The following is a 243,492-nucleotide window of genomic DNA, read 5'->3' as shown; positions in this document are numbered from 1 at the left end:
AAATGCTGTACGTTATCACTTATACATAAATCTAAGGATTTCCTGGACCAGGGATCGAACCCACATCTCTTACGTCTCCTGCGTTGGCAGGCAGATTGTTTACCACTGAGCCACTCAGTTCAGTTCAGTTCAGTTCAGTCGCTCAGTCATGTCCGACTCTTTGCGACCCCATGAACCGTAGCACGCCAGGCCTCCCTATCCATCACCAACTCCTGGAGTCCACCCAAACCCACGTCCACTGAGTCGGTGACGCCATCCAACCATCTCATCCTCTGTTGTCCCTTTCTCCTCCTGCCCTCAACCTTTCCCAGCATCAGGGTCCTTTCAAATGAGTCAGCTCTTCGCATCAGGTGGCCAAAGTATTGGAGTTTCAGCTTCAACATCAGTCCTTCCAATGAACACCCAGAACTGATCTCCAGGGAAGCCCAAAGCTTAATTATTTTTAAGTTCATCAACCTCTGTCCTGCTCCCTGGTTCCTGCAGCCTCGCCATTTGTCTCGCTGCCGGCACATACATATCTGATGGACATGTTACGACACAGCCCTCATGTTTCCTGCAAGTCCAGTTCACGAGACCGTGTGAGAAGCCCATTGGCTTTTCCCAAGGGATATTTATAGCAAGCAGGATGGAAGAGAAATCCTAAGTGCTTCAAGATTTTCTTCCTGGTCTAGGACTGCCCCAGTCTTTATTCCAAAACACCGTCAAAACTTTCCCTGCCTCTGGTGATAGTTACAAGCTTACATTTACCTTGGCTTCAAATTCAAAGACCAGATTAAGGGTGAAGAGATGCGTAGCCAGATTAGCGACGTGTTCCTGTCTTTACATTCCTCTTCCAAGTTTGTTACATTTTTCTTTCTGATAAAAATAACCAATATCCTCATGTAGTAGCATATGCTTTCATAAATGTACAAGGTCTAAAACACCAGTTCTGCCATTAATTTGGAAATCAAACATTTTCTCATACATATGTCTTTAAAAAGTAATGCTTGGTTCAGGGGGTTGTATAATAGTTTTGTTGGCTAACATTATAAATTGTTTTCAGATTTTTTTTTATGAAATCAGTGATACTAGCAAATGATTATGGCTTTTTCTTGCAGCTGTAGATTTTTGTTCTTTTCTTTAATACCCATTTCCCTGACAATTGTCACATAGATCAAATCTTACTAATATTTTAACTGCTGTCAGGGTATTCATTAATGGAATTTCAGGGAATCCTTCTGAGGCTAGAAGAATCCTCATATACTGATATATTTAATAGGTATACGCTTAAATTTTATTCCCCATGAAACAGGGCACACTCGTAACTTATACTATTTTTAAAATATTTTGTGGGTTCAAAAATGGGTCATTGGCATTAAACAATCATGTTTAACATTCAAAAGTCAGCTCCAGAACATATTCTTTGAGAAGGTCATCAATAAATAGGACTAAGTCTGGGTGAGAAAGCCCTAGTGCTTTTTCCTGTCAACCATGACTTCAGTGTGCCTTTACTTGCAGAAGCAAATGGTTCTGATGAAAGCAGTTGAAGATATGAGATGTGAATGCCCTAACTTTAAGAGGAAAGGAGTTTGGGAGAAGTACTTGCACCATGTTTGTGGGATAAATGTGTTATCTGGTAAAAGTAGTATAAGCTATTGAAGAATAATGTACAGATGGTTTAAGGGAGAATCAGTAGACAGGTTCTTTTATCTTACATAGGAGGAAGATGGTTCTCTTTTCTATGATCTTTTTTTTTTTTTTTGGATGGATTTCTTATACTTCTACTCTGTACCTGTAAGCTGGACAGACAAATCTAGGAAATCTATTAGCCAGAGATTAATCAGAATGGGTTGCAGCTGTCCAGCCCTGTTGTAGCAATGATCTTGGACCTCTTGGCTCTGTCCTGCCCTTGACCTTGGACTTTCCTCCTGCCTCTTGCTTGTGTTGATCTGGCCTTGTGTCTCAAGTCCCCAGATTTCTCTTCACCTTGAGAACAAGTTGAGCTGCCGGTGCTCTGATATACCAGTGGACCTTCCAGCCCCCGGCCAGTTCCCTAGCTGGGCCTGCCCTGGCTCTCCTGCAAGGGAGGATCGGATGATTTCAGTGTCTTGTGAAGGCCGAAGGCCGGCATGAGGAAACTCTCAAGAATGTGTAACCGGTGATTATGAAAACCTAGGAGCTGTCCTTCTCCTGGTTGTGAAGCAGCAGAGCATGAGCACAGAAGCCAAGAGAAGGTAGTGCTTGGAGGTCCACGTGGTGAGGTCAGACCCAAGCGGAGAGCCCCGTACCTCCCCTCTGTTCTTCGGAGCTTGGGCATTCACCCAAGAGTGAGTATGATGACAGAACTACTTCAAAGGGATATTGAAAGCATTCAATAAGAAGATAGCACGTGTAAAGTGCTGTGTTGGCACAGTGGTTGGCATGTAATTGAGACTTGTTTCTAACGTTGTGGTAACGGTGTCACTGAAACCTATAACCTCTCAGAGAAAACTGCCTTCCAGCAGAGGACTTTGGAGAGGCAGCAAAAATGAGTGGTTCAGAGCATACACCCTGGAGCTTCATTCGTGTGTGTGTGTGTGTGTGTGTGTGTGCACGCACACGTGTATGTGCACACGTGCTCCATCGTGTCTTTGCATCGTGATTCTTTGCAACCGCATGAACTGTAGCCTGCCAGGCTCCTCTGTCCATGGGTTTCTCCAGGCAAGAAGACTGGAGTGGGTTGCCATTTCCTCCTCCAGGGGAATCTTCCTGACCCATGGATCGAACCCTCAGCCAAAGATGTGTCTCCTGCATTGGCAGGAGGATTCTTTACCACTAGAGCCACCTGGGAAGCCTGCTTACCTGGATTCAGACCACAACTTTCATTACTTTTTTCACCTTTTAATGAGGTTAGTTACCATTTGTAAATCTCAGTCTGATCTTCTGTAAAATGGGAAGAAGCAGGGAAGGGGATTGAGGAGGAGGAGGTAGAAGAAGAAGAAGGAGGAGGAAGAAGAGGAGGAGAAGGTTTACCCTTTGGACTCCGGTGGGGTGTAAATGACTTAAACTGTATGAAGTCAATCAATGTGCCCCTCCCGCCGTTCCCCCAGAGCATGATACACTAAGCACACAATGTCTTTTCTGTGAGACTCTTGACAAAAAGGATACATAACCTCCATCTAATTGTGAGGATGCATCAGATAAACCTGAATTAAGGGACATTCTGAAAAACAACCGGCCTGTACTCTTCAAGGTCAGCCTCATGAAAGATGAATGAAGATTCTGGAACGGTCCAGGGTAAAGGAGACAAGAGAGACATGACAACCTAGCACAGCACACGATGCTTAGATTGCTTTTACCAGTCAGAGGGGGACAGCGGCCCAAGTCCGACTCAGGGACAGAGATTAGGTAACTGTATTATAACTTCACTAAATTTTTTATTTTGAAAACTTTACTGTAGTTATGTAAGAAGAGTGTCCTTATTTTTAGGAAATGCTCCCTGAAGTATTTAGGAGCAAAGAAGAACTTAGAAAGTATGTAAAGTCCTTAGAACAATGCCTGGCAGGTAGCGGGACAGGAGTGTTCTCTGTTCCTTTCTAACTGAATTTTTCAATGCTGAATTCCATATAGTATCAAAGAGTGTTCATATGACCTTTGTTAACAATGTTGCACTGCTTTTGCTTTTCCTGTTTCCCAGCCTTTGGTTTCAGATCTTCTGCAGACCTGGGAAATATATCAGAAAGTTACAAGGAGTTTCCTTTGCTCAGACAAGTAGTATCTCTTAGTTCCTCTGGGTTCCTCCTGTGCCCTCCACCGCTCTCATGACTCTTTTGTGAGGCTCCTTGTGCATTCAGATTGTGGAAGCTGAGCCCACCTGTGACCCCTGGAGCAAGATAGAGTGAATCAGACATGTTGACCCCGGTGGAGCAGTTTGCTGCTGGGCACTGAGAGGGCTGCTCAGCTGAAGAGTGAAGGTTTGCAGGAAAGAGTGTCCCCCTTAAGTACTTAGAGAAATGTTCTCTAAGTACTTTACTGTGGTCCCCTCTCCCCTTGTGGGATGAGATGAAAGTGCGTTAGTCACTCAACCACGTCCAGCTCTTTGTGACTCTGTGGACTGTAGACAGCCAGGTTCCTCTGTCCATGGAGTTGCTTTGCAGGCAGATTCTTTGTGGGATGAGATAATCAGGTGGAAGATGGGGGAGGATGTTTAAATAAAGATGTTGACCTCTAAGTCATGTGCTGGTTCCCAATTGATGGTGTGAATAACTCCACAGGGACCAAGGTGGCCAGACATGGGAGTTGTCTTTCAAAACTTTTGTCATGAATGGATGTTTCAATCTTGAACCCAGCCCTCAGTGACTTTTACCTCGGGGTGAATAGACTAATGATGGGGATTCCTTTGGCTACTTAGCTGCTCCTACACAAAGCATGGTTGACTGGGCTTCAGTGTAGTGGAAGTGAGCATTGTGCACAAATGTGTAACTAGCCTGAGATCTCACCTACTTGAACCACAGTGGGGTCTTTAGGATACATGGGGTTAAAAAACAAACCAGAAACCTACTGATAATCAAATGTGCTTCATGTGGCTTTAAACCTCCATGGAGAGAAGTGTGTCAATGGGAAGGATGAGAAACATGGTCTGGCCCACTTCAATTTTGGTATACCTAAGAGGAGTGAGGGTGACGTTGTTCCTTGAGGTTGCATTGCAACATCAGGAGGAGGTGCTTCTTGGGCATCAGGACTGGCTGTCAGAATGACTTGAGACAATATCTTCCAGAGAGGGAGATGGGAACACTGGTGATTTTCAACTGTGCAATGCCTAGCAATGGCTAACACTGAGTCTCTCTCATGCATTGCAAAATATTATTGAGCTCCTATGAGGTACTGGACATTGTTTCTAGATGCTGACAAGTCATTAATAAACACATGCATGTCCAATTCCTTTTTAGTCCTTTGAATAGAGAAGAAGAAAGTCTCAGGAGTTGAAAGGCTTTAACACTTCTCTCTGGTTAAGGGCAAGAACAGGCTTCAGGCTTAATAGTCATCTCACAGTAGCCCTATTAGCTGAAATTTAACCAGCTTGTTTGTTTTAATTTATTTATTTATGGCTTCCTTTATTTATTCAGGGCTTCCCTTGTGGTTCAGCTGGTAAAGAATCTGCCTGCAATGTGGGAGACCTGGGTTCAATCCCTGGGTTGGGAAGATCCCCTGGAGAAGGGAAAGGCTACCCACTCCAGTATTCTGGCCTGGAGAATTCCATGGAATGTATAGTTCTTGGGGTCACAAAGAGTTGGACACAACTGAACGACTTTCACTTTCACATTTATTCAGCTTCCCTGATGGCTCAGTGAGTAAAGAATCTGCCTGCAATGCAGGAGCCACAGGAGATGTGAGTTCCATCCCTGGGGTGGGAAGATCTCCTGGAGAAGGAAATGGCAGCCCACTTCAGTAGTATTGCCTGAAAAATCCCATGGACAGAGGAGCCTGGAGGCTATATAGTCTAAAGGGTTGCAAATAGTTGGACACAACTGAGCACAAGTACCTTCCTACCTTTGTGTTAATTATTCACTTATTTAACAATAGGTATTAGTTATTAAGAGCTTATCATGTGCCACGTTAGTTTCCATGATGTAGAATGCTACCCTGGGCAAAGATGGCCTGAGCCTCTGCACTCATGGAGCCTGTATTCTAGGGGAGAATAAAATGTGCAATATTTCAGGTGATGTGTGTTAGTGTCAGCTGCTCAGTTGTGTCCAACTCTTTGAGACCCCATGGACTATAGCCTGCCAGGCTCCTCTGTCCATGGAATTCTCCATGAAAGAATACTGGAGTGGGTAGCCATTCTCTTCTCCAGGGGATCTTCCAGACCTAGGGATCAAACCCGTATCTCCTGAGGCTCCTGCACTGCAGGCAGATTCTTTACCATTTGAACCAGGTGTGTTAAGTGCTGTAGAGTAAAACAAGGACTTCCCTGGTGATCCAGTGATTAAGACTTCGCCTCCCAATGCAGAGGGTTCAGGTTCGATCCCTAATTGGGGAGCTAAGATCCCACATGCTTTGGGGTCAAAAAACCAAAACATAAATCAGAAACGATATTGTAACACATTCTATGCTGCTGCTGCTAAGTCGCTTCAGTCGTGTCCAACTCTGTGCGACCCCATGGACTGCAGCCTACCAGGCTTCTCCGTCCATGGGATTCTCCAGGCAAGAACACTGGAGTGGGTTGCCATTTCCTTCTCCAATGCATGAAAGTGGAAAGTGAAAGTGAAGTTGCTCAGTCATGTCTGACTCTTAGCGACCCCATGGACTGCAGCCTACCAGGCTTCTCCATCCATGGGATTTTCCAGGCAACAGTACTGGAGTGGGGTGCCACTGCCTTCTCCCAACACATTCTATAAAGACTTTAAAAATGGTACACGTCAAAACAAATCTTTCAGAAAAGTAAAACAAAGGAGGCTAAGGGGAACAAGGAGAGAGTTCTCTTTGTTCTTTTATGTGTTTAGGTAGGTTTGGCAAAGAGTAGGCATGTCTTCTATTTACACTAATGATACGACACTTCCTTTTAATATAAAACGTAAGTTAAAAGCCAGCTTCAAAGAGATTTGTAAGTAGATAGCAGTTTAGCAAGATGGTAGTCAAATAACTGACATTTGGTATGTTTACTTTAAGGTAATGTTCTGAAGCATTGGCTGACTGTTAAAAATCCCGAGGTGAGTTTTAAAAAACTTCCAGATGGTCAATCCACACTCCAGACTAATCGTTTCAGACGATTAGCCAAGCAATGCCCATCTCCCAACCTGCAGTGGGGCTGTCTTCTGGAGAAACTGAATTTCAATTTCAGGCAGAGAGCTGGAGAAGGGGGTGCAGTGCAGTCTGCTCCCTGAAAAGTGGGATCCCTCCACCTTTCCCCAGCATCTTTCACCTGCCCTGCTCCCCAGATGCCAGAGGTCTGGATCATATTTCCAACTTGAGACAGGATGAATCTCCCTTTTGTTGTAATTGAATGGGCCCAGGAAGAATAATTTGCAAATAATGATGTTTTGGGGGTACTTGGTGAAGAAGTTGACTTTCTTCCCAATCATAACCAGTAAAGCACAGCCTTCAGCCCTTGAACACAGAGCTTCTAGGCAGCTTTCCAACAAAGGGATATGGGAAGGAAGTCCAGATGGACACATGCTAAGTTAATTGAGTTTGAAGAAGCTGGTTACAGCAGTGGAACCGGAGGGCTGGCCCTGTCAGGAATAAAGTAGGTCACACGGGGGTGTGGCTGGTAGGTGATGCCACTCAGCTGGCGGGCCCCTGGTGTGTGCTCGCTCAGAAGAGCGCTCACAGGGCTATGCGCTGTGTTACGCAATCCTCATAACTCCTCCGCGAGGGAGACGCTCTTATTCCCCCAAATACAGGTGAGTAAGCAGGTGCACAGACAGGTTAAGGAACTTGCCAGGTCCACACAGCTGAGATTTGAATCAGGGCAGTTTGGCTTCAGAGTCCCTGCACTTCATCCCACCACTGCATCCCATGTTCTCCTGCTGAGTAAGTATTTCTAGACAAAAAAAAAAAAATCACACAAAAAAGGCAGGAGCGCACTCCCTGGTTTCTGCAGGTTACAGTTGCCTTGAACAACAGGCATACTAGTTTCCCTAACCAACTGCTTAAAGATCTCCATCTGAGCCCAGCTCATTTTCTGATGTCATCTCCTCTATATCTCTGACATAGGTGATCCAGGCAAAGTGGATTTTCCTGAGTTTATGCCTCTGTTTCCATGTGCTTTTTCCTTCCTTGGCCTGTTGTTCAATTGCTCAGTCATGTCCGTCTCTTTGCGATCACATGGACTGCTGCACACCAGGCTTACCTGTCCTTCACTATCTCCCTGAGTTTGCCTAAACTCATGTTCACGAGTAGATAAGTAAACAAATAGATGACTTAACCAGATAGAGATAAAGGCAGAGAAGTGATAAATGGAAGATGGTATGATAGGGAGAGGAACTTGAAGGCTATGAAACGTTTTCTTGATCATTCTTATATGATACACATTACAGATATCTTGCATATTCCCAAGCTCAAAAGCATTTGGGGAAGATGAATAGAGGAATAAACAATGAGATATATTGTAACTCCCTGAGGGCTCTATTATTCTCACTGATTCTAGGTAAAGAATCTGCCTGCTGGTGCAGGAGAGGCCAGAGACACAGGTTCAATGGCTGGGTCAGGAAGATCCCCTGGAATAGGAAATGGCAACCTGCCCCAGTATGCTTGTCTGGAAAATTCCCTGGACAGAGGAGCCTGGTGGGCTACAGTCCATGGTGTCACAAAGTGTCAGACATGACTGAGAGACTGAGCACGCAGAGAACACACATAGACCCTTGTAAACTTACCTTTAGAGAGCCATTCACGGCAGTTCTTACTCATAGATTTCACTGGGAGAGCGCACTCTTCTGACTGGGAGCAGTTAAACACAGATGATTCCTCAGTTTCTTAGGAGAGCAGAGAACTGATGGGATGAGACACAAGGTAGGGTTTTTATATAGGTCGAAAGTTTCAAGAGCATGGGATGCTACGTGGCCACTCCAGCATGGCAGCCTCGCCTTAACTGGATGATGTATATGGCAGCTCCAGCTCCGAGGATGAGTGCTCCAGAACGCTCAGGAGGTTCTCTAGCAGTTGAAGCAGTCACAGCCCACCCTGATTCCGGGGCAGGGTCACCCACCTCTCAAGGGCAGGGGTGGCAATGTCACATTGTGGAGGAGCAGGAAGAGTGGAAGGTTTTGCTGTAATCATCTCTGAAAAAATGTCATCTGCCAGGGGTATTGTCCTAAATTCTATCCCCTGCTTTTTCAGAACCACCTCCAAAAGATGACCCAGCTAGGAGAGGAGTTTTAAGATGCTGACATTTGGCAGAAACCCAAAAAATTCTGTAAAGCAATTTTCCTCAATTAAAAATAAATAAATTTAAAAGAAAAAAGGAGATTTTCTCCACTGTCCTTAGCCCTGCCCCCTCTCAGTTGCTTTCCGGCCTCTGCACAGCAATGGTCCCATGAACTACCTGGCAAACCCTAGACTGGTTTCAGTTTGGACTTCGGCGGCTGTGTCATTTGGTTTCTCTGTGCTTTGATAGTCAATATATGGTTTTGCACAGGTGGCGCTAGTGGTAAAGAACCCTTCTTCCAATACAGGAGAAGGAGACCTAAGAGACGTGGGTTCTATCCCTGGGTTGGAAAGATCCCCTGGAGAAGGGAATGGCAACTCACTTCAGTATTCTTGTATAGAGAATCCCATAGAGGAGTCCAGTGGGCTACAGTCCAGTTCCGTTCAGTTGTTCAGTCGTGTCCAACTCTTTGTGACCCCATGGACTGCAGCACGACAGAATTCCCTGTCCATCACCAACTCCCAGAGTCCACCCAAACCCATGTCCATTGAGTAGGTGATGCCATCCAACCATCTCATCCTCTGTCATCCCCTTCTCCTCCTGCCTTCAATCTTTCCCAGCATCAGGGCCTTTTCCAACGAGTCAGTTCTTCTCTTCAGATGGCCAAAGTATTGCAGCTTCAGCATCAGTTCTTCCAGTGAATTTTCAGGACTGGTTTCCTCTAGGATGGACTGGTTGGATCTCCTTGCAGTCCAAGGGACTCTCAAGAGTCTTCTCCAACACTACAGTTCAAAAGCATCAATTCTTTGGCGCTCAGTTTTCTTTATGGTTCAACTCTCACATCCATACATGACTACTGGAGAAACCATAGCTTTGACTATATGGACCTTGGTCCATAAAGTAATGTCTCTGCATTTTAATATGCTATCTAGGCTACAGTCCATAAGGTCACAATGAGTCCGATAGCACTGAAGCAAAACTTAGCATGCAAACATGCATCATTTATCCATTAAAAGAACAACAACAAAACCCTAAATTTATGGCTTTGCACAATCATTTTCTCTATTGCATGATGCTTAACAGCTTTGCCTTCTTGATTTTAGAGCGGGGTTAGAACACAAGAGAGGCCATTTGATCATTTTCAGGAAGGTCTTTTGGAAAATTTCCAGCAGGGTGAGAGGATTCATTTTCCACCTCTTTCCCCACTACCTTCTGGAGGAAATTGTCTGTCTGCTTCAGGAAGGCCATCTGACCCTGGGAATCTGGGGAGTTCGGCCATGGCCTCTTGCTCTGCAGGGCCCCTGATGACGGGTTACGAGACCCACATCTGTCTTTCCTCCTCTCTCTCACTTTTCCCTGGCCAACAATTATCCTACTGTTTCTGAGAGTTTTTGAATAGTTGCTTTGGGAAGAAAACTTATTATATGAACATTGGAATCAACACTTTAAAATATTCCTAACCAGTACCAGCAGTTTGAGCGCTAGGTATAGGAGAAGAAGGAAAGAGCTTGTAGGAGAAAAAGTGTATTATTTACTGTTAACTGTCTTATTTATCATTTGTGTATGACTGAGCCATTTTGTAACTTGATATAATTCGAGTCTATATCAAAGGGAGGAGAAAGAAATGGCAACCCACTCCAGTATTCTTGTCTGGAGAATCCCATGAACAGAGGAGCCTGGCAGGCTACAGTCTATGGGGTCACAAGAGTCAGACATGACTGAGCAACTAAGCATACATCAAAAGTAGAGCTTATCAGAAAGAAAGAAAACTTGTGGTCTTTAACAAAGATATTAGGCAAATATGTGTGTATAGTTTATTTTTAAATTTTTTCTATTTTTCTTTTTTTAATATGTATTATTTATTTATTTTGGAGTATAATTCCTTTACAATGTTGCATTTCTGCCACACAACAAAGTGAATCAGCCATATATATACATGTATCCCCTCCCTCTTGAACATGCCTCCTCACTCTTCCACCCTGTTTATATAATTTGTAAACTGAATAGTTTCTACTCCCCTCGCTGTGGGGAACCCACTGTGAGTTATCACTGATGCTGTGATGTCACCGAGCCCGCCTCTATTTGGTTTTTACCCACTGGTGCACATTCCATCGCAGCTGTGTGCTAGTCCTGGCCAATCCCGGCCAGTCCCTGTCCTTCAGAAAATCTGGGCAGTAGGTGGAAGATGTAGCTAGGGACCTGTCATGCCCAAGATCTCATTTTTCCATTCCTGGAGTTGGAGACATTTTCTTACACTACCAAGGCACCTAACTTTATTTGCATTAAAATCACTGCAGGTGTTTGTGAAAACACAGCTTCCTGAGCTCCATCCCTGAAGAGGACCTATGTTGTAGGTCTTGGGTGGGGCAAGGAATCATTTGCCATCACCTGCAAACTGCACTTTGCTAAGGATTTTGCCCATCTCAGCTTCTGTACCTTTTGCTGCACTGACCCTCAGGTGAGGTGCTACTTTCTGCTGAACTGTGTCCTGAGTGTTTTAAAGACAGATAAATAGATAATGATAGAAAGACCCAAGGGGCAAAGATATAAATCCTCTGCCTTCATGCTGCTGTTGCGCTTCATTTGCTCAGTCATGTCCGACTTTTTGCAGTCCCTTGGACTATAGCATGCCAGGCTTCCCTGTCCTTCACCGTCTCCTGCAGTTTGCTCAAACTCATGTTCATTGAATTGGTGATGCTAACCATCTCATCCTCTGCTGCCCCTGTCTCCTTTTGCCTTCAGTCTTGTCAACATTGGAGTCTTTTCCAGTGAGTCAGCTCTTCACAACAGGTGACCAAAGCATTGGAGCTTCAGTTTCAGCATCAGTCCTTCCAATGGGTATTCAGGGTTCAGTTCTTTTAGGATTGACTGGTTTGATCTCCTTGCTGTCTAAGGGACTCTCTCTTTTCCAGCACCATAATTTGAAAATATCAGTTCTTCAGCGCTCAGTCTTCTTTATGGTCCAACTCTCACATCCATACATGACTACTGGAAAAACCATAGCTTTAACTATACGGACCTTTGTCAGAAAAGTGATGTCTCTGTTTCTGAATACACTGTCTAGGTTTGTCATAGCTTTTCTTCCAAGGATAAAGTGTCTTTTAATTTCGTGGCTGCGGCCTCTGTCCGCAATAATTTTGGAGACCAAGAAAATAAAGTCTGTCATTGTTTCCATTTTTTCCCCATTTATTTGCCATGTAGTTGAGAGTCCTGAATATTCATTTGAAGGACTGATGTTGAAGGTGAAACTCCAATACTTTGGCCACCTGATGTGAAAAACTGACTCATTTGAAAAGACCCTGGTGCTGGGAAAGATTGAAGGTGGGAAGAGAAGGGGATGAAGGAGGATGAGATGGTTGGATGGCATCACCGACTCAATGGACATGAGTTTGAGTAAACTCTGGGAGTTGGTGATGGACAGGGAGGCATGGTGTGCTGCAGTCCATGGGGTCTCAAAAAGTTGGACACGACTGAGCGACTGAACTGAACTGAACTGAGCATAAACCTGACTGTTTAGCCTGCAGGGCCTCTGACTAGGGGTGGAATTCAGCTAAAATAAGCAGTTTGTCAGAGGAGCCCTTCTCTTCCTCCTCTCTCTACTCTCTTGCTGAGAGGGTCTCGTGCCACCTCTGGAATGATTGGGCAGCCAAGCAGCCATTTCAGGTTATGTCTAGAGAAGTGGGAGGAAGTACAGCTCTTTTTCCCCAGCCTGAGAGCGAGAAGTTTCTTCTGTCTTTCTGAGCTCACAGCGGGGAATCAGGCTCATTCTCACCAAAATCTCTGTGACCTCTGAAACTTTCAGGTGCCTGCGAATCACCTGGGATCATGGCAAACTGCAGAGTCCGATTCACGGGGTCTGGATGGGAGTGGTGTGTGAGTGCCTGCTTAGTTGCTTCAGTCAGTCCAACTCTTTGCCACCCCATCAAACTGTAGGCTCCTCTGTCCATGGAATTCTCCAGGCAAGAACACTGGAGTGGGTTGCCCGTGCCCTCCTCCGGGGGATCTTCCCAACCCAGGGATCAAACCCAGGCCTCTTGGGTCGCTTGCATTGGCAGGCAGGTTCTTTACCCCTAGCACGACCTGGGAAGCCGCGGTGGGCTGGTGCTTCTGCGTTTCTCACGAGTCCTGGGACCATTCCAGTGCTGCTGGGCCTCAGACCCCACTGTGAATGGTTAGGAGGTGAACACCGACAAGGGTCTCATGGAAGAGTGCACAGAGTCTGCCCGGGGAGGCCCTGGGAGGCCCTGACCTGAGAGGACTGGCCAACCAGAGTAGGTGGGTAATTAAATGAGTTTCAGGACTGAGATCTCTGAATTGAGGGCAGGTAAGGAATGTCGGAGGACCCAGCCAGCACGCAGAGAAACAGGATGAAGTGAGGAAAACAGTCTGGGGAAACGAGAGGGTTGACTTCCAAGGAGGGCTTCCTACCAGCTTCATTTGTAGGGCTCACGGTGAGGCATGGGGAGGTGGGCTGAGGGCACTGCTCATCCCAGGACCCTTCTCCCAGGTGCAAAGATGCCAGATTTAGCAAATAAAACATGGGATTCCTAGTTAAATTAGTTTTTCACATAAAGAGTGAACAACTGTAAGTATGCCTCAGGTATTGCGTGGGACAAACTTATATGAAACGATTACTCATTCTTTACCCAAATTCAAATTTAATAGAGCAGCTTGTGGTTCTTTATCAATAAATTGATTCATTGCTGTTAGGATAAAGTGCGTGAAACATGTTTGACATTTGTACTTGCACATAATATGACTGAGCACTATTTTTCCTGGCTCTAAAGATTTTTTTTTTTATTCTGGTCTTAGACTCCTTTGTTCAGGGTATAAAAGTCAATGAGGCCCATAGTCACATTTATACTACAGAGAAAGTCATTAGGAAATGATGTGCTTATCAATGATTTTCATAGCCTATTAGATGTTGGTCTTAAGCAGTAAGAGCGATAAATTTGAACATGGTAACAGTACTGAAGATTGCTTTTAAAAAATACACAAATTGCTTTTGCTTGTTTATAAAATATCTTTTCAGAGATTTCTCTGGACTCCTTACTGTAGCCATACAAGTCAGAAGGAAGGCAGATTTGGGAGCTCTAATTTGAGAACAAGTTTCTGTTGAGAGACTGAGTCACTGGTATTCAAAGATGAACAACCCAAACAGAGCTTTTCTGACATTTCTGCACATTCCTACACTCTGGCAAAGATGCTCACTGATGCTTTGAACCCCGTATTCCAATGTAGTTAAACAACCTTGTAGATCTAATGGGGCTTCCCTAGTGGCTCAGACCATAAAGAATCCACCTGCGATGCCATATGGGACAAGCCCCAGGCTGGGTACCAAAAGTGATGAGATAATGAAAGGTGCTGGAACCTCAAGGAGGTGACAACCCAGTTTGTAGAGATTAGCTTGGTACCAGGGGGTCTGGCCCCAGGGGATTCTTTGCTTTCCTTAACTCCTCCCATACCTGCTCCCATCAGTTCTATTAACAGCTGGAGCTCAAAAACTTACCCTGAATCTGTCCACTGCTCTCTCTTCACCACCATCATCCAGGTCCAAGACATAGACATTTCTTGTCTGGATATGGATGATGGCTGCCAATGGTCTCCCCAGTTCAGCTCTGGGGCCCTGTAGTAAGTTGAATAGTGTCCCCCAAAGACATCAGGTCTTTCACATGTTGCTTTTTTTGGGAAAGGGTCTTCACAGGTGTTATTAAGTTAACAACCTTGAGACTGAGAGATTATCATGAATTATCAGGGTAGGACTGTGTGTGTGTGTGTGTGTTAGTGGCTCAGTCCTGTCCAACTCTTCACGACTCCATAGATTGTAGCCTGCCAGACTCTTTGGCCCATGGAATTCTCCAGGCAAGAATACTGGAATGGGTAGCCATTCCCTTCTCCAGGGGATCTTCTCAACCCAAGGACTGAACCCTGCTCTCCTGTGTTGCAGGCAGATTCTTTACCATCTGAGCTACCATCAGGGTAGGAGCTAAATGCAATCACAAGTGTCCTTATAAGAGGGAGGCAAAGGGAGCTTTGACACATGGAGAAGAGAAGGCAATGGGATGGCAGAAGCAGAGGCTGTAGTGATGCAGCCACAAGCCAAGGAGTGCCAGCAGTCACCAGAAGCTGGAAGAGGCATCTCCTGCCATGTGAGGACACAGAAAGAAGATGGCCATCTGTGAACCAGGAAGCCAGTTCTCCCCACACACTGAATCTGCCAGAACCTGGATCTTGGACATCCCAGCTTCCAGAGCTGTGAGAAATACACATTCTGCTGTTTATAAACTGTGTTATTTTGTTTTAGCAGCTCAAATGGACTTAGACATTCTCTCTCACTATTCTTTCTAAAATAGCAACCGAGTCCTTTGCTATGACTCCACTCTTTTTAAATTCCCTACATAGCAGTTAATTAATATGTTTCTTGTGTATTTGTTGGTGCATTTATTACTTATCTTTTCCTCTTATCCTATAAAGTTTGTGAAAACTTTTCTGTGTTGACTATCTTTGAATCCCCAATGCCTCAAATATCACGGGGCACATACTGGCGTGGGTGCCTGCGTGCGTGCGTACTCAGTCATGTCCGACTCTTTGCAATCCCATGAACTATAGCCCACTAGGCTCCTCTGTCCATGGAATTTTCCAGACAAGAAAACTGGAGTGGGTAGCTATTTTCTACTCCAGGGCATCTTCCTGACCCAGGAATCGAACCCTTGTCTCTTGCATCTTCATCGCAGGTGGATTCTTCGCCACTGTGCCACCTGGGAAGGCACATACCGGCACTCATGGAATATTTGTGGAATGAAAATGAAGGGGAGAAATAAGTGCAATAGCAGGATCTTTAAAGAGTGTCATGGGAGCACAGAAGAGAGAGGGCTTTTCTAGCCTCATAGCCTAGACGCTTTATCAGGTAATTGCTTCCTGGAGCTGTCATAAGGACTAGATTGATGAATAGCCAGCCTGTGTGCTCTGTGACGTGGTCTAACAAAGTAAACTCCTGACAAAGCCTAAAGACACACCAGTCTTCCTGCTAACAATTATCTGTTGCTAGTTGCCACCAGAATCCTTTTTTAAATTTTTGAAATGGTCCAAAGTGCACCTGGCTCCCTGCTGTCAGACACAGCTGCACCCTTCACAGTCTCACGTGTGTCTGCAGCCTCCAACTGCCCTCACCCTTTGCCCCTCCGCCACAGCTCAGAGGCAGCTAGCAGATCTTTGTCTTTGAGTAGTGGAAGGGGCAGAAATTGCTTATGCTTTTCAACCCAGAAATATACTTTTGTCTAAAGAATCCCACTGAATTCCTAAATCCTGGGGTGCTTTGGAAGTCTCTGGAGATGAGTCCTCCTATATTCTGCCTATGGAACCTCATCTTATCCCTCTTATCCACATTTTGTCCCTGGGGTATTTTGTCGTGCTCAAATAGATCAAGTGTAGACACCTGTCGTCTTTGGCTAAATCCTGTAGGGAGCTCTGAAAAGACCCAATGCTGCGTGGGATCCATGAATGAATGGTAGCCCCGGCATCACCTGGGAGCTTATTAGAATTGAAGACCCAAGACTTCCTACATTAGAATCTGCATGTGATTCAATCTCCAACCAATTCATCCAAGCCCGAAAGTGTAAGAAGCAGTTGTATTAAATATACCTTGGAGCTGTCTTCATCAGGCACAAAGGAGTTCCTGTATCTGCCAGTGCCAATACAGGACTGCTCCCAGGAGGAGTGAATTCTTCCCGGGGGGCATCTGGTTTACCAAGTGCAGTAGGCAGGTGAACTTGGGCAACCTGAGGGTAGTCTTCCAACAAAGAAACAGAAGCTGGGTGCTGGGAGGGAAGGCATAACTAGGGAAAATAAAAAAGGAATCGAAGAGAGTGTGGGCAGAGCATGGATTCTGCTTGCCACACCTCTCATAGGAACAGCTTGGATCCAATCTCATCTCTCCTGACTTTATCCATTACTGCCCACAGTAACCTCCTCTGAGAGGAAGTGAAAATGCTTGAAACAAAACATCCTCTCAACTAGCAGCCAGGCTGCCAGCCTTAAAACAAGTGTGTCCAGGTTGGAGGAAGAGAGAGAGACAGTCCTAGCAAAGCTAATTTCTTTCTCAAAAAAAGTAAGTAGTCTGTTGCTAAAAATGTCTACAATGTTGGTGTTGTGTGAATGTTCATAGGTGCTTAACTGTGTCTTAGAAACTGAAGATCTGGAGCAGGAAATGGCAACCTACTCCAGTATTCTTGCCTGGAGAATTGCATGGACAGAGGAGCCTGGTGGGCTACAGCCCATGCAAACAGTCAGACACGACTGAGTGACTAACACACAGAAACTAAAAAGGGTTTCCTTTTCTCCACACCCTCTCCAGGATTTATTTTTTGTAGATTTTTTTATGATGAACACACTGGTGTGAGACGATACCTCACTGTAGTTTTGATTTGCTTTCTCTAATAATTAGTGATGCTGAACATCTTTTCATGTGCCTCTTGGCCATCTGTACGTCTTCTTTCGAGAAATGTCTATTTAGATCTTCCACTCATTTTTTGATTGGGTAGTTGTTTTTTTTTAATATTGAGCTGCAGGTGTCGTTTGTATGTTTTGAAAATTAAGCCCTTGTCTGTTGCTTCATTTGGAAATATTTTCTCTCATTTTGAGGGTTGTCTTTTCATCTTGTTCATTTGCAGAGATGTGGATGGATCTAGAGACACAATGATTTAAGTCAGAAAGAGAAAAAACAGATATATTAATCTGTATATGTGAAATCTAAAAAAAAGGGTACAGATGAGCCTATTTGCAAAGCCAAAATAGAGACACAGATGAAGAGAATAAATGTGTGGACACCAAGGGGGGATGAATTGGGAGATTGGGATTGACATATATATACACTAATACGTATAAAATAGATAACTAATGAGAATTTACTGTATAGCACAGGGAACTCTACTCAGTGCTCTGTGGTGACCTAAATGGGAAGGAAATCCAAGAAAAGAAGAAATATATGTATACGTATGGCTGTATACACATGACTAAACAACTATACTCCAACTGTTGTTTAGTCACTAAGTCATATTTGACTCTTTGGACCGCATGGACTGCAGATTGCAAGGCTATTCTGTCTTCCACTGTCTCCCAGAGTTTGCTCAAATTCACGTCCATTGAGTTGGTGATGCTATCTAACCTATCTCATCCTTTGTTGGCCCCTTCTCCTCCTGCCCTCAGTCTTTACCAGCATCAGGATCTTTTCCAATGAGTTGATTCTTTGCATCAGGTAGCCAAAGTATTGGAACTTCGGCAATAGCAACAATTCTTCCAATGAATACTCAGGGTTGATTTCCAATAAAATTAACAAAAAAAGAAAGTGAAGACTGTAAGTTTTTGAGGAAATAAAGCTACCTGGCATTCTTTCTTTATGGTAATCTCCTCACATTAAAAATAATAATAAGTTGCATTAGTTTTTTTTTAGAGAGAGGAGGTAGATTAAGATAATATGGTTAGTTTTTTTTAAAAATGGATTTATTGAAGTATAATTTACATTCAGTAAAAAAGTCACCCTTTAAAACATACAGTTCTCTGAATTTTAACAAATGTTGACAGTTGTATAATCACCAGAACAATGAAACAATAGTACAGTTTTATCCGAATAAAAAACTTTCCTTCTGCCCCTTTGTAGGCATCTTTTTCTTTACCCCTTTTTCTTTTCTAATTCTTGGCTACTGCTAATCTGATTTCTGTCTCTACAGTCTTGGAGTATCTCCATATGGTATTGTTTTGCAGAATATCATAAAAATGGAATTAAGCATTTGGTAGCTTTTTGTGTCTTGTTTCTTTCACTTGACATAATGCTTCTGAGATTTACTCACATTGTGTGCGTAGGTATGTATATAGCTTAACTATTTCTTCTTATGCTGACTTATACTCTGTACCAAGATTTGTTCATCCATTCACCAATCAACGGACATTTGTATTGTTTCCACTTTTAGCTATTAGGCAAATTCGGCTATGAATATTTGTGTATAGTTTTTTGTGTAAACACGTGTTTTCATTTTTCTTGGATTACCATCTAGAGTAAAATGGCTGGATCATATGGTAGCTGTATGAATTTTGTAAAAAAGAAAAATAATTAATTTATTTATGGCTGTACTTGGTCTTCCTTGCTTTGGAAGGACTTTCTCTAGTGGCGAGCAGGGGCTACTCTTCATTGTGGTACTCAGGTTTCTTGTTGCGGTGGCCTCTCTTGTTGCAGAGCACAGGCTCTAGGCACACAGGCTTCAGTAACTGTGGCTCCTGAGCTCCGCAGCTGTGGCTGGTAGGCTCTAGAGCATTGGCTCAGTGGCTCTGGTGCATGGGCTTATTTGCCCCATGGCATGCGGAATCTTCCCAGACCAGCGATCGAACCCGTGTCCCCTGCGTTGGCAGGCAGGTTCTTATCCACTGCACCACCAGGGAAGTCCGTAACTGTATAAACTTTTAAAGAAACTACCAAGCTGTTTCACAAGCTGATTGTACTATATCACATGGTCACCAGCAGAGGATGAGAGTTTCAGTGGCTTCACGTATTTGATAGTGCTTGGTACTGTCAGTCTCCCCTCTGTAATTTTAGATATTCTAACAGGTGTGTAATAGGTCTCACTGTAGTTTAACTTACGTTTTCTTCATGACTACTGGTGTTGAGCATCTTCTCATATCCTCATTGGCCTTTCCTCTTTTCTGTAAAGTATTCAAATGAATTTTAAAAATGGAATTGTTTTCTTATTAAATTCTGAATTGTGATAGATCTTTTATATTCTGGTTACCTTTCTTTTATCAGATGCATGCTTTGAAAATATTTTCTCTCAGTCTCTGTCCTACCATTTTCTTAATGTCTTTCAAAGAGCCGAAGTTTTTTGGTTTTGTTTTTCTCTAAAACTTTTAATTTTGTATCAGAGCTTAGCCAACTAACAACATCGCTTGGATAGTTTTAGGTGGACAGCAAAGGGACTCAGCTGTTCTTAGAAGTTTTTTTTTTTTCTCTTTAATCTGTTTCTTTTTTAAAAATGGAGCTAAAATTCTGTTTTAAAGTATACAATTCAGTTGTTTTTAGTATATACACAAAATCTTACAACCACCATCACTATCTACAGGACATTTTAATCCAAAAAGAAACCTCAGACCCACTGGCGGTCACTCCTTGTCCCCTCCTCCACCTGGATCCTGGCAACTGCTAATCTACTTTATCTCTTTAGATTTGCTTATTTGGGATATTTTATATAAATGGAATCACAATATGTGGCCTTTGTTTTCTGGCTTCTATTACTTCGCATAATGTGTTCAAGATTCACACATGTTGTAGCATGCATCATTCCTTTTACAAGCTGAATAGCATTTCACTGTAGAGTTATAACCTACTTCATTTGTTTATCAGTTGATGGACACTTGGGTTGTTTCCCTTTTTGGCTATTATACATAAAGTTGCTATGAACATTGGTGCACAAGTTTATGTGGGGGGACATATGCTTTCTGGGTATATACCTTGGAATGAAATTGCTGGATCATATGGTAATTCTGTCCTTTATGGTGCCCATCTTTGCATGAAATGTTCCCTTGGTATCTCTAATTTCCTTGAAGAGATCTCAAGTCTTTCCCATTCTATTGTTTTCTTCTATTTCTTTGCACTGATCGTTGAGGAAGGCTTTATCTCTCCTTGCTATTCTTTGAAACTCTGCATTCAGATGGGTATATATTTGCTTTTCTCCTTTGCCTTTTGCTTCTCTTCTTTTCACAGCTATTTGTAAGGACTCCTCAGACAACCATTTTGCCTTTTTGCATTTCTTTTTCTTAGAGATGGTCTTGATCACCACCTCCTGTACAATGTCACAAACCTCCATCTAAAGTTCTTCAGGTACTCTATCAAATCTAATCCCTTGAATCTATTTGTCACTTCCACTGTATAATTGCAAGGGATTTGATTTAGGTCATACCTGAATGTTCTAGTGGTTTTCCCTACTTTCTTCAATTTCAGTCTGAATTTGACAATAAGGAGATCATGATCTGAGCCACAGTCAGCTCCCAGTCTTGTTTTTGCTGACGGTATAGAGCTTCTCCATCTTCGGCCACAAAGAATATAATCAATCTGGTTTCAATATTAACCATCTGGTGCTGTCCATGTGTAGAGTCATCTCTTGTGTTGTTGGAAGAGGGTGCTTGCTATGACCAGTGCATTCTCTTGGCAAAATTCTGTAGCCTTTGCCGTGCTTCATTTTGCACTCCAAGGCCAAATTTGCCTGTCATTTCAGGTATAAATAACAGGCTTGACTTCCTACTTTTGCATTCCAGTCCCCTATGATGAAAAGAACATCTTTTTTGTGTGTTAGTTCTAGAAGGTCTTGTAGATCATCACAGAACTATTCAACTTCAACTTCTTTGGCATTAGTGGTTGGGCATAGACTTGGATTACTGTGATATTGAATGGTTTGCCTTGGAAACAAACAGAGATCATTCTGTCATTTTTGAGATTGCACCCAAGTACTGCATTATGGATTCTTTTGTTGACTACGATGGCTACTCTATTTCTTCTAAGGGATTCTTGCCCACAGTAGTAGATACAATGGTCATCTGAATTAATTCTCCCTTTCTGGTCTATTTTACTTCACTGATTCCTAAAATGTTGATGTTCACTCTTGCCATCTCCTGTTTGACCACTTCCAATTTACCTTGATTCATGGGCCTAAAATGCCAGGTTCCTATGCAATATTGTTCTTTACAGCATCAAACTTTACTTCTATCACTAGTCACATCCACAACTGGGCATTGTTTTGTTTTGGCTCCATCTCTTCATTCTTTCTGGAGTCATTTCTCCACTCTTCTCCAGTATCATATTGGGCACCTACCGACTTAAGGAGTTCATGTTTCAGCGTCGTATATTTTTGCCTTTTCATATTGTTCATGGGGTTCTTAAGGTAAGAATACTGAAGTGGTTTGCCATTCCCTTCTCCAGTGGACCATGTTTTATCAGAACACTCCACCATGACATGTCCATCTTGGGTGGCCTACATGGCATGGCTCATAGTTTCATTGAGTTAGACAAGGCTGTGATTCATGTGATCAGTTTGGTTAGTTTTCTTTGATTATGGATTTCATTCTGAAGTGAATGAAACAGAAGCAGAAGATATTAAGAACAGGTGGCAAGAATACACAGAAGAACTATACAAAAAAGATCTTAATGACCCAGATAACCACAGTGGTGTGATTACTCACCTAGAGCCAGACAACATGGAATGCGAAGTCAAGTGAGTCTTAGGAAGCATCACTACGAACAAAGCTAGTGGAGGTGATGGAATTCCTGTTGAGCTATTTCAAATCCTAAAAGATGATGCTATGAAAGTGCTGCACTCAATATGCCAGCAAATTTGGAAAACTCCGTAGTGGCCACAGGACTGGAAAGGTCAGTTTTCATTCCAATCTCAAAGGAAGGCAACGTCAAAGAATGTTCAACTACTGCACAATTGCACTCATCTGACACACTAGCAAAGTAATGCTGAAAATTCTCCAAGCGAGGCTCCAACAGTATGTGAACTTTGAACTTCCAGATGTTCAAACTGGATTTACAAAAGGCAGAGGAACCAGAGATCAAATTGCCAACATCTTTTGGATCATGGAAAAAGCAAGATAGTTCCAGGAAAACATCTACTTCTGTTTTATTGACTACGCCAAAGCCTTTGACTGTGTGGATCACAGCAAACTCTGGAAAATTATTCAAGAGTTGGGAATATTAGACCACCTTACCTGCCTCCCAAGAAATCTGTATGCAGGTCAAGAAGGAACAGTTAGAACTTGTTTCCCATCTACCTGTCATGAAGAGATGGCCCGATGCCATGATCTTAGTATTTTGAATCTTGAGTTTTAAGCCAGCTTTTCACTCTCCTCTTTTACTTTCATCAAGAGGCTCTTCAGTTCCTCTTTGCTTTCTGCCATCAGGGTGGTGTACTGTGCCCTTAAAAAAAAAAAAAAAAAAAACACTTGTCTTTTTATTGTTAAGTTGTAAGAGTTCAGAGAGCAGAAGTTTTAGATACTGGAAAAAATTATGCAATTTTTATTTTATGGTTTGAGCATCTCATGTTCTATATAAGCAATAATTGCCTGACCTAAGGTGGCAAGGGTTTTTCTCCTTTTTTTCCCCCTGTAAGTTGTAATGTTGTTGGTTTTATATTCAGGTTTATGATCCATTTAAGTTGAATTTTGTTTATGATTCTGGGTACAAGTCAAAGTTCATTATTTTTATAAATGAATAAATAAATACTGCAGCACTATTGAAGATACTTTCCATTTACTTTTGATTTATGTTGACATCTGTGTCAATAATCAATGGCCACATATGTATGAGTCTTTTTCTGGACTCTACTCTGTTCCACTGATGTCTAGGTCTACTGGCACACTCATCTCACATTATCTTAATTATTGTAGCTCCTATAGTAAGTCTTAAAATTCAACAGTGTTGGGACTTCCCTGGTGGCCCAGTGGTTAGGACTTTGCCTTCGAATGCAGGGGATGTAGTTTCAATCCCTGGTTCGGGGAACTAAGACTCCACAGGCCTTGAGACCAAAAATCCAAAACATAAAACAAGCAATAAAGACTAAAAATGATCCACATCTAAAAAATCTTAGAACAAAAATCCTAACAACCTAACTGAAGTCAGTATAAATAACATGATGTTAAAAAAAATTCAGTAGTGTTATTTCTTCAACTTTGTTTTGCTTTTCCAAAGTTGTTTTGTGTACTCTAGGTCCTTGGATTTTCCACATAAATTTTAGAATCAACTTCCTGTTTTTAAAAAGAATTTTTAAAAATTTAAAGTAAAAATAAAAAGAATTTTAGAATTTCTGTTTTTAAAAAGCCTGCTAAGTTTTGTTCAGAATTGCATTGACCACATAGATAAATTTGGGGAGAAGTTAACAATATTAACTTTTCTGATCTATGAACATACCCATGAACAGATAGTTCGTTTTTATTTTCGCTTGGCCACGCCACGTGACTTGCAGGAATGAACAGATGTCTTTGGAAGGCTCATTGCTAGTTTCAGTTCTGGTATGTTTATCTCTCATGATTGATGATCAGTCAAAGGGTAATTCCCCTCTTCTTGCAAAGATGGGTTCAGGAAAAGGTTTGTGACTCCATTCTGGCCGTGAGGCTGGAGGGAAATTGGGTCTGAGAGTTCTGGAAACAGTATCTCTGTCCTAAGAAGACACAGGAAGAGAGGCCCCTTTCTTTCTCCGGATGTTGTGATGTCTAGATATGATGCCAGGAATCGCTGCGGTCATCTTATGAGGGGAACCAGAATGAGGCCAAACTGCCAACATGAAGAGGATGACGAAGCAAAGACAGAAAGACCCTGGATCCTGACAACCACGCTGAGCCAGGCTCCAACCAACCTTGGAGCCAATAAGGATGCTTCCTTGTTAGGTGAGAAAAAGATCTTGAGGACAGTCAAGTCTATTTGCATTGGAGTTTTCTGTTATATACAGTGGAAATCATCTAATATGTTATCAAACTGCTAAAACACAGTCCTGGAAAATGTATAAGCTATAAATTCTTCATTTAAAGAATTTGTTGGTTTATTTTTTTTAATCTTTGTTTAAAACTTTGTACTGTTTTCCATTATGCACTCAAAATATGAATTCAGCCTCATTATAAAAGTACAAACAATATAAGCAATATAAACCAACAAAAAGTCAGATGTTGGTGGAAATGTACATTTGTGCAACCCCTGTGGAAAACAGTATGGAAATTCCTTAAAAAAACCTAAAAATAGAACTACTATAGAATCCAGAAATTCCACCCCTGGGTATAAATCTAGAAAAAATGAATACTTTAATTCTAAAAGATACATGCATCCCAATGTTCATAGCAGCCCCATTTACAATAGCCAAGACATGGAAGCGCCATAAGTGTCCACAGACAGATAAATGGGTAAAGAAGATATGGTGTATGTACACAATGGAATATTACTCATCTGTAAAAAGGGTGAAATGATGCTATTTGCAGCAACATGGATGAACTTAGAGATTATCATAAGTAAGTCAGACAGAGACAAATATCATATGAGGTTACTATGTGTAGAACCTAAAAAAAATTATACGATGATACAAATGAACTTATTTTCAAAACAGGCTGATAGACACAGGAAACAAATGTATGGCTACTGAAGGGGCAAGAGGAGGGATATATTAGAAGTTTGGAGTTGACAGAAATGCACTACTATATGTAAAATAGATAACAATGATCCTACAATGTAGCACAGGGAACTTTATTCAATATCTTGTAATAGCCTATAATAGGAAAGAATCTGAAAAAGAATATATATACAAAACTGAATCACTTTGCTGTATACCAGAAACTAAGACAATATTGTAAATCAACTACTCTTCAGTAAAAAAAAGTCGGTTTCCTCTAGCTCTCCCTTCTCCCAAAGGTAACCTGATACCCTTACTGGAGAATAACCATTATTATCAATTTGCTGTGTATCCTTCTGGATTTTTTTCTATGGGTGTTCAGTTCAGTTCAGTTCCGTTCAGTCGCTCAGTCGTGTCAGACTCTTTTCGACCCCATGAATTGCAACACGCCAGGCTTCCCTGTTCTTTGGGTGAGAGATTGACAAATATACGTATTTTAAAAACATAGCTTATTTAAATATTTATAGGTGCAGGTGAATGAATAAAATTTACAAGGAATTTTTTTAAAATACAAGAACTTTTGTCACATGTATATTGAAAGGATTTGGAATGTTTTTCCTTTTACAAGGAGAACATTATGCATTGAGATACATGTGTGAAAGTGAAAGTGTTAGTCACACAGTCATGTCTGACTGCTTGTGACCGCATGGACTGTAAGTTGCCAGGCTCCTCTGTCCATGGGATTTCCCAGGCAAAAATACTGGAGTGGGTTGCCATTTCCTCCTTCAGGGGATCTTCCCACCTCAGGGATTGAACCCAGATCTCCTACACTGAAGGCAGATTCTTTACCATCTGAGTCACCAGAGAAGCCCTGCTGAGATACATATTATATGTTATATCTTACAATCCAGTAGAAAGTCCTGGTAACCTTTAAAAAAGATAAAAATGGAAATCTAAAAAGAAATATGATGATATCATTGAATATTGGTCCATAGTAGTTATAAAATACACTGCTGCTACTGCTAAGTCGCTTCAGTCATGTCCAACTCTGTGCAACCCCATAGACGGCAGCCCACCAGGCTCCCCCGTCCCTGGGATTCTCCAGGCAAGAATACTGGAGTGGGTTGCCATTTCCTTCTCCAACGCATGAAAGTGAAAAGTGAAAGTGAAGTCGCTCAGTCGTGTCCGACTCTTAACAACCCCATGGACCGCAGCCTACCAGGCTCCTCCATCCATGGGATTTTCCAGGCAAGAGTACTGGAGTGGGGTGCCATTGCCTTCTCCATTCATTATTAGAGATATAGTTCCAGACTCTACCAATTCTGTTAGAATTAGACTATTCCACCTGTCATATTCTTGTACCCTTTCCTCAGTTACACTTTTCTTCCACCCATTCTGTCTAGGGCTGTGACTTTACATGAAAAGGAGCTGTTAAAAGAAAGTGTTTAACCACCTTGGGTAATGTAAGTTATTGAGTCAAAACAACCTGGATTAAAAATTCATAGTCCCCCCCCACCGGCAAATTCCAACAGTCTCATTCCCTGAACTACTGTTAACAGTTTGATATGTCATTTTCTTTATCTTCTCTTATGCTGGTGTGAGTGATTGTGTATTGTTGTTGAGTTGCTCAGTTGTGTCGAGTCTGTGACCCCATGTACTGCAGCATTGCAGGCTTCCTTGTCCTTCACCATCTCCCGGAGTTAACTCAAATTCATGTGCATTGAGTCTGTGTATGTATGTGTGTAAAATGGGGTCACGCATTACCATTTAATTTAGAATATGGGTTTGACTAATAAAGACCCAATACAGTGGCTCACACCTAACAAAAGTTCATTTCTCATTTACAAAACAGTCCAGTTTTAAGTGTTAATAGTCTAGGAGATACAGACATTCCCCAGTGTCGGGGACCCTGGAGCCTCCTGGCTTGTAGTTCTGAACTTCCTAGGTATTGTACTCATTTGTAGGATTACTGTCAGTAATTCACTCCAACCTAAGCAAGAAGCAAAAATCTAAGGAGAACACATTTCCCTTTCTAAAGAGAACAACCTTGAAGCTGCACGCATCTCATCAGCTCTCACGCTGTCGGCCGTACTTTAATCACAAACCACGTCTTCGAGGGAGGCAGGAAGAAGCAGTCAGGGATGGAGGGATGCAGACAGCTTCCCGACTGCCTCCCAACGGGACAGAATCTCGGGCACCCTGAGCATCAGCGTGATCATGCCAGATCATTTTTATGAGCAGAGGCTGAGGCTGGAGGACTGCAAGTTCTCTGATTAAAGAATGACACAGAAAGGGCAGAAACAGCAAAGGGAAGGATTGATAATCGAAAATTCAAAACTTCAGAACCATCAAAAATACCATATGCGAGTGAAAAGGCACGTGGTGTGCCGTGAAAACTATTTGCAACATATATAATAGGTCAATGCTTAGTAATCTCAGTATATTAATAGCTCCTACACATATGGAAGAAATAAAGAAATGCTCTAGTTGAAATGGGCAAAGGATATCAGTGACAACTCAGAAAAGGAGAAATACTGTAAGCGAATAAATATAAGGGAAAAATCCTCCAAGCTCTGTATATGGTTTTTAAAAATGCAAATTAAAACAGCAATGGATTACTATTTATCACACAGAGTCTTTGTGTTGAAACTTTATGTATGTTGAGTGTTCTGGGCTGGGAGAAGCGAGGGAGCTTTTTTGGCATTCTCATGCTCTGTTGGTTGAAATATAAATAAAATAACCTTTTGGGAGAGCCATCTGGCAATATGAATCAAAAATCTGTCAAAAAGGACAGATTCAGAAATCCTACATTAGAAACGTGTCCTGGGGAAATAACTGTGTTTTCTAATATTTAGGAGACTCGACACAGAATTGTTTATATAACATGGAAAAACCTAGAAATGACATAAATACCTCACAATAAGGGATTAGATATTTAATTTAATATTTGCCCATACAACAGTTTACTCTGAAGCAATTAATAATTTTGTAAAAGCATATTTATCTTGAAAATGAATGATGATTATGACATATTTTTAAATAGGAAGTTATAAGCAGTATGTTCAATATGGCCTCGCTTTTATAAAAATATCGAGATGGATACACTCAGTTACAAGTCACAGAAAATTCAATTTAAACTGATTTCAACAAGCAAATTTATTGGTTCATCTACCTAGTGACTCCAGAAGTAAGACAGATTTGGGTGTTATCTTAACTTAGCAGCTCTGAAAGCTCTTTGAAAACCTAATTTCTTTTTCTCTCTCTTTTTTAACCTCTGAAGCATCTACTTCCCCTGAGAGCTGGTTTGTCTGGTGGAGGCAAGAGAGCTGCCAATAGCTCCCAGGTCTCTGAGTCCAAACCCAGAGGAGTGAGTGAGTGTCTCCCCTACCTCTGCCCCACCCTTTAGCAAGAGTCCTAGGCTTCCCTCTAATTGGATCATCTTGATCGCGTGACTTTCCTTGTGGTCAGGGAAGAGCTTTGTATTGATGACTTAGGTCTGGGTTAGATGCTGGTCCTTAAAACACTGTGGCAAGAGCATGAGGTGATCGTACTTTCGTTTAGTCAAATTAGGATCTACGTGGGGGCTGAGAGTGGGCAAATCCCAACAAAACTGTGTGAATGTTCCACAATGGTGCGGCATGGAATGTGTGTTGAGAGGCTTACACCAAGATCCACTTAAACACAGAAAAATATCTATACACTGAAGTGCCAACAGAGGTTATCTTCAAGTGGCAGGAATATAAGGAATTAAAAATCTTGCTTTTTAGGTCTGTCTGCATTTTTCAGTTTTGACTGCATGCATGCATGATTTGAATAAATTTTAAAAATGAAAACTCTAAACATAAGGAAAAGTTGACACATAACACTTGCAATGCAATTAATTGCTTGAGAGATTTAAAGCAGACGTGTTGGCAAACAGGAACTATGAGTTTTCACAGTGGTACCAACTGTGCTTTGCAGAAGTTTCTAACTGTCTTTCTCTTGCCTCTGTTATGAAATTGTGGTCATTTCGAAAGGCGTAATCTGAGATCTTTGAAGGTTAGTCTGGTTTGAAACCACTGGTTCCAGTGGTTAGAATTTTTCCCTAATGTTAGGGTGAGAAATATTTTAGCTTTCTCTAGAGACATTTTCACTTGTCACCTTTAGGCACTATGAAGGGGGGGTCCCAATACCATATGGGGTGCAGAGCACGTGTGTCTCTTTGCAGAGGAGCCTCTGTGCACAGAAGGGGAGGAGCTGGCCCTGTTCCCCCACTTCCTTCTTGGACAGAGGGTGCTGAGTGTTCCTTCAGGAAGTGGCCACCCTAGAGAGTCCCCAGCATTCTCGGCACCCTGAATCACAGTGCGATACTGGCTGTAGGCACCACAGAAGGGGCCCCAGGTCTGAAGACTCAGGGTGTAGGGAGAAATCAAAGTGGAGTACATGTCTGGCTTCACTTCTGTTAGATGCTGGGTATCGGGAGTTCTTCCTACAATTCATGAAGAAACTCCTGCTGCTCTTCCATGTACTTTATCCTAGAAAAGAGAACTTGTTCCACTGGCAGAAGAGACTTCCACTGGTGAAAGAAGGTAAGGAAAGCTCATGGCAGCCTGGGTGTCCCATGACTCACTTCTATTTCTGCTTGAAATTGATTCTCAGCTCTGCATTTTCAGAAACTTGATTTTATCTGATCCTGCACTTCCAGAATTATTCTCACTGAGATGGGAAGAAACGAACTGGCAATTCTGTGTCATGGTGAGAGCTGTACTTACCAAAAGGATTAAAATGCTCCCGTTTGAGAGGTCAAGGCACTCTGGTCTCAGTCAGAAAATATATGTGGGAGAGGAAATGAGGCCAGAGGGTGGATATTGGGGGGTCTGAAGGGAACATTCTGTGTTTCTCCTGGTAATGTCATCCACTCCCTCCCACAGGAATGGATTAAATAAGTACCACTCAGGGAGGAACCTTGTCTTGTTCAGTAGAAAGATCAGAAGTGCTCCACACATCCATGATGAATGAATGGAAGTCCAGCTAGTTGAATGGATGAATCCTCATTAATTTCTAGGGGCGCTGCCTATGAGAATTTTCCCTGATGCTTCTGGGAAGATTAGACTCCCTCCTCTGGATTTCCATGACACTTTGAATTAAACCTCTTAACTCATAGTATTAAAACTATTTGCTTACATATCTGTTTTCCTTAAAAGACTGTGAGCTTCACAAACATAGGGATTCTGTCTTATTTTTCTTTTTTCTTAAGTGGGATGTTGTTTTATTTTAAAATTAATTTTATTTACTTATTTACTGTTTTTAGTTGCAATGGGTCTTTATGGCTGCACTCGGGCTTTCTCTAGTTGCGCTGAGCGGGGGCTACTTTTCCTTGTGGTACACAGGCTTCTCATTGCAGTGGCTTCTTTTTTTGCAGAGCATAGGCTCTAGGCACATGGGCTTCAGTAGTTGAGGCTCACAGGCCCTAGAGTACAGTCTCAGAAGTTGTGGCTCAAAAGCCTAATTGCCCTGCAATTTTGTCTTATTTTTCCAGGTAGCTAAGTATAAACATTTTACATAGTACTCTGGCACATGGTAGACATTCATTGAATACAGTGATAATACTGTGGCAGCCTTGTGAATATCTCAGCTTGTGGGAGGTACTTGTTGAGTGGATCAGGATATTACAGTAATCAAGGCCCCTTTGCTTCTTTGGTGTTGGCCTTTGCTTTTTTCTGCTTCCCAGGGAACAAATATCCTTCTTCTTCTTCTTTTTCAAAAATATTTATTTTTATTCATTTGGTTATTCCAGGTCTTAGCTGTGGCATGCAACTCTTAGTTGTGGTGTATGGAATCTAGTTCCTCAACTGGGAATCAAACCTGGTCACCCTGCATTGGGAGCCCAGAGTCTTAGCTACTAGATCACCAGGGAAGCCCCAGGAATCCTTTTATTTTCAGCTGTTATTACAGCTCTGCTGAGGATACTGTAATACACTGAAGGGTTTCCATGGTTTACATTATCTGTTTTCAGCTGTTATTACAATATCCTCTGCCGAACCCACAAATACGCTGAATGGTTTCCATGGTTTACGTTGCCAGGATCAAATTAGTCACCTCCTAATGTTATGCAAAGGGACACTTTAATCTTATCAGCAAGCCATCTCTGTCTCTTAGAGTTTTCAGTTTGTTGTGATCCACACAGTCAAAGGCTTTGGCATAGTCAATAAAGCAGAAGTAGATGTTTTTCCAGAACCCTCTCGCTTTTTTGATGATCCAATGGGTGTTGGCTATTTGATCTCTGGTTCCCATGCCTTTTCTAAATCCAGCTTGAACATATGGAAGTTCATAGTTCACATACTGTTGAAGCCTGGCTTGGAGAATTTTGAGCATTACTTTGCTAGCATGTGAGATGAGTGCAATTGTGTGGTAGTTTGAACATTCTTTGGCATTGCCTTTCTTTGGGATTGGAATGAAAACTGACCTTTTCCAGTCCTGTGGCCACTGCTGAGTTTTCCAAATTTGCTGGCATATTGAGTACAGCACTTTCACAGCATCATCTTTTAGGATTTGAAATAGCTCAACTGGAATTCCATCACCTCCACTAGCTTTGTTTGTAGTGATGCTTCCTAAGGTCCACTTGACTTAGCATTCCAGAATGTCTCGTTCTAGGTGAGTGATCACACCATCGTTATTATCTGGGTCATGAAGATCTTTTTTGTAAAGTTGTTCTGTGTATTCTTGCCACCTCTTCTTAATGTCTTCTACTTCTGTTAGGTCCCTACCATTTCTGTCCTTTATTGAGCCCATCTTTGCATGAAATTTTCCCTTGGTATCTCTAATTTTCTTGAAGAAATCTCTAGTCTTTCCCATTCTATTGGTTTCCTCTATTTCTTTGCATTGATCCCTGAGGAAGGCTTTCTTATATCTCCTTGCTATTCTTTGGAACTCTGCATTCAAATGGGTATATCTTTGCTTTTCTCCTTTGCCTTTAGCTTCTCTTCTTTTCTCATCTATTTGTAAGTCATTTTGGCTCATCTCTATTATCACCTATGATCCTCTGATCTGGAGACTGCACTTCCTCCGGTAGGTACATTTGCCTTCTGACCAGGTCACATTTCCCTGGGGACCAGGTGGGGATTTATATGGCATCACTGGTAACTCTAAAAAAAGCAAGTGGTCACATGTGGGCATCAGTCTTCATCCAGAAATAATATTCATTGTTCTGAGACCAGAAATCTAGAAAGTCAAGACCTAAACAGAGTGGCAGACACACATTTGTGAGTGGGGCAGGCTGACAGTCTGAAACAAGGTAAATACTCAAGTAGGGTAAAACTGGCAATAACCAGGAAATGGTGATGGAGCCTGATGTTCTGGCAGAGTTTGCTACAGCAGCACACGTGCACAAGGACCCAATGGATAGGTTCCTGGAGCCCATGGATATGGATAGTTTAAGTGGTTGAGGAGGTGGGGAAAGGGAAGGTTGGAAATTTAGAGTTATCTTGGAAGGTTCTTTGAGTGCTGGTGCAAGGCTGACTAGACCAGAGTGACACAGCTGTGCATTTATTGGGAAGAACCAGTTGTATGTATTCATCTCAGCCACTGTATTCTTATTTAAGGCATCCCCACCCCCGCCGCCCCGCCTCACCTGCCAGGGCTTCCCTGGTAGCTCAGCTGGTAAAGAATCCACCTGCAATGTGGGAGACCTGGATTTGATCCCTGGGTTGGGAAGATCCCCTGGAGAAGGGAATGGCTTCCCACTCCAGTATTCTGGCCTGGAGAATCCCATATAGAATCTATGGGGTTACAAAGAGTCGGACACAACTGAGCGACTTACACTTTCATCTCACCTGCCAGAAGGCCTTGCATCCTGCACTTGTATTCATCCAGGTGTGTTGCACATGGAGAATCCCTGTGATGACTGCTCCTTGTTCCTTGAGGAGGTAGCTTCTCCATGTCTGCATCCTGAAGGTTTGGAAACCCTCTTAGTTAAAGCTGGCCAGTATCTAGATCTAGCTAACTGTGCCCTTCATGTGTTTCCTAAACCAGGCACTTTGCTGACTGATTCTTCCTCTGTATCATCTGTAAGTTTGTCTTTATCAGGTTTGCCCTCACCTCCTGTCCACAGTGCCAGCCTGTTTTGTTTTTTTTTTTGAGCAGTTGTAGTTTCCTAGAGGCCTTCTTTGGGCTTCCCAGGTGGCGCTAGTGATAAAGACCCACCTGTCAATGCAGGAGATGCAGGAGACATGGGTTTGATCCCTGGGTTGGGAAGATCCCCTGAAGGAGAGCATGGCATGGCAACACACTCCAATATCGTTGCCTGGAGAATTCCATGGACAGAGGAGCCTGGCAGGCTACGATCCATAGACTTGCAAAGAGTTGGACATGACTGAAGCAACTTAGCATGCATGCACAGATTGAAGGATTCTTTACAAGTTTCTGTTTTCCTCAAATAGGGTTGTTAAAGGTTTGATGCCCTTACTTTTTCTAGGAGGTTTTCCCTGCTAGCCTCATGTCTGTACTGCCGGGGATTCATCTCAACATCTCCCACCCTGATTTTTCATGCAAGAGAAGAAAGAATACCTTCTCTAGAACCTCCTTTTGGGAAAAAGAGAAAGGAACTCACCTGTCTTTATTTTAAAGGTTTGTGGTTTCATATATATTCTTCAAAGTAAAATATTTGAAACTTGTCCATGTTTTGGCCACCTTTCTCATAAATGATTCCAAGTTCTCAGAACAGGGAAACAGTTAAGACGTTCCATGAATTTTCACTTTCAATTATTAGATTTGTTTAAAATCTTATAGTTAATACATTTTTCAGGTCTAGAGAGTTGATTTTGAGTGACATGTATAATATGAATGGTGCAAAGATATCTGATAAAGATAAGAATACTGGGACTTCCCTCCTGGTCCAGTAGTTAAGGCTCCAACCTTCCACTGCAGGGGGCACGGGTTCAGTCCCTGATCAGGGAAGTAAGATCTCACATGCCTTAAATAATTTTTTTTTAAAATAAGAACTATTTTAACACAGCGCTGTTTATTATATGTAGATTTCAAAGCCTAAGGAGTTATTTTTCCATAAAACCCATCACACCATACAAAAAAAGCTTAGTAAGACTAGTTAAAATTCAGTTGTACTTTAATTTGGGATAATGAAATTCAATCTGACAGAAAGTTTACGATCATCCCCAAGGCCAAATCAGAGAGACAAAACCAAAGCATTTCATGAAAGCTGCTGATTGCAACTTTGCCAAGATTGTACTGATAAAACATCCAGCTCACTGCTAAAGCCAGGCGTGGTCATCTGAGACAGAAGGAGTGTGTTTATTGCTTAGGATGGGGCAATTATTGTAACTGTGCAAAGAAAGGAAACTATGGACTATGGAGTGGAGGACTGCCTGCTAGCAAACACAAAATTCACCATTGTGGCTGTTGTATGTTATTTTATAAGCTTTAATAATGTTAAAGTCATATACAGGTAAGTTAACTTGCAACTAGCTTAATAATTGCAACAATGTAACAATAAAATCACCACAATATTGTAATTAGCCTCCAATTAAAGTAAATAAATTAGTTTAAAAAATTAAAAAGATAGCTTTAGCATATTTTAAAAGTAAATGCCGCAAGGTGAACTCTTGTTATTAATAGAAACTGATAGACCAAGGACAAAAATCCTTTCAGATGCTGAGAAGTAGTATTGAGAATCATTTTCTCAGCAGTATTTAGATTGCTGCTTGCTTTTTGTGGTTTATAGATATCGTATTGACCTTTGGCATCCAGAGAAACAGGCAGGAAAGGAGAAAGGCCAATTATTTACTACCTGCCAGAAGATTCAGGATTGTGTAAACCCCCTAATCCCAGAGCCGTGGCCTGTGTTGGTTTCTGAATATCTGCAGCTCTTGATCTATGCGCATAGGCAATTGGAATTCACCAACCAATTGAGTAACTTTTTTTTTTTTGTACAGTTCTTCTGTGTATTCTTGCCATCTCTTCTTATTATCTTCTGCTTCTGTTAGGTCCATACCATTTCTGTCCTTTATCGAGCTCATCTTTGCATGAAATGTTCCTTTGGTATCTGATTTTCTCGAAGAGATCCCTAGTCTTTCCCATTCTGTTGTTTTCCTCTATTTCTTTGCATTGATCGCTGAAGAAGGCTTTCTTATCTCTTCTTGCTATTCTTTGGAACTCTGCATTCAGATGTTTATATCTTTCCTTTTCTCCTTTGCTTTTCGCTTCTCTTCTTTTCACAGCTATTTGTAAGGGCCAGATAATCACGATGGTGTGATCACTGACCTAGAGCCAGACATCCTGGAATGTGAAGTCAAGTGGGCCTTAGAAAGCATCACTACGAACAAAGCTAGTGGAGTGATGGAATTCCAGTTGAGCTATTCCAAATCCTGAAAGATGATGCTGTGAAAGTGCTGCACTCAATATGCCAGCAAATTTGGAAAACTCAGCAGTGGCCACAGGACTGGAAAAGGTCAGTTTTCATTCCAATCCCAAAGAAAGGCAATGCCAAAGAATGTTCAAACTACCACACAATTGCACTCATCTCACACGCTAGTAAAGTAATTCTCAAAATTCTCCAAGCCAGGCTTCAGCAATATGTGAACCGTGAACTTCCAGTTCTTCAAGCTGGTTTTAGAAAAGGCAGAGGAACCAGAGATCAAATTGCCAACATCCGCTGGATCATGGAAAAAGCAAGAGAGTTCCAGAAAAACATCTATTTCTGCTTTATTGACTATGCCAAAGCCTTTGACTATGTGGATCACAACAAACTGTGGAAAATTCTGAAAGAGATGGGCATGCCAGACCACCTGATCTGCCTCTTGAGAAAGTTGTATGCAGGTCAGGAAGCAACAGTTAGAACAGGACATGAAACAACAGACTGGTTCCAAATAGCAAAAGGAGTATGTCAAGGCTGTATATTGTCACCCTGCTTATTTAACTTCTATGCAGAGTACATCATGAGAAACGCTGGGCTGGAAGAAACACAAACTGGAATCAAGATTGCCGGGAGAAATATCAATAACCTCAGATATGCAGATGACACCACCCTTATGGCAGAAAGTGAAGAGGAACTCAAAAGCCTCTTGATGAAAGTGAAAGTGGAGAGTGAAAAAGTTGGCTTAAAACTCAACATTCAGAAAACGAAGATCATGGCATCCGGTCCCATCACTTCATGGGAAATAGATGGGGAAACAGTGGAAACAGTGTCAGACTTTATTTTTCTGGGCTCCAAAATCACTGCAGATTGTGACTGCAGCCATGAAATTAAAAGACGCTTACTCCTTGGAAGGAAAGTTATGACCAACCTAGATAGCATATTCAAAAGCAGAGACATTACTTTGCCAACAAATGTCCGTCTAGTCAAGGCTATGGTTTTTCCTGTGGTCATGTATGGATGTGAGAGTTGGACTGTGAAGAAGGCTGAGTGCTGAAGAATTGATGCTTTTGAACTATGGTGTTGGAGAAGACTCTTGAGAGTCCCTTGGACTGCAAGGAGATCCAACCAGTCCATTCTGAAGGAGATCAGCCCTGGGATTTCTTTGGAAGGAATGATGCTGAAGCTGAAACTCCAGTACTTTGGCCACTTCATGTGAAGAGTTGACTCATTGGAAAAGACTTTGATGCTGGGAGGGATTGAGGGCAGGAGGAGAAGGAGACAACAGAGGATGAGATGGCTGGATGGCATCACTGACTCGATGGAAGTGAGTCTGAGTGAACTCCGGGAGTTGGTGATGGACAGGGAGGCCTGGCGTGCTGTGATCCATGGGGTCGCAAAGAGTTGGACACAACTGAGCAACTGATCTGATCTGATCTGATTGAGTAACTGTTCATCTTTACCAGTTTTGTTCCTTGGCTAGTCCCATGTCAATGCAGAGAGCTCCATCCAAGTAGAATTGAATGCCTGTTTTATTTTAACCAGTGTACCTTAATTTCATATACATTCATTACTTAAGTAATGAATATACAATAATTACATTCATTACTATGATTTATAAAAATGCTATTTTCATATGCTACCATTATATTTAGCATTGCATAATCTTTTTCTGAAATTCTGGAATGACCCCCATGCTTTATTTCTGTTTTCCTAGTACATAGATATACATAGTACAATGAGATCTGTCATTAATTTGTGTCCTCTTTTTTCAAACAGATATCATCATTACTGTAATAAGTTGGATCACACACATCTATCAATGTCTAAGTTATAAAATGAAAGAGCTTCATCACCATTTTTATGGCAACCTTCTTTCCAATACTTCTTGAATATTTATCTATATTCCAGGTCTGGAGATTTGTTTCAACCTGCCCTTGTGAATGGGCTGCCTGGTGTTTCAAAAATCTCAAGGTATTCAATAAAGACGTGAGTGCAAACTTTTTTTATTATTATTAAAGTACAGTAGATTTACAATGATGCGTTAGTTCCAGGTGCCCAGCAAAGTGATTCATGTATGTCTATGTGTATGTGTTTGTGTGTGTATAGCTTTTCAAGTTTTTTTCCCATTATAGTCTATTATAAGAGGTTGAATATAGTTCCCTGTGCTATACACTAGGTCCTTGTGCCTTATCTATTTTATATATAGCAGTGTGTATCTGTTAATCCCAAACTCCTAATTTATCTCCTTCCTTTGCTCTCCCCTTGGGTAACCACAAGTTTGTTTCCTGTGTCTGTGAATCTGTTTATGTTTTATAAATAAGTTTGTTCGTATCATTTCTTTTTAGAGTCTATGTAGAAGGAGTATCACATGATATTTGTTTTTCTCTGCCTCACTTCACTTAATATGATAATCTCTAGGTCCACCCATGTTGCCGTAAATGGCAGTATTTCATTATTTTTTTATGGATGAGTAATATTCCCTTGTAGATATATACCACATCTTCTTTATCCATTCATCTGTCACTGGACATTAGGTTGCATCCATGTCTAGGCTATTGTAAATAGTGCTTCAGTGAACACTGGATGCATGGATTAATATTATTTTGATTTATAGTAAGTATTTTCCTGATATATGTTCAGGAGTGGGATTTCTGGATCATATGGCAACTCTGGATTTTTAAGGGACCTCCATAGTGTTCTCCCTGGAGAAGGAAATGGCAACCCACTCCAGTACTCTTGCCTAGAGACCCGTGGACAGAGGAGCCTGATGGGCTGCTGTCCATGGGGTCACACAGAGTCGGACACGACTGAAGTGACTTAGCATGCATGCATGCATGCATTGGAGAAGGAAATGGCAACCCACTCTGGTATTCTTGCCTGGAGAATCCCAGGGACAGAGGACCCTGGTGGGCTGTCATCTATAGGGTTGCACAGAGTCAGACATGACTGAATCGACTTAGCAGCAGCAGCAGAAACAGCATAGTGTTCTCCAGGCTTCCCTCGTAGCTCAGTTGGTAAAGAATCCGCCTGCAACTCAGGAGACCCAGGTTTGATTACTGGGTCGGGAAGAGTCCCTGGAGAAGGAAATGGCAATCCACTCCAGTATTCTTGCCTGGAGAATCCCATGGACAGAGGAGCCTGGCAGGCTACAGTCCAGGGGATCGCAAGAGTCAGACACGACTTAGCGACTAAACCAGCACCATACTGTTCTCCATAGTGCCTGCACCAGTTTGCAGCCCTTTTCTTCACATCCTTTCCAGCATTTGTTATGTGTAGACTTTTGGATGATGGCTGTTCTGACCTGTGTGAGGCAAATAATTATGGTTTTGATTTGCATTTCTTTAATAATTAGTGATACTGAGCATCTTTTCACATACCTGTTGACCATCTGTGCGTCTTTGAAAAAAAATGTCTGTTTAGTTCTTCTGCTCATTTTTGATTGGCTTGTTTGTTTATTTTATACTGAGCTGTATGATCTGTTAGTATATTTTGGAAATTAAGCCCTTATCTGTCACATGGTTTGCAAATATTTTCTCCCAGTTCATAGGTTGTCTTTTTATTTTATTTATGGTTTTCTCTGCTGGCAAATGCATAGAAGTCTGATTGTGTCATTAGTTTATTATTTTTTAAAAAATTTGGAGGGTAGGCTTGTGAAGTGCAGTTTGTAGGATCTTAGTTCCCTTACCAGGGATCATCTCATGCCCTCTGCTGTGGAAGTTTGGAATCCTAAGCATTGGACCCCCATGAAATTCCCTCATTTATTTTTGCTTTTATTTCTTTTGAGCAGCCTAAGAAAGTATCGCTATGACTCTTCTAGAGGTTTTATGGTGTCATTACTTATATTTAAGTCTGCAAGCCACCTTATGTATGGTGTGAAGGAGTTTTCTACTTTCATTGATTTACATGCAGCTGTTCAGCTTTCCCAAAGTCACTTGCCCCCAAAACTGTCTTTTCTCTTGCCTCCTTTGTCAAAGATTAATTGTCAGTAGGTGTGTGGTGCATGTCATTTTTTAGGAAGTGTTTTTGAGCATTAAGGAAAAGTCATGTTTCTATTAAAACAAGGTCGCTAGATTAAGGAGTCTTAGCAGTGCTTAAAAGAATGTCTGTAGATCAAAGTTTTAATCAGGAAAAAATTGGGGAAGGAAGCTAGAGGATTTCCTTTTTTATAAAAAAAAAAAAGTTGGGGGGGGGCAGGTTAACAAAAGTTAACTGCGTGGGAAAGCACTCACTAGAAAAATATGTGATTTTCCTGTCTTTAGAAGTCACAAGATATACCTTCATGGCTTTGTGATTTCACGCAGTTCCCCATGTCACCTCTGGGAGCCATTACCAGATGGTGAACACTCACAGCTAGTACTAAGTGCTTATTCTTGATGTCAAGTGCCTGGTGTTCAGTAAATACAGGCTCCCTCCCTTCCTTCCTGCCCACTTGGAGAAGAAAAACAGAGGCGATCACACAAGCTTCACAGACTGAAGTGGTTTTTAAAGCACCAAAGAAGTAAGACTGCAATTAGAGCAAAGGGGAAGACATGTTTAAAGAGAAGGTTGTAGGTTTATTGTGGGAAAGGAGGTCTCATCATTTGGGAAGGTTTTGGGGGCCATTCTGGAAGCATTCACTTTTTCTCATTGGCCTGTCAGCAGCCATTAGCTGCTGAGATCATTTCTGAAGTTTGTTTTCAGCTAAATGAGGCCTTCTTCTTGTGGCCTATCTCCCAGCAATAAGTCTGACACTGGCCCTAGTCTTGACAGACGCTGCCCGACTGACAGTGGGCACCCAGGAAGGAAAGCCTGTCTTTTCCTCCTTCAGAAATTCCCAGGTGCAGGATCTGGGTTGGGCAGGGTGCTGCAGGTGGTAGGTGAGAGCTGTGTTTTTATATATGATCTGGCTATATCCATTTGCGGATTCAGTCTCTTGCTGAGGGTGGCATGTTGCCCTCAGGGGTTGGTCCTAAGCAGGGCTTTTAGGACAAGACCCAGGTGCTTCTCTGGGCCTGTATGGACCCACTCCAGCCCTCGCACACATCTGTTTCCTACAGGATTTGGGTAGGGAGGCGTGACAGCTGATTCTGATTTTTTTTTCAGGACCGTTGTGGACATAACATAATTCTTTGCTGAACTCTCTTATTTCAAAACTGAAGCCAAAGTAGCATTTTGGGCTAGAAGGAAACAGTTATTCCCATTTTAAAACTACAGAAGGAAAAGACTTTAAGAACTGTCATTAAGTGGAGGTTGTATGTAGAGATAAGGGCTGATTATATGGGTTTGGTAGCTGTGGGTTCTTGATATGCAAATATACCTCCGAGAAGGAAATATGAATCTGGAGACTGGGAGATTCTTTCTGGCTGCATGATCCTGAATAAATTGCTGATCTTCTTGAAGTCTAATAAATAAATTAAAGCTAATATTATTGCCCTAGCTGATTTTGCAGAGTTGCAGCTTTCCTGGAGATTTTATGTGTTTAAAAGAGTATTTGAAGCTCTTTGCTATGGTTGTACTGTCTTCATTGAGCACATTTCTGCCTTGCAAGCTGCCTGCTCTGCAGAGTGAGTGAGCGTTAGTGAGAGTTAGTTGCTCAGTCATGTCCAACTCTTTGCAACTCCATGGACTGTAGATTACCAAGTTCGTGGGAATTCTCCAGGCAGGAACTGGAGTGGGTTGCTATTTCCTTCTCCAGGGGATCTTCCTAACCCAGGGATAGAACCCAGGTCTCATTCATTGCAGACTGATTCTTTGCTGTCTGAACCACCAGGGAAGCCCCCTGCTCAGCAGTTCAGTTCAGTTCATTTCAGTCACTCAGTCAGGTCTGACTCTTTGCGACCCCATGAACTGCAGCACGCCAGGCCTCCCTGTCCATCAATTCTTGGAGTTTACCCAAACTCATGTCTATTGAATCAGTGATGCCATCCAGCCATCTCATCCTCTGTCGTCCCCTTCTTCTCCTGCCCTCAATCTTTCCTAGCATTAGGGTCTTTTCAAATAAGTCATTTCTTTGCATCAGGTGGCCAAAGTATTTGAGTTTCAGCTTCAACATCAGTCCCTCCAATGAACCCCCAAGGACCGATCTCCTTTAGGATGGACTGGTTGGATCTCCTTGCAGTCCAAGGGACTCTCAAGAGTCTTCTCCAACACCACAGTTCAAAAGCATCAATTCTTCTGTGCTCAGCCTTCTTTATAGTTCAACTCTCACATCCATACATGACTACTGGAAAAACCATAGCCTTGACTACACGGACCTTTGTTGGTAAAGTAATGTCTCTGCTTTTTAATATGCTGTCTAGGTTGGTCATAACTTTCTTTCCAAGGAGTAAGCGTCTTTTAATTTCATGGCTGAAGTTACCATCTGCAGTGATTTTGGAGCCCCCCAAAATAAAGTCAGCCACTGTTTCCACTGTTTCCCCATCTATTTTCCATGAAGTGATGGGACCAGATGCCATGATCTTCGTTTTCTGAATGTTGAGCTTTAAGCCAACTTTTTCACTCTCCTCTTTCACTTTCATCAAGAGGCTCTTTAGAGTTCCTATCAAATACCTCTCTGTAAGCAGAAGTGGCCATATCTTATTAGCTTCCAACTTGGAGAAAGTGCTGCTCTTAATTTTAATCACGCAAGCCTCCTTATTGCCTACAAAATGAATCTGAACTCTTAGAATGGTATCAAGGCCCTTCAAATCTAGTCCTGGCTTTAGTCTGTCCGTAGTCCTCTCAGCAAGCCTTCACTCTCCCTAAAGGGATCAGAGGTTGGGTCTAAGGTCTTGGGAGGGGGCCTGGCAAGGCAAGGCAGGCCTGTCCTAGAGAGCCAGGGTTTCTATTCAGGTTAATGAGATGGGGAATAAGATGAGAACGTTCTAGGGGTAGAGGTGGGGCAGTCTTGTTCTCAAGAATAAGGTACAAGCCCAGATACTCCAGGGCCCTTGAGGATGTGCGTGAGGTTGACTCTGTGTCTGTAGAGAGAAAGGATGCAGAGCTTGGTGATGCTGCCTGGCTGTGATTTAAGGAACCCAGGACCAGAGAAGTAACGTGAGTTCAGCATCCAAAGTCATATTCCTCACTGGCAGCAAATCTAGGCTTAGAGCTCAGTTCATGTGATTCTGCCAGGCTAGGGGTAGAGTGTTCCCTCTCCGGGGTCTTCACACAGTCACTATGGAGGCTATCCATTTCTCTGGTGGTGCTCTGTATACTCTGGGAGCGAGGGATTAAGGAGGAGGCATTTAATGCAGGCAGGTGTGCATTTTCCAGTTTATAATTGACAGGTTCTAGGGTAAGATTTTGATGGAAAAATCTACAGCTAAAATAAAGCCTGACAATGACCATTACAATTTCTAGTCCTCTCTGAAGAACTGGAGAATCCAGAGAATAAAAGCCTGGAGTTCAACAGTGTGACAATGGCACAAAAATCCATCAGAACAGGGCAAGTTTTCCACAAACGATGACAACACAGTATGTACGAAAAAACTTATGCCTTCAGTAAGGGATTTCATGAGGCGCTTCAGCATTGGCAGTTCTCAGGAACTCGCCTAGCTGTGACTCACCATTATCTCTGTTGTGACTTGCCCTTTAGGAAACCTCTAGCATTTACTGTGCCTTGTCAGGGTCCATTTTATATATTTTACTCTCTAGGAGCCAAAGTAAAGGAACAGAAACCTATTTAAGATAGATCAAATAATCCAGGGGGGTGTGATATTTTTAGAACCCAAGGCAGAAAATGCAAGGCATCTTAGTGGACTCAGAAACCCAGGTTGCTTTCTGTCTTGCAAGGGCTTCTGTGGTTCCACTTTGCTCCTCTCCAACCTCTCTCTGTCTCTCTCTTCCTCTTGTCTACACTCCAACATGAGTGACAGGTCAATTACATGACATCACACTCGGACTACGTTCTCTGAGAATCCTTGGGTTGGATTTTTAAGAGACAGACTCTGATAGACTCAGCAGGGTCTGCAGAACAACTTCCCCCGAGACAGATACTCCCTCACTCCTGGTCCAATCAACTTTGATGGAGGAGAGGGAGGTCTGGAGGAAGTGAGACAGCAGATGACTTCTCTCCTTTCTTTGGTCCATGTCAATACTCTTGAAAGTTGTTATTGCCTATAGTGAAAAACGGGCAGCCTGTTCCTTGGGACTGTATGCAAGGTCAGAGAGTCAGAAAACCACGTGAGAAACTTTAACACAGATTCATTCTTTCTTATTCTTTTCTCCTGCAGGAGCCAGGTTGCCCTGAAGACCATGAACGTGTCTTCTGAGCACTGCAACATGTCAGATTGGCTGAGGCTGGAAGCAACTGTAAAGGCCTCCGTGTACGTGGTGGCTTTCTCCTTCGCCACGCTCATCACGGTCATCATTATCACCATCGTATTACAGAATTCAAAACTGAGGAAAGAGGTTCGATACATCCTCCTCTGTCACCACCTGCTGTGCATCTCCTCCTACTGTGGCCTGGGGGTGGTTTTCCAAGGGATGAGAGCCTTCCTGGCCAACAGCCCCGTCCTGGTGTGCTGGGTGGTGTTTGGGGCACAGCTGAGTGTTGGAGAAGGGATCCTCTTCACTCTGGCCTTGATGGCTGCCCACACGTACCTGGTGATCTGCTGGCCCCTGACCTCTGTGTCCTTTATAGATTCCATCAAGTATAAGATTCTGGCTGGGACTTGGCTCATTATTATACTGAAGAATGCTTGCCTCTTCCTCATAGAGGGCACTGGCCCTACTCAGATTGCTCTTTTAAAATCTGAACCCCTTTGCCCAGTGGTCTTGAATGGCATTCCTGCCAGAGCCATTGGCATGGTTTTCCTTTTCCTTCTTCTGTCCATCATTCTTGTAAGTTACTCCCTGATATACAAAGAAGGGAAACGGGCTGGTCATTTTAACAGGTCAAATATCAAAGCAAGGAAAACAGTCCTTATTCATTTAGTGCAGCTGGGCTTGCATGTAATACCAACTCTGTTATTCATTGGTTTGGGAAAGATGTGTGGAGTGTTTTTCTTTGCTTTAAATCTGGTGCTTTTTGGAGTCTTTGCCTTTGCCCAGTGTTTTAACCCCCTGATCTATGGGCTCTGGAATAGAGAGTTGCAAAGCAGATTATACCGCTGGATGTGCTGTCAACTGTGGTGTGGTCACTGTGGTGTGACCAGCAGAGTGTCAGTTTAAATAAAAATTCAGCCGTTTTGAATCAGTAACGCTAGTCCTAATGGACCACGAGCTAGGGTTGAGCATTTGCTGTTCTCTCAACCTAAAATTGATGCCTTGATTTGATTTTGAGAGTAATATGAGTAAATCAAAGTTATCCATCTGACTTACAAATTTTGACTACTGTGTCCACTGAATTGGACTCAGAGAAATCATTTTATGTCTTTAGTTCTACACCCAGATTAGCATTTTGAGTAGCATGCCTCGTTGTGTTTCAGGAGTTGAGCAGTTTTTTTGTGAATGCACTTGTTTTTAGAAACTAAGAAACAGACCATGGTTGATAGGGAGAGAAGTTTGGCTGTTCCACTTATATTAAGTAGGGGCAGGTTTGGCTACATGTGATAACAAGTCAGCAACAAAGTGAGTGACTTTAAAAAGTTGAGGTTGATTTTTTTCTTATGTAAAAGAAATCTGGAGCTACACAATCCAGGCCTATGTGGTAACTCTGTAGGCCACAGAGATGATCCCCTTCTACTCTGCCATGATTAGTGTACTACCTCATGACCCAGGATGGCTGTTAGTGCTCCAGTCATCACATTCACACTCCAGCCAACAGGAAGGAGGAAGGGGCAAAGAAGTCTCTGTACCTTCCTTCTAAAGACACTTTTCAGAAGTTACAAAACACTTTTTCTTACATCTAACTGGCTAAATTTTAGTCATTTGACTATGACCTAGCTTTAAGGGAGAGTAGCAGTGTAGCAGTGTTTTGTTAAAAGTTGGGTTTCTTAATACTAAGAAAATAAGTAAGAGTAGATATTGGATAACAAAATTATTTCAGGGACCATTTTTCTCTTGACCAAACAGAATATAAAGACAACGGATAGATTATGATCATCATAAAAATATACTCTACCTTTTAAAATGATACGTAGATACAGAGTTATCTGTTCTGGATCCCAGAAAACTTTAATTGTATTATGTCAAAGAGAATGGCATCAATAAAGAGATCACTGAACTGGTTTAAACATGGGAACTCATAATTTAAGTCTAAGTAAGTTTGGGGCCATAGTATGAAATAACTTCTTTCACAGAAGTCTCCATATGATATTTCTTTAGATAAAACACCCATTTCTGAATCAGTCAGGATTCAGTCCTAGAAACAGAAATTGTTACCATAAGTATATTGCCCCATAAAGATTTAATACAGGAATTGGATGCATACAAGTCATTGAAGGGGCTTGGGAGTGGACATCAGGGGACAGCATTTGTGGATGTCAAGAGCAAACCAATGAGCTGTAACCTGGAGGTCAGGCAGGCGCTTCTTCCACCGCCTGCCCCACCTCGGCCTGTCTCCTCATGTTCCTCGTGACTGTGAGACTTTGTTTGGGGGAGAAACAGCAACAGGAAGATGGCCTCCACCTCTTCCATCTTCCAAATCTCATGTGATTGCCTCTAACTGGTAGAACTTAACTGGCACCCAGACTCTAAGAACAAAGGAGTCTGGGAAATGTAGTTCCTAGTTTCACAGAATTGGCAGTGCAGAAAGGCACCCTGAAAGGTGTACAAATGAGGATTGAATGATCTAAATCATGGGATCCACCATTATGATATTTATATTTTCAGGTAACAAAACAACAGCAAGGACAACAGATGCCATGTATTGAGCAATTCTTATGCTCTTGATATTATTATGTAAGCTCTTTTATATACACGATGTCAAGTCCTCCCAACAATTTTATAATGTAGAGATTATTATACCTGATTTACAAATAAGAAAAACTGAGGCTTATAAAGGTCTTACAGGAGCTTAGGAGGTTGGACCATCCCTTTAAATTTCCATACACGTGACTTGACTCAGGGTGATCATTTCATCACTGTTGAGAACTGGACCTGTTGCTTGGGAAATTGGGGCCTTGGTTCTCCACTTTGCTTTGGGTGTGGACAGCTGGCTTGTGGGAAAAAGCTCCTTTTTACTGATTGCTTTGACCACACTCTACATCCTTAAGCCGCCCTTGGTTTCAGGTCCTAGCAGTTTCTGAATCATGTGTCTGGACTCCATCTTGGCTTCCAGTTCTTCTTATGTCCTCTCTGGGTATTCATTCTAAGTTTTCCTTCTTCCTCTGAGAATAGCTCTGAGACTTCAAAGCACCACCTTCTCTTCTGTTCGCGCAGTTCTCTCTCCAGGGCGGGCGTGAGTCTCTTACCTTGTCTCTCGGCATCCAGTACAGAGCCTGACAGAGGGCAGATCTCGACAAATGATAAGCTAGACTTGTCAGTCAGTAAGACATGCCTTTGTACAAAATATTAAGCAATCTGAGAGCAGAAAGAGGAAGAAAAACTAAAAAATTGTCCAGGCTTAATTGTAAGACTTAAATGTAATACTCACAATTTAATTTAACCTCAGAACTTTTAAAACTCTGTTTTCTAATATCAAAAGGTAACTTCTACTTGTACCACTGATCATTACAATGGTTGTTTTATACTTTCAAATGGAAATCATTGCTTTTTAAAATTAAATATTTTGAATTGGGAAGGTATAGTAAAAGATTCAAAAGGCTCAAAATGGTATTTAGTGAAAATTAAGTCTTCTCTGGGCTTCCCAGGTGGTGATAGTGGTTAAGAACCCACCTGCAAATGCAGGAGATGGACCCGGGAGGAGGGTATGGCAACCCACTCCAGTATTCTTGCCTGGAGAATCCAATGGACAGAGGAGCCTGGAAAGCTACAGTCCATAGGGTCACATGGAGTCAGACACAACTAATGCAACTTAGCCCACAAGCACACGTCTTCCTCCTCCCTATTTTTCGATATCTTCCCTGTCTTCCAAGAGTCAACAGCTGATCCACTTCTGAGCTTTCCTCAAAAGATGATCAACGAAGGGGAAATTATTGAGAATTTCTCATTTGTAAGATAATTTTGGTTTTAATTTCCTGGACTTGCATTTGAAAGTTGTTTAAACTGATATTAAGAATGATAGTTTATGTCATGAATGACATCAGTAATCATCCTTCCCATAATGTGAAAATACTTTGAGAAACTTAAGCTTGGGCAAGATACAGAGGAAAGGGGAGAGGCTGACGTTACTTGCAATTATTTGAGAGTTCCTGTAAACTCTCCTTTCCCCTATAGATGTGGTGCCATTATATTGAATTTAAAGTCAGGGAGGATAGGAGTTTAGGGGAAATGTTCAAAGAGCTCTAAAAAAAACAAATTACTGAAACAAAAATGTGAATTATCTCAAAATTCCCGAGTTCTTGGAAACATTTCATTTATTGCAACTGTTACCATATTATCACTGCATGAAACCATTTCTGGCTTAACTATAGATATGCTGCATAAACACATTGACTTATATGTAGATATGCTCTATAAACACTTATTCTAAAAATGAACTTGGGCAACATTTTAAAAAGTAAGAACAGAAAAGTAGTTTATAATATCCATCATAAGAAAATGTAGAATGAATCCAGCCCGTTGTTTAGAAGAAGTTCAAGAAGGTAAGATCAGCCGCATTAATGTATTTTAAGCATTTTTTATTTCTAGAAAGGTCAAAGACTGTGGCTAGAATTGCCTTCCTGGTGGCCAAGTGAAGACATTATCTCTGCAGTGGAGAGAAAATGGCACATCTGTCCCTAGGGGGAGTGGGGAAAGCATGCCAGAACATTCCAGTGAACCAAGAGGACTGTGGGAAGCATCTGGCCTTGGAACTGTTGGAAAGGCTTGTTCTAAAACGCTTCATGCCTAAGGGGAGGGACTTTCATCAGTAAGAGAATGAACGTTACCACTGGCTGCAGAAGATGAAGATGGGGTGAGAAGCAGTCAGCCAGAGACAAGGATTGTCCAAGGGCTCAGAGGGGATAACTTTGAGGACCCCACATAGTACTACAGAAGAGAAAGAATTGTCACTGGAAATCTATCCCACCCAGAAGATGCAAAGGTCATACTATATCTGCCTTAGACAAGGATAATCTTTGCTGTCTCATACATGTCCTCCCAGCTCCCATCTCTTCTAGGTCAGGAAAAGTCATAGGCAATCTGGGGGTTTGAGGGGGTGGCTGTAGAAACCTTAATTTCATCTGCAACCTTCATTCGTCCTTGTAAGGTAGCAAAACATCCATGGGTTCCAGTGGTTAGGGTATCTTTGCTGGGGTAAAGGATGTTACTCTGCCTATCACACTTACAAAATGAGATTGTTCCTTGTAGCTGAAAATGACCAAAGGATGTAAGAATTACTTAAGAATGACTAGCCAAAATGGATATCAAAATAGCAACAAAATAATACCTCATTCTCATTTGGATGACTACTATAAAAATAGCAGAAAATAAGTATTGGCAAAGATATGGAAACATTGGAACCCTTGTGCACCCTTGGTGGGATGTTCCCATTTCCCAAATGGGAACTGTACAGCCACTACAGAAAATGAGTTCCAAAAAATTAAAAATAGGACTATTCCATGATCCAGAAATCCCACTATTGGGTATAAATCCAAAAGAATTGAAAGTAGAGTCTAAAAAAAATATTTCCACATCCATGTTTATGGTAATGCTCTTCACAATAAGCCAAGAAGTAGAAGCAAACCAAAAGCCCATAAATGGATAAGTAAACAAAATGTGGTATATCCAAACAATGGAATATCGTTCAGCTTTGACGAGGAGGGAAATTCTGTCACATGTTCCAGTATGAATGAACCTTGAGGATATTAAGCTAAGTGGGCTTCCCTGGTGGCTCAGTCAGTAAAGAAACTGCCTGCAACGCAGAAGACCCACGTTAGATCCCTGGGTTGGGAAGATCCTCTGGAGGAGGGAATGACAACCCACTCCAGTATTCTTGCCTGGAAAATCCCATGGAGAGAGGAGCCTGGCGGACTACAGTCCATGGGGTCATAAAGAGTCAGACACGACTTAGCTACTAAACCCTCACCACAAAGAGACAAATGTTGTCTGATCCCACTTATAGGAGATACACAAAGTAGTCACATTGATAGGAACAGAAAGTAGAATGGTGATTCCCAGGGGCTGAGAGGAGGGGGAAATGGGAACTATTTAATGGGTAGAGTTTCAGATGAACTTTTTTTTCAGATGAAAAAGTTCTGGAGATCTTTCACAACAACATGAATATACTTAACACTACTGAACTGTACGCTTAAACATGGTTATGACAGTAAATTTTGTTATATTTTTAATAAACATATAATAAAAAAGAATGATAGGCAAAAGAGTGACAGCCAAGATCTCACCCAAGTTTTCATCTAAGGTGGAGGGGTAAAGGTTGAGTCTTCGAATGGGGTATGAATGGGTCCCTCTTTTATAAGGCCCTAATTCCATGGCTTAAGCTCCTCCCAAACTCTCCCCTACTAATATCATCACATCAGAAGTTAGTGTTTCAGCATATGAATTGCTGTTCAGTTGCTGAGTCGTGTCTGACTCTTTGCAACCCCATGGACTGCAGCACACCAGGCTTCCCTGTCCTTCACTATCTCCTGGAGTTTGCTCAGATTTATGTCCATTAAGTCAATGATTCTATCTAACCATCTCATCCTCTGTCGCCACCTTCTCCTTTTGCCTTTAATCTTTCCCATCGGCAGGGTCTTTTCTGGTAAGTTGGCTCTTCACATCAGGTGGCCAAAGTATAGGAGCTTAAGCTTCAGCATCAATCCTTCCAATGAATATTCAGGGTTGATTTCCTCTAGGTTTGACTGGTTTGATATCATATGATACTGAACAATTGCACTCATTTCACAAGCTAGCAAATACTCAAAATTCTCCAAGCCAGGCTTGGAGACAGTATGTGAACCATGAATTTCCAGATGTTCAAGATGGATTTAGAAAAGGCAGAGGAACCAGAGATCAAATTGCCAGCATCCACTGGATCACTGAAAAAGCAAGAGAGTTCCAGAAAAACATCTACTTCTGCTTTAACGACTACACCAAAGCCTTTGACCGTGTGGATCACAACAAACTGTGGAAAATTCTTAAAGAGATAGGAATAGCAGACCACCTGACCAGTCTTCTGAGAAATCTGTATGCAGGTCAAGAAGCAACAGTTAGAACCTGACATAGAACAACAGACTGGTTCCAAATTGGGAAAGGAGCATGTCAAGGCTGTATATTGTCACTGTACTTATTTAACTTCTATGCAGAGTACATCATGAGAAATGCTGGGCTGGATGAAGCACAAGCTGGAATCAAAATTGCTGGGAGAAATATCAAATAACCTTAGATACACAGATGACACCACCCTTATGGTAGAAAGTGAAGAGGAACTAAAGAGCCTCTTGATGAAAGTGAAAGAAGAGAGTGAAAAAGTTGGCTTAAAACTCAACCTTCAGAAAACTAAGATCATGGCATCTGGTCCCATCATTTCATGGCAAATAGATGGAGAAACAATGGAAACAGAAACAGAGTTTATTTTTCTGGGCTCCAAAGTCACTGCAGATGGTAATTGCAGCCATGAAATTAAAAGATGCTTGCTCCTTGGAAGAAAAGCTATGACCAACCTAGACAGCATATTAAAAAGCAGAGACATTACTTTGCCAACAAAGGTCTGTCTAGTCAAAGTTTTGGTTTTTCCAGTAGTCATGTATGGATGTGAGAGTTGGACTATGAAGAAAGCTGAGCACTGAAGAATTGATGATTTTGAATTGTGGTGTTGCAGAAGACTCTTGAGAGTCCCTTCAACTGCAAGGAGATCCAACCAGTCCATCCTAAAGGAAATCAGTCCTGAATATTCATTGGAAGGACTGATGCTGAAGCTGAAACTCCAATCCTTTGGCCACCTGATACGAAGAACCATCTCATTTGAAAGGACCCTGATGCTGGGAAAAATTGAAGGTGGGAGGAGAGGGGATGACAAATGCTTGGATGGAATCACCAACAAGATGGACATGAGTTTGAGTAGGCTCCGGGAGTTGGTGATGGACAGGGAAGCCTGGCGTGCTGTAGTCCATGGGGGTCACAAAAAGTCGGACATGGCTGAGTGACTGAACTGAACTGATATGATGTGAACCTGATATGAATTAGACCATAGCACTAGCTCATAAAAATGATACCTTCACCTGGTGCGCTTTCTCTTTCTCTCTCAGATAGCTCACTCTGGTGAAGGCCAGCCACTAAGTCATGAGGACACATAGGCATCCTTTTGAGAGGCCCACACATGGCCAGGTTCATGTGGACAGGAACCAATGCACCAGCACCAACCTGCTGGCCATGTGAGTGGATCCTCCAGCCTTATAAAAGAGGCTGCAGTGAGATCTGTGCCCCATCCTCCATGTGAGGATCTGGACAAGAAGATCCAGAACAAACTAAGCCATGACTTACGTCGTGTAACTATCAGAGCTGATTTCATGGGCAGTCCGACCATATTTTTGGCACTTATAAAAATGTTTTTCTCTGGGAATCTTAGGAGTGGGGGCATATGGAACACCATTTCTCTCCTCTACACACACACTCATTCCCCGTGCCAGTGGAATTCTTGGCTTGGTAGGCTCTATAGTCGAAGGAAGCTATGAAAAGATCCCCTGGCTCCTCCGTCTTGCTTCTTTGGGGTGGGGTAGGCACTTCCTTGGGAACATTTAAGAAGAAGGCATATTGAAGAGGGACAGCAATCTTTGGGCTGATGGGATACAGGTCAGAAACTCATGGCAGGATTGGTCAGAGTGGGTCAATTCTAGACGGATGCTATGCAAAGGTAGAGGACGCGAGGGTGAGGCCCAGACGGGATTGGGGTCTGAGTGGTAGACAGAAAAGGAATCAGCTAAAACGATGGGGGCTTGGACTTCTCTGGTGGCTCAGTGGTCAAAACTCTGCCTGCTAATTCCGGGGCGATGGGTTCGATCCCTGATCTGGGAAGATTCCACATGCCGCGGAGCAACTAAGCCTGTGTGCCTCAACTACTGAATCGGTGTTCTAGAGCCAGGGAGCCACAACTACTGAAGCCTGTGGCCCCTAGAGCCTGTGCTCAGCCACACGAGAAACCACCGAAATGAGAAACCTGAGCACTGCAAATAGAGAGTGGCTCCCACTCACTGCAACTAGAGAAAAGCCCACACCGCAACGAAGACCCAGCACACCCCAAACAGAAACCAAAAACCTTTGGAAACAGGCAGATCACAACATGTGCCACTTAAAACAGGAAGTTGCCTCTTTGTAGGCCATGCCCCCGACTTGGCTCGCTCAGTGGTGCTGGTATCAGAAGAGACCCATTAAAGAGCCTGACTCCTAATGTGAAAATACACAGCTGGGCTCATAGACCAGCCCAGTCTTCAGAATAAGTCAAAGGGCAGAGACAGATCAATAGATGAGGTGCAGAGTCTTGAATTCTTCTTATTTTTAAAATTATTTAGTTATTTTTGGTTGCACTGGGTCTCCATTGCAGTGGGCAGTCTCATTGTGGTGGCTTCTCTTGTTGCAGAGCACAGGCTCTAGGGAGAGAGGACTCAGTAGTTGTGGCACATGGGCTTAGTTCCCTGCAGCGTGTGGCATCCTCCCAGACCAGGGATCGAACCCATGCCCCTGGCATTGGCAGGTAGATTCTCAGCCACCAGGACCACCAGGGAAGTCCCAAGAGTTGTGAATTCTTTATCTATTTCTTTCCTGAGTAAAAATGAGAGTTGCAGCAGCTAAGCTTACTGAGTCTAAAGCCTCTTGTTCCTTCCTCAAAATCCTTGGGCGAAACAGCCTGAGGCAACTGTCTCCAAGTCGAGGTCAGAACTGGAGGTGACCACAGGGGTACTTGAGATGACTCCTGAGATTTCAGCTGCAAGCATGAGGGACTGACAAGTATTTCAGTGATTTTTTGCTTGTCTTCTTTCTGGCTGTGCTGCGTGGTATTCAGGGTCTTAGTTCCCCTACCAGGCATCGAACCTGTGTCCCCTGCAGTGGAAGTGCAGAGTCCTAACCACTGGACTGTGGGACCTCTGAGAAGCTATTCAGTGATCTTTGGGAAGCTGTGGGGGGCATTCTGGCTCCCCAGAAGCCGGGTTCTGCATTGCCCCACCCATCACCCACTGCGTTATCTGGAGGCTGTGGGTGGTGGGCAGCTAGGACTGGGTGGGAGCCAGTTCTTCACCCCCGTGGGACGTTCTTGCCCTGACTTGACTGGACTGGTCTGTTCATCAGGGCAGGGTGGTAAGGGTGGATCCAGCCCTGGAGCGAGATCAAGTGAGGTAGGTGCCAGTGGTGCCAGCAAAGGACTCTGCTTGCCAAGGTAAGGATGGAGGCTTTCGCCTTGACTAAACCTTACTCAGGATCCTCTAAGCCTTCTTTGACCTTGGACTTTAGTATCCCTCCTTGTTGGGCCTGTATTGCCCAGTTTCAGCAAGAATCCTGCTAAGTTAGCTTGGAGAGAATCCCTCATCCTTGTTACCTAATTACCCTTGCTGTGTGATCATCCTCAACAGCTGGCCAAATTCTTCACACCCACCCCCCATTTTGGTATCTGCTTGCCTTCAGCAAGAATCCTGTGCTCTTTAACCAGAATCCACCCTCTACCCCCTGACCCTCGATATTTCTTGTTATTAATTTTCCTCCCACAGAACCCCCACCTACTCCTTGGCTATAGATCCCCTCTTGTTCTTGTTAGATTCGGATTTGAACTCGGTTCCATACTGAGGTGTTTTCCTGCCTATTGCAATGCTGTGGTCGTTTAGTCACTAAGTCATGTTCGACTCTTTCACGACCCCCACGGACTGCAGCCCACCAGGCTCCTCTGTCCATGGGATTTCCCAGGCAAGAATACTGGAGTGGGTTGCCATTTCCTTCTCCAGGGGATCTTTCTGACCCAGGGATCACACCCTCAGCTTGATTCCTGCAGCTTCTGCTTGGCAGGCGGGTTCTTTACCACTGAGCCATCAGGAAAACCCCCTGTCGCAATAGTTTCTGAATAAATTCTGTTTTTCCTTCATTAATGACTGCCATCCTCTGTTTGTTTGTTTTTTTCTCTGAGCGGGAGCACCTCTTCGCCAGAGCTCAGGTGAGCAGCACGGACAGGTAAAGTAGCAGGCTCCCACAGCCCCCAGAGGCCAGCTGGACCCCAAGGTGGGCGAGGGTGAGGGTTAGATGCATCCATCCAAGTGAAGCAAGGCTCTGGGCAGGGAGGGAACTGGGCCCAGACAAGACAGGCATAGGCAGAAGTGGGTCTTGGGGCAGTTAACCAACCCTGAAGCCTGGCTTACCACATGGGGGCCCGGGAGTGAGACCCCCTCCTAACGAATGGTGTGGAACCATGGGAAGCAAGAGGCTTGCTCAGAGATGCTGTGGACCCCCTAGGCCAGCTGGCCCAGACTAATGGGGCATTCAGCCCACAAATATTTATGAAGCGCCGAAGAGCTTTAGAGGGGTATTCTGGCAAACAAAATAGAGAATTTTGTCCCCCAGGAACTTAATAGTGGTGAGAGACAGACACTGCAAACAATACACAGACCACATGAAGTGTTAGAACATGCTCAGTGAGGCTCTAGGGAAAGCAAGCCAGCAGGCAAGACAAGAGAGTGGGAGAGAGATGAGGGTTGCTGGATTGGCCTCCCCCAGAGGTGGTGACATTTGAGTGAAAACCTCAAGGACAGGAGAATGAACCCTGAGCATTTCTAGGGGGAGGAACCTTCCAGACACAGGGACGGGCTGGCAGAAAGGCCTTGAGCAGGGGTGACCTGGTACTCCAGGCACAGTGAGGAGGCCAGAGGAAAACCCACCAATGGGAGCAGACGAGAGGAGGCCCCCAACCCCGTTGAGGACCCTGGGATTTCACCCTGGGTGGTGGTGGCGGGCAGGGAGTAGGGAAGAGCAGATGGCCCAATCTGGCTGCTGAGCTGAAAACAGGCTTTAGGGTGGGGGTTGGGCAGGGTAGAAGTGGGGAGACTAGGGAGGCCTCTGCAGACCCAGGCAGAGGTGGAGTCCGGAGGGGTGGGGACTGTGGGCAGCTCTCACTTAGAGGCAGAGCCAGAAGATCAGGGGCCAGCTCTTTGGGGCTGCGGCTGTCGGCCGTCTTCCAGATGCTGGTCTGGAATGTCCATGGAGCTGGACCTCGAACAGATCAGGAATTTCCACCCTGGGGACTTGGGGGAGGAATGGGGTCGGAAGGAGGCAGGGATGACGCCAGGCCATGAATGCCTCTGAGAAAAACATCCTATCCTTTAAAAAAAAAAAGGTTTTCCACAATATAAACTACATCCAGGAAAACAAAGCACAAGAGGCAGCCAACCTCAAGAATTCCAGTCTTACAGCTTCCCTCAGTCCCCAGTCCCCTGGGTGGGGGCTGGGGGTCCCTGTTCTCTTTGGGGGTCCCCCTGTCTGACCTCAGTGGGAGTCATGGAGCCTGGCTACCATGATAGAAGCTGGTCACTTGTGCTCCGCCTGGGCGGAAGCACGGAGCATGATGGGACTTCAGCCCCACAGGCCACTAATGGGGGGCAGTGGTGGTGGGCGACACCCTGGCCACACAGGTCAAGGGCAAGGAGCTCTGGCTGTCTCCCGATGCAATGACTTGGCTTTATTGAGATGCCAGTGTGCGCCAGGCACTTTGCATATGTGGTTGAATCGAAAGACACTTCTTTCCTCCTGAGAAAACAGGAGGGATGATTAATTTGGGGCTGGGCAGCCTCTATTATGTGTCATCGAAGGAAAACTTGACATACCCCATGCTGAAGGCCGTGTTCTTTCAGCAGAACATAGCTTAAGCCAGGCATAGCAGTTCTCAAGAAATGATCCCCTGGAGGAGGAAATGGCAGCTCACTCCAGTATTCTTTCCGGGGAAATCTCATGCACAGAAGAGCTGGGTGGGCTACAGTCCATGGGATTGCAGTCAGACACAACTGAGTGACTAAACGTGCATACACGCAGAGAAGAAGGCTGAGTAGATGTACTCTGCCAGCTGATAGAACTAGGAATCTTTACCTGGGGATCAAGAATGGGGGTCAAAAAGAAATGAACTCTTCTGGGTAAAAGGTGTGCCTTGATTATAGGTGTAGGTGTTTTAGGATAGAAAATGCAACCTATGGTAGACCCATTCCCCCCAGTACATCATCCCCCCCTCACCTTTCCTGGAACAGTGTTCCTTCTCCCCCACCCCACTTCACCCCCCAAAAAAGCCCAACCAGTGGGAAGTTGATTCTTTGCAGCACTAAGAGGTGGTTATACCAGAGGCAACCCCAGCGCCCCCCCTCATCTCCTGTCTCCGCTCCTCACCTGGTCCCTAGACGGTGGGTGTTTTTAGCATCTTCCTGGGGCCCCTGTGCCTTGTCTCTGGGCCCCTCCTGCCTTTTCTTCTTGCTTCCCTGTGCAGACACTGCAGCGAAGCATCTCTATCCCAGACCTGTCAATATTCTGAATTCTGTGTTTTTCACAACACAGAATTGTGTTGCCTATAGCCCCAGTACAATGTGGGTACCTGGCAGCCACTTCAGGGTAATTTCACATTCAAGGATGACACCAACATCCAAAGAAAACTTCATAACGAATGTAAATATTTCAACTCTTTTGCGACTGACCCACAGCAAAACATCTTAAAGACCCGTCTCTCTGAAGTCCTGTTGACAGCTGCTCAGGAATGACCCTTCTTGCCCATCTCTCATGTGTTTCTGCCCCTCGCCTTCTCCAGGCTGGCCCACTGGCCTGCATTTTCGCCTAGCCATCTCTTCCCTCTTACTCTCAGCTGCCTTCTCTTCCTGGTTCAGTTTTTTCCTCCTGCAAATGGCTTCATTTTTATCACTGTTTCTGAAAATCAATTATACTTACATTAAGGTTAAGTTCAGTCTCTAAGTCATGTCCCACTGTTTGTGACCCCTTGGACTGCAGCATGCCAGGCTCCCCGTCCTTCACCATCTCCCGAAATTTGCTCAAATTTATGTCCATTGAGTTGGTGATGCAATCCAGCCGTCTCATCCTCTGTCGCCCTCTTCTCCTTTAGCCTTCAATCCTTCCCAGCATCACAGTAAAGTTAAAATAACCACAAAATCAACCAAAGTACACACAGAGGGCTGACACAACTCTGGATATTACGTTGCGGACTGCCCAGCTACTGCCTGCACCACCGATACATTCGTCAGATCTGTTCCCCTGTTGAAAGATAGAGACCAGTCTTATTTAGGGCGATGAGGATCCCTTAGAAAATTTATGGTGTTAGAAACACCACTTCCTAGGCCTTGATCATAGAAATTCTCCTCCAGGGCCAGGGACCTCGCAATCTGCATCTTCACAAGCTCCCCGGTGATTCTGAAGTGATGGTCCATGGACCCTCTCCATGGGAAATGGTCAGACTGTCTCAAGGGGACCCTCTTTAAACAGCGTCTGGCCAAATTCACTTTACTGGGACTGAAGACTCCTTTACTGGTGCAGTTTCTTCAGCAGATCCCCACCCTTCAGCCTCCTGGAAGAGCAGACCTCATGAGGCGTTCTTGAAAATAGAAGAGTCTAGAATCCAGGCCTGAGGATTCAGCCAGCCATCTTTGGAACGGGCATATCTCCAGACTCCAACTTGTTCAAATGAGAAAACAAGATCCCCCGGCCCTCTCTCCACCCACGTTCTCATCACAGCTCTGCTGTTACATTGTGCTAGCTGTGAGGTTGGAAGTTTGTGGTAAAGAACAGAAGGGACCTCCTAGCACAGTAAGGAAATTCTTACTCACATGTCAGAGGCACAAGCATGTGCCTAACCGTGACTGTCCAGCTGGTTATTCTTTATTTTTCAAAACCACATATGATTCTGTTTATATGAACTGTCCAGAGTCGGCTACAAGCTATAAAGACAGAAGATAGATTGAGTGGTGGCTAGGAGCTGGGGTCGCAGAGGGAAATGGGAAGTGACTTAGGGGTCAAGGGTTCTTTTTTTTTTTTTAATTGGAAGATAATTGTTTTACTATGTTGTGTTAGTTTCTGCTGTACAACTGAACCAGTAGACATATATCCCCTCTCTCTTGGACTTCCCTCCCACCCCACCCCCATCCTACCCCTCCAGGTCATCACAGAGCCCTGAGCGGAGTTCCCTGTGCTATACAGCAGCTTCCCCTGTATATATGGGCTTCCCTGGTGGCTCAGTGGTAAAGAATCCTACTAGCCAATGCAGGGGACTTGGGTTCTATTCCTGGGTTGGGAAGATCCCCTGGAGAAGGCAACGGCAACCCGCTCCTGTACTCTTGCCTGGGACATCCCATGGACAGAGGAGCCTGGTGGGCTCCAGTCCGTGGGGTCAGAGTCGGACACCACTGAGCACCGCAGCACCAGCACCAGCGCATAATGTCAACGCTACTCTCAGTTTGTCCCGCCCTTGCCTTCCCCTGCTGTGCCCACAAGTCTATTCTCTGCATCTGCATCTGTAATTAATTCACTTAATCTGTGGACGCCCTTGGTTGGCTCTCCTGTTCCTGGATGCTCAACTACAGAGCCTTTGAGAGTTCCTTTGACCCTGAAAAACCCTCGCTACTTCTCCTAGTTCCCAGTTCCTACAGGGTTCTTCCCTTGTAGCTCAGTCGGTAAAAAAATCCACCTGCAATGCAGGAGACCCGGCTTCGATTTCTGGGTCAGGAAGATCCCCTGGAGAAGGAAATGGCAACCCACTCCGGTATTCTTGTCTGGAAAATTCCGTGGACAGAAGAGCCTGGCGGGATACAGTCCATGGGGTCGCAAAAGTCGGACTCGACCTAGAGACTAAACCACCACCGCCACCATGTTCCTGCCTAGCACCTCTGGAAGGGGTTCACACTGCCCTCTGGTGGTGGGGCAGCACTGTACCATTGCCTGCAGAAGTCCAGAGTGCCTGCTGGGTTCTGAGTCTATTCTGAGAGAATAGGAAAACCTCCTCTACATGTTCTGCTTTGCCCGGATTCTCCAAAGAGCTCAAAACCAGGGCTACAGGAGTCCAGGGAAAACTTCTTTGAGGAACTAGAAATTGAGATGGTGTTGATATCAGGCACAGCTGCCCAAATAAACAGGGTCATGGTCTAGATGCAGAAATAGCCAGGCCTGCCCTTAGGCTCCGGCTGGGAAAATTTAGGTTGGCATCAGCACTTGTAGGTGTCGCACTTCCCTGTGTTGAGACCAGTCCTCTGTTGTACTTCTGAGGGGTTGGCCTCTCACGCTGAGATATTCCTACCCCCAGGATGTGAGGATGTGCTGGAACACCTCTGGCTTTTCCTGCAAGTAAGTACTAATGTGGCGCTTCCCAGGTGGCTCAGCGGTAAAGAATCTGCTGCAATACTGGAGACTCAGGTTCGATCCCTGGGTCAGGAAGATCCCCAGGAGAAGGAAATGGCAACCCACTCCGGTATTCTTGCCTGGAAAATTCCATGGACAGAGGAGCCTGGCGGGCTACAGTCCTTTGGGTCACAAGAGTCAGACACAACTTAGGATCAAAACAACAACCAAGTACTAACATGTGCCTGTGAACTTGAAGCCCCTTTCACTGGCTGCCAGAACCCACCTGCTTGTGGGCAGAGAGACCAGGCTCCCATGCTCCCCAGGGCACTTTTGTGGGCCCATGAATCAGTTCAGAACCTAGTCACAGGGTCAGCTGATTCACCCCCTCCTTCTGCATCTTGACCGCCAGGCACAGTTACAGCCTTGGATCTGAATGTTGCAACCGCAGAGCCTAGATGCTCTGCCTGGGGCTATGGAGCCTGGAGAACCATTGCTGTGCCTGAAACTAGAAACCTTGATGTTGCCCTTGTGAAGGAAGGATGTTTCTGCCTCCATTCATCCCCTACAGAGTTTATTCTGTCAAACTGTCACTCCACATTAAACAGATCCTGCCTAGGGCAGCCTGGCAGATGAGTTCTGATATCAGCTGAGACTCTGGACATGCCGCCGCCCCTTTTTGCTGCTCCTCAGGTCTTGTGTCCAGGTCTGGGTCACTGTCCTCATTGCTGAGTTCCTGCTTGAGGCCTCGTGCTGTCTTTTGGAAAACTGGCCTCCATGTGACATCCGGAAGATGGAAGAGGGAGTTCCTGCAGGGTCTGCCCAACCTCTCTGTACATAATCAGGTGCCAGTGGCTGCTCATGGGGAGAAGTACCTCCAGTGCCAACCGTGTCCTAGCTTTGGCTTTATCCAGTTGGCATGCCTGTTGGCACTCAGCCTGAGGAGTCCAGGCTGGCAGGGCTTCACTGAATGGTACTCCCTTTTCTGGATGGTTTTTGAGATGCAATGGCCCCTTGAGACCAGAGCAGAAGTGTGTAAGACCATGGCTTCCTGGATTTCATGATCTTGTGTCACCCCACGGTGCTAAAGTGATAGTATGTGTGCTTTGATTTTTTTTTTCCCAGGGATGATAACAGAAGGGAGAGCTGAGATTCCTGTAGCCCTCACGCTCAATTGCAGGCAGAAAGTTTCTAGGGAATGGAGTGGGAGCATCTTTAGGAGGAAAGAGAAACAGTCAGGGTCCTCACGGCTTGGGGGAGTGAAGAAGAGGGGCCATGGCACCCAGCAGGACTGACCAGGCCAGCCGGAAGCAGGCCCCACAGCTACACGTGAGATGTGAGCTTGCTCAGCCAGGTCTGGCTCAGCAGAAGTTTGGAAAGCATCTAAGAAAGGCACTCAGCCCAGTCTGCTCTCTCAAGAGCAGGTATTCTTGACCAGGAAACCACGCCTGCCCAGCTCCTAAGAATGACTTTTCCAAGGTTGAATTTCTGGAATCAGCTAGAGGGGACACTATATTTTTATATATAATTCCTCCAGTCACTCTGTAAAGTTTTCTTTATTCGATTTTTGAAGCTGTAGCTCTTCCCAGCTTCAGAGGATCATTTAAGAGTCATTTATTACCTCCTGCAGCCGTGAAATTAAAAGATGCTTGCTCTTTGGTAGAAAAGCTATGACAAACCTAGACAGTGTATTAAAATACAGAGACATCACTTTGTTGACAAAGGTTCATATAGTCAAAGCTATGGTTTTTCCAGTAGTCACATACAGATGTGAAAGGTGGACCATAAAGAAGGCTGAGCACCAAAGAATTAATGCTTTCCAACTGTGGTTCTGGAGAAGACTCTTGAGAGTCCTGTGAACAGCAAGATCAAACCAGTCAATCCTAAAGGAAATCAACCCTGAATATTCATTAGAAGGATTAATGCTGAAGCTCCAATACTTTGGCCACCTGATACAAAGACTCATTGGAAAAGACTCTGAGGCTGGGAAAGATTGAGGACAAGAGGAGAAGGGTGTGACAGAGGATGAGGCTGTTGGATGGCATCATTAAATCAATGGACATGAGTTTAAGCAAATTCTGGGAGATAGTGAAGGCTTCCCTGGTGGCTTAGATGGTAAAGCATCTGCGTGCAATGTGGGAGACCCAGGTTCGATCCCTGGGTCTGGAAGATCCCCTGGAGAAGGAAATGGCAACCCACTCCAGTACTCTTGCCTGGAAAATTCCATGGACTGAGGAACCTGGTAGGCTACAGTTCATGGGGTCACGAAGAGTCGGACACGACTGAGCGACTTCACTTTTCACTTTTTCACTCAGTGAAGGGCAGGAAAGCCTGGTGTGCTGCAGTCCATGGGGTCAGAAAGAGCTGGACATGATTGAGGGACTGAACGACAGCAACAACAACAGTCACCTCCTATGTCACAACTTGGGAGGGGGCAGTCCTGAGGTGACCTGGATTCTCAGCAGCTCCGGCCAGTAGGGAATGGGACCATGTTGGACCAGGAAGAGAGAAACAGCCTGGGTACAGGACTAGAAGAGGTCTCCAGGGAGACACAAGTCACACTGTCTGCAGGGATGTCACTGACACTGATTTCATTAGGAATTTTTATGTATTTGCCTGTGCACGACAAATCGAACCTGTGGCCCCTGCAGTAGAAGCACAGTCTTAACCACTGGACCACCACAGAAGCCCCACACTAAGAGTTTTTATCGTTTAAGGAGATGGGGGCCAAAACTTGGTGGGCCTGGGCAGTGAGAGAACAAAAGGAGGATGGATCTGAGTCTCCAGCTCAGAAGGACTGGGGAAAGATATGGACCACTAAGCCTAGCAGAATAAATCAAACCCCAGTCTTGCAAGTAGGAAAGAGAACAGCAACAAAAGGAAGTTAAAGGATGGTCCCAGGGCTAAGGGTCTTGGTTGTCATAGCAACTGAACTGATAGTGGCTGAAACTTTCAACCTGAAAGAAATGACTCTTGAGTGGTTTTCTTTTTTTCCCCAATAATAGAGCAATCCAGAGCCATGACAGAACAGAGTGAGAGAGACCTGATTCAGTTTATCAGTGCCAGAATGAAAGAGAAGGTCACAAATGGATTCAAGGTAATTTACAGCACAGCAATCCTGCCTACTGGCAAACCAGTGGGGAGAAGGGTCTTTTACCATAACGCATGGAGACTGTGTTGCAAAGAGAAACCTTTAGTACTCCCCTCAGAGGAGTTGGAAATCCAAAGCCATCATTATCTCTAGAATCCATCATGCTCTCCAGGAAGGGCACCAGAAGTCCTTATGGCCGTATTTGTCATCTTCCTTTCCAACTATAAAAGGAGCTCTGTTTCATTACATGCTTTTCTTTAGGTGCCCAAACTACTTACACCCCCTTCTGGATGACAGGTGAAGTCAGTCCATTTCACAGTTCACACTACTGTGGAAACAGTGGGAAATCAGAACCAAGGGATCTCTATGCATTTCCTGTTTATTCGTCTGTGACACTAGGTACCTAAATGGGAAGTTACAAGATCCTGTTGAAGAGTTTTCAACTTGCTATGGGAGCAGGGATGGGGACTCTGATGATGGTGTTACTTGATTTTTATTTGTCAGCTTGTGCTGCCTAACAAAATCTCACAGACTGAGTAGCTGAAACTTCTGCTGCTGTTGCTGCTAAGTCGCTTCAGTCGTGTCCGACTCTTCGCGACCCCATGGACTGCAGCCTACCAGGCTCCTCCGTCCATGGGATTTTCCAGGCAAGAGCACTGGAGTGGGGTGCCATTGCCTTCTCCGAGCTGAAACTGCAGCTATTTATTTCTCACAGTTCTGGAGAATTTGGGCAGAGCAGATCAGAGCAATCTAGTAATTTGCACTGACTTCCTATTTTTGTCTTGAGTGAAGAAAACCACTGTGATAAGAAAAGTTTTAATCCTTTGAGGCTTTGTTAATAGATAGCAATTAGCAAAATGAAAGTGCTAAAAGATCATTAAGTTTAAAATATTGACCATAGAATTGCAATTAAGTTAGTATATTTAAGTCTCATACTAAGCGCCTAAGAAGAAGAATGTTTTTTGAAATTATTTTTTAATGATAAATAGGGAGAACCAAGCAAGGATAAAAGATGTTCTTGACAGTAAGCCCAGAACTAATGGATCAGAAAGATGTAATGGAGCTGAAAATAGAACCACATGTGTATACTGAAAAGGCTCAGTGTGCCAGGCAAGACCAATGATAAGAATATCACACTGAATCCCATCCTGTCAAAAATAGCTAAACATATAATTACAGAGATAAAGGGGGAATATCATACGTGTTCATACACTAGAAATATAATTCTGACTGAAATCAGACAGTAGAGTTGCAGAACAAAATGCTCAAAGACAGTGGAACAAAGTCCAAATCAATATTGAAGGTGAGAAATTGTGATAAAATATGTATTGTAGCACAGTATGTTGTTAGTTAATGAAAACAACAGAAGACATTCTGAGATATGCCAAGACAGAAAACATAACAGCCACGTGCTCTTCTTTTAAAATTACTTAAAAACATACTTCAGCCAACAGAAAGGTGTATCAAAAAAGAAGTATGGACATGCCGTGGCAAGATAAGACCAGATAGGAAACTTAAACAGTAAGAACAGAAAACATTGCTATTGTTCTCAAAAATCACTGCCGATGGTGACTGCAGCTATGAAATTAAAAGACACTTGCTCCTTGGAAGAAAAAATATGGCAAACCTAGACAGTGTATTAAAATACAGAGACATCATTTTGCTGACAAAGGTTCATAGAGTCAAAGCTATGGTTTTTCCAGTAGTCATGTATGGATGTGAGAGTTGGACCGTAAAGAAGGCTGAGTGCTGAAGAATTGAAGCTTTCAAATTGTGATGCTGGAGAAGACTCTTAAAAGTCCTTTGGACAGAAAGGAGATCAAATTAGTTAATTCTAAAGGAAATCAAGCCTGAATATTCGTTGAAAGGACTGATGCTGAAGCTGAAGCTCCAATACTTTGGCCACCTGATGTGAAGAGATGACTCATTGGAAAAGACCCTGATGCTGGGAAAGATTGAGGGCAGGGGAAGAATGGGGTGACAGAGGATGAGATGGTTGGATACAATCACCGGCTCAATGGACATGAGTTTGAGCAAACTCTGGGAGACAATGAAGGACAGGGAAGCCTGGTGTGCTGCAGTCTATGGGGTTGAAAAGAGTTGGGCACGACTCAGTGACTGAACAACAACAGGGTAACTCTAAACCTGACTGTGGCGCCCTCCGCTTCCGCTCTCGTTCCCACAATGCTGTGCGGCTGAGCGCCTCCGAGCCCGCGGGGACACTGTGGGGGGATCACCGCCTGAGGCGGCGGCGGCGGCGGCGACGTGGGCTGCGGCGGGCCCGCGGCGTCGGGCGGAGCGGATGTCCGGCTGGGCGGACGAGCGCGGCGGCTAGGGCGACGGGCGCATCTACGTGGGGAACCTTCTGAACGACGTGCGCGAGAAGGATCTGGAGGACCTGTTCTACAAGTACGGCCACATCAGCGAGATCGAGCTCAAGAATCGGCACGGCCTCGTGCCCTTCGCCTTCGTGCGCTTCGAGGACCCCCGAGATGCTGAGGATGCAATTTATGGAAGGAACGGTTATGATTATGGCCAGTGTCGGCTTCATGTGGAGTTCCCCAGGACTTACGGAGGTCGGGGTGGGTGGCCCCGCGGTGGGAGGAGTGGGCCTCCTACAAGAAGATCTGATTTCCGAGTTCTTGTTTCAGGACTTCCTCCATCAGGCAGCTGGCAGGACCTGAAGGATAACATGCGAGAAGCTGGGGACGTCTGTTACGCAGATGTGCAGAAAGATGGAATGGAGATGGTTGAGTATCTCAGAAAAGAAGACATGGAATATGCCCTGCGTAAACTGGATGAAACCAAATTCCGCTCTCATGAGGGTGAAACATCCTACATCCGAGTTTATCCAGAGAGAAGCACCAGCTATGGCTATTCAAGGTCTCGGTCTGGGTCGAGGGGCCGTGACTCTCCATACCAAAGCAGGGGTTCCCCACACGACTTCTCTCCTTTCAGACCCTACTGAGACAGGTGGTGGGAATTTTTTCTTTATTTTTTAGGTGAACTGAGCTGCTTTGTGCTCAGAATCTACATTCCAGATTGATGATTTAGTGGCTTAGGAGATTTTTTAAATTTTTTTTTTTAAGGAAATAAAACTACATAATGTCTACCACGGCCATATTAGCAGTGAAACATTTTTAACTGCAGAAATTGTGGTTTTGGTTCAGAAACGAGTTGTATATTTTTCACCCCGATGATGGGAAAAAAATCAGTGCTGTATCCTTGTGGGTTGCTCTTCTATGGAGATCAGCAGTTACTGTGACTGAGTTGGCCCATTCTGTTTAGAAATGTATTTTAAACGTTTAATAACTGACAGGTGTAGTTGTCTTTGATTGTGTTCATAGATTTCACCAAGAGGCACACTCATATGTTTTAAAAAAAAAACAAAACATTGAGTTGCAGTGGCAACTTGTGCCCAATTGGTAAGGAGCAGGAGTGGATTACTTATTTGGGGATAAAGTTAGTTGCTCGACGATGGTCTGAGAACATCACATCAGAGGGAAGTTTCAGGGTTTTCTTATAATTCAAGGCCAACCGTATAAACTAAGCTGCTTTAATGAAAAGGGGAGCATTGCAGATAGGGGAAGGGAATGAGAAGGCTAAAAACAGGCTTTTAAAAGTGGGTGCCAGCATAAAGATCACTGGGAAATTCTTAACCAAAACCAACTTTAGCAAGTTGGTCAGGGGAAAAAACTCATTTACGTTTTGGTTCTGTCACTTTCGCTCCTAAATTTGTCTCATATTTGTCCTTGGTATCTGAGCTATAAAAAAAGACAAACCCCCCCAAAAAAATAAATAAATAAATCTGACTGTGGCAATATACAAAAACGTGCAGACCTATCTCATTTATAAATACAAATGCAAAATCCTAAAAAACACCCTGTGCAATGGTATATTAAATACACAACAGGAACAAAAATTCCACACTAATTTAGAATTCCACTTAGTTTTTTTTCATAGTGTTATGAGTGTAGAAATTCTGAAAATGTTGTTGTAGTTTAGATTTGAGAAAATGAGGAAACATACTATGGGAGAAGACAGGCACAAATATTGCCTGTAGGAAGACATGGGAGAAGCCTGTGGTGTTGGATGGGAATTAGAGGCATATAATATTTATAAATCATGGGATTATCAAGGAACGTTCTCTGTCCTGCCAACATGCACCTGATTGGATTTCTGAATTACTATGGACCGGGAGAGCCTGGTGGGCTGCCGTCTCTGGGGTCACACAGAGTCGGACATGACTGAAGTGACTTAGCAGTAGCAGTGGTTGCTATATACTATCCATTTCCCCCTGTTTGAATGCAAGTGTCTACAGTCTGTGTCATTATTATATTTGGAAAGTGGGGGAGACTAACTTGTCCTTTAGTTCACAGGTCTTTGGTTCCACAGAAGTTGTACCTAGGCCTGCATCCAGTGAACCACACCTAAGGAACTTATCTGAATTGAACCTGATATGGATGATGAGGTCCTGGACTTTGTTCCAGTCCTACAATGAGTGAGACTTACTGGGATGGGGTGGGGGGTGAGTGTCCTTTGCATGTGGGAAGGATGTCAATTGCTGTGGTCAGAGGGTAGACTATGGTAGGGTGTTTCTGAAGACAGTGGCAACATTTCTTGCCAAATAACATTCCCTTTGAAACATGGCTTTGCCACTCATCCTATTGAGAGGTACAGCCCATTTCCCCTCCTTTTGAATTTGGTCTGGTGATTTGCTTGGACTGACAGTATGTGGAAGAAGTAATACTCTACAAGCATGAAAGGGCTTGGTCAATACCATGTGGAACAAAGATAAGGCATCCACATGGAGCTCTTCCTAAATTTCTGGCTCACAGACAAGTGAACAATAAGATGACTACTCCTTGAAGCCACTAAACTTTGGGATCATTTGTTACACAGCAGTAGGTAGCTAATATGCTATCAAAGGTCCTGGGGTCATTTCAAAATGACTCAGGAGCCAACGTGAAGACTCTTACTCACTGCTAAGCAATCTGAGCAGCAATAAAGATATTAACTGCAATGGTTGGGAGCACATTAAATATTTAAATCCATGAGCTCAAGATACTTTATAGAAAAAAAAAAAAAAAAGAAACCTCCATGTCTATCTTTAGAGGCTATTAGGGAAACAACTAACTTGAACATTTTAAATAAAGAATCCAGAATTTATCCTTTATTTCCTATACAAACTGTACTTCAAGGCAGCCAAATATTGAAGCGAGTTCTTTGCAGAAGAATTCTAACTAATAAATGTAGAAAGAATAGAGTACTCATGTGCTCAGTCATGCCCAGCTCTTTGCAACCCTTTGGAGTATAGCCTGCCATTGTCCATTGGATTTTTCAGCAAGAATACTGGAGTGGGTTGCCATTTCCTCCTCCTGGGGATCTTCCTGACCCAGGGATCAAACCCACATAGAAGGAGTAACAGAATCTAAATATCATCATTTTGCAAACCCTATTGAAATAGGTTTAGGCAATAAGCATCAGTGGCTGTTAAAATCATTAGGGGAAAGGATGATGTGTAACAGATGGGTCAAGTTGATAACACCTGAACCTGCTGTAAGATCTTAATTACCATTGCTAAGTCGCTTCAGTCATGTCCGACTCTGTGCGACCCCATAGACGGCAGCCCACCAGGCTTCCCCGTCCCTGGGATTCTCCAGGCAAGAATACTGGAGTGGGTTGCCATTTCCTTCTCCAACGCATGAAAGTGAAAAGTGAAAGTGAAGTCGCTCAACCGTGTCCAACCCTTAGCGACCCCATGGACTGCAGCCTTCCAGGCTCCTCCATCCATGGGATTTTCCAGGCAAGAATACTGGAGTGGGGTGCCATTGCCTTCTCCGGTAAGATCTTAATATTACATATTAATACACAGACCCCCCCCCCCCCCCGGGAAGTCTCTATACTAAACAATCAACTCGAAATAACCTGCCCCAAACCTGAATCCAAGTAAGCCTCTAGATCTAACCTCTAGGTCTAAAAAAAAAAAAAAAATGCCAGAGAGAAAAACACATGCCACTAAGAGCATGGGGGCTTCCCTGGTGGCTCAGATGGTAAAGAATCTGCCTACAATGCAGGAGACCCAGGTTCAATCCCTGGGTTGGGAAGATCCCCTGGAGAAGGGAAAGGCTACCCACTCCAGTATGCTTGCCTGGAGAATTCCATGGACAGAGGAGACTGATGGTCTATAGTCCATAGAATTGCAAAGAGTAAGATACCACTGAGCGACCAAAGCTTTCACTTTCACAGGAGGATGTAGAAAAACTCAGAATATGGGAATTCCGGTCTAGTGGTTAGGACTGTGCTCTCACTTCAATGTCTGGTCAGGGAACTAAGATCCCACAAGTCAGGCAGCGTAGCCAAAATTGAAAACAAAGAACCAAGGCTCCAAAACTGTGGCCACCTGATGCAAAGAACTGACTCATTAGAAAAGACTCTGAAGCTGGGAAAGCTTGAAGGCAGGAGGAGAAGGGGACAACACAGGATGAAATGCTTGGATGGCATTACTGACTGGATGGACATGAGTTTGAGCAAGTTGTGATGAGTTGGTGATGGACAAGGAAGCCTGGTGTGCTACAGTTCATGGGGTCGCAAAGAGTCAGATGAGACTGAGCAGCTGAACTGAACTGAAGGTCCCACAAGCTGCACGGTGTGGCCAAAAGAAAGGAAAAGAAAATTCCAGAACATGAAAAATTGTATAGGGCAAAGACACCAGGTTATCCAATAAGTAGACAGCAAGGAAGAAAGGAAGTGGGGAATTTACAGATGAAAAGAACCTTAAGAGACAGATTAGCTAAATTCAGTGTGTGAAAGTAGTTAGGATCCCAATTTAAACACATCAATTGGAAAAGGATTTATGAGACAATGAAGAGAATGTGAACGGTGGTGAGGTATTTAATGGTATTAAGAAACAATTCAATTTTTTTTTGAGGGGGGAGTGAAATACAAAAAGAGTAAAAGGAGGTGGAGGACATGATGATTATATGTAAAGTTGGATTTGAGTGACGAGGGCAGCCAATGGCATCCCAGAGTCGTTGGCAATCTAAGGATGGCCAGGGTACCATTATATGGATCCTGAAGTTGGGATGCTTTTAGTCCATCCAGAACAGGATCAAGGATGAGCCTGGAAGCTGTTGTCACTGACTTCATGACAAATAAGCACTTCTTTGAGGTCCTTTTCAAATTCTGCCTCTAAATCCAGTCCTACCTGACCAAAGTCGGAAGCCTGAAAGAGAGAGAGAGAAAAAAAAAAGCAAGCACACAGGGCCTAAGGACAGAGAATTAGGATCATAGATCACTTATGCTTTCTTAGGAGATCTCCTCTCCCTGCTGGAAAGCTGCACTCCCCCAGGCGAGCAGAACAGGAGGGAGAGGCCGCCACTCAGATGTTCAAATGCACGAGGCTCTGCCTGGTTGTTAACCTGGACCTGACAGGTGGTCTGGACCAAAGAGCTGATTTTGACCCCTGCAATGCCTGACTTTGGGGCAAACCAGATAAAACTTTTCTTGAAAGCCCACTCTCTGAAGGAAAGATGACCCCTTCCATTCTCCAAGGCTAAGACTGTGCTAGGCATTGAAGGGCTCCCTGGGTTGATTCTTCCCCCTCCAGCTCCATTGCTGGACACCAGTTTACAGCCTGTGGCTCATGAACACGCCAAGTGGCGGCAAGGAGGGAGGGAAGGAGGCTGGGTGGAACTGAGAATTCGCTTTATATATGTCCCAAGAAATATCTGGACAAGTGAGAGTAAAAAATCAGAGTAAATGCAATAAACTAAAGAATGCCTTGGATTGCAATACAGTTCAACCAGTTGCTCTTCCTACCAATGAAAGATGAAACCAACACCAGCTGAGAGCAAATCTGGGTATTTGAGTCCACTGGGAAACTCAAGAGTAAAAAAATCCGAGCATGAGCATCCTGAAAGTTTAATTCATTTCATATTGATTAATTAATTTCTGTATTTCTGAGGCATGAAGGACCATGTAAGCATAAACTGCCTCCCCACCCTCCCCGCCCCCCCCGCCATTTGAACAAAGAGGCAGGATGAAATTGACCATTCTCAGTGGGAGTGGCCTGTCCTTCTAGGACTGAAGATGAAATTTTTTTTTCAGGTATCATTTACAAGGACCCTGCTTGCTGTTCTTTTTGACATTCTCCTCTCCACCTCTGGGGCTTCCCTGGTGGCTCAGTAGTAAAGAATCCACCTGCAATGTGGGAGACCTGGGTTCGATCCCTGAGTTGGGAAGATCCCCTGGAGAAGGGAATGGCTACTGATGACAGTATCCTGGCCTGGAGAATTCCATGGACTGTATAGTCCATGAGGTCGCAAAGAGTCAGACACGACTGAGCGACTTTCAGTTTCTTTCTCCACCTCTGAGATTGAGAGACAGTTTCCTTCTATAATCCTTGCTTTTTGAGCTCTCCCCAGGACAAGACTAGGCACGATTCTTGCAAAGCTCTGCTGTCCCAGAAATGAGAGGGAAGTAGAAAGGATGTGAAAGGGAGGCAGGAAATTCCCTTTACCTTGTAAAATGTTTTATGGTTGTGAAATATTAGGCGCATGTCCCGTAAAAACCAAGCCATTGTGTACACTTTCTCAGTCAGCCTTTCTTTAACCAGGTCCAACCACATGGCTTCCCTAAAGGGCTCACCATAATCTCGAATCTAGGGGCAAAGACATCAAAGAGGTGATGTGAGCACAGGCATTGCCACTGGAATGGATCCAACACCAACCTTTATTTGCAGGGTAATACCCAAGTGGCTTAGTGGGTTAAGAATCAGCCTGCCAATGCAGGAGATGCAGGCAGATGTGAGTTCAACCCCTGGGTTGGGAAGATACCCTGGAGGAGGGCAGGACAACCCACTCCAGTATTCTTACTTGGAGAATCCCATAGACAGAGGAGCCTGTAGCCTAGTGGGCTACAGTGCATAGGGTTGCAAAGAGTTGGGCATGACCAAAGTGACTGAGCACACATGTACGCACTGATAATGGTATCTGATGTCTATGTGCCAGGCATTGTTCTAAGCACTGCTGATGCATTAATATATGATCTCCACAACAACAGTAAGAGATTGTTACTATAATTACTCCAGTGTTATTGATGAGAAACCAGAGAATGGAAAGGTTAAGTAACCTATCCAAGATTTCACAGCTAAAAACTGGTTGAGCTACATTGAACCCATAGTTCAAGTCTCCTGAGTCTGCACCCTCAACCCTATGCTCTCTGTAAGGAAGACATTCCCACTGAAGAGAAAGAGAACCTAAGATACTGTGTCCCAGAGCTGGTATGCAATGGGGTGGACTTTGAAGAGGCAGCCCCACTCCAGAGCCTGCAGCTAAACCTTCCACCCTCTACAAACAGAGATGCCTGCAGGATGCACACTCCACATTTCTAAAATGAGTTTAACAGCAGAGAGATGCCCAGAGGATGAGAAATGTCGAACAGAACTTACATTACATGGGATCTCCGCAAAGAAAGAGCTTTGTGGATGACAGTAGGCTTTCAAGAGGAGAAATTCACATTTCTGTAAAATACGAAGAGGGATTTAAAGGCAAATGCAGTTTGGAGAAAGTGAGGCCAAGCCTTTGCCCAGAAACCACACATAGGAGCAGCCAGACACAACCAGCCTTCTGACTGCATCTGCCAAGGTGCCGTGGTCGGGAGGTGAATGCTGAATTCTGTCTGTGCTCCACGTTTGGACTGAAGCTCCATCCTCGGAAGTGAGACACTGAAGGCTTTCTTTGGGTGCCCTTCCCTGGACCCTCTGCCTGTTTGAGGGGAAGGCTTGGGTCCCCATCCCACTCACCAGCTGCTCCTCCGGCTGCATGGACCTTGCCCAAACCTCAGATTCCTGGAGACCCTGCTGGTTTCCTGAAGACTCCTTCATCCTGCAGAAGGTGCAACTCCATGGGCTCCTGTGGGGCCGGGCATAAATGAGCGAGGACAAGGTCCTCAGAAACAGCCACTGGTTTCCTTTTCCTGATAGATGCAGCCAGGGAAGGAAGGGGCCACCTCCCGGAGTCTCCAAGACTCCCAAGGCTGAGGGGGTTGGGGGTGGGGGGATAGGTGGGTGGGAGTGGAGTGCAGGAAGGGGTCCCATTGAGAGAGCCACAAAGCAGTCCGAGTGTGGAGGGCGGTGTCAGGGTGACAGGTGGGTTCTCCTTTCCTCCTCTGCCCTCCCAGGAGCACAAGGAGCATTGCGCACCTGACTGGAGTATCAGAAACTGGGTCTTAACCCCCTGGGTGACTGAGGCTCCATCAGCCTGTTGAGACTGTGGGGGAAATCGGAGAAGCAGGCCATGTTTCCTGCCTTTCCTGAGAAATTACAGAGCACAAATGGTGTTTTTCCGCCCTTTGGACAGGAGTCTAGGTTACGAAACCGGGAAAGGACAATTCCCAGGGGCAGAGGTAGTGTGGGGGTCAGCGTGACTCAGCCGCAGACTCAGAGGCACTGATACCACAGGGAACACAGGCTACGGACCGATGGGGCTACGCGGGGTCACCCGGGCAGAGCCCAGGATGCCCAGATGCTCTCGGGCCCGCGGCTCTTCCACCCAGAGATGAGCGATCAGAGGCGGAGCCCTGGCGGGGCGCCTGCACCCGGCGGGGCTGCGTCTCACTAACCTCTCAGCCTCCGCGGGTGGGATGTGACAGTCCTCGTGAAAGAATCGCGGGCAAGTGTCACAGCGGAGCAGTGAGCCCCCTTTACAGCACACCGCACATTCCTTGGAGTTTTCCTGCTAGAAGGGGATTGGTACCTGAGACAGGTTGCTCCCTCTTCCCAGGCCTGGCCCAGAGACGCTCTCAGCCACTGCGCGCAGGCCCAGGTAAGCTCGTGGGCAACTCTGAGAACAGTCCCTGAGGTTATACTGACACACGGAGGGACATACACAAAGACACAGAGCTGCTGTGTCAATGGGTTGTTTGGTTGGGGGCCGGAGTGTGTGCTGAGGATCCATAGGGGTCTTTCTTGTGGCTGTAAAATGTAACCTAGTAAGTTTTACAAGTAACTTATGTGAGAGGCATGATCCTTACAGTTGGATAAAGATTCAGGTGGTGCTGGGAAAGACTGAAGAGAAAGGAGGAGGAGGAGAAGGGGTGCCAAAGTGCCCCACTGTGGTCCTTTCTCCCCAAGACGGATGGTGGGTGGTCAGGTAGACCACCACTCAAAGCAACTGAGAGTCAGTTACAACCAAGAGGGGACCCTGCCACCACCCGCTACTGTCCGTAACACAAATATGAGCACCCTATGGGGATGGTTAGATAGCATTATGGACTCAATGGACTCGAATTTGAGCAAACTCTGGGAGATAGTGGAGGACAGAGGAGCGTTGCATAGTGCAGTCCATGGGGTTGCAAAGAATTGGACATGACTCAGCCGACACGACTTAGCAACTGAGCAACGACAAAGATTCACAGGTGGGACTCCTGATTCTGCTCCCAGCCCTACAGCACGGACAGGGTGGGGCTCCACACAAGTTAATTGCTCAGTCGTGTCTGACTTTGTGACTCACTGACTCTAGCCCGCCAGGCTTCTCTGACTGTGGGATTCTCCAGGCAAGAATACTGAAGTGGATAGCCATTCTCTTTTCCAAGGGATCTTCCCAACTCAGGGATCGAACCTGGGTCTCCTGCACTGTGGGTGGATTCTTTACCATCTGAGCCACCAGAGAAGCCCTCCACATGCACAAGGGAACCTTTTGTCTGCACAAAGGGTAGGAGTCTGGAAGAGAGGTCCTTCTTCCTGTGCCCCACCGTGGTATTCTCCCCGAAAGACAGATGGTGGGTGGTCAGGAAATAGACCACCAGGAGCTGGAGCAAAGGCTCAAAGCAACTGAGAATCAGAACCACGGAAAGGACCCTGCCACCACCCACCACTGTCCCTAACACAAATATGAGGGCCCTGACCAAGGGCATCAGGGACGGGAATGTTTAGTCCATTGGCAAAACTAGCCACTCAGCCAAAGGGAAACGTCTTCCTGATCTGGGATGGTGCTCATCTCTCTTAGCTGGGGAGGCTTCCTGAGCGCCCTCTCCACTTCCTAAGCCCCAAGGCCTCCTAAGGAGTGCTCCATAACCCTGACGGTCAAAGACTCTTTCTGGCCTTCCCCTCCTGAACCTGTTAGTCTGCCTCTCTCTGTCTTTAGGGTTGACACCCAACAGCCATTCTTGCCTCAGTGATACCTGGCCTGTGCTGGTCCAGAGTATAGATGCCAGTGCAGACCTACCTGCTTCTCCTGATGGAGAACCTGGTTGGGCCCAGAGCCCTGATACCCCTGCCCCCTACCTCTGTGTTCTGGAGGGAAAGTTTCCAGCACACATGATGCAGCAGGGAAATGACAGAGAAAGGACACACCTACCCATGGTCACACTCTAATAAAGGATCTGACTCTGGTTTTTATATTTGATGACTGGTGGTTTCTCTAATCCACCCCTCCCTCTTCCCCTCTTGGCATATCTGGGCAAGGTGCTAAGAAAACCTCATGGGCTCCCTCTCTTGGCCACAGTGAGAAGTTCAAGTCGGACAGACCTCGCCCCAGCAAGGGGACCCTCACCTCGGCCACATGAAGTGAAGTGAAGTGAAAGTCATTCAGTCGTGTCCGACTCTTTGTGACCCTATGGACTATACAGTCCATGGAATTCTCCAAGCCAGAATACTGGAATGGGTAGCCTTTCCCTTCTCCAGGGGATCTTCCCAACCCAGGGATTGAACCCAGGTATCCCGCATTGCAGGCAGATTCTTTACCAACTGAGCTATCAGGGAAGCCCATGGCCACATCCCTAACCATAATAAACCTTGGGCTATACCCTTTCTTAGGGTGGCACTAGTGGTAAAGAACCTTCCTGCCCCTGCAGAAGACATAAGAGACTCAGGTTCTATCCCTGGGTTGGAAAGATCCCCTGGAGGAGGGCATGGCAACCCACTCCAGTATTCTTGCCTGGAGAATCCCATAGACAGAGGGAACCCGGCAGGCTACAATCCATATGGTCTCACAGAGCTGGACATGACTGAAGTGACGTAGCACGCATACCCTCCAGCCACTTTCAGGCCAGCTTGGGTGCCTGCCTTGCCTCTCCCCAGAAAGTCTCTGTATATGAGCAATAAATATTTTATTCTCTCTTGGCACATGTGTTGCATCATTGGTTTCAACATCTGAACCCAGTTTTTGGTGCAGGGCTGAGCTCACTTACCTGCAGGCAACCACAAGACAGTTGGATTGGCAAGCAGGAGTCTGGATGACCATTCCAACCTAAGGGTCTCTCTTTGGATTGCTAACTGGCTCAGGTCCCCGCTGACTTATGCTTGAAGTTATGTTGTTCTCTTCTGGGCACTGAGGTTGCCATCATCCACCAGGAGGCACCATCCATTCTTTCCAAGTTTAAGAACAGGCCAGATTGGACATTTAAATGGATGAAAAGTAGAGATAATCACTCTTGCACTAAATAGATCTTATATGGGTTTTCCTGGTGGCTCAGGGGTAAAGAATCCACTTGCCAATGCAGGAGACTCGGGTTTGATCACTGGGTCGAGGAGGTCCCCTGGAGAAGGAAATGGCAACCCGCTCCAGTATTCTTGCCTGGGAAACCCCATGGACAGAGGAACCTGGCAGGCTACAGTCCATGGAGTTGCAAAAGAGTTGGACACAACTTAGGGACTAAATAACAACACAACAACATGATAAATTTCTATTCTTGAAGGCCCTGCTTTAATTTCTACCGAGTTCTATTAACTATTTTAACAGAGTGGAAGGTCCATGGGCTTCATTATGTAAAACCTATTGTGTCAAGGATTTAATTTTATTTTACTTCATCATTTGTTAGCTCAAAGCATCCATGCCCACTACAGGATAGTTTTGAGCAGCGGGTGTTATGGTGAGGCATTAAGGTGAGGTATACCTGTTTGTCCTCTGTTTTATGTTTGGCAAGTCCCCCAAAAGCATAGTAGGTACCTTGTTTAAATTTAATGGGATGCAATTACTCACAAAGGACCCCCATGATATAGCCAATATTAATGCCGTTACTGATGCCATCCATTTCAGTTCAGTTCAGTTCAGTTGCTCAGTCGTGTCCGACTCTGTGACCCCATGAATTGCAGCATGCCAGGCCTCCCTGTCCACCACCAACTCCCATCCATTTAGCAACTGGCAAGTGTTTTACATTCACAGGTTTGGCTCTTATGTTCTGTTCAGTGCCTATCTCAACAGCCTCTCTGCTGGGGTTGGCCTTCATCTTTGCAGGCAAACAAAACTTTACCTGGCTATCCTGGGGTACCTTGACAGCTTTGCTATCATACACACTCTCTGCAGACAAGATTATAGCTGCAGCCAACTTCCCCCAGGAACACAGGAATGACACCACATCGATGCAACCCTTCTCATTTGACATATTCAGAATATACAACTACAGGAAGGAACTCAGGAGAAGGGAAGGGCCATCACCCCACATGTAGAACAAGGCCCTACCTGCTCAGCAAATTCCTAGGCATTGTTTGGTCAGTTGAAGGCTGCTCTATCCCTGACACTGTCAAGAAACAATGACTGACCCTCTTAAAACTCAATCCTACAACAACTGCCCAACATTTTAAAGCCTTTTGAGTTCTGAAAGTAACACCATCCTCATGTACAGATTTTACTTATACTTATTTAAACTGTTGGTTGCAAATCAGCCCACTTGAATCAGGTTGTTGTTACTGTTCAGTCACCCAGCCATGTCTTTGCAACCCCATGGACCGCAGCATGCCAGGTTCCTCTGTCTTCCACTATCTCCGGAAGTTTGCTCAAACTCATGTCCATTGAGTTGGTGATGCTATCTAACCATCTTGCTATCTAACCTGAATGGGGACTCCTCAACAAAAAGTTCTAGGGTTTGTTCAAAAAGTTAAAGAAAAAAAAATAAAAGCAAAAGCAGAAGCTGTCAGTTTCACCCTGTATGCCGTTTGTATAGCAACTGTAGTCTGCGTACTGGGCCCTTCCAGTGGTGGAGATTCTCACGGGCTCGGAGCCCCTGATTCTCTGCACCAGCTGCTCAGGTTGCCTTGGGGTCCTGGGAGCAGCACCCTGCAGGCCAGCCACAAAGCAAACGTTTGCAGTATTAGGTTGGCCAAAAAGTCCATTTGGGGTTTCCCATACAATGTTATGGAAAAATCCAAATGCACTTTTTGGCCAACCCAATATCAGGATCAGGTCTCTTGCTGGTACACAGAAACTGAGCAAGGTGCCAGCAGAGACTTGGTATACTGCAGAGCGACAGTGGCGTGTTGGGGGAAGAGCCTGCATTGGTCCGTTTGTGATCAGAACTAAACTTGGTTTTCTTTACCTCACTGCGACTCCTGATGAGGTGGGGGTGGGGGGCGGGGGACTGAAAGGTCAAGTGTGTCCCTGGCTGTCATTTGCTGACATGTAGCATTGGGAAACAGATGTGGAAACAGTGGAAACAATGTCAGACTTTATTTTTTGGGGCTCCAAAATCACTGCAGATGGTGACTGCAGCCATGAAATTAAAAGACGCTTACTCCTTGGAAGAAACGTTATGAACAACCTAGATAGCATATTGTAAAGCAGAGACGTTACTTTGCCAACAAAGGTCCGTCTACTCAAGGCTATGGTTTTTCCTGTGGTCATGTATGGATGTGAGAGTTGGACTGTGAAGAAAGCTGAGCGCCAAAGAATTGATGCTTTTGAACTGTGGTGTTGGAGAAGACTCTTGAGAGTCCCTTGGACTGCAAGGAGATCCAACCAGTCCATTCTGAAGGAGATTGGCCCTGGGATTTCTTTGGAAGGAATGATGCTAAAGCTGAAACTCCAGTACTTTGGCCACCTCATGCGAAGAGCTGACTCATTGGAAAAGACTCTGATGCTGGGAGGGATTGGGGGCAGGAGGAGAAGGAGACGACAGAGGATGAGATGGCTGGATGGCATCACTGACTTGATGGACATGGGTCTGAGTGAACTCCAGGAGTTGGTGATGGACAGGGAGGCCTGGAGTGCTGTGATTCATCGGGTCGCAAAGAGTTGGACACGACTGGGCAACTGAACTGAACTGAACTGAGCATTATGAGTAAGAGGGAATTATAATATTGGGGCCATTAATTAATGATCTGGATTTTAAAAATCTTTATTTCTTTCTGGTTACAAGAGTAATAAATGATCATTATAAAAATTCCACCTGTATATAAATATATAACGTGGAAGGCAAACGTCCCTTGTCATCCCGTCCCAGAACTCTTCCAGATATTTTTTAGTCATAGCCCTACACATTCGCATAGACAATACTGCGCTCCTTCTGTACATGTTATTACCAGGTTGAGCTTCCTGAAGCTTTCCTGACCTTAAACCCTTAGATGACTATAGGATGAATATACACTGGCAAAGCATTTTTAAAAACCACCATTCTGTCGATTATCAGTTTATTTTAGAGTGTTGATGGATATCTATAGTCTTATTTTTTTTGCTATTACAAGGAACCTCCCTAAACATATCAAGGTATTTCAAATCAGCATGGAAAAGATAATTTATATAATAAACAACTTTGGGGGACCTTTGGGGGACCTCATTGCCTTATCAACTTTGAGTGAATCCAGCCAAGGGTCAGGTTAACCTCCTGGACAAGATGGAAGAGGCATCATTGCATCTGTTGGAAGCCCATATCTATGGGAAGCCCATGAATGGGACTCGAGACTAGAAGACCTATCTATGTAAGTAAAGGCACCTGAGGAGGAGCAGTGGGTACAGCCAATGAATGAATGCCATCGGGAGGCCCTGCAGAGACAAAGCTCAGTTCAAACACATTATTCCATTCTGCTGTTACCAATAAGGAGCATGTCGAAGTTAGGAATCCTTGGAGTTCAATCAAGGATGATCTTCTTACTCTTATTTCTTACTATTTGTCTATTCTTGTCTATTTCAATACCATATTTACTTTTCAAACTAGAGCACTCTATTTCTGACACATTTGGTTGCTGATCATCCCAATACACAAATCTTTTTTGTAGAACACACGCTAGTGACCTAATCTTCATTTTAAAGAGTTACCTGCTTCCCTGTCTTAACTATGAACATAAGGCGGCATGTACAAGCATCGGTGCGCTAAAGCAGTCGTCAGGAAACCGCAGTGCTGAAATGGGAAGGTGACTCGGGCCTGGGAAGGTCGAGGATGCCCGGGCCAGCCTTGGCACATGGTAAGTCTGCAACGTGGTGGCTGAGAATGTGGTAGGAATTCACCTGCTATTTACCTCTGTCTTGAGATGTTTTCTTGAAGGACAGAACAAAATTCCGTTCTGCAAGAGAGGACGGGTCAATGAATGGGACTGTTCTGAAGGCTTTTCTTTTGTAAATATCCAAGTCCCCACTTGTGAATGAATATTTGTACATGGACAGCCTACTGGGTCTCCAACCCAAGAGAGCAGGAAGAATAACTAGCTCCCTCCTCCCATTGGTCTTCTTCTGGACCTTTTCTTCTCTCTCTGTGCTAGCCTACGCACTCCTTTTCCTTCCCATTTCTTCTCTGGATAACATCCTTATGATTTCATTTCAGGGATCACATTCTGAGTGCTATGGAGCGGTTTCGTGTTGGGACCTGGGATCACAGAGACGAGTGCCCTTGTTTGTTGCCATGGGCTGGAACAGGGTACCGGGGAAATGGAGAGGAGGGACTAGCCATGGGCAGGATGGTCTGGAAATGCTTCACCGAGGGGCCCACGTGGACTGTGGTCTTGAGGAGGCGTTTATTGGGTGGTGGGCACAGGGAAGCTTTCAGAGGGGTCTCTCTCTTCATCTAGTTTCCTTGCAGCCCACCCTCTCCCATAACAGCAGGGTAAGCCTCTTAAATCCCTCCATCTTGTATTTAAAGTTTCCCCTCATCAGCACCAGTCTGGGTTCCTAACTTCCTCACCCACAGTGTTTTTCTATGATCGGTTAGCTCTTTCTCAGTCCCGCTGTGGAATCCTGATGGGAATTTCCTCACACTGCTGTTATTGTAATTCTGCTCATCCTTCAGGGAATTAAACTCCCCACCTATGTGTCTCTTGTTATTACAATACCTGCAGCAGCTTTCCTAGGCTCTTTCCTCCACAAAACACACTATGCTTCCAGTTCCTAGAATGTTTCCGCTTTCCTTCAATTTCAAATTCTGTTGGTGTGAACCAAACTCCCTTCTCATTCTGAATACACTTCTTTGAGGATCCTGGAAGGTAAAGACAGTCCATCTTACATCCACCTCCATCCTGGGTGAATTCACCCTAAACCTCCATCCCCCTATTCATGGTGCTCTACCATTCTGGGTTCAGAGACTCCCTGTGAGGTGGGAGAATGAGCAGGGAAACCCGACTCCTCCTCTCTGATTGAAGGAAGCCCTGAAACCCACCTGAGTGGTGAGGGACTGGGACAGGATTTGCCTTTCACTTGGCAAGGACGTGTGTCACAGGTCCATGGATGACTTCCACGTGGGAAGGCAGTGGCCTGGTCACCAGATATAAAATGACATTGAAAAGGTGGAAAAATCCCTTCATCACAAGCCCAGCTTTTTCTAAAGCAGCCTTGCTTGCAGGGTCCACGCCCTGAACAATGACACATGCGGATATTCTCTTCCCTTCTAGTGATTCCTTCATCGTGGGGTTCCAAAGGGCAGAAGGTCAAGGAACTCACCTTGCTTCATTTTCTCCTTATATAAAATCCCTTTTGCCTCCCCACAGGTCACGGGGAGTTCAGGAGAGTGAAAATCGATAGTTTTATCTTTGGGTTTTTCTGAAAGTAGAAAAGAACAGGTTGGAGTTCCCTGGTGGTTCAGGGGATAGGAATCTGTCCGCCAATGCCGGGGACGTGGTTTCGATCCCTGGTCAGGGAAGACGCCACATGTCCCAGGCAACTAAAACAAGTGTGTCACGACCACCGAAGCCCGTGCACCAGCGCGCCTAGAGCCTGTGCTCCGCGACACAGAGTAGACCACCCCCAACCACAACTAGAGAAAGCCCACTCGCAGCCACGAAGACCCAGCCCAACCAAAAACCGAATAAATACATTATTAAAAAGGAAAAGAACACATTAGTGTTCTTCAGTCTTCGTTCTGTCTCCCCCTTGAATTTTCCATGAATTCTAATAATAAGAGCAGTGACCATAATAACATAAAGAACTCTGGGGGAGCATTCTCTGGTTAATTCACAGGAAGTCTTCCATTTTGAGTGGCAGACTACACGGGTGTACCGAGGGGTCCTTAATAAACAAAACAACCCCCGCCAACACAATACCACATAAAATACTTTAATAAACATATTGTGCTTCAATTGTGTGAATGTGTTTAAATTTACAGACTAATCCACTATCACCTAATGCTCCTTTATTCCATAAGCATCCTGCTTGTCCCTCTGTGCTGATGGGAGTTGCCAGCCCAGAATATTCCTTTGCATTCATGTAGTTAGAGAACATTTCTCTGTCTATGATTTTTTTTTTGGCTTGATTCAAACAAAGATGGGGGTAAGTGAAGCAGTTAGCACTGAGAGGAGAATGTTAAGTCTTGTCCCTTTTCATTTGATTGCTCTCCCGTTTCTTCCTGTAAGAGGAAAAGAAAACCCCCAAGAGTTCTAGACTAGTCTGCACATTGCCTATGGAGAGTAGGCAACTCAGAGCCTTAGAGTAGGGATCTGGGGTTCTGATTCAGGAGAAAGAATTGTAAAAGTAGAAGGGGTAACAAACATCGGGCTTCCCAGGGGCACTGGTGATAAAGAACTCGCCTGCCAATGCAGGAGACATAAGAGACTCAGGTTTGATCCCTGGATTAGGAAGATCCCCTGGAGGAGGAGAAGGCAACCCACTCCAGTATTCTTGCTTGGAGAATTCCACGGATAGTGGAGCCTCTTGGACTACAGTCCAAGGGGTTGCAAAGAGTTGGACATGACTTTAGAGCCTTAGCACAAACACAACATCAGTTCAGTTCAGTCGCTCAGTCGTGTCCGACTCTCTTCGACCCTATGAATCGCAGCACGCCAGGCCTCCCTGTCCATCACCAACTCCCGGACTTCACTGAGACTCACGTCCATCGAGTCAGTGATGCCATCCATCCATCTCATCCTCCTGCCCCCAATCCCTCCCAGCATCAGAGTCTTTTCCAATGAGTCAACTCTTCGCATGAAGTGGCCAAAGTACTGGAGTTTCAGCTTCATTCCTGCTTCCCCCATCCCCCGCCAACCTCACCGTGGGCAAGTTCATTAAAGACAGACGCGGGAGCTGTTTCTTGGGGTGGGGGTGGGGCAGAGAGAAAGAGCTCCCCAGAGCTGATGTGCATTCATACTGGACGTGGTTGCATCTGCAATGAGGCAAGGAGAATATATAGCCCAACTCTCACCCTGGTCTCAAACACTTATAGAAAGATCTAAAGGAAGACATGTGAAAAAGCAAGCGCATCATTGGGGAAAAAAAACCGAAACAGAGAAGCATCAACGGCAAGGAAACCATGAGTTAGTTCAGAAAGATGTGAGCTAGGTAGTCAGATGAGAAATGAGAAGTGAGGCGAAAGTTGTCTTCTATAGACCCCAGAGGAAGCTCAGCCTTGTGGAGCAGGGGTTGTAGCAAGGTAGGTAAGAAGAAGGGGTGGGAAGACCTTGGTGGGAAGAACAGCTGGCCAGTGCTCTTGCACAGAGTGGCTGGCTCCACCACTGGCCCCCAGCATCTGCCCACTAAATATGACCCAGTGAACGAGAGCGTGGCACTGGAAGCCAGACTGGGTGGGCTTGTAATCCTGGCTCTGCAATTCACTAGCAAGGTTACAACAGGGTGTGCTGATGTCATCAAAGCTGAGTGGGGCATTTGTACCACAGGTTCTTAACTTGCTGACAAGGCGGAGTCATGGGTAACTTTGAATCACTGTGAAAATCCCGAGGGGGATTTGGATGGCAACAGGGACCTTCCATAGTTATCTGTGTCACCAAACGATGAAGTACAGGTCCAGTGGACACAGACATCCCAGACATGCCCACAGGCAGATGTGGCTGCAGTGTGTGGCTTTGGGAACTCTGGGCAGCCAGCCCAGTGTGCAGAGTGGTGGGCACGGGCAGCTCCCCCTCCTTTGCCTGATTAGGAGGGACCTTGTGTCCCTAATGCTTCCAAAGCCACCCCCCCACCCCCACCCTCAGGGAGGAAGAAAGTTTTCTGATCTGCTTCCCATGATCTTTCATTTGGCTCCATCCCACCTCTCATCTCAGTAAACAGACGTTTAAGGTTGGAAGCCTGGAGGGGTGGAGGGCGGTTTGAGTGCAGCTCTCCCACATCTATTAGGTCACCGCTAGTAAATGTGAGCAAAGACGAGGAACCTGCTAGGAAAAGTAAGCAATTAAAGAGCAAAGGGAGGGACTTCCCTGGTGGTCCACTGGTTAAGACTTCGTGATTCCAGGGCAAGTGGTACGAGTTCGATCCCTGGTCGGGGAACTAAGATCCAGCAGGCTGAGCAGCGTGGCCAGAAAACAAACAAACAGAAAACAACCCCAAATCAACCAAACAACAAGAAACAGCAACAGCAATAACACCAAAAAAAAAAAAAAAGGAGTTCATAGAGATGAAAAGCCTGGTGGAGAAAATGAAAAGAAAAGCCTAACCGAGACAAAGAAAAGCGGAATGGAAAATCCCCCATTAGTGATGGGGAAGACCACCTCCAGGGATTCTTACAGAACCTAGGGAAGAGGCACAAGGCGAACACTATGCCTGGGGACTTCCCTGGTGGGTCAGTGGTGGAGAATCCACCTGCCAATGCAGGGGACACAGGTTCAATCCTTGGTCCGGGAAGCTTCCACACGCCACAGAGCAACTATGCCCGTTTGTTGCAACCACTGAGCCCATGCTCCAGAACCCTCGAGCAGCAACTACTGAGTCCATGAGCTGCAACTGCTGAAGTCCATGCACCCTAGAGACTGCTCCACCACAAGAGCAGCCACCGCAGTGAGAAGCCCTTAGACCACAACTAGGAAGTAGCCTGCTCACAGCAATGAAGACCAAGTGCAGTAAAAAGTAATAATAATAAATTAAAATCAAAACAGAAAAACCCATCATGGCCTGGGGAAAAGTCTGGACCTCTGTATCTGTAGAGGAAGGGCCTGTGTGGCGATGGAGTGGCTGGAGAAGCACTGGTTAGGGGCCTAGTAAAAGCAGCACACACATGTTTTCTTGTTTATTTGCACAACAACCTTAGGAAAGGGAAGGCAGTGGCCGTGGTCCTCATTTTAGAGTTGGGGACTTTGGCACAGATTTGGAGAGAGAATGCCTGGCGGACACCGCACTGTGAGATGAGGCTGGCATTGGAATCCAGACATGCCAGCCCCTATGTGTGTGCTCTTTTCATGCCATCAGGAACACTGCGACAAGATTCCACATTGTTTAAAGCAGAGTGTGTGTGTGGGTACTCAGTCGTTCAGTCGTGTCCGACTCTTTGTGACCCTATGGACGGTAGCCCACCAGGCTCTTCTGTCCCACACAGGGTGTGTGTGTGCCTCCTGTCACTTCAGTCACGTCTGACTCTTTGCCACCCCAAGACAAGGTGTTAAATCAGAAGTCAAAGCCGGGTAGGCGGACATGCTAAGGAGGTGGGAGAAACTGATGCTGACGGACAGCTGTCAGTGTTTGCCTAGACTCTTGCCTCCTACTTGGTTTCCTGCAAAGACCTGAAGGGGGAGTATTTATTTCTCAGCGTAAACAAAGGACTTGAGATTAAAACACCTAGGTTGGTTTTAGCTCATGCCAGTCCTTTATGTGGAGAAGGCAATGGCACCCCACTCCAGTACTCCTGCCTGGAAAAATCCCATGGATGGAGGAGCCTGGTAGGCTGCAGTCCATGGGGTCGCTATGAGTCAGATACGACTGAGCGACTTCACTTTCACTTTTCACTTTCATGCACTGGAGAAGGAAATAGCAACCCACTCCAGTGTTCTTGCCTGGAGAATCCCAAGAACGGGGGAGCCTGGTGGGCTGCCATCTATGGGGTCACACAGAGTCGGACACGACTGAAGTGACTTAGCAGCAGCAGCAGCAGCAGCCCTTTATGTTCTAAGAGAATCTGCAAAATGGGCTGGAAAATAACCTATTTGAGGATTAAATGGCAAAAAGTAGAACAAATCAGTTGCCAATTGTAAAGTGATGTACACACTTACATATCGTTGGCAGGGCTTCTGTGTATGGTCGTGTGGAATACACATTGAGCAGAGTCCCCCTTTAAGGTGGGGAGGGGAGCTCCTAGTGACATCAGAGCTATAGATCATTCGCACACTTCCTGCCTCTTTCCAGCAGGGGGCAGTAAAGGGCCTGGTTACAAGAATCAGCTCTGCCAGATTAATAAGTCAAGTGTGTTTCTCTTCTAGTTTATATGGGTCAATGGAGGCCCTGATATAGGTATTCATACTTGATGAGGAAGCATGGATAATGTATTGATCTGACAGCTATTTAAGCACAAAGTGCAAGGCGCAGAGGAGAGCTGGAGCCACGAGCAAAGCCTTCTGACCTCATTTGACTTTCCCGCAGTGAATAGGATGTACACAGTTAATCACACTTGGGATAAAACAAACTCACAGCCTTAGAGAAGAACTTACAGTTACCAGGGGGGAACGGTGCAGGGAGGGATAGTTAGGGAGTTTGGGATGGACATGTACACACTGCTGTATTTAAAATGGATAACCAACAAGTACCTTCTGTATAGCACAGGGAACTCTACTCAGTATTATCTAACAACCTAAATGGGAAGAGAATTTGAAAAAGGATACATGTATAGGCATAACTGAGTCAGTTTGCTGGACAGTAGAAATTAACAGAACATTGTAAATTAACTATACTTTTTCTTTTTTTTTTTATAAAGAGATCTGAGTACTTCCCTGGTGGTCCAGTGGTTAAGACTCTGTGCTTCCACTGTAAGGGGCATGGGGTCGATCCCTGGTGGGGGAAGTTCTTGCCTCAAGTTATGGCCGAAAAAAGAGAGAACCAAAAAAAAAAAATCCAAAAAAAAAAAATATATATATACTTGTGATAAGTGCCACCAAGAAAAAAACACTGTACCTGCTGGGTTCAAGAGGCTTTGTTCAAGGTGAGTCTGAAGCTGTGTAGCAGAGAAAGGAGGATGGAGGGGTTGGCTATGGGGATGGAGTGTGTGATGGGGGAGGAGATACAGGAGCTGGCCCTGAGCAGGATGGAGCAGGAAGCACTGGGTGATGCTCAGAGAACCAGGCTGGAAGAGGCCCTGGGGGCTGTGGCTAGGGGTTGGAATATGGGTGTAGATTATGTTCTATTTCTTGACCCGGTGGTTGGGTACACCTGGGCTTTTCCTTCGTGTGAGTCCCTCAAGTTGTACACTACGCACCAGCATTTTTCTGTAAGCACAGTATGCCAGTGCTCCTCAAGATGTCGACCTGCGATGAGCTTGACCAGAACAGGAATCAATGCAGGGCTGTCTATAATACTATACATAAAATAGACAACAAATAAAGACCTGCACTGCACAGCACAGGGAACTCCACTCAATACTCTCTAATGGCCTAGATGGAAAATAACCGAAAATGGAGTGGATGTATATATTACGTATACCTGATTCACTGTGCTATGCAGCAGAAAGTACTACAACACTGTAAATCAACTACAGTTTGATAAAAATTTTAAAAGTAATAAAAAGAGTGCGTGCTAAGTCTTCAGTCGTGTCCAGCTCTGTGCTAACGTATGGACTGTAGCCTGCCAAGTTCCTCTGTCCGTGGGATTTTCCAGACAAGAATACTGGAGTGGGTTGCCATTTCCTCCTCCAGGGCATCTTCCCAGCCCAAGCATCGAACCTGTGTCTCATGTCTCCTGCATTGGCAGGTGGATTCTTTACCACCAGCGCCATCTGGGAAGCCCCAGATAGAAACAGTGATGTTAGTAATGGAGGCTAAAGAATGCTGAAGTCATTTATGGTCCTCCCAGAACTCAGTGGTTTATTATAGACTTCAGCCAACTACGGCCCAGGAGCCAATCGGCCCAATGTCTGTTTCTGCGATGAATGTTTTATTGGAGAGGAGCCAGGCCTACTTGTTATGTTTTTGCCTCTGCCAGCTTCCTGCTCCCAGGAAAAGGTTAAAGTAGCAGCACTAAACCAGTACAGCCAGCCGAGCCTAAATGACTCACTCCCTGGCCCGTTATAGAAAAAGTTTTTCAAGCTTTGGCTTGCAGTGGCCCTCTCACTTCTGTCCACATTTCTTTGGCCAAGTCACGTGGCCCTTCTTGAGTACACAAGGCAGGAGTGTGTGACCTTCTGAGATGCTGGCGAGCAGTACTGTGACCTCCCACCTCATGTTTAACCCTGTGCAGTGGGCAAAGAGGTTTCGAGGAAAACACTGGCAGACTATCACTCTTGGCCTGTGTGTTCAACAAATGGAAAAGGCTTGTTATTTCTGTGTCCAACTTGTTATTTCTATGATATGTCCAACTCTTTGCGACCCCATGGACTATAGCCCACCAGGCTCTTCTGTCTATGGTATTTTCCAGGCAAGAAGACTGGAGTGGGTAGCCATTCCTTTCTCCAGGGGCTCTTCCCGACCCAGGGATTGAACCTGGTTCTCCTGTGTTGCAGGAAGATTCTTTACTGTCAGAGCCACCAGGGAAGTCCTTATTATTTCTAGTGCTGGTGAAGACGTAGGGGAAAGTGTGTCCACACCATATTCATGGGAGTCTAAACTGGCAACAGTCTGATCATTGGGTAGGGCACTATTTATTTTACTTTATTTTTAATTTAATTTTTTGGCCACACCGCACCACGCCACTTATGGGATTTAAGTTGCTCGACCAGGGATGGAAGCCAGGCCCTCGGCAGTGAGAGCACAGAATCCTAACCACCGGATGACCAGGAGTTTCCCAGTATGGGATAATTCTACTTTTTAAAATATTTATTTGTTCATTTGACTGTGTGGGGTCTTAGCTGTGGCCCACGGATCTTTGTGGCACACAGGCTCGGTGGCTGTGGCATGCGAGCTTAGTTGCCTGACCAGGGATTGAACTCATGTTCCCTGCACGGTTAGGTGGATTCTTAACCACTGGACCAGCAGGGAAGTCCCGAGATAATTTTAAATACGCAGACTCATGGGTTAGTCTATGTCACCTCCAGAGACAAACCATGAAGAAATAAGCCAGAGAACGTGTCCACACCCGTCAGTGGGTCGGCCCGAATCAGAGAGCAGCCCCCAGACTCCACGGAGCAGGTGACTCTGCTGATGGATGTAAACAGCAGAACCTGGGAGAGGTGACCTGGGTCCACAGGACACAGCTGAGGCAACCTGCACCCTGGGGACGCGATTACTTCTCCCAGCAACCGCCCCCAGACCCTGAGACCCTGCTCTGTCTTCATGCCACCTCACAGATGCTTCTCCCTCCTTCTAGTAATCACTTTAGATCTACATCACCTGTGCGGGCTCCATGAGAGACCCTCCCACGCTGAGCATTCAGGTGACCAGTGCCACCACCAGCTTTATCCTTTTGTGCAGGCATTCGGGCAGCTTCAGCCTGTGCCTTTCGGGCTCTTGTCATGACTGTTGATATTCTGGTTGAGTCATCCTTCTTTTGAGTCACCTGATTCACCCCTTGGAGCTTCTCTTGGATTCTGAGCCCTGATGAGGCTGCTCCTGGAGCAAATAGAGATTTGTGATGAGTTTTCACTGGGGTCCCAGTGGCCCTCCTGTTAGCGACCTCCCTCTCACATTCCCAGTCCCCTCACTTTGAGTTCCCTTTTTACCCCTGCCTGCCTCTTACTATTTCTCTATAATCACTCCTCTCTTTTTCTTGGATGTATCTTTCTTCTCCTCCCTAAACCCTGTTTTTCTTTTCCTCCTTCAATTCCTCTTTCTGACTCTTCATTACACGTGTATCAGTGAGAATATAAGCTCCATGAGGGCAGGGATCTTGTCTGTTTTGCTTGTTGCTGAGTCCTCAGAAGCTAAGGCATGTGGCCAGAACACACCTCAGCTCAATGCATCTCTGTGGAATGAATGTGTAACAAACAGCATAGTTTAGAAAATATTCAAATTATGTATTTTTTATCCTTATACATTGTATGCTACTGCTAAGTCGCTTCAGTTGTGTCTGACTCTGTGCGACCCCATAGATGGCAGCCCACCAGGCTCCCCTGTCCCTGGGATTCTCCAGGCAAGAATACTGGAGTGGGTTGCCATTTCCTTCTCCTTAGTCAGGGTTCCCTAATTATGAAGTTAATCAATTTTCGGGAAAGGGCAGAATCTAGCCCAGGATCTCAGTCGAGGCCACTTTGGAGATACCACACAAAATCTCAGAAACTCAAGAGTGAAAGGGGATTTCTATGTTCCAAAAATTATTTTTATATACCAACAAGAAAAGCTCAGAGGTCTGAATGTCAAGTGTTCCCAGAAGTTGTTGGTAGAGAGAACTCAGCATGTGACAAGGAGGCAGCGGGGCTGGGGACTGGGAAAAAGAGTCAAGGGGAGGAGAAGGGTAGGGAGGAGGTTCTGGTCCCTTCCCAGGTCAGACCCCAAGACTGAGGGGTATTGGCAACAAGCAGAAAAATTGGGAAAATGTCCAAAGCAGTGAAATGCATGTCATGATTTCAGTTTGGGCGCTGAGAGGAGATTTCCTCCCAGGGTGCCACATTCCCTCCTAAGGGCTGGGAATCCAAGACAATCCCCACTAATCGGCACATCTTGAACTAAAGAAATAAGGAGAAAGGAGAGGGGCAGGGGAAGAGGGAGAAAGTGCAGAGGAAAAGGATAAAAGGTGATGAGCATGAAAAGGAATAAAGCAGAGGGTCCAGAAAAACACAAAGTTACATATAGTTTTGTTTCTTGTGCTGCAAATAACATGCTTTGTCATGCATGGAGTCAATGGCATGCTAAGCATCTCTGCGGGTGGTTTTGAACACTCGATGACCACAAATCTAACCCCAGTTTGGGACTGGGAATCTGGATCCTGCCTGCACATTCGGGTTTTTGCTTTGTCTGTTCTTCTTGGCTCTGAACTTGCACTGGACATTGTGTGTGCTAAGTCACCTCAGTCGTGTCCGGCTCTGTGTTATCCTATAGACTGCAGCCCCCCCGGTTCCTCTGTCCATGGGGGTTCTCCAGGTAAGAATACTGGAGTGGGTTGCCATGCCCTCCTCCAGGGGATCTTTCCGACCCAGAGATTGAACCCATGTCCCTTGTGTCTCTGGCATTGGCAGGTGGGTTCTTTATCACTAGGGTCACCTGGGAAGTCCCATATCTCAAAATTGTCTGATGCCTCCTGTCCACCTCCGCCTCATTCCTTCCCAGTGCTAAGATAAAAGAAGCCTGTTGGAAGCAACATGGTTCTCCCTTTGTGGGGCATAGTCCTTGATGAGATGGTCTAGGCACTGGGGTGGAGTTGGCCATGTGGCTGAAGAGAAGAACCCTAATGAATGCCAAGGGAATGACAACTTCATCTTTCTTGCTCACCTTTTGAGAGACATTTTTTCTGTCTTTTTTTTGAACTTGACCAGTTATGTATTTTTCTCTTCTTTTCTGAAACAGAAAAGAAAATCATCTTTTATGGCTATCTATAGCTATGGTTTTCCCAGTGGTCATGTATGGATGTGAGAGTTGGACTGTGAAGAAAGCTGAGCGCCAAAGAATTGATGCTTTTGAACTGTGGTGTTGGAGAAGACTCTTGAGAGTCCCTTGGACTGCAAGGAGATCCAACCAGTCCATTCTAAAGGAGATCAGTCCTGAATATTCATTAGAAGGACTGATGCTGAAGCTGAAACAGCAATACTTTGGCCACCTGATGCGAAGAGCTGACTCATTAGAAAAGGCCCTGATACTGGGAAAGATTGAAGGCAGGAGGAAAAGGGGATGACAAGGATGAGATGGTTGGATGGCATCACCGACTCAATGGACATGAGTTTGAGCAAGCTCCAGGAGTTGGTGCTGTGATTCATGGGGTCGCAAAGAGTTGGACACGACTGAGTGACTGAACTGAACTGAACTGATAGTGATCTACAAGTTTGAAATTTTTAAGTAAAATTTTTTCTATCTTCCTATCACTTTGGGGAGGAAAGAGACCCAGGAGCCAATGTGAAGAAACTACTTGGAAATGAAAAAGGATTGAATAAAGAATAACAGAGATGTGGCAAATTATTAACATTAAAATATGCCATTTTTTCTAATAACTAGTTTTTTCAAGACTAGAAGAAAATATATAGAGAGATTGTTATAAGCCATAGATATAAATGATCTTCTTAGCCAAACTCAAGGCCAAAAATCATAAAGGTAAAAGATGAACAGATTTAACCATTTAAAAAACTTAAATGCCCATACTTCAAAAAGTATCCATGTGATATTAAAATAAAACTGGGAAATTCGAATATATGTAACATTAGAGGATGAATGTCCTTAATAGATAAAATAAAAAATGAATAGCATACTAAGAAAATGGACAAAAAGCATGAATTGAAAGTACATAAATTAAATTAAAGCATAAATTAAAAGAGGAAATACAAATGAAAAAAAATTTTTAAAAGCATCTTTAGACCCCCCCCCAAAAGTCCAAAAAATTCATTGCTTGGTTTGAATTATACCCAAACTTGTAAAAACTTCTATCATATCTGGGTTGATGAGGATGCAGTTAATGAGCACTTGTGTTGTTAAAGGGAACAACAGCAAAACAGTATAACAAATATGAAATTTAAGATACATAGACTCTAACAAAGTAATTTACACTTAGAAATTAATTCAGAGGAAATTATTGGGCAATTGTGTACAGATACCAACACATGCAATATGATTTCTATTTTTATATAAAAATGGGAAGTATCCTAACTTACCGCCAATAGGTTATTATTGAAATAAATTGTTACTCATGCAGTAATGAGTTGTATATCCCCTCCCTTCCGAAAAAGGAAAATAGATAATGGATAACATTGATACAATGAGAAAAATGTTTAGAAGTGTTTATAGAATAGACTATGCAGAATAAGCATGTGTGTGTATATATACATATATATAATGTATATGCATATAAATATATATATGTAAAGAATGTACACACATATATGTACATGAATGCAGACCTTTTTGTAAGGTACAAAAATAAGGTGGTAGAAGCAGATTAAATAGATATTTCACTTCCTGATTAATAACTTTGCATACTTTTGGCAGATTTTATGAGGAACTTTACATGGGGCTGGACAGGATGGGCTACTCTTCAGTAAAAGCTGAACCAGATCTTGGCTTAACCTGCACAGCGTATTTCTCTGCCAGGCATAGTTCTCTGCAGGACAGGGGTCTCCAGGACAGCTGTTTGCTATGGATGGTGCTGAGATCCATGCTGCTTGGCAAGGAAATGGTAGCAGAATTACTAAATTTAACCTGCAGATAGAGTCCTATAGTGGAGGAGGTGTGCCTCTCCTTGATCTTGCCTCTTTCCTTTCTTGTGGGCTGTAGCCCAGTGAAGGGGATGCTGCATGGTAAGGATGATAGAGCGACAGCCAGAATGAGCCATGTATGGTGCCAGCCCCGACCACCTACTTCTGTACAGGAGAGAGAAATAAGCCTTTTTATCTCACCCACTATTTGGAGGGGGAGGGTAAGTGGTGGTTTTCTGTCACATTCAGCAAGTTAGTCTTAATGGCCACAGAGTATTGCTTTTATAGTACTTTTTTTTTTTTAATGTTGCAAAAAGTTAAATTACTGCTGTAAAAAGCACACATCTTTTTCTGGCTTGGATATCCTAAGGACATAACAATCATTAAAAATAATATCAAATCTACCCTACCAGGGACCAAATAAGTTCTTTACACTTACGCTTTTTCCCGGGAGATTTTTCCAAAGACAGTTTACTGTCATCATCCGTGAAATCTTGAAAGTAATAAGAAAGAAACTTTTGAATAAGCAATCTTTGTATTCATTTCCATCAATATTGAGTTGGTAAAGCTTTAACAGTATTATTTCTATCCCTTAATATAATGGGCTTCCCTGCTGGCTCAGAGGTTAAAGCGTCTGCCTGCAATGAGGGAGACCAGGGTTCGATCCTTGGGTTGGGAAGATCCCCTGGAGAAGGAAGTGGCAACCCACTCCAGTATTCTTGCGTGGAGAATCCCATGGAGAGAGGAGCCTGGTAGGCTACAGTCCATGCGATTGCAAAGAGTCAGACACGACTGAGCTACTTCACTTTCACTTTATTATAATGGAGAATGGAGGCCCCTCAAGAGGGCTCTAGGGACCAAGATTCTCTAGTCCTGCGCATGCACACAACAAAGTCAGGGCTTCATGCTCAGGTATAGTATTACATTTGCGTTTATGACTAGCTGTTCACTTCCCAGAAACGTCATGTGAGAAATATGGTGATTGGGGTTTTAGGGAAAAACTGGATGGCTTGGCAGTGTAATAAAGTACCATGAATATACTCAGAGCATGAACTCTTCATGGTAGAGAAAGAAAGTGAAAGAGTCGCTCAGTCATGTCCACCTCTTTGTGACCCCATGGACTGTAGCCCGTCAGTCTCCTCTGTCCATGGAATTGGCCAGGCAAGAATACTGGAGTGGGTAGCCATTCTCTTTTTCAAGGGGTCTTCCCTAGCCAGGGATCAAAACTGGGTTTCCTGCATTGCAGGTGGATTCTTTACTGTCTCAGCCACCAGGGGAGCCTTAACAGTGATGGGTTGCCCCCTAATTGTTTCTTGGGATGAAAAAACTTAACTCTTTTCATGTATAAAGCATAAATAAATATATCAAGTACAGAAATGGATGTATAATATACCTGTGTTATTAAAATACCCTGGGGGGTAGGGTTCATGATTAGAAAACAATATCTAGATGGGCTCTCTGGAGTAGCGATAATGAACAAATGGCTGAGAAACACTGACTCAGTAAAACAGCTCTAAGTCTGGGTTCCTGATTATACACTGTGAGACTTGCGATCCCTCACCTTCGCCGTGGGTGATTCTTGGTGGTGTGCTGGGTGGCTCCTGGGGTCTCTTCCCTTCATCCATTTCTGAAGTATTATCACTGATCTCTGGGGAAAAAAAAAAAACAGCATTCATGTCACTTTCCCCTCTGGAAAGTCAATGGGGAATCTCCCAGAGAACCAGGAAGGACCTTGAACACTTTGGAGTTGAAGGCTGGAGGTTCCAGTCTTGCTTGAGCCTCCAAGACACCCTCCTGAGAATAATTCTACCACTGATCTGTCTGCCAGTCAGGGGAGGGCCATAGCAAAGCTGGTCAGTAATGGTTCCACTACTAACAGAATGTCCTTTGGGGAGCCGTCATTTGAGCCTCTGGACCAGAGATTCAAAGTGAGGTTGTGAACCCCTTGGAGAGTCCTGAAAACTCTTTCAGGAGACCTTCCAGGTCAAAATTGTTCTCATAATGAGATGTTCTTTGCCTTTTTTTGCTATGTTGGCTTTTGCACAGATAAAGCAGGTTAAAAACTCTGGTGCTTCAGTACAAATAAAGTCCCCAAATCTTAGAATTACCTATTGCGTTCTCCACCACCACTTACTCAACATGAAAAAAACAAACAGCAGTTTCACGTAAGAATGTTCTTGATGAAACAGTTAAAATTATTAATTGTATTAAATTTCTACCCTTGAGAACACTTCTTTTTAATAGTCTATGTGAGGACTTCCCTGGTGGTCCAGTGGTTTAGACTCTGCCTTGCAGTGCAGGGGACACAGGTTCGATCCCTGATTAGGGAACTAAGATCCCACATGTTGTGGAGTGACTAAGCCTGTGCTCCACAATAGAGAGTCTGTGCACTGCAATGAGAGATCCTGCATGACGTAACTAAGACCCGATGCAGCCAAAAGGAAAAAAGTCTATGTGAAAAATTGGGGAGCACATATAAAGTAGTTTGTTGCGTCTTGAAGTACCATGATTGTCTCAAGAATAATACTCAGGTGATTGAGTTGTAAGCTCACTGTAAAATCCAGTAAACCAATACTTTCCAGTTGTATATGCTATTACAAAGTCTGGCATGAGTAGGAGATTCATGTGAAACACAAGATAGTGTGAAACATCTTACTACAACGGAGTATGAAAAGCTCATTGATATGGTTTCAGACTCTGGTTACAGCAAACCTTTAAGAAACTATCACTTGTAGAGTTTTGGTGTAGTATCAAATGTGAATAACCATAGATATCTCAAAAGACTGTTAACGTACTCCCCCCTTTTGGCTACAGATTTGTGTGGCGCTGGATTTTCTTCCTATGATTCAACCAAAGGTAAGGGGGATTAAGAGGTACAAACACCCAGTTATAAAATAAATAAGCCAAAGGGATGTAACATATGGTATAAGAAATAAAGTCAATAATATTGTAATAACTTTGAATGGGGATAGTTAATAAGTTACTAGACTTATGGTTGTGATCATTTTATAGTGTATGCAAATGAAACCCTTATGTAATGTACCTGAAACTAACATAATATTGTACACCAAACATATTTCAATGAAAGAAAAAAAATTTTAAAGAAGCTTTAAAAACAGAAAGCAATTGTTAACAGGGTATAGACTGTGTTATTAAAAGTCTTCTCTCAGCTCTCAATATAATACAGTAAAGATATGTACAAAAATATTGAAGAAGCACATTGAAAAGATAGTTAATAAAAATTTTTAGAAGAATCCAGCTTTGATTAAGGTAGACATTAAAGAGAGCTGCAAAAATGTAAAATGATACCACTCACCTAACTAATATTTTTATTTGAAAAGTGACGACCCAGAGGGATGGTACGAGGAGAGAGGAGGGAGGCGGGTTCAGGATGGGGAACATGTGTACACCCATGGCGGATTCATGTTGAGGTATGGCAAAACCAATACAATATTGTAAAGTAATTAACCTCCAATTAAAATAAATTTATATTAAAAAAAGAAAAGTGTGCTATTTTCCATAAAAATATATTATTTATGGTAATGAGTTATTGGTCTATTGTGGGTTGCAGGAGACAGCCTTCCACACTGAGCTTCCAGCTGACAAATTCCATCACCAGCCTTACCCTCTGATTTAGGCATCTGGGCACATTCTGTCCTTCTCTTTTGTGTCCTTGTCATGACCTTTGTATTCCTGATTGAGTCGTCCTCTGTATGAGTCACCTGATCCAGTCCTTGGAGTGTCTTTTGGATCCCATGCCCAGGTAAGGCTGCCCCTGGCCAAACAGTGATTTGGGTACAGTTTTAGTTGGAATCCCAGTGGCCCTCCTCCTTCCCTGAATAGTGATTGCCTTCTCACACCCCTAGTCTCCCCACTGTGAGACCTTGGTACCCCTGCTCTGCACCTCACTTTTCTCCTGCTATCTCTTTGTAGTTATGTATATATATATTTTCTTGTATGTACTTTCCTTTCCCCTGAAAACTTACTGTCTATTCTTACTCTCTGTGCAACTTGTTGAAATCAATCAGATTAATCTGGGGGAATCCCAGAGCACTGGGGCTGATTTCCTGTTTCCTGGCTTCAGACCCCGACTGCCAGAAAGTGCCACATCCAAATAAACGTGGTCAGATGGTCTGTTTCAGCAGAGGAGGGGTCTTGTAAAGCACTTTTCCAGGTTCCCTAGGGCCTGTGTGTGATACAGGAGACAGGAGAGACCCAGGATGCCTCTAGTAGGGAAAGGGCAAAAAGGTATCAAAGAATTGAGAGGCAGGGGCCCTGCAGTGGAGGGTGAGGCTGAGACCCAGAGGATGAAGGGGAGTGGGAGTGGGAGTGTTAGCACTGGGGCTCTCTTCTCCCTTTATTTTGCCAGTGGATTTTGTATTTACATCTTTGGACTAGATTTTTTTACTGAGTGCCACATTGACTTCTCTGGTGGCTCAGATGGTAAAGAATCCATCCACCTGCAAGGCAGGAGACCAGGGTTTGATCCCTGGGTCAGGAAGATCCCCTGGAGAAGGGAATGGCAACCCACTGTAGTATTCTTGCCTGGAGAATCCCATGGACAGAGGAGCCTGGCAGGTTACAGTTCATGGGGTTGCAAAGAGTCAGATATGACTGAGTGACTTGCATTTTCAAATTGGTGTACTGTGGGGAAATTGTCTCCTTGATTTCTCAGTGCTTCTGTGAAAAGCTCTAGCTTCCTGAGACACAAAAGAATATATAAAAATAGGAGATGTCTTCTTTCACTTCCCCTAGAATTATTTCACTTTTCACATACCATAGAAATTAAATCTCTAGCTAGTTAATTACTGCCTGATCCAAAGAGGTGATAAAACTTCTCATTCTGGTCATGATCAAATGTTTGTGGCCAGGGCTAGGCTCCTAGGTTAAGTCCCACAGTACCAGGGACATGGAACACTCCATCCCTAGGTGTTCACATGTCAAAAGGGATGGAGCCCAGAACTTGGAGACTCTTTAGTAAAAGCTGGAGACACCTGGGGTTTCTTTGGCTCTTAGAAAGAGGCATTTACATTCTCCCAAATTAGGGTGAAGACTCAGGATCTTTTCAATCTTATCTCAAAGCAGTTAAAAAAAAATTGCTTTTCTCTTTTCAGGAGCAGAAGAGGATGTCCTGTATACAAACAGAAAATCCATCCTTCTTTCTCCTGTGTCTACAGGATGTAATCTGCATTCACACAGAAGATTCCATCAGCTCCCTCCTCGTTCCTGTGGGTCTGCGTATGAGAAATGCTACAATGTCGAACTGGTTGTGAATATCAATAAAGAATTCTTCTCCCTGACCCAGGTGCTTTGTGGTTTTATAATAGTCATATTTCTAAAGAACATCACTCTGTAGGAGGGGGTAATCCCGTGGTTCTTGACAAACCACACACACGCATAGACAGTTAGCACCAATCTTGAAATGAACAAGTCAAAAATTGAATTCTAAAAATTTCCCTCAATATATTTGCATCCTTTCTCAGCAACAGCATCACCTACCATTCACCCAGCCGTTTAAGCCAGAAACTGAAGAACAAGCCTTGATTTCTCTCTCTCATTCTCAGCTTCCAATTTACCAAATCTTGTCAACTCTACCTCCAAACTGATCTTGAATAGACCTTCTCTCCAACGTCTGCCAGATCTGAATCCAGGCTGCTGTCAGCTCCCACGGCATCTGCCCCTTAAAGGGGTGCCCTATATCTTTTCTATTTCCAATTCATTCTTTACATAACACCATAATTTTTTGTTGGTGAAAATTGAATCATGTCATGTACACACTGCTATATTGAAATGGATAACCAACAAGGCCCTACTGTACAGCCCAGGGAGCTCCCCTCAATGCTATGTGGCAGCCTGAATGGAAGAGGAGTTTGGGGGATAATGGATGCTGAGTTCCTTTGCCGTCCACCTGAAACTATCACAACATTGTTAATTGACTATATAATCCAATACAAAATAAAAAGTTAAAAAAATTGGATGATGTCACTTCACAGACTAGGTCTCTTCAGTGGCTCCCTACTGCACTTAGAATAAAATCCCATCTCCCACACCTTGGTCAACAGGGATGAGCTGTCTCTGGCCTCCAGCCCCTTCTTGTTTTCTCATCTTACTTCCTTGGTGGCTATTTTTCTGCTGTCTCTTCTTTGAGGTGGCCCAGATACATCTTTTTCTTTTCTTTCCTGAAAAGATACAGATCATCTTTTATAGCTACAAACATTGATCTATCAACCTCATATGTCAACAATGCTTAGCTTCAAATCACAGTGGCCAGGAGGTCATTGGTGATCTTTGGTGATGCTGAAATTCTAAAGCAGCAGAGGAGAGAGAGATGTAAAGAAATGGATACAATACATTTGGGTAACTCATTTCTAGAAGTTTCATTGTGAAACAGAAGGGAGAGCAATGGATGACGTGAGAGGAGAATCAAGAGAAAATTCCTTTTATGAACTGTGATAGGATTGGGCATTGGTTGAATGAATATCCTTGTGAGAAAGTGAAAGTCGCTCAGTCATGTCCAACTCTTGTGACCCCATGGATGTAGCCCGCTAGGCTCCTCTATCCATGAGATTCTCCAGGCAAGAATACTGGAGTGGGTTGCTGTGCCCTTCTCCAGGGGATCTTCCTGACCCAGAGAACCTGGGTCTCCTGCATTGCAAGCAGATTCTCGACCATCGGAGTCACCAGGGGGAGATGCTGAATTCTCAAGAAAGAGAGGGACCATAGAGATGGTCAGGAGAGGTGGAAGGGTTGCTTTGGAGAGAACGAAGGAACTGGAAAAGAGGGGGCAGATGCAGGGTTTACCGGGTGGGAGCAGGAAAAGAGGGAATTCTCATCTGATGCTTTTGTATGAAACAGGAGGAAAGGTCATCTGATGTGCAAAAGGGAAGCAGTGAGGTATAAGAGGTTTGAAAATAAAAAACTGGTTTTTTTAGATTTGAGAGGATCTTGAAAGTGGAGAGTGAAATAGTTGGCTTAAAGCTTAACATTCAGAAAACGAAGATCATGGCATCTGGTCCCATCACTTCATGGGAACTAAAGGGGAAACAGTGGAAACAGTGTCAGACTTTATTTTGGAGGACTCCAAAATCACTGCAGATGGTGACTGCAGCCATGAAATTAAAAGACGCTTACTCCTTGGAAGAAAAGTTATGACCCCCCTAGATAGCATATTCAAAAGCAGAGATATTAGTTTGCCAACAAAGCTCCGTCTAGTCAAGGCTATGGATTTTCCTGTGGTCATGTATGGATGTGAGAGTTGGACTGTGAAGAAAGCTGAGCGCCAAAGAATTGATGCTTTTGAACTGTGGTGTTGGAGAAGACTCTTGAGAGTCCCTTGGACTGCAAGGAGATCCAGCCAGTCCATTCTGAAGGAGATCAGCCCTGGGATGTCTTTGGAAGGACTGATGCTAAAGCTGAAACTCCAGTACTTTGGCCACCTCATGCGAAGAGTTGACTCATTGGGAAATGAATCCCTCTGATGCTGGGAGGGATTGGGAGCAGGAGGAGAAGGGGACAACAGAGGATGAGATGGCTGGATGGCATCACTGACTCGATGGACGTGAGTCTGAGTGAACTCTGGGAGCTGGTGATGGACAGGGAGGCCTGGTGTGCTGCGATTCATGGGATCGCAAAGAGTCGGACACGACTGAGCGACTGAACTGAACTGAACTGAACTGAGAGGATCACAGGAAGTGGAGTGGTCACGCAGTGTGGGGGGTCATTTATGCTGGAGTCATGAAGACACAGGGAGAACACGCTGCCCAGCCATGTGCCTCTCTCCAACTGTGCCTGATTTCTGGTACAGTGCACTGGAAGCAGCTAATAGTCTCCCCCAAGTTCTAGGAAAAGAAAAGAAGCAAAGCAGGTAAAGATAGCAGTAGGTTACTGAAACAATGGATCTGGCACTCTAAACTGGTAAGAAGGGTTATGAAGAAAGGCAGATAGGGCTTCCATGGTGGCTCAGTGGTAAAGAATCTGCCTGCCAGTGCAGGAGACATGGGTTCCGTCCTTGGTCAGGGAGGATCCCATATGACTTGAAGCAGCTCAGCCTATGCACCACAACAACTGAGCCTATGCTCTAGAGCCTGGGATTGACAGCTACCGAAGCCCTCATGCCCTAGATCCCATGCTCCCCAACAAGAGAAACCACTGCAATGAGAAGCCCATGCACTGCAATGAAGAGTAGACCCTGCTCGCCACAACTATGGAAAAGCTGGAACATGGCATGGAAAACCCAGCGCAGATAAAAATAAATACATAAATAAACAAATAAAAGAAAGGCAGAGGACTGAGTGGAGAAGGGAAAGGTCAGTGGACTGCTCACCCAACTGATATTGAAAGAAAGCTGCAGAGGAAGAAATTGTAAGGAAGAAATCAAAGAGGGATACTTTTGAATTCATTTTTATAGACTGGGGTGAGAAGGAGAGATCAGAAGTTGAGCAATAGGCTATAGAAGGAACAAATTTCAAGCACTGAATGTCAAAACAAGGAAATCTCAAATTATTGGGAAGATGAGCCGGATTTACATGATGAAAAGGCCCGTGGGTCACTTTTGGGTTCGGGAGGCCAAGAACGGGTTGGGGGAAAAGTCACTGGAAATAAGGAGTTGAAGGATTTGAGAGTCAGAGTCTTGGATGGGTCTGTTACTCACATGGACCTTGCAGGTGTCCAGGGGGATAGCAAGACTGGAAGTGACAGAGAGACTCTAAGTCAGCCTTGAGGTCCTCCAGGGAGTGGTGGGGAAGTCAATGTATGACAGTGATGAAAAGGGAGTGAGCCCTTCTCTTGATGACTAAGCCTCAAAGGAGAGGATGGGGAGCAAGGGGCTGGGTGGGGCAGTGGGTAGCCAGGGGTGGCATTCAACCTACCTTCCTACATGAGAAGAGAGTAGCAGAGAATATGCAGTCTTGTCTTAAGAGGAAGCAGTGTCCTCTTGGGGAACCAACTTTCCATGAAAGAGGGAAATGTAACTAACCCTATAAGAAGTTGTGTATGTAGGAGACCTTGATGTTTTCGGAACAATTCCAGTGGGTGTGTATTTCAATGGCCCCAAATGCCTTCTCATTTCCCTATAATTTTTATGAAGGCCTTAGAGGAAGACGTAGTGAACTGGAAACAAACTCTGTTGGGCATGATATCTACAGGCACCTAGTGGGTGCTCATGACAAGATGCAGCCCCAAACCCACCCTCCTGAGATCTGCAGGAGAAAGGCAATCCTTACCTTTCTTGCTGGGGAGTGTCCTGGATGCCTCCTGGAGCTCCTTTGGGTCGCTTGGTTCAGGGACATCATCTCTTTTCACTGACAAAAAAATATAATTCATTTTAGAACTCAGAGCAGGTTGATGAGAAAGTGCCGAGGGATTCTGGTGGGAGAAGCAGAGTGGAGAGCACCTCTAGCACAGGTCTGGGGACTCACCAGGTTCCCTGGCTTGGCCTGGGTTTGATCAACTTGTAGTTACTGCTCCCTGTGTGATTATCACAGTGAACTTGAAACAACTGTCCCACAGAGGAGGACTCAGTCTGAGCTCTTTAGAGAGATTTCCCTTTCCCAGTGGAAGAAGAAGAACAAAGACTCTCAGCAGCCAGCCTTTGCCATATGAAAGGTACATGCTATTGCTTAGATATCTGTGATGGGATATTTTTAAACTGCTGTATCTGTGATTATTCATCTTGAGAAATAATGAAGAAGAACTAAGTGTCTTATACACGTCCATCTATCTGCTATTGAAGAAAGCAGGAGTCAGCTTGTGCTTGCCAGCATTTGTTAGCCGCAAGAATACCCAAAATTCTGCTAGTTTTTGCTGACCTAAGAAAGACAGAAGGACCTGAAGCCATATCAGATAAGGGCTCATTTCACAAATGGCAGTCACCATCTTGCTTCCACAGTGCTATGAGATCTGTGTCAAGTTCCAGCCTAGAGAGGATTAGCTAACGGAGGCAGCTAGCCAGCAGTCCTCAGACTTTAAAAATGATTTGTTGCACTTCAAATTATTTAAATACCTTAAAAATCCAAATGATGTAAAAAAGGATACAATTTGAAAATGAAAGTTCTCACAGTCAAGGTGGGGGCTGGAAAGGAGGACCGTCCACGTCTGGGGCACTGATTCAGTCACATAGTATTTTTGTTTGCTTTGCATTCTTTTTTGTCTGGTTTTCCTTTACTGTTCAAGCTATAGCTCAGGATAACCAAAATAGCTGATACGGGGAAGTTTATTTTTCCAGAAGCAATTCAGAGAGTTGAGCAGTTTGGATGGACAAGTTAAACAGCATCATGGAATGCAATTTGCAAAACCCAACCTGTGTAAATATAAGGGGTAAATGACCTAATTTCAAAGAGTAAATTGCAAGGGAGAAAAAAAGGCACAAAAGTTGAAACTTGCCAGGTGGCAGAAGGATGGTATCTTTTTATATATTTATTGGCCACCCCTCGATGCCTGTGGGATCTTAATTCCCAACCAGGGACTGAACTCGTGCTGCCTGCATTGGAAGGAAGAGTCTTAACCACTGGACCACTGAGGAATACCATTTTTTTTTTTTTTTAAATTGGAGAATAATTGCTTTTGCTTTGCATTTTGATGCAGCAGTTTGGAGTTTTACCTACTCAAGTGGCCTCTGGGAGTTGCTGAGCCAAATAGTCCTTCTCCACTGGGATTCACACATCACCTGGCAGAGGAATGTTCTCTGTTTGCAGACTCCTTAGTGGTGTTTGGAATCCAGGTCTTGATACTGTGCAGGACCCTGAGGGGCTCCTGGGCACAAAAGCTTTTCTCTGTCCCCCATTTCTTGAATACAGGAAATAGGCTTCATCTGACCTCCAAGGCCTTCCCTAAGTTCCAACCAGGAGGTTCAAACAGATGCTAGTTAGGGTAGGGAGTGGGGTGTGGAGATAAGGGAGGAAGGAACAATAGTACAGCCTTCCCGCAAGGTCCAGTGTTCCCCCTCAAGGGATATACACGGCAATATCGTGAGCTGTTTTGCAGATACTGAAACCCTCACCAGGAGGGAGAAATGAACAGTTTGCTGCCCATAAGCACAGAGGCCCCAGAATGGTAGAAACAAGAAGTTGATGATGCTGTCTCCCAATTACCTCACCACCGACCAATCAGAAGAACATCCATGGGCTGATCACACCCTCTCTGAACCACTAATATAAAACTTCTCACTTACTCTGTCCAAACTGGGACACACAGTTTTGAGGACATTAACCTGGTCCCTTTTGCCTGGCAAAGCAATATAGCTATTCTTTTCTACTTCATCCAAAGCTCTGTCTCTGAGCTATATTAGTAATTCGGTGTCAGGGTACAGAGGCTGGAATCAGCTTCAGTCCGGCAAGTACTAGTGGGGTTCCTGTCCCTCACCCTCGGTGTCCCTTCTCTGTCCACCTTTCCCAGACCCATCTCCCTCACTCCAGCATCCATCCCCGCCCCTGGGACTCTGTCTCCTTTCAGGAGCTCTGGTTTCTTGTCTGTTCAAGCTCCTGAGGGCAGGGAGCGAGCAGCAGTGGGAAAGCTGGACCATGATGGTGATGGAGAGTGGAGAGAAGAGCCCTGGGCCTGGATGTTCCAAATGGCTTTTCCTCATGGAAGACACAAAAGTTAAGGTGAACCTGTGTGTGTGTGTGTGTGTGTGTGTGTGAGTTGCTCAGTCATATCCTACTCTTTGTGACCCGATGGACCCGCCAGGTTCCTCTGTCCATGGGATTCTCCAGACAAGAATATTGGAGTGGGTTGCCATTCCCTTCTCCAGGGGATCTTCCTGCCCCCAGGAACCTGGATCTCTTGCATCGCAGGCAGATTCTTTACTGTCTAAACCACCAGCGAAGCCCCAAGGTAAGGCTGAGTAGTTCAAATCTAGATTACCTGGCACAGGATCTGAGGAAGTGCAGGGCATCTCTTGAGTGTCTTCTTTATCTTTTATTTGAGGGGTCAGGTTGTCACTGGACACTGCGCAGAGAAAGAAAAGAAATTTCAGATCCCAAGACCCACCAGCAGGAACCAGAGATGGGAGGAACAAGAACAATCTGTTCTAGCAGGTAAAAATGATGGGCCAGCTGAGTACCAAGACTCCTCGAGGGCGGGGTAGGCAGGGAGGGAGAACAATCATTTCCTTTCTTTCTTTCTCCCCCTCCCTCACCTACTGGCCTTGCTGCATGGCTTGAGAGATCTCAGTTCCCCAGCCAGGGATCAAATCGAGGCCCATGACAATGAAAGCACTGAGTCTTAATCGCCGTACTGCCAGGCAATTCCCCAGTCGTTTCCTTTCAATTAGTCTCTTACTGATGTAAAAATAGCACTTATTTTGTTTTAAATCTAGAGGATGGACTCTTGTCATTGGCTTCGTGATTATGTTAACCTTGTGTGCATGCATGCATGCTCAGTAGTGTCTTTTTCGACCCCATGGACTATAGACACTAGGCTCCTCTGTCCATGGAATTCTCCAGGCGAGAATACTGGAGTGAGATGCCATTTTCCTTCTCCAGGGGTTCTTCCTGACCTAGGGAATGAACCCACATCTCCTGCAGCTCCTGCATCGGCAGGCAGATTCTTTACCACTGTGACACCTGGGAAGCCCCAATGTTAACCGTATTTGATGGTAGTTTTAGATGAGTGGAGAAAACTTTTGGACCAAATAGGACCCTTTATTCCCAGTATGGGAGACCTCAGAATCCATGATATCATTTTTAACAGTGGCCAATAATATTCCACAGTTAACATTTTACATAATCAAAGTGCTTTACCATGATGGTTGGGGGAGATAAATGACATAACGGTAGAAGTGAAATCAGGCCCAGCAACCTTTAAACATTTGATCATCTTTCCTAATAACTTCAATAACATCCCTCGTAGAATCCAAGCTATATGAAAATGAATCTGGTTTAAACAGATGTCCCTGTAGTCAGAGGGTGAGCAATCTGTAAAGCATTGAGGCTGTCTGTTGCCCAAGTTACTTGTCAATTCAGAGCAGTGTGTTTTGAGTGCTGGGTGGGCAGGGCTCTTGGACATCACAGTGTCAAATGGCTGTGACAGCATCCCTGACAAGAGGTCAAGTGCATTGACCTCTGCTTCTTTTTCCTTGTCACACCAGTTCTTTTTCCTGGGGTTCCTGCTACAGCCCTCTTGACTTACAGGCAAGTGTTCTCCCTTCACAGCCACCTTGAACCCGGCCAAGTCAGCTCCAAGCAACATTTCTCTAAACAGGGACAGGGGAGTGTGGGCATCCTATATGAATATTTATCACTTATTTGGAGTGTTGTCATTGATCATTTATGTGTTTGAGTGTTAGTCACTCAGTCATGTCCAATTCGCGACCCCATGGACTATAGTCCACCAGGCTCCTCTGTCCATGGAATTCTCCAGGCAAGAATACTGGAGTAGACTGCCATTTCCTTCTCCAGGGAATCTTCCTGACCCAGAGATGGAACCTGGGTCTCTTGCATTGCAGGCAGATTCTTTACAGTCTGAGCTGCCAGGGAAGCCGGAAGAAAACCATCATAGGTTACAGGGACAGGATGTCAGGGAGAGGAGCAAACAGTTAAAATGCCAGGAGCCAGCAGAGTACAAGAGCCAAAGAGCAAAGGCTTGGGCTGTTCTAGGGGTGAGAAGCTGGTGTTCTGGGCTCCAGGCCTTACCCAGGCTCCTGGCAGTGCCCACAGTCCTTCTTGGAAAGAGCTGTGTGTGGTAGTAAGAGCTCAGGAAGAAGCAGGTCAACAAAGAGACGGGACCCTGGGGTTCCAGGCCACCGGCACCCTAGGCTGGGGAGGCTCTGGTGTTGGAGTCTGTGTCTCACCTGGACTGAGCCTTCCTTTCTGGATGGTTTCCCGGAGAGTCACGGTGAGGCCGGTGCGGCTGGGCAGCTCACGCAGGACCTCAGAGCTATGCTGGGCGGGTGCTCGCTCGCTGACACTGGGTCCACAGGGTGGGAGGCTCCGCAGGGGTTGTCGGCAGGGGAGACGCGGCAATAGCAGGGTCCTCGGGGAGCTCCTTCCTGCTGGGTTGGCTGGGGCTTCGAGAAGGGTGGTTGTGATTCTGCTCCAGCCTCCATGGGAAGTGACAACTGGGATTGGCGAAGGACCACACATAAGTACGTTGGAATTGTTTGGGGAAGAGATTTCTTTTCTGTTTTTAACTTTATATTTTGTATTGAGGAATAGCTAATTAACAATGTTGTGATAATTTCAGGTGAACAGTGAAGGGACTCAACCACACAGATACCTGTATACATTCTCCCCGAAACCCCACTCCCCTCCAGGGGAACATGACATTGAGCAGAGTTCCCTGTGCTATACAGGAGGTCCTTGTTGGCTATCCATTTTAAATACAGCAGTGTGTACATGTCCGTCCCAAACTGGGAAGAGATTTCTTTATACTTCACATTCAGTAGGACAAAGTCATGGAGATATTCACTCTCTCACAGATGTGTAGAACGAATCCATCATGCATTTGCGGACCCAGTAGATTTTCTTTCTTTGATGTGGCCATTTAGTGCGATACAGCTGTTAACCTCTGATGTGACACTGGAGTGGTTTACACACATGGAGTTGAGATTGGTTTTGTATCTAGGGATTTAATTTCCTTTAGTTTCTCTCTAGTTTTGGCTTCAGAATTTAGATAATTATGTCTAATGCTATAATTTTAAATGTTGTCCTTGTTTTAAGAAATAAACATCTCACACATCTCTGGAGCAAATAAGAGAAAATATAAATTCCTTCATGCTTCCCTGGTGGCTCAGTGGTAAAATAATCCACCTGCCAATGCAGGAGATGTATGTGGGTTTGATCTCTGGGTCAGGAAGAACCCCTGGAGAAGAAAATGGCAACCCATTCCAATGTTCTTGCCTGGAAAATCCCATGGACAGAGGAGCTTGGTGGACCACAGTCCATGGGATCACGAAAGAGTTGGACACAACTTAGCAACTAAACAACAACAACAATAATTCCACTGCACAGTGTATGTTTTTATTTGTGTCCAACTCTTTGCAACCCCATGAACTGTAGCCCACCAGGTTCCTCTGTCCATGGGTTTCTCCAGGCAAGAATACTGGAGTGGGTGCTATGCCCTCCTCCAGGGGATCTTCCCGACCCAGGGATCAACCCAGGGTCTCCCGCATTGCAGGTGGATTCTTTACCAGCACAGTGTACTAGGACCCCTATATTCCAGTTTCTGCTCAATTCTGCAGACTCAGTTTCCATGCCTCCTTGCCTTGCACCCTGTGATCTGGCCACACTGAACTCTCCCATCCCAAAACCCCAGGGCCTGGGCTTTCTGCCTGCTGTTCCCCTGCATGTCCAGGGCTGGGTTTCTTTTATAATTCTTCTCCATTTTGTCTCAATCAGTGAACAAAAAAAGGAAAGTAAGGCCAGATTTTGGAGAGGATCCTAGAACAAAATCGCAGAGTTGGATCCAGAAAGATGCTAGAGCTCAGTCAGGCTGGAGGTTGGGGGATGGGTTAAGAGTATATTCTGTGTGTGCATCCCTTTGAGAACTTGTTTCTCCCAGAACTGCCCTGACGCTGCTGTGATCTCAGGCGCATGTGCAGCTGTGCCAGCCTGGGGGAGGTCTCTTATCTTCTGCTGCCCTTTTAGCTCGAGGAATCATTTCTCCCTTTGAGAAGGAGCCTCTTGATGGTAAAGTGTCAGAGAGCTGTCAACAATGGTGACTCCAGTAGTAAGAATGCTACCATTCAGTGTGATTTGCTGATCCTTTCCTTGTGGTTCTCAGATAAACGAACCATATGCTTTGACTAAATAAGTGATTTAACCGCCTGCTTCTCTGACTCTTGCTTCTCTCTTCCCAGCAATGTCATTGCTCATTTAATTCCACTTTATTAATTCAGTTCCTCTCTTTCTCAGGGAGCTTCATTTTCTGCTTCTTACTCGTACTCTCTCTTTTTATCTCTGTGTCCACAATTCCTTCTCCCTTCCTCTTTAGCTGATTTTCTTTCCTCATTTAGCTTTATAATCTGCCCTCTAGCAGATTGTTTAGAATAGTGATTAAGGGACTTCCCTGGCAGTTTGGTGGTTAAGACTTCATCCACTTTCTAATGCTGGGAGTGTGTGTTCCATCCCTGGTCAGGGAGCTAAGATCCATCCCACATGCCTCATGGCTAAAAAAAAAAACAAAATATAAAGCAGAAGCAATATTGTAACAAATTCAATAAAGTCTCTGAAAATGGTCCACATCAAAAATAAATCTTATATTAAAAAAATAGTAATCAAAATCTTGGACCCTAGTATTAGGAGATCCAAGTAGGACTCCTGGCTCTGCACTTAGCAGACAAATAACTTTGGGAAAGTTATTCTGAGCCTTAATTTCCTTATATGTCACATGGACAAGAATGACTTCAAAGGATTGTTTTAAAGATGACATAAGATAATCATACAAAGTGCCTGGGATAATGTCTGGCACACAGTAAGCACTCAGAAAAAAAAAACAAAAACCCCAGGAACGAGGACCTACTGTACAGCACGGAGAACTATATTCAATATCTTGTAAAACCTATATTGGAAAAAAAAATCTGAAAAGGAATATAAATATATAACTGAATCACTCTGCTATATACCTAAGACTAACATAACATTGTTAATCAACTGTACTTCAACAAAGAAAAAGATGCTTATTATTATCCATCCGTATCCATCTTTCTTCCTCTCTGGCTCTCCTTCTGTCAGGCTAGGTCTCTTCCGTCACTTTATGTGTTCCCTTCCCTAGAGACTGTCCAGTATGCTAAATTGTACAGTCACCTCCCCTCCCCTCTCCCACCCCATAGAACATGTAAGACTGAAAATGGTTATGTCATCTGGAAATTCACCTTAGAGAACCAGAGCCAGGGGCTGTTTTCCTGCCACACTCATGAGAGAGAATGGTCCATCTCTTCCCAAAGAGAAAGTAGGGAGTTAAAGTGCATATTCCTGAAGGCAGAAAGCCAGTTTGAACTTTTAGCATGACAACTTCTATCATGTTCCTAAAGCCACAAAGGTATTCATGAAGCCCTGGACTTCCCCGGTGGTCCTTGGGTCAAGAACCCACCTGCCAATGCAGGGGATATGGGTTTGATCCCTGATCTGGGAAGATCCCACATGCCACAGAGCAGCCAAGCCCGTGCACCATGACTGCTGAGCCTGTGCTCTCGAGCCCCTGCATCACAACTGCTGAAGCCTGAGTGCCCTAGATCCTGTGATCCTCTAGAGGAAAAGCCACTGTATTGAGAAGCTCAAGCACTGCAACATGGTCTAGGCCCTGCTCACTGAAACTAGAGAAACCCTGCTCAAAGCAATGAAGACCCAGTACAACCAAATGATAATAAATAAATACAATTTTAAAAACAGAAGCCTCATACCTCTTGTGAAGCTATTGAGAGTCGTTATCAGGTTGGGGTATTCATTCAGGTTAATTTGGCTGAACAATATCTTCAGAAATGATAGACTAAATGTCTTCTCCAGTTGGGTAAGAGTGTTGTACACAACTCTGGATAAAGGGACCAGATTTTCGCAGGCTTCCATAGATTCCTTAAAAAGCAGAATAAGGATTATTATACATCATTTTAAAACAGAATGGAGATTTATTACACATTTGTGGTTTTCTAAGCTGTAAGAAAGCGATTTTTGCTCTCTTAAGGAATTTAATGCAAGCTGTGTAGCCAAACTCCCTAACAGAGAGAAATCACATTTCTGTATGTTTACATTCGGAGCTTCACACATACTGATATTTGGGTGGTTAGTCATAGGAGTTTAGTATTCTGGAAAATAAGTCTCTCTCGTGAACCTTATTTTAGGTACATTTGAAGGAAGAGACAAATGTTAAGGAAGAAAAGCAGAGACAAAGACTACTCCTGTCTAATTCTCCAGTAGTCTGGCCAGGACTCTTTAGCTGTGGACCTATGAACTGGTCACAAGTGGCAATTCTGTGGATTTCTTGTTAGCCTCTGCTCTCTCTTTCCTTCTCTCATGAACTTGAAATGCCCTAAATGGGAAATCAGAGATATCCTCCTGGGAGGTTGGCCAAGAGGAGAAACATGGCAGGAGAATTGACTGAAAAATACTTGTTGAGCAATGACTTGGTTTGGTGAGCAATGGCTGGGTTTGGGTATCTAGCAACAGATAAGACCAACATGGTGCTACCATGTTGGGGGAGGGGTGCTTTATGTTGAAATGATAGGCATCAAATAATAAACACAAATTAAATAAATACCCAATTCCTATCAAAAGCAGTGTTATGAAGGAAAGTGTAATTTGCTATGAGGAAGAATACTGAGGGGGACTTAATTAGATGAGTGGGCCAAGGATGCCTCTCTGAGGAGTGATGAGAGAGTTAATTCTTAGGTAGATTGATAAAGAGTCCGAGGCCCTCAAGGAGGAAGGGGTCCGCCGCCCTTGAAAAGGAGAAAGGGGTCTGGGGCTCTCAAGGAGGAGAAAAGGACAAATGCTTTTTTCTACATTGCTTTGTCTTAGTCACATAAGATGTTATTTTCTTTAAGTTCAGAGCTAATGATTACACAACAAAACTCATCTTGAACTCTCTACTAAGGATTATATAACAACAATGTATCTTGCTCGAGGACGTTTCTCCTTTTTTTTTATTTTATTTTATTTTTAAACTTTACATAATTGTATTAGTTTTGCCAAATATCAAAATGAATCCATCACAGGTATACATGTGCTCCCCATCCTGAACCCTCCTCCCTCCTCCCTCCCCATACCATCCCTCTGGGTCGTCCCAGTGCACTAGCCCCAAGCATCCAGTATTGTGCATCGAACCTGGACTGGCAACTCGTTTCTTACATGATATTTTACATGTTTCAATGCCCTTCTCCCAAATCTTCCCACCCTCTCCCTCTCCCACAGAGTCCATAAGACTGTTCTATACATCAGTGTCTCTTTTGCTGTCTCGTACACAGGGTTATTGTTATCATCTTTCTAAATTCCATATATATGCGTTAGTATACTGTATTGGTGTTTTTCTTTCTGGCTTACTTCACTCTGTATAATAGGCTCCAGTTTCATCCACCTCATTAGAACTGATTCAAATGAATTCTTTTTAATGGCTGAGTAATACTCCATTGTGTATATGTACCACAGCTTTCTTATCCACTCATCTGCTGATGGACATCTAGGTTGCTTCCATGTCCTGGCTATTACAAACAGTGCTGCGATGAACATTGGGGTACACGTGTCTCTTTCCCTTCTGGTTTCCTCAGTGTGTATGCCCAGCAGTGGGATTGCTGGATCATAAGGCAGTTCTATTTCCAGTTTTTTAAGGAATCTCCACACTGTTCTCCATAGTGGTTGTACTAGTTTGCATTCCCACCAACAGTGTAAGAGGGTTCCCTTTTCTCCACACCCTCTCCAACATTTATTATTTGTAGACTTTTGGATCGCAGCCATTCTGACTGGTGTGAAATGGTACCTCATAGTGGCCTTGATTTGCATTTCTCTGATAATGAGTGATGTTGAGCATCTTTTCATGTGTTTGTTAGCCATCTGTATGTCTTCTTTGGAGAAATGTCTATTTAGTTCTTTGGCCCATTTTTTGATTGGGTCATTTATTTTTCTGGAGTTGAGCTGTAGGAGTTGCTTGTATATTTTTGAGATTAGTTGTTTGTCAGTTGCTTCATTTGCTATTATTTTCTCCCACTCTGAAGGCTGTCTTTTCACCTTGCTGATAGTTTCCTTTGATGTGCAGAAGCTTTTAAGGTTAATTAGGTCCCATTTGTTTATTTTTGCTTTTATTTCTGATATTCTGGGAGGTGGGTCATAGAGGATCCTGCTGTGATGTATGTCAGAGAGTGTTTTGCCTATGTTCTCCTCTAGGAGTTTTATAGTTTCTGGTCTTATGTTTAGATCTTTAATCCATTTTGAGTTTATTTTTGTGTATGGTGTTAGAAAGTGTTCTAGTTTCATTCTTATGTTTCTCCTTCTTAAAAGGAACCTTCTGACTTATCTTGTTATCTTAAGACTGTATGTTGTGGGAGTGGGTCTGGTAAGACCTTTCCACTGTTAGTTCTAATTTTGTTAATCTAAGATACATGTTGTAGGAGTGGGTCTGGTAAAAGTATATAAGGCCTTGATAAGAGTCGTGGACCGGGCACTCTTCGTCCCCCTTCAGAAGTCTGTGTCAGAAGCTTTCTTTGTTCTTTTTCACTTTAATAAAACTCTGCTACACAAAAGCTCTTGAGGGATCAAGCCTGGTGCCTGGTCCTGAAGCTAAATCTCCTTCTTTGGAGATGACAAATCCAACATCATTCATTGTAAGCTATCAGTGACACCCTGATCATGATCTGAAAAGGGGTTGGATCCAACTGGGCCAAGACTGGGGGAAGATTGTCCCACCACTGCTAGCACTTTTCTGGGGCTCAGACTCTAGGGGCTCAGGAAATGCTTTAAGCAACCAAATTGTATGAAAAGAATCTCACTTTGTCCACATAACCATATCTCCCACTGTCTGCCATGCTTCACATCAGAATGGACTTTGAGCGAGAAACTTTTATGGATTGAATGATGCCTCCTATCCAAAGATATGTCTGCTTGAAACCTGTGAACGAGACCGTGTTTGGATAAAGGGTTTTGCAGGTATAATTAAGAATCTTAAAATGAGACCATCCTGGATTATGGTGGGCCCTAAATCACAGTGACAAAGTGTCCTTGTAAGAGAAGAAAAAGGGAGAGGCACAGTAGAGAAGGCAGGGTAGAAATGGAAAGAACATGTGAAGCGAAGTTTCTATAAGCCAGATTCACCTCAGAGTGCCGGCAGTAGGAGAGGACAGAGGAATTCAGGGAATGGATTGTCCCTCAGAGTCTTGAGAAGGAATCAACTCTGACAACACCTTGATTTTGGACTTCTGGACCTCAGAACTGTGAGAGAACATATTTCTTTGTTTTAAGCCATCTAGTTTGACAGAATGTGGTCCACTGGAGAAGGGAATGGCAAACCACTTCAGTATTCTTGCCTTGAGAACCCCATGAACAGTATGAAAAGGCAAAATGATAGGATACTGAAAGAGGAACTAACTCCCCAGGTCAGGAGGTGCCCAATATGCTACTGGAGATCAGTGGAGAAATAACTCCAGAAAGAATGAAGGGATAGAGCCAAAACAAAAACAATACCCAGTTGTGGATGTGACTGGTGATAGAAGCAAGGTTCGATGCTATAAAGAGCAATATTGCATAGGAACCTGGAATGTCAGGTCCATGAATCAAGGCAAATTGGAAGTGGACAAACAAGAGATGGCAAGAGTGAACATCGACATTCTAGGAATCAGCGAACTAAAATGGAATTGAATGGGTGAATTTAATTCAGATGACCATTATATCTACTACTGTGGGCAGGAATCCCTCAGAAGAAATGGAGTAGCCATCATGGTCAACAAAAGAGTTCAAAATACAGTACTTGGATGCAATCTCAAAAACAACAGAATGATTTCTGTTCATTTCCAAGGCAAACCATTCAACATCACAGTAATCCAAGTCTATGCCCCAACCAGTAACGCTGAAGAAGCTCAAGTTGAACGGTTTATGAAGACCTACAAGACCTTTTAGAACTAACACCCAAAAAAGATGTCCTTTTCATCATAGGGGACTGGAATGCAAAAGTAGGAAGTCAAGAAACACCTGGAGTAACAGGCAAATTTGGCCTGGGAATACGGAATGAAGTAGGACAAAGACTAATAGAGTTTTGCCAAGAAAATGCACTGGTCATAACAAACACCCTCTCCCAACAACACAAGAGAAGACTCTACACATGGACATCACCAGATGGTCAACACCGAAATCAGATTGATTATATTCTTTGCAGCCAAAGATGGAGAAGCTCTACACAGTCAACAAAAACAAGACCAGGAGCTGACTGTGGCTCAGATCATGAACTCCTTATTGCCAAATTCAGACTGAAATTGAAGAAAGTAGGGAAAACCACTAGACCATTCAGGTATGACCTAAATCAAATCCCTTATGATTATACAGCAGAAGTGAGAAATAGATTTAAGGGACTAGATCTGATAGATAGAGTGCTTGATGAACTATGGACTAAGGTACGTGACATTGTACAGGAGACAGGGATTAAGACCATCCCCATGGGGAAGAAATGCAAAAAAGCAAAATGGCTGTCTGGGGAGGCCTTACAAATAGCCGTGAAAAGAAGAGAAGCAAAAAGCAAAGGAGAAAAGGAAAGATATAAGCGTCTGAATGCAGAGTTCCAAAGAATAGCAAGAAGAGATAAGAAAGCCTTCTTCAGCGATCAATGCAAAGAAATAGAGGAAAACAACAGAATGGGAAAGACTAGAGATCTCTTCAAGAAAATTAGAGATACCAAGGGAACATTTCATGCAAGGAAGGGCTCGATAAAGGATAGAAATGGTATGGACCTAACAGAAGCAGAAGATATTAAGAAGAGCTGGCAAGAATACACAGAAGAACTGTACAGAAAAGATCTTCATGACCCAGATAATCATGATGATGTGATCACTGACCTAGAGCCAGACATCCTGGAATGTGAAATCAAGTGGGCCTTAGAAAGCATCACTAGGAACAAAGCTAGTGGAGGTGATGGAATTCCAGTTGAGCTATTTCAAATCCTGAAAGATGATGCTGTGGAAATGCTGCACTCAATATGCCAGCAAATTTGGAAAACTCAGCAGTGGCCGCAGGACTGGAAAAGGTCAGTTTTTATTCCAATCCCAAAGAAAGGCAATGTCAAAGAATGCTCAAACTACCACACAATTGCACTCATCTCACAGGCTAGTAAAGTAATGCTCAAAATTCTCCAAGCCAGGCTTCAGCAATACATGAACCGTGAACTTCCAGATGTTCAAGCTGGTTTTAGAACAGGCAGAGGAACCAGAGATCAAATTGCCAGCCTCCACTGGATCATGGAAAAAGCAAGAGAGTTCCAGAAAAACATCTATTTCTGCTTTATTGACTATGCCAAAGCCTTTGACTGTGTGGATCAAAATAAACTGTGGAAAATTCTGAAAGAGATGGGAATTCCAGACCACCTGACCTGCCTCTTGAGAAATTTGTATGCAGGTCAGGAAACAACAGTTAGAACTGGATATGGAACAACAGACTGGTTCCAAATAGGAAAAGGAGTACATCAAGGCTGTATATTGTCACCCTGCTTATTTAACTTATATGCAGAGTACATCACAAGAAACGCTGGACTGGAAGAAGCACAAGCTGGAATCAAGATTGCTGGGAGAAATATCAATAACCTCAGATATGCAGATGACACCACCCTTATGGCAGAAAGTGAAGAGGAACTCAAAAGCGTCTTGATGAAGGTGAAAGAGTAGAGTGAAAAAGTTGGCTTAAAACTCAACATTCAGAAAACGAAGATCATGGCATCTGGTCCCATCACTTCATGGGAAATAGATGATGAAACAGTGGAAACAGTGTCAGACTTTATTTTTCTGGGCTCCAAAATCACTGCAGATGGTGACTGCAGCCATGAAATTAAAAGACGCTTACTCCTTGGAAGGAAAGTTATGACCAACCTAGATAGCATATTCAAAAGCAGAGACATTACTTTGCCAACAAAGGTCCATCTAGTCAAGGCTATGGTTTTTCCAGTGGTCATGTATGGATGTGAGAGTTGGACTGTGAAGAAGGCTCCGGGAGTTGGTGATGGACAAGGCCTGGCGTGCTGCAATTCATGGGGTCGCAAAGAGTCGGACACGACTCAGCAACTGAACTGAACTGAGTTTGAAGTCCCCTACCTTGGACACCTTCTCTCCCTGGTAACGACCATTTTAGTCTGGAACTTTCAAATCTAGAAGTTCTGGAGTGTTGTGGTTTGAGACCTCGGTGGTCGGGCGTTCTTGGTCGGGGTGGGTTGCCATGGCAAAGCACCAAGTGACTCACCCTGTACAGTCTCTCAGTGATGAAGAAGTTGTCTCGGAGGCCTTCGAAGAAGGGAAATGGCTTGTTGATGGCATAAGCGATCTCCAGCTTCTGTTGTATAAAATGCTGAAGAAGAGCCTTTTCCAAGGCCCTGGTCATGGTGTCTCTCCTACAAAAGGGGCACAAGAAGAAAGGAGAATAAAGATTTTGCAGAGTTAGGGGAGCCACTCTCTGTGTTGCACAGGCATCTGGAGACAGGCATTCTGGTCCCAAAGGCATCCTTTAGCGGTCCACAAAGCCACCTCTGCCGAAAAGACTCATGGGCTTAGGAAGCAGTGACAGTGCTCAGCAACACAGAGGGCAAGGTGACCCACAATGTGACGCAGGAATCCCGAAGGGGCAGCTGGTAATAAACAGAGCCACTATGTACCGAGTGCTTCCTGTGTCCATTTCACATCTCAGAACAGACATGGCCGTGGGACATCACAATAGTTGACCATTTATAGGCCATGCAAAATATCAATAAGTTACAATAGGAAGAAAATGCAGCTTTGATATTCTTGACAAATTGTTGAGAAAAGGGAAGCAGTAACAAAAAATTCAATCACCTAGAGATTAAAAAAAAAAAACACAAAATGAACACAGATCTTTTTTTCCAACTTTGTATCGAAGAGAAAATTGAACTGTAATTATGGAGACACAGGAGATTCAAGTTCAATCCCTGGGTCGGGAAGATCCCCTGGAGTAGGAAATGGCAACCCACTCCAGTATTCTTGCTTGGAAAATTCCATGGATAGAGGAGCCTGGTGGGTTGTAGTCCATGGGGTCGCAGAGTTGGACACTACTGAGCATGCCTGCACAATGATTTTCTAGGTATTTAATCCTAGTGGCAGATTGAGCTCCCCTGTCGCTTTCTCCTCATTCCCAAATATGTTAAGTTTAACAGAAAAAAAATATATGTTGCAAAAAACAATCATCACAACAGTACTAGAAAATAAGAGAAGATGCTATCAGGATAATGTGAAGAAATCCTAGAAGATAGAGAACCAGTGGGAAAGGAACTAACTAACTGTTCACCATCTGCGTAGGGGAAGGATATTGCAAAGATCAGCACAGAGCCAGAAAGCACCAGAACGACCACTTGCTGAGACGAGGAAGGGGGCCTGAATGACTAACTATACCACATCATTCAGAACAGAACATCCATCATATTCCTCACTCTTCATCTGTTGGGATTGCCAAGGAAGCACTTGAGGCACAGAGAGGTTAAATAACTAGCATAAAGTATTTGGTGGCCAAGCAGAACTCATCTGACCAAGGTCCCATTTCTCACTAGTGCAAGATATGGCAGGCATCTCATAGATGAGTATTCAGGTGCATATTATGTAAAAGGGTCTTAAAAATGAATGAGCAAAGACAAACATCCAGTAAGGGAAAAACAAGACAAAAGACATATACAGACAACTGAGTCTAATGCACAATAAATATGTAAAAAACATGGTAACTCTATAGTAATCAGAGCCGTGTGAGCAAAGACAACTTGGTAACTTTTGCCTGTCAAGTTGGTCAAGATACAAATAAAAGCAATAATCACAGACACTCCTGGTCCAGATACAAACAGGTCCCAACATTCTGGAGATTAATTTAGTAACCAGTACCAAATACCCTAAAATATATACCCCCTTGAGTCCTAAATTCCATTCCTGGGAATTTATTTCAAGAAAATAATCATGAATGTGCTTCAAGAAAAAGTATTGAAAAGTCAATACACTAGAGCAGAAATGAAATATCCTCTCTTGAGTTTCTCTTTCCCACTTGCTTCCCAGCTACTTCTAGTCGCTTGTGAATAATGAATGAGCTGCCCGTTGAGGGCAGAGTGCAGGATCACCCTTCATGGACAATGGAGAGCAAAACTTGAGTTCCAACCACAAAAACAAACTAGAATTTAGGGAATAAAGGATTGAGCTGTGTTTGCTTCCCCTCATCATTTGTCTTCTTTTTAACTGTCTCCTCTTAAACCCCACAGTCCCCTCTCTGACTCTTTGGAAAATACTATTTTACAAAGAAAGACAGTCACAGTTGAAATTGTTTAGTTTTATGCAGCAGCTGCAGCTGCTGCCAGGACATGAACGGTAAAAGCCAATCATCCAAAGTGAATAAAGCAGACTAGACGAAAACCCACCTGGATGCTGAGATGGCTACGTGTTCGTGCCCCCTTCCAGATCCAGGGGCTGGTCTGGGGTGGCTCCTGGGAGACTGAGAAAAGGGCAGAGAGATACCAGTCGGCAAAACAGGAAGTCTCTGCTTTGCTACACACGAGGAGGGCCTGGCTTCCAGGAAAGGAAAGTGAAAGTACTCGGGCCGATCCTGCGGAGCTGCCTCGGTGTCCGCAGCCTCCCTCTACCTCCGGAAACTGGTGAGATACCCGGGCGTGTCGGGGCTGGGGAGGGGGATTGCGAGGATTGCTGCTTATCGGTACCATCCTGGGAGAGGGGTACAGAGGGGAGGAGGCCCAGGGGTCAGCCCCAGGGTCCCCAGGAACTGGGAATCTGCCGTCTGTTTGCCTCCCTACCCACCTCTATATTTCCCCAGGACTCCTCTTCCTTCTATACTTTTTGGAGTAATGAAGATGTACCCAAACTGAATTGTGGTGATCATGACACAACTGAATAAATTTACTAGAGATTATCAAATTTAAGGGAAAAAAACAAAGCAGAGGTGAGGTGACTCAGAAATGCCCGTACTTTGTCAGGATGAAATTACTACCTAAGAAAATTGAAATCAAAGGCAGCCTGAACATGAACTGAAATCATGCGGTGGCAGGCAGACCTCCAGGCACCAAAGTGTCTTTGAACAGGCTGGCAGGTGGGAGCTGGGAGCGTGTGTAACCCAGATCTAGGGCAGAGTCGGGGCCAGGAGATGCCTCCAGGGAGGCAGGGAATGCCCCCTCTGTACAGCCCGTTAAAGATTTCTAATATGCAATGTTGTGTAGGGTCTGTGAGAAATCCTTTAATGTGGGAATCTGTTTAACTTTCTTTAAATCACTGCTTACTCCTTGGGAGAAAAGTTATGACCAACCTAGACAGCATATTAAAAAGCAGAGACATTACTTTGCCAACAAAGGTCCATCTAGTCAAGGCTATAATTTTTCCAGTAGTCATGTATGGATGTAAGAGTTGGACTATAAAGAAAGCTGAGCACCGAAGAATTGATGCTTTTGAACTATGGTGTTGGAGAAGACTCTTGAGAGTCCCTTGGACTGCAAGGAGATTCAACCAGTCTATCCTAAAGGAAATCAGTCCTGGGTGTTCATTGGAAGGACTGATGTTGAAGCTGAAACCCCAATACTTTGGCCACCTGATGCAAAGAGCTGACTCATTTGAAAAGACCTTGAGGGAAAAATTGAAGGCGGGAGGAGAAGGGATGACAGAGGATGAGATGGTTGGATGGCATCACTGACTCAATGGACATGAGTTTGAGTAAACTTGAGGAGTTGGTGATGGACAGGGAGGCCTGGTGTGCTGCGGTTCATGGGGTCGCAAAGAGTCGGACACCACTGAGCGACTGAACTGAACTGAACTGAACTGAAATCACTGATGCTCAAATGTATTCAGTCCGTGGGTTCCCCTACCAGGACACATATGGTGTCCTATCCCTCAGAAAAAAGAAAACAAAACAAATGGGAAACACAGTTCTAAGGTCTAAGAATCCTTGAAACCAAGGTTAACCTACATGGGCAAGAGCTCAATTTTATTGAAGTGTAAAATACATCCATTGTTGGTGTGCATATGATGAGTGTTTACAAATAGAGTTACAACCACAATTAAGATACAGACCAATTCTATCACCCCAGAAAGTTCCCTCCTCTCCGACCCCAGCATCAGGTAATCACTGATCTACTTTTTCTATTGACTATAGATTTGTTCTGCTTGTATTAAAGTTTTACATAAATGGAAACACCCAGTATGCACCTTTGTATGTCTGGCTTCTTTTGAATCACAGTGCTTTTGAGATTCATCCTTGTTGTTGAAGGGCCAGCAATTTTTTTCCTCTTTAGGTGTGTGGCCCCACCTCATCCCATCTGATCACCACCATGTCACCAAGATAATCGATCTGTGTAATGTTCTTTAAGAGGCCCAGGTGATCCAGATCTGTTTTGACTGTGTTATAACAAAGGACAGGTGAGTTAATATAACTTCAAGAAAAGCTGTGAATGAATCATCTTATCTGTCCTGTGAGAATAAAAAGTTTCTGATCCCCCTTTTTAATCAGAATGGAAAGAATATATTTGTCAAATCAGTGGCCACATACATGGCCTGGGCTGGGGATCTTACTGCCTAGACTGCCTATTTTCTTATTCCAGTCCTCCAGCCTTCTTATAAATTCTTTGAGCTACCCAATATACTTCTAAGAAATTGATTTTCTGCCTGAGTTAGTCTGAGTCAGTTTTGGTTAATTGTACCCCCACATCCCAACTAATTAAAAAGTTGGTTGTTGCTTTTGAGTTGCCAAGTCATGTCTGACTCTTTTTTGAACCCATAGACTATAGTCCACCAGGTTCCTCTGTACATGGGGTTTCCCAGGCAAGAATACTGGAGTGGGTTGCCATTTCTTACTTCAGGGGATCCTCCTGATCCAGGGATCAAACCCATGTCTCCTGCTTGACAGTCAGATTCTTTACCACTGAGACACCCAAAAAGCTGGTAGCAGAGAGTGAATTGTGGGCAACAGATCTTCACAGAAATGTCATCAATCTGAGATGGGTTATCTGACCTAATTAGACATAAATAAATAATAAAAAAAAAACATAAATAAATAAACCAATAGTGTTCAAAGATGAGTAGATGTCGGTAAGTTAATAGCAAATTAACTAATAACATTGGATTGTGATCAGGACTCTGCAATTCACACACCTATTCCAAATGTCAGATCTTAGCACACTTAACAAAACGGAGAGACATTTTTTCAGGGAGAAAGAAAGTATTAACTTGCCTTCAAAGATTATCACCTACTTGACCTAAGTCTGGGTGGGAGAAAAGAGCAAGGAGGCAGGTCAGAATCTCCTCATCCCCCAGGTCATATGGAAGAAGAAGGAGACAACGCTACCCCTCCCTTATGAGCCAGGGACCATCTGATGGTCATCAGTGGGCTTGCACCAGACATCCCTGATCTTATCCTAGAGACACTGATTCCCTAGTGAACACAGAGGAAAACTGGCAGTGGGAAAACAGAAGCTAAAGTTCCTATCATTATCTGGCTAATGCAGAATATTGCCAAGTTAAATTTTCTTGTAAATTTGGCAGAAATACCCCCTAAGCCCTAATCTTACTACCATCAGCTGAGGAACACCAAAGACCCTGTGCTTATAAGCAAAAAAGACGGCATATTTATGCCAGCTGCTCTAGTCTGTGTCCGACTTTATTGGGGCCACTGTGCCCAATGGAGTTCAAAAACCAAGGACAACGATGCCCGACAGAGGCAGAGTTTACTAGCCTCTTTCCCAACAAAGTGAGGGAGAGAGAGAGGTGGGCAGTCCCAGGTATGTCAGCACCTGGTAGGCACACAGACCCTGCCCACTGGGCTCATCACGTCCTGGCACCTGATTGGGGGAAAGAGAACAGACGAGGGTAGAGAGGTAGAAATCTTCTGCCCCCTATACTTGGAAAACATATTTATGCAGATTTTCGAGCATACCTATAGTGAGCCAGAAGCACTGGGATTCAGTGAGACATACTTCGGAAACACTACTTGGAGGTTCCCAGTTCTCACCTACTTTGGCCCATGACTCTCACCAAGACCCTGGAATCTACAGACACCTTGACTGCCATTCACCTCTATCTTTGCCCCATTGTCCTGCCTGGATTTCTATTCGTCTGGTTTTACTTATTTATCTGTGCTTTGCCCCTGTTCCTTTATCTTTCAACTTTACGCTGATGTAGTGTGCTTTTCCTGAGTGCCTGTTAAGTCGCTTCAATCCTGCCTGACTCTTTGAGACCCTGTTGGGCTCCTCTGTCTGTGAGATTCTCCAGGCAAGAATAACTGGAGTGGGTTGCCATGCCCTCCTCCAGACCCAGGGATGGAATTAGCTTCCAGACCCAGGGATGGAACCAGCTTCTCTTATGTCTCCTGCATTGGCAGGTGGGTTCTTTACCACTAGCTCCATCAAACTTTTCCAAAGTTGCTCCAAATCCTTTACAAAATGAGAGCTGGCTATAAATGAAAAAATGATGTACAAACATAAATGTAACACACTTGTTGCTAGCATCATCACTTTGTCCTTTAAGATGTAGGGAGTCTTAGTTCTAAACCCTGCTCCCATCCAATGAAAAGCCTGTCACTTTGAGATTTCAGAGACTAGTTGAAGCTCAATTTTTTTCCTAAGCACTCCTGGCTGCATTTGAAAAGTGCCCATAGATTCAAGAAAACTTAGAATTGCACATCAGGCTTCTCTGCCCAAACTTAGCTCTTCCTTCTGGTTGCAGGAGTTGGGAGAGATCTTTTTGGCCTCTGGCTGCTTTCCAGAAATTTTGAAGAATATTTTCTCCAGCATTTCGGTTCTCTCCAGTCCTGGGTCTGAATATTGGATCTGAATACTGGGTCTGATTCATCCAATCCAGGCTCACGACTGTGCCGGGTCAGCCCATGGGCGTATGGCGTATGAGAAAATCTGAAATGTCTGACTTTCCTTTTTTTGCTTCTCACAGCCACCTTGGCAGGGGGCAGGAGCAAACGTGGTTTCTTCCTCCTAGTCAGCACTGTGCCACTTCACCTCAAAACGTGTCTGATCTGTTTGAGTTCAAGGAGTCTTCCTGCCCTCTCCTCTTTGCAGGAGCGAGGCGTTCCCTCTCTTCTGTGGGTGCTCTGTTCCTCCTCCCTGGGGGCTGAGACTGGGAGGAGGAAAGACCAGCGTGTTGAAGGCACCCAGTTCAGCTGTTTCACTTTGCTTTTATCCTTTAGGTGCCGCACCCAAGGGGCTGATAGATGGGCAGACTTTCTCGTCACAGCTCCGGGAAAGGACAGAGGCAATGAAAATCTAAGCAAGAGTGATCTGGGGCTGGCTCCATGGTCTAAGAAGAAGATGGCAAGTGCAGGCAGCCCCTCTAACTGCAGGTTAGTCCTGGCCTCCTGTGTCCTGCGCCTCTCCTAAGGAGAGAGCATGTCCTGGCGCCCGTGCTCGTCGTTTCTGCCTACCCGGTCTCAGCCTGCAGGCATAAACAGAATGAGATGACAAATCAATCAGTTAATGAGTGGAGGCGATTTCACAAATGGCGGTGGATTAGCCGTGGGGAAAGCTGAAGGACACCTTGACTGATGCCCCCTTCTTATTTCCCTGTAACTGCCATGAAGCTGGGTGGGCCCTGTTGGAACTCCCTGGCCCCTCGGAGGCTTGCAGCAAGGTTGGGTGAGTCCTCATGCCCTCTGAGCCCTCTCATTCCCCCCAGTGCCTTCTCCATCCCTACCTCCAAAGACAATTCTGTCCAGGAAGCATCTTTTTAGAAAAATTAACATCCAAATTGATGGCCCAACTGTTGTTAAAAATGTTGCGCGGTTTCTGGGTAGTGAGGGGTCCCAGTTTTGTCAGAGCCCTGAGTCTGAGCGTCAACTCAGGAACTCGCTAGGAGGAACTGAAAGTAGATGGGGCTCAACACGAATGAATGCAAACAGGCAGGGAGGGAGCAGCTGTCTTTTCTCTTCTGGGAGGTTTTACACATCGGGCTAGAGAAAGAGGGAAATTGTCTTTGAAAAAGAGAAGACTTATTGTCAACCATCAATCTATTTTTAGTGGTAAACAATTTCAGCAATGTAAAAGTGTATCATAACTCCTCTAACCTGGGCTGCCAAGCTGGGGGCTATTTCTGGCACTAGCTGGGCCCCAGCATTTCTACCTGCTGTGGTGCAGCCTGCCAGGTCCTTAGTGCCCAGCGCCCTTTCTCCTGGAGGCTGACTGCATCCCTGCTCCCACTTGCTCCTGAGAGATGGGAGAATGAGCCAGTGGAGCTTGAAGTCCAACTAGCCTTTGGCTTCCAGGCAGGAAAAGAAAAGCTCTGAGGTGGGGTAATGCTGATCTCACAGAATGAGCTAGGAGGGGGTACATCTGCTTCTATTTTCTGGAAGAGGTTATAGTTGAAGTGGTTTGGTAGAATTCACTAGTGATACCATCTGGGCCTGGTGCTTTCTTTTTTGGAAGGCTATTATTTATTGATTCAGTTCCTTTAATAGATACAGACCTGTTCAGATGAGCTATCTCTTTGTGTGAGCTTCGGCAGTTTGTTTCAAGGTTTGCCCATTTTATCAAATTTGTAGGGACAGCGTAATCTGTAGTATTATTTCTTTATTATCCTTTCAATGTTCACAGGGTTAATAGTGATGAGCCCTGTTTTGTTTTTGATATTGGTAATTTCTGCCATCATTTTCTTTATTAGTCTAGATAGAAGTTTATCAATTTAAAAAAATTAGCTTCTGGTTTCATTGGTTTTTTTCTGCTTTCCTGTTTCAGTGTTATTAATTATTACCTGATTTTTATGATTTCTTCTGCTTGACGTAGGCTTAAATTTCTCCTCTTTCTCTAGTTTCTTCAGATGGAAGCTTGTGTTATTGATTTAGATCTTTCTTCTAATATGCATTTTAACACCACACATGTTTCTCTAAGCACCTTTGTGCTGCATTCTGTAACTTTTGTGAAAGTGTGTTTTCATTTTAATTTTGTTCTAAATAATTTTAAATTTCCCTGGAGACTTCTTTAATTCTAGAAATAGGCTGTTTTGTCTTTAAGTATTCTGGAATTTTCAAAATACACAGGTATATTTCTACTTTTATATTTTCTACAGGTTATTTCTACTTTTATTGCTGTCTGAGAATATAATTTTTTCTGATTTATTTTCCTTTTAATTTGTTAAGATAAGTTTTACAGCTCAGAATGTGGTGCCTTTTAGTAAATATTTCAGGTGAGCATGAGTGGTGTGTATATTTTGTCACTGTAGAATAAATAGTCTTTAAGTGTCAAGTAAATCAGATTGGTGGTGCTGTTCAGGTCAACTATATTTTTACTTACTTTCTGCCTCCTTGTTCTATCAATTACTAAAAGAGGGGAATTGAACTCTCCAACAACAGAAGTGGATTTGTCTATTTCTTCTTGTAGTTCTATCAAATTTTGTCTCGTATTTTGATGCTACTTAGATGAGTTGCGTACACATTAAGGATTACTAACTCTTCTTGGAGAAATTTGCTCTTTATACAATACTTCCCTTTGTCTCTGAAATTTTCCTTACTTGAGGTTTTCTCTGAAATTAGTATAGCTAATACCACTTTCCTGGGATTAATGCTGGCATGGCATTTCTTCATCCCTTCACTTTTAACCCATCTGTGTTTTATGTTTAAGATTCCTTTCTCAAAGACAATATATAGTTGGGTGTCACTTTTTCACTCTGTCAATCTCTGTCTTTTAATCGGTGTATTTAGACCATTCATATTTAAAGTGATTATTCCTGTGGTTGGATTAAAATCTATCATGTTTGTAACTGGTTTTTATTCATTGTGCTTATTTGCTTCCATTTTTTCCCCTTTCTTTTTCTGCCTGTTTGTTTAATTGAACATTTTATAGAGCATTTTGTGATTTTATTTTCTCTTGTCTCTTAGTCTGTCAAATATACTTCTTTTAGAACATTTTATTGGTTTCCCTAGAGTTTGCAATATATATTTACAACTAACCGTATCTACTCTGAATTAAGCTATATTGCTTCTTGTTTGGTGCTATACATTAACATATTTTGTCTCTCCTATTTTCTTTGTATTTCCCTAAGAATTTATTAAATAGAGCCTTTCAGCTCTTTCAGCTATCAGATCAGATCAGTCGCTCAGTCGTGTCCGACTCTTTGCAACCCCATGAATTGCAGCACGCCAGCCCTCCCTGTCCATCACCAACTCCCAGAGTTCACTCAGACTCACGTCCATCGAGTCAGTGATGCCATCCAGCCATCTCATCCTCTGTTGTCCCCTTCTCCTCTTGCCCCCAATCCCTCCCAGCATCAGAGTCTTTTCCAATGAGTCAACTCTTCGCATGAGGTGGCCAAAGTACTAGAGTTTCAGCTTTAGCATCATTCCTTCCAAAGAAATCCCAGGGCTGATCTCCTTCAGAATGGCTGATCTCCTTGCAGTCCAAGGGACTCTCAAGAGTCTTCTCCAACACCACAGTTCAAAAGCATCAATTCTTTGGCGCTCAGCCTTCTTCACAGTCCAACTCTCACATCCATACATGACCACAGGAAAAACCATAGCCTTGACTAGATGGACCTTTGTTGGCAAAGTAATGTCTCTGCTTTTTAATATGCTATCTAGGTTGGTCATAGCTTTCCTTCCAAGGAGTAAGCATCTTTTAATTTCATGGCTGCAGTCACCATCTGCAGTGATTTTGGAGCCCAGAAAAATAAAGTCTGACACTGTTTCCACTGTTTCCCCATCTATTTCCCATGAAGTGGTGGGACCGGATGCCATGATCTTCGTTTTCTGAATGTTCAGCTTTAAGCCAACTTTTTCACTCTCCACTTTCACTTTCATCAAGAGGCTTTTGAGTTCCTCTTCACTTTCTGCCATGAGAGTGGTGTCATCTGCATATCTGAGGTTACTGATATTTCTCCCGGCGATCTTGATTCCAGCTTGTGTTTCTTCCAGTCCAGTGTTTCTCATGATGTACTCTGCATATAAGTTAAATAAACAGGGTGACAATATACAGCCTTGATGAACTCCTTTTCCTATTTGGAACCAGTCTGTTGTTCCATGTCCAGTTCTAACTGTTGCTTCCTGACCTGCATACAAATTTCTCAAGAGGCAGATCAGGTGGTCTGGTATAATCCTCACTTATTATTATACTGGAGCCCTCTTGATGAAGAGGTAAGGTACAGAGAAAACATTCTTTAGTCTTATGATTAAATTCCAATCTCGTAGAGGAACTGTGTTCCTAGACTGTAATTTTTAGACTGTAATTTTAGACTGTAATCTATATCCAATGATATAGAAGCCTAGAAGGAGCTGGATTTTGAGGTAATTGCCCTTCCCCTGGGTCCCCAGGAGTTTCTCATTCTCATGTAAATCCACATTCAGTCTCCATTTAAACTTACCATTTAAGTGTTTCTGTGGTCTATGACTCTAAGTGGCTTCTATTCCAGATAGCTGATTTCATCTGTAATTCCCTGGATTTGTCTATCAATCAGTTTTGGGGGTGACAGTTTGCCCTATCACTTCAGTTTTCCTGTGTGTACATGAAATGCATTGATATTCAGGTTGTTTAGCTTTTTTCTTTTTGTAAGGATGTCAGTGATGACTTCTTAGGTCTTTGCATTGTTAGAACTGAAACCAAAAATTGAACTTTTAAAACCACTACAATTTAGATTTTTTCCCTTAAAACTTTTATATTAAAATTATGGTTCTATTGTAATATTATCTTATAGCCAGAACATGCAACCTATTTAATATCTCCTTATTATTATTTATTTAGATCAATTCAGGGCCCAATATTTGGTATGCTCTTGTGTTTATGACCAAGTTATTAATACATATATTTTGCAATTTTAAAAATTTATATCCCATATATCTTTTAAAATACACTTGTGGAGTTGAAAATTTAAAGTAAAAATTTTTAACAACCTTGAAAGATTTGCCCATTGGTAGTCTTAAATGTTATTAAAATACAGATATTGTGAATTTTGCTCTCTGTCTTGTTTGCAATTCTTTACTATTAGTCACTTGCCCATTTTTTTACTTTTAACATTTTTAATGTCACTTTGTTGTTGTTGTATCTTTGGTAGTTGTATCACAGCTAAATTGTATCTTTGACAGATGAAAATTTCATCTACATAAAATGACGCATATCTTCTTGCTTATAAATTTTGAGGGAACTTTTAATATCTAATGCTTCTCCATTTTTCTCCATTTAAGAAACACTGTATGTTTTCTTTACTTTTATCTTTTGTAAGATTTATAGTCTCATTTTCATTCTATTTGTTACCCTTATGATTTCTAATTAATTCTCAAGTATATGTTTCTCTAATTCAACACATCAAATGTGAAGCCAGCCCATTTGAGTTTAGTGTCTTTGAAATAAATAATTTAACACAGTTTTTTAACTTGCCCATATTTGGTTTGTTAAAATTTTTAATATACTCTGAAGTTTTTTATTAAGTTTACTCTAAGTTTAGTGTAAGTTTACTGCGTTTATTACTATATGCAATATATATCCTCTCTTTCTAGAATAGGTCTTCTGAAATTTTTTTTGTTTTTGAACCCTCTATATTCTGAAATATTATTAGGAATTCCAAAGAATTAGCTTTTGCTCATGTAGATTATACCTATTAATATTTACTGTATGAGAAAGTAGAACTTTGGACAATTAAATATATTTATTTACTCACTCATTTAATAATAATAATGATGGTGAGAACTCATTACTTGCTAACATAAATGACATATTTTATGAAAAATAACTATGTCTTCTAAAATAAACTGTTGAGATTAGCGATGTTCACATTTTTGCAAATCTAATAGCTGATTCTGTAGAGAACAGCTTGATTCTCCTATCTGCTTCTTCATTCAATCTCTTGTGATACCACTGGCCATGTATTCTCTGGAAAAATTTACTATACATTTGTAAGAGGATGAGAGAAAAAAGGGTAAATAACATCTTATATGAAAATAGTTTTGGCTTTGATGACACCTGAAAGGGTTTTGCACAAAATCCCCAGGGTCCCCAGATCACACTTTGAGAATTACTGTTGTAAAATAATTTTGAGATGTACTTTCTGTTTTCAAATGAAATTTACAGTTTTTAGACATTAGTATTTTAGCTGTTTTTAGTAATGCCTTCCACTTCTTGTATAACAGAACTTGCTGGTATTGATTTCCTGATTCTCTTATTATAAACATCAGCAAATAATTTGTCCCAGACCATGTGTCAGTAAGATTGGAGTAGATTATTGTATTGTAATGAGCTTCCCCAGTGGCTTAGCGGGTAAAGAATCCGCCTGCAACACAAGAGCCATAGGAGATGCAGGTTCGATCCCTGGGTTGGGAAGATCCCGTAGAAGAGGAAATGCTGACCCACTCTAGCATTCTTGCCTGAAAAAAATCCCATGGATCAAGGAGCCTGGTGGGCTACAGTCCAAAGGGTTGCAAAGCATGGGACACGACTGAGCGACTAAGCACCACAGCACATTCCTTTGGAACAGACAGTTCTAAAAATCTCACGGGTCCCTGGCTGCTTCAGGGACTCCTCATCCTGGACTGTCTCCGACTGGTGGAGAGCCACCATCTGAAATGACAGCCATCACAGCAAGCTGAGGTACGGTGAGCATGACTCACGTGCTGGCTCCGAATTCCTCTCCAAAGTGACACCCATCAGCACAAGAAGGCAAGAAGGTGCAACCCTACCTTTGCCCAGAAGGAAAGAACTTTGAGGGCTTCCCTGGTGGCTCTGATGGTACAGAATCCGCCTGCAATGCAGGAGACCTGGGTTCGATCCCTGGGTTGGGAAGATCCCCTGGAGGAGGGCGTGACAACACACTCCAGTATCTTGCCTAGAATTCCATGGACAGAGGAGACTGGCAGGCTACTACTGTCCATGGGGTCACAAAAAGCTGGACACGACTGAGCAACTAAGCACACACACACAGAATATTGAACACTGAAGACTGTGTGACCAACACAGAGCGCGCGCGAGTGATGCGTTTTCTGAGCCTTGGTACAGCTATTTTTCTTTCACATTTCACACACGAATGACTGAACAGGGCATATATGTTTTACTCATTTCCTTTTAATTCTGAATCTACACACTAGCATAACTATTTTAGACAGTCAGATGTTTCAAATTTGCTTTCCCTTTCTCCTTTACAATTTTTTTCCAGCTATGTTCTGGAAAAATTCTGTTGTCTTTATTTTATGATCATTTGAGTTAAACTTTAAAAAAAAAAAAAAAAAAATTCAGTACTCTTTTAAAATTTCCAGGCCCATGATCTTATTTTCTGGCCTTTTCTTCTTGGCATCCTGGACATAATATTGTCTCGTATGTGTGTTTTGTTTTTTAAAGAAACTCTGTTTCCTGTAACATTTCTGTTTATGCTGGAGTAATTTTTGCTCTCTGATCATCTTGGTTCCGCCCTTTCATGCTGTTGGTTTCCATGAACGGCTGTGGTCTGTAATTGTTCATTCTTAAGGGCAAGGCACTGATAAGCTAGCTTGGGACTCCGTTTAATGAGATGGGCTTGAAAACTTGTGGCTTTTCTGGGTGGATCCCAAATGGCCAAAGGCGAAGAAGTTTTTTTCCTGAGTCATTTGCAGTTTCCTTAAGAAGGAACCTCTAGTCTCTTGCCTAGATGGAGAAGTTCTGTGTCGGGGTCAGGGAGGAGTAAGGGAGCACATTGATTTATATTTTCTCCTTTCAAACAACCCCTCTGTTTTCATTCTTGTGTCTTCTTCCCTGCCTGCTCTACCTCCCCAGGGGCCTCTAAGGCACACTAGGCCTCTCTCTGACCCCTGGGAGCATCCACCACCAGTAATAGTGATGAACGTTCTGACCACTTTTTCAGACTTTGGTTTAAGTATCCCATCTAATCCTTTTATCTTAGTCATTATGACTTTAATTCCTTTACTAATGTTTTATAGGACTCTCTAGCGAGAGAGGAGGAAAAGCACTTGTTTTCAATCAACTATCTTTAACCAGAAGTCTTTTTCATTTTTTAAGGAATTCAATGAAGAAATGGATTTTTTTCTATCATGATGTGTATTTGGAGAATGGGAAATTCCAATGACCCTCTTACAGTGGGATAAAAAATATCCTATGAGTCTATATACCTTTTAGCAACACCAAGAAGTGGATTAAGAAATTATCAGCAAGGGAAACAATTTATCAAGCAAGAATCAGAATTACAATGCTTTTCGAGTACTAAAATTACTTCTCAGAGATGTGGTTATGTCTGAAATCCAGAGCTCTTATAGTTCTTTTTGCATATAACACTTCCACAGACAGGTTAAGATACAGAACAACCCTGCCCTAGTTTTGAATATTCATACACACCTCTAGATTAGACCAAAGAGAACGACATATTCTCAACATTTAATTGAAACTTTATCAGATAAAAGTCTTCGACCTAATGTTATGATGTGGAATGCCATTCCTGCCTCTGCAGTTACAGATGGGAGTGGTTTATTTCTCTTATACCTTCCAGAGATTTCTTCTATTTGTTATTAACTAAGAAGACTTTCAGTTCAGTGGTAGATTCTGTAGTATTATCTCAGTTTATTTTTTATTTCTTTGTAACTTTTTTTTTGATGATGTGTATTTGTCAGAATTCTTCAGAGAAACAGAACCAATAGGCCGTATTGTGTGTATGTGTGTGTGTGTGGAAAGAGAGAGAGATCTATTAATAAGGAATTGTCTCACACAATAATGGAGGCCAGCAAGTCCGAAGTCTGCTATGGGCCAGCAGCCCAGAGACCCTGCAGAGTCTCTGAAAGGAGTCAGCTGGAGAATTCCTTCTTAGTCAAGGAGGTTGGTCTTTTTGTTTTATTCAGGCCTTCAACTGATTGGATGAGGCCCAGCTCACATTATGTAGGGCAAACTGCTTACTCAAATTTCACCAGTTTAACATAAAATAGTAGTCTTCTCCTCCCAATCCCTCCAGTTTGACACTTAAAATTAACCGTCACAATATCATTATAAATTCCTATAAAGTTTTATCATTTTAAATTTCAATGTTTTCCAAAGACAGTTTGGGTGAAAGTCTCTTTACGGTAGTTGTAAGTAGCACAGGGTGAGCTCTTTAAGGTTCCGGTGTTCCTTAAGCCCAGGGTGTTCTTCTACTACACCCTCGATTATTCTCTAAGTAGATTCCATCTATTCTGGCCCTTCCACAAGAGCATAGTTTTATCCATGTGGACTCTCCACTGAGTATCTATCATCAAAAAGGCAAATAACACATGTTGGTGGGGATGTAGAGAAAAGGGAGCCTTCCTATATTGCTGATGTAAATTGGTGCAGCCGTTGTAGAAAACAATATGGAACTTCCTCAAAAAACTAAAAATACAATATGACTCAGCAATTTCACTCTTGGGTATATATCTGAAAAAAGCAATAACACCAGTTTGAAAGGTATACGCACCCCAGTTCTTCTAGCAGCATTAGTTGCCATTGTCTTTATATATATATATGGCTTCCCTGGAGCCTCAGATGGTAAAGAATCTGCCTGAAATGCAGGAAACTCGGGTTCAATCCCTGGGTCAGGAAGAATCCCGTGGAGAAGGGAATGGCTACCCACTCCAGTATTCTTGCCTGGAGAATCTCATGGACAGAGAAGGCTGGTGGGCTACAGTCTATGGGAGTTGCAAAGAATCGGAAATGACTGAGTGACTAGCTCTCTTTTCATATATATATATTAACTTTCTTTTCATATATATGTATATGGAATACTGTGTGCTGTGCTGTGCTTAGTCACTCGATCTTTGTGACCCCATGGACTGTAGCCCACCAGGCTCCTCTGTCCTTGGGATTCTCCAGGCAAGAATACTGGAGTGTGGTGCCATTTCTTTTTCCATATGGAATACTACTCAGCAATAAATAATGAATGAAATTTTGCCAGTTGCCACAACATATATGGATACTAAGTGAAGTAAGTCAGACAGAGAAAGATAAATACTGGATGATATCACTTACATATGGAATCTAAAAACTACAACCAACTACTGAATATAACAAAGAAGAAGCAGATTCATAGATTTAGAACTCAAACTAGTGATTACCAGTGGGGAGAAATGGGGGAGAGGGAATTTAGAGTGGAAGACTGGGAGATACAAACTACTGAGTGTAACATAGGCTGCAACGATGTATTGTACAACATGGGGAATTATAGATAGTATTTTGTCATAACTGTAAATAGAATGTAACCTTGAAAAATTGTTTAAAAATATATGCAGTGAATATTCATGTAGAAAAAAGAATAGTCATTATAATATACCATTTCATATATAAAAGCATTCAGAAGCTATAAAAAAAAAGAAAATAAAATCTAAGGAAAGTTATGACCAACCTAGACAGCATATTAAAAAGCAGAGACATTACTTTGCCAACAAAGGTCCGTCTAGTCAAGGCTGTGGTTTTTCCAGTGGTCATGTATGGATGTGAGAGTTGGACTGTGAAGAAAGCTGAGCACCAAAGAGTTGATGCTTTTGAACTGTGGTGCTGGAGAAGACTCTTGAGAGTCCCTTGGACTGCAAGGAGATCCAACCAGTCCATCCTAAAGGAGATCAGTCCTGGGTGTTCATTGGAAGCTGAAACTCCAATACTTTGGCTACCTGATGCAAAGAGCTGACTCATTTGAAAAGACCCTGATGCTGGGAAAGACTGAGGGCAGGAGGAGAAGGGGACGACAGAGGATGAGATGGTTGGATGGCATCACCAACTTGATGAACATGGGTTTGGGTGGACTCCGGGAGTTGGTGATAGACAGGGAGGCCTGGTGTGCTGCGGTTCATGGGGTTGCAAAGAGTTGGACATGACTGAGCGACTGAACTGAACTGAACTGAGCTTTCATATCATGTCTTTGTTTTTCAGAATGATCACAGAGGACCAGAACCTGGAGGAGCAGCACCCAGAGGAGCAGCTCTGCTATGAGTTCATATTCATGCTCTTCAAAGAAAAGAAGGTGGAGATCGCAGGTGCCATACTAAAGCCATTTCCTTTCCTCATGGGCCTGCGAGATCGGGGCTTCATCTCTGAGCCAATGTACCAGGTAAGTGAGGGGAATTCCCTCTTGATAACCAGACCCACACTATCTTCTGCCAAATTTAAAATGCAATGAACAGGCTAAAGGGCCTCCTTTGAACAGGGACCTTCGCCATCCTGCCAGTTAGGAGGGGATAGGAGAAGCAGCATCACAGACAATATTCCTTCTTCTGTCGTAAATGGGAGAGGGCCATGGCAATGGAAATGTGGCAACACTGGAAATGGGAATGAGACACAGGTGGGAGTGTCTTAGATCCACTGACACAATGTAATAACAGTAACAAAATTAAAGTGAAGAAGTGAGTTGGGCAACATTTCATCACAAAGCCCTCTGCTTTTACACACTTGAATCTGAAGTGAGTGAACTCACAGGGAAGTTGTGTCATGCTAGGATGAATTCGGAACACGGTGCTTGCTGCTGTCTCTTGCTGACAGTTTGTTGTTCTTTAGACATTTCTGGATGCAGAATGCGCTCTGGGCCTTCCTGGGAATCTGGGGGCAAGTCATCATTTTGTCTTTGTGATTTTTCTTCGCCCTTTGGCCGTATTCATAGGAATGGAGAGTGGTTGCCAGGTTTCCTGGAAGCGAGGGCAGTGCTTATTGTCTGGTCAACAAAATGGCTGCTCAATACCACTAAGGACCACTCCTGAAGTGTCCTGGCCAGGCTCTTAAAGTCCCCACACCACCTTCAACTTTGAAGTTATTTTTATTCTACAGAATTGCTCTCTTAAATGGACATCAGTGTCAGAGAGGCAGGTTAACAAAATAAGAGTCTATTTTTACAATGGAGGATATTTTAGATGTCATCCAAATATATGTAGCGAAAGTGAAAGTCACTCAGTGGTGTCCGACTCTTTGCGAACCTGTGGACTATACAGTCCATGGAATTCTCCAGGCCAGATACCGGAGTGGGTAGCCGTTCCCTTCTCCAGGGGATCTTCCCAGCCCACAGATTGAACCCAAGTCTCCCGCGTTGTAGGTGAATTCTTTACCAGCTGAACCACAAGGGAAGCCCGAGAATACTGGAGTGGACAGTGGTGCTGGTGGTTTAGTTGCTAAGATGTGTCTGACTCTTGTGACCCCATGGACTGTAGCCCGCCATGCTCCTCTGTCCATGAGATTCTCCTGGCAAGAATACTGGAGTGGGTTGCCATTTCCTTCTCCAGGGGATCTTCCCAATCTAGAAATTGAACTGGGGTCTCCCCTGCATTGCAGGCAGATTCTTTACCAACTGAACTATCAGGGAACCAGTCCAAATATATGTAACATTCTAACACTTCACCAGGGAACAAATTTGTTTATTTCTGATCTGAGTCTCCCATAACCCATACACTCAAAGCTACATAATTCTCCATTCAATATTTTTTAAGGATTTTCAAGAAGCTTGTAGAAATCTGGTCCCTGTGGAAAGAGTGGCGTATAACGCTCTCGATGAGCTGGAGAAGAAATTTGACAAGACAGTTCTGGAAGCCCTGTTCAGCAAGGTTAACCTGAAGGCCTATCCTGATTTACTTCAGATTTGCAATAACTTCCAAAACGGTAATTAGAGCTTTCAACAACTTTTGGGGACTCAAGTCTGCTTCATTCACTGATTCGCTCATTCACTTTTCATATATTTGCAAGTTATTTTACTGAGTGACTACCTAGTGGCAGGTAAAATGGGAAAGAAAACACACATCATCTGGGTCTCCATGGAGCTTACTCGTAATAGGGGTGACACCTTAACCCAGTAATGCCGCAAATGATTGCTCAGCCAGGATCTATATTTGAAGCTGAGAAGCATAGGATTTGAGTCTCTACTTTTTTGGAGGGAGGCATGAATTATGCCCTTTTGTTGGAAAGGAGGGAGCCTTCCCTAATACTTGCAGACACGCTCAAAGACAAAACGATTTTCTTTGTAGGAAAAAATGTGTCATTCGGGGCAGTCGCATGCCAACTTACTTCCCCTAACAGAGTGGAGAACTTGCAGGAGAAGGCCGGCACCTACCCATGCATTGGGGAGGGGCAGCATGGGAAAGCTACATCAGGAAAAAGAGACAGTAGGCTTGCAGAACCATGTGGCTACAAAAGGGAGCGTGGGCGGGAGGTTTTGGAAGCCCCTTCTGGAAAGGGGAGTTGCAGGGGATTTTTGAAGGTTGGACATCCTGTGCTAAGGAATTTGAAATTTATTATTTGAGAAATAAAGAAGTAATATAAGATTTTTGAGCAGAGATAAAGTAAAAGAAGTCAGTATAAAGAATGGGATGTTTATTTGTGAAAATTATGTCTTGTAAAATAAGAGCTATCTCATTTCCACAGTGCTATATCGAAGCCCAAAAAAGAAATAAAGAAAAGCCACAAATTTCAAGTTAATACTATATTTGTAACCATGGTGTCCTCAGGCCACGGGTCGGAAGGGAAAGGTGGTTACCTTTACTGCCCACATCTCAGGGGCTCTGACCTTCTCCCAATACTGTAAAGATTCTTCTCCCTGGACCCCAGCACCCACATCACGTGTGTTAATTTCTGGGGCTTCCTGTGCTGAGACGTCCTACCCACCAGGCTTGCCATTGCCAAGCTCCTGGTCTAATGCAGCTGCCCACCTGCCCCCAGAGGAGGTTGTTGCTGGTACCGTCCAGGCCCAGCTGTCCACAGGAGCTTAGGATCTGCAGCCCGGAGCCAAGATGCTGGTAGGAGGGGTCAGAGAAACACCCCCACTCCCATCACTGAAATGCCTGCTTCTGGAGCCTCCTTACATTTCTAAAACCTCTAACCCACACAGCATTTGCCCCCCATGTCCTCTTCCAAAGCTGGCCCGGGCATGAAGTCAAGGTGTCCTGGAGATGGAAAAAGCATCTCTTACTGCCCTGAACCCTCAGTGGGTATTGACCCCCCACCCCCCACCCCATGAGGTGTGCTCCTGCCATCCATCCTTCTAGCAGCATCTTCTATGAGTGTCTTTCTCTATTTCTTGAGTGTTTTTTCCTCATATCTTGTGAGTCTTGCTTTTCCAAGTATGTGTGCTAAGTCACCTTGAAATGCAGTTTTGATGTAAGGGTGCCTTGGCCTGGTTTCTCGTGCTTGTTACCATCTCCTGGGTCACTGGTACAGCTATGGTAATGTTTACTTCCTGTTTGTGCCATTCATAAAATAGTCGCTTCCTGTCTGTGTCTTTCAGACAGGGTCTTTCCCTGTTTCCTGGATCTCTCCCCACCCATCCCACCCCAGGGAAATAAGAGTTTCTCTTCAGTGTTGTGTCTCTATAACCAGATCTTCTTCCGTGGCTCAAGATCTTTTTTCCTTCTTTCCTTCTTCCCTCCCTCCATTCTTTCCTTCCTTCCTTTTTCTCTTCTTTTTAAAATCTTCATCTTCTAAAGACGTTGGGGCTTTTCTTCTATAACATAGGTCTATTTCTTTAAAAACATTACCTTTCTCTTGAAGAAATCCTTCTGCTTCTTCCCTAGTCTTAGTTGCACATAGAATTTACAAAGCACATTCCACATTTATTATTTATTTTCAATTGGCTTTCATTGTTTCCTGATCATTTGGAAAGGGGATTGACCCCTGTTTACAACTTTCCACTATCTATTCTTTTTTAAACCTTGAGAGGTGTGTTCAGTGTGGAACAGCTGTAAGATTACAGGGGCAACATCAAGTCTCACAGGACTTGAGAGACCCACTGAAGCCCAGGGTTTCCTGAGGGCTGGAAGGTTTTCCCTGAACTGTGGGAGTCAAGGATGTGCCTGGATGCATAACTGTGAGATGCAACTCGTGGTCCCCATCTGAGATCTCTACTTGTCTTTCTCTTCTCAGCGATTCGTGACAAATTCTATTACCAAATCCTTGATGAAGGAGAGACAAAGGAGATGCTCAATTCACAATTAAACCATGAACAAGGTAATTCTGACTTGACAGAAGCTTGTTTTCTCATCTGCTAAGAAAGAAGGAGATCAGAGGTCAGGGGACCGAGCTCTTGGTGCAGCAGGAGATGAGGAAACCAGAGCAGCAGTGTGTGTGTGGGCTCAAGTAAAGCAACCAGATTTGGCATCCAAGAATATTACCAGGCAGCTGTGACAACCAAGAAGGCAGAACGTAAATCTGAGAGAGGTCTCACTGTAACCGTGAGGCAGAATTAAGGGGAAGAACTGATAGCAGTAACCATGAGTTAGGAATTCAGTGGACCTGGGAAAGAATAAGGGTTTGGTATTATTTGGACTTCTCTGGTGGCTTAGATGGTAAAGAATCCGCCTGCCAATGCAAGACACCTAGGTTTGATCCCTGGGTCAGCAAAATCCCCGGAGGAGGAAATGGCAACCCACTCCATTATTCTGGCCTGAAAAATCCCACGGACAGAGGAGACTGGTGGGCAAGAGTCCACGGGGTTGCAAAGAGTCAGACACGACCGAGTGTGTAACATACAGAGATAGAGAAGTCCAAAGAGGAAACCACTGATGTGTCAAAGAAGGAACTATTGTAACATTCGCTCATAATAAAAGAGAGGAAGAGAAAAAGGAGTAATTGTATGCAGAAGAAAATGTGGAGGAAATAGTGTTTTGTAGCAAAGAAGATAAGGAAAAGGGAAGGAGTAAAAAGGAAAGAAGAGAACCAAGGGCAGTAATAAATTTCTGACAATAGTTACAACACACAACATCCATGAACCAGTAGACACACGGTCAACAATTGACGTGGATCAACTCGCTTAATGCTCACATATGCAATATGTAATTTTGTAACCAGTATGCACGGTTTCTAACTTTTTAATCACTTCATTCATATTATTACTAATAGTTATTCATTCTAAGACATTAATTGAAAATTATTGTTTCTTTCTAAGTTACTGTAATTCAAATATTTCTTTATCAGGAGCATCTCACTTAATTCTCATAACAATCCTGTCATAAGGGTTTTGTTACTCCCATTTTTCAGGAGAAGAAACAGAGGTGTGAAGGTAGCTAGAGATTTAGTGAGTGAAAACTCCCTTGAAACCCAGGAAAATTGTCTCCATCCTTAAGCCAAATGGTCAACAGTAAATTTAATTAGTTGTTAAATGTTGGGTTTTTTTTTTTCCCTTGGAAATGACCAGTGCAAGAAAAAACCACAGAATGGCTTTGCAGAATATCATGAATATGTATCTTTAATTTGTATTTATACCTCAAAGATTACATATTTTAGACATGTATTAATACATTTATGTAACATTTTGATGTATTTAATAATACTTATTCTTTTGAATGATGACCAATTGCTAAAAGTATAAAATGTACATTAAAAAGTACAAAGTATGTAAAAAATATATTTAGAGATTCATCTACTACTGGGAATAGTGGAAATGAGAATGGGTGGTGGAAGGATTCATAACAGTTATTAGTAAAGAGTAAAAGGTTCATCACATAGAATGATGGAGAATGTACAAAGAATTCCTATGAATGAATAATAAAAAAAACACACCACCAATTTAAAAAAGTGACAGAAGTCTTGAAGAGACATTTCACTCAGAAGATATAAAATGGCCAATAAGGACATAAGTGAAGTGAACATTAGTCGTTGGGGAAAAGCCACAACAAGCTACCATTTGGTTATTAGAATCGCTAAAATTAAAAATACTGACCACACCAAATGCTGGAGGGACCTGTGGAGCAACTAGAACTCCTTTATGTATGTTGCTGGTTTGAATATAAAGTGATATAACCACCTTGAAAAACTGTTTAGCAGTCTCTTATAAAGTTAAACATAACTCACCACCCAACAGTTCCACTCCTAAGTATATTTTCATAAGGAATGAAAACATATGTTCATACAAAGATTTGTACAACAATGTTATTGTAGCTTTATTCCTAATAGCTAAAATCTGGAACCAATTCAAATTTTCATCAATAAGAGAGGGAATAAACTGTGATATATTTATTAAATGCAATATTATTCAGCGATATAAGGAATGAACTACTGATATAGGTAACCACAGGGATGAATCTCAGAAACATGTTGAGAAAAAGAAGCCAGTTACAGAAGGACTGTGTGATCATATTGACGTGAGCATCCCTACAGACAAGTCTCTTCTCTGGATACTGCCTGAGTTCTGTCATTTCCTTGTTGCTCTCTTTAGTGTCCTTGGAACACTCACCTCTCCAAATGAACAGTGTAAGAGGATTTGAAAGTATGCCCAGACTACTGCCATATAATAGGCAAGGTAACTATCATTTAATTTGTCAATTTCAAATTAAATACAAAGATTTGTACAACAATGTTATTGTAGCTTTATTCCTAATAGCTAAAATCTGAAACCAATTCAAATTTTCATCAATAAGAGAGGGAATAAACTGTGATATATTTATTAAATGCAATATTATTCAGCGATATAAGGAATGAACTACTGATATAGGTAACCACAAGGATGAATCTCAGAAACATGTTGAGAAAAAGAAGCCAGTTACAGAAGGACTGTGTGATCATATTGACGTGGCATATGTTTAATCCTTAGTGTAGTAAGAAACTACACTATGTAGGAACACAATCTAATTTTCATTTTCAAATGTCCCACGTAGTTGAAGTAAAAATGACACATTTCCTTGTTGCTCTCTTTAGTGTCCTTGGAACACTCACCTCTCCAAATGAACAGTGTAAGAGGATTTGAAAGTATGCCCAGACTACTGCCATATAATAGGAAAGGTAACTATCATTTAATTTGTCAATTTCAATTCCGTATCAAATCTTTGTTTTCTTGTCTTCATGGAAGCAAAGCCTACCTTCTATCTCCTATCCTAAGCCTCTGCCAGATCCCACTTCTACCTGCGCTTACCTGCTCATAGATGGAACAGAAACAATGAGAAAAGGAAACTGAACTCCTGAGTAGGTGGGGCATCCATGGATAGGGAATATAAAAAGAGAAAATGGAAAAAGTATATAAAGTGTAAATATGTGACCAGTTAAAAGAATGGATCCAGTTTTCCAAAAGGAACATAAAATCCTACCCTTCCAGGCTGAGATAGGAGATAATTTTCAGTTAGGTTCACAGAATAGTTATGAGAAACTGGGGAACATCATGCCATGTCAGGTTCACGTGGGAGAGCTGGCCAGTTGGAGGTCCCTGGGACTGTAATCAGAGTCCAAGAGGAGAGATTTGGAGATGATGAGAGGGCAGAACTTGGAGGATGAAATCACACAGAAAGACAGAAGTTGAGTAGCACTGAGAGACAGAGGTCAAAGTAAAGTGGGAGGAACAGAAATGGAAGGGGAGCAAGTGTAAGACACAGCAGAGGAGAGATAAACTGAAAAATCTCCAAAGAATCTGAGATAAAATTTGAGAGCCAAAAGTATGGAAAGAGAAAGAGCAAGAGGAAAATATCAATGCTAAAAATTGGGGAAAGTCAGAGAGAAGTACAAAGGCAACTGTGTAGAGAAATAGCTGGAGAATGGATGGAAAATAGGTTGAGTGAAAAGAGGATAAAGAGAGGAAGAGATCAGGACATTGCAGGCTTGAGGTAAGAGCACTGGGTGTAAGCAACTTAGGGCACAAGGGTTGGCAACATCAGCTGTGAATTTTCAGATCAAACTGTCCTTAATCACCGAAGTGGCACTTGTAAAATACTCAGATTGAAAAAGTCCTCTCCCTGAACATTCCAATGATTCCTAAGACCAAATCACCACCCTAGATTGTCTTCAGAGTGTATTTATCCATGGACTCAAAGACCATTGTCTGCTAGACGTCAGCACTTGAGTTCTTTCAAGAACCTTGAACTTGGCACTTCAGGACTGAATGTAGCTTCTTCATTGCTCAAGCTAGATCTAACTTCTCTTGATCATTCATGTCTCAGTGACTGGTCACTATTGTCTCATGGGTTTTCACATTGGGTGTCTAGGTGTCTCCAGGACTCCTCTTACTCTCAAATACATGCCCATTACTCATCCAGCATAGTCATCTTTCTTCCAGAATAACTCGCACCTGTCCAATCTGTCACACCCTCAAGTCGCGAATCCAGATCTCTGTCACGGTTCTCAAAACAGGCTCTACTCATAACTTTCTTCTAACCTTACTCCCATGAAATGTGTCATTTTTACTTCAACTACATGGGACATTTGAAAATGAAAATTAGATTGTGTTCCTACATAGTGTAGTTTCTTACTACACTAAGGATTAAACATATGTTCCTCTGAGTGGCATCCACGGTCACCCAAGGTGAGCCCCACGTCTATTTTCCCAGCCTCATCACCTGCCTCCTACATTGTTAATTCAATATAGGATAAACTCCCCCCACCCCAGTAATTTTATTTTTTTAATTTGTATCTTTTTCATTTAAAAATTTTTATGGATTTATAGTTGATTTACAATGTTGAGTTAGTTTCAGCCAATCACTTTGCTGATTCAGATGTACATAATCTATGTGTGTGTTCAGTCTCTCAGCTGTGTCCGACTCCTGTGACCCCATGGACTGTAGCCCACCAGGCTCCTCTGTCCATGGGATTTTCCAGGCAAGAATACTGGAGTGGGTTGCCATTTTCTCCTCTAGGGGATCCTCCTGACCCAGAGATCAAACCCGGGTCTCCTGTGTCTCCTGCACTGCAGGCAGATTCTTTACCACTGATCCACTAGGGAAGCCCATATATATATATATATATATATATTCTTTTTTACATGTTCTTTAATTTTACATTATTACAAGATATTTGGTTTTGGTTCCCTGTGCTATATAGTAGGTCCTTGTTAACTATTTGATATATAATAAAGTGTATATATTAATCCCAAACTCTTAGTTTATCCCTCCCCCATAGCCCCTTTGTAACCATAAGTTTGTTTTCTATGTCTGTGAGTCTGTTTCTGTTTTGTAAATAAGTTCGTTAGTATTATTTTTTTTTAGATCTCATATAAGCCATATCATATGATATTTGTCTTTCTCTGACTTACTCCCATGATAATTTTACTTGTTAAATCTCTCTTTCATATCTGAGCCTTTTCATATATTTTTTACCTTATTATGAACTGTTTTCACATTCCACTATCTTCCACTTAACCGCCTCACTCTGGCTAAAGCCTGCTTAAAACATACTATCTCAGGGACATTTTTTTAGAGAAAGTTAGGAAAAAACAGTTGAAAGACAAAGAATAGCAGAGAAGGAGCAGCATCAGAAAAATAAGAGAAAAAGCTGCAAGAAAAGAGAAACAGACAGTCCAAGAGACACCAGCAGGAAGAAACAGGGGCAGAGATGGATAAAACACACAGAATCAATGGAAAGGGAAGAAATAGAAAGAAAATGCAGTATAAAAAAAAGGAAGATTGTCCCACAGTGGGTGAATTCCTCATCCCCTAGTGAAACCTGGTGAAGCAAAGTTAACCTTCAGATCAGGTTATTTTCTTCTTAGGTGCTGGAGTGGTTAAATAATCTGCCTGTCCATGCAGGAAGCACAAGAGACATGGGTTCAATCCCTGGGTCAGGAAGATCCCCTGGAGAAGGGAATGGCAACCCACTGCAGTCCTCTTGCCTGGAAAATTTCACGGACAGAGGAGCCTGGTTTGCTATAGTCCATGGGGTTGCAAAAGAGCTGGACATGACTTGAGTGCAATATGGCATGGCATGGCAGGTTGTTTGGGGGAGCAGGGCTTTCCAGTTTCTCAGCCTTTCTTGATTTTCCAGTTTCTTGCTGTGATTCTTCCTTGGTCATAAATTGAAATGCTTATGGGATTGCAATCTTTTCTGCAGAGAACAGCAACGCCTGGGATGAAGAATGGCCCCAGGAAGCCTCGAGCTTCTCACCAAGATGTGTGCCAGGTAAGGATGGGGAGGAGCTGCCAGCCGAGGGTGTCAGGTGGCTGAATTCACAGCAGGTGTTTATTGAGTGTACTTCACAGTCAAAAGATCTAGAGTGTCCTAGAATCCCATGAGTCCATAACAGCATAAGTAACATAACAGATAGCACAAATATTCCCAGTGCATTCTGCCAGCAATATGCTGGAGAAAAGGGATGTCTCTCATAGCTATGAATAGTAAAAACTTGCATTAATACCTACCCACCTTTTATCTTCTCTAGAGAATAAAACCTCAGTATTTTTCTGTTTGTTTATAATGCTATTATTTTGTTATATGTTGTTTGCTTATATATTATGTTTGCTTATAATGCTAACTTTGGAAACCTCTCTCCCTAAAGAAACATGTCCTCCAGATCAATTGCTTCCAAGTTTAAAGTGCAATTTTTGTCAACCAATAATATTATTTATTATGTGACTATTATTTTTCAAAGGATCTTGACAAACAAGGCATCATTCTTATCTCCACAAAGTTATGGGTGTAAACAGATGGACTGTTACGTGTTCCTATTGTATAGGTAAAGAAATAGAAGCAGTGAAGTGTGTAAGGGTCTTTAGGAGTTCAAAACAAGCTAAACAAGCTAGGGAACCAGCATCCTCAATGACTCACAGTGGTGACTGCTGTATAGGGCTGGCGGAGAGTCAGGGCAGCTAAAACCTACAAAGAAAGACTGTCACGAGTAGGAAAACTGTTAAAGAATGTTGAAGGGCAAAGAAGAAAAAGCCCAGAGGGTAAAGGAGGTGTGTGATCCTTCATGGCACAGAAACGACCATGTGTGAGGACAGAAAAATGAGAAGAAAGGTGACTGGGGGCTAAAGAGAAGGAAAACAGGCAGAGCAAGGCTCCAGTGGGTCTTAAGTGAAGTCCTTGGAACAACAGTTTTGTTTTCCCAAGGAGAAGCTTACCCGAGCACTGGACATCGGAATTCAGCATCATCCATGGTCTGTTCCCCCATCACATTGTCTGGTTGGTCTTTTCTGTGTTTCTCTTCAGTTTCCTCTAAGCACAAATCTCTCCAAAGGACCAGCAAAGGCAATTCTGAAGAGATGCCCAAACTGAAGCCAGGTGAACGGGGAGCTGGGAAACAATGGAAGTAGTGGCTGACTTTATTTTCTTTGGGCTCCAGAATCACTGCAGATGGTGATTGCAGCCATGAATTAAAAGACTTCTTGGAAGGAAAGTTATGACCAACCTAGACAGCATATTAAAAAGCATTACTTTGTCAATAAAGCTCCGTCTAGTCAAGGCTATGGCTTTTCCAGTAGTCATGTATGAATGTGAGAGTTGGACTATAAAGAAAGCTGAGCGCCAAAGAATTGATGCTTTTGAACTGTGGTGTTGGAAAAGACTCTTGAGAGTCCCTTGGACTACAAGGAGATCCAACCAGTCCATCCTAAAGGAGATCAGTCATGGGTGTTCATTGGAAAGACTGATGTTGAGGCTGAAACTCCAATACTTTGGCCACCTGATGCGAAGGGCGGACTCATTTGAAAAGACCCTGATGCTGGGAAAGATTGAAGACAGGAGAAGGGGACGACAGAGGATGAGATGGTTGGATGGCATCACCAACTCAATGGACATGAGTTTGGGTAAACTCAGGGAGTTGGTGATGGACAGGGAGGCCTGATGTGCTGCGATTCATGGGGTCGCAAAGAGTTGGACATGACTGAGCGATTGAACTGAACTGAATTAAGTGACCAATGATCTCATTGATTTGTTCACATGTCTGTATGCAAGGAACATGTTCCTCCTCCCTCCAAACACAGATACACCCATTTACTCAGCCTCTGATTGTTTTCTTCCATGTAAGGAAGGCAAGGGGGAAAGAGGGGCTAACAACCTTAATGGAAGGGCTTCTGGGTAGAGAATTTAAGGGCACAGAATAATAAAAATGTAGATTGAGGGCACCATGTGGAGTTGCCTGCTGCTACTGCTGCTGCTAAGTCACTTCAGTCGTGTCCGACTCTGTGCGATGCCATAGACAGCAGCCACCAGGCTCCCCCGTCCCTGGCATTCTCCAGGCAAGAACACTGGAGTGGGTTGCCATTTCCTTCTCCAATGCATGAAAGTGAAAAGTGAAAGTGAAGTCACTCAGATAAGATCAGATCAGTCGCTCAGTGGTATCCAATTCCTAGCAACCCCATGGACTGAGCCTACCAGGCTCCTCCGTCCATGGGATTTTCCAGGCAAGAGTACTGGAGTGGGGTGCCATTGCCTTCTTTGGGAGTTGCCTAAGTAGGTCTAATTTTATTTAAAAGTATGTGGAATCTAAGGCTTCATGGGTGGTTCAGTGGTAAAGAACCCGCCTGCCAATGCAGGAGCCACAGAAGCCACGGGTTCAATCCCTGGGTTGAGGAAATGGCAACCCGCTCAAATATTCTTGCCTGGAAAATTCCATAGAAAGAGGAGTCTGGCAAGCTACAGTCCAAGGGGTTGAAAAGAGTCAGATGTGACTGAGCAACTAAGCACACATGCATGCCGCATGCACATATGACATCTAAATACTACCAAATTGGAGTTTAGAAGAGAGCAGTCATTATAAACTTGCTTTCCAGGATTGCATAGGATTAATGAAATACTAAGAATAGCAGAGACAAAGAGGAAGTGAATGAAAGAATAAACAGGGATGGATTAAAGACCTAAATGTAAGGCCAGATACTGTAAAACTCTTAGAGGAAAACATAGGCAGAACACTCTGTGGCATAAATCCCAGCAAGATCTTTCTTGATCCATCTCCTAGAGTAATGAAAATAAAAAACAAAAGTAAACATGTACATTACCATATGTAAAATAGATGACTGGTGTAAGTTTGTTGCATGAAGCAGGGCACCCAAAGCCAGTACTCTGAGACAACCCAGAGGGACAAGGTGGAGAGGAAGCTGGGAGGGGGGTTAGGATGTGGGGACTACATATATACCTGTGGCTGATTTATGCTGATGTATGGCAAAAAAACATCACAATATTGTATAGTAATTATCCTCCAATTAATATAAATAAATTAATTTTAAAAATTAACAGATGGGCCCTTGGTAAATGTAAAAGTATTTGTGTAGCAAAGGATACCATAAACAAAACAAAAAGACAGCCTTCAGAATGGGAGAACATATTTGCAAAAGAAGCAAATGACAAAGGATTTATCTTCAAAATATGCAAGCAGTTGATGCACTCAATATCAAAAGCACAAACAACCCAGTGATAAAATAGGCAGAAGATATAGACACTTCTCCAAAGGAAACATACAGATAGCCAAAAAAAAACCCAAAACAAAACATGAAAAGGTGCTCAACATAACTAATTATTAGAGAAATGCAAATCAAAACTGCAATGAGGTATCACATCACACTGATTAGAATAGTCATCATCAAAAAGCCTACAAACAATAAATGCTGGAGAGGGTGTGGAGAGAAGAGAACCCTCCTACAGTGTTGGTGGGAATGTAAGTTGGTATAGCCACTTGGAGGGACTACCCTGGTGGTTCACTGGTTAAAAATCTGTCTTGTGATATAAGGGACACAGATTCGATCCCTGGTTGAGGAACTTAAGATCTCACATGCCATGGAGCAAATAAGCCTACGTGCTACACCTACTGAGCCCAAGTGCTGTGGAACTTTTGTGCCACAACTAGAGAACCTGTCAGTCAGTTCAGCCGCTCAGTCATGTCCATCTCTTTGTGACCCCATGGACTGCAGCACACCAGGCTTCCCTGTCCATCACCAACTCCCAGAGCTTGCTCAAACTCATGTCCAGTGAGTCAGTGATGCCATCTAACCATCTCATCCTCTGTTATCCCCTTCCTCTTCTGCCTTTAATCTTTCCCAGCATCAGGGCTTTTCCAAAGAATCAGTTCTGTGCATCTCAACAAAAATATCCCGCATAATGCAACAAAGATCCTGCATGCCACAACTAAGACCCAACAAATCCAAATAAATAATTGAAAATAAATTGGTATAGCCACTATGGAGAACAGTATGGAGGTTCCTTTAAAAAAAATTTTAAAATTAAAAAAAAATAAAGTTGCTATATGATCCCATTCCTGGGCATATATCCAGAAAAAAACATAATTCAAAAACATACATACACACCAATGTTCATAGCAGCACTATTTTCAATAGCCAGGACATGGAAGTAACCTAAATGTCCATCGACAGATGAATGGATAAAGAAGATGTGGTGCTTATATACAATGGAATATTACTTAGCCATAGAAAAGAGCAAAGTAAAAACATTTGCAGCAACATGGGTGTACCTAGAGATTGTCATGCTGAGTGAAGTTAGTCAGACGGAGAAAGACAAATAACATACAACATCACTTATATGTGGAATCTAAAAACACGAACTTAATTACTCAGCAGAAATAAAGTCACAGATGTAGAAGAGCAAGTGAAAGTTGCTCAGTTGTGTCAGACTTTTTGAGACCCCATGGAATTTCATGGAGTCCGTGAAATTCTCCGGGTCAGAATACTGGAGTGTGTAGCCTTTCCCTTCTCCAGGGAATTTTCTCTACCCAAGGATCAGTCCCAGGTCTCCTGCATTGCAGGAAGATTCTTTACCATCTGAGCCACCAGGGAAGTCCATACCTTCCCCCAATCATCCTCCCACCACATCCATTCTCTTCAACTCACCTAGATGACCCTTTGAAAAGGCAAGTTGGCTTATTTCACTTGCCTACCTTAAATCAATAATTCCTGTCATCATAAGGATTAAATCTTTCCCTTATTTTTCGTTCCATGGCTCCAGCCTCATGCGTGCCACTCTGGCAATGATTCTAAAGTTCATGTAAAACTTTGCAGTACTTTCAATTTTGATGAATATTTCTTGTTTGAGCCTTTGTACACACTTAGTCTTATTCTGGGAACAGTTTTCTTCGTCGATTCCACTCTCCATTCTGCTCACTAACTGGTGAAATTACATGGAAATTATAGACCATCTCAAAGATACCTTCTCTGATCCCTAGTTCTAGAAAGTAACAGTCTGAGAAATGGGGCGAGGAAGGAAGGGGGAGAAAAGGCAGGTGGAAACAGACATGAGAAAAGAAACAAATCAGGACAAAGAGAAGTACCAAGAGGTTCCAACAGCAAGATGCTGAGGTAGAAATAGAAGAAGCAGAGATGTGCGGAAAGACTGGGAATGACAAAGAGAACAAGATCGGGAGACAAAATGTGCAAGGTCCCTTAGAGTCTCCATTAGATTATTGGATTGTGCAAGCCCTCCTCTCGCCTTCATGAAACAGTAAGACACAGGCATGCAAATTGTCTTAACCTCTATCTTATGGCTGGGGAAATAAAGCACAGAAAGGCATGACAGTTATTTTTGCAAGAACAAGGTAGAAAAGGAAGAGTGGCCACCAGCATCCTGGGTGTGCCCCTGAGGACAGTGGTGTGCAAAGCCAGCTGGCAGTCAGGGTGGGGTCACATGGTCAGAAGAGGAAGAGGAAGCCCAAGGAGTTCTGCAGGTTCTTAAAGAAGTGAGCTCAGGTCCAGGAGAAAATTTTAGCTAAGGAAAAATTTATATTGGTGGGGAGGGAAAGGAAACCACAGAGAGATGGGGAGTATAGAAATGGACCCAATCATTTGAGCTTTAAGAGAAGTAGAAAGGATAACAGGGGAAAGGAGATATACTATCACTGAAAAACAAGCAAACAAACAAACAAAAAACTCAAGACCTGAAAACAAGAGATGAGGAGAGAAGCCCAAACAATCAAATGGATGCACAGCTAGGAAACAGCTGCATGGCCGCGGAACTGTGGGTAGGACCCTGACAGGGAGACCGAAGGGGAAGAGGCGCAAGCAGATGGCAAAGAAACAGGAGACAGGGTGGCTCTCAGACCAGTGCTTGGAGCAGACATGTCACTGTCCCATCGTGTTCGCATGAGTGCGCTGAGGTCTGTCTCTGATCACCCTCCATGTCCATCATGCTCTTGTTTCTCCACAGTGACCAGTGATCCCAAAGCTCCCCAAGTGCTTCCTGAAGGAGAACCCAAGGAGGTGCTCAGCCTACTACCAGCAGAGGGAGAAGGTAATTATGATTTAAATTCCTGACTGCTTCAATAAATGGGAAAAAAAATCCTCCATGTTTCTCATCTTGCCATTCTCTTCTTCATAGTCACATACGTACACATGGAACTCTGTCAGTTTCTCTTTTTTTCCCCCAAACTGAGAGAGACTAAGGATAAAGGTGAACTAAGCTGGGTGGGGAGAGCGCCCCTGGGTGAAGGAGGTAGGGAGACAGGATGTGTCAAAGGTGAACTGGGATCTGGAAGTAGAAGTGCCGGGGTAACTTCAGCTGCATATACAATTCACATTGACATATGGCAAAAACCACCATGATATTGTAAAGTAATTATCCTCCAATCAAAATAAATTAATTAATTTAAAAAATCCAGTTTGGCCATTGAGGCAAGGAGATCACCAGCTTCCTTCCGGAAGTCCTAGGAACACGAAAATAAGTTTTGTGAATGATGGATAGACTTGTGATGTAGAAAGGTGGTGTAGTATTCTTAGGATAGAGCTGATAAGGGGAGGCTCTCTGGCCCTGTGGTCCATGAGAAGATGGAGGGAAGAATGGGGTGGGGAAAGGTGATAAAGAGCAGTGTCAAGGCTGAAAGAGAAAAAAAAAAAAGACAGAAGCAGAGGAAACATCACACACCAAAACAAAGAGAAGCATCTATAGACACTGGCAGAGGAAACAAGGGCAGAGAAAGAAAAATATGCAGTCAATGGGAAGAGAAAGAAGGAGAAAGAGAATTAGATGTGCAGGGAGTGCCGGGAGAAGGTGGCTGGTTCTCAGCCTCCGGTGGTAATGATGGGAGGGAGTTACCCTGCAGATTGGGGGATCTCCAAGGGCAGATCAAGATGGTCTGGGACAGGGACAGCCCCACCCAGGAGAGAACTGAGCTTTCTGTGTCTTCACCATGAGTTTGTTTGTTTGTTTTTTGCCATGATTTCCCCTGGTTGTATACTGAGACCTCTGAGGGATTTCATTCCTTTCTGCAGAGGATAACAATGCCTGTTGTGTGATCTGTGAGGAAGAAGAGCCCCAGGAAGCCCCGAGCTCCCCATCAAGATGTGAACCAGGTAAGGAAGGGGTATTGTCAGCCCTGAACTTCAGGGTGTCAGATGTCTGAATTCAGAGCTGAACAGCATGACCCTGGTTATAACAGATGAGTTCCCACTTAGAGTGGAATGTTAGTCGCTCCATCCTGTCCAACTCTTTGCAAACCCATAGACTGTAGCCCATCAAGCTCCTCTATCCATGGAATTCCACAGGCAAGAACACTGGAGTGGGTTGCCATTCCCTTCTCCAGGGGATGTTCCTGACCTGGGGATAGAACCAGGTCTTCTGCATTGGAGGCAGATTCTTTACCATCTGAGCCACCAGGGAAGTCCTCATGTTGTAGTAGGCCAGTCCTAAAGAAAGTCTTTTGTCCTCCACAATCTTTATGTTTATTTACACTAAAGATTTGATATTGTGGTTTTAACTCTTGAGTACCCTTTATTCCTATGAAGAATAAAGATAGATATTTATCTAGTGTTTAACAATAATACTATTAATAATATATTTTCATAACATTGGATAGGCTTTCAAAGGAATATGGTCCTTGAGATCCACTCGTCAGAAAGAAAAAATCAATGACCCAAAATCTCACAAGACAGTTATTGCCACATATTTTTTTAATCAATCTATTGGATTATATAGCACTTTATTCCTTTCTAAGTACTTTGGCAAACACGATTTCCTTACAAAATTTTAGGACTTAGCCAGGGAAACAGTTATTATTTCTCCTTAAAGATTAGGATATGGAAACATAGAAAAATGATGCTTGTTATTCCCTGAGATCAAAGTAGAAGGAAGGACAAAGACTCATCTGTGTCCCGAGTATCCCACTGCAGGTAGTGGCTCTGTGAGGCTCTGTGAGGCTCAGCCTCACACAGGGAATTGGGAGATTGGGATCGACATATGTGTGTGTGCTCGGTCACTCATTTGTTTCCGACTCTTTGTGGCCCCATGGACTGTAGCCCGCTAGGCCCCTCTGTCCGTGGGATTTTCCAGGCAAGACTACAGGAGCGGGTTCCCAACCCAAGGATCTAACCCTCGTCTCTTATACCTCCTGAATGGCAGACAGATTCTTTACCACTAGAGCCACCTACCAGATATAAAATAGACTAACAAGAATCTATTGTATGGCACAGGGAACTCTACTCAATACTTTATAATGACCTATATGGAAAAAAGAACCTTAAAAAAGAGTGGATATATGTATATGTATAACTGATTCACTTTCCTGGGTATCATAAACTAATACAATGTTTTAAATCAGCTATACTCCAATAAAAATTAAGAAATAAATGGATACGAAATCTAAATAGAACCAGGCTGCAATATGCTATCCGGGAAGGGAGATAATTTTCAACCTGCTTTTGCTAAGATTGTCCCAAGAACATGGACATAGTGAGAATAATCGTAATACAGAAAATTCATGTGAAAGACATTTGAAATTAGCATGCCAAGGGGAAGGAAAGATTCCTGCTCATTTGTCAGTGGCAGAAGATGAGAACTTTGACAATATGGAGAAGGAACAAAGTAAGATGTGAGAACAAAGTGAGATGGACAAAGTAAGCAGAAAGGCTGGAATTTTAACTTTTAGATTTAAATTTTAGGTGGAAACATTGCAAACAGAAAGTTAACAGTTAGAGAGAAGAGACAGAAGCAAGGAAATGAGTTCCCCAGAAGAAAGGAGTTAAACTCAATAATCAAACAAGGTACAAAGTTTAACAGGTAGAGAAACTGATATGAAGAGAAAGACCCTAAAAGGGAAAGTGCTAAGAAGTAGAAAGAGTGGAGGAAAGCATGACAGTTATACACAGAGGAAAAGATAAAGGAGAACGAGTGAAACATCTGCAGACAGGAAACACCATGTACAAGGGATGGAGAAGACCGTTGAGGACGTTGTAGGAACTGAAAGAAGGGTTGCTGCATGGAGGCAACTTCTAAAACCAGGAGCTGAATGTGTTAACAATGAGTTTTCACTTCAGTTCAGTTCAGTCACTCAGTCATGTCCAGCTCTTTGCGACCCCATGGACTGCAGCATGCCAGGCCTCCCTGTCCATCACCAACTCCCAGAGCTTGCTCAAACTCATGACTGTCGAGTCGGTGATGCCATCCAACCATCTCATCCTGTGTCATCCCCTTCTCCTCCTGCCTTCAATCTTTCCCAGCATCAGGGTCATTTCCCATGAGTCAGTTCTTCACATCAGGTGGCCAAAGTATTGGAGTTTCGGCTTCAGTCCTTCCAATGAGTATTCAGGACTGATTTCAGATTACCCCAATGATCAAAGTGGCACCTGTAATAGCCTCTGAGGCAAGGGGCCTCTCCTCAGCCATTCTTGTCTACTTCCATCTATAACTTAATGGTCCCCACATTCCTATCTCTGGCCCAGACTTGTCTTTTAAGCTCATTCATCTAAGTGTCTGGATTTATTTGTACAGGAATCTGTGAGACTGCCCCATTTGGGTGGTTTTGGGAAACTTCAGTAGCAGACACTTCCTTAGTTGTATGGACAATCTTTCTTGATGCCGCATCTGCCTCCTTTCCTGGTGTTCTTTGTTTCAGTATGGAACTCTATTGTTCCATTCTTTAGGCAGACACCTAGGGATCGTCAATGTCTCTTCCTCCTCCTTCAATTCACACAACCCATCAATCATCCAGTTTAATCAACTACACCTTGAACATGTCTCCTGCTCGTCCATTGCTTGCCGCTCTCAACACAAAAGCGCTCATCAGATCTCTCTTCTCTCTGGAACCAGAGCCAGAGCAACAGTCTCTGTCTAGTCTCATACCTTCCCCTAATCACCCTCTCCCTGCATCCATCCTCTCCAACTCACCTAGATGACCCTTTGAAAAGGCAAGTTGGCTTATCTCACGTGCCTACACCTTAAATCAGTACTTCTTCTTGTCATAAGGAGTAAATCCTTCCCTTATTTTCCTTTCCATGGCTCCAGCCTCATGTGTGCCTCTCCTGCAGTGACTTTTAAAGTACATGTAAAACTTTGCAGTAATTTTAATTTTGATGAATTTTTCTCATCTGAGCCTTTTGCACACACTTAGCCCTGTGCTGGGAACAGTTTTCTTGGTCCATTCCACTGTCTAATCTGCTCACTAATTGGTGAAACCACATGCCAATTATATTTACTTATCTATTTATATATTTTTGAGTGCATTGGATCTTATTTGTGGCACGTGGGATCTTCATTGCAATGTTTGGGTTTCTTTCTAGTTGTGGCCTTTGGACTCCAGAGCACCTGGGCTCTGTAGTTGCAGCTCATGAGCTTAGTGGCCCCTTGGCTTGTAGGATCTTAGTTCCTCGGCCAGGGATCAAACCCACATCCTCTGCATTAGAAGGTAGATTCTTAACCACTGGACCACCACGGAATCCCTCACATGGAAGTTATATACCATCTCAGAGATACCTTTTTGGATCCTTCGTTTTAGAAAACAGCAGTTTGAGAGATGGGATGAGGATGTAAGGATCAGCATCAGGGAAGGAAGGAGGAGAAAAGGTAGGTAGGAACAGACATGGGAAAAGAAACAAATCAGGACAAAGGAAATAGCGAGACATTCCAACAGCAACACACTGACTGAGGTAGAAACAGAGGAAGCAGAGATGCATGAAAAGCGCGAGAATGAAAAAGAGAATGAGATTGGGAAACCATGTATGCAAATTTCCTTACCTTCTGCATCAGATTACTGGGTTGTGCAAGCCCCCCTCTTAGCTTCACAAAACCAAAAGACAGGTGTGCAAACTGTCATAACCTCTATTTTATGGCCGCAGAAATAAAGCACAGAAAGGCACGGCAGTTATTTTTGCAAGGGCAAGGTAGAAAAGGAAGGGTGGGCACCAGCATCCTGGGTGTGTCCCCGAGGACAGCGGTGTGCGAAGCCAGCTGGCAGTCAGGGTGGGGTCGTGTGATCAGAAGAGGAAGAGGAAACCCAAGGAGTTCTGCAGGTTCTTGAAGGAGTGAACCAGAGTCCAGGAGAAGGTTTTAGTTAAGGAGAAAGTAATGCTGGTGGGGAGGGAATGGAAATCACTGAGAAACAGGGAGCATGGAAATGGACCAACCACTTGGACTGTAAGTGATCTAGCGTAAGAAAACTAGAATGGATAATAGAGGAAAAGAGACACACTATCACTGAAAAACAAGGAAACAGGAAACCCCAAGACATGAAAACAAGACATGAGGAGAGAAACCCAGACAATCAAATGGATGCACAGCTAGAGCTGCGTGGAGGTGGAACTGTGGATAAGACACTGAGAGGGAGAGAAAAGGAGAAGGGGTGCGAGTAGATGGCAAAAAACAGCCAGCCCGTGGCTCCCAGGAGCAGAGCTTGGAGCAGACATCAGTGTCCCATGGTGTTGGCACGAGCCCACTGAGGTCTGTTTCTGATCGCCTTCCACGTCCATCGTGTCCTTGTTTCTCTGCAGTGACCTGGGATCCCAAAGCTCCCCAAATGCCTCCTGAAGGAGAAGCCGAGGAGGTGCTCAGCCTACTACCAGCAGAGGGGGGAGGTAATTATGACTGAAATTCCCAACTGCCTCAATAAATGGGAAAAAAATCTCCTCTTCTCTCATCTTGCCATTCTCTTCTTCATATTCACTTATGTACACAAAAAATTGTGTTGATTTTCTCTTTTGTTTTTCCCCAAACTGTGAGAGAGACTAAGGATACAGGTGAGTGGAGCTGGGTGAGGACAGCACCCCTGGGTGAAGAAGGTAGGGGGCCAGGATGTGCCAAAGGTGGGCTGAGGTCCAGAGGTAGGCGTGCCTGGGTGACTCTGTGTGTGTGTGTGTGTGTGTGTGTGTGTGTGTGTGTGTGTGTGTGCTCAGTCATGTCGAACTCTTTGCAACCCCATGGACTCAAGCCCACCAGGCTCCTCTGTCTATGGAATTTTCCAGGCAAGAATACTGGAAAATTTCCTTCTTCAGGGGATCTTCTCGACCAGGGATTGAACTTGGGTGACTTTAAGTGCATATAAAAATCCAGTTGTCAGCAGGTTATGGCCACTGAGGCAAGGAAATCATTTTCACCTTCCTTCTGGAAGTCCTAGGAACATGAAAATAAGTTTTGTGAATGATGAGTAGGCTTGCGATTTAGAAAGGTGATGTAGGATTCTTAGACTAAAGCTGATGAGGGGAAGCTTTTGGGCCCTGTGGTCCATGTGAAAAATGGAGGGAAGAATGGGATGGGGAAAGGCAATAAAGAGCAGTGTCAAGGCTGAAAGAGGAAGAAAAAAAAAAGACAGGAGCAGAGGAGACAGCACACACCAAAACAAAGAGAAGTATCTAGAGACACTGGCAGAGGAAACAAGGCCACAGACAGAAAAATATGCAGAGTCAATGGGAAGAGGAAGAAGGAGAAAGAGAATTAGATGTACAGGGAGTGCGGGAGAAGGTGGCTGGTTCTCAGCCTCCGGTGGTAATGATGGGAGGGAGTTACCCTGCAGGCCAGGGGAACTCCAAGGGCAGATCAAGATGGTCTGGGACAGGGACAGCCCCACCCAGGAGAACTGGGCCTCCTGTGTCGTCACCATGAGGTTTTTTTTTTTTTTTTTTGCCATGATTTCCCCTGGTTGTATACTGAGACCTCTGAGGGATTTCATTCCTTTCTGTAGAGGATAACAATGCCTGTTGTGTGATCTGTAAGAAAGAAGATCCCCAGGAAGCCCCGAGCTCCCCACCAAGATGTGAGCCAGGTAAGGAAGGGGTATTGTCAGCCCTGAGCTGCAAGGTGTCAGATGTCTGAATTCAGAGCTGAACAGCATGACCCTGGTTCCCTGCTCATGTTGTAGTTGTTGTTTAGTCACTCAGCTGTCTCCAGCTCTGTGTGACCTCATGGACTGCAGCAAGCCGGGCTTCCCTGTCCTTCTCCATCTCCCGGAGCTTGCTCAAACTCATGTCCATTGAGTCAGCGATGCCATCCAACCATCTAGTCCTCTGTTATAGTAGATCAGTCCTAAAGAAATAGTCTGTTTTTCCTCCACAATCTTTATGCTTGTTTACACTAAAGACTCAATATTGTGATTTTAACTCCTGTGCACCTCTTATTTCCTATAAAGAATAAAAGGTAGGTATTTATCTAGTGTTTAATAGTAATATTATATTGTTATAACTTTGGATAGAGTTTCAAAGAAACTTGGTCCTTGATATCTACTTGTCAGAAAGAGAGACCAATGACCCTAAGCCCACAAACAGTTTTTGCCACATATTCTTCATCAGATTATTGGATTATATAGTGCTTTATTGGGCTTCTCTGATAACTCAGTTGGTAAAGAACCCACCTGCAATGCAGGAGACTCTGGTTCAATTCCTGAGTTGGGAAGATCTGCTGGAGAAGGGGCAAGCTGCTCACTCTAGTATTCTTGGCCTTCCCTTGTGGTTCAGCTGGTAAAGAATCTGCCTGCAATGTGGAACCTGGGTTTGATCCCTGGATTGGGATCCCCTGGAGAAGGGAATGGCTACCCATTCCAGTATTCTGGCTGGGAGAATTCCATGGACTGTATAGTCCATGGGGTCACAAAGAGTCAGATATGACTGACTTACACTTTTAGTGCTTTATTCTTTTTCAAAGTACTTTGGCAACTGAGATTTCCTCACAGAATTTTAGTTCTTAGCCAGGGAAACCGTTATTATCCCTCCTTAGCAATTAGAATACAGAAGCACAGAAAAAAGAATATTTGTTTTTCCCTTGAGATCAAAGTAGGAGGAAGGGTGAAGACCAGTGTCCTGAGTATCTCAGTACAGGTGGTGGCTGTGTGAGGCTTGTAGGAAGTCAGTGTCATCACACGATGGGAGTCCAAAGGCAGACCTGCAACATCTCAATCACGATAGAACAGAACCCAAACCAGAGAGCCTTCCACTTCTCAAATAGAGACTGTCGGTAGGGAGTGGAAGAAATTAAGAGAGAGAGAGTGAGGCAAGAAATGAATCCTGCTACAGGGTTTGGGGGCTTCCCCTGTGGCTCAGTGGTAAAGAATTTACCTGCCAATTCAGGAGAAGTAGGTTCAGTCTCTGAGTTGGAAAGATCTCTTGGAGAAGGAAATGGCAGCCCATTTCAGTACTCTTGCCTGGAAAACCACATGGACAGAGGAGACTGTGGGCTATAGCCCACGGGATCACAAAACTTGGACATGACTTAGTGACTAAACAACAATAGGATTTGAAAGACCTAGAGGAATAGAGCTGGAGAGAATAAGCAAAAAAATGAGAGTTCAAGATCATCACTGCGGAAAAAATGTAAAGATAGGAGATGTTGGCGGGGGGGAGAGCACACAAAATCAAAGATACATCTTCATAATTATACACAATTATTCTCCTAGTGCAGAAGCAGAAATGTTTAGAGGCAGGTCTATAGATAGGAAACTGAGAAGCAGAGGGCAGGAGAATGAGGTGAATGAAGTGGAAAGAGAGGCAGAACAGGCTTCATTGGATCTCAGGTGTGGTCCTTGGAGCAGATGTCCTTTTTCCCAAAGGGCAGCTCACCTGTGCTCTGAACCTCCTAACTCAGCTCATTTCCTTCTTTCTTTTTTTTTTTTTTAAGTGGAGTATAATTGCTTTACAATGTTGGGTTAGTCTCTGTTGTACAATAAATTGAATTAGCTATATGTATACATATGTCCCCTCTCTGACATCCCTTCCATGTCTGCCTCCCGCCATCCCACCAGCCTAGGTCATCACAGAGCTGAGCTGTCTGAGCTATACAGCACCTTCCCACTATCTGTTTTACACATGGTAGTATATTCGGGTCAATCCTAATCTCCCAATTAGTCCAACCTCCCCCTTCCCTATCCCTGTGTCCACATGTCCATTCTGTACATCTGTATCTCTATTCCTGCATGGAAATAAATTCCTCTATACCATTCCTCATTTCTTTTCAGAGTCCTGTGATCCTGAAGCTTCCCAAATGACTGACAAAGAAGAACAAGAGGAGCTGCCCAGTCAACCACTGGATGGAGAAGGTATTCATGACTTCAACTCCTATGTAACTAATTGAATCTTTTTCTGTCTACGGGGAGGAAGATCTACTCTACTCCTCTTCACATGCGCACACAGAAGAAATACAAGGTGCCACGTGGAAAGAATCAAAAAGACGGAGGAAATTAGTTGTATTAGAAGGGAGTGAGATGGGTTTGTTGTGAGATTATGTTCAGCCTCTGGTGATAGTGTCAGGAGCCTTGTTAACCTCCAGGTCAGCTGAGTTCAAAGGCAGGAGGGTTATGGGTTGGGACATTCCCACCTTGGAGATTCTTTAGCCACCATAGTCTTCCTGGTTGTTTCTGGTAGGGCTTTCCTACTATGGTTTCCATTGGTCATACACTGGGTTTCTAAGAGATTTCATTCTATTTATCAGAAGGCAGTGGCACCTGTTTAGAAATATGTGATGAAGAAGAGACTCAGGAATCCTTGAGCTCACCACCAAAAAGTGGACCAGGTGAGGGAGGTAAGGATGGTCTGAGCTGCAAGACGTCAGGAGGATGGTGTTTCCTAATGGATGCTACTCTGGGAATACCCCACAATGGAAGTTTCAGTTAATTCTGAAATACAGTCTTCATGTTTACCTTGATTCTTTGGGAAAATGCCAGGACTTCGTGCGTGCTGTGCTCCATTGTGTCCAACCCTTTGTGACCCCATGGACTGCAGCCTGCTAGGCTCCTTTGTCCTTGGGATTCTCCAGGCAAGCATACCGGAGTGGGTTGCCATTTCCTTCTCCAGGGGATCTTCCCCACCTAGGGATTGAACCCATGTCTCTTTCATCCCCTGCACTGGCAGGCAGATTCTTTACCACTGAGCCACCTGCGGAAACCCCCACCACCAAAGCATGGACCAGGTGAGGGAGATAAGGATGGTCTGGGCTGCAGGGTGTCAGGAGGATGGTGTTTCCTGAGGTATTGTACTCTAGGAATACTCCACAATGAAAGTTTCAGTTAATTCTCAAATACCGTCTTCTCATTTACCTTGACTCTTCGGGAAAATGCAAGGGACAAGAAACCTTGAGCAACTCCACAATTAGGAGGTCATGCTGTTTGATAGTAAGTATCCATGTATCCATTTGTAGTAGATACAATCTCACACAGGAAAAAGAACAAAGAAGCTGCACAAAAATGTGATTAATTTTTAGTGAAACTGTTAGAACATTATATCTATTTAGTATCCCCGAAGAATATTTACATTCACCTCTTTCAGCACAGGAACATAACCTTTCATTTATCTGTTGTCTATAGAGACTTAATTTATTGCTTAAGTTGGTGTGACATGTTTTATATCACCATCAATGGTTTCTTTGTCTAAATGTTTGAACTTTTGATCTTACTATGGGAATAACTCATGACTTCAAATGTTTGAGGTTCTTTGGGGGTTTTAGTGGTTTCCTACTCCATGGATAACTCTCAAAGACAAAGTACAACTGGGTTTAAGCTGATTCTCATGACTAAGTCATGGTCTTGATATAAATGGTTTGTAGCATCCTTGCCCTAAATGGCAATCAATAGCTGCCAGACTGATGTTTCTTAAGGCTGTTTTCTGGATTAAAATTTATTTTAGAAGCATAATTGCAACTGAAGTCATAATGTTTTTTAAGAAGTTGGTTTGGGATGACAGTGTATTCAAAAATTCTTAAAATTGGCTCTACTAGAAATACAGTAGAAGAATTAAATTAAAAGTTAGGGTGGTGATCATAAGTGTGTCAGTCTTGGAATGTTATTATTAGCAGTAAAGATAACATTATGAGGAAGTCAGAGGCTTCAAACATTAAATGAGTAAATTGAAAAGCTGAAATAGCAAGGATAAAGGATAAAAAATGCGAAGAAGAATGTGACAATCAGTGTGACAAGCTAGACATCCAGGAAAACCTTACTTTGATGATCTTGAGTGGAAGCAGTTCTACCTTATGGAATTGTCTCTATGTTCTGGGAATCTTTGGGAATTCACTTAATATCCATTTTTCTATGGGTTCCTGAAGATATTTAAAATCTGTTTCCATTGTATTCAGATGTTATGATCTACTCCAAAAACATAATAGCTTTCGGTTTTAGCAACCTGACATATCCTAGAAAAAGCCCCAGGCTTCCCCAATGGATCAGCGATGAAGAATCCACCTGCAATGCGGAATGCAGGAGACATGGGTTCAATCCCTGGTTTGGGCAGATCCCCTAGAGGAGGAACTGGAAATGCACTCCAGTATTCTTGCCTGGAAAATCCTATGGACAGGGGACCCTGGTGGACTACAGTCCATGGGGTCGCAAAGAGTTGGACACAACTTATCAACTTAACAACAACAACCACAGAGAAGGTTCTAAGTTCAGTTGCTTGAGATAATTTTGCTTTCTGTAAGGGAATGAACTCTACAAGGAAATCTGAAGCAGTCATTGCATAACCAGCCTGGGATCTATTTTTCGTTATTATCTTTTGTCTCAATTTTTATTTTTATTTTAGAGATAATATTTATCATCAAATAATATTAAGTCAGGATTTAGTATGGAAGTGAACTTCCAGATGTTCAAGCTGGATTTAGAAAAGGCAGAGGAACCACAGAACAAATTGCCAATATCCATTGGAGCATTGAAAAAGCAAGAGAGTTCCAAAAAAACATCTACTTCTGCTTTATTCACTATGTCAAAGCCTTTAACTGTGTGGATCACAACAAACTGTGGAAAATTCTTAAAGAGGTGGGAACACCAGACCACCTGACCTGCCTCTTGAGAAATCTGTATGCAGGTCAAGAAGCAATAGTTAGAACTGGACATGGAACAACAGACTGATTCCAAATAGGAAAAGGAGTACATCAAGGCTGTGTATTGTCACCCTGCTTATTTAACTTATATGCAGAGTACATCATGAGAAATGCTGGGCTGGAGGAAGCACAAGCTGGAATCAAGATTGCTGGGAGAAATATCAATAACCTCAGCTAGGCAAATGACACTGCCCTTATGGCAGAAAGTGAACAACTAAAGAGCCTCTTGATGAAAGTGAAAGAGGAGAGTGAAAAAGTTGGCTTAAAACTCAGCATTCAGAAAACTAAGCTCATGGCATCTAGTCCCATCACTTCATGGCAAATAGATGGGGAAAGAGTGGAAACAGTGAGAAATTTTATTTTGGGGGCTCCAAAATCACTGCAGGTGGTGACTGCTGACATGAAATTAAAAGATGCTTGCTTCTTGGAAGAAAAGCTATGACCAGCCTAGACAGCATATTAAAAAGCAGAGATATTGCTTTGCCAACGAAGGTCTGTCTAGCTATGGATTTTCCAGTGGTCATGTATGGATGCGAGAGTTGGACTATAAAGAAAGCTGAGCACCAAAGAATTGATGCTTTTGAACTGTGGTGTTGGAGAAGACTCTTGAGGGTCCCTTGGACTGCAAGAAGAGCCAACCAGTCCATCCTAAAGGAAATCATTCCTGAATATTAATTGGAAGGACTGATGCTGAAGCTGAAACTCCAATACTTTGGCCACCTGATACAAAGAACTGCCCCATGGAAAAGACCCTGAAGCTGGGAAAGACTGAAGGCGGGAGGAGAAGGGGATGACAGAGAATGAGATGGTTGGATGGCATCACCAACTCGATGGACATGAATTTGAGCAAGCTCTAGGAGTTGGTGATGGACAGGGAGGCCTGGCATGCTGCAGTCCATGGGGTCACAAAGAGTTGGACACAACTGAGTGTGTTGGCCATCTGGTGATGTCTATGTGTAGAGTCTTCCCTTGTGTTGTTGGAACAGGGTGTTTGCTATGACCAGTGCAGTCTCTTGGCAAAACTCTAGTAGCCTTTGCCCTGCTTCATTCTATACTCCAAGGCTAAACTTGCTTGTTACTCCAGGTGTTTCCTGACTTTCTTTTGCATTCCAGTCTCCTATAATGAAAAGGACATCTTTTTTGAGTGTCAGTTCTAAAAGGTCTTGTAGGTCTTCATAGAACCATTCAACTTCAGCTTCTTCAGCATTACTGGTCGGGGCATAGACTTGGATTACTGTGATATTGAATGGTTTGCCTTGGAAACGGACAGAGATCATTCTGTTGTTTTTGAGATTGCATCCAAGTACTGCATTTCGAACTCTTTTGTTCACCATGATGGCTACTCCATTTCTTCTAAGGGATTCCTGCCCACAGTAGTAGATATAATGATCATCTGAGTTAAATTCACCCATTCCAGTCCATTTCAGTTCACTAATTCCAAGAATGTCTACATTCACTCTTGCCATCTCCTGTTTGACCACTTCCAATTTGCCTTGAATCATGGACCTAGCGTTCCAGGTTCCTATGCAATATTGCTCTTTACAGCATCAAGCCTTGCTTCTATCACCAGTCACATCCACAACCAGGTGTCGTTTTTGCTTTGGCTCCATCCCTTCATTGTTTCTTAAGTTATTTTTCCTGATCTCCAGTATCATATTGGGCACCTAATGACCTGGGGAGTTTATCTTTCAGTGTCCTATCTTTTTGCCTTTTCATACTGTTCATGGGGTTCTCAAGGCAAGAATACTGAAGTGGTTTACCATTCCCTTCTCCAGTGCAAGTTAGTACTTCTTAATACATTTAATATAGTTTCATTTGCAGGATAAAGCCCTACCTATTACATTTTTAGGAGTTTCTTTGAGGGAAATATTATTAAATTTGTCATTTACTTTTGACATACCAAAAATTCCCCACTGAAACCCAAAGATATCTTTTGTAAAAATTTTCTGTTTAAGTGCAAGAGTTTAGACTCATACTGAGAGTACAAAGAGGAAGTGGAAATTCTGCCAGTGGGAGCTTGTGACTTTGGTAGAGACAAACCCATGACAAACAAAGAGGCCACTACACCCAGTCATAAGTATGAATAGTGTCCTTCTCGTAAATGAGGCATTGAACTCATCAACCAAACAGAGATGAGAAAGAAGACATATGATCAAATACATGATAATAGTTATGTAGTAAACAAAGTGATTTTCTTTCACAAATTAATACAATGTCAAATATCCTCATGAAGGTTTTGGTGAGAGACTCAAGACAAATGTGACCAAATATATTTGCACAAATTGGCTATGGTCTACTGGAGCCCCACCCATTAATTAGTCTTTGGGGCTGGCATGGGTTGGGGATTTATCAAGTCTGTGTCTCTATGTATTTGCTTTGGATCACTATCTTCTAATAATTAAAAAGCATGGGAAATTCAGGAATACACAAACACATGAGATAAGACTTTTAAAAAAATAGACAGAAGAAAAGAGAGTAAATGAAGAAGTGGAAGAATAAGTACATTGACAGAATATTTGTTAAATGCGGTGCTGCCAAACCAAAAGATCCAATGATTTTGTATCTAATTTCACACATATCTTTAAATACTAAAATAAATTCAGTAAAACCTCAAAGAAACAAGTCAGAGCTCAAGTTGTTCTTGGGACAGCTTCACTTGGAAGTGGATCAGGAAGACAATCTGAGTCATGCACAAAAAGCTGTAGGTTTGTACCTGTTGGTTCAAGGGTCTCAAAAGACACCCCTAAACAAGTCTTCGTGATGATCTTGCTGGGAGCTCTGTTTTTGAAGGCAGAGGTCATCATGCAATATCTAAAGCTAAAGCTGGCAAGGCACATGGCAAGAGGAGGCACTGTGCTTATGGGACTCAGTGTCTTTCAAAAAATAATTTTATTTATTTATTTTATTCATTTATTTTTATTTAAATTTTATTTATTTATTTTTAATTAATTTTTATTGCAGTATATTAGATTTGCAATGTTGTGTTTTTATTTACAGTTTTAGGAAGCATGTAGTTCAGGAACAGCAGATTTTCAGAAACAGGAGTGTTTATAACTAGGTTAGCATCTAGCCACACTCAGGCTTGCTGAAGTGTGTCTGTTGCTGATTGGCTGATTTTCATAAGTGTAAGGCCACCCTTAATTGGCTGGATTTAAATGTGGCTAGTGATGTAAACAGTCATTGGCCAATTGGGATAAATTTAAAACTGGCTCTGGTAATTATGGTTTGCAATTTTCAAGACAGTTTTTCCCAGAAGAATAAGATCTTTATATCTTATTCTTAAAGCTTAAAGTAGAAAAAGAAAAGTAGAGAAAGCAATTCAGTTCAGTTCTGTCGCTCAGTCGTGTCCAACTCTTTGTGACCCCGTGGACTGCAGTACACCAGGCCTCCCTGTCCATCACCAACTTCTGGAGTTTACTCAAACTCGAGCCATCCAACCAACTCATCCTCTGTCGTCCCCTTCTCCTCCTGCCCTCAATCTTTCCCAGCATCAGGGTCTTTTCAAACGAGTCAGCCCTTTGCGTCAGGTGGCCAAAGTATTGGAGTTTCAGCTTTAGCATCAGTCCTTCCAATGAACACCCTGAAAGGTTGTTGTTGAATCACACAAAGACACTGGGATTCTTGGCCCCCGGAGGAGAAGAATTCAATCCGGGGCCAGAGACGACGCTTGATCGCTCAGAGCTTTTGTGTAATAAAGTTTTATTAAAGTATAAAGGAGATAGAGAAAGCTTCTGACATAGGCATCAGAAGAGGGCAGAAAGAGTACCCCCCTGCTAGTCTTCAGCTGGATTGTTATATAGTCACTAGCAGTCTGTTAATGAAAGAAAGGAATGTCTTAAAATTCAGAATGGCACCAGGCCGCTCACCCATAAGATGCATTTTGGGATAATCTTGGCACCAAATGGTTTATCCTGGGCCATAAAATGATTAACTTGAATCTTGAAGAAGGGCGGACTACCATACAAATAGTTTCATTTACATAGATTAGGGGAACAATATCTGAGTATAACATACTGGTTTGTCAAGTACGTTCTGAGCCAAGAGGCGAACGGACTTGAGGACAGAGTTTGGGGTAAATGCATAGCACATTAGCATAGCTTAAGACAAATATTTTATAAGAAAAAGGCATTGGTTATCTCTAGGTTTGAGAATAGTTAACTTCAGGTGAAACCAGGTGTTCTTATGGCAACACAGTATTTTAAGAGAAATCTCCTTTTAAATTTATATAGAGAAGAAAAAAATATTGCTAGTTTGTTTCCTCCTGCCGATTAAGACGGAAAAGGCAATGGCACCCCACTCCAGTACTCTTGCCTGGAAAATCCCATGGACGGAGGAGCCTGGTAGGCTGCAGTCCATGGGGTTGCTAAGAGTCGGACACTACTGAGCGACTTGACTTTTACTTTTCACTTTCATGCACTGGAGAAGGAAATGGCAACCCACTCCAGTGTTCTTGCCTGGAGAATCCCAGGGACGGGGGAGCCTGGTGGGCTGCCGTCTCTGGGGTCGCACAGAGTCAGACACGACTGAAGCGACTTAGCAGCAGCAGCCGATTAAGAGAGATAAAAATGTCTGACACTTGCAGGCTATTTCCTCCGTTTGGAGACCCCTGGCCTTCCTGCCTGTTACCCTCTCAACCCAGGACTGAATTCCTTTAGGATTGACTGGTTGGATCTCCTTGCAGTCCAAGGGACTCTCAAGAGTCTTCTCCAACACCACAGTTCAAAAGCATCAGTTCTTTGGTGCTCAGCTTTCTTTATAGTCCAACTCTCACATCCATACATGACTACAGGAAAAACCACAGCCTTAACTAGACAAACCTTTGTTAGCTAAAGAGAAAGCAGAATGAGGTACAAAAGATGGGAAAAAACATGGTTTTATTGGACCACAGGTGTGATTATTGGAGCAGATGTACTTTTTTCCAGAAAGCAGTTTATCTTAGCTCAGAATATCAGTGTGCAGCATGAAAGCACCAGGAACTGTATCCTAATCACTGTCTTAGGATCTGTAATGTTCTTGTTTCCCTTCAGTATCTGGCAGACTAGAAACTCTCCAGATGAATACAGAAGAAGATTCAGAGGAGCTAGGTTCTAGCCCACTATCCTATGATAGCCAAAGTAATTATGAATTAAAAAAAAAAAACAGAAACAAAGTTCTGGTAAAGATAAAGAGATAAGAAAGGGAAACAGGGAGACTTAAAGAAAGAGTTAGATGTATGGAAAATCAGAGGAAGAAGTAGAAAAGGGGGATCAACAAAAAGGGGTTCAGAAAAGAGGATCATTGGGGAAATAAAAAATCTTCATAAGCCTTGATTTTGACCCAGGTACAGAGCTGCCAACGTTTGGAAATAAGTGCTCCTGTGTGATGTGCTTCTCGAAAGATGTGCCCAGAGATCCAGAAGGAAGAACTGAAAGTATGCAAGCTGATGACATGTTAGGTAAGGCTACCTGAGGGTGGTGAGATGGGGGTGGCTCCACTGGCAACACAGACCTAGGTAGGGTGGTGGCAGATGGAAGGAAGGAATAAGGAATATGGCTGGCTTCCAGTCTATCCCAGTATCCTGATCTCTGCATTTGCTTGACCTGATCCTTTTGGGACTAGCAGGGAAGCAAGAGATCATTATAAAATTGTGTTTAAGGGATGGCCCGTGTTGATTATACATGGTTGATATATTAATTGGGCTTCCCTGGTGGCTCAAATGGTAAGAATCTGCCAGCAATGCAGGCAACATGGATTTGATCCCTATGTTGGGAAGATCCCCCAGAGAAGGGAATGCCAACCCACTCTAGTTTTCTTGCCTGGCAGGCTACAGTCCATGGTGGTGCAAAGAGAAATACACTCTTTAAAGTGGCAGTTTATTGTTTAGTCCATCAGTGTATTACTAACAAAGCTTTGTGATTTCCAGTGATTTCTATCCCTGTCACCCAAGAAAGTCAAGTGTATGTCCATCAATAGGTAACACTGTCATTTTGTCACAATCTTAGAAAGGTCTCAAAAGATAGCTACTCCTGCCACTTAATTGTCAGAAGGAAAGACTTCAGATCAACTATTCTTAACCCAGCACATAGGTTTGATAAATGTTCTCCAGCACGTCACTTGTTTATATAGTGATACTATTCACTTTTGCATATAAGGTCTTATTTCATCCTAACAAAATTCTTAAGGACTAGACAAATATCCCTGAGTAAACTGAAATTTATAGATATTGAAGAATGGTTTTCAAAGTCCCATTAAGAAATAATGGAAGACCCAGGGTCCGGGGCTCCCATGTCTCGATTCAGTAGGTTTGATTCCTTTACGAGAAAGAGAGATCACAACCCAAACGTCTTTATAAATTCAAGCCTTCTGCAGTATGAATCATCTTAAGATTTGTAACTTTTGTTTATTTATTTTTGTTTCCACATCTTGTGTTTTTTCCTAGATACGGTAGATCTTGGAAACAACTCTACTGTGAGAAAACCCAAGAAGAGAAGAAGTAAGAGTGCATGCAATTTTATTTGCTTTTGATACTAAAAAGGAGTTTTTAATGCCAGTTTCATTATTATTATTATTTATAATAATGTGTTAATAATATGAAAACCCCATAAAGGTGTCTATATCCTAATCTCTGGAACCTGTAATCTGTTATCTTACGTGGCAAAAGGGATTTTATACATACGATTAAGATCAGGACCTTGACATTGGAGATTATCCTGCATTTTCTGGGTGCACTCAGTATCATCAAGAGGGCCTTAAAATATGAAGAACTGTTCCTGACTGTGAAGAGAGGAAGAAGTGATTATGGAAGACAGTCACAGAGAGATGCAATATTGCTAGCTTTGCAGATGGAAGGAAAGAATAAGGAATATTGATGGCTTCTGTTAACAGAAAGTGAGAAAGGAAAGGAAAGAGATTTCCCTCTACAGCCTCCAGACAGGAATGAAGCCCTACTGAAACCTTGATTTTAACCCAGAGTGACCCTTGTCAGACTTCTAACCAACATAACTATAAGATAATGAACTGTTTTAAGCCACTAAATTTGTGGTCATTTGCTATGGTACCAATAAAAGAGTAATATGGATTTTGGTTATTGGAAGTGGGATGCAGCCAAAATTCATTCCTAAAAATGTGGAAGTGGCTTTGAATTTGGGCAACGGGCAGAGGGAATTTGGGTAATAAGAATTTTAAGTAGAACAATAAAAAATGTCTAGATTGCTTTGAACAGTTAGTAGAAATGTGGTGCTGAAGACTGCTTGTGAGGACTTGGAAGTGAAGAGCATGGTAGGAAAAATCTATGTCATTTTGGAGAATATGTAAATCATTATGAAAAGGCTGTTGGGTCGCTAAGAGTCGGCACGACTGAGCGACTTCACTTTCACTTTTCACTTTCATGCATTGGAGAAGGAAATGGCAACCCACTCCAGTGTTCTTGCCTGGAGAATCCCAGGGATGGGGGAGCCTGGTGGGCTAACGTCTATGGGGTCGCACAGAGTCGGACACGACTGAAGTGACTTAGCAGCAGCAGCAGCAGCAGCAATATGGAGGCTAAAGGTGTCATGAAGGAAATAAGGAACGTGTTTTTGAAAATAAAAGGAAAGGGAATCCTTACTATTTAGTGGCAGAAAGCTCAGCAAAATTAAATCCTGCAGTTATGTGGAAAGCAGAATTTTTTGGATATATAGCTAAGATTCCTAATTACAAAAGGTGCAGCTGGTTTCATGTTGCTGCTTAGAGTAAACTGTGAAAGGAAAGAGGTAAGTCAAGGGAAGAGCTGCTAAACAAAAGGAATCAGGACTTGATGATTTAAAATTTTTTTAGCCTATTCAGATTGCAAAAATGCTAAAGTTAGGAGAGTCACTGTCAGGAAAACATGCTCTGCAGCAACAACCAGGAGTGTCACTATTTAACTTTTTGCGAATGTCCCAGAAGCAGTGAAACATCAAAGTATTCAGTCACACAAATTGTTCTTCAAAGAGATTAAGTTTGTGACCCATAGGTACCCTCAGCCATCGCAGCAGAAGTGAAAAATGGATATGTGAGTCTACAAGAAAGATTTGTGGAGGAGACGCTCGTCTAATGGATGAGATTCTCATGACATATATGGAAGATATAGAAGATTCTTAAGACATTTATACCAACAGAAACAGAGATGTCCTTGTTCTAGTCCTTAGAGCCTGTAATCTGTTACTTTACCTGGCAGAAGAGACACTGGTGGTGTGATTAAATTAAAGATTTTTAGATGGGGAGATTTTTCTAGATTATCTGGGTGGCCCCAATCAAGTCACATGGGTCCTTAAAATCAGAAAACTTTTCTGCTATGGAGAGAGGGATATGTGACTATAGAATAATGGTCAAAGGAGATACAGTGTGAATGGCTTTGGAGAATAAGGCAGGGAGCAATGAGCCAAGAAATGTGGGCAGCCTTCAGAAGCTTGAAAAGGTAAAGAAATCAAATATCCCCTACAGCTTCCAGAAAGAAACAAAGTCTCTAGATGCCTTGATTTTAGCTCAGTGAGACTTGTGTCAGATTCCTGATCTTCCAAACTGCAAGATAAAACATTTGTGTTGCTTTAAGCCAAGAAGTGTATGGTAATTTATAATAGTAACAATAGAGAACTAATACTCTTCATAAGACAAAACAGAAACAAACAAACAAAAATCCTGAGTTTCACCTTTATATCATTAAGTTACATTTTTTAAAATAGCAATTTATAGTTTTTCAAACCTTGTTGTTTTCAAAATTTTAAAATATATGATCCGTATAAATTTTGATTGATATGTATTTTTCCAGATTTTTCTGTGCATGTTTTGAGATATTTACATCATACACTAACACATTATATCATAAATCTATTTATACTGTTACATTTCCCTTACTTTAAAATCAGTATGTCATGCACAAGAGATTATAAACATTTAACATTTTGCCAACGTAACTGTAAAAAGTTTTCTTTTATTCTGCTTTAATTTGCATTGCTCTCATTTTTATTGTGGTTGAGCATTTTTCATTTGTTATTGGTTATTTATTTTCCTTCTTCTAAAAATGGATAATGTGTATGCCTTACCAGTATTGCTATCTTTTTTAAACCATACTGAACAAACATAGGAATATTTATATATACATTAAACTTTGCCTATGTATACTGTTAGTATTTTATTTCATTTGATGTTATTCTCTTAGGTTTGTTTATAACATATTTTGTCCTAGAGAAATTTGAAATTTTATATAGTAAGATCTATCAGGATTTTCCTTTATGGCATCTAGGTTTTGTTTACAATATATAAAGATGTTTTCCAACTTGAAATTTTAAAAATACTTATATATGCTTCTAAAATATTTGACGTACTTAATACTTTTAAATGTTTAAATTTATTATTCATAAAAGACTCACCTCTTTGTGTGTAATGTGAAATAGTAATTACAGGGAGTAACACCAACTTTTTTAAAAATTGAAATATGCTAATGTACAATATTATATGTTATAGGTATATAATTTTGAAGGTTATACTCCATTTATGGTTATTATAAAATATTTGCTATATTCCCCATGATATACAATATATTCTTATAGCTTATTGTATACCTAGTAGTTCATATCTCTTAATTCTCTGCACCTAATTTGCCCCTCCCCTCTTACTTCTCCTCACTGGTAAGCATTAGTTTATTCTCTTTATCTGTGAGTCTGCTTCATTTTTGTTATATTCGCTAGTTTGTTGTATTTTTAAGGTTCCAGATAGAAGTTATATCATACAGTATTTGCCTTTCTCTATCTGACTTATTTCACCTAGCATAATTCCCTTCAAATCCATCCATGTTGACACAAATGGAAAAATTTTCATTCTTTTTTATGGCTGAGTAATATTCCATATGTATCTGTCTATATCTATCTATCTATCTACCACATCTTCTTTTACCATTCGTCTCTTGAAGGACACTTACACTGCTTCCATTTCTTGGCAATTATAAAAATGCTGCTATGAATATTAGGGTACATGTATCTTTTCAAATTAGTGTTTTTGTGTTTTTTGGTTATACATTCAGGAGTGGGACTGCTGTGTCATATGGTAATTCTATGCTTAGTTTTCTGAAAAACCCCAGCACTGTTTTTTCCACAGTGGCTGCACCAACTTACATTCCTATAATAGTGTGTGAAGTTTCCCTTTTCTCCATGCTTTTGCTCACCTTGCTATTTGTGTTCTTTCTGATGAGAGCCATTCTGACAGGTGCGAGATGGTTTTGATTTGCATTTCTCTGAAGATCAGGGATGTTGAACATCTTTTCATGTGCCAGTGGATGCCAACACTATTTCCTTCATGATTTGAATGCCCTTTTGCATCTTTTCTGTGTTCATGGATCTGTGTCTGATTCTACTCTGAGATGCTGGTCTATTTAGTTTTAATGTGGTACCAAGTTGGTTTAATTATAATATTTTAAAGTAAAATTTTCTATTCCTACTTGATATATATATATTTTTTTTTTTCAAAGAAAAAAGTAAAAAATATAGTGAGGAGCAACAGAAAAGGGGATTTCAGAAGTCTGATTAATCTGGCTCACTCATTATGCATAAACTTTAGAATCAGTCAAGATTTCCTCCCCACACCTCCACAACTGCATTGGAACTTTGAAAATATATTGAATTTGGAGATTAGTTTGGGTAGAGTTGAGGTTTTTACAAGGAGCATGAGCTCTTCACTTATTCAGGTCATCTTGTATGTTCTTCAACAAAGTTTTAGCTTTTGTAAATAGATCTTGCCAATTTTTACTTTCCTAGACAGCTTTATTGACCTATAATTTCATATAATAGTATTTATCACTGTTAAGGTATGACTGGGTAAGTTTTAACAGACTGACCTCATCAATTCTTTAGAATTTGTTGAAGGCTCCTTTGCATCCTAATTTATGGTCAATCTTTGTGAATGTTCTCTGACACTTAAAAATTGTATTTGAACTATTTGTTGGGGTCTGGTTTCTTCCCATTTACATAGTCTTTATTAAATACAACTTTGTTTTTTAATTCTTGCATCTCCTAAATTAGGCTGTATTTGTTCCATCAGGTTTGTATTTAAGTGTGGTAAACGCTCCCACATGACTCTGTGTATTTGACTCCTCACTAGTCTATTGTTTTACTTTAAATATTTTGATGGTATTCATGACTATATGACTTAATGAATCTTTTCCATTTATTGTTATACAGTGTTTCTCTTTATCCCTACTAATGCTTTTAATATTAAAATCTCTTTTTCTGGGTGCTGATAGTGTAATGTGAACTTTAATGTTTTATGCTTTTTGGTGCTTTTTACTTCTTTTATGTTAAGCCCATTTTTGCAGCTTTGTTTTATGCCTCTTTTAACAACACTTAGCTTCTTCTAATCTTCTCTGATCTTTTTTTAAATCCTAACCGTTTAATAGTTAAATTTTATTTGTTTACAGTTGTTCTGATTCCTGATATACGTCGACTTGTATATCACTGTTCATTTTTATTTTTCTGTGTTTTTGTGTCTCTTTCCTACACTCAAATGGATTGAGATAGAATTCTATATTCCATCTTTTTTCTCTGCTGGTTTAGAGATTAGAGATGAAATTTCTGTAATCTTTTTGACCATATCCCATCCCCCAAAGATGACAAGGATCTTAGCATGGATTCACTGAAGACAGACCATCCATCTCTACTATTTAGCTATTATTTAACATTTTATTTTAAATTTTCTTTTAATTATAATTTGGAGACTATTATGATTTTTGCAGTTGACATCTATTTAAACACTTAAAAGTCATTTTACGTACTCACCACTGTTTCTTTTCTTTGATTTTGCTTTTTGTCTAGTTGAAATAAATCATTTAGTTCTTTTAGTGAATGGTCTGTGAAAGTGAAAATTGCTCAGTTGTGTCTGACTCTTTGTGACCCCATGGACTATGCAGTCCATGGAATTCTCCAGGCCAGAATACTGGAGTGGGTAGCCTTTCCCTTCTCCAGGGGACTTTCCAACCCAGGAATTGAATCAGGGACTCCTGCATTGCAGGGGAATTCTTTACCAACTGAGCTTTCAGGGAAGCCCTATAAGTGGTAAATTTTTCAAGTGTTGTACGTGCAAATTTGTCTTTATTTTAATAGAATTTTTTTCATGAAGTTAACAATTCTAGGTTGACATTTATTTTTCATCAGTACAATAAAGTGTTTACTACATTGTCTTCTAGAATCTGTTTTGTGACTAATGAAAATTTCTCTTGTTGTGATTGTCATTTCTTGGTAAATAATCTGTGCTTTCTCTCTAAAAGTTCTTTCTCCAACACTGAGTCATGGAAAATTTAAATTTAGAGAAAACTTGGGAGAATTTTATAGTATACACCAGAATACTTTAATATAGATTCACAATTGACATTGTACTGTTCTTGCTTTATCACATTTCTTTCAATTTATCCATTTCCTTATATCCACTAAGCCATCTTCAAATCTGAAACATTTCAAAGATACAGATGTCAGTACTCTTTCCCCCAAATACTTTAATATGTACATCATTAACCAGAGTTCCATATTTATTTGTAGTTCTTTAATTTTTTTCTTTTGAAATAAAGTGTATAATAAAATGTACAAATACTAAGTGTACCATTGATGAGTTTTAATAGATTCAGTTCTCCCATATTATCCACATCCTTATCAGGATACAGAACATGGCCATCACCCTGGAAACAACCCTTAAGCTCTTTCTGGGATATCCTTACCCCTTACTCATCAGTGACAACCATTCTTCTTCTTTTTTTGAAGATGATAATTTGGCTTGCCTTAAAACTTTATTTTTTTGTTACAATGTTTTATTGTTTCCAGGATATTTTGTTTCCGCCCCCCACAAAAGACTTTAGGGGTGGTGTGATATTTTTCACAAAGGCTAAAATTCAGTGGTAGCATTTCAGATATTAGTGTGCATGAAGGCAGAAATATTTTGCAGTAGGACCCATCATCTTATTTTGTCTTCTTTTTAAAGAAAATTTTTTGTTGCAAGATATTTGCTTCATAATATTTTGCTGGTTTCTGCCATACATCACGGAGAAGGCAATGGCACCCCACTCCAGTACTCTTGCCTGGAAAATCCCATGGATGGAGGAGCCTGGTGGGCTGCAGTCCATGGGGTCACTAAGAGTCAGACACAACTCACTTTTACTTTTCACTTTCATGCATTGGAGAAGGAAATGGCAACCCACTCCAGTGTTCTTGCCTGGAGAATCCCAGGGACGGGGGAGCCTGGTGGGCTGTCGTCTGTGGGGTCGCACAGAGTCGGACACGACTGAAGCGACTTAGCGGCGGCGGCCATACATCAACATGATATGTGATTTTGGAGCATATTCTCTTTTGGTAGAAGTCTATTCCACTCAGCAGAGTGTTTTTGAGATTTATCCATATTGTTGAATGTATAAGTAGTTTGTATCAGTTTGTGACAAAGTAAGTTACATTGTATGACTATACCATATTTTGTATATATACTCTCTCCTTCTGATGGAGATCACTAGTGTTTCCAGTTTTTGGCTAATGTGAAAAAGCTGCAATGAACACTGTTGTAGAAATCTTTCAGTGGCTCTATGTCTTTATTTTTTTTTTTTTTTGGCTCTATGTCTTTATAACGCTCGTATAAATTCCTATAAATGAAATTGCTAAGATACAGAATAGGTGCATCAATTTTTTTCATCTCCCTAAAGCCACTGAGGGGTTAGTAGTATGGCACACACAAGCTGTGCCCAAGCTGAAGAATACCCCCCAGCCTTGGAAGGGTTTGTTGTTGTGCAGTCGCTAAGCTGTGTCTGACTCTTTGCGACCCCATGGGCTGTAGCATGCCAGGCTCCTCTGTCCTCCACTATCTCTTGGAGTTTGCTCAGATTCATGTCCATTGAATCAGTGGTGCTGTCTAACCTTAGAAAGGGGCTACTAGCAAAACTGCACAGAACTTATCCAAGAGGGAGACATTATCTTACTAGCTGGAATTGAAGCAAAGTTTACTATCTTGGAATACTTCTAAGGAGGGGGACGTTCTCTGTTTTGTATCGGTTAGGAAACAAATCTGCCCTCTGACCTGGAAGGCTACATTATCTCTAGCTTACAAAGCTGTTTGTTCAAACATCCTTGGAAAGACTGAGGTGTGTGGAAATACCACAGAGAATCCCCACCCCCACAACAAATTCACCTCACACATCATGCATCTGTGCATGCTGAGTCGCTTCAGTCGTGTCAGACTCTTTGCAACCCCATGGACTGTAGCCCACCAGGCTTCTCTGTCCATGGGGTCCTCCAGGCAAGAGTGCTAGAGTGGGTTGCCATGCCCTCCTCCAGGGGATCTTCCCAACACAGGGATCGAACTTGCGACTCCTGTGACTCCTGCATTGCAAACAGATTCTTTACCACTGAGCCACTGGGGAAGCCCCATCTTACCCATCAGATTCTGGCGAATTTCCCCAAGGAGATAACACTCCATCAGCCATCCCGATTAATCCAACCAATGTAGGCTGTGCCTTCCAGGCTGGTTGGGGAAAGAATGAGGCATTGTGCTCTAGAGTGTTGGAACAGAATCCTGAGTTTTCAGAACTGACACGTTTAACCGCATTAATCCGTCAGCGCCTTTGTCCTGATCATTATCCAGGAAGGAGCTGAGCCCTTTCTGAGGACAGCTGCCATAATGCTGGCATCAAAATCATGGTGTCAGCCTCTGTTGGTAGAGATCAGGCATCTGGGAATTTCCCTGAGGGGCCTGGCTCTGAGTGACCACAGCCACTTTGGTTCTGCCAGGCTGGCTCTGAGACAGCAGTAACCAAAGAGCCTTATAGAGGTGTGTGGACAGGAGGAGATGAGGGATGTGGGCCAGAGAGTCAATATAGTGTAAAGAGATTTTTTGATAGAGGGCGCATCTTTATCAGAGTGCAGTGGTCCAGGGAGCTGGGCTCAAGATACCCTTGAGTTTGTAGGGTGTGTGGTGTGGCCAGAATCGGCCAGGAGCAGGCAGAGGCATAACCCCTTAAATGTGGCTCCCCTCATGTGAAACAAATGGGTCAGGAGTCATGAGCCTGACCGTCAACCATAACGCTGGCATCAAAATCATGGTGTCAGCCTCTGTTGGTAGAGATCAGGCATCTGGGAATTTCCCTGAGGGGCCTGGGCAGGTCAATCACGCCACAGTTCATTTCCACCATCACTGGCCCGGAGACTGGTGTTCCCACTCTGCCAGAGTCTGTAGTTCTCCACATGGCAGACCAAGAGTGTACTTACGTGGAGGAACCGAGTCATCTGATTTCCTCCGGCCAGAGGAGTGACCACAGCCACTTTGGTTCTGCCAGCCTGGCTCTGAGACAGCAGCCCAGTGCACTTCGGTTGTCAGCTTAGCCACACGCCAGGGCACCAAGCCTCCGGGGAGTCTTGGGGAACTGAAGACCCCATCGAGGCTGAGAGTTCCTTTAGGCTGTGAAGTAGAGTACAAAGCCGAGGTGCTTCTGGCAAAGTCCCTGCATTCTTTCCTTTGATTATAGTTGATTTACAGTATTGTGTTAGTTTCAGGTATACAGCAAAGTGATTCAGTTATATATATTTCAGATAATACAAGAATATTCTTTTCCGTTATAGATGTTGAGTATAGTTCCCTGTGCTATACAGTAAATCCTTGCTGTTTATCTATTTTGTATATAATAGTATCTGTTAATCCCATAAGTAACCATAAGTTTGTTTTTTATGTCTATGAGTATATTTCTGTCTTATAAATAAGTTCATTTGTATCCGGTTTTTAGATTCCACATGTAAGTGATAGCATATGATATTTGTCTTTCTCTGACTTACTACACTTAGTATGACAATCTCTAGTCCATCCATGTTGCTGCCAAGTGTCATTATTTCATTCTTTGTTACGGATAAGTAATATTCCATTATATCTATGTATGTTACTATATATGTATATATATCACTTCTTAATCCATTCATCTCTTGATGCACACTTAGGTTGCTTTCAAGTCTTGGCTATCGTAAATAGTGCTGCTATGAACACTGTGTCTTTTTGAATTAGAGTTTTCGTCTTTTCTGGGTATATGCCCAGGAGTGGGGTTGAACGCCAGCATTCCTGAATATACCATTTCCATTTGAAGAGCAAGGCTTTTTGGTCCTTCCTGCCTTGTAAGTCAGGACTGAACTACTTACCCAAGACCAATGGTCTCACGTTCACACATTTTCACATCTCTCACGGGAAAGCAAAACCCAACACAAAACCCCGTGTGGTTCCTTAATTTCCTCTGGTAATTTCAGGTGCTGTATTTTTAAAAAATATTTATTTATTTGGCTGCATTAGGTCTTAGTTGTGGCTCTCAGGATCTCTGATCTTCATTGCAGCGTGTAGGGTCTTTAGTTGTGGCATCTAGTTTCCTGACCAAGGATCAAACCCGGGTCCCCTGCATTGGGAGCGTGGAGTCTTAGCCACTGGACCACCAGGCAGATCAGGCACCTGGGCATTATAGTCGCTCAGGCATTATATTAAATATAAGTGAGAGGGTTTTGTTACAACTGCAAGAGTACAGAGATTATTTAATGGCAACTCTCCACATCAAAGTTGAGAATGCCTCCTGAATTGGGCACAGTATATTATCCATGTGCACATTTGAATTTACATGAAAATACTTGAAAAGGGAATAAACTGATATATAACCACAGCAATAATCATTCAGTCTAAGGCACCAGTGGAAGTTTATTTTCTAATTTTTAAAAAAATTTTCAAAAGAGGGTCATCTCCTATAGTCTCCCAGAGTGAAATATAGCTCAGAATCAACCTCACACTGCTACACTGGGAGTTAAGAAGTTTGTCCCAGTCTTGTGAACTAATGTCTCAAAAAATACTTGAAAATTACTGATATATAAATTTTTGAAAATTATATTTACAGCTCTAAGTAATTAACTTTATAATTTTTTTAAGAAAAAAAGAAAGGACATTCCTGGACAAGAAGACCAAGGAGAAACGTACATCGAAAAGGTAAGCAGTGAAGTGAAGTAGTCACACCTGTTTAGTTTATAAGGCCCTGCTTCCCGTATTCTTGCAGGCTTCAGTCTCTTGAGGACAATAATAGTTTTCTAGCTAATGTGTCAGTTAGGATACAGGCCAGGGCACTGTAACAAAGAGACTGCCATATATGTTGGCTTCAACAAAACAGTTTCTAGTTCACGTGTGCAGTAGTGCAGAGCTAAATAGTACAGACACTGCTGTCCTCAATATATGGCTTCTTTCCTAGGTCAAGAAATTATTATTAATTTGGAGAGATGTTCCAAAGAAGCCTAAATGAACAAAGCAGACTATATGTGTATGTGTGTGCAAGTGTATGTGTGTTAAATATATGTATAAGCATTATGTGTTTTTATACCTCTATAAATCCTTATTTATACATATTTATCAATCTATATATAGAGGGAGAGACAGATATAGATACATGGAAAAATTAATGTCAGTACATCCAGAAGAACATATGCAGTAGTCATTGGAATATAGGTGATGTTTCTAGTTTTATGTTTTTTAAAGTTATATGTATAAATTCAAAATATTAAACATGTTCAACTATTGTAATAGAAGTGCATTTAAACAGCAAAATATGCAAAAATAAAGGTCTAACAGGATATCTTTGAACAAGGTAACTGTGGCTTTCTCCAGATGGTGATATTTGAAGCCATTTTTATTTTCTGAGTTTTCAGTAATGTATATGTATTACTTCTCATCAGACCCATGAAATCTTATTTATCTTAGTAGCAGTTTAAGGAACACTCTTTCTCTAGACAATGAGGACTAGACTTCATTTTCCATGTGATTTCCAAGGCTTTTTTTGGCCACACCCTGTGTCATATGGGATCTTGCTCCCCTGACCAGGGATCAAACCCACACCCACTGCATTATAAGCTTGAAGTCTTAACTACTGGACTGCCAGGGAAGTCCCTGATTTCCAATATTTGAGTCAGTAGGTCTATGTAGAGTCCAGTGAAAATTTATTATTTGTCACCAATCTATATATCTATGTTCTTGCCAATTTCCATGGCTGCCCTATTAGTGAATGTGTATAATATTGTTCAAAAAGAAAAAAAAAAGTGGTTGCATCCATTTTAAAAATGATTTATTTTCAAAACACTAAATATCTGTATTTAATCCTTTCAACATTTTCACTTAGGTCTTTGTGTCCACAGATCAATTCTAAACCACATTTTCCCCTAAGTGTAGTGAAATCTTGTACACAATTTAAAAGTCATCCCTCATAAATAAAAAATGCTCTGGACACCTGCTTGAGATCCCTTGCCATAACTTTCTTTCTTGTCTGAGTGCACAGTTCAGGGGGGTTCAGAATTAAAACCATTACCCGTTGCTTTTCTTTTTGGATACTTCTGAATTGAACTTTTTGTTTTCAACACACGGTCAATAGTAGATTGATACGTTTTAATGTATTTTTACAATTAGACAGCCATAAGGTATGGTAGCTTGTAATATACAACTTATAGAACACTTTTGAAAAACTTTAACACTTGACCTTCGCAACAACTCTGTGATGAGACGGAATAAGAGTAGCAGATCTATGTTATGCAGGAAGAGACAGAGAGAGTTAAATGGATTTTCATGGGTTTCTGGCTCCTAATTGGCATTTTCCCCACTGTCTTATACTCTCTCTCGTAACATTTCTCACTTGCTTTTCATCTCACATGTCAGCTGTTTTTTGTTTAACTCTGTATTTTCCCCTGCCTAGCCCTAGACAACAGCAAAGCTGCTGGCCAACCGGCCGCACGTGGAAAGAAGGTGAAAATGAGTCTGCAGAAACCTGCCAAGATCAGGAGTAAGACTGTGACACTTCTATTTTGCCCTGAAGGATCAATAGAAATTTTGCTATGCTTTTGAGGAACACAGATCCTCCCCCGCACATTTTTTTTCCTACTCAAGCTTACCAGTCAATTTGACCACCATGAAATCTAGAAAGCAAGCCCATTTGAAGCCAGCTTTATAAATTGTTTGCATTTATATCATAGCTCTTATCTGCCCAGGATCTAAATTTTTTTTCCTCTCAGTTTTATCTGTTTTCACAAAAATTCCTTTATCTCACATGTTTGGTTTATTAAAATGGTTAGACTTTATAAATTGTAAGTAGAAAGCAAGTTCATTCTTTCATTGCCCTTTCAAATCAATCTTCTATTAGTTAAGTTTTTCATATTTGGGAGCAGGTCATAGAGCTTTCGTGTTCCCTTTTAACAGGAATAAAAGTCTTTTCCAGTTATTGAAGGTCCTTTCTAGCCTTGTATTAAGACTAGTTTTTTCTCCAACTCAAAGCACCTCCACTCTTTCCTCCTGAGTAAGCTTGGTCTGAAATACCTATGGTGAAGAGGCGGCATAATTGCGGTCTTTTCTCACTCTCTCTTGGCTCTATTCCTGCTCAGGAACTGCTAGTCTGAGTCATTCAGGATTAGGAAAGTGGATGAGAGAGGAGAGATCAGATGTGGTAGCATCTTACCCGGCAGGCACAGCTGTGAGTTGACACTGTGGAGAAAAGCCCACAATCACTAGCTCTTTTCTCCATGAGATGCTTTCATCAGTTGGTGGTGAGGGAAGAGGTGAGGTCAGGCCATGAGCCTGAAGTTTTGGGAAAGAAATATAGTCTGTATATGAAGGCAGATTTAGTACCTCCATAACCTGTTCCATTGAAACTTTGGATGTCACCTACCTGGTTCAGTCCATTGCCTTCGGATGTGGGGATCTTCCTGCTCAGAAATAGGGTGACCAACTCAACCCGGTTTGCTGAGGACCTTCCGAGTTCTGCCGCTTTAAGTCCCACATCTTGGGTGCCCCTTAGCCCTGAACAGACTGGGGCACTTGGTCATACTTTTCGGCACTTAGTAATTTGTTCTCAACTTTTGGGTCTTAGTACTACTAAGATTTGGAGAAAACAGTATTAGATTAAAAATCGTCACATTTACTTCTAGGGGTTAATACCAGCCGTTTGGTTGGTTGCCGTTTAGTCTCTAAATTGTGTCCAACTCTTTGGCGACCACATGGACATAGCCTTCCAGGCTCCTCTGTCCATGGGATTTCCAAGGCAGCAACATTGAAGTGGGCTGCCATTTCCTTCTCCAGGGATCTTCCCAGCCCAGGCATTGAACCCACATCTCAGGCATTGCAAGCAGATTCTTTACCACTGAGCCACCAAGGAAGCCAATACTAACCATAACAATTAAAAATAATAATAACTTTAGATTATAATCTCCCATCCAAGTCCTAACCAGGCCTGACCTTGCTTAGCTTCCAAGATTAGGTAAGATCAGATGTGTTCAGAGTGGTATGGCTATAGACCTAGATTATAACCTGACTGCTAGAATATATATTAGGGCTTGTTATAGAGCTTCAGTGTTATTAAATGGGTACTATACCCTGGGGACATAGAAATAGTTAAATCCTGCCTTGATGAGCCAATCTGTTTTGAAAGTAAAATACAGTAGTGTTATATTATGAAGCAGTGGGTTTTAAGCTCAAAATTTCCTTTTACTAGAAGCTCCAAAAACTAGAATGGACTGCAGTGTATTTTATTGTTCTCCTTACAGATAGTAGGCTAACAGATTTGATGGCTTCTCTGGTGGTGCGAGTGGTAAAAAATCCGCTTACCAATGCAGGAGACATAAGACTTGGGTTCGATCCCTAGCTGGGGGAGATCCCCTGGAGGAGAGCTTGGCAACCCACTCCAGTATTCTTGCCTGGAGAATCCCATGGACAGAGGAGCCTGGTGGGCTACAGTCCATAGGGTCACAAAGAATAAGACTTGACTGAAACGACTTACACACACACACACACACACACACACACACACGACTACAACACACCCATTATCCAGGAAAGGCATAACCAGTGAGCGACAGACAGAGAGAAAGAAAGAGCTCTACAGTTGCTGGACTGTCTAAGGTTGTGATTAGAGCTTTAGTGCCAAGCTGAGCTGGAATACAGAAGAGGCAAGGATGAGATATCTGGATCTCTTCTCATTGGGCTGTGAGCATGGACCTTTAGAAGAGGAGGGAGGAATGAGAAAGAGGGCCAGAAATATCCTGGTTTTCTAGAGTATTCTACCACTTTGGCATCTTAAGGGCTTCCCTGGTGGCTCATACAGTAAAGAGTCTACCTGCAATGCGGGAGATCCAGGTTCGATCCTGGATCAGGAAGATGCCCTGGAGGAGGAAATGGCAACCCACTCCAGTACTCTTGCCTGGAAAATCCTGTAGATGAAGGAGACTGGCAAGCTACAGACCATGAGGTCACAAAGAGTTGGACACAACTGAGCGACTTCACTTTCTTTCTTTCTTTCTTTCTTTCTTTGGCACCTTGGGTGAGTGAGGAGGTGAGGAGAGCCTTGAGAGCCATACCTGGCTGGATGGCCTTCTGCTGTGTGGTGGACCCACCTTCCAGAGGGAGAAAGTGAGAGGAAGTCAAAAGATTAATCCACCTCTTTAAGAACCCCATTTCTACCTTTTTAGTGGTTCTCCCTGGCCCATGGCTATTACTTTTATTCATTGGATTGGCCAAAAAGTTCATTCAAGGTTTTCTGTACATTTAAAACCTGGACGAACTTTTTCGGGCAACCCAATAGTTTCTTACACAAGTTTATAAATCTCTGTAGGCCTCTTCCTTGAGCTCATATTATCCTGTTAAATAATAACAGGTGACCACTTGCAAGGTTGTTGTAAGTTGTAGACCTTCTGATAAAGTCTAATCATCAAGATTTGTCCCATAGGGCCATTTTGATCTTGAGGAATTGAAAATCTTTTCAGTAACTGCTTAGTCTTAAGACCAGAAAGTAAAATTATTCTGCCAACCATTGGATCCACTTTGGGTTTGATTGAAGGAAAGAGTCTTTTTACTTTGCTGGTCTGATATATGCTCATAATCTGCTTAGAGTTTATTGCACTTAGGAAGGAGTAGCCTGGAAAATATTTCTTCTTGGAGTCTGAATTACCCTTCCCACCAGATGGCAGTCATTGGATGGTGGGCACTGAACTCAGAAAGAAGGAAATGAATTTATCTTCCTACCTTAGAAAATAAAGCACATGTGAATGATAGCAAACTTTGAGATACATATCCACAGCCAATTAACTTGTAAATGGCAGGACAGTCTCTGCTGCAATATTTACTGAGTCCATTCTTAGTTACTATGTGAAATCAAGGTTTTGGAGGACTCTTGGTTAGCATTCTTCTCTTTCTTAGTTTCTTAGATTCCAATATCTTTGTCTAAGCTCAGGTGGACAAAACTCTTGGTTACATTACTAACACTATTTGTACACTAAATGTACAAACAGCTTCATTCCAGGTGATGTGTGTAACATGTGTCTCACCTGCAAAGCCTGCCATAGGGTTTCCTAGAACTCATTTCCCTTAATTGTGCATTAAACAGTTAACACATGGTTGCTTGGGATATAAGTAAAATGCTGATATCAATTTCTTGTTTGTTTTACTAATGTGTGACAATGAAAAGTAAAATATAAGTCTAAAACTTGCCGTCTAATTCTTGGTAGCTTAAAGATTAGGAAGAATATATTTTTCTTTGTGCATTAGATAGGCTTCTGGGAAATTACATTTCAGTGGAAATTCTGAAAAGTACTAATAGATGCAATGCAGCTGCGTGTTGATTCTGTATGATTCTGTTTTTCTATTTCCTCAGGGAAAAGGAGAGGCAGACCCCGCTTTACTCATAATGACAGAATCCCACAGAGAAGAGCTAAGTCAAGAGGTAAGGAAGAAAAAGGAAATATTGTCTCAATAATTAGGCAGCTAATTTCCTGTTTTGCACTGTGTTTTTATTGATAAATCCATTTCCCTAATTGCTTTATGCAGCTTTACTAACAGGAAAAGTTTCGATTTGGTTCAAAATGTGCCTGGATGAGAAAGATAATTTCACAAACAAGAAACTTGGTGACAGATCTAAACCAGACCCCGTGGGTCCAAGGGCTATCACAGTGATGTTCTCCCCACTGAACTGATCACTTTTAAGCCGGAAATAGTCTGTTTGCACATAAAGGGCACATACACAACCCACACATTATTTAACCGGCCCTTCTCTTGCTACACAGAAAGTCAGAGGTTGCACACCATGGATAGCCTGGAGTGGTGGTCAGAAGTCTGTCATCCTCTTCTGATTGTGTGGGCTTGGGCCTGTCACTTGACTGCTTTCCCTTCAGTTTCTTCATCTGTAAACTAAGAGGGTGAATGAGGCCAGCCATCTTTCACAGCCCATCCCAGGTCTTCTAGTCTACTATCTCAAAACTGGACCATGGACAGCTCCCCCTCCTCCCGCCATGGCTCTAAAACATCGACTTGCAGGGTCAGGATCAGTTACACAGCCTCCTTGAGCTAGTTTATTCAAAGACCTTTCACCCCCACTTCTGTGGACTCAGTCTCCAGCAGCCCTCTCCCCATGTAACTTGCAGATTATTCTAGAGCTTCCTGAACTCCTCTTTTAGTTAAGGAGAGTGCTGATATGAGAAAGAAGCGTGAAACAAAGCAGAGAACACAAAGAGAAGGCAGACGTCTCCTCCACTAGGTTCCCGCATCATTGCCCTCTCTGCTCACTCAGCCAGACCTGACATAGAGAGATGCAAGTAGGCTCTCATTTTGCTCCAGCTACGTAACTGTGGTGAAATAGTTGGAGGATTCCCTTCAATGACGAAAGAAAGAACTTTTTTTTTTTTCCTTTTGGCCTTGAGGCATGAGGGATATTGGTTCCAGGACTGGGAATGGGACCTGTGTCCCATGCATAGAGTCTTAACAGTTAAACTGCCAGGGACGTCCCATGGCTCCCTTCAGAACATGAGGCAGCTATATGCTTCATTGTTGTATGAGAATCAGTGAGGCTGACTGGATTGGGAGCTAACAGTTTTATTGAAGCCTGATTTTTTTACTAACACATTCAGTTTTGTGTGAAACTTGAGGGATGAGTTAGAGGTGGATATTCTGTAGTCATGTATCGAAAATGTCACTTGGAAGAAAGGCTTTGACTCTAGTGGTAGTGGTTTAGTCACTAAGTTATGTCTGACTCTTGAGACCCCGTGGACTGTGGCCTGCCAGGCTTCCCTATCCATGGGATTTCCCAGGCAAGAATACTGGAGTGAGTAGCCGTTTTCTTCTCCAGGGGCTCTTTCTGACCCAGGGATCAAACCCATGTCTCCTGCATTGCAGGTGGATTTTTTACCAACTGAGCTACCAGGGAAGCCCTTGACTCTGGAGATTTGTGGTATAAAGCTTTCTACATCCCTTCATACCTTTATAAGAACAAACTCAACATGGGAGAAGTGGTACAGGTGCAACTGAAAATGAGACCATGAAGGAATCTTCTCTTTCAGGGAAAAGAAAGTACACATATGAACGTGTGGATTTTCACTCTCAGATAATTCCTGTGACCTGTGGTAAGGTGAAGGGAAAGTTACACAAGAAGAAATTGAAACACGGTGAGTTTTAAGGTCTACTATGCAATGCCTATCTGAGGGAATCTTGAGAAGTCATGGGATTACCTATGTGAATTACACATAGTTGAAGGAATGGGGGCCACCATTTCGCTTGAGAAGGAGGAAGGGATACCTAGGTTAATATTTTCATACTTTAAGAAATCACACACATTAGGTGCTCATTCCCACGTGAACATGTCCACAAGGGACGAGGCTCTCAGTCCCTACCTTCATGTCCTTTCTCCCTCGGGATGACTATCACCAGGGCAGGTGCTTGATATAATGAGGACCAGCAAAGAATTCAGAATCAGATAACGTGAGTCCCAGCCTCTCCTGTGCCAAGAGGAACTGATTCATCTGAGTAGAGAATGGGACCTTTCTGAGCCTGAAATTCTTCATCTAAAAAAGAAATCGAAAAAAAAAATAAAAAAGAAATCGTTAAAACCTACTTCATGGTATAGCTGTCAGGAATTAATTTACATAATTGATATAAAGTATTAGTAAACAACTTAACCGAGATACAATTCACCACTCAGGGTGTACAATTCAATGTTGAATTTTGTTTGTATAGTCACAAGATGGTGTAACTATCACCACAATCGAATTATAGAATATTTTTGTTAGAATACTTTCCCACTAAAGGAAACTCCATGTCTCTTAGTAATCAATGCCCAGTCTCATACTCACCCCACCACCCAACCCTGAACTGGCTAATCTATTTTCTGCTCCATAAATTGGCCTATTCTCAGTATTTCCCGTAAAATGGAATCAGGTAATATGTGCCATTTTGTGACTGGCTCTCTCTCTTATGATGACAATTTCAAGGTTCATCCATGTAATGGCATTATTAGTACTTCATTCTTTCTTATTGCCACATAATATAATATTCCATGGTATAGATATACCATATTTTGTTTAGCTATTCATCAATTGGAGAAGGCAATGGCAACCCACTCCAGTACTCTTGCCTGGAGAATCCCATGGACGCAGGAGCCTGGTGGGCTGCCGTCTACTGGGTCGCACAGAGTCGGACACGACTGAAGCGACTTAGCAGCAGCAGCATTCATCAATTTGGATTGTTTCCACTCTTTTACTATTACGAATAATGCTATTTTGAACATTCATGTTTTAGTTTTTGTGTGAACAGTCTTTAATTCTTTCCAGTATATACCTAGGAGTGAAATTGCTGGTTCCTGTGATAATTCCATGTTTAACCCTACTGAGGAAACATCAAAATGTTTTCTACAGTGGCTGTAATACTTTATCTTCCCACCAGCAGTGTATGAGAGTTCCAATCTCTCTGTTTCCGTGCCAATACTTGTTATTGTCTCTTTTTTCTAAGACAGCCGTCTTAGTGGATGTGAAATGGTATCTCATGGTTTAGCTGTGCTTTTCTGTAATGACTAATGATGCTAACATATGATTATCTTTTATAACATAACCTAAATTTTCCATTGTATAGCATTTCACAGTTACTTTTAATACCAGCTATCCATGATTTTAGGGATGGGAAATCTCTGCTCAACAATGCCATTGAACTGGGTAGAAAGTGTGATAAAGGGCACAGATGCTGCTATGGTGCCATTCTGAGCCACAAGGTACCCATCGGAGATCTTAGTCTCAACTGGAGTTTCTGCTCCCATGGGCTCAAGGTCCTCTCCCTGGCAAATTGAAATGCTCTCTCACTTCAAAGTCACTTGCTTTTCCTTTTTAGGTGATTTTGAAATACTTTTAAAAGCTTGATTTTGATGGTAATTATCATTTTTGTTGTTGTTGTTGCACATCCGTTAAAGAAATGTTGCCACAAGGCAGTGAATCTCCTGTGAGGGGATTTGGAGGCTAGATGTGGGGATTCTGAAGCCTGAAAGGGGAGGCCAGACTCTTCTGTTTTAGATCTTGAGCCTAAACTGGGTGTGTCCAGGATCCAGTGTTGTGGGAGTCCGCCTTCTGAAAACAAGGAAGGCTGGAGATGAATTTACCCTGGTCTTACAGGATCCTGGGTGAAGTGTATACAGAGTGAGAACGGAGACTGGTTCACCCCCAGGGAATTTGAAATCAGAGGCGGCCACGGAAGATCAAAGAATTGGAAGATAAGTGTTCGCTGTGGAGGGAGGCCCCTGCTATGGCTGATGGAGGTATTCTGGGGGCCAGGACAGATGTGACTTTCCTTGTTGTTCCCCAAGAATAAGGTCACTATTTGCTCACAAAATATTTGTTGAGTTATCACGAAAGCTCAGATGCCTCTGAGTTTATCCTCTCACCTGGGGAGAGTGTTCCACATTCCTAACCTCAGTACAACATAGCACATCATTGCTGTGAAAGAGGCAGGAAATTCCACTGCGTTTGTCAGGATGGAATAGGAGTTTGGAGGAGGGAAGGATCGTTCTGACTCAGGTGAATGTAGTCAACTTTATGCACTGGAAGAAGAAGACAGTTTACAATCAAACAGGTAGGAAAAAGGTATTCCTGAGAAGGAATGATGTGAAAACCAGAACCATGCCTAGTGGGTTGAGATAGACATACTGTATATAATAAGGCATAATCCATCAATTTAATTGCAATTGTTTGTAGATGAATTTAATGCCAGGCTAAAGTGTTTAAACTCATAGACAATGCAGAATCAATGAAGTCTTCTGAGATATGAAATGACATGTTTAGAATAGTGTCTTATATGGCCAAGGGACACTGAAATGACTCCAGCATCTTTTCAGCTCAAGAAACCTACACCCAACACGCAGTGTTCAACTCAAATGCTCTTCTTCCCTGAATATTCCCTGACCCACTTGGCCCTGACCACTTCTTCCCTGAGCTTTCTCAGCCCATTACTAAGATCTTCTTATAGTTTTACTCTTATCCTTTCGCGCATTGTTTTTTCTGTGTCCATCTTTGTGTGTCCAAGATTGTTGAGAATATCTGACACCCAGTAGGCATGGGATAAGTGTATATTGATTGACAAGCCTTGGTATATGGACTCAAGCTTGAGTGACTGGTAGGAATGGAGAGCAGGAGAGAGGTGTCAAAGAGATTATAAAGGAAAACCTCTTAAAACTTAAGGGGAAAAGCACAAGAAGGGAAGAATGTTCTAAAGATGATTTTTAAAGTGCCACTGATTGAATTTAGGAGAAATACAAGTGAAGAGAGGGAGATGGTTTCTCATTTAGATACCATGGCTTTGGGCCGACAGCGGGGCATCCAGGTAGAAATATTTGGGAAGAGGCTGGGAGTGCCAGACTCATAGGCCAACCATATACTTGGATCTTTTTATCTTTCAGAGAAGATTTCTCCATAATCCTCCAAGGAAATATGGCAAGAGAAAAAAGGTGATTATTACATAATTTTCTAGAAATTCCCATCACATAATCGATTTTGCATGCACAGTGTGTTATTTTGTGGTTTCTAAACTGTGTAACACCCTGCTCCCACCTTTAAAAAACTTTTGGCATATGCCTTCAGTGTTGCTCCTTTGAACATTATGTTGTTCTGGATGGCAAGGTCTTCTTGATGGCAAACCATTTGAAATAGAAGTGATAAGGAGCCATCAAAATAGGCCTCATGGATGTGCTTTAGCTACAGATGCAGATGTTGTCAAAATTGTAAAGGCAAGCATGATTCTGGAACATGCAGAAGTGTATTGTAAGAGGGTGATAAGGTCGTCTTCAAATCAAACCCAGATTTTTAAAATCAGTATTACTATTTCCTAACTTTAATGAAATCTAATGGAATCAAAGTATGTTCACAGTCATTCAGAAAATCCCAGTCTAAGATTGTCTATCTTGGTCCATATACCATTTTGTAAGATAGGCAACAAGAAACGTATTTCTTTTCTGATCATTTGTATCCCCTTCCACCCCTTAATAGTCTACACACAGACATACTCTTTTTCAGGGGGCCATTATTTGCCCTTGATGAAGATGGTGCTGTAGGGTGGGAAGCTCTTGGGAGATCAGTGGATTGTATAGGAAGGGCTGGCCAAGAAAACTGGTTACTTTGATGCCACTCTTTTGCTGTGCAGACCTCCCTTCTGTCTGTGAAAGTGATTCCTTCCTCTATGGAGACAACAAATATGTAAGGTGCAGTGTAGATTCAGGACATGGAGATGGCTTTTCCAAGTTTGGCTATGAATGAGAACTTGAAAACAAGATGGAGGTGAGAAGTTCTGTTCTTATGTACACATAGAAATGGCCATTCAAGGGACTTCCCTGGCAGTGCAGTGATTAGGTGCACCCTTGCAGTGCAGGGCGCATGAGTTCAGTCCCTGGTTGGGAAACTAAGATCCCACATGCTGCATGGTGCAGACAAAATAATTGAAAAAAAGAAATGGCCAATCAAGACATTCACAGAACTTCTAAGACAGGTCACACGTAGTTGGCCCATGGGACTTCATCTTCCACTGGGAATGTGAGATCCACGACCTGACGTTATCTGAGGTTCTGGACAGTTGAAACTCTAAGTCCTTGGGACATTTCACCTGCTGGATTTCCTACAGGGAACTATTATTTGCCCTACTTAGTGAGTATCTTGAAGACCAGCATCTGTATCATTCCCCAAGTGCCAAGAGTTACTCAGTTTACCCGAGTAAGCTGGCATCTTCTTAACAATAGATTCTACCCTTAGTCATGGGTACAGCACTTTTTGGCAGCAACCTGCAGTTACCTCTTCATTTTGCATCTCCCTCTGCGCAACAGCAGATGTTCCCCAAGTGGCAAACCTCAGGACTCATTACTACTCCCATGGGTCTTCTGTGTTTCTCAGAACCTCTTTTTTCCTTGGCTTTGGGAATCTTCAGTGTCACTCTCAGCACTACATGATGGCTTCCTGGCTCCTGACAAAGGTCACTAACACCTTTTGATGACAATTGCAGTGTTGTAAAATAATTGCAGGAGATAGTGGAGGACAGAAGTGCCTGGCGTGCCACAATCCATGGGATCATGAAGAGTTGGACATGATTTAGCAACTGTACAACAACATTCCTCTAGAACAATCTTTTTAATGTTGGGTAATATTTGCTTAAGAAAAAAAAAATTTGCTTAAGAGATAGCAAGTAATCTCTTCCTAAGTGGAAAAAAAAGTATTAATTGCTCAGTCGTGTCTGACTTTTTGCAACCCCGTGGACTGTAGCTCACCAGGCTCGTCTATCCATGGGATTCTCTAGGCACAAATACTGGAGTGGGTTGCCATTTCCCCCTCCACGGGATTTCTTAAGTGAAATGATACTCATTTATTCACTTATCCAACATGCAATTATTGAATGCTTACTAAATGCCCAATGGCCTTTAGAAGATTAAAACAATATCCTTGACCTCAAGGATTGTTTCAACTTCATTGCCTAACATGGAAGAATAACTAATGGGATTATTGTTGTTTAGTTGCTAAGTTGTGTCCCACTCTTGTGACCCCATGCACTGTGGCCCACCAGGCTCTTCTGTCCATGAGATTTCCTAGGCAAGAAGACTGAAATGGGTTGCCATTTCCTCCTCCAGTGGATCTTCTTGACCCAGGGATTGAACCCATGTCTCCTGCTTGGCAGGGATATTCTTTACCACTGAGCCACTTGGGAAGCAGTAAGTTTAGAATGGGCAATAGAAAGATGGGCAGTGACATAGCCACCTCTCAGGTCATTGACGCTGGATTACACTTGTCCGTGACCACTCTGCCCTGGGCTGGAGACCAAAGCTGAGGCTGCCTGTGTCCTAGAGCAGTGGTCCCCAACCTTTTTGGTACAAGGCTACTGGTTTCATGGAAGGCAATTTTTCCATGAACTGGGGAGGAGGGATGGTTTCCAGAGGATTTAAGTGCATTACATTTATTGTGCACTTTATTTCTATTATTATTACCTCAGCTCTATCTCAGAGCATCAGGCATTAGATCCCAGAGGTTGGGAACCCCTGCCCAAGAGGGATGGAGGCCAGGTCATTCTATTGAATATTGGAAAGCAATGTAAAGCTAGTGGGTGGTAGTCAGTTACCTTTGAAGAGTCAGCTAGCTGACTTCTTGGGATTTGAAGGGAGGGGAGAGACGGGTGACCTTCTGGAAGAAAAGCTATAGCCCTGGGAAGTTTGGGTACATTTTATCATTGAGGCTGTGCCCCAGGAGACCTGTGACAGGCCGTGGCATTCTCCTCTGAGACGTTTGCATGAACTCCAGGACTCTGGGCCCCGTGGTCACCTGAGTTGTTGATGATGAATCTTCAGCCTGATACTCTCACTGCAGCTCCTTTTGGTGGGATGGCATTTTATAATGCAGAGAAAAATGCCCAAGGGCCTCTTGAAGTAAGAAAACCAACAGAGCTCCACCAACTCCATCTGTGGGAACCAGGGCTAAAGTCCCCATATGGCTCCACCTTGCATCTAAGAGCCAGGGAATAGAACTTGCATTGGGCTGAACAGTTGTCCTTTGGTACTTTTTTATTTTCCAGGTAGATACAGTTCAGTTCAGTTCAGTCCCTCAGTCGTGTTTGACTCTTTGCGACCCCATGAATCGTAGCATGCCAGGCCTCCCTGTCCATCACCAACTCCCGGAGTTTACCCAAACTCATGTCCATTGAGTCAGTGATGCCATCCAGCCATCTCATCCTCTGTCGTCCCCTTCTCCTCTTGCCCCCAATCCCTCAGGATCAGGGTCTTTTCCAATGAGTCAATTCTTCACGTGAGGTGGCCAAAGTACTGGAGTTTCAGCTTCAGCATCAGTCCTTCCAATGAACACCCAGGACTGATCTCCTTTAGATACATGTATCCACAAAAACAGGTGTAAAGTAATGGGTGAACAATGGCTTGAATCCCTCCAGTGACTGGTGTTTAAATAAGTGACAGATGCATACATCACATTCAGTATTGTCATTTAATCTTTCTTTTCTGCAGAAAAGAGGACCAAAGTCTCCTGACAACACCTTAGATAACCTTTGTGTAAGTACTAACTCCCACCTGTGAGCCAGACTAAGGCAGGCCTTTCCCTCGGCACCTTCTCTGAGTCATCACCGCATTTCCCTGAAGCACGCTCACACTCAGGTGGAGTGTGTCGCCGTGTGTGATGAGCAGGGCACAGCACAGCAAATACATCGCCCACCTGAGGTACATGATTCTGGCATTGGGTGTCTTAACCTGAAAGCATCCTTTCCATTTGTGCAGTAGAAACTTTCCCATTTCCTCTTTTCCCCTTGAAAGTGCAAATAGGAGACAGAGCTTGAGACCACTGGGGTCTGTAGAGCCTGGGCTTAAAGTAGTAATGGGCACAGCTGCCCTGCAGATGGGGGGTAAGGAGGAAATTAGAGGGAGAGCAGCATTTTAAAGAAGGCAATAGAGAAGGAAAGAAAAATCCCAAACTTCTATTCCAAGGTACAGGAAGAGCATGATGGTTTTAAGCATCAACCAGAAGGAACAGGCCAGGTGAAGCTGGCAGGTTAAGGTTTAAACACTGTCATGGATCCTGCCTGGAAAATCCCATGGATGGAGGAGCCTGGTAAGCTGCAGTCCATGGGGTCGCTACAAGTCGGACACAACTAAGCGACTTCCCTTTCACTTTTCTCTTTCATGCATTGGAGAAGGAAATGGCAACCCACTTCAGTGTTCTTGCCTGGAGAATCCCAGGGACAGGGGAACCTGGTGGGCTTCCATCTATGGAGCTGCACAAAGTCGGACACGACTGAAGCGACTTAGCAGCAGCATGGATCCTTCAGAGAAATGCACTTGGGGCTAGCGGGTTCTTTATGGAAGCCCTGCATCCAGTCTTGAGGGAACCATCATGGTGCTTAGCTGGTCACCATCTAGCAAATCACAGGGCATTTTAACTCAAACTGGTACCATGTGATTGGCTGCTTTGTGTGTGCGTGTGTGCTCAGTCACTCAGTCATGTCCAACTCTGTGCAACGCTATAGACTGTGGACTGCCAGGTTCCTCTGTCCATGGAATTCTCCAGGCAGGAATACTGGAGTGGGTTGACATGCCCTCCTCCAGGGGATCTTCCCAACCCAGGGATGGAACCTGCATCTCTTGTACTGGCAGGCGGATTCTTTATCACTGAGCCACATGGAAAGCCCTTTTGATTCCTTTCACTGCAACAAGATGGACATTTGCAGCAGAGTCACCTTTGCACAACTCCAGGGGGCAGCACTCAGGTGGGAAAGTATGCAGTAATGCTGATGCATGGCATCCAATAGAGGAGGGATAGTCAAATAGCTTTACATATACTTTACCTCCAAAATAATGCCCCCAACAAGATTTAGATCTTATTCACACTCTTTCTGACCCTTGGCCAACTGAAGGATTCTTCAGTCATCTAAACAGTGCTGGAGTCCAGTGTTTGTGTGGCTTGTTTGGGATGGACATTGGTACAGAGGGTCAGGTCTCACAGCCCATGGCCAAGAGTCCACAGGGAAGAGGAAGCAATTGTTTCGGCAAGAGTACCCTCACTGCTGCTACTCAGTTTTCCTGGGACTGAGTGTTGCTATTCAGTCACTCAGTTGTGTCCAGCTCTTTGCGACACCATGGACTGCAGCGTACCAGGCTTCCCTGTCCATCACCAACTTCCAGAGCTTGCTTAAACTCATGTCCATTGAGTTGGTGATGCCATCAAATCATCTCATCTGTGGTCCCCTTCTCCTCCTGCCCTCAATCTTTCCCAGCATCGGGGTCTTTTCCAGTGAGTCACTTCTTCACATCAGGTGGTCAAAGTATTGGAGCTTCAGCTTCAGCATCAGTCCTTCTGACGAATATTCAAGGTTGATTTCCTTTAGGATTGACTGGTTTGATCTCCTTGCAGTCCAAGGGACTCTCAAGAGTATTCTCCAACACCACAGTTCAAAAGCATCAGTTCTTCAGTGCTCAGCCTTCTTTACAGTCCAACTCTCACATCCATACATGTCAACTGGAAAAACCATAGTTTTTATAAGACGGACCTTTTTCAGCAAAGTGATGTCTCTGGGACTGATGTTACAGGACAGTTCAGCATTGACCTAAACCCCATACCTTAATAACAGACTTTCCTCTGACTAATACTCAACTTGGGCTGCAACTAAGACCGAAGAATTGATGCTTTTGAACTGTGGTGTTGGAGAAGACTCTTGAGAGTCCCTTGGACTGCAAGGAGATCCAACCAGTCCATTCTGAAGGAGATCAGCCCTGGGATTACTTTGGAGGGAATGATGCTAAAGCTGAAACTCCAGCACTTTGGCCACCTCATGTGAAGAGTTGACTCATTGGAAAAGACTCTGATGCTGGGAGGGATTGGGGGCAGGAGGAGAAGGGGACGACAGAGGATGAGATGGCTGGATGGCATCGCTGACTCAATGGACATGAGTCTGAGTGAACTCCGGGAGTTGGTGATGGACAGGGAGGCCTGGCGTGCTGCAATTCATGGGGTCGCAAAGAGTTGGACATGACTGAGTGACTGAACTGAACTGGAGACCTTTGGAAAATAGTATTGTTGGGATTCCAACTTACAGGAAATTCTGTTTATCAGTCTAGGCTAAGACTTGGACATCAGGATTGTTTAAAAGTCCCCAGATGATTCGGATACACAAAATTACCCATTCTATGAATTAAAGAAGAATACCAATAGCTCTGCCCCACCTGGACAAACTGATTCAGACTTCTGGTATTGGGACCAGGACATTAATATTTTATATACACTGCCCTGAAGGTTCTAATGTGGAACTGGACTAGAAACAAAGAGGTAGATAAATCTACTAAAAAATACACAAATGTGAGGTTCTTAGGGACTTCTCTGGTGACTCAGTAGTAAAGAATCCATCTGTAGTAAAGTAGTAAAGAATCCCGCAGTAGATGCATGTCCGATTCCTGGGTCGGGAAGATCCCCTGGAAAAGAAAATGGCAATCTAGTCCAATCTTCTTTCCTGCAAACTCTGTGGACAGTCCATGGGGTCACAAAGAGTTGGATATGACTGAGCAACTGAGCATGCACGAGGTTCTTAGACATTGGTTATATCTGTTATTCCTTGTTCCTCTGGGGAGAGGGGTCATTACTTTCTGGGGAATGATGATGGAAATCTGTGAGTGTTTACACTGAAGGGAAGAAACATGGTCCCGTGGCTCCATGCCAGGGCAGTTTCAGTCCCCAGTTGGGGATGTCTTTGAGGATGCCCCAGAACACTGAATGGGAGCTTTAGGCAAGATGGTCCTTGGGGCTAGCACTTCCTCATGTATGGCCATTTCTAAAACAAAAGAAATGGCCAGAATCCCAATTCACCCTACACAAGTAGCTTCATGCAAAAGCCCAGAACAAGACTCAAAATAATTGTTAAAATAATCTTGTAATAATTAAACTAAGAAGTTTAATCCACCGTATTAAGTTCTCAATATATCACCCTCCCAGAAGTCAATTTAATTATTGTGGTATAGGCAAACACATGTAGCACTTTATTTCTGGACTTTATTTTATCTCTCATCTGCAAGGTAATAAATTCCCATAAAATTACCTTGTTTTGCTGCTAGTCTTTCAGTGTTAGATTCTCTGGTTTTACAGGGAAGACTTTTTTGGTCTGACATATAGGCTCTTCCTCATCAATTTCATTGCAGAGCACACTTTCTTCTTCTGAAATGCCCACACCATGCTGTTCTTTAATGTCTCAGGGAGAACCACATGCATCCATTCAGGTTCATACAAAGGCAGTGGGCTCTTGACTCCCAGAGTGCTGGCCTTCTGGGGTCTCACTGGGGATATAGATGTTGCTTTACCTTCTAGCTGAGAAACTCAGATGTGTGTGAGACCTGCCGGGATGGAGGAAAGCTGTTCTGCTGTGACACTTGTTCGAGGTCTTTTCATGAGGACTGTCACATCCCGCCGGTGGAAACTGAGAAGTGCGTGAGATGCTGCCCCTCCCTTCTGATTGGGGCCCTTCCCTCTGGCCACGCCCACTCTCCCTGCCTAGTTCTTACTATGTCTGGATGGGGAAAGAGTGGGCCCATGGGTACAGGGTCCAGCGGTAGGATGCAGAGAGCCGCTTCAAGATGCAGGCAGTGGCAGGTGGATGCTTTTTGCCACTCGGTCTCCTCTAGGACACTGAGGCTTGTAGCCAGGTCCTTTGTCCACCAAGCTCCTGTCCTTTGCTAGAAGTTTTCCAACCTGACTCCTGGCCACAGGGGTGGAAACACACTTGTTTAGTGTTGCTGAGGTTCAGCCACTCAGTCGTATCCGACTCTTTGCGACCCAGGCTTCCCTGTCCCTCACCATCTCCCAGAGTTTGTTCAAACTCATGTCCATTGAGTCGGTGATGCCATCCAACCATCTCATCATCTGTCGCCCCCTTCTCCTCCTGCCTTTAGTCTTTCCCAGCATCAGGGTCTTTTCCAATGAGTTGGCTGTTCTGTGCTTATTCAGAAAACAAAGGAAGCATGGGCTGGTTCCCTCATTTTGTCACATTATTAATGGGCTGAGGGAAGCCGGAGGACCCCAGGGGTAAGGCCCAGTTTTGACATGCAGGCCAGGCGGACAGATTCCTTGTGCTCCCAGAAGTGGGCACAGAAAGGAGAGCCCCCCACTCACTCTGACACCAGCTCCACACACTGTAGTGGGGGTCATTGACTCAGACCCCATATGGTAGTCTTGGAGACTCTGGAGGTCTTCCTTCCTCCCCCTTCCTCCCAGAGCTGTGTCCACCAATGTTCCTGAAAGGAGGACGGTGGCAGACATGGGAGTGGCAGGTGTTTCTGGCGACCTTGTCCTCGCTCACTTATTCCCGGCCCCGCAGGGACCCGTGGAGTTGCACCTTCTGCAGGATGAAGGAGTCTTCAGGAAACCAGCAGGGTCTCGGGGAATCTGAGGTCCTGGCGAGGCTGATGCAGTCAGAGGAGCAGCTGGTAAGTCAGACGGGAACCCAAGCCTTCCCAAGTGTGAAAAGTCAAGCACAGGGTAGGGGGAAGGCAACCACAGGGTGAGCCATGACTCAGTCACACTCAAGTCACACCAGGACTTGTTTGCAGCCATTGCACGTCTGTGTCCAAGAGCCATCCCCATCTGGGGAAACTTCCAGAGACTGGTATGAGTCATGTTTGGCCTGGGGATGTGTATGGGGCTCAATGTCTCCAAGCTGCTTTTTGTTGACAGCTTCCTTCTTTTGCAGAAATGTGAGTTCCTCCTCTTGAAGGTCTATTGCCATTCAGAGAGCACCTTTTTTGCGAGGATTCCCTATTATTATTATGTAAGTAACCACAACAAGGGCTCCCCAGGTTGTGCTAGTGGTAAAAAACCCACCTGCCAATGCAGGACACAGAGGAGATGTGGGTTCGAGGAGATCCCCTGGAGTAGGAAAGGGCAATCCAATCCAGTATTCTTGCCTGGAAAATCCCAAGGACAGAGGAGCCTGGTGGACTCCAGTCTAGGGGGCCACAGAGACTCAGACACAACTGAGCACACAGAGATGCACACCGGTCATAAGTAATCACGACCAACAGTGATCGCAGGTGCCATGATGTCCCCCCAGCTGGAAACCGGCACCTGTGATAGTCGAGGCCGGACTCCCACAGGAGCAAGAGAGTGAGCTCCTGTTATCGTTACCTTGTGTTTCTACCAGATTTGATGGGAATCCACAAGAGGCACACGTTGAACTCTGCCAGTAATGCTCCCAGTGACTTTTGTTTTTCCCTAGATTAAAGAGGCTTCTAAAAACCTCAAGGAGCCCATGTGGCTGGACAAGATCAAGAAGAGGCTGAATGAGCAGGGCTACTCCCACGTGGAAGGGTTTGTGTGGGACATGCGTCTCATCTTTCAGAACCACAGGGCATCTTTCAAGGCAAGTGGCTCTCTCTGCTTCCATTTCATTTTCTCTTCCTTTCTTAAAATTTTATTTTATTTTATTTGTTTTCGGCTGCACTGGGTCTTCGTTGCTATGTAAGCGCTTTCTCTAGTTGAGGCAGGTGAGGGGCTACTCTCTAGTTGCAGCATGGGGGCTTCTCATTGTGGTAGCTTCTGTTGTTGTGGAGCACAGGCTCTGGGCGCATGGGTTTCAGTACTCAGCACACAGGGTTAGTGGCTCCATGGCAACAGGAAAGGAAGTTCACTGAACTAACACAGCCACCCTGTACTATTTGCACTATTACAAAGAACACAGATTACTTTTCTGATTCTCACTGAAATCAATAACCCAGCCAAATAAGTAAGAGCTCCCAAGTGTGGTCATAATTTTCCACTCCTGTCCTGTTAATATGAAATAATCACGCTCTTAAGAAAGCATAAGTTACTCTGGGCTGCATGAGTTTTTTAGCATAACCTGGTTCACATAACTCAGGATGTCAAAGATAAAAGAGCCTTGATCGTCCTCAGTTGCAGGGTATCCAGTGATATTGATAATAAAGATCATTATTTTTTTTATCATTTTATTATTTTTTTCCAGTTCAGTGATTTTGGCCAAATGGGGCTTAGACTGGAGGCAGAATTTGAGAAGAATTTCAAGGAAGTGTTTGCTCTTCAGGAAACAAATGAATAATGGAATAATGGATGTTGTTGGTGTCCTGGAAATTCCTCTTTTGGCCAAATGTCTCATTCCCCAGCTGCATGAAGGATTGGCTGCTGATGCCACCCCTCCCCAGAGCGCTGCCTTCAGCCAAGTGGAGCCAACTTCACCTGGAGGCGACACGTCCTTGGCCTGGGGGCTGGCCTCCAGTCGACCCAACCTTGATGCTCTGTGCATCCCATGGGATCAGGCTGGAGCCTGTCTGAATATCCATCCTTAGCTTTTGACCCAATACTGTCCTGCTTCCCTCATTCCTTTCTAGCAAAGAAATACAAAATAAATTACTTACGTAAGAGACTTTATTGCAGAGTCTGTTTCTAGGGAACTCAACTTAAGATCATGGTCCTAGCAAGCAGGCTAAGAATGGGCTCTGAAGCTGGATCACAGCCTGTTAGGTAGTGTATTGATGGTCGTGCTCTAATTGTGCAGTTGCTAAACATTCACTTGTAGGAAACTGGATGAGATAAAGGCAAGAAGGTATACAGTGGGTGAAATTCTTTGGCATTTACAAAAGAATAAATGGTGACTAAAAAACTAGATTTTGGTGCCTATCATTGAGTGCCCCTAATATATTGAAAAGAGTAAATGGCAGGCTTAAATCTCTTCAGTTCAGTTCAGTTGCTCAGTAGTGTCCAACTCTTTGCCACCCCATGGACTGCAGCATGTCAGGCTTCCCTGTCCATCACCAGCTCCCAGAGTTTACTCAAACTCATGTCCATTGAGTCAGTGATGCCATCCAACCATCTCATCCTCTATCATCCCCTTCTCCTCCCACCTTCAATCTTTCCCAGCATCTCGATCTTCTCAAATGAGTCAGTTCTTCGCATCAGGTGGCCAAAGTATTGGAGTTTCAGCCTCAACATCAGTCCTTCCAATGAATATTCAGGACTGATTTCCTTTAGGATGAACTGGTTGGATCTCCTTGCAGTCCAAAGGATTCCTAAGAGTCTTCTCCAACACCACAGTTCAAAGCATCAATTCTTCAGCACTCAGCTTTCTTTATACTCCAACTCTCACATCCATACATACTGGAAAAACCACAGTTTTGACTAGATGGACCTTTGTTGGCAAAGTAATGTCTCTGCTTTTTAATATCCTGTCTAGGTTGGTCATGACTTTTCTTCCAAGGAGCAAGTGTCTTTTAATTTCATGGCTGCAGTCACCATCTGCAGTGATTTTGGAGCCCAGAAAAATAAAGTCAGCCACTGTTTCCATTATTTCCCAATCTATTTGCCATGAAGTGATGGGACCAGAGGCCATGATCTTAGTTTTCTGAATGTTGAGTTTTAAGCCAGGCTTTTCACTTTCCTCTTTCACTTTCATCAAGAGACTCTTTAGTTTTTAGCTTTCTGCCATAAGGCTGGTATCATCTGCATGTCTGAGGTTATTGGTATTTCTCCCACAATCTTGATTGCAGCTTGTGCTTCCTCCAGCCTGGCATTTTGCATGATGTACTTTGCATATAATTTAAATAAGCAGGGTGAAAATATATAGCCTTGACATGCTCCTTTCCCGATTTGGAACCAGTCTGTTGTTCCATGTCCAGTTCTAACCGTTGCTTCTTGACCTGCATACAGATTTCTCAGGAGGCAGGCCAGGTGGTCTAATATTCCCATCTCTTTAAGAATTTTCCACAGTTTGTTGTGATCCACACAGTCAAAGGTTTTGACATAGTCAATAAAGCAGAAATAGATGTTTTTCTGGAACTTTCTTGCTTTTTCGATGTTCCAGCTGATGTTGGCAATTTGATCTCTTGTTCTTCTGCCTTTTCTAAATCCAGCTTTAACATCTGGAAGTTCACAGTTCATGTACTGTTGAAGGCTGGCTTGGAGAATTTTGAGTTTACTAGTGTGTGAGATGAGTGCAATTGTGCAGTAGTTTGAACATCCTTTGGCATTACCTTTCTTTGGGATTAGAATAAAAACTGACCTTTTCCATTCCTGTTGCCACTGCTGAGTTTTCCAAATTTGCTGACATATTGAGTGCAGCACTTTCACAGCATCATCTTTTAGGATTTGAAATACCTCAACTGAAATTCCATCACCCCCACTAGCTTTGTAGTGATGCTTCTTAAGGCCCACTTGACTTCACATTCCAGGATGTCTGGCTCTAGGTGAGTGATCACACCATCGTGGTTATCTGGGTCACTAAGATCTTTTTTGCATAGTTCTGTGTATTCTTGCCACCTTTTCTTAATATTTTCTACTTCTGTTAGGTCCATACCATTTCTGTCGTTTATTGTGCCCATCTTTGAATGAAATGTTCCCTTGGTATCTGTAATTTTCTTGAAGAGATCTCTTGTCTTTCCCATTCTGTTGTTTTCCTCTATTTCTTTGCATTGATCACTGAGGACGGCTTTCTTATCTCTCCTTGCTATTCTTTGAAACTCTGCATTCAAATGGGTATATTTTTCCTTTTCTCCTTTGCCTTTATCTTCTCTTCTTTTCACAGCTATTTGTAAGGGCTCCTCAGACAACCATTTTGCCTTTTTTGCATTTCATTTTTTTGGGGATGGTCTTGATCACTGCCTCCTGTACAATGTCATGAGCCTCTGTCTATAGTTCTTCAGGCTCTCTATCAGATCTAATACCTTGAATCTGTTTGTCACTTCCACTGTATAATCATAGGGGATTTGATTTAGGTCATACCTGAATGGTTTTCCCTACTTTCTTCAATTTAAGTCTGAATTTGGCAATAAGGAGTTCATGATCTGAGCCACAGTCAGCTCCCAGTCTTGTTTTTGCTGTCTGTATAGAGTTTCTCCATCTTTGGCTGTAAAGAATATAATCAATCTGATTTTGGTATTGGCCATCTGGTGGTGTCCATGTGTAAAGTCTTCTCTTGTGTTGTGTTTGCTATGACCAGTGTATTATCTTGGCAAAACTCTATTAGCCTTTACCCTGCTTCATTTTGTACTCCAAGGCCAAATTGCCTGTTACTCCAGGTGTTTCTTGACTTCCTACTTTTGTATTCCAGTCCCCTATAACAAAAAGGACAAAATCTCTTAATCACCACCTGAAGCAAACAGACCCTCATACCTACAGCTGGAAGGCAGACAGTAAGGAAGTCCTGACACAGACTCTAATTTTAAGAATGGGAGAACATGGGGGAAGATTGAAGCCTAAACTTAAGATGGGCTCCTGCGCCAAAGGCAGAGCCCTAGTGAAAAAGAAGTGACCCTTGAATCAGAGTTGGGCTTCCCAGGTAGATGCAAGTGAGAACTTTGAACCTCAGGTCTCCCTGAATGCATGGGCCCTGCAGAAGAGTCCCTTCCCACTGGTTGGAAGACAGATCCCACCCTTCCCCAACCCTAATCTTGCTTGAATGAAGACTCTGCAGAGTCCTCTCAGCAGGACCCCACTGGGAAAGTCCTGGGTCCTCTTGCCAGCTGCAGCAAGGATTTATCCCAGTGGAGTTGCAGGACTGGCCAACATGTACAGCAGGTACCAGGAGTCTAGGGGTGAATCCTGGGCGAAGAAGGGGAATACGAAACAAGAAAAGGAAAAATTGTTAATACAGAAGCACTCCTCTGTGCCGAGAAGTTTAATTACCCTGGCAAGGGCCAAAAGGGATTATTCAAGTATGTTCCTAGCAGCTCTTAAAGGCATACATATAAGTAAGTATATGTATATGTGTGTCACACACGTATGTGTATATATATATACACACATATACACACAGACATATATGTATGCCTTTAAGGACCACCAGGGGCATATATATATATATATATATATATATATATATATATATATATATACACACACACACACACACACACACATACATGGTTCGAATAACAGCTGGAGCCCTGGCCCATAGATGTTTATGAAGATAGTTACTAGGACATGGTCATTAAACTTATTGTGGCAATCACTTTACTATGTATATAGTCAAATCATTATGTGTGTGTATATATATGTATATATATTTATGTGTATATGGGATTTCTTTGGAAGGAATGATGCTAAAGCTGAAACTCCAGTACTTTGGCCACCTCATGCAAAGAGTTGACTCATTGGAAAAGACTCTGATGCTGGGAGGGATTGGGGGCAGGAGGAGAAGGGGACGACAGAGGATGAGATGGCTGGATGGCATCACTGACTCGATGGATGTGAGTCTGAGTGAACTCCGGGAGTTGGTGCTGGACAGGGAGGCCTGGCGTGCTGCGATTCATGGGGTCGCAAAGAGTCGGACACGACTGAGCGACTGATCTGATCTGATCTGATCTGATATATATAAAGCACTAATTTAACAAGGTAATAAGGAGCACACAGCTGAGGGGCACCAGCATCCTTGCACTGCTGTTTGGGGCTCTCCTCCGTAGGTTAGCATAAGGGAGGAATGCATTTCTGTTCCTTTCATGTTGTACTTCTATGAAATAATGGATGTTCACTAAACTTATCACAGCCATCATTTCATTATATATATATATATAAGTCAAATTATTATGCTGTACACTTAAACTTATACAGTGTTGTATGTCAATTATATCTCAATAAAGCTGGAAGAAAAATATCTAATAAAAAATCTTTAATTAAAACAAGACTTTGTGTAAACCACGGTACACACTGGGTGTAGTGGAGGCAGGGATACCAGACCTACCAGGAAAAGAAGATCCAAAAGCCTAGGCGGGTGGCACAGCTCTACTTCCTACAACATGAAAACCCCTCCACCAGGTGCCTATGCTTCTCAAGAGGCCTCACAGACACTAACCCAACAAGGGGAGGAGGAGCACACAGCTGAGGGCGCCAGCATCCTTGCGATGCTCAGCGTAGGCTGTCCTCTGGTCCTCTGTAGGTTGCCATAATGGAGGAATGTCTTACAGAACTGGATTCCCAAGTAGCAATGGAAGGGATAGGATTCCAGAATGATAGATGCCAGGCGGCAGCAAGATGGCAAGTGTCAGAGCAAGATGAAACTCTAATTGTAACGTGTAGTGTGGTTAGAATGACAGTGAGGGCCCTGGCTCATAGATGTCTATGAAGATAGTTAATAGGACTTGGATGCTAAACTTATTGTGATAATCACTTTGTGATTATATAGATCAAATCATTAATGCTGTACACCTTAAGCCTATAGACAGGTGGGCAGCCAATAGCATATTGCAAAGAGTTTAAAAATGGATGAACAGATTGCTGAGATCAGCTGCCCCAATCAAAAATAAAGATCCTTTGCCCAGTTTCCAGACCTGAGCCAAATCTAGGACCTGTCCATGGAAAGGAGGGCAGGTCTCATAACAAACTGCAAATGTGGTCATTCCCTGAGTTCTTCACCAAAATGCCCTAAGGCCATTTATGCAAGTATCCATATGGCAGACAAAGGAAAACGCACAGATCTTTTAACAGTTGTTACAGCATTTGAGTTGATGCTAGTTCCTGGAGCCCAAAGCACCGTCACAGTTCTTGTTAGAGTATAGCAGTAAGGTAATGTCCGTCTAACAGAGTCCACTCAATCCACAGAGCCACCCAGCCATCATCACCCCAGTTCCTCGGTGTGAGGATGATGAGAACATACATAGCAGTTAGCTGAGCTGGTTCTTTAACCTCTGAAATGGCAATGACTGTCTTAGGAGAGGCCAGTCAGAAGGCCTTGAAATTGAAGTTTCCCTTGGTGAAAATAAGCAGAAAGAAAACTGTATTCCTGGGGAATGAGGGGATCACGAGGATGAGTGCCACAGGTGAAGATTTAAGGATGCAGGGCTCCAGTCCTCTTTACCTCTTTGAACATCTGGCTTCTGCAAAAGCTGCTAAATGACCACTAGAAACTAACCAAGAGCAGCCCCAGTTACACCGTTGTGCTTTTAATAGGTATGCTATCTTACAGCAGATCAGCATGGCCTATGGTACGTGTCATGCAGTTATCAGTATGCAAAATGTACTTTAAAAATATCCAGTGGGAAGTAGGATAAGAGGCACTTCACATTCACAGGGATTGGACAATAGTACGTGTTTACAGTCTGGCCCCAGGGCTATGTGAATTCTCTTGCTCTCTGGCACAGTATATGCTGAAGGGGCAAAGTCCATCTGGACACTCTGCAGTATGTTACATTGGTCCACTATATTGATGCTTGTATATATAGGAAAAGGAGTGCGTCAAGGCTGTATATTGTCACCCTGCTTATTTAACTTATATGCAGAGTACATCATGCGCAGAAGGCAGTGGCACCCTACTCCAGTACTCTTGCCTGGGGAATCCCATGGATGGAGGAGCCTGGTGGGCTGCAGTCCATGGGGTCGCTAAGAGTTGGACATGACTGAGTGACTTCCCTTTCACTTTTCACTCTCATACATTGGAGAAGGAAATGGCAACCCACTCCATCGTTCTCTTCTGGAGAATCCCAGGGACAGGGGAGCCTGGTGAGCTGTCGTCTATGGGGTCGCACAGAGTTGGACACGACTGAAGTGACTTAGCAGCAGCAGCAGCAGCAGAGTACTTCATGAGAAATGCTGGGCTGGAGGAGGCACAAGCTGGAATCAAGATTGCGGGAGAAATATCAATAACCTCAGATATGCAGATGACACCACCCTTATGGCAGAAAGTGAAGAACTGAAGAGTCTCTTGATGAAAGTGAAAGAGGAGAGTGAAAAAGTTGGCTTAAAGCTCAACATTCAGAAAACGAAGATCATAGCAGCCTGTCCCATCACTTCATGGCAAATAGATGTGGGAACAGTGGAAACAGTGGCTGACTTTATTTTTCTGGGTTCCAAAATCACTGCAGATGGTGACTGCATCCATGAAATTAAAACACGCTTACTCCTTGGAAGGAAAGTTATGACCAACCTAGGTAGCATATTGAAGAGCAGAGACATGACTTTGTCAACAAAGGTCTGTCTAGTCAAGGCTATGGTTTTTCCAGTGGTCATGTATGGATGTGAGTTGGACTATAAAGCTGAGCTCAGAAAAATTGATGCTTTTGAACTGTGGTGTTGGAGAAGATTCTTGAGAGTCCCTTGGACTGCAAGGAGATCCAACCAGTCCATCCTAAAGGAGATTAGTCCTGGGTGTTCATTGGAAGGACTGATGTTGAAGCTGAAACTTCAATACTTTGGCCACCTGATGCGAAGAGCTGACTCATTTGAAAAGACCCTGATGTTGGGAAAGATTGAAGGCTGGACGAGAAAGGGATGACAGAAGAGGAGATGGCTAGATGGCATTACCGACTCGATGGACATGAGCTTGAGTAAACTCCAGGAGTTGGTGATGGACAGGGAGGCCTGGCATGCTGTGGTTCATGGGGTCACAAAGAGTCGGACACAACTGAGCGACTGAACTGAACTGATGCTCAGTCATGTCCAACTCTTTGCCACCCCACCCCATGGACTGTAGCCTGCCAGGTTCCTCTGTCTTTGGGATTCATCAGGCAAGAATATTGGAGTGGGTAAACCATTTCCTTCTCCACAGAATCTTCCTGACCCCAGGATCAAACCCAGGTCTCCCTCATTGCAGGCAGATTCTTTACCATCTGAGCCACCAGGGAAGTCCATATATAAATGTTTGCCTAATGACGATATCAGTTTAGTTCAGTCACTCAGTCGTGTCCGACTCTTTGCAACCCCATGGACTGCTGCATGCCAGGCCTCCCTGTCCATCACCAACTTCCGGAGTTTACTCAAACTCAAGTCCATTGAGTCAGTTATGCCATCCAACCATGTCATCCTCTGTCATCCCCTTCTCCTCCTGCCCTCAATCTTTCCCAGCATCAGGGTCTTTTCAAATGAGTCAGTTCTTCGCATCAGGTAGCCAAAATATTGGAGCTTCAGCACCAGTCCTTCCAATGAATATTCAGGGCTGATTTCCTTTAGAATTAATTGGTTTGATCTCTTTGCTGTCCAAGGGACTCTCAAGAGTCTTCTCCAACACCGCAGTTCAAAAGCATCAATTCTTCTGCACTCAGCTTTTTTTATGGTCCAACTCTCACATCCATATTCAGTCTCTCCCATCAGAAAGCTTCCATAAGCTTCTTATCCTTATTCATCAGAGGGCCGACAGAATGAAAACCACAGTGACAGGAAACTGACCAAACTGATCACATGAACCACAGCCTTGTCTAACTCATTGGAACTATGAGCCATGCTGTGTAGGGCCACCCAAGACAGATGGGTCATGGTGGAGAATTCTGACAAAATGTGGTCCACTGAAGAAGGAAATGGCAAACCACTTCAGTATTCTTGCCTTGAGAACCCCATGAACAGTATGAAAAGGCAAAAATATATGACACTGAAAGATATATGTATATGTGTGAGTATATATATATATATATATATGCTTCCCAGGTGGTACTAGTGGTAAAAATTCAGCTGCCAATGCAGGAAGCACAAGAGAGCAGGTTCAATGCCTGGGTTGGGCAGATCTCCTGGAGTATGAAGTGGCAACCCATTCCAGCATTCTTGCCTGGAAAATTCCATGGACAGAAGAGCCTGGAAGGCTACAGTCCCTGGGGCCACAAAGAGTAGGATACGATTGACCACACATATACACATATACATGTTTGTTTATATATATGAAATGGAAATTGGTTAATGTGAATATGAGGCTGAGAAGTCCCATGAGATGCCATTGGCAAGCCAGAGACCCAGTAACAGTGGTAAGTCCAGTCCAAGACTGAAGGCCCAAGAACCAGGGGAGCCAAAGGCATAACTTCCAATCCAATAGCATTGGATACACCTGTCCCAGCCCAACTAGGCAGGCAAGAAGAGAATAAATGTCCCTCCTTCACTTTTTTTTTATTTAGGCCCTTAACAGATTGGATGCTGCCTGCTTACCTTGAGGAGGGCCATCTACTTTACTGAGCCCACATATTCAAATACTGATGTCATCCAGAAACACCTTCAAAGACGTCTAGGGGTAATCTGCACATCTCATGGTCCTGTAAAGTTGACACATATCATTAACTATCACAATGACAGTATGTTAATTGGACCTGATGAGCAAGAAGTGTTGAGTGTTCTAAAACCCTAGTTGAGTCACACGCACTCCCAGTAATGAGACATAAACCTTTTAAGATTTGAAGACATGTCATATAGGCAAGTTTTTAGGGGTTAAGTGGTCTGGCACTTAACAGGATGTCCCTGGGTTGGGAAGATCCCCTGGAGGAGGAAATGGAAACCCACTCCAGTGTTCTTGCCTGAAAAATCCTATGGACAGAGGAGGCTGGTGGCTACAGTCCATGGGGTCACAAAGAGTCGGACAAGATGGAGCACGCATGCACACACAGTAAACATCTCCTCCGTCTTGTTAAGGAGCTGCCACTGAACAAATGTTATCCAACTGTATTTGAGCTCCTTAATAAACCTCACCTGAGAGCTCAACTCCCCAAAGGGAGTCTGGCTGGCCCAGCTTGCTCAATGGCCAGTGTCTCAATTAACATTCCTTCTATGCCTACATACAAAGAGGGGAAGTCCTGACCCAAAGGAATCCAGGTCTGTCTACAAAGGGGTGGAGTGGGCTGGACAAACAAGGATAACACAGTTGACCCTTGGAATTCAACTCAGGGACCATTAGTGGAGTCTGATGTCTAAGGAGAAGAATGGGGTGGTCCAGGCCAGTCAGAGAGGCTGCAGAGACTGGGAGTGAGGGGCACATTCCTGGAATCAAACAGAGCAGGTTGACTGTGATTCCACCGCCTGTGCTTTGGAGATTAAGGCTTAGAGCATCCACTCCACTCCCTTGGACAGCCAAGGGCAAGGATGGCCATTAAGCCTGTCACCTCTGTCTGTTCCATTAACCTGCATGCAGATGTGGGGTGCTGGCTGCAGAGGAGCCTGGCTGTGGTCTTACCTGGGTGGAGAGTGGCTGTGTCCCCAGAAACTGCAGGAGGACCTGGTGCTTTTGGGGTCTGGGTCACTTGGGCATGACCCCTCAGCCCGAACCTCTCAGTGTGGACCCCAGGGCATCAGCACCCACCCTGTTGTCTGGAAGAGAGAACAAAATTCATCTCTCTCATGGAAACTGGGTGGGAGGACGTTCCCGTGAGGAGAGTAGGCAAAGAACAGCTGCCAGGGCTTCTAGAAAGTGTACAGAAGCAGGTTGATGAAGGAGAGACGTTGAAACTCGCCGGAAGCAGCCAGGACGACTGTTTCCTGTTTATTATTACTTGGGTCTGAGAGCTGCCCCAGTTTTGCATGAGGCGGCTGAAACTCTGGTGGGAAGCCCGCCTTGTCTCTGGTCAGCAGAGCCAGGGAAGAAGCCCAGGGCAACCAGGTTTTCTGGGAAGAGAGGGGAAAATCCCAGGAAAGTCATAGAGAAGAACCCCAAATTCTGAGTATAAACCTTCCCCACTTGTGTTCGAAATTGACTCTCAGGCAAAAAGGTGAGCTAGATGGCGATCAAAATATCGGCTTTCTTCATGGTAAAAGCTGGATCGGGCTTAGCACTGTGGCTTAGCATGTGGCAGAAAAAGAAATCCCTGAACTGAACCTCAGAATCGGGCTCATCCACACAGCATCACACAGCTCCAAGCACTCACACCCCACCCCACCCCACTCCCCCAGCCCCTGACCCAGTGCACTTGACCTTGGAGGGGCTGACAGAGCCCCAGCCTCTGCAGGCAGGACAAGCCCAGGGAGACCCAGCAAGGAGCAGACTCACCCCTTCCACCCTCCCCAACCAGAGTCTCCCAGGAGTGGGGAGGAGCAGGGGGTCCGGGCAAGCCCTGCTGACTGAGGGGCTGCCCTGGAAGGGGACCCTGGAGCCAGCCTGAGTGTAGCCATGGGTCCCAGGCACCCACCCCTCTTCACTTCAGCTCTCATGGAGGAGCAAGGGGTCTTGATCCTCTGGCCCCAGGGGCCACAGTGGCTGCTGCTTCCTCCTGCCCTGCAGGTTCAAATCCCAGATCCCACTGTCTCGTCTCAGGGACAGGCCTCGGGTCCCCACTGGGCTCTCCCAGTGTGGAGACCACCCCCACTACTCAAGTCTGAACGGAAGCTGCTCCTGGTGAAGCTTGCGAAGCCTGTTGCCCTGGCAGATCCTGTGCCCCGTGGTCGCTCCTCAACAACGGCCTCTCCTGCTCTGTGGGCTTCCAGATCTGATAACTGGGCTCCTCCTGTGATAGCAGAAAGGCTCCCGCTTCAGTGCTCCTCACAGCCACAGAACATGCCCCAGGCATCTCTTTATTTCCTTCAATCACTCCAGCAGGGTCTGTACGAGGAGTTCAACCTCCTCCTCCTTCTTCTTTTCTAATTGAAGGTATAGGTGAGGTACCATGTTGTGTTAATTTCTACTTTACAGCAAAGTGATGCAGTTGTATATACACATTCTCTATAGTTTTCCATTATGGCTTATCATAGGACCAACCTGCAACCTGTCCTTTCCCAAACTTGAGTGGGTCTGACATTATTTCCTGGATCAAAGAAACTGCTTTCTCCACAGAGGACTTGGGGTGCTTCAGACCCCACCCCCCACCCGACTGCTCTCGTGGGTGTGGTGCTGGGTGTGGTCCAGCTTTCTCTGGCCCACAGGAAGGTCTCCACCAGGGGCCAGGAGCAGCCCCAGCTCAGGAGTGTCTGTCCTGTGTATTGTGTGCCCAGCCTCTGCTAGGTGGTCTCTAATTCCAGGTGTTCACCTTGAAGGTCCTAAACAGAATACAGAAAAATTGGCACATTTATGTCAACACATGGCACAGCACTGACCTGGTCCACCAGCCACCCAGGTACAGAGAGGAGAGAGAAGGGACCCTAGACAAGGCAGGTGTGGTCTGTGCCAGCCTTGTGTGGACGCCGTGCCCCATGGAGTCAGGGGCAGAGGACAGTCCTGCCCGGATGAGGCTCAGCTCAGTAGTTCTGCTACGCCCTGGAGTGAGGGGGACGAGAGAGGGGTCCACATATGTGTAGGACCTGGTACCACTGAGACCCTGCCCACTGGTAAAGAAGTCCTCATTGGAGTCCTGGGGTCTATCCTGACCACTGTGCATCTTGTTCCTTTGGGGGAAAGAAACATCAGAAGTGAGAGAGAAGGTGGAAACTCCTCCCTTCATCCTCAAATGTTGCTGGGTGAGAACTCTACTCACAACTGGAGGAAGTTACACTTAGGGGCCACGGAGCAGAAACCATTGCTCTAGCGGATGTCTACTTCACCAGCCCTCTGGCTGGATGGGGGGACCTGACTCGGTTGGTCCAGGCTCTCCCACAGGCTGGAGAGAGGATCTGAAGTCTCTGTCTTTCCCTCTTCCCCTGACAACCATCTCAGCAAAGGGGAAGGGGCACACCTGAGTTTGCCCTTGACCCCATACTAAACTCTGAGCCGCCCTGAGAAGGCAGAAGCCTGCAGACAGTTGGGGTCACACAGATATCATTGCTGTCTTTGCACATTCAGGTGGACCCCTGGGGGCTGACCCTGCCCCTCCCTCTGCCCTCCGGCCCCGCGTGTCACTCCTTGTCTTGCATCCCTGGGACCACGTGTGTTGATGGCTGGAAATACCAGGGAGCTGCGGGTGGAGGGAGGGAGCCGGTGTCTGCCAAGCACAGCTCACTGGCAAGTACTTTCACTTCTCTTTTCCCCTCCAAGGGCGGAGCCGCCAGCCCTGGATGAGACCCAGAGCTGACTTCCTGCTCGGGGCTCAGGGCTCCGGCGGCCTCTCAGAACCCAGGCTGGGGAGACTGGAAGAATCGGAGGTCAAGCTCAGGCCCAGGCCAGGCTGGGCGGGAAAATGGCTGGAGAGGGCAGAGAGCTCAGCACCAGGTCAGTCTTTCTCCCACTTCCTTCCGCCTTTCCCTGTGGCCCGGTGCTGTTCAGTGCTGTCTTTGGACTCTGCACTGAACCTTTGCTTTCCACCTGGTGTAGGGGAACCTTCACTTGCCATATAAGGGTGGACAGGAATGTGTGACGAGGAGATGGGATTTCAAACTGCAGCAGGGCGCCTGCTGGTTGAGTCCTGCTGCCACAACACACATGACTGCTTGTTTTGCAACTACTGCTCCGCTGGCCCGTCTGCCTGAAGGCACCTTTGTCCTGTATGAGCCTTTGCAGGAAGATTTTATTTTCCTGTGACCCTGTAGCACTCTTGTTTCTCTCAGGTCACCTCTACCTTGACATAAGTCATTTCAAAGAAGGTAGTTTAGAAAACACGAAATTCAGGTAAACCCCTGACTTATTTTGAAGCCCTGGGTGGTGTGGTCCCATGCCTGTCCGGTGGATGGGGTCTCCGTCAGCTCTGATGCTATTTCCACCTCTGGCTGGGGGCTTGGGATCGTCCTCCAGCAATCTTGAGCAAAGAAAGTAAAAGGAAGAGAAAGACGCAAGACTGCACAAGGCTAGCCTAGGCTGAGTGTTTTTATTTTTGCTTTGATATTCTGTTCTGGACTAGGTTTCCTCTACAAGGAAAATCCTATTTTTAGTAATCAGTTCAGAAATAGCATTGCTTCATCTATTTAATTTTCTGTTCTTTTAATACAAAAGAAATACATTGTACATTCTGATTCATAAAGTTTCAAACAATATGATAAGAATATAGAGGGGAGAAGTCTCATTCAAGACACATTCTTTTGCATGTGTCTGTCCAGTTTTCCCAACACTATTTATTATAGCAGCTATACTTTCTCCACTGTATCTTCTTTGATCCTTTATTGCAAGTTCAGTTCAGTTCAGTCGCTCAGTCAAGTCCGACTCTTTGTGACCCCATGAATCGCAGCACGCCAGGGCTCCCCATCCATCACCAACTCTTGGAGTTTACCCAAACTCATGTCCATCGAGTCGGTGATGCCATCCAGCCATCTCATCCTCTGTTGTCCCCTTCTCCTCCTGTCCCCAATCCCTCCCAGCATCAGAGTCTTTTCCAATGAGTCAACTCTTCTCATGAGGTGGCCAAACTATTGGAGTTTCAGCTTCAACATTAGTCCTTCCAATGAATATTCAGGACTGATCTCCTTTAGGATGGACTGGTTGGATCTCCTTGCAGTCCAAGGGACTCTCAAGAGTCTTCTCCAACACCACAGTTCAAAAGCATCAATTCTTCGTCACTCAGCTTTCTTCACAGTCCAACTCTCACATCCATCCATGACCACTGGAAAAATCATAGCCTTGACTAGACAGACCTTTGTTGGCAAAGTAATATCTCTGTTTTTTAATATGCTACCTAGGTTGGTCATAACTTTCCTTCCAAGGAGTAAGTGTCTTTTAATTTCATGGCTGCAATCACCATCTGCAGTGATTTTGCAGCCCAGAAAAATTAAGTCTGACACTGTTTCCACTGTTTCGTCATCTATTTCCCATGAAGTGATGGGACCGGATGCCACGATCTTCGTTTTCTGAATGTTGAGCTTTAAGCTAACTTTTTCACTCTCCTCTTTTACTTTCATCAAGAGGCTTTTGAGTTCCTCTTCACTTTCTGCCATAAGGGTGGTGTCACCTGCATATCTGAGGTTATTGATATTTCTCCCGGCAATCTTGATTCCAGCTTGTGCTTCATCCAGCCCAGCATTTCTCATGATGTACTCTGCATATAAGTTAAATAAGCAGGGTGACAATATACAGCCTTGATGTACTCCTTTTCCTATTTGGAACCAGTCTGTTGTTCCATGTCCAGTTCTAACTGTTGCTTCCTGACCTGCATACAGGTTTCTCAAGAGGCAGGTCAGGTGGTCTGGCATGCCCATCTCTTTCAGAATTTTCCACAGTTTATTGTGATCCACACAGTCAAAGGCTTTGGCATAGTCTTAACTGTCCATATATGTGTGGGTTTATTTCTGGCTTCTCAATTCTATGCCATTGGTATATGTGTCTGTTTTTCTGCTGTTTTGATTAATATGGCTTTGCAATAACTTTGAAATCAGGGCTTGTAATATCTCCAGCTTTGCTGTTTTTCTCAGGATTACTTTGACTCTTCTGGATCTTCTGTGGTTCCACGTAGATTTTAGGATTTTTGTTCTATTTCTATAAAAAATGTGACTGGGATTTTGATAGGGATTGCACTGAAATCTGTGGATTGCCTTAGGTAATCAAACACAAAATATCTGTCTGTCTTCACTTTCAGCAATGTCTTATAGTTTTCAGTGTACAGGTCTTCTATCTCTTTTGCTACCTTTATTCCCAGGTATTTTGCTGTTTTTGTTGGATACAAATGGGATTGTTTTCTTAATTTCTCTTTCTACTAGCTCATTGTTAGTGTACAGAAATACAACAGACTTTTGTATATTGATTTTATGCCCTGCAACTCTACTGTATTTGCTTATTTCCAGTCATTTTTTGGTGATGTCTTTAGGGTTTTCTATATATAAAACTATGTCATATGCAAATAGTGATGGTTTTACTTCTTCCTTTCCAATTTGGAGGACTTTTGTTTCTTTTTCTTACTTAATCAATCTAGCTATGGTTTCCAGTACTATGTTGAATAAGAGCAGCAAGAGGAGGCATCCTTGTCTTGTTCCTAATCTTAGAGGGCTAGCTTTCAGTTTTTCACTTTTGAATATGATATTAGCTGTGGGTTTGACATGCACAGCCTTTATTATGTTGAGGAACATTCCTTTTATACACATTTTATTGAGAATTTTTGTCATAAATGGGTGTTGTCTTCTCAAATGCTTTTCTGTGTCTATTCAGATAATCATATGATTTTTTGTCTCTCATTTTGTTAATATGATGTATCACTTTGATTGATTTGTGGATATTGAACCATTCTTGCATTCCTGGAATAAATCCCACTATCTCACACCATACACAAAAACCAAAGTGGGTCAAAGAGTTGAATGCAAGACCAGAAAGCACACAACTTCTAGGCCAAAAGAGGCAGTACACTTTTTGACATTGGTTTTAGCATTACCTTTCTGGATATGTTCCCTCAGGCAAGGGAAACAAAAGCAAAAATAAACAAATGGAGCTATATCAAACTAAAAAGTTTCTGCACAGCAAGGGAAGCCATCGACAAAATGAAAATGAATCTGTCAAACAGAGAAAATATTTGCAAATCATATATCTAATAAGGGGTGAAATGCATAAAGAACTCATACAATCATACAACAAAAACAAACAACCTGATTAGAAATTGGACAGAACTAAATAGACATTTTTTCCAAAGGGGGCATAAAGATCGCCAACAGACATACAAAAAAAATAAGTGTTCAAAATCACTAATCGTTGGGGAGATGCAAATTAAAACTACAATGAGATGTCGACTCACACCTGTTAGAATGACTATTATTGAAAAGGCAAGAAATAACAAGAGTAGAGAGGATGTAGATAAAAGGGAACACTATACTGTTGATAGGAATATGAACTGGTGCAGTCACTGTGGAAAACAGTATTAAGACTCCTTAAAAAATTAAGAATTGAATTATCATATGATCCAGCTATTCCAATTGTACTTATTTATCTGAAGAATTAAAAAATACATTTTAAAAGTAATATTAACCACTTCATATGTTCACTGAAGCATTATTTACAACAGTCAAGATATGAAACAAAGTTCTCATTAATAAATAAATGCATAAAGACGTAGCATACATATACAATGGAATACTATTCAGTCATGAAAGGATGAAACTTTGCCAGCCATGACAACATGGATGGACTTTGAGCATATTATGCCAAGTGAAACAGGTCAGATGGAGAAACACAAATACCATATGATTTCATTCATATGTGGGATATAAAAGAAATGAAAAAAAAAATAAATGAACAAACCAAATCAAACAAAAACAAACACATAGATACAGAGAACAGTTATTGAAGCTTTCAACCCCAATCCTTTTAGAGTTGTGGGTATAACTTTAAGATCTTCTATGCATTTACATATATAATTCATTTTCCTAAATATATAATTTGTGCTCTCATTTTTAATAAAAGACTATATTGTATATGCTTTTAAGTATTTTTCATTTTTATTCACTTTAATGTTAAGAATATTAGAGATTTTTCACCTTTATAATTATGTGACTCTACCTTAGACTCTAGAAGGGACTCTTTTTCTTGCCTTTTTTAGCTTCTAGAGGCTCCCTGCATTCATTGGCTCAGAGCCCCTTCTTCCATCTTCAAATCCAGCAACATAGCATCACCAAATCTTCTTCTGACTAACTTTTCTGCCTTCTTCTTATCCTTATAAAGATTCCTGTGAATATTTTGGGCTCATCTAAATAATCCGAAATAATCTAATCTTCCCCTCTCAAGATCTTTAACTTCATTTTCAGTTGAAGTAAAATTGACATATATTATTATATTAGTTCCAGGTGTACAACGTAAAGACTGAATATTTTGTATACATTTGTATATATTGCAAAATAATTATCACAATAAGTCTGTTAACATTCATCACTATGCTTAGTCACAAAATTTTTTATTGTGATGGGAACTTTTAAGTTCTACTCTCCTGCTGCTGCTGCTAAGTCGCTTCAGTCGTGCCCGACTCCCAGCGACCCCATGGACGGTGGCCTACCAGGCTCCTCCATCCATGGGATTTTCCAGGCAAGAGTACTGGAGTGGGATGCCATTGCCTTCTCCGTCTACTCTCCTAGCAACTTTCAAATATGCAGTACAGTATTGTCATCTGTAGTCACTATGCTGCTGTAGCTTATATCCTCAGGAGTTACCTATTTTATAACTATTGTTCTGTCGCTAAGTGGTATCCAATTCTTTGTGACCCCAGGGGTTTCAGCATGCCAGGCTCCTCTATCCTTCACTGTCTTCCAGTTTGCTCAAATTCATCATGTCAATTGAGTCGGTAATGCTATCTAACCATCTCATTCTCTACTGCCCCCTTCTTCTTTTGCCTTCAGTCTTTCCCAGCATCAGAGTATTTTCCTGTGAGTCAGCTCTTTGCATCAGGTGGCCAAAGTATTAGACCTTCACCGTGAGTCCTTCCAATGAATATTTAGTACTGATTTCCTTTAGGATTGACTGGTTTGATCTCCTTGCAGGCCAAGGGACTCGAGAGTCTTCTCCAACACCACAGTTCAAAAGCATCATTTCTTCAGTGCTCAGCCTTCTTGATGCTCCAACTCTCACATCTATATATGACTACTGGAAAAATCATAGCTTTGACTGTACAGACTTTTATCTGCAAAGTAATGTCTCTGCTTTTTAATTTGCTGTCTACGTTGATCATAGTTTTTCTTCCAAGGAGCAAGCATCTTTTAATTTCATGGCTGCAGTCACCATTTGCAGTGATTTTGGAGCCCCCAAAACATAAAATCTGCCACTGTTTCCATGTTTCCCCATCTATTTGCCGTGAAGTGATGGGACCAGATGCCATGATCTTTGTTTTTTCAATGTCGAGTTTTAAGCCAGCTTTTTCACTCTCCTCTTTCACCCTCATCAAGAGGCTCTTTAGTTCCTCTTCGTTTTCTGCCATAAGGGTGGTGTCATCTGCATATCTGAAGTTATTGATTTTTCTCCCCGAATCCTCAATTCCAGCTTGTGCTTCATCCAGCCCAGGATTTCACATGATGTATTCTGCATATAAGTTAAATAATCAGGGTGACAATACACAGCCTGGATGTACTCCTTTCCCAATTTGGAACCAATCCATTGTTCCATGTCCAATTCTAACTGTTGCTTCTTGATCCGCATATAGGTCAATGATATAGAATAGAAATCTAGAAACAGTCTAGAATAGAAAAATCCAGAACAAGACCCATGCTTATACTATAAATTGCTTTCTGAATTTTTATTAACTTGGGGTAGGCAGAGATTTCCTAGATAGTACATGTAAGTCACTAACCACACACACACACACACACACTGATAGACTGGATCATAAAAATTAAAACGTTCTCTGCATCAGAAGACATGGTTAAGAGAATGAAATTCAAGCCACAGACTTGGGAGAAAATGTTCACAATACGTAGATCAGCTGAAACACTTCTACCCATAACATATAACAAATTCCTATGCATGAGTAAGTGGAAGACACCCAGTAATATAAATGGATAATGGGCCAAAGGCTTTGCCACTCCACAAAGGAAGATGTATAAATTGCCAATGAATTGCTAACCATATGAATATGTGCATAACATTATTAGTCATTTTAAATAGAAGTTAATACTAAAATGAGATACCACATCACACATACTAGGATGGCTAAATTAGAAAGGCCATTTATAACAGAAGTTTAAAAACAGTTTGGTAGTTTTCTTTTAATGATTAAACATACTCTTATACAATGACTCAACAATTTCATTTCTAATCATTGACCCAAAAGAAATGAAAACAACTTGCTACCAAAAGATCTGTACAAGAACAGCAGTTTTATTCATTCTAGTTCCAGACTGGAATCAACTCAAAATGTCTTTCGGAAGGAAAGTGAATGAACAGATTGTGCTAGATCCACACAATAAAATATCCTCAACAATAAGAGAAACAAACTTCTATTCATCCAACAATATGGATGACGAGCAGAAGTCAGACACAAAGCACATGTGATGTATTATTTTCATGTATATTAAGTCAGGTAACAGATAAAATTAACATATGGGGACAGAAAGGACAGTGCTGCTTCCCTCTGAGAGGCTGTCTGGGTATAAGTGCTCAGGATGCAAGCTGAGGGGTATAGGGTGTGCTGTTCTCTTCCTCATTTTTCAAATAACACATCAGCTTTCCACACCATGTCTCCCTTGGGATCTCTACTGCCCCACCAGGGTTCTGCAGGACATACTGGCTGCTTTCCTGACCTCTGGGAGCATACTCCACCTTAAACAGTGATTAGCAATCCTCTGGCCACTTTTCATCTTACAGATTTTGGTAGAAATCTCTCATCTGCTCATTGCCTCCTGCCATTCTCCTTGTCATTGTGAATCCAACCCCTTTATTAAAATTTTAGTGGGGGCTTAATAAAAGAGAAGATAAGTGTTTCTCTTCAATCTGAGATCTTTAAGTAGAAATTTTTTCTTGAAAAACTCAACACAGTAATGTGACATTACTTTTCCCTGATGATTTTGGGTACTAGTAAGTGACAATAATTCTCTTTTGATTTGACTAAGAAAGCTAACATTTAAAATGGGTCTTCATAACATTTAAAAATGTGAAATGTTGATTAAACATAAATATCAGACCTATATAACAACTAAGAACCAAATTATAGACTCAGGTTTAAAATTAAGTTTTGAAGGAAAGAACTGCTAGGAAAGAACTGCTATTTTTAAAATTGAGATGTCTAAAAACATTCACTTCATATTGCAATAGCACAGAGAAATTTATATTAGCACATAGTAGAAGTCCCAGGAGAAATGATTGATATTCTTGTGAAATTCCCAGTTTATACCTTATTATATTATTATGAAAACATCTTATCATTTATGAACCAGTTTCTAACATAGGATGAAATTTCTTTTTTTTAATTTAAAAAGCATGTTAATTGAAGTATAGTTTATTTACAATGTTGTGGTCATGATTCAGTTATACATACATATATTGTTTTTCGTATTCTTTTCTACTATGATTTATCACAGGATATTGAATACAGTTCCATGTGCTATACAGTAGGACCTTCTTGTTTATCCATCCTATATGTAACTGTTTGCATCTGCTAATCCAAAACTCTCAATCAATCGTTCCCTCACCCCTCCTTCCCCTTGGCCACTGCAAGTCTGCTCTCTATGTCTGTGAGTCTGCTTCTGTTTTGTAAATAAGTTCATTTATGCCGTATTTTAGATTTTACATGATATTTTAGATATCATATGATGTTTGTCTTTCTCTTTCTGACTTACTTCATTGAATATGATAATCTCCAGGTCTATCCACGCTGCTGCAAATGCTATTGTCACTCTTTTCATGACTAAGTAGTATTCCATCCATTCCATAAGTACCACATCTTCTTTATCCCTCTGTCGATGGACGTCTAGGATTTGTCCACACCGTGGCTGTTGTGAATAGTACTGCTGTGAACATGGGCTGCATGTATCTTTTTGAGCTGTGGTTATGTCTGGGTATGACCAGGAGTGGGATTGCCAGATCACGTGACAACTCTGTTTTTAGTTTTTTAAAGAAGCTCCATGTTGTTTTCCATAGTGGTTGCACCAACTTACATTTCCACCAACAGTGCAGAAGGTTTACCTTTCCTCCACACCTTCTTCAGCATTTGCTATTTGTAGACATTTTTAACAGTGGCCACCCTGACCAGTGTAAGGAGGTACCTCATTATAGTTTTTTTTTTTTAACTTTACAATATTGTATTAGTTTTGCCAAATATCAAAATGAATCCACCACAGGTATACATGTGTTCCCCATTTCTCTAATAATTAGCGATGTTGAGCAGCCTTTCATGGGCCAGTTGGCCATCTGTAGGATGGTGTTTCTCTTAATAGCTCTATGCAGAGGGGAGATACTATTTTTTATCTTTCTGTGGTTTATTTTCTCTTAGTTAATAAAGAAACATTTTCAAGGTTAAATTTTTATTTCATTGTTTTTCACTTTTTTGTTTACTCTATTTGGGTTTTGTTACAATTTTTTTTTAAAAATTTATTAAAATAGTGTACCAGGTAAGTGATATATATATAACTGGTCTCTACTCAGGATGAGTATCTTACATGTGTTTGTTCTTTGCAACCTGTCCTTTATATGCAAAATCTTACAGCTTCCATAAGCATCTCATAATCTGGATGACTGTTTTCACATGGTATCCTTCCTCCCTAGGATGTCCTTAGAAGATCAGAACATAGACAACAGGCTCTTTGAGACTGTATTCAGGCACTTCAAAAGACACAAGGTGCAGATTTCAAATGCGATAAAAAAGACATTTCCTTTCTTTGAAGGCCTCCATGACAACGAACTCATCACCAGTAAAATGTATGAAGTAAGTGAAGTTTATCACATCATAATCTGGTAAACTGGTCTGAAACTAGGTTAACTTTCACATCCTGGACCCAAATATCAGGGTATGACTAGCCATCTGAAGAGTCTCCAGTGAGAGGGGGACATTTCCAAGTAGTGATGCAAGTGATCCTAAAAGGCAGAAAGGGAAGAGAGAGCAGAAACAGGCATCACTGAAGGCAGTCCTGTCTCTAACTGAAGGGGTGGTACTCGTAGTGAACACAGGAGTCAGGGTGAATAACATTGGAGACAGGCTGGATCTGAAGTGGGTGTTCTTTGCAGATATTTACTACCTTGTAGGAATGCACACAATACAGCATAAATTAAATTAATGTCAATGAACTGATGAATAAATTTAATTTATTGATTTGATAAAAATCATAATTGACAGAGCATTTCTTTTCAATGAATATCAATTTAAATAGTTAGATCTGAAAACATTAAAACCCACTGAGACAGTGTCGTGTGAGAGCAAATTTGGGAGTAGATGCAGGATTTTCTTTCTCCAACAGTTTTCAGTTTTCTTTTTTTCTGGTATTCTTGAGTCTTGGAATTTGAGTTAATTTTAGCAATAGGTGTTTCTGGAGTTACAGAGATGCAAGTCTCAGTTTGACCTACAGATATGCTTTCAAACTGTGGCCAAGTTCACAAAATGGAGCACTGTCCCCTGGCTTCCTTGAGCTCTTCCAGGCCAAGTCAGGATTGGTGAAGGGGCAGGAGTTGTCCAGTCAACAGAATAGTGGCTTGTCACCTGCCAAGTCTATTCCTCAAAGAGTTGACCAGGGTCTTAGCTACATATTCATTAACTTTGAACCCACTTTTAATCTTCAGAATTGTGCCTTCTTACATCTAATGTAAGTTAGGATGAGGAGATCAGATTCACAAATGGATAGTTTTAAGAAGAGAGGATTTATTGTTTTGCTTAGTAGCCATACAAATATACAGAAATTCTAAACTTCTATGTGAAAAGATACCTATTTATGGAAATTGGAATACATTAACTTGAAATCTCTTTCTAGGGCTCTCTTGTAATGTGCAAGTCTGTATTTCTATTTTTCCCATTCAATGTTTTTAAGGACTGTCAAGATTCTTGTAGAAACCTGGTCCCTGTATCAAGAGTGGTGTACAAAGTTCTCAGTGAGCTGGAGAAGACGTTTAACCCGTCGCTTCTGGAAGCTGTGTTCAGTGAGGTCAACATGCAGGAATATCCTGATTTAAATAACATTTATAAAAGCTTCGAAAAAGGTAATTATCTTATTATCTACCTTTTGATGTTCAAGGTCAATTTTGATCAACAAGTATATAATAAGCTCCCATCACGTGTCATAATTAGTGCTGAGCAGTGGGGATATATCAGGTAAAAAAACACGCATACCCTAAGTCTTCTCAGGGCTCATGTTATAATGGCTATGGTACAACACCCACCTGGAAGCCTGCTTAACTAGGCACTTAGACTCACAGGAGGACCAGAGCCACAGTGCCATCCGATTTAGATAGAAAGACAAATGAAAGGCCAGCCGTGGTCTACACAGCAGTCCACACAGTTGACTACTACCCAGTTTAAGCTTAGCTGTGGGTGCAGGATCCATCCTGGAGTAGCAGCACCATGTCTATGGGCATCAAAAATTCAACAACTCTGTAGTTATAACTTTCAGGGACCCCATGAGAGACAAGAGTCACCGCTCTGAAGGAAGACCCAAGAATAGTCCATAGAGAGTCCCATCCAGTCTACACACAATTTACCACTCACGTGTCATTTTTTTAACCTTAAACCCAGGATTGGCCTAGTAACACAGACAAGAGTTCACCTTCATCAGATTTTCAAAGTAATTAACTGACTGTTAACTCAAGATCAAATTTGCCCTTCAGGAGAAATGGTTTTATTTAACTTGCTCCACAAAGGAGTAAAACAAAACGTTGCTTAAATACCATAAAACCTACTGCTCTGCAGTCTATTTTTGATGCTACACAAAACTAAAGCTTTGGTTCACCACTTTTTCCTGAGAAAGCACTGCTTATACCTGGTACTATGTAAGGAAGGTGTCCTGCCAAGATTTTTTTGTTTTGACTTCACACGAAAAATTTGGTCTCAACTAAGACTTCCCAAGAGTGATGGAGATTTCACAGGAAAAATGACTCTCTGAACCTAGGAGAGAGGGTGCTATGGGAACAGGCACAGAGTGAGAGGGGTTCTAGAGTTTCTGGAAAAGGACACAGTCAAGTGGTGTCACTCAGAGTGAGAAGCAGACTGGGGGAGCTGACTCCAGAGGGACGTGTTTGAAAAAAAGATCTTGAAAGGTCTTAAATCTAAAGGTAAGCAATTTGACAGTAAAGAGATACTACAGGCATTGCCCCAGGAGGAGCCCCTGCCATTAGCCCTGGGGCAGCCCAGGCTTACCATCCCTTCCCTGGATTCACAGCAGAGACCTACCCTCTAGGATCCCTGGTTTACTTCCTTCTTCCAACATTTGCCAGGTCATCTGGCTCAGACAGTAAAAGCATCCGCCTACAATGCAGGAAACCCAGGTTCAATCCCTGGGACGAGAAGATCTCCTGGAGGAGGAAATGGCAACCCACTCCAGTATTCTTGCCTAGAAAATCCCATGGACTGAGAAACCTGGTGGGCTGCAGTCCATGGGGTCGCAAAGAGTCAGACACGACTGAGCGACTTCACTTTCACTTTTCACCTTTCACTTTCTACATGCAGGGGCTCTGGGCTGGCGTCGCGTTCTTGTTAGCAGTCTCATGGGTCCCTGGTCCAGGAGTCATGGGGACTTCCTGCAGCGCTGTAATAGGCATTCCCTGCTTGCAGCTTCAGAGTGTCCTTCTTGTGTCCTGGGATCTGGGGCACCCCCAAGGAGGTGTCTAGAGTTCCTCCCGTATCTACTGGTTTGTCTCTTTGCAATCCACTCCTCCCCCAGGACCCAATGAACCCAACTTTCCTCTTATCTAGCACCATCTTTAAAGCTTTGGGGCTTTCTCTTTTATACACACAGATCTCTCTAGGATCCTAGCCCTTCTCCAGAGGAAATCTGTTTCTTTCTTACAGTTTGAACAGTTCAATACACACATTTCACTTCCCTTAGTTATGTAAACATGTGTCATCCTCACGGTGTGACGTTTATAATACATGACCGACAGCCTCAGGATGTTCCCATGACTCTTTTATCCTTACATTCAAGTGGCTCATTTCTGTGCAGAGAACATAACTGCTCCCTTGCTCGGGTTTCTCTTTTCTGTCCAAGGATAATGGGGGAACTTTATCATGAAGGTTGGGATCCACTAATCTCTGAGTGACCCAAGAGCTGGAAATTTCTAAATGTGCAATTCTGAGATGATGTTCCTGGTCTCTAGTGGAGATCTCTAATTGTCTTCTCTCTCCCTCTCTTCAGTGATCCAAGAGAAAATTAATTATGAAGAAAGTAATGGACAAAAGAGGCCTGCCATCCAACTGAGCCTTGAGCAAGGTGATTGAGACCAAGCGCAAAGAGGAAAAGGAGAAGGGGAGGTGGAGGTCCGAGTCCTGAGCAAAGGTTGGGAATCAGGGAAGAAATGTTGAGGGACCACGGAGAAGGCAGGGAAGGGTGTTTGTATGAACATCTAACCAGAGGCTGAGTCCTCGAGGACTGGCTGTAACAAAAGGCTGTTGCCCCAAATACCAAGACAAAGAAAGAGGAACCCAGGGTGTCATTAGCCATATTTAAACAGAAGGACTGCCTGGAAGTCACTGTGATTTAGAAAGAATCCTATAGAAGATCAATGTGAAGGTGTGATGGGCTAAGCACTATGGGCCCAAGGTCAATGTGAAAGAGAAGGCCCTTCATGATGGCAGAAGAAAGGATTGATTTAAATGTGGGGGAGGTTGTTCAAGAGCAGAATATTCAAGGAAAAAGGCAGTCATATAGATTCAGAGGTAAGGGAGTGGTAGAGATGTGGAAGAGGAGATGTGGGTGTTTGAGAGAAAGGGGAGAATAAGAAGGTAGCTACTTCCTACCCCAGGGCATCTTCTCAATCCAAGGATTGAACCCAAGTCTCATGTCTCCTGCACTGGCCAGTGGGTTTTTTTGTTTTTTTATTTTTTTACCACTAGTACCACCTGGGAGATAGGGAAATACATAAAGACGGAAAGATACAGAAAAAAAGAAAACAAGTGCTGGGGAAAGTGGAGGAGAATCAGACGTTGAATCCTCATGGGGAGGCCAACAGAATAGATTAAACAGATCCTGTACAGGGAGGGAGTGGAGGAACAGAGGGTGGGGAAGAGACTCCAGGACTGTGCAGGAACGTCACTAGTCATGGATAGCTCTGGGGACCAAGGCAGGTTCACTCTGGCTGTAGGAGTCAAGATAAACCATTGCTAGTCACTGAATGGCTGGTGGAGGTCGCATGAGGAGATGGCCTGTCTGAGGCACTTTCAACCAGAGGTGAAGCTGATCCCAGTCTCTAGGATCTGACACACCTGTTAGTTGGAATTTCCCAGATGGTCCAGATGGTCTCCATCTAGACATCTGTAGAAGAAAGAAAAAGAAAGAAAGTGAAGTCACTCAGTCATGTCAGACTCTTTGCGACCCCATAGACTGTAGCCTACCAGGCTCCTCAGTCCATGGAATTTTCTAGGCAAGACTACTGGAGTGGGTTGCCATTTCCTTCTCCAGGGGATCTTCCTGACCCAGGGATTGAACCCAGGCCTCCTGCATTGCAGGCAGACACTTTACTGTCTGAGCCACCAATCTTCAACTTCATCTTTATCAAGACTAAAAAGGGATAAGGGAAAATAGCATAGCTAATACTCCAGTTTCTGAAATAAACTTTTCCTTTCTGCCCCCTAGGAACTGGTGGTCATTCCAGCCCGACCTCCTCTTCACAGGCAGTTCCCTTGTCTCATGATGGTCTGTTCCTGGAAACTGTTGTGTGATCTTTTGGTGTCATATCCCATTTGGGGATGTGCTATGAAGCTTGCTTCTTTGTGTTACTGACTGCACAGAATTGTCAGTCTTTGCATCTGCATTTTCTCCAAGGATTTAGACAACAGAGTCTTAGTTCTCTGAGTTGCCTGGGAGGGTCACTCCTTCCACTCCTTAAACACACTTGTTGCCAATCCCTGAAGGCTCTGGGCCTGGACATTTGGCCTAGTCGTCTGGCTTCGCAGTGTTCTGCTCTGTCCTGCTTGGTCTGGCAGCGACCTCAGTACTTTGATGTCACATCCAGCAGAGGCCAGTGCTACAACCAGAGTGACGGGGTTGGGGGTGGGGGGGTGGCGGGCAGAAGGTGGGAGGGAGAAGCAGGTGATGGGTGATCCTCGGGGGGAAGGGTTCTTCCTCTGCTAGTCCCTCACATGGACCATGGACACCACATGACCCCCATACAAACCCTCTCCCATCATACCTGGGACAGAGACCAGGAGCTGCCCTCCAAACACCAGACAGGCCTCCAAGAAACATGTTTTGGTATTTTTACAACCAGTAACCACTATTTACAACACTTGACCTCCATTAATCCATAACACTCTTAATAATGATACTAAATTAATAAGATTAATATCAGTTTAAGACATTAACCATAATGATTTCAGTTTTTCAGATCAGTCACAATATTCCAAATAGTGATACAGACAATAGTTTATTTAACCACCTCAAAAATCCCAAAATGAGGTATATAACATCCTCATTTTTCAGACAAGAAAGAATCAGCTTAGAGAGTTTGGTTATTTGTACAAGTTAACCCAGCTGAGAATCAGAATTGAGTGCTGCTGTGTGCAACGTCACAGCAGGAATTCAGGGGCCCGTGGCCTGGCTTCAGATTCTGCTTCGAGATGTTGGGGTAGTGGTCATTCATTGTTCCTCAGTTTCACTGTCTGTAAAATGGACATGGTAATAGTAGCTACTTCAGAGGGTGAGGATTTTAAGCAAGTTCTGTCATATAAAGCGCTCACAAGCTTGCCTGAGGCTGCGTCAGTGTGTCTATGCATTTGCTATTATTACTACATTTAATCAGCATCATTGTTTGGGTCTGGTGCAGAGTCCAAGCTTTTAACCATTACAGTGACCATTCCAGTGAAAAAAGCAACACCTACTCCTGACCCAGAAAAATAAATTGAAAGGCACAGTCTCCCCACCCACAGAGCACACTAGCCTATAATAAATTTCATGTCTTTCTTCCATGAGTTTCCTTTGAAAATTAGTAATGTAGAAGAGTCTCAGGGAACTTCTCACACCGTGGAAAGTCCTTATTATATAGCTTCCAGTTGGGATAGATTATTTAAGGAGGGATGTTCTAAGTTATTATTACATTTTTATAAAGGAAAAAAAAAACTTTTCAAGTGATTACTGAAAACATAGTTATACATTTATTAAAAAGTTATACATTTATTATAAAGTGACATTTATTCAAAAAGTTAACATTTAAGAATATAAAAAAACACAACATGCATGAATCCATACTCTTAGCTGTTCATCTACTAGTGCAGCTGTCCAAGAGTCTTACCCAAGAAGAAGGGCTGACATACCCAGATGAGAGGAGAGCTGTGTCTCACATCCCCCTCACCCCAAGCGGAGGCTCCCAATCCTGAGGATGTGGCACAGAATAGGCACCAGGGCCCACAGTCTATATTAAAACTTTGGGAAATAATTTTAAATCACGTTTTACATTAATTAATTTGTTTACAAAAGTAGCACTAAATGAAAAAAATTGCACTGAAAAATATGTCTATGTGTTCATACATTATTGAGGCTGGAAGGGACAGAGTGGGAGGGGTTGATGGAATCAGTGAGGACCAGAGATGGTTGCCATGGAGGAAGGGCGTGTGTGCTGGTCCTGGGTGGTTTGCCGGGGGATTCAGTCCTTCCCCTCCCCTGCTCTGCTCGGCCCTCTGTCTCTGGCCACTGGCCCCTGCAGACTTGTTTGTCAGCTCCCCTTGCTGCTGACTCCCTGCTGGGTTCCTAGCATGGAGACCCTGGCAGGAGAGTGGGAGTAAGGGAGGAGCCGGATGTTTCTCCATCACTGCCTCCAGCCGCAGCTCAGCCTTGACTGCACCTTCCACGAAGCAGGCAAATCATGGTCCAGCCTCTGCCTGCCCAGCGACCTCAGCCCGTGATCTCATCCTCTATCCCTCCCGTAGCTTCCTGTTGACTTTTCTTTATGTTGTCACATTCTTCCCCTTGGTCTTCTGTCCTCTTCCATCAGCTGTGTAACCAATCCCTGGATTAAATTCCCTCTGCTTTAAAAGCTTAGAGTGGTTTATATCTTCCTGTTGGATGCTGATGGATGTGAGAGGAAAAAAAAAATTTTGATGAATCAAAACATGATTTAGGTATGACCCCGCGTGAAAATGGACTCTCGGATCACCTCAGTGAAACAGAGCAGATGAATGCGAAGATGAAAGATAGAACCAGTGACCAAAATGGTGCTCTAGAAAGCCAACAAGCAAATGAACAATGTGCCCAAGAGTCTGAACCAGCAGGTAAGACCGACTGACTGGGCTTGACAAGTGTGGAGGGGAACAGGCAAATGGAGGGACTTGGTGTTTTGGACAATGGCACAGGTGAAGCCTTTGGTGATGATTAGAATGCTTGAGATGAAGAAAACGTAGAAAGACAAAATTGGTATAGAAGAGACATACACCAGTCGTGTCAATAATTAAGAAGCGAAAGGTAGGAAGTATAATAGAGAGTGGATAAGCTGAGCAGCTAGGTAGAGGACAGCAGGGCCAGGCCTTGGATGAGGCAGGGAGACCCTTTCTTATGAGATGTGAGGACCATCTCATTCTAGGCACCTTCTTTGCCTCAACTCTAGACGCTGCTGGGTCCTGTGGGACACTGACTTAAAATGTAGAGAAAAGAGCATGCATAAATAAAAATACAAAGAAAAATGAATACCAAAAAAATAGGGGGGAAATGGAGGAAGCACCCAAAGAGAGCTCCACAGAGAGAGGATGAGTAAAGAGCAATGTGGACCAAGCATAGAGGAAGGAGAGAAAGGGAGACACTGCTGGTTTGAGGAGGCAGTCATCAGAATGGAGGCACAGGGGCTGTTCCTAACACCACTGAGAAAGATAAGGTGTTCTCAGTGATCCAAATGGCCCTGTAACCCCTCAGATAAAAATAAGATTCTCCCCAGGAAAGGAAAGACAAACGCCAAAAGCCCAGAGCTGAGGGAGGAACAAAGGAAAACACGGAATCAGTTTGGGGAAGAGGTTTTGTGGATTCCCTGTCCCTTCCTTTGTTCCTCTAGAGTCACTTCTAAAGTCTAAAGTCACTTTCAAAGTGGTCTTAAACTTCAGGGACTCTTTTGTATATGAGTGCTAGTTCAGATTTAAGCTTGAGTCATCCCATGTCATCCCAGGAATGTAGACAATAGAAGGAATACCTTTCTTGTAGTTTCAGCTCTAGATTGAAAAGCTGGGGGAAGAAACTTCATTTTCTTTTTTTGCACAAATCAGAAAAACAGCTACTGTATAGACTTTCCTTTTTGATCTCAGCAGATGAACTGGACTGATAGTGTTTATTCAGATTTAAGACATTATCTGAATCTTGGTTTGAGTAGATTTGGGATCTATCTGTAATATTAACTAGATCAGATAGCTTTTATATTTTCATATGTACACAGAGGATCACCTCACCCTTGTCAACGTCCATCAGTTATTGAACTTTGTGAACTGGCCTTGAAACATTACAACAATGTTTTGTTGCACCAATTTTATAAACTTTTTCAGTTCAATATGTGCTATTTTTCAGAGACAAAGTAAAGTTTAATTTGTCAGGTTCATGCTTTTTGTTTTAGCAGCATTCGATAGAGGATCTTTTATATACATTTGTAATTGATAAAAATAAACCAGATTGCAAATTTGTTTTCTTTCTTTTTTAAGCAAACCATGTACCAAGTTTTTTGGTTCAGATGGCATAGGCCAAGTTAAATTGCATTCTATTAAGCGATATGAGTATATTTCTGTAAGTATAAATATGTTGAAATAAGGTTTTAAAACACACACACACGCACACACACAGGAAGGGACAGAGTGAGCAGCAGGAAGGAGAAGGGTGGGTTGGATCCCCCCACCCCCAGCAGTGCAATTACAGGGAGAAGACTTCTTAATGCTAGTGAATGGTGCTCACTCCTTTTGGGGGAGACAAATCAAAATTCTTCATTCATTAAAATTTGATCCAGGAGCAAAGCCATCCAACCATGGACTACAGATCAATTCCTGTTCTGTCCATCTAGAGGATATAAAGAAGGAAAAGCCATTTTTTAACTCAGAAGTTCAACTGCAAGCCCAAACAAGGACTGACCAGGTGTCTGACATAATAGGTAAGGCTGACAGAAAGAATGTGGAGCAGGGATCAAGGGAACAAGGCAAGAGGCTGGGGCATCAGGGTCAAGCCAGCCAGTCCAGGTGGCCTTGGGCAGAGGAAGGAAGGGCAGAGAACCAGCACCCTGTGCTGTGAGTTTAGCGGAAGAGGTTCCTCAGGGACCAGAAAAATATCAGAAGATGGTGGGTTATAAGTATTGATGACCAGGAGACTATTTCCAAAGTAAGAGAGGAAAGTAGGGGGGTAGAAGATAAAGAAAAGGGAAAGATCAGAGAGCCAAGATATTCATGAGAGGAGATGGAAAAGAAAAAAAATGACAGAGGGAGGCATAAAGAGATACAGTTCCCAGAAAGAGAGGTGTAAGTAGGGGAAATGGGCAAAGCCAGGAGGAAAGTGAAGAGGTAGAATGAGAATGAAAGAAAGAGGTAGAATGGAGTAGAGGGTCAGAGCTAGGGTGGGGGTGAGGGGTAGCAGGAGGGTGGGGGAGGGGAGTGCGGGCAGGATGGGCGGAGCCGCCCTCTGCGTGTGAGCGTCATCATCTTTCATGCAGGACCGGGAGCAACCTGCAGCTCACCCACATTCAAGCACAGACCACGTGCCTTGAATTAACTTAGCTTCTAGGTCTCCCCGGTGCTCTCATTCTGGGGTTTCCTACTGCGTGGGCTCCACCCTGAGATCCTAAGGGGGTTTGTTCCTCTGTGCAGTGATCAGCAGTGAGGACTCTGCAGAATCCAGTGATGGAGACGAGTTCCCAGAACCCTCCACACCAACACCAAGAAGAGCGGCTGGTAAGGAATGGGGAGAGCAAGACCAGGGCTGCAGGAATCTGCAGGAGAGCTGCATGGACACCCTGCTGCATGTGAACTAGACAGCTAGTGGGAAGCTGCTGTATAGCACAGGGAACTCAGCTCAGTGCTTCCTGGTGACCTAGAGCGGTGGGATGGTGGGGGGCAGGAGGGAGGTTCAAGAAGAGGATGTGCATATACATATAGCTGATTCACTTCCCTGTACAGCAGAAACTATCACAACATTGTAAGCAACTAACACCTAATTAAAAAACAAAACAAAAAACATTGTTACCATTGGAAGCCCATCTGCCTTGCAAGTTTTCATAGAAATTATAAGACTTTGGGGAACAGATAACTGTTTCTTCCTCTTACTTGATAGAGACCGTGTTGTTCAGTTACTAAGTCGTGTCTGACTCTTTGAGACCCGATGGATTGAAGCCTGGCAGGCTCCTCTGTCCATGGGATTTCCCAGGCTAGAATATTGGAGTGGATTGCCATTTCCTCCTCCAGGGGATCTTCCTGACCAAGAGATCGAACCCGAGTGTCCTCCTTGGCAGGCGGATACTTTACCACTGAGCCACCTGGGAAGCCAAAATACCCCGATTAAGATAGAGCCCAGGAACTTCAGAAAAACAACCACATCCAGAAAAAGGGTTTGGCAAAGAGGTAAGAGCAAATAAAATCTCACCACTGTTGTAAAGAAGCAGTGTTAAATGACCCATTCTAATTCTTTGCTATACCCTTCAAAGTAAAATATAAACTTACTCTAATTTAAGATGGTTCATATTTAGCTTTTGTATTCATCAGTTAGGCTAGTTACTGAAATAAACCTGAAGAAGTCAAGGACTCAAAAACCATAGAATTTTTATTTCTTGTCAAGTAAACATTGCAAGGAGTTTTAGATGGTGGGAGGGGGGTGGGTGCGGAGGGGAAAGGAGTCTGTTTAAGTAGTCTGGCTGGAATAGCCAAGTGGGAGATCCACCTTCTTCAAGACCAGACTTGGTCTCTTCAAGACTGCCCTGGGAGAGAAGCAACACTAAAAATAAATACAGACATAGATACCAAAACAGCAACAACAAATCTATAATGGGCCGGGAAAAAAGAAAGACTGTGGTGAAAGAAGTTGAGGGCTGGGATTTCCCTTATGGTCCGGTGGCTAAGACTCCATGGCCCCAATGCAGGGGGACTGGGTTCAATCCCTGGTCAGGGAGCTAGATCCCACACGCCACAGCTAAGAGTTCGCAAACCTCACCTAAAGATTCTGCAAGCTGCAATGAAGACCTGCTGCTGCTAAGCTGCTACTAAGTCTCTTCAGTCGTGTCCAACTTTGTACAACCCCATAGACGGCAGCCCACCAGGCTCCCCTGTCCCTGGGATTCTCCAGGCAAGAACACTGGAGTGGGTTGCCATTTCCTTCTCCAATGCATGAAAGTGAAAAGTGAAAGTGAAGTTGCTCAGTCGTGTCCGACTCTCAGCGACCCCATGGACTGCCGCCTACCAGGCTCCTCTGTCCATGGGATTTTCCAGGCAAGAGTACTAGAGTGGGGTGCCATCACCTTCTCTGAATGAAGACCTAGCACAGCTAAATATTTAAAAGAAGAAGAAGATGATGATAAAGGGCCAATACAAAGCAGTGAAGCCCCCTGGGAGTAAAGTTTTCTCAGGTGCAGGCAATGTAAAGGAATAAAATACAGGCCTACAGATCATATGAATATAAAAGACAGATCATGATGGTCTGATCGAGGTACATTCTAGGCGTTGGTTTTCAGAGCTTCCCAGGTTGTTTCCTATATTGGTACCTTTGTCACACACTGAGAACTTCAAGGGACATTTTCTCCATTCTGTAGTGATAAGGAGTGAAGAGTCTTTAGAGTCCAGCGAGGACGAGGCGCCCTGGGGAACACAGAGCTCAGCTCTGAGAAGTGATCCTGATAAGGGTAAGGACTGCCATCCCTGGACTCCAGACATCAGGAGTTTTCTAGTGCAATTTACTCTGAGCACACTCCGCAGCCAATAGTTCAGTGGCCCTTCAGAGCCCATCCTCTGCATTTACTCCTGTGACTATTCTGAGAATTGCAAAGAAACCATTATAAATTCAGATGAACAAAATGGCTCTAGTTGAATGGCATGGTCATTTTACTGCATGCTCTCAGATGTATTCCCCCACAAAGTATTCGGTTATACAGTGATTTCTGCCTCTGCCTACCTGCTGTTTGCAGAGAGCAAAGTGAAGTAGCCTGCCTTTGCTTGATTCATTACTTGTCTATTCAAAACTCAGAAGCTTCTGGCCATACTCCCCAAGTATTGACAGAAGCAAAAGCTTCTGGTTATTACCATCAAATTTCATTTATAGCTTTTGGCAGATGACCGCCCCCCCCCGCCAACATGGCATTGGTCTATATAATATTTGAAAATATTTTCTCCAATAAAATATCCTTTTATGTTTATAACAACCTATTATAAAAGGTAGCTCAGAAAACTGGTTCCCTCATTTCCCAGTTGAGGAGACTCCAGCATATAAACATTTAAGGATCTTTTACACATCACACAGAGAACGTTACCAGAAGATGCAAAACCAACAACTTGGACTCTTAGCAAACATTTGCAATCCTTTATTCAAAATCTTTAACACAACATTGTAAAGCAACTAGACTCCAAAAAAATTAAACATTAAAACAAAATCTTTACAGCCAGATATAAAATAGCAATGTTTTACTATTTTAGAAGGACAATGTGGTGTACACCCTATATGTTACAAAACACCCCAGTACAGAATCCCATGATTAAATATACCATATTAGTGTTCCTGTAACAAATTGTGTGAATTCACATCAATTGTGATATTTTATTGGACTCCTGGCAGCTGAAGTCCAGATTCATTGGCAAATTAGTTAGCTGCAAGCCTATGGAACAAAAAATGTTGGTTTTCAAAACTTCTTTGATTTTGCAATCAGGGCTAAAGGATAAGGGATCTTCACTCCATTTGGTAGTGATCACTTTCCTTTAGATGGGGAGAAACAGAAATGACCATCATTGCATCTTTATAGCCCATGTCCTGTCTACAATGTGAGTAATCACAAGATTTACCACTCTTTTAGTTACAGATTACTGATTTTATTTTCCTTTGCTTCCTAGATCCTACAGATATCAGAAACACATCGATCCGCAGGAGAAGCAATAGGAAAAGATGTAAGAACAATTAAAAATTCTTGATGTAACAAATACCTTTTTTGGCTACAAAAGCTTCATTTAGGTTTTTGGCTATACCCTTGAAAATAAAATGATATGTTTCTAGGTGTTTTCAATAATTCATATTATTCATTTTAAATTAGATGAGCTGAGCTAATTGATGTAACAGGTAGGCCTCTAGAAGTTCAGTGTCGTAAGTGCAATACAAGTTTATTCTTCACTCACATAAAAGGATAAAGTGGTTCCCACGTTGGAGGGGTGCTCATTGAGGGCCCAGCTGATGGAGGCTCTGATGTTGAGCTTGTTGCTTCCACGGTCCCTCTGGATAAGAAACAGAGTGAAAGCAGGAATGTTAATCTGTGCAGACAAGAGGAAAGGGTAAAAGCTAGTGACCAAAGGGAGTGCCTTCCATAGCAAAGTCCTGGCCACTCTCAGCCTTGGGGGTGGTTCCTGGAGCAACCTTGACCACCAGATCAGATGGAGCCACGGAGCGGGGGGCGGGGGGCCTGGTGGGAGAATTATCCTTAACCCTCTTACACAAGCTTCCCTTTCCCAAATTTGCTGTTAAAGAATTCCATGCTGTATTGGTCCTAGGACACAGACTGAGATTTAAAGGACTTTTATTTCTTTCTGCAGGGATGAGCGGTGGTGACTCTTCAGACTTGAGTAATGAAGGAGAGCCTCAGGCAACATCTAGGTCAGCCCTAAGAAATGGGTCAGGTAAAGAAGATTAGGATGTCCAGCCTTGGCCTGCAGCATGTCAGGACTGAAACGCCACGGTTTTGAAGACCTTGTGTCTTGTTTGTCCTGGAACTTTCTTCAGCATTTTAAAAAATGGAATCAGGCAGGAAATTTGTTGATATAAGATCTGAGTTGATGCTGGAACCTGGGGGCCCAAAGCCCTGTCATGGTCCCTGTTAGAGTGGAGTGTATGACGTAAGGTAATGTCCATCTAACAGTGAGTCCACTCAATCCAGGGGGTCACTGGGCAGTCATTACCCAAGTTCCTAAATGTATAATCAAGACAGCCACAGTAGTTGCTTAACTGGTTCTTTAACCCATAGTTCTTATCTATGAAATAACAATGATATCTTCAGATCAGATCAGATCAGATCAGTCGCTCAGTCGTGTCCGACTCTTTGCAACCCCATGAATCACAGCACGCCAGGCCTCCCTGTCCAACACCAACTCCCGGAGTTCACCGAGACTCATGTCCATCGAGTCAGTGATGCCATCCAGCCATCTCATCCTCTGTCATCCCCTTCTCCTCTTGCCCCCAATCCCTCCCAGCATCAGAGTCTTTTCCTTCACATGAGGTGGCCAAAGTACTGGAGTTTCAGTTTTAGCATCATTCCTTCCCAAGAAATCCCAGGGCTGATCTCCTTCAGAATGGACTGGTTGGATCTCCTTGCAGTCCAAAGGACTCTCAAGAGTCTTCTCCAACACCACAGTTCAAAAGCATCAATTCTTCGGCGCTCGGCCAAGTAGAAAGTTCTGAAACTAAAGTTTCTCATGGTAAAATAGAAAGTTGGAAGGAATATTCATTCCTGAGAAATGAAAAGATAACATAGATTAATGCCACATGGAAAAACTTAAGGATGTAGGGGTTATGTCGTGCAATCATTCAGTCGTGTCTGACTTTGCAACCCCTTGGACTGCAGCACACCTGGCTTCCCTCTCCTTCACTATCTCCTGGAGTTTGCTGAAACACATGTCCATTGAGTTGGTGATGCCATCCAGCCATCTCATTGTCTGTTGCCCCCTTCTTCTCCTGCCCTCAATCTTTCCCTGCATCAGGGTCTTTTCCAAAGAGTCGGCTCTTCGCATCAGGTGGCCAAAGTATTGAAGCTTCAGCTTCAGCATCAGTCCTTCCAATAAATATTCAGGACTGATTTCCTTTAAGATTGGTTTGGTCTTCTGACATCTGCAAAAGCTACATGGTTCATAGCTCCTGTCAAAGTTGTTCAGTCGTGTGTGACTCATGGACTGTAGCCTAAGGAGCTCCTCCGTTTATGGAATTTTCTAGGCAAGAGTACTGGAGTGGGTTGCCATTTCCTTCTCCAGGGGATCTTCCTGACCCGGGAATGAAACCCAGGTCTCCCGCATTGCAGGCAGACACTTTACCCTCTGAACCACCAGAGGTTCATGGCTACTGCATGACTATTATAAACCTAACATGATTGGGGTTTATGGAAAGCAATACTCGGGTCTTGGTAAATCATATTCCTGCTTGCTGTGGGGCCTAAATAAAGATCCTAGCTAGAGGCTCTGCCCTTCTGCAGAGCTAAAGCCAGTGGTCCCATCTGGTCAGAGAGCTCGGTTGGCAGTTCTGCTTGATTTGGGTCCCAAACAGCAGGTTCTACCACCCGGCCCAGGTGGCAAAGTGTACTTGTAACCTCACCCATCTGCTGAGTGTAGCTTCCAGTTTTGGTCATTCAGAAAGTCTGACTAGGTAATCCAAGTAGCCCAGAAACAAGCCTATGATGCCACCTGCCCACAGAGCCCTCTCCACAGCCCTGCCCAGCAACAGAGCCCTGTTCAGTTGCCAAATACAGCCTGTGATCTCGCCCATGCAGGGAGCCTAACCAGTGAGTCTACTCTAGTCATGGAACAAAATTTGTGGCCCCACCCAGTGAGGGCACCTAGAGAGCCACACTCTGAATGTGGAGCAGTTTTGACCCCCACCCAACTGCAAGAAACTGCTGGAGCCCCCTCAGCCAGAGAGCTTGGCAAGAAATCATCCCCACAGCAGGGAACAGCTGGCAGTATAACCCTGTCTGTGGCCTCTTTTAACTATGGAGTCCAGCCAGTGGCACCATCAGGCTGGCAGCATAGCCTGAAACTCTATCCAACCAGGAGCTATGGCAGAGCCCATCTTGTAGCCTTACCTAATTGCTGTCGTTGTTGTTCAGTCGCTAGGTTGTGTCTGACTCATTGTGACCTCATGGACTGCAGCATACCAGGTTCCTCTGTCCTCCACTATCTCCTGGAGTTTGCCCAGATTCATGTCCATTAAGTCAGTGATGTCATCCAACCATCTCACCCTCTGCCACTGCCTTCTCCTTTTACCTTCAGTCTTTTCCACCATCAGAGTCTTTTCCAATGACTCAGCTCTTCACACCAGATGGCCACAGTATCAGAGTTTCAGATTCAGCACCAATCCTTCCAATGAATATTCAGGGTTGATTTCCTTTAGAATCGATTGGTTGGATCTCCTTGAAGTCCAAGGGTCTCTTAAAAATCTTCTCCAGCACCACAATTCAAAAGCATCACTTCTTTGGTGCTCAGCCTTCTTTACAGTCCAGCTCTCACATCCATACATGACTACCGGAAAAACCATAACTTTGATGCTATGGACTTTTGTTGGCAAAGTGATGTCTCTGCTTTTTAATATGCTGTCTAGCTTTGTCATAGCTTTTCTTCTAAGGAGCAAGCGTCCTTTAATTTCATACCTAATCATGGAGTCCAAAAAAACCGTGAATCAAGAATAGTACCTGACAAAGTTGTCCTTCAGAAATGAAGAAGAAATACACATTCCCAAACAAACAAAAGCCAAGGGAGTCCATCATCACTATATCTGCCTTATAAGACATGCTACAAGGCATTCTTCAACTTAAAATGAAAGGATACTAATTAACATCATGGAAACGTGAATATGCAATACTAGTGATGGTAAATACACAAAGTCAGATTCTCTGATACTGTAATGGTTATACGTAATTCACCACAACTCCCCTTAAATGTTAAAAAACAAACATATTCAAAATAACCATAATTACTTCAATTTGTTATTGGATACACAATATTTAAAAGATGCAAATTTTATCACTGATTAAATGTGAGGGGAGAAAAGTAAAAGTGTAAAGTTTCTTAATGTTTTAAAGCTAAGTTATCAGCTGAAAATAAGAATAATAAGGTATTTTATGTAAGCCTCATGATAACCACAAAAGAAAAGCCAGTAGTAGATACACAAAATATTAAGATAAAGGAGTCAAAGCATGCTGTTACAAGTCACCAAACCACAAAGGAAGGCAGCAAGAGAGGAAGCGAGGAATAAAGTATGTACAAAACAGTCAGAGAACAATTCACAGAATGTCAATAGTAAGTTCTTCTTGTTGTTCAGTCACCCAGTTGTGTCCGACACTTTGAGACCCCATGAACTGCCAGGCTTCCCTGTCCCTCACCATCTCCCAGACTTTGCCCAAGTTCATTGCATCGGTGATGCCATCTAGCCATCTCATCCTCTGTCACCCTCTTCTCCTTCTGCCTTCAATCTTTCCCAGCATCAAGGTCTTTTGCAATGAGTTGGCTGTTCGCATCAGGTGATCAAAGTATAGGAGCTTCAGCTTCAGTGTAGTCCCTCCAAAGAGTATTCAGGGTTGATTGCCTTTAAGATTGACTGGTTTGATCTCCTTGCTCTTTCAAGAGCAAGCAGCACAGTTCAATAGCATAAATTCTTTGGCACTCTCATCTTTTTTATGGTCTAGCTCTGACAACCATATGTGACTCCTGGAAAGACCATAGCCTTGATTTTATGGACCTTTGTCGGCAAAGTGATGTCTTTGCTTTTTAACACACTGTCTAGGTTTGTCATAAGTTTTTACCTATCATAATTACTTTAAATGTAAATGGATTAAATTCTCCAATCAAAAGACATAGAATAGATGAATAAACTTAAAAAATAAGATCTAGGGATTTCCCTGGTGGTCCAGTGGTAAAGAATTCATCCTGCAATGCAGAGGATGAAGGTTTGATCCCTGGTCAGGGAACTAAGATTCCTACACCCTGCAGAGCAGCTAAGCCTGCACATGGCAACTACTGAGCCCACGTGCTCCTGAGCCCAAGTGTCACGCTAGAGAGTCCATGTGCCACAACAAAAAGATCCTGAATGTGACTAATAAGACTTGTTGTTTAGTCACTAAGCTGTGTCTGACTCTTTGTGACCCTATGGACTGTAGCCCACCAGGCTCCTCTGTCCATGGGATTTACCAGGCAAGAATACTGGAGTGGGTTGCCATTTCCTTCTCCAGGAGATCTTTGTGGCTCAAAAGTGGATACTTTTGAGATTCTTTTTGGCTCAAAAACCAAGAAGCCCAAATAAATATTAAAAAAAATAAGATCCAGGTATATACTGTCTACAAGAGACTCACTTTAGCTTTAAGGAAAGAGTCCATATCTGTGAGCCATTTGGTCACAAAGGAGTCTGGCTGTGGCCTTACCTGGGGGGAGTGTGCCTGTGTCCCTGGGAGTTATAGGAGAATAGGTGCTCCTGAGGTCCTGGGCCACTTGGTAATGACCCCTGAGCCTGAACTTTCCAATGTGAACCCCTTTATCAAGGAGATCAAACCAGTCAATCCTAAAGGAAATCAGTCCTGAATATTCATTGGAAGGACTGATGCTGAAGCTGAAACTCCAGTATTTTGGCCACCTGATACGAAGAACTGACTCATTGGAAAAGACCTTGATGCTGGGAAAGATCAAAGGCAGGAGGAGAAGGGGACAACAGAGGATGAGACGGTTGGATGGCATCACTGACTCAATGGACATGAGTCTGAGCAAACTCCGGGTGTTGGTGATGGACAGGAAAGTCTGGCGTGCTACAGTCCATGGGTTCGCAAATCGTCAGACACAACTGAGAGACTGAACTGAACTGACTTTTCTTGTTTAAAGTCTATTTTTATGGTATAAATATAGTTTCACCTATTTTCTTTTGGTTACCATTTGCTTGTAATAGCTTTTCCAACCCTTTGCTGTCAGTCAATGTGTTTCCTCTCCTAGTACGGTTCCTGGGGTGGACATTGTGCTCCACTGAGCTGGAGAGAAGGACCTTTCATCTGGAGGGAGTGGGTGGGCATCCTCCAGCTCTCTCTCTATAAACTGAGCGGAGAAATGTCCCTGTGAGTCCTCCCAAGACCCAGATCAGAATCTAGGGACTGAGCTATCTGTGTTTCCTATTATGAGGAACTCTTACTTATATACACATAGGTTAGATGATCTTCCTTTCTTAGTTATATGCACAGGAACTTAGAGCAAGAAGGAGGCAGTGGGAAAGTTGTGGCCCAAAGCCCTTGGAAACAAATGGTGATGTAAATAAGTCCTTAGAGCAAAGCCAGATTGGATAACGATCACTCAATTTCCTCCTTTAATGACAACAAAAGATATTCTTAGTCATCTTGGCAACACCCTGTTTGTGTCATCTGTATAGCTGAGTATTAACTCCAACTGGGATCCTAGAATTATCCATATCCTTCCCCCAGGCATGTTATTTGTTATGTTATTTCGTTTGTTAATACAAGCATACTCTAAGAAGGCAGGTGTTTGTGTTCCCATGAGCATAGAGGTACAGAATGTGCATAGTTCTGGGCTTGCGTATCCTAACACAGGTGTGTTTTCTGTTTGACATACCACACAGCAGCACCCCTTCCTTGGGTGGGCAGGGGGCTGAGGGGGCACTGGAACCACTGACATCGCCAGAAGAAGGCCTGGGCCAGGGAGCGGGCAGGACTGGTCCGCCAGGGAAGAGGACCAAGAGTTCTGCTTTAAATCCCAAGAGTGAGCTGCAACCAACCAGTTTCTTGTGGGTAACAGCTAGAAACTCTGGACAGCTTTCAAAACGCAACCGCCTAAGGTTTCTGGAAAGGGAACAAAAGTAGGCTGGTTTGGAGGAAAATTGAAACTCAGGGGATGCTGCCAGAGCAAAACGGTTCCTGTTTATTGTCAGCTGACTCTGAGAGCAGCCATAGCTTTACATGGGGTGGCCAAAACATTGGTAGGAAGCCCACCTTCTCTCTGGTCAGCAGAACCAGGAAAGAAGCCCAGGGCAACCAGGCTTTCTGGAGAGAGGCGGGGAAGTCACAGGAGAGAGTCACAGAGAAGAACCTCAGATTCTGTGTATAAACCCTCTCCAAGTTTTCAGCATCCCTCCGTGTGTGCATCCCTCTGACGCCTCTGAAGTAAGTGAAGTCACTCAGTTGTGTCCTACTCTTTGAGACCCCATGGACTTTAACCTACAAGGCTCCTCTGTCCATGGAATTTTCCAGGCAAGAGTACTGGAGTGGGTTGCCATTTCCTTCTCCAGGGGATCTTCCCGACCCAGGGATCAAACCTGGGTCTTCCGCATTGCAGGCAGACACTTTACTGTCTGAGCCACCAGGGAAGCCCCTGACCCCTCTGGGTAGGGACAGTTTAACTGATCCTCTTCCCATGGTGAAGCCTCCTTACAATCCACCTCCTATCTTACAACCATTGAACCTTCATGAAGCTGTTCTTTCCAATCACACTGCTTCTGTTCTGTATAGTAGCACTGATTTCCCTGCCATGGATCTTCCCTTTGATAGAAGTATCCACTTAGAAGACAAAAGAAGCAAAGGCTGTCATGTGGAGGGATTTGCAGAAATATTATTAATAGAAGTGGGAAATCTGCACAAGCCTCGCTGTTCATTCAACCGTTTCCTTCTCTGGTCCACCCTAACTCCTTGTGGTGCCCAGCCCTGCTGACATTCTGGAGCTCCCTGGGAGACCCCATACCAAGGTAGATTCCAAGAAACGTTCCTCCCGCTTCCCAAGTGCAGGGCAGACCCTTACAGCCATATCCCCTGGGGGCGGCAAGTCCAGTATGGAACTGCCTGATCCCAGATCTGCCAGGGATGGCAGCCAGTGCCATCAGGGACTCGCTCAGGAGGCATGGAGATCCCACCAGCTATCTCCAGAATATCAGACATGGCAAACCCGTGAAAGGTCCACCCCTTGCTAAGTGATTGGGCTTCTAAGTCAACCATGGCTGAATGAAGCTGTTGTCGTTCAGTCACTAAGTTGTGTCCAGCTCTTTGCGACCCCATGGACTGCAGCATTCCAGGCTTCCCTGTTCTTTACCATCTCCCAGAATTTGCTCAAACTCATGTCCATTGATTCAGTGTTGCCATTCAATGAAGCTAAGACTAAGCTAAGACTTGGGTTCCCCTTCTCCTGGCAGCAGAGAATCATAACGGTGGAGGAAGGTGACGACAACTCCACTAACACCCAGGGTCCAGGGCATGAAGTTGCCTGCCTGAAATGCACAACTTCTTTTCTTCTTTTTAACTTTTTATTTTATACTGGAGTATAGCTGATTCACAATGGTGTGATAGTTTCAGGTGGACGGCAAAGAGACTCAGCCATACATATATGTGTATCCATTCTTCCCCAACTCCCCTCCCATCCAGTCAGCCACGTAGCATTGAGCAGAACTCCTTGTGAAACACAAAACTTCTTTAAAGTGTCATATTGTCTCTTAACAATTCATCCCATGCCATTCATTTTCGCAGCTTGTTTAATAATGTGAATTGCTTTCAACTGCTCACTATGGAGTGAGGTTCACATGTGCAGGAGAGACCTCAGGAAGCTTCTGCCACAGTTGCAGGCCATGAGAACAGAGCCTCAGGTGAGGAGGGGCAGGTTTGAGCAGTTCTCCTCCGGGAGGTGAAGAGGGCATGGTCACCCCGAGGC

General features: G+C 43.3%; 4 protein-coding genes, 1 long non-coding RNA gene and 1 pseudogene across 79 annotated transcripts; 4 read left to right on the top strand and 2 right to left on the bottom strand.

The window, feature by feature from the left end:
• The first annotated feature begins 29,235 nt into the window (after positions 1 to 29,235).
• GPR148 (G protein-coupled receptor 148) lies at positions 29,236 to 45,438 on the top strand. 3 transcript variants are annotated; one of them, XM_086336880.1, is made up of 4 exons: positions 29,236 to 29,522; positions 33,407 to 33,558; positions 37,211 to 37,273; positions 43,495 to 45,438. In XM_086336880.1, exon 4 carries the CDS (start codon positions 43,517 to 43,519, stop codon positions 44,432 to 44,434), a length of 918 nt encoding a protein of 305 aa, XP_086193006.1. In that variant the 5' UTR covers positions 29,236 to 29,522; positions 33,407 to 33,558; positions 37,211 to 37,273; positions 43,495 to 43,516; the 3' UTR covers positions 44,435 to 45,438. The 3 variants fall into 3 exon arrangements, with proteins under 3 accessions (XP_086193006.1, XP_086192999.1, XP_086193015.1); XM_086336873.1 differs by having other exon boundaries at positions 37,211 to 37,288; XM_086336889.1 differs by lacking the exons at positions 29,236 to 29,522; positions 33,407 to 33,558 and adding an exon at positions 35,325 to 35,395 and having other exon boundaries at positions 37,211 to 37,288.
• An 11,404-nt stretch (positions 45,439 to 56,842) lies between these two features.
• LOC147377712 (uncharacterized) lies at positions 56,843 to 58,339 on the bottom strand. Its single transcript, XR_015140839.1, has 2 exons — positions 58,033 to 58,339; positions 56,843 to 57,463 (listed from the first exon to the last, which is right to left on the bottom strand). It is a non-coding gene; the product is annotated as an uncharacterized LOC147377712 (long non-coding RNA).
• A 6,575-nt stretch (positions 58,340 to 64,914) lies between these two features.
• LOC147377711 (serine/arginine-rich splicing factor 9 pseudogene) lies at positions 64,915 to 65,943 on the top strand (annotated as a pseudogene). Its single transcript, XR_015140833.1, has one exon. The product of XR_015140833.1 is annotated as a serine/arginine-rich splicing factor 9 pseudogene (transcript).
• Positions 65,944 to 69,505: 3,562 nt separating this feature from the next.
• Positions 69,506 to 119,101, bottom strand: SP110 (SP110 nuclear body protein). 19 transcript variants are annotated; one of them, XR_015140808.1, is made up of 21 exons: positions 118,965 to 119,096; positions 116,804 to 116,951; positions 110,290 to 110,458; positions 106,741 to 107,007; positions 104,814 to 104,897; positions 102,176 to 102,253; positions 99,005 to 99,133; positions 96,580 to 96,729; positions 94,516 to 94,602; positions 93,394 to 93,447; positions 91,048 to 91,113; positions 89,014 to 89,232; positions 81,269 to 81,367; positions 80,665 to 80,807; positions 79,858 to 79,902; positions 75,819 to 76,166; positions 73,251 to 73,366; positions 72,433 to 72,541; positions 72,079 to 72,150; positions 71,149 to 71,289; positions 69,506 to 69,852 (listed from the first exon to the last, which is right to left on the bottom strand). XR_015140808.1 is itself a non-coding variant. In XM_086336726.1 (20 exons), exons 2-20 carry the CDS (start codon positions 116,939 to 116,941, stop codon positions 69,739 to 69,741), a joined length of 2,280 nt encoding a protein of 759 aa, XP_086192852.1. In that variant the 5' UTR covers positions 116,942 to 116,951; positions 118,965 to 119,096; the 3' UTR covers positions 69,506 to 69,738. The 19 variants fall into 19 exon arrangements, 18 of the variants coding, with proteins under 18 accessions (XP_086192852.1, XP_086192862.1, XP_086192889.1 ...); XM_086336726.1 differs by lacking the exon at positions 75,819 to 76,166; XM_086336736.1 differs by lacking the exon at positions 75,819 to 76,166 and having other exon boundaries at positions 73,251 to 73,363.
• Positions 119,102 to 119,140: 39 nt separating this feature from the next.
• Positions 119,141 to 200,291, top strand: LOC147377709 (nuclear body protein SP140-like). Of its 49 annotated transcripts, XM_086336689.1 has the most exons (30): positions 119,141 to 119,198; positions 123,740 to 123,892; positions 134,376 to 134,553; positions 135,917 to 136,085; positions 138,339 to 138,422; positions 140,629 to 140,712; positions 141,108 to 141,191; positions 144,219 to 144,287; positions 145,317 to 145,388; positions 150,255 to 150,338; positions 151,316 to 151,396; positions 155,804 to 155,887; positions 156,991 to 157,071; positions 159,253 to 159,333; positions 159,726 to 159,815; positions 167,425 to 167,538; positions 168,523 to 168,576; positions 179,010 to 179,066; positions 180,811 to 180,897; positions 184,753 to 184,821; positions 186,220 to 186,321; positions 186,431 to 186,535; positions 188,525 to 188,667; positions 189,805 to 189,852; positions 193,390 to 193,434; positions 197,228 to 197,343; positions 198,234 to 198,342; positions 198,606 to 198,683; positions 199,131 to 199,274; positions 199,875 to 200,291. In XM_086336689.1, exons 2-30 carry the CDS (start codon positions 123,861 to 123,863, stop codon positions 199,965 to 199,967), a joined length of 2,637 nt encoding a protein of 878 aa, XP_086192815.1. In that variant the 5' UTR covers positions 119,141 to 119,198; positions 123,740 to 123,860; the 3' UTR covers positions 199,968 to 200,291. The 49 variants fall into 49 exon arrangements, with proteins under 49 accessions (XP_086192815.1, XP_086192625.1, XP_086192605.1 ...); XM_086336499.1 differs by lacking the exons at positions 145,317 to 145,388; positions 186,220 to 186,321 and adding an exon at positions 120,840 to 120,963 and having other exon boundaries at positions 159,726 to 159,806; XM_086336479.1 differs by lacking the exons at positions 145,317 to 145,388; positions 186,220 to 186,321 and adding an exon at positions 120,840 to 120,963.
• A 12,214-nt stretch (positions 200,292 to 212,505) lies between these two features.
• On the top strand, positions 212,506 to 238,866 carry LOC147377708 (nuclear autoantigen Sp-100-like). 6 transcript variants are annotated; one of them, XR_015140586.1, is made up of 12 exons: positions 212,506 to 212,672; positions 221,550 to 221,709; positions 222,803 to 222,971; positions 225,119 to 225,193; positions 226,556 to 226,615; positions 229,036 to 229,185; positions 230,889 to 231,029; positions 231,736 to 231,819; positions 232,377 to 232,485; positions 233,667 to 233,756; positions 234,955 to 235,008; positions 235,645 to 238,866. XR_015140586.1 is itself a non-coding variant. In XM_086336263.1 (12 exons), the coding sequence occupies exons 1-12, from the start codon at positions 212,641 to 212,643 to the stop codon at positions 235,740 to 235,742; spliced, it is 1,269 nt and encodes a 422-aa protein (XP_086192389.1). In that variant the 5' UTR covers positions 212,506 to 212,640; the 3' UTR covers positions 235,743 to 238,866. The 6 variants fall into 6 exon arrangements, 3 of the variants coding, with proteins under 3 accessions (XP_086192389.1, XP_086192397.1, XP_086192403.1); XM_086336263.1 differs by having other exon boundaries at positions 232,330 to 232,485; XR_015140603.1 differs by lacking the exon at positions 226,556 to 226,615.
• Positions 238,867 to 243,492: the final 4,626 nt, after the last annotated feature.

This window comes from Bos grunniens, chromosome 2 (genome assembly GCF_055505025.1).
Source record: "Bos grunniens cultivar Pamir isolate PY7600 chromosome 2, Bosgru_T2T1.0, whole genome shotgun sequence".
In the NCBI taxonomy this organism is placed as follows: Eukaryota; Metazoa; Chordata; class Mammalia; order Artiodactyla; family Bovidae; genus Bos; species Bos grunniens.
Note: the sequence above shows the minus strand (reverse complement) of the source record. Positions and strands in the feature narration are given on the sequence as shown.

What these genes read in the sequence shown, in the direction of transcription:
- GPR148 (XM_086336880.1), top strand. Translation starts at nt 43,517, where the DNA reads ATGAACGTGTCTTCTGAGCACTGCAACATGTCAGATTGGCTGAGGCTG.
- SP110 (XM_086336705.1), bottom strand. Translation starts at nt 116,941, where the DNA reads ATGACCAGGGCCTTGGAAAAGGCTCTTCTTCAGCATTTTATACAACAG. An exon ending in CCACCCGCGGAGGCTGAGAG is followed by an intron (nt 72,542 to 73,250) that starts GTTAGTGAGACG and finishes CCGGCCCCACAG; the next exon opens with GAGCCCATGGAGTTGCACCT. An exon ending in TGCAGCCGGAGGAGCAGCTG is followed by an intron (nt 72,151 to 72,432) that starts GTGAGTGGGATG and finishes CGTATTTTACAG; the next exon opens with AAATGTGAATTTCTCCTCTT.
- LOC147377709 (XM_086336689.1), top strand. Translation starts at nt 123,861, where the DNA reads ATGGCAAGTGCAGGCAGCCCCTCTAACTGCAG. An exon ending in GGCAGCCCCTCTAACTGCAG is followed by an intron (nt 123,893 to 134,375) that starts GTTAGTCCTGGC and finishes TTTGTTTTTCAG; the next exon opens with AATGATCACAGAGGACCAGA. An exon ending in AAGTGGACCAGGTGAGGGAG is followed by an intron (nt 159,816 to 167,424) that starts GTAAGGATGGTC and finishes ATTTTGACCCAG; the next exon opens with GTACAGAGCTGCCAACGTTT.
- LOC147377708 (XM_086336263.1), top strand. Translation starts at nt 212,641, where the DNA reads ATGGCTGGAGAGGGCAGAGAGCTCAGCACCAG. An exon ending in CCAACTGAGCCTTGAGCAAG is followed by an intron (nt 225,194 to 226,555) that starts GTGATTGAGACC and finishes TCTGCCCCCTAG; the next exon opens with GAACTGGTGGTCATTCCAGC. An exon ending in CCAAGAGTCTGAACCAGCAG is followed by an intron (nt 229,186 to 230,888) that starts GTAAGACCGACT and finishes AATTTGATCCAG; the next exon opens with GAGCAAAGCCATCCAACCAT.